The sequence below is a fragment of the Trichosurus vulpecula genome, chromosome 4, assembly GCF_011100635.1.
Source record: "Trichosurus vulpecula isolate mTriVul1 chromosome 4, mTriVul1.pri, whole genome shotgun sequence".
Lineage (NCBI taxonomy): Eukaryota > Metazoa > Chordata > Mammalia > Diprotodontia > Phalangeridae > Trichosurus > Trichosurus vulpecula.
The window spans coordinates 159,127,912-159,402,616 of NC_050576.1; the positions used below are offsets into that span (position 1 = coordinate 159,127,912).

The following is a 274,705-nucleotide window of genomic DNA, read 5'->3' on the forward strand; positions in this document are numbered from 1 at the left end:
GCTGACATTTGGCCACACCCAGAACACATACACACACACACACACACACACACACACACACACAAATTGTTTTAATAAATGAGTTGCTAGATTTTATGATTTTACTCTCATTTATTTCTTGGTCTTCCCTCTGACCTTGACTTTTTCTTCTAGTTTCAAATTTCACGGTCAAAGTATACAAGATTGGGGGGATGGGGATGAGTCAGGGTGTCAGAAAAGTGGTATGCGTGTGTGTGTGTGTGTGTGTGTGTGTGTGTGTGTGTGTGTGTGTATGTGTGTCTATGTGTGTGAAGGAGGAAATAGGTAAAGGGATGAAGGTTATAGAATCATAGAATCAGAATTGGAAGGTGCCTTTGAGATTATCCACTCTAATAGAAAGCTAAGGCCCAGATAAGTGAAGTGAGCTGGCTGCCCAAGGTCACACAAGGTCACACTATGGGGGTGGCATCCATGTCCTAGACTCTAAATTCTGTGCTCCCTCCATCTCCACAATCTAAGTGAGTCACTTTACCCCAGGCTGTGTCCCACAGAGAGAATGACAGACTATCTGCTGAAGTGTGTCCAGAGAAGGGCAAAAAGAAAGTCAAGGGATTTGGAGAGCATGCTACAAAATGATTGCTTGAAGAAATCATGTTAGTATTAGATTTAACATCAAGGGACCCAGATTCAAGTCCCATATATACTACTTGCTTAAAACTTGTGCGATTTGGGGCAAGTCATTTCTCAGCCTCAGTTTTCTTACGAGTAAAGTGACTGAGTTAGACTAAGTGCCTCTAAGATCCTTTCCAGCTCTAAGTCTGTAATGCTGTTTAGCCTGGAGAAGATAACATTTAGTGGAGACATGCTAATTGTCTCAAGTGTTTGAAGGAATGTCACGGGGAAGGATTAGATTATTTTTTCTGTTTGACTACCATTGTAGGATGGTGATCCATGAATGTATGTAGGTTGCAGAGAAGCAGATTTTTGCTGGTTATGATGAAAAAAAATTGCTACTAATTAAAGCTGCCCCAAAATGGAACAGATTGACTTAGGAAGGAATGAGTTCCTCATTATTAGAGGTCTTCAAATGGAGGTTAAATGACCACTTGTTGGGAAAGTTTAGAAGGGATTCTTGTTGATGCTGGTTGACTCTAAGTTCCCTTCACACTCTTTGATTGTGTGTTCAGAAATCTGGGTTCATTTCCTGACTCCTGAACTAACTTTCTGTATAACCTTAGGCGAGTCACTTCACCTCTGGGACTCAGAGTTCCTTTGTTGGTAGAATGAGGGGGTTGGACTAGATTATCATCAACATCCTTCCTAGTTCTACCATGATATGATTCTATCATTATAATTTATTATTAAGGATTCATCTGTGACAATTCTGCCTCTGGCACTTGTAGGAAGACATAAAAGGGCTTTGGGTCCCAAGCAATAGATATGAAATAGGACTTAGACTTTCAGATGTGGGCAGAGAAGGGCTAGAGAAAGAGAGGAGTCGACTTTGAGGAAGAAGATAAGCGTGAGGTCCAGGGAGTCAGGGGAGGTGGGTCAGGGTCTAATTCAGTCTGAGGCAAGGGTGGGAACAAGGAACTTAGAACTATTGCTTCCTCAGGAATCCAGAAAGCTCACCTTGCGCAAGGGAGAGGGAAAAGATTGCACAGATAGCCAGGGAGAGAAGGGAGAGGAAGAAGCCAGAATGATCTTTGTCCAGAAATAAGATAGACTCCGGGGACAGGACAGAAATTTCAAGAGATAAACATGTAGGGACGTTTATGTGGCACGGTGGATTGAGCACCAGCCCTGGAGTCAGGAGGACCTGAATTCAAATTCAGATTCAGACACTTACTAACTGTGCAACCCTGGGAAAGTCACTGAATCCTTATTGACAGAGAGAGAGAGAGAGAGAGAGAGAGAGAGAGAGAGAGAGAGAGACAGAGAGACAGAGAGACAGAGAGAGACAGAGAGACAGAGAGAGAGAGAGAGAGAGAGGTATTGAAATAACAAAATAACAACAATAACGGGCATCTATTTAGTACTTTAACATGTTCAATGCATTTTACATACATTACCGGTACAATGTAATCAGGGGAGCCCCTGGATTGGTTGCTCTGGAGAACTTCTCATGGAGCCCAGTTTATACCCTGACAACTTCTTATATCTTGTTTGATACTCCAAACAACTCTGTGAAATAGGTTCTGCCTCAATTTCCTCAGCTGTAAAATGGGAGAGTAATAATACCTGTAGCACCTGGCTCATAGTATTGTTGTCAGGTCAGCACTGGCTTTGTTGGTCTTAGAAGGCTGCCCCAAGGCATTGAGAGGTTGTGATTTGTCACAGTCCCATAGGCAGTACACATAAGGGGCAGAACTTGAATCTAGGTCTTCCCGACTCTAAGACCAACTCTATCCACTACACCTTAGGTACCTCTCCTCCTTTTATAGATAAAGAGAGTGAGGCTCAGAGGGGGAAGGGACTTGCCCAAAGTCATATGGTTGGCAGATATTTATACTCAAGTCTTCTGGTTTTATTTCCAGTATTCTAGCTACTGTAGCCCAAACTGCTGCAGAAATTTAAGGCAAAATCATCAGTAATAGAAATGATATTTGTTTCCAAAGTTGAATTCCGTAACTTACCTCTTTTGCTTGGTTTGTTGACCTAGAAAATGTTCATGTCCTGAGGGCTTGTGTTTGAGTTAAAGAAACTTTTATCGTGGCCCCCAGACTGTGGGGGGTGGGGCAGGAGCTCTGGTTTAGATGTCTGACACAATTGAGTTTGACACTTAATAGCCATATGGCTTTGGGTAGTAAGTTCCTTAATCTCTCTGAACCTCACTTTACTCATTTGTAAAATAGGAATAATACCCATAATACGTAGCTTTGAAATAGTACTTTGTGGTTTGTAAAGCATTCTCTCTATTTGTTACCTCACTGGAGCCTCACAACCAGCCTGTTAGTAGGTGCTAGCATTATCCTCATTTTGCAGATAAGAAAACTGAGACAGAGAGAGGTGAAGTGACTTTTTCAGAGTCACATAGCTACTAAGTGTCTGTGGCTGAATTTGAACTCAGGTCCTCCTCATTCCAAGGCCAATACTCACTCTATTGCACTGCCTAAAGAGAAATATACCTGTAACATATATATAATTATATATGTTATTTATTATATGTTGTATTATTATTATTATATCATATCATATTATATTGTTATATTATATTGCTATTATAATTATATAACTATTACAACAGGCACCTCAAGATGCCTGGCCTGGAAATGTGTTTGTATACATGACTAGGGGATGGATAGCTGAAAGAGTCAGACTACAATTGCAAGGCCATTGTCACAGGAAGGAATCCTAAGTCCTGCTGTGGAAGGGAAGAAGCTGTTCCTGGTTCCTGTAACCAATGTTGTATAATGTAGCGCCAGAGAGACAGACAGATCAGCAGAGACAGAGAGAACATAGTGCCGTACTAGAGCATTAATTTCAAAATCCTTCATTTAACTTGGGAAACTGAGGTGGACAATAATTGGAAATTGAGGGGATGCCCATCAATTGGGGAATGGTGGAACAAGTTGTGGTATATGAATGTAATGGAATACTATTGTGCTATAAGAAATGATGGACAGGCAGACTTCAGAAAAACCTGGAAAGACTTATATGAACTGATGCTGAGTGAAATGAGCAGAACCAGGAATACATTGTACACAGTAACAGCAACATTGTGCAATGATTAACTGATAGACTTAGCTCTTCTCAGCAATACAATGAACTAAGACAATTCCAAAAGCCTCATGATAGAAAATGCTAACCGTATGCAGAGAAAGAACTATGGAGTCTGAATGCAGGTCAAAGCATACTATTTTCTCCTTTTTTTGGTTTTTTGTTTTTTTCTTTCTCGTGGTTTTTCCCTTTCATTCTGATTCTTCTTTCACAACATGACTAATGTGGAAATATGTTTAACATGATTGAACATGTATAACCTGTATCAGATTGTTTTCTGTCTTGGCGAAGGAGGAGAGGAGGGAAGGAGGGAAAAAAATTAGAACGAAAAATTTTACAAAAATGAAGCTCAAAAACTATCTTTACATATTATTGGGGGGAAAATAAAATACTATTAAAGAAAAAAAAAGAAATTGAGGCCAGAGAGGGGAAGTAACTTCTTAAATCGTAAACACCTTAAGAACAATGCTTGACCTCTCTTTACATTCCACCTGCCCAATGTGGTGCTTTACACATTGTTGTTTGGTCATTCAGTCATGTCCAACTCTTTGTGACTCTGTGGACCATAGCATGTGGAGACTGCCCTTGGAGTTGTCTTGGCAAAGATACTAGAGTGGTTTGCCATTTCCTTCTCCAGTGGATTAAGGCAAACAGAGATTAAGTGACTAGTCCAGGGTCACACAGCTAGTATGTGTCTGAGGCTGGATTTGAACTCAGGTCTTCCTTACTCCCAACCTAGTATTTTATCCATTGAGCCACCAAGCTGCTTTACATATAGCAAGTACTTAGTAAGTATATTTTTTAAAAATTAGATTCCTAAAGTTCATGACAGAAATAGGACTTTAAACCAAGTCTCCTGATTCTCAAGTCCAGATAAGAACCTTGAAGCTTGAGAGATAAAGGAGTTTGGGGGCAGTGGTTATTGCCCAGAATAATAAATCTTAAGGTTGCTAGATGCTTAAGAGACCACCTAATCCAGGAATGGGGAATCTGTGGCCTCAAAGCTGCAGGTTCCCCACCCCTGGCCTAGTCCAACCTCTCTATCTGAACAAGAGCTCCATCTGTATTATCCCTGGTAAGTAAATGCCCAACCTTTGCTTGAAGACCTCTAGCAAAAGGAAACCCCCTACTTCCCAAGACAACCAGTTCCACTTTGGGTCAACTCTAATTGTGAGGAAGTTTTTCCTTATATCAAATCTAAATTTAGCTATTTATTTATCAAACCTTATAGTTTATATACACATCAGTTGTTTTTTTTTCCTTAATAATAATGATATCCTTCCCAAAATAAGACACCCATAACTGGACACAATATTCCAGATCTATTCTGACTTGGGCAGAGTACAGCAAGACATATATCCCTTTAATTCTTAGAGAGGTAGCCTAGCATACTGGACAGAGGACTGGTATTGGAGTCCAGAGGACCTGGGTTCAACTGCCTCTGATGTATACTGGTAAGGTGACCCTGAGCAAGTCATTAAGACTGTAAGTTAGGAAGGAATTGCCAACCAGCATAAATAAAGGGAGTTCCATAAGTTCCATTCTGTGAGCTCCCCCACACTGATGAAATCACATCTAGATTTTGTTTTAATAATGCCTCTTAATGTAGCTTAAGATCATGTTATCATTCTTGGATTCCATCTCACTCTAGCAACTCATATTGGGCCTGTAGTTAACTAAAGCCCTCAAATCTTTGCCAGAACTGCTGTCTAGTCAAATGTCCTCCATCTTTTACCTGTGCAGTTCCCCTGGCTTCCTTTAAATCTCAGTTAAAGTCCTGCCTTCTAAGCAAGAAGCCTTTCCCAGTCCCTTCTTAATCTTAGTGCCTTCCCTCTGAGATTATCTTCAGTTTGCCCTGTATATAATCCTACTTGTACATAGCAGTTTGCATGTGATATTTCCCTTCTGGGCTCTTCATGGGCAGGGACTTTCTTTGAATCCCCAATGCTTAACACAGTGCCTACATATAACAGATTTTTAATAAATGTTAGGTAACTTATTGACTGATTTTCTTTTAACCTAAGCATAAAACTATGTGCCTATCTCCATTAAATTTCATCTTATGAAATTTGGCCCAACATTCTAACCTACTGAGGTATCACTGGGCCCTGGAAGTCAGTGTTTTAGTTATCCTTCCTACTTTTGTGTTACCTGCAAATTTGATGAAAATGTTATATATACCTTTATCCCTGCCACTGATTTTAAAAAAAAGTTAAAAAGCACTGCGACAAACACAGATCCTTGGGGCAGTCCACTGGAGACCTCCTTCCAAGTTGACATTAATCATTAATGACAATTCTTTGGGTCTAGTTATTCAACCAATCCTAAATCTACCTTAGTATAATATAATCCAGCCCACATCTTTCTGTTTTTTCCACATAAAAAACATGAGGGAGTTTGTCAAAAGCACTTCTCAAACCTAGGTCACCTGTACCTACTACATCCCCCTTATCTACTAGTCTAGTAACCCCGTCAGGAAAGAACATGAGGATAGTGTGGTATGACCTGTTTTTGATGATGACATGCTGATTCACTGTAAACAACACACAAGATGGTATAGCATCTCTTTTACCGTGTAAACTATCTAAATGGGGTCCTGGCTATATAAATAAACACACTAAGTTCTGAGATATCCCCTGAGAGGAGCTAGGTCAAGGAGAGAGGAAATATAGAAGGACAGAGGAGAAGTCTCAGGCCCTTAGTTTCTTCCATTTCACAAACATTCCTACTCCTGGACCTGGGAGGATCCTCCCGTCATTTAGAGTGAGGACCTGTATTCAAATACTATTTCTACTATTTACTAAGTGTATGATCTTTGGAAAGCTGCTTCCTCTTTCTGGACCTCAGTTTTCTCATCTTTAAAATAAGAGGATTGTATCAGATTAATTATAAGGTGTTTTTTAAATAGCTCCAAATTCTATGAAACTTTTGAAACTACGGCAATGGCAAAGCTCCATATCCTACCCATCTCAAAAGTACCAGCAGACAGATTCTCCCCTCCTTGGGGAACACCCAGAGGAAAGTGTCTCTGTTTGCTCTGAGAAGGCAGGAAGGGAAAGAGACACAAGGAATTGTGAAGAAAGGTCTCCCCTTATACTTGGAACGATTACAAAAACACGTCAGGACAATTTTCTCAAATTGTGTTTAGCTCTGGGCATTACATCTTAGGAAGCACGTTGTAAAGTTGGAAGGTGTCCAAAACAGGATATTCTGGGTGGTGAGGTGAGTGGAAATGCTGTATTGTAGTCTAAGGAAAGAATTATCATTATTATTACTACTAATACTAATAATAATTAGCACTTATGTAATGCCTTAGTTTGTAAAGCAGTTTACATGTATTGTCTCATTTGGTCCTCACAACAACCTTTTGAAATATCCTTTCCCCCATTTTATAGAAGAGAAGACTGAGAGAGGTTTAATTACTTGGACAGGGTCCCATATGTAATAAGTATCTGAGGATTTGAACTCAGCCCTTCCTGACTCCAAGTCCAGAGCTCCCTCCATTATGTGATCTAGCTGCCCATGAACTGAAGCTATTGAGACTAGTTAAGCGATTTGGGGTGTTGGAACCTTATGAAAAAAATGTACCAAATCAGTAACTAGAGAAATACAAATTAAAGCAGCTCTGAGTTTCTACCTCTCACCTATTAGACCAGCAAATATGACAAAAGAGGAACATGACAAGTGTTGGAGGGGCTGTTACTCTTGGTAGAACTGTCAATTGGTCTAGCCCAGGGGTGGGGAATCTGCAGCCTCGAGGCCACATGGGGCCCTCTAGGTCCTCAAGTGCAGCCCTTTAACTGCGTCCAAACTTCACAGAACAAATCCCCTTAATAAAAACATTTGTTCTGTAAAACTTGGACTCCATCAAAAGGCCATAAACAAGGACCTAGAAGGCCACATATGGCCAGCCTCGAAACCACATGTTCTTCATCCCTGGTCTAGCTATTCTGGAAAGCTCTTTGGAAATATGCTTCCAATTGTCCATAACCTTAACCCAGCAATACTACTAGAAGACTTTAACCTCAAAGAAATCAAAGGAAGAGAAAAGAGACTCATATGTTCAAAAATATTTATAGTAGCAAAAAGCGAGAAACTAAGGAGGCACCGATCCATTGAGGAATAGCTAAACAAATTATGGCATACGAAAATAATAGAATATTATTGAACCATAAGAAATGATGAAATGGACAGTTTCAGAGAGAAGAGGAAAGATTTGTATGAACTGATTTCAGAGTGGAATAAGCAGAATTCATACTACCCACCTCATGTCAGAAAGGTAATGGACTTAAAATGTAGAAAGATATTTTTGGACATGATCAATGTGGGAATTTATTTTGCTGGACTGTGTGAGGGTTTCCCTTTTCCTTTATCTTGTTTTATGGGGTGTGGGGAATGGGAGGGAAAGAAAATAAATGCTTCTTTATAAAAGACAATAATAACCTTGATCCTTGTACCGGGAGGTAAAAGAAAGAGGAAAGATCATTGTCTTCAAATCCATATGACAGGCCTATCATAAAGAGGAGGGTCTAGCTTGTTGTCATTGTTTTGGTGGGGTTCCAGGGGCAAGAACTAGGATCAGTGAATGAAAGTAACAAATGGTAGATTTATTTCCATAGAAGGTGGAACTTTCTACCACCCCACCACCACCACCACTAAAACCCCAAAATTTCCTAATGGTTAGAATGGACTGCTTCAGTAGTTGGTGTAAGGAAAGGGATGATGGCTTTGGAGTCAGGAGAAATGTACTCTTTGAATTCCAGCCTTGACATTTACTAGCTCTGTGGTCATGAGAAACATCTGTAAGTCTCAGTTTCTTCATATGTAAAATGGGAGTCATAAAATCAGAGGTTTAGATCATTTAAAAAATATATAGATTACTGAGCCCACTCCCCTCTCATTTTACACGAAAGGAAATTAAGGTCCACAGAGGTTCAGTGACTTGGCCAAAATTAGGTAAATAGCAAGGCAGTATTCTACTCAGGTACTCTGACCCTTCCCCTCCTTGCTCCCCTCCCCTCCCCCCAATCCAGCACATTTTCCACTAAATAATAACACTTATACTACCTACTTCACAGAGTTATTATGAGCAAAGTGTTTTGTAAACCTTAAAGCACAATATAAATGTGAATTATTATCATTACTATTCCCATAGCTGGAAGTGTTGGCTGCATGGCCATCTATCAGGTGTTCTATCGAAGGGATCCTGGCCTTGGGAGGGGAGGCTGATCCTGGAAGGCCCTATTCACTGTTTGGAGTCTCTAAGTCTCCTGTCACTTTACAAGGGAGAAACAAAAACAAGAGGCGATACATGTGCTGGTCAGCAGCTGATAGGATGATGAGCCAGGAAAGAAGCCCACCCCCAAACCTGGAGATCCATGCTACTCAGTGACCTGGCTCTCTTGGGAAAGAAAGCACAGTGTCTGTTTGAAATTTGGAGACAGGAGACAACAGATGGGCTATGCGGCAAGGGTGTTGGAGCATGAACTTGAAGCTTAAAAAAAATGAAATATCTCCCAATTTACAAACAAATATGGGATATGTTTGTGCAGCAGCCACAAGAGAGCAGTGCTGTATGGAGAAAGGGAAAAAAAGAGAAAGAAAAAAGAAAGAGAGGGGGAGAGAGAAAAAGATAAAGACATTCTGCTCAGTTCTGGAAGTTGATGATGGTTTCTCTCTCCCTGGGAGGTTGCCTCTGCCACGGCTAATTACAATGAAAGAGGGAAATAAGAAACTTCAAATGAGCTTGGATAAAATGAGCTTTCTCTACTCCCCTGATTGCTGCTCCAAGTACTGGCACCTGGATTCTAGGGGAAAGATAGCAGGGCACCACCATTGCCCTGAAGATGCTACATAAAGGTGGCAGGGAGCAAGATCTCTAGGGGCTTGAAGTTAAGAACACACGTGTTAGAACGTACCTTAGAGATCATCTAGTTCAGTCCCTTCTCTTCCTTTCCCCTCATTTTATGGATGGAAATAATGAAATGCAGGGATAGTGTTAGATGCCATGATTTTAAAGATCCCTTTCCAACTTTAGAGTTCACTGGCCCCTTTTGACAGTCCTCCCAATGTTTCATAAGCCTCTAAGCAAAAACTATGTGAAGTAATATGCCATTGGGTCAGGGCAGCTGCTGAAAAGGAAGAGCTTTTGGACTTTCTAACATGGTTGTAGAGTGGGGAAAATAGGGGTTCTTGTTCAGTGTTGAATATTCATTCCAACTGATGAAGAAAGGGCATTTTTAGCCTTAGCAACCCATGCTAAAGGCTCATTCTTCCTCTTTACACATCATGGGATCATGGGATTCAAAGCTAGAATGGACCTGATTAGAATGCACTCTTTCATTTTACATATAAAAAACTGAGGCTCGTGCAGGAGAAATTATTTTCCCATTGTCACACAGTCAATAACAGAGCCAAGACTCAAACTCGGGTCCTCAGACTCCAGTGACATTGGCCTCAGCATTACCTTCAAGGCAGAATAGCCATCCTGAATCATAGCATAGTCTAAAATGTTAGTGGATGCCAGGGTTTCTATTGCTGTTATCCTTTCTAATGATGTACTCCTTCAAGGATACAATTCAGTATTTTCAAAAAGGGATAATTAGGAAGTGGTGATTTAGACTCCCCAAAGGGGGCTTTCAAGGAGCTCTCTTGATATGAGTTCACACTTCACTACTTGACAGAGTACCCAGGTGTAAATAAGCAGTAGGGGCTACTGACAAGAACAGAGCACCTTTCAAAGGGAAAGCTAGGTGGCTCAGTGGATAAAGCACACCGAGTCAGGAAGACTCCTCTTCCTGACTTCAAATCTGGCCTCAGACACTTCCTACTTGGGTGTCCCTGGGCAAGTCACTTGACCCTGCTTGCCTCAGTTTCCTCTCTGTAAAATTAGCTGGAGAAGGAAATGGCAAACCATTCCAGTATTCTTGCTAAGAAAGCCCCAAATGGGGTCATGAAGTGTTGGGACATGACTGAAAGATGTAAGTCAGTGGGGTAAGAGAATTAAAGATCCACCCAGAGTCTGCCCTAAAATATAGGCTCTATATAAAGCAGTGGCAGGTCTGACCATATCACACACATCCCACCCCCACCCCGCCCCACCCCCACATTCTCTCTCTCTCTCACTCACTCAATAAATTCTGGTGGCTCCCTATTACCTCCAGTGTCTAGTATAAAATCCTGTTTGGCTTTTAAAGTCGTTCATAACCTGGTCCCTTCCTATCTTTTCAGTCTTATACTTTGTGATCCAGTGATACCACCCTCCTGATTGTTTCTGACACAACACATACCATCTCTTGACTTTGGGCATTTTCGCTGGTTGTACCCCATGCCTAGAATTCTCTCCCTCCTCGACTCAATTCCTGGCTTCCCTCAAGTTTCTACTGAAAATTCTACCTTCTGGGGCAACTAGGTGGTTCAGTGGATAGCAAGTCACTTAACCCCAATTGCCTCCAAAAAAAGTAAGAGAAAATTCTACCTTGTGCAAGAAGCACTAAGGTTCTCCTCAATGTCAGGGCCTTGCCTCTACTATAATTTCCAGTTCATGCTGTACATATCTTGTTTGTATGTAATTGTTTGCATGTTGTTCCCCCCTTCCCTGTTCCCATTAACTTATGGGCTACTTCAGGGCTAGGATTGTTTTTGCATGCCTTTGTATTCCTAGCTCTTAGTACTATGCCTGGAATGTAGTAAGCACTTAATAAATGCTATTGATTTGACTTGAACCTTTTTTTTTTCAGTTTTATCTCTTACTCTATTTAGAAGCTGATGGTAGATATTTTGATGACTCATCCGTAATAACAATAAAAACAGTTGACCTTTATATAGTGCTTTAAGGCTTACGAAATGATTTATTTAAGTTGCCTCATTTAGGCACAACTCTGTCAGTATGGCAATTTCCTCCACTGGTAGAGGTTCCAAGCCATCCACACCTTCTAATTTGGAGAAAACCATTATTTGGAGCCTATGAAAGAGAAGGTGGCAGATGAATTCACGCATAACCCATCCCTCCACATATAACACATATGAAATACATATGCTATAAGCACACAGGCATTTATATTTCAATCTTATTGTGTCATACTTTCACTTTCCCAGCACTGTATAATTTGCTCCTGAATATCCCCCAACCTCATCCTTCTCTGTCAGACAGGCAAGTTAAGGATAGATATTTCAAGTTCCACTGACTCAGAAAAGTGAAGAGTTCCAATTCAACCATTCCATGATTCTCATGGACCATTTGAAAGTCAATATTTGTATTTTCCTTAAGTCAAGTTCAAAAAGAAGGAGTCACAGTAACTTTGATCCTGAACCTAAGTATTCTTTTTTTAAAATTATTTATTTTAGACTAATTTTTTAATTACAAATTTTATTTTCTCTCTTCCACCCCCCCCCCCCATTGAAATGGAAAAAAAAAAACTTTTAACAAATATGTAAAGTCAACCAAAACAAATTCTTCCATTGGGCTTGTCCAAAAAATGACTTGCTCTGTACCCTGAGTCTATCACCTCTCTGTCAGAAGGTGGGTAACATGCTTCCATCATTAGTCCTCTGGAATCATGACTTGACTGGGATTGTGTTGATCATCATTCTTAAGGCTTTCAAAATTGTTTGTTTTTACAGCGTTGTTATTGCATAAATTACTCTTCCTATTCTACTCACTTCACTCGACATCAGCTCATACAAGTCTTCCCAGGTCTCACTGAAACTGCCCCTTTCATCATTCTTGTGTGAGCCTAAGCATTCTAAGAGATTATTTTAGAATTTGAAAGATGATCCCAGACTTCTAATAGAGATTATTTCAGAATTCTAATAGAGATTAGCTCACAACTCTAGAATTGGTTAAGAAATTAAAACCTATGTCTTGAGAGAAGACATGATATAGATCAGAAATAACCATGTTGTGAATGCTACTTAACTCTCTCAAATAGTGGGTTTTAAGTCCCCTTCCATGTCCTGTTTGTTTGTATTTAACTGAAATGTCTCCACCTTTATAAATCCAATTTGTTGGTACATTGGAAAACTATTGGAAGTGATGTTTGTACTTTGAAAATTTGATCTATCAATTCCAGCCAAAATGCAGGTGATCCCCCCATTTTGATGATAGTATCATCTTATATTACGAAGGTTACAAAACCTGTAGGAATTGTGTCCAGAGAGCAGTGAGTGAGCTGTTCATTGCTGGACCCCTTTGCTTGGGTTCTGACTATTTGTGAGGAACATCATAGACAAGACTCATGATTTGGTCGCAGTAAATGACCTTTGGGGGGCCCTTCCAAATTTAAGATGGTAACAGATTGTTTCAGAATTCTAAGTGCTTGTCTCTTACAGGGTTATAGATCAGAGAGGGGCCTCAGAAATCATCTAGTCCAACTCCTTCATTTTAAAGATGGGGAAACGTTAGTCCAAGAAAATTATGGCTTACCTAAGGTCACATCAGTTGTAAATACTAAATGTGGAGCAAGCTAGGTTTTGCAGTGGATAGACCACTGGACTTAAGAGTCAGGAAGACCTTAACTCAAATCTGGCCTTGGACATGACTAGCTGTGTGACCCTGGGCAAGTCACTCAACCTCTCTGTACCTCAGTTTTCTCATTTGTAAATACAGGGATAATAACAGCACCTATTTCTCTTATAGAGCATTTCACAAAACGTAAAGCCCTATACAAATGTAAGCTATTATTATTGTTGGTGAGATTTGAACCCAGGCTCTTGGGATTCTAGAGCCAGAACTTTTTCTACTACTATCGTATCTTGGAAATGAAGAACGTTTAATTTATCTTTCCTTGGGTTCTTAATGATTCCAAAGTTTGGCCCTCGGATATTAAGACTGATGATAGGATAGAATCAATGTTTTTTAAGAAGCAAAAACAAACAAAAAGTAAGCCTTCTCCATGGCCTATAGATCATAGGTACAGAGTACTGGAATATTATCCTTTAGAATCTCCATTTGATAAACTCTAGACTCCCTAAATCTAGAATGATTCACAAAGAACCCGACAACTTTTCCAGAAACTCTTTTCCCACATGCGACAAAGAATACACAATTTTTCTTTTTTTTAACATTTATATTTATATATATAAAAAATTAAATATATATAATATATAGTGTGTTTAAGACTAAAAATATAGTACATAATATTTAAAAAAAAGGAAAATGAAAAAGGCAGAATAGGAAAAGGTGTGAGGGATGCACAGATACACATTGCTAAAAATCTACGATGGTTTGTCCTAACAAAAATAATATATTTTTTCTCTTTTCTTAATTATCATCATGGATCCATTCATTTAATACTGAGGACCTGGGGAAGGAATTTCAACTTTAGAGGGACCAAGTATGTGAACCTGATAGAGGCTTAGACAAAAATGGCAACCATAGCTCTGATCCTCTTTTTTGCGTGTGGTTGGAGGCCGGCTCTTCCAGGTCACTATTGCTAATGAGATTGTATCAGGAGCTAGACTGCCCCCTTTCTAGGTGAAGGTGAATTCTGGGTGTATGGCATCAGGAAATCTCCACATGTGTAAAGCATGGGGTGGGGGGAGGGGGCAGTGTCCACAGTGAATTGATTCTATCGGGAGGGCCACAGGACATTAGCACCTTCTGAAATAGAGCCAATGAAAGGGCCCACAGAAAAGTCAGGAGGCGAGCAAAGAATGATTAACAGTTATATGTGGGTGATTATTATTATTACTGTTATTATTATTTTTAAGGGCAGGTTCGTACCAGGACTGCCCAGTATGGCCTGTGACTTCTCTGAAGCAATTATTTCTCCAAGGATAGAACCTGGAGCCCACTCACAGTGATGCAAGGAAGCAAGATTCCCCCCTCCCCCCTTTAAAAAATTCTGGAATCCTCCCAGTCCAGTTCAACCAACCCCCAGTTAATCCTAAAGTTCAACCCAGTTATCAGAAGGAATATGGTTGTGGCCCATGGAAACTAAGAGAGTGGAATGGCTTGTAGTGGACACTGTTGAGACATATTTAGGAGTGGGAGAAGCCATTATGGCATGGGTGGGGGGGCAGGCAAGGAGTGGGAAGGATAGGGGATGTTAAATTTCTTTTCTCACCTCTTCACAAAAATAAAGCTTTTCAAATTACATTACACCTGTGCATTTCAATACTTCATAATCCCTACCCCAATGTTCATGGGGAAAAGGGCTTTATAAATTCCATCTAGGCAATTCCCTCCATTATATATCAGAAGGGCCAACAGAGGCACAGAGTGGTATGGTGATATCCAAGGTTGCACAGCAAAGGGGAGGAGAGACATTAAATTTCTGAGAAGAGGACACCCTTACAAGGGTCATGAGCTAGGAAACTCGACCCAAAAATTAGAATGGCTAGTGAGAGTGGGAGAAAACATGCAAAATGAGGACTAATCCAGGTCATGTGAGCCTTTTAGATGTCAAACTAGATGACTCAGCTCCATAGTGAAGCTTTTAAACCTGAATGAGCCACCTTAGATGTCTACATGGATTAAACAAATTGGAAGACTGCCTCATTGCCACTTCAGGGAGTTCAGAGGTTAGGGGAAAAGAGATCTCAGAACAATGTGCCCTGGAATCTCCACTGTGCTTTTTCCCCATGCAAAACATTAAAAAGAGATGAAGAAAACTCCCCTAGAAATCTTAGGGAAAAGAAGTTATTCTTCACTTGGGCTTGAGAGCAGTTATATTTCTTAAGGATAGGAGACTGGACAGACTAACCTTCCTTTTTCCCCTCCCCAAAATGGAATATGGTGAACCAATTATCTCATTCTTAGTCTGGTGATTAGTTATGGTGAACCCTATCTTATTCTTTGTTTACCTTTGATCACATCCATCCATGGATTTGGCAGGGAGATTTAAAGGGGCACGAGATTCAAGATGGTGACATAGACAACAAAGGCCATGACTAAAGTTGAACTCCACATAGCACAGTACGATAGTATAAAGCACCCTTCTCTTCCCTTACCCAACTTGGGAGAGGGTGCTTGTCCAAAGATATCACCACCCCTATCCAAAGCACAAGTAAAATGGTGTCTTCAAGATCTAAGATTGTACAAAACTATAAAGTTCCCTTAGTTCCTCCTTCCAATTTCTCCCCTTATTATCATCTCTTCTCCTGTTCTTTTTTTATATCTCCTCTGACAGAGAGATCACTGCTTTACTTCACCTTCCCAAAAGCAGACCAGTACAGGTCCTTGACCTCAGAGTTAGATACTTCTGCACAGAGCAGTTCATTCTAAGGGCCATACCTATTATCTAGAGGGAAGCCGCCACCCCTCCAGGTTATGAGGACCTCTAATTCCTTTGCTTCTATCCCCAAATTTTTGAGCTCCAGAAAAGAGGTACTTGTCCATCCTTCTTAAGCATAGGAATGTTTACTGATGTCTTTGTAATAATCTACCCTTAAACTCTGAGTGTAGAAATGAAGCTGTATGGCTAATCTAAAATTAATTCTGTTTTGAGGTTTGGAATGTGTTTCTGTTTATGAGTGTGTATATAAGAGTAGCCTGATGTTCTGGAAATTCATTCCATTTCAGGCCAAAAGATGAAGCCCCACAGTGAAAACTCAAAGAGGAGATAGAATGCTATTGGACTTTCCTATTGACCTCTTTGCTTATTCTCAGTTTTTTAATTCACACGGGGGACAGATGGTATCATAAGTCATACATATGTATGTATGTATATATGCATATGTATACACATATATGTGTATATACACACACATACATACATATATGAGCTATTTATTTCCTTTCCAAGCTTGCTGCCAATATGGATCAATTCTTCCCCAGGAATGAAGAACAGGATGAAGGACTTAGGGTTTCAAAGACCCTTTTCAGTAGCTGGGCTCAAGCAAAAGGAGAAAACCTCAAACTCCCTTCCCTTCCATAGGGCTATCTATAGTTGAAGCAAAAAGTCATTTGGTGAAGTGAAAGCAACAAAGGAGTACAATGTTTAAGGAGGAGGAAGGAGAATTGCCTGGGCTGAAGAGTAAGATGAATAACCTAGAGCTGGATAATCCAAGTGCATCAAAAACCCTCTAGGAAAGTCACCTCTGGGCTTCAGTCCAGTTTCAGATACTTCCCTCCCCTCCACCCCACGTTGACTCAGGCCCCACTTTCTTCAAGTGATTTCAAGAGCCCACCAAATTACCCACACTTCCCTGAGGCTTCCTCCACTCCTATTACCTAGCCAGGGTTGAGGGAATAGAGGGGAAGAGGCTAACACTGGAACTGAATAGAGAAAACACTGGGAGCTCAGCCTGGAAAGAAGGGAAACAGATAAATATACATTTTTGACATGTCTTCATTGGCCACTCTTAAGCCAAAACCCTTTGGTTTTTTCATTTTAAAAAATCCAACCAATCAGATTATTTTCAGATTTAGATCGCCTAGGATCTCTGGATTTTTTCCCTCCTTTAGGCCAGATGATTGACAGCTGGATTTGTTTATAGACACATATCTTTAAGAAATCTTCCTAGAGAGCTTTCCTCATGAACAACATCAAAGGAAGTTAAGTTTTAGATGGAGAAGTTTGGAACTCATAAGGTGTCTCCAATATGTGACCCACCCCAAGCACCTCCCTTGAATTGTAAATGAGTAACCTGTATATTTGGAGTCAGGGCCTACTTCATAAGTAGAACTCTGTCCTTACACAGGAGAGGTTGGGTGAATGTCATCCCACAGATCCATCCATAAGGGCGTTGATGGCGCATAGCTGATGAGCATGTAGCTCGTTAACATGAACAGGATTAATGAACAGTGACCACCAAAAAGGAGCACAGTGCATTCTGGGAAATAATCTATGGGAAATAGACCAGAGGCTCCACAGCTGCTTCTCCCCTCCAAAAAGAATATGATGAGTCCTACCTTTTATTTCTGTTGGAGAGGTGGGGGCTTGGGCAGGGTCTAAGCCTACTCCCCCAGCTCTATTCTCTTTGGTTAGAAGGGTAGAGACTGAGGGACAGGTCCCAGGTAGACAGACTGAAATATTTAGGGTCCTGAGGATGGGGTGGGGAATGAGGTTACTTTTTAGAACTCTACCACCCAAAGGTACATATGTTCTCCCCTGGTGGTGATTTCTAGGTATTAATCTCTCTTCCTAGGAGGATTAGTCAGGGGCACCTGGCTCCTGCCAACAGGGTGGCCAACAAAAGTTTGATGTTCAAGGCACTGAAAGTGGATTAAAGTTCTGGCTGAGCCAGAAGAAACAAACAAAAGACATTTTAACAGAAAAACTCATCTGAGGCTATCCCTGGCAGCTCCTACCCTTCAGGAAAAGGTCTTCCTAACCAATCTTTTCCAGGTTATGGCAACTCAGCCTGTGAGTCAGACCACTTGACAGGTTCCACTGCCTGAATAAATAAGTATTCAAAGTGCTTGGAGACTGGAAGTGTGATATAGAATGCCCATTCCTGGGTGAGAAACAGAGGCCACTCTTGCCCATCTGGGCTTCTGGCTTTCTTCTCCCTCTCTTCTCTGTCAGGGCTTACATTTGGGAGGGCACCTTTTTTTTGGAGATAGTTTCACTGTTGTTTGTTTTTTGTTTCCTGAAATTTATGAAAATACTCTACTGGCTCTTGGTTACCCTCCACAGTACCTTGGTCTGTCCCTCTGCACCCCTTTCCCACCCAAGGACAAAGAAAAAGTAGGGCATAGCTAGGGAGAGATGGGGCTAATGGAGATGGTGGTGAGGTGGGCGGTAGTGGGAAGACAGAGAGGTCGGGGCTCCCTCTGGTGCTAATTCTAGGTACTGCACCAAAGCACATTGTTCCCCTTTGCTGGTGAATTAAGACCCAAGCTTCTGGTGTTTCCTCTATTGTCCCTTGAATCATTGACTGCTCTGCCAGGCCATGGATTTGCTGGTGGGAACAGGCCTAAGCATCACTTTAAACCCATGAACCCATTTACTCCTAGTCGAATGCTCTTTCCTCCTCTACAGAAGGGAATGGGGCTGGATGAGGAGATACTGGGGAAATCTAGTTCCCAATGGAGGGGATGGAACATAGAAGCAGCAGCAGTGGCCAGCTGCGGGAATATTTGGGTTCTAGTTGAACTTGATTGTATTTGAGCTTGCAACTAGAGTCACCCTCGAACTAGAATTTGAGCTTCTTTGTCCAGACTCCATATAGGAATAGGGCAAATTCAGAGCGTGAGGGCAAATGGCAGAGGGCCCAACCAGGGGCTCCTGACCTGAGTCTCATTATTGGTGGTATTCCTGTCCTTCCCTACTAAGGACTCCCCTAGCCCATGGCCTGGCCACTCCTGTTCAGCATCCCCTTTCCTCCAAAGTAAGATTCCCCACTTCAAGGGAGACAAGAGGGGTAGGGGGAGCAGAAAGACAGAGACACACACCAAGAACAAAACTGAACTCTCTGTCACCTCCCCAGCCCCTACTCTCCCTGCCTCCATGTTGTGGGGTGGGGGGAGATGTAGGAGTAGGGAGTGGGACAGACCAGAAGAGAAAAATCTCCCCAAGGAGACAGAGCAGGATAGTCCCAAGTGTTCAGGGTATGAAGCACCATCCTTGGGATAGGGGATGTTTCAGACACATATTCTTCCCCCCAACAGCAGTGGGAGGAGAGCTGGGGCAGGGGTTGAGGGTGAGGGGAAGATACGTTCAAGACAGAAGCAAACGGCAATGCCCCTGAATATCAGGGAACAGTCAAGAGAGCCTTCTCCTCTGCCCCGCAGAGACACCCACCCCAGGCTCCCTACACATGAGTCTGCATCCTCTGCTGGAACCTCTGGCCATAGTCTGAATGCTGGGATGTGTAGGAGAAGCGAGTAGCTGTGGCATACTTGCCTATGGGGTCATAAGCCTCATAGGGGGTCCGCTCCAAACCTGGGGGAGGGGGCTGAGGGTAGCCGAGCCGGTAAGTAGGGTAGTTGGCTGCCCCAGGGAAGGGATGGGGGCCGAATTTTTCATAGTTCTCATAGGAGAGTTGATTGGCTTGCTCACCCCCACCTGGGGCTGAAGGGCCAGGGGCAGGGGGTTCAGGGCCATAGTCGGGGGCAGGGCCCCGGGTGTAGGTGCTGAGTTGGGCATAGCCGCTGGCATGAGAGAGACGGGAGGAGGGGCGGGCATCAAAGCGGGCAGGGCCTGGAGCACGGTAGTCGGCGTAGAGGACAGCCCGAGAAGAGGGGCGGTCTTCATGTGCTCGGACATTGTAGTAGCCATTGGTAGGGTCCTAGAACATGGGGAGGGAGAAGAGAAACAGGAACAGTTAGACAGAAACTTTCTCCTAAGGTTTGGGACCCAATCCCTGTGGCCTGGCCAGGCCTCTCCTGTCATATCTGGGTCATGTTCCCAGTGCCTACTCTGCTCTGACTCTGACTTACTCCATGTCTCACCTCAGAGCTCCAGCTAGGGCAAGGTGGTTAGGGCTCTGTCCCAGGGTGCCAAAATGTAGAAGATGCTAAGGATACTTATATTCCTTTAGCAGTGTGGAAACAGCTTAGCTTAGAATTGAGTTATCAAAAACAACTAGTTAAAATAGAAAGCTCCCACATGGTTTATACTTTCTGCCCCTGGCTGATGTAACCACTTGAGTGGCTTAAATATGTCCTGGAATCCCTGTTTCCCATCTGCCCACCCCATCCCCCTGCTTCAAATGAACTTGTCTTTAAAAATTAATTTTGGGTCACTTCCCACAGAGCTTCCCCTAGGCATTAAAACTGATAGCTACAGACCTGCCTCATAGCCCTCATTCCCCCACCTCCCCATCCCCACCGCCCTGACCCTGCCAATTCCGGGACTCCCACTCCAGACCTTCATCTCATACTCTTCTCGGGTGTCATCGCAGCGAAGGTCCTGTTTCAGATCCACATCATCCTTAAATGACTATGGGGACAGGAGAGTAGATGGGAGTAAGGGGTTAAGTAGTCAAAGGCAAAGGGCCATGCCACCTTCTGCTAATAAAATGGTGGCAAATGCCCAACATGGGAGGTCAGGAGACCTGGTCCTTCGTCTGCTCCCAACTCAGAGTAGGACCTTGGGCAAATCACCTCCCTGCCCTAAGGCTTAGTTTCCTTACCTGTAAAATGAAGGCGTTCAATTAGATGAGTCCTAAGGTCTTTCCAGCTTTAAAAAGCTACAATTCTAAATAAGGCACAAGGTGAGGATGGGATGTCCCCCAGGGTACAAAAGGGCATACATGTGGCAGCCTGAAGGGCAGTCTGCCTTATCTGCCCTTTCTAAGAACTCTGTCCAGGGCAGAATTTCCCTGGTGGTTTCAAAATACAAGGGCTAGGCTCAGGTAAAAGAGTATCGAGTAGGAGAAATGGTGAGGGAATTGTGCCCTGGGCCCCTCACCGAATAGATGGCCTTCATAACTCTGGTGGCAGTAGACACACTGGCAGTGTCATCCTCCCGGTCAGGGTGTAGGGTGAGTGGCTCACGATTCACTGTTTCCACCTTGATGTCTAACTTTCTCAGAGTTACATCCTTTCGGCCTAGGGTTAAAGGGAAGGTGGACCAGCATTAGTTGAAACCAGTCCATGGCATCTTCTGCTAAGGACGTCATTTCTTTTCCCTCCTCACTCCCACTCCCAAGGAGGGTCTTGTAGAATCCCTATTTTGTCCAGAAGCAATGGAGGAGGGGTAGGATAGAGGGGAAAGGAAGCCTGGTAAGGAGGTTTCAGAGTAGGGGTGGAAGGGAGGACCCCCATTTAACCTGGAAACCATACTCACTTCCTTTGCGGCGCCTATAGAGGAAGAAGACAAGGGCAGTGAAGAAGAGGATGAGGAGGATTCCTGCACCGATTGTAGCCCCAGCAATGATGCCCACAGGAAGGACTTCTGTGGAGGAAGGCAGGGGAGTAGTGTTGAGGTCATATTGGGGTAACAGTCAAGGGTTAAGTTTGGGATGAAGTTTTATTTTGGGATCAGGGCCAAGGGCTAAACTTGAGGAGAGGGTTTAGTTTGGGGGTGAGGCTAAGGGTTATATTTGTGGTAGGTGTTCAGTCTGGCATCAGAATTAAGGTTAAATTTGGGGTCACAGTTCAAATTAGAGTTGAATTTGGACTCAAACTAGGCTTAAGCAAATTTTAGGTGATACCGCAAATAGCTTTCAAATTATGTTTATGTTTAAATTTAGAGTTGGCATGGGGTTTTCAGAGATGTCAAACTTGCAGCCTGTCCCTCCAAATCAGGCAAAACTCCCAGGTAGGGCCTAAACCAAATTAAAATGTAATTGGGAAATGTTTAACAAAATGAATAAAAATGCAATACAAAGTAAATAATGTTAATGTGAAGCTTTCTAAGTCAATATTTGGTATGCTGTGCAGGGAGCCATTTATATTTCTGTTTGACATCACTGGTTTATATTAAGGTTTAACATTAGGATTAGTTTTAGGGGGAAAGTAAAGGTTGGGACTGGGTTTAGGATTGACTAAAACCTGAACCAGGCTTTGGTATGGTTCTAAGATTAGGGTTAGAGTTGAAACTAAGTGAGAATTGGTGCTAGAGTTAGAATGGCTGTCAAACAGGATACAACAAAAATGTATTAATAATACCTAGCGTGTGCAGGGCGCTGTCCTAGGTGCTGATGAAGGTGCAAAGTTTACATGAGATATCTTCCCTGCCCTTAGGGAGCTTACAATCTATCCAGGGACTTAGTTACTAGAGTATAGGGGAATGTAAGTTCTCTGAGGAAAAAACCACTTCATTGCCAACCACAGCCCCTTCCTCTCAGTAGGGGCTTAAACAATGTTTAATAGTAAAAGGGACAAGGGATGTTTAACCTGAAGAAAAGACTTAGAGTTTATTTAACAGATATCTTCAAGTATCTGAAGGACTCTTATATGGAACAGGGATTAGAGTCGGCCTCAAAGGTAGAACTAGGAGTAACATGTGGAATGTGTCAAGGCAGATTTTAGTAAAAACTTCCTAACAATTAGACCTTTTCACCTGTGAGGTGAAAGTTTGTGAGGTGAAATTTCTTGAGGCCTGGTCTGGAGCTGCCCTCAGGACCTACTGGTTGTTGATTCAGCTGAGTCAGCCTGGAGATGTCTACATTTCACTAAGGTCAAACCTCGGCCCCTGGAGACCCTGTCTTTTCTAAGGTCCTCTCAAGTTATTTTAGGAGGACAACTGTTTTTCCCTTTTATTTTTCTCTATGTTCATTTTGTGGCAATTTTCTGTTTGTGGAGGAAATCTGGAGAGCCTGGAAATTTCTGACCATCTTCCCAGAATGCCCCCATCCCACCTTTGTATTTGTGTCTAGGCCTGGATTAATCAGTTTATCCCATTCCCTCTCTTCATCTGCCAGCAAAGCTAGACCATTGTTCTTCAAGCCATATCTGTTTGTCTATCCACTCCTTTCTTAGGTGGGCATTGAGCATTTATGTAGTAAGCACTTAATAAATGCTTGTGGCTTGACTGACCCCCCCCCCCCAACCAATAAGCTTGGGTTTAACCTCCTGTGGGCCATTAGCCCATAGCTGTAGCTTCTCTCTATATCTGAGAATAGACCTAGAAACTTGTCTCCCTCTCTGACCTCTTCCTTGGAATTGCGTTTCATTTCAGATCTTGTCCAAGATTCCTTTTCTTCCAAAAGCCTCCCCTAATGCATCCCCCTCCTCATTACTCACACTAGGACTTTCCTGTGCAGGCATTTTTAAATGCCCATGTCAATGTGTCCCTTCATGTGATCTCAAGTAACTTTCCAAGTGAGGTATACTATTTTCTCTATCACAATGGGAGCTCCTGGGTTCAGAGACCAAGTCTTCTTCATCAGATTGTAAGCTTCCCTTAAGTCAGAACCCTTTCTATTTATCCTGACATTAAAGAGAGGGCTACCACCAGGTCAGAGAGGGGCCTTGAATTTGTGCCATATGAAGGCAGGTTGGAGGACCTGGGGATCTTTCATGTTTATAGCTATCTTCAAATGTCTGAAAGGCTGTAATACGAGAGGGATTAGATTGGCTTTGTTGGGTCCAGAGGGCAGAAAGAACTAGCAGCAGTGGGTAGAACTTGTCAAGGGGCAGATTTTTCAGGCTGATGTAAAGAAAAACTTATTAACAATTAGTTATTCCAAAGTAGTATAAACTGCCTTGGGAAATAGCAAGTTCCTCCTCACTGGGCACCTTAGAACAATACTGAATATCTTTGAATACTACCATCCATTGGAGGCTGGATGACCTTTTGTGGAGTATGCAGTTGAAGGAATTTGGGACAGTGTTGGGCTACATGGCCACTGACATCTATTCTAGCATTGAAATTCTGTGATTTTTGCAACCAGGAGATCCTGGAACACAAAGATAGGGTCTTTTTATTCAACCAATCAATAATTAATATACATTTATTAAGTACCTACTATGTGCTAGGTACTGTGCTATTCACTTTCCCCCTCGGAAGCTTATTTCCCTTCCCATCCTGATTCTAAATATATAGTTCAGGGTTCCGACCAACTATTTTCATCTTCCCCCAAAGAACCAATTACTATTTATTTCTGTCCTTCCAAAACACCAGCATTCTCATTTCATCCTGAGATGTGGTATCCAGGACATGACCCCAATCCAGACCTTCTCCATACCCTCCTCCCACTGACACTAATTGTTCTGTCCCTCCTGTCACAGCTCAGGACAGAAGAGGATGGTGACTGAATCCTGCCACATGTCCTGCTTCTGGAGAGAAATGCCTGTGACCTGCCAGCACCTCTCCACCCTCCCCTCCCTACTCTTTCCCCATCTCTTCCTACCTTTCTCCTCCAATGTGATAATGGCTGTGCCTGGCCCAAAGCTATTCCAGGCTGTGCAGTTGTAGTGGGTCTGGAAGTCAGCCTCCATAACATTGTTGATGGTCAGGGTGGAAAGTACCCCACTGCCTGAGTTGGTCCTCTCCACAGTGTACCTCTCCAGAGTCCCCACCTCCAGGAAGTTCTCCTTCCAGGCCCAAGCCTAGGAAAGTGAGGAGGAAAGACGTCAAGGAGCAGTAGCAGGTGTGTACCCCTAAGCTTTTCTGCTTCATATCCTTGCCCCCTGAACCTCCATTCATTTTGAGAGTTACAATATTTAACCCCAATTCAAATGTAATGTAATCCTCCAACTAACCATAAACCCAACACTGATCCTAAAATGAATCTCCATCTTACACTTAGCATCATTGTTATTTAGTCATTTTTCAGTTGTGTCCGACTCTTTGTGACCCCATTTGGGGTTTTCTTGGCAGATACTGGATAGGTTTGCAATTTCCTTCTCCAGCTTATTTTACATATGAGGAAACTGAGGCCAATAGGGTTAAATGACTTGCCCAGAGTCACACAGCCAGTAAGTGTCTAAGACTGATTTGAAGTCAGGTCTCCCTGATTCCAGGCCAGGGGCTCTATCCACTGCCCCACCTAGTGGCCTCACTTAGTGTTAACCCTTACCGCAAACCAGTAACAACCTTCACTGTAGTAACCTTATCCTCAACCTAACATTTAACCTAATCAATTAAGCCTAGCTTTAACCCCGACCCAATACTAATGTTAGAGCCAGTTAGCCACAACTTCAAACATAGCCTTAACCTAACTCTAACCCCAAACTTAACTATATAATTAACCTTACCCTTAATTTCTACCTTAACCCCCAACTTAGAAATTTGGACAACTCTGCACTAAGTTGCCCTTTAAACGAATCTATAGATTACAAGAACAGGTCAGTCCAAGAGCATTAGCTTCCAATAGCACCCCACTTGTGCTCCCTAGCTGGGAGGTCTAGTCCAGAATCAGCTCCTCCACTCCCTGGGAGCCCAGGATCGGGGTTATGTTAGCTGCTGGGATCTGGCTCTTTTCCAGGGATAAATCCTCCCGGATGTGCAAAGGAACATCCCCCTGGGAGCCTATCATTCCTGCAGCCCAGGCTGCCGTGGTAATGAAGTGTCCCCGTGCAGCCCTGGAGTTAGCCAAATGGTCATTAAATGTGATGAGGGGTTTGACGGTTAATGGTCACGGAAGGAATTAATGGCTCAGAGTGAGGGGGAGGGGCATGGGGGGGAAGCAGAAGAGGGCTGGTGAGAAAGAGTAGGAAGAAAGACAGGAGAGGAGGTAAAAAGGGGCAAAAGAAAAAAAGGGAAAAGGCACAAGAGAGGAAGAGGAAAAAATGAAAAAGGAATGGAAAATATTAGGGTGAAAACTTAATAAGAAAAGAAAAAGAGTTGAAATAGGAAGGACAGAAAAGGACAGAGAAGAAGAAATTGGGGAAGGGAAAAAGAGTGGTGGAAGGGTAAGGAATAGATTGAGTGCCAAGATGAGCCTCTTTCCCATGGAATAAGGTCCCAACCAGCCTCCCCACTACTCACAATTCGGTCAGGGGGTGGTGTGCTCCCAATGAAACACTCCACTTTGCCACCATCCCCACGAACAGCATATTGCACAGCCTCGCTGGAGATGATGGGGGGCCCTAGGAGACAGAGAGACCAGGGCAAAGTGAGGCATCTGTACTCCTTGTGCCTCAGCCCCCAGGGTCCCCACCCACCCACCTCTCACCCAACACTCAGCTCACCATTTACAAACAGTGCCACTTCTCGCTCAGCCACACCAATCCGAGGCACAATGGCCCTGCAGGTATAGATGCCCGCATCTGCCTGGGTTACTGACTTCAGGTAAAGCTGGTTACTGTTGCTTAAGACCTGGTCAGAGAGAGCACCCTCAGGAGTGGAGCCAGGATGCCTGTTTTCCTTGAACAATTCAAGGTTCCACAGCATCAGAGTGAAAAGTAGGAAAGGGAATTGGTGAATCCCAGAGCTGGAAAGGACCCTAAAGACTACAAACCCTTTCTCTCTGTCTCTGACTCTGTCTCTCTCTCTCTCTCTCTGTTTCTCTCTCTGTCTCTGTCTCTCTCTGTCTGTCTCTGTCTGTGTTTATCTCTGTCTCTGTGTCTGTGTCTCTCTCTGTCTCTCTCTCTCCAGTTCAGTTCCGAGAGAGGGAACAATGTCTTTCTTTTAGTTGGGGTAAATTCCTAGCCTCCTGCAGTTGCCCATACCTAGGTTTCCTGACCCAATCAGGCAAGAGGCTCTTCCTTCTATCTGACCAAAATCCCCCTTGCTACAATTTAGGTTCAATCTCTCAGATATGATTTTTTTTTCCTTCTCTAAGGTGAAGCACAAGAATTATTTTAATCTTCCCCCAAAGAACCAATTAGTATTAATTTTTGTTCTTCTAAGACACCAGCATCTTCATCATCCTGAGATGAGGTATCCAGGGCATGCCCCAGTCCAGACCTTCCCCATACCCTTCTCTCACTGGCACTAATCATTCTGTTCCTCCTGTCGCCTTTGACCGAGCCCAGCTACTCTCTGGGGTTCTCTCCCATGCTCCACACAATATTTCAATAACAGTTGACACTTACATAGTTCAAGTTTGTCAAAGCACTTTACATCTATCAACTCATGTGATCCTCAAAGCAACCCTGTAAAATAGGTGCTATTATTACTTCCATCTGTATACGAGTTTGGGTGGAGAGATGACTCGGCCATTGTCACACAGCTAGTGAGTGTCTAAGGTGGGATTCTAACTCAGGCCTTCCAGATTCCCAGTCTAGCATGCTATCCATTACATAAAATTGCCTACCCTGGTCCAAAGTTTAAGACGTGTGATAGGGACTCTCTACTCCAACATATACATCCCAACCCTGAGCTCCCCTGGATGTCCAGAAAGGGGTGTTACCATGTTGGAGTCCTTCTTGGTCCAGGTAAGGGTGAGAGGAGGATTGCCAGCCCACACGCATGTGATGGTCACATCAGAGCCTATGTCTGTGGTTGTAGGTTTGGGGTCAACCACAATCCGGGGGGCAACTGAAGTGGAAAGGAGGGGCTTGTTAGGGTCCCCATCTCATCAGGGTACACCTTCCCAACTACCTTGATTTCTCTTGTCCTACTCACTCTCCTCCCCTAATTCTATTGTTTTTCAGCTTCTCTTAAATCTTTCCTCAATCCCTTCTTCTCTCAAACAGCCTGGACCCAGTAGGGGAGAGGAGAGAAGTGAGGGAAGGAGCCAGAAAGGAGATAAATTTGGACTCCTTTCTCCTTTTCCTTTTCCTTCTTCTAAGGCCATCTCTACTCAGGAAGTGACTTCAGATCACACCCAAGATCCACTGGCCTTCAGGCTTTCTGGCCATCCTAGTCTGGTTCACTCCCATGTTCCCAAACCATTGATACTTACAGTGGACATCCACCAGTGTGCTGACATTGGTGCTGCCTACATCATTGTGGACCTCACAGGACACAGGCTCCGTAAAAAAGGAGTAATCAACCTTTGTCTCATAGCGACTCTCATGCGCATCTTCAATTAGAATTCCACCCTTGGCCCACCTGTGGGACAAGAGAAAAGGGAGATCAGATTCCTTTATACCATACCCTCTTGCCAGCCTGACTGTTCATAGATATCCCTCTTTGCTTATGTCTCTATCCCCAGGTCCCCTCCCCATCTCCTCCTCTCTCTTCTACCCCTGATCCTTTTTTTCCCCACTATCCTTCTAAAACATGTTGCTCTCCCCAGTGTCACCTGTATTTCAGTCTCTCTTTGAACCCACTTTCCTCTCGCTCAGTGCCCACCCCAGCCCCCTTCCCTCTTCCATCACCTGTAGCCTTGAATTTCAGGGTTAGCTGTGGCCTGGCAGGTGAAGACAACTCGCTCCCCTTCCTGCACAGTCTGGGGTTGGATGGACAGGGTCACAGTGGGTGGGTCTACATAATAGGATGGAGGAAGGAAGTTAGGACTAGTCAAATCTGAAAGGAAGCCTTCCTGTCCTTCTCCCCACTTCCCCCATTTCCTGCCCCGCACACACACACCAGGGCAGACACACAGGGCAAGAAAATCAAGAACCTAGGTTCTAAATTTATGAACGGCATTGAATAAATTACCTTCCTTACCCCTATCCCCAAGGGATTGTTGCCTTCATGGCCTTTAAGGGACTGAAAATAAAGATGTATACTTAAAAGTCCATGAGGAGAAAAGCCATAAATTCAGAAGTAGAAAGAACCTTAGCGGGTATCTAGTCCAACATCTCTCTCTCTCTCTCTCTCTCTCTCTCTCTCTCTCTCTCTCTCTCCCTCTCTCTCCCTGTCTATCTCTCTCTCTCTCTCTCTCTCTCTCTCTCTCTCTCTCTCTCTCTCACACACACACACACACACACACACACGCATACAGAGCCCCCATTTTACTGATACCTAGGAATATTAAATAAATCACCTAAGGGGAGGGACTGTGTCTTATATAAATAAGACATCTCACTTGGCTCTTAGTAAACGTGTTGCAGACAGTAAATGCTCAATGAAAATGTTCGTTGTGGGTAGAATGAATGTGATAGAGAAGAAGGAGCCCTGGATTTGAAGTTAGAAGACCTGGGTTCAAATCCCAGCTCTGCTACCTGGGTTACCCTGGGCAAGTTATTTGAGTTGAGTTGAATTAACATCTCTGGGCCTCATTTTTCCTCAATCATAAAATGAAACGGACTAGAAGATTTCCAAAGTGCCTTACAATTCTAAATTCTATGATTTCGTAAAAAAGTGCAAGATTCAGAATGGACGCTTCTGTGGGTACAATTACACATAGTTGTCACTAGGCGGCGATGTTGCTTCAATCAGAAGGACGGTCACTCCTCACTTAGAGCAAGGCTAACCTTCCAGTCCCCATTGCTATCCCCCCACCTTGGAATTCAGGGCTAACCATCCTCCCAAACTGGCCAAAATCATTGCCCTTCTTTTTCTGTCCCCAAAGGGGAATTCTCAAGGCGGAATAGGTCTCCTCCAGAGCTAGGGAGTTCCCCCTTATCGGAGGTTTTCAAGCACAGGCCAGATGACCACTTGCCAAGGATGCCGCAGAGAGTTAATCTGCTTGGGTAGAAGCTGGACTTGATGGCCTCTGAGGCACCTTTCAGCTCTGGAATTCGGTCACTCTAGGTAGCGTGGTCATCATTGCAGGCCTTTGCCCAGACTGCTCAGGAGGGATGGTTATATAGGGCCATGCTTCTCCTGCCCTACCCTTGATTTTCCCAAATCATGTGCTTTTAGAGCTAAACAGGTCATCTAGTTCAAACCTCTCATTTTACAGGTGAAGGGAAATGATTTATTTCTCCAAGGTCACATGTGTAATAATAACAACAATAACAAGAAAGAAGAAGAAGAAGAAGAAGAAGAAGAAGAAGAAGAAGAAGAAGAAGAAGAAGAAGAAGAAGAAGAAGAAGAGGAGGAGGAGGAGGAGTAAAAAGAAAAACAAGGAGGAGAGGAGGAGAAAGAAGGAGAAGGAGGAGAAGACGAAAGAAGGAGAAGGAGGAAAAAGAGAAGGAGGAGGAGGAGGGGGAGGAGAAAAAGAAGAAGAAGAAGAGAAGGAGAAGAAGGAGGAGAAGGAAAAACAAGGAGAAGGAGAGGAGGAGAAGGAGAAGAAGAAAGAATGAAGAGGAGGAAGAAGGAGGAGGAGGAGAAGGAGACTAAGTTAGAATTTATATAGAACTTTAGGAATTGCAAAGTGCTTTAAATAGGTTAACTCAATTGATTCTCACAATAACCCTAGGAGGTAGATGCTGTTAGATGACCATTTTATAGATGAGGAAACTAAGGCAGATAGATGTTAAATGACTTGCCCGGAGTCACACAGCTAATAAATACCTGAGGCATGATTTATACTCAGGTCTTCCCAATGCCAAGTCTGGATTCTATCTACCTATCTGCCTAGGGATTTAAACTCTCATATTCTGACTCTAAATCCGGAGCTTTTTCTACTATACTTTATTTCCTCTACCGACAGCAATCCTGCTCCTCCATATTCCCCCAGACCCACACCACCCCCATGTTGCCCAGGCTCACGATGCACGTTGAGCTCGATAGAGGTCTCCTTCCCACCAGGGATGGCCTCGTTGGTGCTTCGGCAGGTGAAGACACGCCCAATGTCCAAATCGGTGGGATAGATGAGTAGCTGGCTGATCGTGGTCTCCCTCTTTCCATCTTTTAGCACCTCCTGGTGGTGGGGTTGGGGTGTTGGAAGAAAGGCAAAAAAATCAAAGTAAGACAAGAATAATCCACCCATCTGAACAAAGTCACAAAGGTGGAAGAATGCCCTAGATGTGTAAGGGTCAGACAACTTTTAATATAAAATAAACTTGGAAATAGAGGATAAGGGCAGTCTATGGAGAGTACAAAGGCATTCTGTATATCTTTCTTACTGTTTAATCTCAATTTATCATTGAGATGGGACCCAGTAGATGAGGAGGGTGAGGTGGGGTCTGATTGTAAGTCCAAATTCAGGGCAGGCATGAAAGGTGACCCTGAGACTCAGGCTAGGCAGGTAAGATGGGACCTAGAACCTTACCGTTGTGGTCATAGCCCCCTCCTGCTGCGTCCCATCCCGGAACCAAATGATGGTGGCAGCAGGTTTGGCACTGCAAGCTCGGCATGTCAAGTTGTAGGGTGTCCCTGCCCGGAGCAGGATGACAGGGCCCCCATCAATTGTAGGATCCTCTGGGGGGACTGTGGAGGAAGAGGAAAACAAAGTCAGCCAGAGTGGGGTAGATGGGGATAGCAGTATGGGGGCAAATCCCTCTGAGTCACCTACCTACCCCCATACCACCTAACACACTCTGTGCCTCTGAAGCATCTCTCTACCTACAAGGTTTTAAATGCCCTGACTCCTGGCCTGTTGCTGTCTCTGGTGTGGTCCATGATGCCTCATTGCCTCCTTCCATGCCTTAGGCCTGAGATGAGGGGAAACCTCAAAGATAGGGAGGCAAGTATACATGTGGAGTTCTGTGTGGAATATCTGTTTTGTGAGTATACTAAAAACTAGAATGGCTTAGAGTCCAAGCAGAACTCAGTGGGGGTACCCAAGAACATGGCGGAACATACTTCCCCTTGGCAAGTCCCTTCACTAAGGGGTGCTAAGGGAAGAGTGGAGGATGGAGAAAGAATAAAAATCTGCATGTTCTTATCTCATATTTGGCTTAACCATTCATGAGATATTTGCTTAGAAGGTAGTGAATTATGGTAGATAGAATGTTGGACCTGGAGATACTAAATCCTGGTTTGGAATCCTACCTCTGATACTTACTAGCTGTGTGACCAAGGATAAGTCCCTTAACCTCGCTGAGCCTAGGTCTTCTCATCTGTAAAATGGGGATTATACTACCCATAAAACCTATTTCACAGGGTTTGGTGAGATTATCCAATGAGATAATATATGTAATGAGCTTTGCAAACTATAAGAGGGCTACATAAATGTCTATTTATTATTAGTCTTTAATGGTGAAAAGGGGGGAGGGTTAGGCCCATGGCTTTCAGACTGGACACTGGAATTGGAGTGTGCCAATCTCTCCTAGGATCAGGGTCAAAATGCGACCAGTGCTCAGCAGGAAGGAGGTGTGCTAAAACTGGGAGCCAGTAAACTAAGATGCTTGCCCCGGTTGTGTTGCTTAATAGCTAACTGTAAGAAGAAAAAAAAAAACCAAGAGAGAAAAGGAGGAGGAAGATGGAAAGAGAGAGAAGGAGACAGAGAGCAGAGACAAAGAAAAGAGAGGAGAGAGAGAAAGGAGAGAAGAGGGGAGAGAGAGGAGGGAGAGAAAGAAAGAGAGAGAAGAAGGAGGGGAAGAAGGGTGGAGAGAAAGAGAGAGGGGAAAGAAAAGAAGAGAGTAGTGAAGAAGAGAGAGAAGGAGAGAGAGAAAGGGGAGACAAAGAAAAGAGACAGAAGGAAGGAGAGAGAAGAGAGAAAAGAGAGGAGAGAATAAGAGAAGAGAGAGAGGAGGGAAGAAGAGAAGAGAGAGAAGAGAAGAAGAGAGAGGAGAGGAAAGGAGAGAGAGACAGGAGAGAAGAAAAGAGAGAAGGAAGGGAGGGGAGAGAGAGAGAGAGAGAGGCGAGAGAGAGGAGAGAGAGGGAACCTGTGATTGGTATATGGAACTTCTCAGCTGAGGAAACTCCCTCTATCAGTTTCTCTATAACTTTAAACCTTAGAGTTGCCTATAATAGCAGAGGTATCGAATACGAGGCCAAGTGTAGGCCACAGCACTCCAGAGTGTGCCCTGAAAAGGATTAAAATGTAATTGGGAAATATTTAACAAAATAAATAAAAATATGATAAAACATAGATTTGTTTGTTGTTCAGTCACATTCAACTTTTGCGATCCTGTAGATAGAACGATACTGTCCATGGAGTTTTCTTGGCAAAAATACTGGAGTGGTTTGCTATTTCCTTTCCCAGTAGCTTGAGGCAAATAGTGACTTGCCCAGGGTCACAAAGCTGGTAAGTATCTGAGGCCACATCTGAACTCAGGTCTTCCAGATGCCAGGCCCAGAGCTCTAACCATTGAACCACCTTGCTGCCTCAAAATTTTAAAACTAAGTCAATATGTGGCCCATGGGGTTTCTTATGTGGCTTAGAGGAGCACGTTTCTATCCTGAGTTTGATCACTGAGAGGTTATGTAACTCATCCTGGTTCACACAGCCAGGATATGACTGAGGAAGAACAGGAACCCAAGAATTCCTGATTTCCAGGTCTTCCCAACTATAAAATACCTTAAAGGGCAGCCAAGTGGTGAAGTAGAGAGAGCACTGGCCCTAGAGTCAGGAAGATGGGAGTTTAAATCCAACCTTAGACACTTACCTGTGTGACCTTGGGCAAGTCACTTAACTCCAATTACCCTCCCTGCCCCAAACCAAAAACAGTAATACCTTCCCTACCTATCTCATAAGGTTGTTATGAGCTAAATACGTTGCAAACCATAAAGTACACGTGGGAAATGCTACCTTATCATGTGAAGTCCCCTGCTCCCAATTAACTGAAAATTCCTTATTCTTCCTCCCACATGCTCAGTATCACTCCTTCCATATTGCACTAGAATGAAGAACCTCATTAATAACGACACCAGTTATATGAACACTATTAAAAATAGTTCACACGTATATGGTTTTAAGGCTTGCAAAACACTTTGCACACTGTATGTGTGTATGTGTAATCTCGTTATATCCTTAGAATAATTTGTTCAGTTGGTAGGTGTTATCATCACCTATTTTATAGGTGAGGAAACTGAGGCTCATAGAAGTTAAGTAACTTGCCCATGGTCACACAGCAGGTTTAAGTCTGAGGACTCCTTGCATTTGTGATGGCTGCCCCACCCCGCTCCCCTATGCCTGAAATGGACTCCCTCCTCAGCTCTACTTCCTAGAAACCCTCTCTTCCTTCAAAATGCAGCTCAAGCACCACTTCCTACATGAAGCCCTCCTCGATCCCCTCAACTGCTAGTTTCCTTTCTCCCAAACTACCTTGTGTTAATTACTTTGTATTTATCTTCTTTATATTCATCTTGTAAACACTTACATGTGTGCTTGTTACATCACGTATGTATGTCGTTTGTCTTTAAGTCTCAAAGACCAATGACATCATGAGGGTGACGTCTTGACTTGCAAAGTCATCGACCTCACTCTCATCAGAGTCCGGTAGCAAGACAGAGGTCAAAACAACTGGGGAAGGCCCAGGATGCAGTGGGAGACCTTGGCCTTTCTAAATCAAGATCTTAGAATGTAAACTTTTTGCAACAGGGATTGTTTCTTTGTATTTGTATCCCCAGCACCAAGCACAGTGTCCAGCACATAGTAGGTGCTTATAAAAAAAATGCTTGTCTAACTGACTGATGGAGAGATTTCAACCAAGGTCTCCCTGGTTCAAAGCCCAGGATTCGAACATCCTATTCGTATCATGTCAACACAATTTGAACAGTCCCTCTTGTACAAAACTTAGGTATTATCTTGAACTCCTTTTCTTTAAAATTTGAAAATCCTGTCTTTTCTACTTCAGCAATGTCTCTTGCATCTCCCCTCTTCTCTTTTTATTTTTAATTGACATTTAGTTTATAGGACCATAGACAGAAAGCTGGAAGGCCTGTGGAGGCAATCTAGTACAACTTCCTCATCTCCCAGGGAAGTCACGTGACTGATCCAAGGTCACACAGGTAGCACAGAGGTGAGGTTTTAACCCAGATCCTCTGACTCTAGGAACTGCATACATTCCCTTGTACTATGTCTTTTAAATATCACATTCATTTCCAAATACATGCCTCCCTAAGTTCCTCATCTGAAGAATCTTCACTTGTTGCAAAGATTAAGAAAGAAAGAAAAAAAGTCTTCAACAAAACCAACCAAGACATTGACCATATCCGACAGTATAAACAATCCTGCACCCATAGCCCCTCATCTCTGCAATAAAGCAATGCAGGAAGTATATTTTTCTCAACTCTTCTTTCAGACCAAGCTTGGCCATTATAATCACACAGTGTCCAATTTTCATTTTGCTGTTTTTACACTTCATATTCTTGTAATCGTGTATCTTGTTTTCCTGCCTCTGCTTGCTTCCTTCTGCATCAGGTCATAAAAATCTTTCCATGTTTCTTCATTGTTCACTGGTTCTTAGAGTACAGTAATATTCCTTTACACTTGTCTAATATAGTTTTATATAGTCATTCCAATCAATCAACACTTACTTTGTTTCAAGTTATTTACTGCCACAAAAAGTACGACAATGAATATTTTGGTATACATCAGATTTTTTTTTTTGATCTTGGCCCTCCCTTGGAGAATATGCTGCTTAAGGGATTTCTGGGTGAAGTGGAAGTTTTAATCCCTTTATTAAGACAATTCCAAATTGCTTTCCAAAATGACTGGACCAATTCACAACTTCACCAACTCTGTATTATTGAGTCTGTCTTCCATATGTTTCTCCGAAACTGACTATTTCCATCTTTTGTCATTTATGCCAATTTGAGGGTTATGAAGTAAAACCTTGAATTTGCATTTATCTTGTTGGTGATTTAGACAAATCTTTCTTTTAATTGTGTTAATAGTTTGCAATCTTTAAAGAACTATTTGTTCACATTCTTTGATCACATTCATCAAGAAATGGTTATTGATCTTATAAATCTGTGTAAATTCTTTATATAAATAGGATATAATTTTATCACAGATATTTGATACAAAGGAATTTTTTTCCTCTTAATTTTTCTTCTTATCCTAGCTATATTGATGGTGTGAAAAGCATTTCAATTCCACGTAATCAAAATTATCTATTTTATCATCTGTCATCTCTTTTTTCTCTTGTTTGGTTAAGAATTCTCCTTCCACCAGTCATATTTGTGAAAGATAATGATCCATTTCCCCCATTTGGAAATTATTGTGCTATATTGATGGTGTAAGGTGCTGGTTTAAATCTGTTTTTTGCTAAGCTGCTTCCAGTTTTCCCAACAGTTCTTAAGAAGTAGAAAGTCCTTCCCCAAGAAGTTCTCATGTTTAGTGAACATTAAGTTATTATATTTAATTATTTCTGATTCTTTCTTATCCAGTTTGTTTCAAGTATCGCTTTTCTAATTTAATAATAATAACACCTAGCATCTACAGAGTGCTTTGAGGTATTTGCAGAGCGCTTTGAGGTTTGCACTTTATAAATATTATTTCATTTAATCTTCACTATAGTCCTAGGGAGACGTGTTATTATTATCACCATTTTATAGCTGAGGAAAATGAGAGGTTGAGTGACTTGCCCAAGGTCACATTGCTAATAAATGTCTGAGTCAGTATCTGAATTCAGGTCTTTCTGATTCCCAGTCCAGTGCTCTCTCTATTAGGTCACCTAGCTACCACTAATTCATGGTTTTGGTGATTGCTGCTTTATAGTCCAATTTAAGATCAGGAAGCTCTATTTCTTTTTCCTTCATACTTTTTTCATGGCTTACCTTGAGACTCAAATCTAGACTTTTTTATCTTTCCAAATTATTTTTAGTTATTATTTTATCTAGCTCTGTAAAATACTTCCATAGTAGTTTGATTGCTATAACCCTAAATCTGAAAATTAATTTAGTTATTGTAATTTTAAATATTGGCATAGTTCAAAACTAAGCTATGAATTTCCCTCTAATTATTTAAGTCATTCCTTATTTCTTTAAATTATTTTCTAATTCCATTTATGACTTAGTAGATTGACTTCCAGACTTTGATGAATTTTCAGTTATTTTAAATGGGATTTCCCTTTCTATTATTTCTTCCTGGATTACATAGAAATGCTGATTTTTATAGATTTATTTAGTTTCTTCTTTCTACAAAATCTGTTGCCTCAATTTGTTTCTTTTCTGATTCTCTGAGGTTTTCTAAGTAAATTATGTCATTGGATAGGCATAATTGTGTCCCTTCTTGTCAATGTTTATGTCTTTAATTTTTTCTTTTCTTTTGTCTTATTACTATCACTAGCATTTCTATAATTATGTGTAATGGGAAGAGAAAGGAGTTTTGATTTGCCTCTATTTTTACTGGGAAAGCTTCATTTCTCCACTGTATTTGAATAATGCTAGCTTTTAGTTTGAAATACAGGTGGTGAAGTGGATAGGATGCCAGGCCAAGAGTCAAGATAACTCATCTTCATGTGTTAAAATCTGGCCTCAAGACATTTCTTAACTGTGTGACCCTGGGCAAATCACTTAACCCTGTTTGCCTCAGTTTCTTCATCTGTAAAATAAGCTAGAGAAGGAAATGGCAAACCACTCCAACATTTTGCCAAGAAAACCCTAAATGGGATCACAAAAAGTTGGACATGACTAACATGTATATTTTTAATCATAAAAAATGCCAACATTAATCTTATTTTTGCTGTTCAGTTAACTTCCTTTATAACTTAAGATAATATTTCATTTGGTGCATATGTTTAGTATTGGCAGTTTCATCACCTATGTTACTTTTTTTTAACATAAAAAGCCTATGCTTTTTAGAAGTTTTTAGCAAAAAAAAAAATTGTATTTTGTCAAAGGCTAATTCTGTACCAATTGATATAATCACGTGTTTTGGTTTTGTTATGATTAATTATGTTAATTGTTTCATAACTGTTGATCATCTTTGCATCTCTGGTATAAAACCAACTTGAATAATTTTTTGGCTATATTGCAGTTTGGCAGCCAGATATAGAACACAATAGTCTCAGAAGGATTAAAAATGGATTATTACACAGAGGGCAATGGAGAGGCATATGGTAAGTGTGGGCAGGCAACAATATACCATCAACAAGGAACTTTGAGTAACAAGCATAAAAGATGTTATCTAGGAAATGTATGACAAGAAGAAAAGATAATTGATTCATTCATAAGTGAATAGCCAAGTACCCCACTAGCACCTTCCAAATGTCAGGAGGAAAGGTATCCTCCCCTTCCCCCCAACCACATGTTAATGGACCACCTGTATCAAACTTATGGGAGAATATGAACAAGAGATGCATAAGATGATCTGGAAGGGCAAGTTGTGATCTTAACTACTGGAAATTTATGAGAGCAAACATTGGTTTGACTACTTGAGCATTACTAAAAAATTTTTTTGCTAGGATTTTATTGAAAAATTTTGCATCAATATTACTAGTAATATTGGTCTACAGCGTTTCTTGGATTTATCCCTCCCTGGTTCAAGTATTGAGACTGTGTATTTGGTAGAGTGTTTTTTTTTCCAATTTTTTAAAGAATAATTTGCATGTCATAAGTATTAATTTACTTTAGACATTTGATAGAATTCACCTATAAATCTCTCTAGATCAGAGTCCTCTGTCCTCTTTAGTAGTCCTTTATGGCTTGGCCAATTTCATTTTCAAAGAATGGATTGTTTGAGATTGCTCATGTATTAATTTGGACATTTGATATTTGAAGGTAATCCTTCTTTTCCTGTCAATTCTTGATTATTCCAGTATATAACTGACTATACTTTGTTCTGATAATTATTTTTATTCCTTTTCTGTTGTCATTTCAACCTTGTTCATTTTGTTTTTATAGTTTTATTTACTTATTTTTAATCAGGTTAAAGAGTTTTAAAATCAATTTTTTAGTCTTTTGAAAGAACTAGCATTTAGTTTTATCATTTCTGTGGTATTTTTATTTTATGTTTTCTCTAATTTCTGAGATTTCCTCTTTTGTGGCATTTTAGCCTTGCTTATATGGTGGTTTTCTAGCATTTGTTGTTGTTGCTCATTCAGTCAAGTCAGCTTTCTTTTTTCTTCAGTTTTGTTAATGTGTGTTTCAGAGACATTCCCCCCCTCTCCTTGCAGCCCAGAATTGCCGTGTTTTTATTTTCATTTTTATAATTCTTTTTCAGTTATAGTTTCTATGATTTGTTCTTTAACATTAATTAGATATCATTATTAAGGCTCTACCGAGTCATCTTCTGCTTGTGTTCTTTATATTAAATACTAATTTTATTGCATTATGAAATATATAGGATATGCTTAGTATTTCTATCATTTTTTAAAACATTTACAATTACATTTACGCTTTCACAAAGGCACCATGATATTGAGAAATTTGTATATACTTCAATGTTCTCATTCAGAAGAGCCTATAATCTTTTAGATTTAACTTCTTTAATAGTTTGTTCAGTAGCCTATTTCTTTTTTATTAATCTTTCTGTTAGATTTATCCAAGTCTGAGAGAGGAACATTAAAGTCTCCTATTGTTATTATGTTGCTATCCAAGCATTTTTCTTGTTTAGTTAACTTCCTTTATGACTTTAGGTACTATACCATTTAGTGCATATGCTTAGTATTGACAGCTTCATCTATGGTACTTTTAAACATAAACATTTAAACTTCTGGGTTATCACTCTTGACATTATGCATTTTTTAAAGATTGCAATTACTGCTTTTTTTGCAATCACTTTATACATAGTAATTTTTGTTCCAGCCTCTCATTTTGCATTTGTTTTTATTTTTAGATCTATTTTCTTATGTATAGATTGGTAGGTTTTGTTTTTTTAGCTATTCTGCCACCCTATAATTTTCTTGTGTTATTTAATCTATCGACATTTTGGGTTATGATGTTAGGCTAGTGTTTTCCTCCATTTATTTCTTTTTTTTGTTTCTTACTGATTTTTGCCCCTTCTATTAAGTTAGAACTTTGTTGCTACAATTAGCTCACAATATTTTTATGTTAGTCTATTTCTCTAGGCTCTCCTCCCAACCAGCACTACTGTTTGCTAACACTATCCCAAATTCCTTAAGTTTTCTTTAAATATTCATTGCTTCCTTCAATTCTCTGTCCTCATTTCTTTCACTTATCTCTTTTGTCCCCTCTTTTGACCCTTCACTTTCCAGTTAGGCCTATGGTTCAAAATCTTTCTTTCTCTACACTTTTAGTTTAGGTAATATTCTTGTATATTTTCCTTTGCTTTGTCCTCATTTTTTCACTTCCTTATAGTCCATGCTGAATTCAACTCTCCAATTCATGGACTATACCCTTATTTGTTCCTTTATCATTCTGTGTCTCTCATGAGAGTAGTCTCTAGGGCACCAAACTTCAACTCTCTCCTCTACTGCATTTCTATGCTATTAAATTTATAGATCTTACACCATCTTTCCTTTTTTCCCCTGCTGTCCAGCATGCTTAGAAATATCAATTTATGAAGGAAGCTGTATTGACTGGAAGTAAAGTTATGTGGTTTGAATCACTCTTTGTCCAGAATCATGAGAACCAGTCCCTATGCCCTGAACTCACACTATTCACTCACCGTTCCTAAAGCTCATCTCTGGTTCTATATCCTCCCCACCCAGGCACCTTTGGTGCAGAATTCCCTGGGGAGTCATATCCTCTCTCCAGGGGTTGGTTGCAGTCCTGAGACAACCATTTCTCAAAGAAGATAGTTTCCTAATGCATACATCCTTCTTCTCTGACAAAACTGATCTAAAGGCCACTTTCCACAGACTCACACACACGACCTCTATATAGGAAAGTTTTTTTTTAGTGGCACTCTTTTATTTCTCCTCCACAGACAGGACCCCACCTCTAGTCCTTGCACCCCAGTAAGTTCCTTCCATTGCTATTATCTTACTTGTCCATAGCCTCTACTTTTGTTGAGAGACTAAATAAATACTATCCTCAGCTTACTATAGGCTAGGTAGGAGTGCATCTCTAGCTTCCCACTATATTTTCCCTTCTCCCTTCTGCTGTTATCCTTCCCACTAAAGATATTGATTCTCTTACAGAGGATCAGAGGACTTAGTCTATAGACATGCCAGGTTTTGCTGTTTCCACCTTTGCAGTAAGTCTTGTATGCATCCCCTTCTCTCCAATTACACAGACAGCACCCTGGCACCAGCCCTTATCATCTCATACCTGGACCACTGTAACAGCCTGCTGATTGGTCTCTCTGCCTCAAGTTTCTCCCCACTCCAGTCCATCCTCCACTCAGCTGACAAAATTACCTTCTGGCCTGACATATCAGCTCTCTACTCAATAAACTTCAATGGCTCCCTATGACCTCCAGATCAAATATAACATTCTTTGTTTGGCCTTTAAAGCCCTTCACAACTTATCCTCTTCCTACTTTTCTAGTCTTCTTATATTTTACTCCCCTCTACCCACTCTATGATACTTCTTGATGTTTCTTCCATGCAACTCTCCATTTCCCAAGTTGGTGCCTTTTCACTGGCTGTCCCCCGCACCTGAAAAGCTCTCCCTCCTCATCTCTGCCTGCTGGCTTCCTTCAAAACTTAGCCTAAATCCCTCTTTCTGCAACTGGTCTTTCCTGCAAACCCCTTGTTTGCTAATACTTTCCCTTAGATATTACCTTCCATTTACACTCTATACTTCTGGTATGTATATGAGTTCCCTAATAGCAGAGACTTCATTTTTGCCTCCTCCCTCCCCCACCATATCCAGTGTTTATCACAGTGTCTGGTACATAGTAAAGCACTTAATGTTTATTGATTGATTAAATGTTTATTCAGCTTTATTCCTTCCCTTACTTAAGTTCTCCTTAAACAAATAATACCTCAGATTCTTTTTGTTTCTGGATGGTCCCTTTGTTCTTTCTTTTATCCTACAATTCAATCAAAATTTTTTTTTGTCTAAGAAATAATCTGTAAACAGTTAATTAATTTCATTACTTAGTCTTTGCTCAAAAATTATACTTATTTGCCTATCTTGTGTTTCTTTTGTTTAGAATGTTTCACATATTTTGCTTATCTCTGCTTTTTAGTGTATTTTTGTCTTTCTTTTATAAAAGGTTTTTTTTTTCATTGATGATTAAACCCAAGCTTGTAGCTTGAACTCTTCTGCTTTATGCAATATACATTCCATCCTCTTCTCCAGTTTCCTGTGACTAAAGAGTAATCTTGAGTTATTCAAATTGGCATTCTTTCATGGTTAAAAGATCTTTTACCTGCCTGCCTGCAACATTTTGTTATTGACATTGAGAAACTTAATCACTAAGCATTTGAGATTTTTGTGTGAGGTTTAAATGTGTTTGTGCATAAATATACATTTACAAGCTCCTTAAGGGAAGAAACTATTTTATTTTTGCCTTTGTTTCTCCATTCCTTTTGTGTCCTAATTGCCTAGCAAGGTGTCTGGAAAATAGTCATTTAATAAATATTTACTGCTTGCTTGATATATATGATGTTTGTGCTTAGGTGTATATGTTTCTCTGGCAGCAATCTGTGGATTCAGTACATCAGCACTTTGTTGTCTGTGTTCAAAAGTTCCAGGCACATGGATTCCTGATATATAGTTTTCAGATTTTACATGCTATATATATAGATACACACACATACATATACACACACATATATATACACATACATATATGTGTGTGTATATAATGTGTATATATACATACACACATACACATATATTTATTTTACATATAGATGTTATATAGTGATATATAAATATGTGCATTAAGTACTTCTGAGAAATACGATATTTACATTATATCTGCATAGCCTGCCTGTAATTTCAGTTGCTTTGGCTTGTGTAGATTCCATGGCTTCTTTTAAAGTTGTTTTTTGCTTCTCTTATGCAAAATTTCAATCAACTTAAGTATTTTATATTCTAAATATGCCATTCTTTCTTTAAAAGCTTCTGTTTCTTTAGAGAAATTTTCTATCATGTCTTCTATATTTCTACCCTGCTGCTTGTCTTTAAAATTTTGCATTGAGAGTTCTGATTTCTGACATAATTTCATTCCTAATATCTTCTTTCAAAATTTTCTCTTTGGAGCCATTCTGGCATTTTTTTATGTTGTTCCATGATATCTGGAGAGTCTGAAGGATTTTTTCATTAGAAGATTTTTCCTCATTTTCATTCATGGTATAATCATAAGCATGTATAGAAGACAGGCTGGCTGTGCAGCACATCCTGTAGGGGCCACTGAGTCACTGCTTAGTTTGTCTCTGAGGGGAAGAACCAAAGATAATGTGTGCCTAAAGGGCAAGCCAGAAGGCCCAACACACACCATACTGTACATGTTTGAGTCTAATACTTTGTCATATTCTGGTCTCTCAATTTTTATGAGCTTCTCTGTGAGCTAGGTTTTTCCTTTGGTTTGTTACTGATATTGAGAAATATGTGTGTGTATATATATAAAATACATTTTGAAGGGGGGAAGGCAGGGCAATTGGGATTACGTGACTTGCCCAAGGTCACACAGCTAGTAAGTGTGCCAAGTATTTGAGGCCGGATTGAGAAATATGTATTTTTAAGGCTTTCTCCTTTAGATTTTTGGTCTTTCAGTCTCTCTCCTCTCCGGTCATTTGTCTCTGGTTTCCTCTCTTACTCTTTGGCTTCTTGTCCTCCCACTACTGTAAAAATATCTTCCCCTACCCTTCTGCTGAGCTGGTCATCCTCAAGATGAGGATGGGAAGGCCTGGCCCAGGCCCCTGCTGAGTTTCTAATCTACTTTCTCGCCAGCACTGATGCACTTTTCCCTCTAGCCCACTATGTGATGCACGTGTCTCCCACATCTACCCCGCCTGTTGTTCCTTCTTTCTTTTTCATAGCTGGAAAGAATCTGAACCTGCTGCCTTTTTTAGATATGGTGTGGTGGTAGGGAGTGGGCCAGGGCAGTGGGGAGTGAGCTAAGTCATTGCTATACGAGGCCCACGAAGACACATTCCGGGCCTGAAGCACAAGCTTCGAATGTTACCCACAGTGATTGTACCCAGGATCCATGGCACGAATTAGGAGATGTAGACGCTGAGGATTTTAGTACTGGATCTCATCACTCCTCCCCTTTACTATTGCTACAGCTTCTCCTAAATAATCTCCCTGTCTCCAGTTTCTCCCTGTGCCAATCTGTCTTCCAATCAGCTGCCAAATTGATATTCTTCTAGCATAGGTTTTAATAGCTACTGCCCTGCTCAGGAAACCCCTATGGCTCCCTCTTGCCTCTAGGATAAAATACAGACTTTTCTGCTTAGTTTTCAAAGTCCTCCACAACCTGACTCCAGCCGACATTTCTAGGCTTACCGATCAATACTTTTCTTCATGCCCTCCACAGAGCACTCATACATACAATTCTCACTTTATGTAAGTTCATTATTCTACAGACCTCTATGCAAAGTGATTTCTACATAATGTAAATTTGCCCACGTGGGGAAGGGAGGGAGGCAGAAAAGGGGCTGTGTGCCTGTGGAGGGAGGAGGCCACATGTGGTTCAAGGACACATGAGAGCTAGGGGCAGAGAAGCAAGTGTAAGAAGAGGAATGGGATATTGTGGGAGTGGGGAGGTGGGGGAGGTAGGGCTGATCACGTGGGGGCCTGACTGTTAGAAAGAGGAAGAAAGGCAGACATGTGGAGGCTGAACATGGACAGACAGAGGAGAAGACAGGCAAAATGCAGGGGCTGGGGAACATACACCAAGTACCACGTGGCTAGACAGAAGACAGACATACAGAGGCTGGACATGAAGGCAAGTGGGCAAAGCAGGACATAGGTCTCCTTGCTCATGACAGAAGTGTCAAGCCAAGCCCCCTACCCGGTATCAGTGATGGTCTCTCTGCCTGTCTATTCTTTGGAAGATTTTGTTTTTGTTTTTTTTTTAGGGTTTTTTATTTTTTGGTCGGGGTGTAGGAGGTCACTGTGTGGCTAAGCTGAGGGGCAGGAGCAAAGGGAGAGAGCCCAGTGTAGTACAGTAAAGTTAACATAGGTGCTTTTTTAGAATGCAGATTTTTTTCTTTATGTAAAGTCGAATTTGCAAAATGTGAAATTGTGTAAAGGGAAAACTGCCTGTGCTGGCTTGCTTGCTGTTCCCTACACATAACAATCAATCTGCATCTCTATGCATGCTGTCTCCCAAGCTTAAAATGCATTCCATTCTCATCTCTGCCTCTTACAATCCTTACTTTCCTTCAAAACTCCCTTCAAATGCCACCTCGGACAGGAAGGCTGTCCTGATCTTCCCAGGTGTTAGTTTTCTCCTCCCAAAATTACTTTGTCTACATTTTGTATTTAATTTTCTTTGTATGCGTTGTTTCCCCACAGTAGAACAGAAGCTCCTTGAGGACAGGAAGCTCATTCTTGTCTTTGTATTTTTAGGACTTAGCAAAGTGCCTGGCACATAGCAACACACATTTATTATGCACCTGCAACCTGCTAGACTGTCCTGAAGATACCAAGACAAAAAATTATCAAGATGAACTCTCTCTCTCTTTCTCTCACTACACACACATATTTATATGTACATACATACACAAACACATATGTACATATGTGTGTATATGTGTAAATATATATATACACATATGCATATGAAATGTATAAATACAAAGTAATTTTTGTGGGGAGAACACTCTAGGCTTGGGGCACCAGGAAAAGAGTCATGTAGAAGGCAGCACTTGAGCTGAGCTTTGAAGGAAACTAATGACTGTAAGATGTAAACGTAAGGAGGGAGTGCATTCCAGGCATGGAGCACAGCCTGCGCAAAGGCCAGGAGATGAGATGCATGTGCAGAAACTACAAGAAAAACAGTCTGGATAATTGCAGTAACTCCCATTGTCTACTCTCTCTGTGCTTTGGTCTGCTCTTCAAACTACTCTCAGATTTATGCACAGACCTGGTTATGTCACCCCTCTACTCAAAACCCTTCAAATGCACCCTATTACCCACTATATAAAACAGTTCCTTAGGCCGGCACTCAAAACTCTCCAGAATCTTAGACCACAATATCTTCCCAGGTTTATCTTATATACCTCCCTTCCATGTGGTCTATGCTTCCAACAGATTGGACCATTTTCCAATCCTTGTGCAGGCCCCTTATTTTCTTGCCTCCATATTTCTTTTTTTTCTCCAGGTTGGAGTGTATCCCTTTTCTCCCTTCTCCATCTTTATTTCTCTGATACATTCAGCACATATTATTTTGTATTACAGTTATCTGTGTGTACATAGCACCTTTTTACTAGACCCTAAGCTCAAGAAGTCAGGGAATCGTGTCCATGCATAATAATCTATTACAAGTCCCTTAGTGCCTTGCACGGTGCTCTATATGTAGTACATGCTTAATAAATACTTGCTACAGTTGAAGCCATATGCATGTATGCACATGTATCTGAGTTTAAATGTGCCTTGTATACATAATAGATACATACATGCTTGCATGTCTGTATCTATTATGATCACATATATACATTTGTATAGACTTGAATACATCCATGTATTTTTATATTTAAAGGACCCTGTGGGTGCTCCCTCCACCAAAGCTGATCACAAGTCCTCCACACTATTAAAGTGCTTATGAAGATGGGTCTTCATAACAACTGACTGAAAAAAAAAGTCACAGCATTACCCTGAAGCAACCTTCTGGTGATAAGCCTCCCCTAATTTAGTCAGGCCAATCCTCAGATGACTGGCCTAGAATGTATTTCTGGGCCTCTCCAGTATCACTGTTTAAATGTGCACGTATGTTTATAGGTACACGCATCTGCATTTAAAATGTGTATGTGTCTTCAAAAGAAAATACCTTTACCCAGAATCCTGCAATATGAGGGAGAATAGGGACATCACATTGTTTGAAGGAGACTGAACAGCAAGAAGTTTGTTCTTTGGGGTAGCAGTGGAAGAGGTGAATACTAGGAGATAATACGGTTTAGGGTCAGGTAGAGACTGCATCAGGCTGGCAAAATGCAAGGCTTCAGGCACTCTGGATGCTCCCTTCTGGTTTCTGTGGGTATCACAGTGTTCGGGGCCCCACCCCAGGCCCCCCATAAACAGTGAGCTCCAGGCAAAAAGGAACCAAGATAAGCTTAGCAGATCAATGCCTTTCTTTAGCTATAGATAGTTGGAAGTTTGAGAGGTAGAAGGGAAGGAAGCAGGGGGACAGCAGAAGATAAGCCAGGAAAGAATAATGCATGGAGGGGCAGAGCAGGGCAGGGTGGAACAAGGCAGGTAGGTCAGGGCAGAACAGTGCACAGTTGTTGAGTTGTTTCAGTTTTATCCCACCCTTTGTGACCCCACTTGGGTTTTTCTTGGCAGAGATACTGGGGTGGTTTACCATTTTCTTCTCCAGCTCATTTTACATATGAGGAACTGAGGCAAACAGGTTTAAGTAACTTGCCCAGGGTCACACAGCTAGGAAGTGTCTGAGGCCAGATCTGAACCCATGAAGATGAGTCTTCCTAACTCCAAGCCCATGTGCACTATGGCGCCACCTAGCTGCCCTAGGGTAAGTAGGACAGTATAGAACATGGCAGCATAGAAGAGAAAGTAAGAGGGAGGAAGAAAGACCAGCTGGAGAAAAGCTCTCAACATAATTCATTCTTTATGTTGCCTGGACCAAGAGCCTGCAAGAAGTCTCTATTTGCCCCTGCTATCTACTCTGAACCAGAAGTTGATCCCTGAAGGTCCTTCCAGATGCTCCTTCCCCTTTTCTTCTGCCAATCATACCCATTTCTAATATATTGACTGCTAGGGCCATATCTCTGGAGTTGCAAAGATCTCAGAGGCCATCTAATCCAATCATTACATTCTACAGATGAGGAAACTAAAGGAGTGGATTAAATGACTTGGCTATTGTCTTACAGGTAAGTGTCAGAGACAGCTAAAGTCAGTCTTCTTTCCAATGACACCTAAGCTGAGGTTCTCCTCTCCAGCAAACTAATCTGCTCCCCACACCTCCTCTATCTGCCTATCCGATCCTCCTCTGCCATTTTTGAGAGAACTTTTGGAAGCAAATGATTTCACCTTAAAGGGCTTGAGTTTTTTCTTCTGTAAAATAAGGGGTTGGGACATGCAGCCTGATCTGGGAGGGAGAAAGCTGGTCTCAGAACCAAGAATCTCTGGTTTTGTCTATACACGCTGGTCATGTGACCAACCCAAGTCTCTCAGGGCACATCGTTATGTTCAGAGACTTGAAGTCTCATAGACTGCAAGCTTCCTGAGTTCACCGCCCCTCTAATTTATTCTTGTCTTTTGATCAGTGCTAAGCCCAGTGTCTTGTAAAAGCATTTTGTTGAATTGTTTCTTGAGTTTAAATAAATTCATAGCTGCTCAGCACCCTCTCCTCCCATTTGTCTCTTCTTCACCCCAGTGCCTCTCCTTGCCCTAGGTTATCTCTTCTCGCTCTAAGGCCATTTTGGGGGAGGGAGAAGGACAATGAAAAATCAAAGACAGAAGCGAAAGGAACGTGATAGACAGTGAAGAAGCTTTTTAAAAAGATAGGAAGAAGGAAAGAGGGGAAGTAGAGGCAAGGGGAAAATAAGAGATAGAAATATAAAGGCACATAGGGATAGAAGCAAAAGAAACAAAGGACAAAGAGATTGTAATATACAGGACAGACAGAGATAGACACACAGCCAGAGAAATGGAGACACAGTACAAAAAAACAATAGAGCCAGAAACACTGAGACAGAACTAGAGTTAAAAAAGAAATCCAGCAATAGAAAAACCCAGAAACACAGAAGAGATAGTAGAGGTAGGGAGCGGTAAAAGTGAGAAGGGATAGACAGAGGAAGCAAAGAAAGACAGAGAAAGGCACAGAGAGAGGAAGAGAGACAGAAATAGCAGAAGAGTGGGGGTAGAGAAAGATCAATCAGGGAGAGTTAACACAGATAAAGGCAAGGGTGAGAGAACAAAGAAAGAAAGGGGCAGAGAGGGTAAAGGAACACAGAGAGGGTGGGAAAGAATTGGGGAGAGGCAGAGGTGCCCACAGAGAGGAAAAACACAGAACACACAGACCCTATGTCACAGAAGGAAGTAGAGGGTGAGATGCGGACGGCGCACATATAAAGATACACACACACAGACCTACAGACTAAGCTACAAAGTCAGAGAAAGGAGGAGTCTAGGGGAGAGGGGTAGAGAGAGTGAGTGAGAGAGAGAGAAACATGCAAACCCAGCTCCAGGCAGAAGTGTGTCAGAGGCGACCTCATTCCTTTAATCTGCCCTGGGGAGGTTCTTCTAATTATGCAAATGGCTCCCGGGTGTCCTGAGAAGACTTCTGCTCTTCCTACCGTGGGCGGCTTTAGAGGGAATGCCTGAAGCCAGGTTGAGATCCTGAGGATACAACTTCTTCAAGACTGGGGGGAGGGAGGCTGGGGAGAGAAGGGGCATAGAGAAAAGGGAGAGGGGGGAGAGGTTGTCCTGGACACCGGTACAGTCTCTGAGAGCCCTCCCAGGCTTTCCCTCTCCTTATCTCTTACTTGATATATTTATGCGTAGGGCCACCCTCAGTTTCCAAGTCTCATTCTTTCAGCTCCAGCCTTCCGGTATACTAAGGGTGTCAAAGAAGTTGCTAAGTCTTAGTTTAGCAGGAGCCAAGAAGGACAAAGAGAACTGAGGAAGCGGTTGTTCGGGGTTATGATATACAGAGAGATGAACTGGGTGGGGGAGAGGGGGCGAGGAGAAGAGGGACCGAGGAATAAACTGCTTAGAGAGAGCAGCGGCAAAGGAGAAGGCTCAGAAAACAGAGCACGAAGGCCAGGAGTCTAAGGCTGGGTACTTTTCTATAAGCCAAAGGCATACAGAGGCTTCCTAACCTCTCCCCCTTGCATTAGGAAAAAAGCAGTCTCTTTCTGTCCCAAAGCACAAAGGGGAAACTGCAGTCATCCCTGGCTCCACAAATAAAACACCCTTCCTACTAACAATTTCTCTAAATTCTTATCCCTAGTTAGAGGGCAATTCCAACTAAGGCATCCCTTACAGCAGGGCTGTCTAACCTTAGGTTTTTAACAATAGACAATATATTTTGATTTGCCATTTTGGTGAGAGGTCTGAGGTAGCATTTATGTAAATTTCTGTGCTTGTAGGCGAGCCGCATAAATGGCACTGCAGCCCACGGGGCTGAATTTTGGACAGCCCTGCCTTATGAGAACTTTTCTTCACCCTTGTATTCTTGGTTTTTTACTGCCTTGATAATCCTTATCCCAATGATGGCATTGGCCGACAATCCTGTTTTTCTTTCCTCCTCAGGAGCTATTTGGTGTTGCTTGAGGCAGCCATGAAAGCAAGAGCAACAGGTCCATTAAAGAGTAGATCCTCAAATGGACTCACTGATGAACAACACCACGCTGGACTGATTATCCAAGGATTTAAGTTCAAATTCTAGGTGTGGGTTTGTTTTGTTTTTGTCTTTCTTCGTACTCCTACACTTAGCACAGTGCCTGACACACAGTAAGGACTTAATAATTGCTTGTTGACTGACTGTATGACTATGGACGATTCACTTAACCTCTATGGAACTTCATTATCTCCTATAGGTACCATAATTTTTTTGTGCTTTAAACTTCTTTTTAAAAATTTTTTAATTTTTAATTTAATTTTTAAAATTAAAAATTTTCATAACAGTATTCCAATATAATTGGTTTCCTTTGTAATGTATTTTATTATATGCCTTTAAAAACAGTATTCTGACAAGGGGTCCATAGGCTTTACTAGGCCATCAAAGGGGTCCATGATACTAAAAAAGTTAAAAACCCTTGGACTGGACAATATTAAAGGTTCTATGACATTGGTGTCTTCGGTGTCTGGCCAAGTTCAAAGCACCCATAACTTACATATTGGATGAAAGGATAGGAATTTAAACAGATCTTGACGTGCTACAATATTAGAAAAGTGTTATACTTGGGCTAAAACCTCAACTTCTCTAGGAGAAGATGGAGGAGAGAGGGTTAGACAATAATTCTTCTGAAAAATATCTGGGGGCTTTAGTGAAATGAAACCTCAAATGAGTCAGTGGTGTGACATGACATCCAAGAAAGCTAGTACAGTCTTGGGCTACATTAAGACAGGTATAATGTGCAGGACTAGTGAGGAGATAGATCATCCCTCTGTGCTAGCTCTGCATTGGTCAGAACATATCTGGAGTATTAAGCTTCCTTCTGTATGCCACACTCTATGATAGACATGGATAAACTGAAGAGCATTCAGAGGAGGCCAGTCAGGATGGTTCACGTCCTTTGGGTTCATATAATTTGAGGATGGGGTGGAAGGTCTAGGGACATTTGATAATATTTAAAGGACTACCATATGGAAAAGAGATTAGGCTTGTTCTGAGTTGGCATTAATGGGCAGAACTAAAGGGCAGGACATTGCAAAAAGGAAGATCTAAGCTTAAAGTTAGGGGCAAAAAATCTTCCTAAATTTTTTCTTCAGTTGTTTTTCAGCCATGTCCACCTCTCTGGGACTCCATTTGGGGTTTTCTTGGAAAAGATGCTGGAGTGGTTTGCCATTTCCTTCTCCAGCTCATTTTACAGATGAGGAAACTGAGGTAAACTGGGTTAAGTGACTTGCCTAGGGTCACATAGCTAGTAAGTGTCTCAGGTTGGAATCGAACTTAAGAAGATGAATCTTCCTAACTCCAGGCCCAGTGCTCTATCCACTTTACCACCTAGCTGCCCTCCTAAAAATTAGAGTCATTCCCAAAAGTGGATGGGCTACTTTAAGAGGTAATGTATTCGCTGACACCTGTCACTTAAAGGAAAGACTGGATAACTCCTTGTTGAGCATATTGTAGAAAAGTTTCTTATTTAGGTCCAAGTTAGAGTAGATGACTTTGAGATTTCTTCCAGCTCTGAGATTTTGTGATTCTTTTGTTCTAGTCTTAAAGATCCCTTCTTACCAAGGCATCTTCACTCCGCTTCTCTCTCTGTCTCTGTGTCTCTCTGTCTCTGTCTGTCTCTGTCTCTGTCTCTCTCTCTCTCTCTGTCTCCCTGCCCCCTTATGGTTCATATCCCTTTGTCTACAAACATGCTATATTCTCCCTTACCCCAAAATATTGCTTTGACTCTCCTGCCCCATCAAGCTATAATCCAATAGCTCTGTCTCCTTTTACTCTAAATTTTAAGAAACATCACCAATGTTATACTTGATGCCTCCACTTCCTCACCACTCACTCCTTTATTTTCTTCAACATGGTTTCTGTCCCCACCAAGATACCAAAATTGTAATTTCTACAGTTTTCTTTATATTCTTTCTCGTCAATTCCAAAGATCTTTTTTTATTCTCTTTGGGGTTTTTTTGCATTATTTGACACTGTTGTCCATCCATATACACCTGCCAGTCACTGCCATTATTTCTGAGACTATTCCCTTCTACCACTCTTTCTACCTGTCTGATCTTTCTCAGTCTCCCTCCATGGTTCATCTTCCTTCTCTCACGTCCTAAGTATGGGTATTCCCCAAGGTTTTGTCTTTGGCTCTCAACAAATGAGGTAATACTTCTAAAGCACTTAGCACAGTGCCTAGCACATAGTAGACACTTAAATGCTTGTTCTCTTCCTCTTCCCTCTTATTTAGAATCTAGAAAGATGCTTTCACTTGGCAATCTCACTCATTTCCATGGCCTCAGTGATCACTTCTCTGCAGATGACTATCTCCAATTTTTTATCTCCAGTCAATATGCCTCCACTGAGTACCAATCCCACATTTCCAACTGCCTGATCATTACCTCCTGGATGCTTCATGGACACCTCAAACTCAACACAGCCAAAAGTGAACCGCTTAACTTACTCTCAAAACCTGAGCCATGTCCCTACTTCTCTATTTCTCACAGTCTCTCATTCTTAAAACTTCAGTAATTTTTCATTCTTTCTCTTCCTCCCCCTTACCAATTGACAAGTCCTGTAATTCTAACTCCCCAGTCATTCTTGAATCAATCCCCTTCTCTCCAGGCACACTGATACCACCCTTCTTTGGACCCTCATCATGTCTCTCCTGGAGTACAGTAAGTGTTAACCCTCGACTCACTTCTCTTATCTGCAACCCATTCTTAATGGAGTGGCTTGAAATCATCCTTCAAATGCAGTGTCCCCTGCTCAAAACCCTTCAGTGGCTCTCTGTTGCCTACAGGATTAATGTTCCAAAGGAAAAACAAAAAAAAAAAATCCTTCACCAGACATCTAGAGTCTTCTAGAATCTGACTCCAGCTGATATTTTCAAATTTTATTTTGTACCATTTTCCTTCAGGCATCCCACTTTGTAGCCAAACTAAACTACTAGACGTTTCTTGATCTTGTCTTGTTCTCTCCCACCTATATCTTTGTATTCATACAAGCATCCCATGTTGGAACACATTTTCTTTGAATCGCCATCTGATTAAATTATTCTCTTCCTTCAAAGTTCCTTAGGTATCAGCTCTTCCATGATCCCCATAGTTGAAAGTGATCTTCCCACTTCATATTTCTTATAAGAGTTTGTCTTGACCTCTGCCTCACCCTTATTCCAATCTACTTTATCTCATACTTACTGGTACAGGTATTGTGGTCTCCCTATTATTTTAGACATTAAGCAACTTGACCGCAAAGACCATCATTTCTAATGTTTGCATCCCTAGGCCCTAACGCAATGGTCTGCATAGAGTACACAATTCATATTCATTATATTGAGCTGAAAAGTTGAAAAGGAAAACCAACACACTGCCTTTGGATGGGCCAATAGGGATTGCAGTGAGAGAAGGACCAGAGGAGAAGCAGCCTTGAGAGATTAAAGGGGAGACAAGGAAAAGGGTGAGGGTAGGGAGGAGCAGTGGTTAACACTGGGGGACGGGAGAAGGGGCTAGGATGACAATGAGGAGGGAAACTGGGAGGGTCAGAATGGACACTGAGGAAAGTCTCTTACTCAGCACAGTGAGTTTTGCCTTTCGCGAGCGCAGGGCAGCTTCAGTGGCCTGGCATTCATAGGAAGCATCATCGGAAAGCTCGGCATCTGTAATCTCCAAATTGTATTGCCCAGCTTCTGCGGAGCCCACAATCCGGTATCGTGGCCATGCTAGAGGGATGAAAAGAGGTCAGATGTGAGCTGATCTAGGTGTCAACCAAACTTAGGTACCTCCTTTCCATCCAATTCCCATTATCCCAGAGGGCCCCTAAACCCATCTCTAGACTCCCCAGGGTCCCCCACTTTGCCATCACTCAATCTTCCCATTTCTATCCCAAGACTTTATATTTATTTAAGGTACAATTCCTCCTATCCTATTGTACAGCCAAGAGGTGACAAGGTCATAGGCAGAGGACTGGGACAGCACAATCCCCTATGGCCAAAGAGGGCCATGTGAGAACCTGAAAACAGAAGAAAAGAAGGTGGGGGTGGGCAGAGAAGGAAGCAATGAACAGAAGCAGATGAAACCTCAGAGGCTGTTTGCAGACAAATGTCTCTCATAATAATAGGAAAGAAAAGAGTGAGGCGCAGCAAGGCGGTGGGAGGGAGAGACAGAGAGAATATCTGTGAAATATAGGACATCATAGCCCAGGCAGCAGCTCTCTGGGGATCCTTCTGTGGGACTCTCTCAGACTGAGACAGACACTCAGCTCTCCCTCGCTCCAGACTGAGACCTTTCCCCGACATCCCTTGGCCTCTGAAGGGGACAGTGGCTGAAGTTTCCCTGCTGGGCAAGGAGTTTCTGGGAATGTGAATATGGGGGGATGGGTTGACTGAGTCTCAGCCCTCCTCGCCTTGTGCCATCCTCTTCTGTCTCTCTTCATCATTTTGACTAGCTGCCTCCCTCCCCACCACCCCGTAGCCTAACTCCCCACGCTCTCCTTCCTCCCTTTATCTCACTCTGTCCAGCCTTTTATTGATCCCTCTCACTCCATATCTATTGATCTCTCTCTGTTTCTCTCTCTCTCTATCTCAGCAATGAATCCAACCTCCATCTCTATTCTCTTGTTGTGGATCACTACATGGTTCTCTCCATTATCTGCCTCACTAGAGGAGGGCCATAACAAAAAATCCCTTAATACTCAATATCCCTCAAATCATTTTCATTTGGCTTTGGAATATGGTGTGTGTGTGTGTGTGTGTGTGTGTGTGTGTGTGTGAAGCTCACTCATATTTGCTTAGCACTGACTATACAGCAGGCACTTAATAAAGGCTCGATGAATAAATGAATATACTCAGATTGATAATAAAATGAGTTTACCCATCCCTGAGCTCTCATACCGATTGGACAGTGGTGGGAAGGTGCCCAGAAGGGTGACCCCAGAACGAAAAATCTGTTGAAGATAAATCTAGTGCTTCTTGTACCACATAATAACGTGTTGTAAGGGAAAGACTACTGGACTGGGGGACCTGGGGGACCTATCAAATTTGGATTTTTTTACTAGGTGTGTAACCTCGGTCTTGTTACTTCCTCTCTGAGCCCTCAGTTCCTCATCTGTAAAATGAAAGTTTAGATTTAGATATTCCTGGAAATGTATTTCACCTCTAACATCTGCTGAGAATCCTCTTTTTTAATTCCACAAGCACCTTCTACCCTGTCTCTCTGGCTCTTTCTGCCAGTCTCCTTGTCTTTTATTCTCCCTGGTTTACTCTCCCCTTCTGTGATTTCAGCACCTTTCTTTAAACACAGAAAAATTTTGAGAAGGGACAAACTATCTGACAAAATGTCTGGGCAAAGGTATATTTCTAATGTATGTGTGTATATGTACATATGTGCACATGGATAGATAAGTATACATAAACACATAAAGAACACAAAGATATATGCTTATGCAAACATGTGCATATACATATGGAGACCAAGTCACAGAAGAGAGAAAAATGGGGACAGGGATGATAGTAAAAGAATTGAGGAAGAGCAAGCTAGAGTCAGTCAGATAACTCCAAAGCAGCCAACACGAATGGAAAACAGGCTGCCTGGACCAAAGATTATCTGGGGGAAGAAGGATCATAGCATCACGGGATCAAAGGCAAACAGATTGAGACCTGGAAGGCACCTCAGATAGATAAAGACCTTACCTTTGAGGCCCTGGCCCATGCCCAGAGCCAACCCATCCTTGGTCCATTGCACGATGCCAGAATAGTTCAGCAGCACACAGGAAAGCACAGCCCGCTGCCCAGCCACCACCGTCTGGTCAGATGGCTCCTGGCTAAATCGGGTCTGGGTTCCTGGCAGAGAGAAACAGTGGGCATCAGGTGAGGAACCGGACTCTGCCACCTTCCCTCAATTGTGTAACTGTGTATATGGGGGATGGGGCAGGGGGCGGGGAAAGGAGAATCAATTCCTCCCACCTTTCAAACTCTCTAACACTCCCCCAGGGGACTGTTATGTCATATAGTACAGGGAGTTTACCCGGCTCCATGCAGAGCTCCATCCTTAGCTCTGCACCACCCCTCCTCCTCTTCAGCCTTCCATTTCACGTCTGTAGTGTTTTCCCCTTCCCCCTTTCCAGGAGGAATGGTGTTCAAAGCCATAGAGTGCTTAGAGATCTCCTGATAGTAGCTTGGGCTACAGAGTCCAATCATCCACGTTAATCAATGATGTATAATTAATGCTGATCACTGGCTGTGGCAGTGAGGGTGAAAGATGGTATACAGGAGTGCAGGCATGTAAGCCCCCTCCCCTCAGGTACTTGTGCTTATCATGTAGCAGCTAGAGGGTGGAGGGGGGCTTTGGGAAGGGGCCGCAGGGCGGGCCTGTTTGGCACCCATCAGCTTGTGCCTGCCATCACACACACGTGTCTGCAGGGCCACGTCTATCCCTGACTGGGCTTGACCCAGGAGGGGCCTTGGCTCTACTTCTTACCCTCCACTCACATATTGCCCCAAAGCCTGCTGGCAGGAGCTCTCCCTGAACATGATTCCCTCCAGAATCGCCTATGCACACTCACACCTGCACATGCTTAGCCCTTTGGCAGCGCCCAGTCCAGGACGTGGCTTCTGTCCCGCTCCCCATCGAAGGGAGGCACACATCGCTGCCCGGCTGGCAGAGGGGCCGGGAGCATTTGATTAGAAAACTGCAGTGTAATTGCCTTTAATTGTGAAGCCTAAATGGAGCAGGGAATTGGATTGCGGGGTTTGTCCTTCCCCCCTCTTCTCTTCCCCCTTCCCCCAGCTGCCCCCTCCCACTCCCTCTGGCATTGATCGAGCCAGAAAAGCAAGGACCAGGGCCTGGGCTGAGCCGAACAGCTAGCTGATGGATTCAGAAGTGGAAGCTATCCTTGCTTCCTTAGAGGAGGAAAGTGAAGGGAAGTTGGGAGCTCCTGCTCTGCTCTCAGCACCCCAATTTGCACTAGCCACACCTCTGGGGACTCTAACTTTGTTCCCACTCCAGCCATCATGACAATAACAACAGCTAGCATATATGCAGTCCTTTAAGGTTTCCAATGTTTACATGTGTTAAAGTGTTTTCTCATTTGCTCATCAGCTATTATTCTCCCCATTCCGCACATAAAGAAACTGAGACTGGGAGAGATTATACATAGCAAGTAAGTATCTGAGGCAGAATTCAAACTCAGGTCTTCCTGATTCACAGTCCAGCATTATGCCACCCAGCTGCCTTTTCCACTCTCACATTCTTGGTTCTAGAAGGGAAACCTGGCCCCATCATCCATTCAGTGGAGCCCGACCTTCTCACCTCACCCAAATAATCTCTAAAAGTGCCTTTCTAGCCTTATCTAAGGACTGGGGAAGAGTGGTGTTGTCCTGTGCCCATCAAACCTAGGAGGTTCCTCCAGGGCAAGGGTTGTTTCCTTCCTTCCTCTCCCAGTCTCATTTAGCACCCTGGAGGGTCTGATCACAGCAATGGGAGAGAAACACTTGGTGTGAAGGCAGGGGAGGATGGATGGACAGAATGTGATTTAAAACAATGATTTCTATTCTGTGTTGAGTAGATTTCTAAGTCTGGCTTCAGTGGTGGGGTTGCAAGTTGTCTCCATTCTAAATCAGCACAAATCCCCATACTATTATTCCATTTTCCATTTCCCTGACCCTGATCCCCCCCATCCCTAGACCTGACTTTACGGCCATGCCTTCTGAGGAGTGAGAGAATGAGCCTCACCTGTGTTCAAAAGGATTTGGGGCTTGGAGATCTTAACTGTAGGGGTGGTGTCAGGTAAGAAGCCCGCATTATTAATTCCAGCTCTGTGCTCATTATTATTCAAATTTATTCATGTCCTTGCGCATTTCTTCAGGGAGATACGTGCTGCAAACTCCCCATAACCACTCCCCCCCTTCAGTTCTTATGGGAGAAACTGAGACATAAGGAGGGGGAGGGGCACAACAACTTGTCCTGGGGATGCCCTGGGAGTTCTGCAGAGAGAATTAGTCTTAAAACTTTGGGCCCTGAAGTTTATTCAGCAGTCCTGGACACCCTGTAGTCATCGTCTGTAAGAGGCAGTGAGCAGCTTCCCCAATAGGGTGATAGTGAGAGATCAGAGTCTAGTGCCCCATGGAGGAGGGATGGAGATGGAAATAGTAATGGCTAACATTTCTACAATACTTTAAGGTTTGCAAAATACTTTACATTTATTTTCTTGGGAGAAATGGCTTCAGATTCTGGTTCTGCCACTAACTTGTCTGGGTGACCTTAAGCACATCACTTTACCTTTCTGGCACTGTTTATCTGCAAAATGGAAAATTGACATTTCTGAGGTCCCTTGCTAGCTTTAATGTTCTCTGACTTATGGTTCTCTAAAGTTAGACAATTAGAAGAACTTTTCCACAAATGAGTGAGTTTTAGAAGGTGACACTCAGGAAATTAAACTGGTTTAATGAGGTTATGAGAATGGGGGGAAGTAATCTTGAATCTGCTTCCCAGGGTGCTGCTTTCCAACAAGATGATGCCCAAGAACAAAGCAGCATCCAGCTGTGAATTTTTGGAACTTGGAGGAGAAATCCAAATCTTTCCAACTTTGCTAAGTACCCCTGAGAGCAACATGTGGGGTGCTATGGGGGATGGTGCTGTGTTTAGGATGCAGAGGTAGAATGAAACCCAGTCCCTGCCCTCAAGGGCTCAGAATAGGAAGGAAGAAACACAGCCTTCTCCCTCAGGCTGATGGGGAAGATCATCCTAGGTCAGAGATAAAAGGCAAATCCAAGTCACAGAGATAAGGACAGACCATCCAGCAGAAGGAAGCTCCAAAGACTGAAGCTTAGGGGATAAGAAAGGATTGGAGGTGCCTAACTATGGAAGGATGGAATGAAGCTGGACCAGGAAGACTTTCCTGAGAGAGGGGAGCAAGGTAGGCAGGAAAGGAAAGGATAGGACTAGGAGAGTTAAGGAGGCCCACTCAGGTTCCTGTTGAGATACAGAGGGCATGCCTGTGTGGATAGTGCACAAAGCCTGAGTTTGGAGGTGGGGATGTGGAAAGTATGTATATATTTTTTGTATATATTTGTTGCATGTTGTCCTTCCCATTAGATAGTATGATCCTTGAGGGTAGCTGTCTTTTGTCACTCTGTGTATCCCTAGCACTAGTGCCAGTCACATTTTCTTGTACAGTTGTTTTTCAGTAGTATCTGACCCTTTATGACCCCATTTGGGGTTTTCTTGGCAAAGATGCTGCAGTGGTTTGCCATTTCCTTCTCCAGTTCATTTTACAGATGAGGAAACTGAGGTAAATAGGGTTAAATGACTTGCCCAGGGTCGCACAGCTAGTTAAGTGTCTGAGCTGGATCTGAACTCAGAAAGATGAGTCTTTTTCACTCCAGGCCTGGTACTCTATCCACTGCAACACTCAGCTGCCTGGTACATGGTAGGCAGTTAATGTTTATTGACTAAAAAATGACTATGTAAAGTCAGGCTCAGAACCCTGGAGTCCCTAAGCTCCCAGTCCTTGGTCCTAGTGACTTGGACCGCATCTCTTTGCGGCCTCGGTCTTCTACCAAGCCACAGCTGCAGAGAGGAATCTGCCGTTGGAGCAAGTAGCACCATTTCAGTTCTCTGGTCCATCATTTATCTATCTTATGCTTCCTGACTGGCTTCCAGGAAATGAGATGGAAGTCAAACACCAATGCTGGCAAATGACTTTCCAGGGAGAGCTGGGCCTCCCTTAGCAGGGAGCTATGGGGAAAGCGGCAGAGAGAGCCAGGCCTTGAGTCCAGGCATAACAGGAATCAGAGGAGCAGACCGAGCCTGCTTAGCAAGGCCAGCAGCCCCAGTCTAGGGCTAATTTTTGTCAGTGGTTTTCTCTGAATTCCCACCTGCTTTGATCTCTCTCTTCCCCACTGTCTTCAGACACCATCGCAGATGTGGTGAACTCTTAAACAGCCATTGTGAAGACAGGCAGAGTAAACACACACACACACACACACACACACACACACACACACAGGGCAGAGGGGGTTGAGGGGAGAGAGGTTGATAGAGACTGAGAGAGGAGGAACCTATGCTGAGCAACAGAGACAAAGCCAGAGACACCCACACAGAAGCAAAGGGAAAGAAGGAGAAATAGAGAAGCAGGAAAGGAGAGGGAGGGAGAAAGGAAGGAATCTGGAGGTTAAAAAAAAAAAAAGAAAGAAAAAGCACAGACACCGAGAGGCCATGACCCAGGAGGAATGCAGACCCACACAGAGAGAGAAACACAGAAAGGGATGGCTGAGACCAAGATGGGGACGGGGTAGAGCTATATGCAACTGTTTGCACAGAGGTGAGGGAATATGTCTCTGTTCATGTGGAAGCTCATTGTAGATGAAGATTTGTGATAAATAGATTTTCCCCAACCCTGATGTCTACAGCTCAATTCCAAAAGACTTTCTGCCTTTGCATTTCTGACCACGTCCTGGAGGGGTATGTTATATTTCCTCCATTAAACTGGGAATTGCTGAGGTGGACAAACCAGGGTCTTGTTAGTACCAGGGTTGAGTTCAAAGCCAGGGTTAGAATAAAGAAGTAGGAACGATTTCTGGGGAGTGATTAGGAATGAGAGACTGCTCAAGAAATTTCAAGTGGAGAGAGCAACCAAGAAGGCGGAAGTATGAGAGGCCCCTTACATCCCATTCTTAACTCATTCCTAGCCTCCATCTCAGGCAGCTAGATCGTGGTTAGAGTGTGGGGCCTGAAGTCAGGATGACTCATCTTCCTGAGTTCAAATCCAGCCTCAGATATCTTCTAGCTGTGTGACCCTGGGCATGTCACTTAATCTTGTTTGCCTCAGTTTCCTCATCTGTAAAACAAGCTGGAGAAGGAAATGGCAAACAACTCCAGTATCTCTACCAAGAAAACCCTCAAATGGGGTCACAAAGAGTCCCACATGACTGAAATGATCCTTCATTTCCACCCAAACCTCACCCCTCAGTTCAAACCCATATCTCACTATTTACCTAAGTTAAACAGCTACCTCAATCTAGAAAAACACACTAATACACATTTCCATAGCACCTAAGGTTTACAAAATGCCTTTCATACAATACAACAGCGCTGTGAGGTAGAGAGTAAGCACCTCAAGTTTACAGATGATGAAACTAGGGTTTGAGGTCAAACTCCTTATCTGAGGTCACACAGCTAATAAACAGTGGAGTCAGGGCTTAAACCCGGGTCCTTTAGCTACAGAAATCTCTCTAGTACACATACTGCCTTTTCCTGAGAATATTCTCACTTCCTCTTTCTTGTCCCTTCTAGGACTGATCCCTCTCCTCGTTCTCCTAGATCTCTGCCTCTCCTTCGCACTTCTTCATCCCAGAAGCCCTGGTGTTTATTTTGTTGTTGTTTTGGTCCAGTTCAACTCTTTGTGACCCCATATGGGGTTTTCTTGGCAAAGACACTGGAGCGGTTTGTCATTTCCTTCTCCAGCTCATTTTACAGATGAAGAAACTGAGGCAAACAGGATTAAGTGACTTGCCCAGGTCACACAGCTAGTAAGTGTATAAGGCTGGATTTGGACTTAGGTCTTTCTGATTCCAGGTCCAATACTCTAGCCACTAAATGATACTGTCTGACTATACCTGAACAGGGGTACCCTCAACAAAATCCCTAGCCTCTGCTTGAAGACCTCAAGTGACAGAGAACTCACTATCTACCTAGGTAGGCCATTCTAATTTTGGATAAATCTAGTCACTAGCAAGGTTTTTTCTTCATCTGAACCCAAATTTGCCCCAGTTCTGATCCCTGGGACCAAAACAGGTCTCATATCTTTTCTACATACTCCATCCTCCCCTTCACTCCCCTTTCCAAATCATAAAGGAGAATGCAGGGAAAATTTTTGATTCACATCTGCACCATGGCCTGCACATGTAAACATGTTTCTGAACATGTGTACACACAGGCTTCTAAGTGGGCACACCTTTGCTCATGCGCGCGCATACACGTTCATGCACCTTCCTTTCTTGTCCCATCGCTGCTGGAATGTCATCTCCTGAGTACACCCAGGCACTGGCAAACACCTGTACCCCTGTGACCTGGGCCCTGGGTTTCAATCCCAACATAGCTCCTTGCTACGTGGCTGACACGCTCCTCCACCTCCCCAGCCCTGGACCCAGGGAAAGAGTGGGTCCAGTACTCCCTGGAAGCTAGTAAGGGCCGAGGACAGAAAGGAACTGGGGTGGGGGGGAGGCCAGAACCCTGTCTCCCCAGATTTATCAAACGGGACCGTAATGAACCCCCTGGGCCCAAGCTTCATTCCCTGCGCTCTCTGCTCCCGATTACACTGACCGTTCAAAGGGAAGCCTTTGATTCGCGCCGACAGCTTTCAGATGGAACTAAATCTCTCCACGCTCCACTCTTCTTCAGCTGCTGATGCTCCCTCCCCTTTCTCCTCTCTCACATCTTCTCTCCTCCTCCCCCTTCCACCACCCCCTCCAAGCAATTCCTTTCTCGATCTATGAAAAATACAACAGCCAGAGAGGCCCCCTCACGTTGGATTCTCTTACAGAGAAAAGAGGGTTTCAATTCTTCGGGCTGGGCCAGCGGAGTGGAAAGAAAAGAAGAAGGAGAGATTTACACTTTTGATAGAGAGGGAGAGGAAGCTTAGGAAGGAGGGGGTAGGAGGAGGAGAAAGAGGGGAGGTGGGATGGGGAAGCATCAGCCTGAGGAAAGACAGAGCTAGAGACTTGAGGGAGAGAGATCAGGAAAGGCAGAGATGGGAGACACACACAGATGAGGGAGGAGAGATGGAGAAAGGGATGGGAGGAGGGGAGGGTGGGAGCCAGTGTATGTGCTGAGGGAGGGGAGGTGGGGTCAGAGAGGAGAGAGACAGTCACCTAAGGAGGGAGAGCAGGGGAGACAGAGACTGAGTCCAAAGCAAGGAAAAGCTAAAACCAATAGGACCTAGGTGTTCGGAAGTCTCTTCCCTGGAGATGTATCTCCTCTCCACCGTCAGGCTGGTGGCTCCAATGCTCGGCATGGTGCCCTGCCCATCTGTTAAGAGTGTAAACTCCCAAAGAGTAGGTAATGATTCACCCATTTGTCTTTGCAATCCCAGTGCTTAGCACAATGCCTGGCACATTTTTGATGATGAACTGGCTCATCCAGAGGAAAACTGAGACAGAGTGGGCACCCAGAACAACACCCCTTTTTAGAGTTGTTCTGTCGGATGGAGGGAGATGGACTAGATGACCTCTGAGGGGCCCTTTAGGCTTCAAATCCCTAATACTATGATACTTAAGGTCTCAGGGTAGCTCCTATAACCCCATAGCTCAAGACCCACATCCTCTCTGCTGGGTTTCTTGGCCCTCACCTCACTCCCATGGCCTCCTACTCAATAGGAATGTGTTGTGTGTGTAGCACAGTGCCTGGCACAGAATAAGCATTTAATAAATTATTATTCCTTACTTCCAATACAAAAGGATAAAACACTTGCCCTTATAGAGTTTATATTCTACTGGGGTGGGGGAGGGGAAAGACAACACATACAGAAACAGACATTTAAATTCAAGACAATTTGAAGAAAGAGTGGTTTCTCCTAAGAGGTGGCGCCTGAAATGAGCCTTGAAGGAATTTAAGGATTCTAAGAGACCATAGTAAGGAGAAAATACATTCGAGGCATTCAGGCCAGCCTATGTAAAGGAAGCAGCTTAGGTGGCACAGTAGATAGAGTTCTGGACCTGGAGTCAGGAAGACTCATCTTCCTTAGTTCAACTCTGGCCTAAGACACTTACTAGCTTTGTGACCCTGAGCAAATCACTTAACCCTGTTTGCCTCAGTTTCCTCATCTGTAAAATGAGCTGGAAATGGCAAACCATTCCAGTATCTTTGCCAAGAAAATTCCATGGACAGTATGGTCCGTGGGGTCTCAAAGAGTTGGATACTACTGAACAACAATTGTAAGGACACTTAAGTGACACAGTGGATAAAGTGCAAAGCCTAGAGCCAGGAAGACCTGAGTTCAAATGTGGCCTCAGACACTTCCTAGATGTGTGACCCTGGGGAAGTCACTTAACCCTGTTTGCCTGTTTTGTCATCTGTAAAATGAGCTGGAGAAGGAAATGGCAAACTACTCCAGTATCCTTGCCAAGAAAACCCCAAATGGGGTCAGAAAAAGTCAGACATGACTGAAAAGCAACAATGTAAAGGAAGGGAAGTTGACAAAATTTGTCCAGAAGGAGGATTGTTCAAATCTTCATTCTACTTTTAATTCACGGAGCCTTCCCCAGTCCCTTTCAATTCCAGTGCCTTCCTTCTGTTAATTATTTCCTATTTAGCCTGTATATAGATTGCTTAGTAAATATTTACTTCCGTGCTTTCTCTCCCATTAGACCATAAGCTCCTCGAGGGCAGTGATGGTCTTTTGCCTCTTTTTGTATCCCCAGCACTTAGCACGGTGCCTGGCACATAGCAGGTGCTTAAAAAATGTTTACTGATTGATCTACCACTTCACTTCTCCAGCCCTCAGTTTCCTGTAAAATTAAATTCTGAGATTCAAGTCCACAATTGAACAAACATTTAAATCCTCTACTTTGTGCAAGGTACTGTTCTGGGAAATAGGAATATAAAGGCAGAAAAATAAAACTAAAAACCAAAACAAAACAAAACAGTCCCTATCCTGAAGGAGCTTCCATACTATGTGGCGAGGGGAGGAGTACTGGCTCTGGAATAGGAGGACCTGGGTTCAGATTTTACCACCAATGCTTACTATCTTGGGCAAATCATTGAGCCTCCCAAGGACTCAGTTTTCTCATCTATAACATGAAGAGGTTGGACTAGTTGACCCTTCAAGCTCAAGAAATACGATTCTGTATAAACAGGCAAATATCTATGATTATTTGAGGATCAGAAGAGTCCTAGCAATTAGGGGGGTATGGAAAGCCTTCCCGTGAGCTAGGTCTTGAAGGGGACCAGAAATTCTAAGCATTGGATGGAATTATGGGGGGCAGCTTGTGGGAGACATGAGGTCGAATGCACAGGTCTAAACTGAAATAATTTTTTGAGTAAAAGGGTAAAAATGTTAAATCTCCCCATAAAGGTGGCTTAGCCCAGACTGTGAAAGACTTTGAATGTCAGGTTGAGAATGTGTATTTTATCCCAGAGGTAACAAGGAGCCATTGATAGTTCTTGAAGGGAGTGACATAGTCCAACCTATGCTTTAAAGAAATGATGAAGTGAAGGGTGGGGGATTCGGGATGCTTGGAGTCCATTAAAAAGGCTTTTGCAATAGTTCAGGTTAAAGGTGATGAGGACTTAAGCTAGGGTTGTGGTTATATAGGTCAAGAAAAGGAGACACATTCAAAATCTGTTATGAGGCAGAACAGACAAGATGCTAGCTCTGAAGGCCTAAGATCCTTTAAAAGAACCTGCCCTGAAAGCCTGTGTTTGGAGCCAGGTGTCCTGATTGCCTAGGCCAATGCTTTCATTCCCCCCTTTGCCTTCCTGTTCCCAGATGGCTTAGCCTCTCCGTTTCCCTTCCTCTTGGTCCCAATCACCTCAGAGGCCATCTCTGAGCTGGGGGAGGGATGGGCAGCTGCAGGGGTGTCTTTCCAAAGACCAGATGGGATTTTATAACTGGCCAAAATCTGGAAGAGCTTCTGTCCATCTGGGCAGAATGCCACTGTGGGCTGCTGGCCGGTTAGTCACTAGGAGTGGTAAGAGTGGAACCCACAAAAGGGGGTGAACAAAATGGGAGGCATTCACTAATTGCTTGCCATGCCTCAGTAGACACCCCTACCAAGAGTTCCCAGCTGGTTGTTCCTTTAACCTTGAGGAATTTTTTAAAAATGTGGAGATGACTATGGCTTATTTCTGTTAACCAAATTTGTCTAGTTTCCTAGATTTCTTCCATGTTCAGCCAATCTATCAACCAAGTGTCCACTATATAGAAAGCCCTGTGCCAGGGGCTGTGAGAGAAAGAGAAATGTAAGAAACGAGGAGAGTTACTTTCCCTCTCTAACAGATTCTTCCCACACAATTTACAGAAAAAAAGAAGGCTAAGAGTCCCGGTAACAGTCCTTTGCATGCCCTGCCTGATACTCACTATCTGGCAGCCAGTGTATCAGGGAGATCAGGATAGGTCACATTCCCTCTGTAGTCCTAGGTTACCTGTCAGTCTGGGTCCGCATGGCCTCATAAATGCTTTGAGATCCATCAGTGAAAGGGCCAGGAGGAGCAAAGTCTTGCAGCTGATCTGCTTCTTTCAAACCTCAATCTCCCTCTGCCCTGCCAACCCCAAGGCACCATGAGCCAAGACCAAACTGACAACTATATGCAAATGTGTCCTGGCAGGGGATTCTGGGAATGTTTTATGGGAAGGACAATGGTGTAGTGAGCAGCAGGTTTGGCTGTAACAGGTATGACAGGCAGAGATGAGGTGGGAGTTGGGGGGGGGGGGTCAGGTGGTATGGATGGTTCAGCAGAAAAATTAAATTTCACTCTGGCTTACATGGGGAAGGGAAAGGAGGTGAATGAAGCAGGGAGGCAGGTGGCAGCCAAGGGCTGAAATCAGAAAAGATACAGAGAGGTAAGGTGGGGGGGGGGGGTGAGAACCAGAGACGGAAACAAAAAGGGGAGAGAGAGAGAGAGAGAGAGAGAGAGAGAGAGAGAGAGAGAGAGAGGACAGAAAAGAGGACAAAAGCAGAGAAGGAAGAAGGGAAGAGAGGCTGGGAGACAAAGAAAACGACAAGACAGAGACCCAGGCAGAGAGAGAGAACAATAGGCAGACACAGAGAGGCAGACATAAAGAAAGAGAGAGAGAACAGAGGGACTGTAAGACAGAGACACAGACAGAAGAACTAAGACAAAGACAAAACCAGACAGTTAAAGAAAGAGAGGCTGAGGGAGTGCCAGCGAGATTCAGAAAGTGAATGAATACAGAGACAGAAATGAGTTGAGAATGAGACTTGAGAATTGAGAAGTAAATGAAGAGAGAGACCGGGAGAAATGTGGGGGTGACACTATGTAGAGATGGAAGGAGAGAGAGGAAGGGAAAGAGGGAGGAATAAAGAAAATAAGTGAAGACCATAAGAAATAGCCAGGTAGTAGAGAGAGGGAAAGACAAAGGGGTGGGGCGGGGGAGGAGTAATGGAAGATGGAAGGGGAAAAGAAGTCAGGAGAAGGGGGTAGTGGAAAAAATGAGAATGAAATAAAAAGTAGGGAGATGAGGATAATAAGTGGGAGGGGAGAACAGGTTTTGTTCTGTTTTTTTTTTTAAGAGGACCGGAAAGAACCAGTGGAGAGAGGAAAATGAAAATGAAGACAGGATGGACAGAGGAGAACAGGAGGAAGGAAGGCTGGAGGGAGGGGAGGAAGGGGACTGGGTGGTGCAAAAGGCAGGAAAGGTCAGTGGGAGGGGTCTTGGGAAGGATTACCAATCTCTGGTCTCATCTGAAAGTCTAGAACATTTAGGCTGATAAAAAAGAAACAAATTCTTGGGAAATGGAAGAAATTTCTATCAGGATTAGCCAAAAGGGCATCAGGGAACTGGAAAGATTTTTATTGACTGAGAGACTGAGGAAACAATTCAACCAAGCAAGGCTCCGCTTTGGGAGGCCATTCTGGGACCCTGCTATTCCACAGTCCTGATAATCACAGTCTGACTCCCTCCCAGCCTCTGGCATCTTACACACACACACACACACACACACACACACACACACACACACACACGTACGCACTCATGCATGCACTCACACGTACCACATACATGTTGACAAAATATTTGCTGTTCAGAGTACATTCAAAACAGTCTGTCTGATGGAATACATTTAACCTTGCTAATTCTAGATTCCTAGAGAACCCTTCCTCTTCACTCTAACCCCCCTCCCCCACAACTTTTAGCTTCCTCCCTGACTCTACGACTTGTGTCTGACCTTCTGGCTTCATGGCATTCAATATAATTCCAATTAAAGAAGAGAGCCCTGGAAAAAATGTGCTTCATTTCTGGGCCTCAGTTTCCTCACCTGTAAAATGAGAGAAATAGACTGGGTGCAATCTTAATGCCCTTTTCAGCTTTAAATCCACAATCTTAGGCAGCCACATGATACTGGGAAGAGAGAGCTGCACCTGGAGTCAGGAAGAGCTGAGTTCAAATCTAGACTCAGACACTTAACTAGCTGTGTAATCCTGGGCAAGCTGCTTCACCTCCATCTGCCTCGGTTTCCCCATCTGTAAAATGGCAATGATAATAGCACCTACCTGCCAGGGTTATTGTGAGCACCAAATGAGATAATATTTGCAAAGCTCTTTGCAAACTGTAAATCACTATATAAATGCTAGCTATGATTATTATTCTATAATCTCTGGCCAAGAATGTTGAATGTAGGTCCTCAGGACTCTGCATGCTGTCCTTGGCTGTACTGAGCTTCCATGTCCACACAATTTATTTTCTATTAAAAATATGCATATTATATAGGTGTGTATATAATACTATATGTGTATATATACCTATTGTATGTAGGTATATATACATACAAATACACACACACATACATACATATATTCAAAGCCCAGAATACATGGGTTCAAATCCTGCCTCTGGCATATAATGGTTATGACACTGGTCAAGTCACTTGACCTATCAGTGCCCTGGACAACATTTTTTTGGCAGTCAACTAGCATTTATTAAGCACAGTAGGTACCAGGTACTGGGCTAAGTACTAGAGATACAAAGAAAGGAAAAAGACAGTCCCTGCCCTCCAGAAGCTCACAGTCTATTGGGGAAGCAGCATGTAAACAATTATAGGCAAACAAAATTGGGAGTAGCCCAACAACTCTTTAAGAAAAGGTGATACCTGCATTGTTAGAAGTAGTTTCTTTCCTGGGAGTTCTCTATACCAATGAAGTCACAGGTCTTGTCACTATCTTTATCCTAATCATCAGATTGTAAGTTCTTTGAGGGGAGGGACTGTCTTTTGCCTCTTTTTATAATCCCTTGCTCTTGGCTCAGTGTGTAAGGTTAACGGGGAATAAGATCTTCCTTGCCCATCAATAGGCCTCATGAGGAGTCCATTAAGGGAAGCTTGCTTGCTTGTAGAAAGGCTTACACACCTTTTGTTAATTTCTAATTAAGCACTGAGCCTATTAGCTGAAAGAGTATATATTGTGAGAGGTGAGCTTTTGCTTTGGGAGCTCATTTATGAGAAAGACGTTGTGATTCCCTGGTCGAGATTCTGAGTGGCTGTATGTTCAGAGCTCTTCGACTCCTCAGAGGTAAAGGCTCTCTTGATCTAGTGGCGTATGTAAAGTGTATGTAAAGATATTGCTTTGATGCAGGCAGTTAACAGCCCTGTCTGTTGGTCTTTATTTCTCTACTCTGTATTTTTTCTGTTTAATTAAAAAAGATTGTTGACCCCTGAAACAGCTATCTTTCCTTAGTGAAGATAGTAAACATAAAAGAACCTGCACTAGCAGCCATCCTGGGTATGCCAGTGTGGTTGCCCTTACAGCCCGGCACAGTGTAGGTGCTTAATAAATGGCTACTGAATTGAACTGAATTATTCTCGTTTTAAAATTTCCACCCACCCTTCAAAGCCCAGTGAAAATCGTACCTTCTCTATGAACCCTTTGCTCATCCTCCTAGTCAATACTAATCTTCCATCTTTCATCCCACATGGCACTTTGGGATATTTCTCTGATTTACTTATTTAATATTTTATATGATGATTATAAACCCCAAGAGGGCAAGGCTGAATTTGGTGTCTTTCTCTGTCACCCTCTGTCCATGATCTATAAATAATGATGTCCCCTTGTTGAGGTAGTCAGCTAGAAAGTAATGAAGTACATAGGCAGGATCAGGTAGTAATAATAATGGCTGATATTCATATAGTGCTTTAAGGTTTACAACCCTCTAAGGCATTATTTTCCTTATTTTATAGAAGAAAAAACAGGTTAAGAGAGGGTAAGTAATTTGCCTACAGCCTGGAAGTGTCATAGGCAAGAGTTGAACACACATCTCTCCCCAATGCAAGTACATTACTCTTCCCACTGGTATACTGGGAAACTGCTTGGTTCAGGCTCGGTGCTGATTATGAAACTTGTGTGAAATCTGATTTGGAGGGGGGACGTGGTGGACCAGAGAAGACCTGTTACTATGACATCTCGGGCAGGTGGTAATGAGAGCACGCACGGAGGTGGTAGCAGTGGAAATAGATGAATGGGAGTGATCCGACGGAGGGAGGACTTAGAGGACATGGTAACTGACCACATGAGATGGGGAGAGTAGCAAGAGCCCAGGGTAACACTAAGGTTTTAGAAACGGGGGACTGAACAAAGGTGCAGCCACTGCCAGAAACAGAAGTCAGAAGGAGGTGCAGGTTTAAGAGGAAAGGAAGGTGAGCTCAGTTTTGTACATGTTGAGTTTGTGAGGTTGGTTGAGATAGGGATGTGGATCTGGAGCTCAGAAGAGAGGTCTGGACCAGGTGCTCTTTTTATATGGATAGTAGATGAAGTCATGGGAATAAATGAGCTTGGCAAGAGAAAGAATATAGAAAGAAAAACAGAGGACCAAATAAAGAAACTTAGGTGGGGGGGGGGGGGACACCCAAGGAACACAGAAACGGCTGAAGAGCTATCAAAGAAGACAAAGAAGAAGCAGAGAAGGAGGAAAGGGAGCAGAAATAAGCCTGTGATGTTTCTGAAGCCAAGGAAGAAGGAAGTATACAATAGAAGGCAGTATTTAACACTGTCGGGAGCTTCAGAGAGGCAAAGGTAATGAGAAATGATTTGGTAGAGATCACTGGTGACCTTTAGGAAAACAGACTGTTCCCTCAATATGGCATTCTCTCCACACCATGGGTCAAAGGTTCTTGGGTTTTAACCTCACTGTATCTTATTGCACCTGGCACCTAGTGGTTCTTGTTGTGTTTGTCCTTCGTTCTCAAAGAGGACCATGACATCAGGGAAATGATGGCATGACTTGCATTTGACTTTGATTTGAGTGAGGGAGGGCTGTGCAAGGTCACCAGCTTCACTTTCTCCTCCAGAGCCATCTGGGTCCAGTGGCCTGACATTCACAAGGACGACTGGAGATGGCCCAGGATGCATGCACCTAGTGGTACAGCATAGCAAAAAGAATATTAGATTTAGAAACAAGAACTCAAATTCTAGCTCTGACATTTATTGTTTAGGTGACCTTGGGAGAGTCGCAATTTCTCTAGGTCTCAATTTCCTCATTTGTAAAATGAGGTTGGACTAAATTAGTTGCCAACATCACTTTCAACTCTAAACACCATGATCTTATGAACCTTCATGGCAATGGAGAAAAATGCCTCCTGCATTAGGAAGGTTGGATGACTTGTAGTTCTGAAAACCTCCCTTCAGTTCACTTGATTATTCTTAATTATAATTATAAATGTAACTTTCTAATATCCAGTGATGGCAGACATGCCACCTCTAATAATATGGAATCATTAGTCTTAACAATAAGTAAGAACATAGTTTTAAGCCAAGAGGAAATGTTGCCTCCCCAGTCTCAGCCCCATTCTCTGAGGATCTCAGAGCACTGTAAACGGTCCATGTTTAGTTCTAAGAGCCAATAAAGGTAGGTATCCACATTATCTTAGTGGTGGTGTTAGCCCTTAGACCTCATCTTCCCGATGTCATGGTTCTCCTAGAGAACGAAGGACAAACAACAACAGCAGGAAAAGTAAGAGACCCAGGAGGAAATGCTGTTTCTCTGAGTTGTTTTTCAGTTGTGTCCAATTCTTCATGACCCCATTTAGGGTTTTCTTGGCAAAGATACTGAAGTGGTTTGCCATTTGCTTCTCCAGATCATTTTACAGATGAGGAAACTGAGACAAACAGGGTTAAGTGACTTGCCCAAGGTCACACGGCTAGAAAGTGTCTGTGGCCCGATTTGAACTTGTCTTTTTGACTCTAGAATTGGTACTGTATTCACTGTGCCACCTAGCTGCTCATAAAAATGAGATGACCCTGGCCAGCAAAGAAGAAACCATGACTAAGATCTCCTGATTCTTAGTCTGATCTTCACAGATCATACAATAACCAAACTGGAAGGGACTTTAGATTATCTAGTCAAATACCCACATTTTGCCCATGAGGAAATCGAAGCCCAGAGAACGGAAGGAATGTAACCGAAGCACTGGAGCAGGCTAGTGAAAAGAGCTGAGATCATAACCCAGGTCTTCTGTTCCATCCCAGTGTTCTCTTCTCTATACCAGGTTGCCTCTGTTTTAAAGATTTGGTGATGTATATTATCTTTTTTAAAAATTGCTCTCCCGGTGGACACTTGAACCCATTAAAGCTCATCAGTTAATACTGTTTCAGTGGAGTTAGGCCTGAGTGGGTGGCTGGAAGGCTTATGGAAGAGACTACCTGCCCACAGTCCATGGAAAATGCCATGATGTATGTTTAAAACAAGCCCACACCAAACAAAAGGCTTGGGTAAACCTTGCTCACATTACCGTAAATTTAAAGAAAAGAAAAGTTCACTGTGACATTAGTGCTCCCCAGCAGGCTTCACCTGAACATTAAAATATAAATCAAGGACATTGGATTTCACAACTAAATCCTATTTATCTCTTCTCTTACTTTAAAGTAAACTGTAAGCTCCTTGAAGGCAGGAAGCATGTGTTATTAAACCTCTGAACACTCTCGGCACTTGGCACAATGTTTATTGATAAATGAAACTAAAACCTATATATTTGCTGGTCTTTTTTTTTAATCTTTAATTTTCAAAAGTGGGCGGAAGAGAGGGCAAGAGATTCAGAAGGAGAAAGATAAGGTTTTTATCTTCAGTGAGACTTCATTTTAATAGAGATACTAAGTCCTTCCCCTCAAAGAGGCTTCAGCATGACGAAACAGATAGGACACCCTCTCCTCAGCACTCCAGCAAGCAGAGACACAAAGTGTTAGAGCCGATCTAGGTGCATAGAGCACTGGATTTTAGTCCTAGTGGAATGGGAAAGTTTAGAAGAAGCAAGACAGAAGCTATGAATATGGGAGGGCTTCCCGAAGGAGGCAAGTATAGAACGGCATCGAGAAGGTTTAGAGAAGAAGAGGCCCCATAGGTATCTATGTGTTTATGTAAATGCAGTCATATATTGGTAAATGTGTTGGTGCATGTGTCCATGCTTACAGTGTCCTGGCACCATGATGTATTTGGTGGTGCCTGAGTATAAAAGGAGAGTGTGTGTATGGAATGTGTGTATGGGGGTGTGGGTGGAGAATGGAGCACACTTTGCCAATAACCAGGACATCAAGGTATTTCTAATTAATCTCCATTAAAAAAGATTTCCCGGGAAGGCAGCTCCAGGAGCCCAGAAATGGGGTCCACTGGATCAATCCTGCTTAAAGGAAAAGAGCTCGAGCATGCTCCCAAATCGATCCATCTAACTCGGTTCATTCTGTGTGTGCAAAGGGCAAGGAATGTTAATTTGCTGCAGTGAGCAGAGGGAACCTGGAGATAGAGATTCCATAATTAACAGCTGGAGGACTAGGGTGGCAAAATGGTACTATTAAATATTCTCCTATCCAGCAAAGGGATGTGGGTGGGTGAGGCTTCAGGGTTTCTGTAGCTGGGAGACTGGTTAGGATGGGGGCCTTGGGACCTGAAGGCAGGTCCCTGGGGTCCCTTACTTAGCTCTTTTGTCCCTGCTCCTCCCTGCTGGGCCTGACCCAGTCTGCTGCCTGTCTGACTTGCAGTACAAATGCTGTTGGTCTGACACTGGGCGATCAGGTCCCTTCATTTGCCTTCTCTGTTCAGAAAAGGTCCTTCCAGCCTATCAGCTGTAAAGTACCCGAGGCAGGTAGAACATGGACTCTTCTCTTTTCAGGCACAGTAGATGAGGGTCTGGACCTGAGTTCCAATCTGGCCTCAGACACTTACTAGCTATATGACCCTGGGCAACATCTGTCTGCCTCAGTTTCCTTGGCTGTAAAATGATGATAATAATAGCACCTACTTCCCAGGGTTGTAGTGAGGATCCAATGAGATAATATTTATAAAGTACTTAACACATAGTGGGTGTTTAATCAATGCTTGTTCCTTTCCTCCCTACTCCAGGAAGCTTCCTTGGATTGATGTAAAGAGAAGTTTGTCTTTCCCTTACCCTGTCTACAGAAAAAGCTGGAAGAGACCTTAGCAATCACAGTTTTTCCTATTTTATAAATAGGGAAAGCTGAATCCCAGAGAGGTGGGGACTTGCCCAAGGTCTGACATACTTATTCACAACAGCCCACTCCATTCCCTAGAAATACCCTCACCCTCACTTTCACACACTAGATATTTCAAGTGATCTGTGATCTGTGGATAACTATACTGTTTATCTTTCCCATGTGTCTAGATGTCGGAGTTTGTGACTGTCCGAATAGGGGCCAACTGCCCTGTACCACTCCCATCTTTCACAGGAAGTCTCACGAAAGCTTCCCAATCACATCAGTGAAAATAGTAATGGCTAGCATTTATATACCATTTTAAGGTTTGTGAAGCCTTTCCACATTTTATCTCATTTGATTCTAACCACAATCCAGGAAGAGAGGTGCTATTACAAGTCCTGTTTCAGAGATAAGGCACTGAACCTGATAGAGGTTAAGTGACTTGCCCAGGGTCACACAGCTAGTAAGTATCAAAGTCAAAATTTGAACTGAGGTCTTCTGATCACAAGCCCAGCACTCTATCCACTGAACCACCTGGAAGAAAGGAATCCAGGCATCTGGTTGCCATTTACACTCACAGATCATCAGTCTATGCCTTCCCCAGCCCCCCAACCTCCTCCTTTCTATATCTCAGATTTTTTTTCCTCTTTTCCTTTCTAATCCCCCTGCAGTGGCCCCTTGGGAAAAGGGGGGAGAGAGCAGCAACGTTCGATCCCTCACCACCACCCCGCCCCCCAATCCCCAGCCACCCGTCCATCCGCTGTTTCTGCAATAACCTAATGATTTCTCATTTGGCTGCTCGGCCCTCGATGCTGAGAGGCTCCCCTTGATTGCTTGTGACACCAATCTCACAACAAATTTAGCACCTCGTTTCCCGGACGATCCAATATTCCCCCTCGATTATCTCTCGGCGAGGGGGACAGGGCGCCGTGCATCCCAACGAGCGAAAAATGCCTTCCCTGGACGTCAGAGTCGATCAAGCTCACTGTCCTTGGACTGAGGGATGGTGGGGGGGAATGGGGGTGAGAAGAGGAGAGAGAACCATGGGAGAGCATGGGAGGTGTGGAGGGAAGCAGTGGGCTGGGAGAACGAGCCAGGTTGGGAGCCTGGAGTGGCTGACAGAAACAAAATCAAGGTTCTGTGCGACCCTCTCCTAGTAAGGGAGTGGGGTTGTAAGGCTGGGGAGGGGGTAGGGCTAAGGAGGGGGTAAAGACGAGGGTGGGGGTCGGGGGGAGGGAGGTTTTCAGCTGTGACTGCAAATTCTCCCCAGAATTACTTATCCTCCATCTAGCTTCTAGAGAAGCAAATATTAAGAGCCTTGGCAAGGGGCAAGAGACAGTGGTATAGCTCAGGATCCTGCTTCCTGCGGGTGAGACAAAGTTGATACCCTCTCTCCCACCCTCCTCTCCCTCTGTGAGGCTCTGCTTAAAATGGAATTCCTTTCCCCATCCCCCACCCCCTACCAGGTCTGTCTCTTCTCAAAAAGTTGTGTTTCTGTTATTTCAAGGAAAGGCTGATTTTCTGTGCTCTAGGTCAGGTTGCTAGGAGGAGCTGGGATCTTGGGAGAGACCTAGCTTAGCTGACTGATGAGAGCAGATGAAAAGAAATCTCTCGGGTTTCCAAGGGTGATGAAGTGATCTCGGGGGCTGAGGAGGGGGTGGGGTGCTTGGTCTGAAGCAAGGGAGCCAGGAGAGAGGGAATCTGAGGAGGGTCAGGAGGAAAGGTATGAAAAAAAGGAGGGATGAGAAACTCCAAAAGGTGGGAGATATGCTGGGAGAACTATGGGCTTCTCTGTGCCTGCCTGTTGTTGGGGGGGAGGAGCTGGGGGAGCGGTGTGTCAATCATTATGTGGGGGAGGAATTCTTAAGTGTGTACTATGTGGCAGGCACTATGCTAAGTTCTAGTCATACAAAGAAAGCCAAAAAGGAGCTCAAAGGAAGCTAATAATGACCAAAACGGTCAAATGTGGTAGGTGCGGACCCCAGGATGAGGAGGTGTGTGTATGGGGTGGGAGTGGGGGGCAGCTAGAAAGGGCAACATGAACTTAAGGGAAAGGGCAACTCTTGTCTGACCAAAAATCTCTTGGGGGTGGGGGTGGGGAGGGAAGGAAAGGAATGCCTCATAGAATTCTCCAAAGCTGGAATTTACTTTAGAAGTCATCCAGTCCAACCTCTTAATCAATGTAGGAATTCTACGACGGATGGCTGAAGGGAAGAAAAGCAGGGGAGGTAATTGATGATAAGAGTTTTCAAGGAAGGAAGCGAATGATAGTTGGCATTAACAGGATTTCAGAGACCAACAAAAAGAATCAGGCACCGGTGGCATTTCTGCGTAAGAGCTTAAAAAAATGAGATTTATGGCAGGATGATATAGCAACCTCTTCAGTTTTACATCCTAACTCGACTCCTAAAGCTATAACCCTTAATTGTAAACCTACCCTTAACCAAACACCAACTACAACTGAATCCAGGCAAGTCACAACTTCTGTCCACATCAATTTCTTCACCTATAAAATGGGGATGTAGCACTTACCTCACAAGGTTGTTGGAAGTCTTAAATGAGATAATGTATGCTAAAGGCTTTGGAAACTCCAAAGTGATACCCACATGTCAATTTTCATTATTGTCATTATAATGCTATCCTAATCTAATAGAGAAATGGAGGTGGGTCAGTGTATCCGGGGCTGGACCTGGAGTCAGGAAGACCTGAGTTCAAATCCAGCCTCAGAGGCTCACTGACTAGTTGTGTGATCATAGGCAAGTTCCTTCACCTCTGTCTGCCTCAGTTTTCTCATCTGTAAAGTGAAGATAATAATAGCACCAACCTCCCAGAGTTGTTATAGGGGGGCAAGGCAGGGCAATTGGGGTTAAATGACTCACCCCAAGGTCACACAGCTAGTAAGTGTGTCAAGTGTTAAAGGGCACATTTGAACTCAGATTCAACTTCAGGGCCGGTGCCCTACTCACTGCGCTGAAATATCATTTAGCACAGTGCCTGGCGTATAGCAGGTGCTTAATAAATGCTTGTTTCTTCCCTTTCTAATACTAACTTCAACCCTCACTCTCATTTTAATCCAAGCCAATCCATCATTTGAGTATTCAGGCACCAGTCTACTAGAGAGAAAAGAAACTTTTCTTAGTCAATGTGGCCTTGGAGAAATTCCACGTATTTCCTGCATGGTGAATTACTTAGAAAGCTAAGTTAGTAAGTTAGTTGGACAGTACAAGTCTGAGGTGAAGGTGAGTAACTATTTTGCAGCCTCCAAAGTGTGCTGAGTTCTGGGGGGGAAGGGGCAGCTGTAGGTATGTATGTGGGGAGTTGTCTTGTGGGCTCTTGTAGGGATTTATGTTTCTATAACCTTGACATGCTGTGCATTTGCTGTGAGGGTGAACTAAGGGCTGCCCCTTACCTGATGCCCATATTATATACCTGTGTGAGATTTGGGAATGATTTAACCCCATTTGGGAAAGCCTACTAGCAAGACATGTCTAAGCTTTATTTAGGAGATTTGAGAGTGGGGTTAGATGTCAATCAACATTCACTAAGAGCCTACTATATACCAGCCAGTCATTGTGCTAAGAGCTGGACAAGACAGAAAATAACCCTCTTTGGGGTCAGCACCAAGTCTGTGGGTGCATTGTGCTTGTGGGATAGGCAGGGATTTAGGGGAGAGTTATTGGACATGGGTTACACAAAAAATACGAAGTCCTCCATTTGGCATTTAAAAGCCCTTCATACTCTGATTCCAGTCTTTCCAAACACATTACCCATTAGTTCTCTTTCATTCAGCCCGCAGTCCAGTAGGACTCCTCACCCAGATACTCCATCTTTCACCTCCTGGCCTTTGCACAGGCGGTGCCCCATGCCTGGAATGCCTTCCTACCTCACCTCTGCCTCTTAGAATACCTAGTTTTCTTCAAAGTGCCGGCTCCTACACTAGCCTAAGCTTTTCCTTCTAACCCCTCTCCCAAATGCTCATGCACCATCCATTTGCTTTATGCTTCCTTTTGCATCTATTTTATATTGGCTTATTTGTACCTGCTGTTGTTCCCTAAGGAATATAAATAAGTTCACTGAGAGGAGGGTTTGTTTTATTTGTGACTTTATATCCCTAACAACTAGCAGAGTGGCTGACACATAGTAGGACAATGCTTGTTGATTGATAGTTCACACATTAGCTCTAATTCCAAGAGCTAAACTCTAATCTTAACTTCTCCCAGATTCCCCGTTAGGATTCAAATTATTCATTCTTTCACTGATTCAACAAACATTTATTATGGAGGGAATGACAAGGACAACAACAGCAACAAGATGAAATTAAACAAGGTGGGGCGGTAGGATGGTGGAGTAGATTGGTCACTAAATTCAGTCTGGAAGACCTGGGTTCAAATGACGCCTTAGGCTTTACCAGCTGCGTGATCCTGAGTAAGACACTTAACCTTTCTGGGCCTTAGTTTCTTAACCTGTAAAATGAAGGAGTTTACTTGACTTTTAAGATCCCTTCAAGCATGAGAAATCTATGATCCCACAATTGTAACGATCCAGTTTGGCCCTAAAGAAGAGAGGTTGAAATGTACCCTCCTCTTTTCAGTGCAGAGGCAGACTATGGGTATAGACCTCTGCACATATTATCAAACTTAGTTGATATGTTGATACTGAATGTTTTTCTATCATTCTTTCTATCATTTTTTTATTCTTTGTTACAAGGTCTGGTTCTCTGGGGAATTAAGGGAGGGACAATGAACAAAATACTCTTCTAGGGCTGGGGGACATAGAAAGTCTCCCAGCTAAAACCTCACCTTCTCTGACAAACTTTTCATGAGGCTCTTTCATGCTAGTCCCTTTCCACTGAGATTACTTTAATTTATCATGTATATATCTTGTTTGCATGTTGTCTTCCCCATTAGGCTGTGAGCTCCTTGGGAGCAGTGCCCGTCTTTGCCTTTTGTTGTATCTCGAGGGCTTAGCACAGTATCTGGCACATAGTAGGCACCTAGGAACTATTTATTGGCTGACTTGACATGAATGGAGTACAGGACTTGTAGTCAGAAAGACGGGTTCAAATGCTGCCTCCTCCACTTGTAATTAGTAAAGGTAAGAGGTAGCACTGACCACAAGCAAGTCACTTAACCTCTGAGTCTCAATTTCCTTATTTTAAAAATGTTGTGAAGGTAAAATGAGAAAATGTATGCAAAGCATTTTATGTAAATTAAAGCATTATATAAATGTTAGTAGTAAATGATTACATAATACATTATTATTATTAATTATTACTAAGCTAGAAGAATTAAGGTTCAGAAAAAAGAGGGGCCTTGCTTCTACTCCCCCACCTGGAGACCAAGCTAGGGTTTGAACTCAGACACCTAGATTTCTAGTTGAATTACAGATATCCTCTCTTCCCATCTAATTCCAAAGAGTGCTCACCTAATCCCTAAAGACACGGATTAGAGGCTGGAACTGTGGACGTCTAGGTTCCCTTCCTATTTGTAATATGACCTTGAACCAAGGGGACCCTCTTTCTGGACCTACCCCTTCAATCTCCCCCAGGTCCATCCAAGGAACCCCAATATACTAAGATTCCTCCACTCCCTTGGGGTCTGTCAGCTGTCATCCCTGGGAGCAAAACTAAGCATTATGTCCCATACTTGCTGCAGCCAAATCTGATTATCAGGACTGGTGATGGATGAGCTGAGCTTGGACCCCTGGCTCGAAGAGCAGGATGATGGAGTTGGCTTGTCACTGCTTCCCTGGGGAATAGGAGTGGCTGAACTGAAACCCAGCATCTCAGGAGAAACCCTGTCCCAGTGATCACCCTGAATGTGCTTGCTTCAGATACGTGCCCCAGACCAAATGCCCAGGAGAGCTGAAAATGACATCTCATGCTTCATGCCCTGAAGGACTAGAAACGGCATCTCATATTCCTACCACTCCTCATTTTAAAGATCTCCTAGCCCTTAACCACCCTCACGCAGCTCCCCTATGCCTTATAGAGAGTAGAAAGAACATGCTGAAAGCTAGGTCAGGAACTGAGATGTCCTGACTCACAGCCCCATGTGGGGCCTGCTGCATCTGGTCAGCTGCCAACATTTTCCTGGCCTCCTTCTGGGAGTCCTTGCCTCTGCTCTGGGTCAGGGGGCCCAGGCCGTCTCAGTGACAGCCCTGGGCCTCAGAAGCCTGGGGCAGGGTGAGGAGGGAAGAAAGAGAGCGGCAGTTCAGAATAATAATGAAGGATTTTTAATAACTTGTCAACTCTCGTGTCAGCTGAACAGCGGCATCAGTGTGATCCGCTGGGGGAAACTGCACGAGGAATTGTCTTCCTGGGAAATGATGGGAGACAGAGAAGCTGAGACTCGGGGAGAAGCCTCATCATCTTCATCCTCATCCTCAAAAACATTCAGTTAGTCCTTAATTGAGCTGTGCCGGACACTGTAAAAACAGAATTACACGGCCCTCGGCTCTGCCTCCTGAGAGCCAACAATCTGAGCCAGCCACACAACACATGGAGATGCCGGAAGAATTGGCAGCACACGAAGATTCTGAGTACAGGCATGCCTTCCTTTAAGAAAACCCTATTGCTTCTGCGACACTATTCTCTCCCGATTCTCCTCCTATCTCCGTCTCCTTCACTAGCTGATCGTCCTCCTGCCCTCTAAGTATTGATGTCTCCCAAGACTGTTAGAAATACTCTTCTTTTGTTTCTCTTTTCTCTTTCCAGGCAATCGATAGATTGTTGTTGAGTCGTATTCAGTCGTGTCCGACTCTGCACGTCCCCACATGGGATTTTCTTGGCAAAGATACTGAAGTGGTTTGCCATTTTCTTCTCCAGCTCATTTTACAGATGAGGAAACTGAGGCAAACAGGGATAAGTGACTTCCCCAGGGTCACACAGCTAAGAAGTGTCTAAGGCCAGATTTGAAGTCAGGAAAATGAGCCTTCCCGACTCTAGGCCCAGCACTCTATCCACTGTGCCACCTAGCTGCCCAAAACAGAATGAGTGCTGGACTTGAAATCAGGAAGACCTGAAGGTCTTTTGCCTCAGTTTCCTTATCTGTAAAACGAGGATAATAATAGCACCTACTTCCCAGGGTTGTTATGAGGATCAAATGTGATAATAATTGTAAAGTGCTTAGGGCAATGCCTGGCACATAGTAGGTGCTACATAAATGTTAGCTGTTATTAGCTCTGTGACTCTGGGAAGCCTTCTCTGGCATCCTTCCAGTCCTGGTGTAAACCCCACCTTTTACAGGAGCCTGTCCAAGTCCCCCCATCAATATATTACATGCCTATTATGTGCCAGACCCTGTTCTAGGCACCGAGAAGACAAATACAATGAATCAAATGACCCCTACTCACAAGCAGCTTCAGTTCTAAATATATGTGCAGGACCTAGTGCCTTTCCTCTGTTGAATATTTCCTCTTTATCCTGTCCACAGCTGCCTTGTACATAGTTATTTAGAGCCTATCATCTACCCTTTTAGATTGTGATCTTCTCATGGTCAGGGACTGCCTTTTTACTTTTCTTTGTATTTCACAGTGCCTGGTACATAGAATGTGCTTATTAAATGCTTATTGACTGACTGACTCTGCTCCCCTTCAATATCCATGTGTCTCAGATGTATGGAGCTGGCTGCCACTCTCCAAACTCCACTGGCCTCCTCCTGTCTCTGCACATTCATTCAGGGCATCTGTCCTGGCCTGGAATCCACTCAGTCTTCATCCTTTCCTCTGAGAATCCTTTTCTTTGTTCAAGGCTTAGCTCAGGGTCTTCTTCCTTTTCTAAACCCTCCCCCATCTCCCCACCCCTATCATCAGCCCCTGCTGAGAGTGTCTTTTCCCTTGTCAAATTTTCCAAGATCTCTTTCTCTGTATCTCTTCTTTGTCATTATGACACCCTACCTTCAATCAAGCAATCAGCACATATTCATTAAGTGCCCCTCATGCCAAGCACTGTTCTAGGCACTGAGGATACAAATAAAATGAAGGAAACCATCCCTACTCACAATCAGCTTCAGTTCAAAATGAGGAAACACCAAAGACATATGAGTACATACAGAATAAATATGAGAGTATACAGAGAATCCAAAGTAGTTAAGTACCAGGTTGTTCAAAAAAAGAGGGCACTTGGCATTTCAGGGATCGGGAAGGGTTTTATGCACAAGATGGTGCTTGAGCTGTGTCTTGAAGGAAGAGAGGAATTCTTTGAGTTGGAGGTCAGGAGGGAGTCGATTCCACAATAGAGGCACAGAGAGTGCAATATGGGATTGCTGTATGTGAGGAAGGCCAGGTTGGCTGGGTCATGGAGTACCGGAGCAAATTAAGACGGGTTGGGGCAAGGTTGTAAAAAACTTTAAAAAGTTAAACAGAGGATTCTATATTGGATTCTGGTGTCAATAGGAAGGTACTGGATTTGACTGGGCAGGGGAATAACACAGCCAGATCCACCCTTAAGGAAAATCACTTTGTTGGATGGATGAATAGAACTGGTGAGAGACTAGGCAGAGAGACCAATTAGGAGGATGTCATAATCAGTGAGAGGTGATGAAGGCCTGAACCAAGGTGGTAGCTATGTGAGTGGGAAGAAAGGGTTGGATGGGAAATATGTTATAGAGGTAGAGACAGCAAGATCTGGCAACTGATTGAATTTGTGAGGTGAGGCAGAATGAGGGTAGATAACTGTAGTTATGAACATGGGAATCTAGGTGCACTTAACAGAAAGAGGGACGTTTAGAAGAAGGGTGGATTTGCAAGGAAAGATAATGAATTTCTATTTTGGATGTATAGAGTTTGAGATGTTCCTGGGATATCTGGCTTGAAATATCCAATAAGAAATTGAGGCTCGGGATAGAGAGTAGGGCTTGATATATAGAACTGGGAGTCATCTGCATAAAGATGATAATTAAACCCATGGGAACTGAGACCATGAAAAGAGTGTAGAAAAGGAAGGATAAAGGGTCCAATGCAGAGGCTTGGGGAACAATTACAGTTAGTGGGGATGATCTAGATTATAACTTAGCAAAGGTGACGGAGAAGTGGTGGTTAGATCAGTACAAGTAGAAAGGAGAGTAGTGTTATGCAAACCAAGAGAGAGAACCATATGGAAGACAGTGTCCAATGAAGAAGAAAGGTGGAGAAGAATGAAGACTAAAAAAGATCATCAGATTTGGCAGTAAAGAGACAATGGAGACTTTGGAGACAGAGGGTTCAGTCAAGTGAGGAGGTCAGAACCAGACTGCAAGGATTCAAGGAGTGAGTGAAAGGAGAGGAAGTGGAGGCTACTGAGTATAGATAACTTTCTTCTGTGAGTTTGGATGAGAAAGGGAGGAAGGATATAGGCCAAGAGCCTATTTTCAGAATGAGATAGAGTCAGGCATCTTTGAAGGAAGTAGTACATATGGAGACAAGGTTGAAGATGTTGAGAAGGGATGGTTGAGGTTACAATCTACTGGAGAAGAGAGGGGATGTGCTAATGGGCACGTGTAGAGAAGCTGGTCCTTGCAAGGAGAAGAGCTACCTTATTATAAGAGACAAAAGGAAAGGGAGAGAGTAGAAAAAGATGTCAAGGGGGTTTCTAGATGAAGAGACGAGGAGGAGGGGGAAGTCATGTCAACTGACTTCAGTTTCCTCAGTAATGGAAAAGGCAAAGTTGTCAGTTCAGAGAGAGGTGATAAGGGGAAGGTGTGAGAGGTTTAAAGAAAAAAGATTTGGAAAAATTTTTGTGGGAAGTGAGACAGGGAACCAATCAGGGAACAATAAAAGGTTTGCCTTATTGCAGTGAAGGTCCAGTTGAAGGTGGATAAATATGTGTACCCAGCCTGGTTGTGTGACTTCCTCCAGCTCTTTTCAGTAGCATATGAGTGGGATCAGAGGAAGCAGATGGTGGGAGTAATCCAGAGCTGAGACTTGGCAAGAAAACAGCAGAGGGCAAGGAATTTAATAGGAAAAGATAGTGTGGAGTTGAATTGTATGACTCTATGGACCAGATGAGAGAGGAACAGAAGTGAGAGCAGGGATGATGGCCTGAGAAAGTGGTGAGGTTTGGAGGGACTGAAACTCTTGATAAAGGTAAAGATTCTTTGTCTTAAGAGGAGTGAGGCATAGGGGAGAGATGGAATGCTAGGAGGTGATGGTCAGATAGGAGAATGTCAGAGTGTTTTATGAGGAAAGTGCAACATGTGAATAATGGTGAGATCTATGGTGTGACCATCCTTATGTGTGGTGGAGGTGGAGTGAAGGAGTGGGTCCTGGGAATTAAAAAGACTGAGGACTTAGAAGTTTAGGGGGCTTGAGGAAATGTCAGTCCCCAAATATAAGAGTAAAAACAGGGTAAGAGAGGAAGATATTGAGCCTAGGCATCAAACGCCTGGAGAAAGGAGGGAGAATGTCCTGGGGGAAGGCAGTATAGAACAGTACTATAATCTGTATTAGGTAGAAAATGTTGATAATGTGAACTTCAGAGAAAGAGATATTGTCAAATTATGGTGGCAGAGATAATCTGGAAGTGGCAGTGCGAAGCAAGCCGTGTGATGAAGCCACCTCCTGGATAAGTGTATTGGAAGACAGGTGTATGGGTAAAAATACAATCAGTGGTAGAAAGGAGAGCCAAGGATACAGTGTTATCCATGGGGATCCAAGTCTCAGGGAGAAACAGGTCCAGAATGAAAGGAATTTTGTTCACAATGAAACATGGAATTCCAAAGGGATGGACAGAGTAAGAGCAGGACATAGGTAGGATTGGGTTGAAGAGGATGGGGATGAGAAAATTAGAGGTGGAAGCTGGGGATAATTTGCATCTGTGTGTGGTGAGGGTGCTGCCTCTGGATCCCACAGGGCTGGCTGGCAGAGGGTACTGACTGGGTCTGGACCAGTTTCAGCCTGTCTAGAATAGCTAGTCCTCCTCCTCCAGGGCAACTAGGAGGAGGACTGGGGGTGGGGCAGCAGTTGGGTGGTTCTGCAGCACAGGCTCCCCAGAGGACAGAGAGGGCTGTGCCAGTCCTAGGTCTTGGGGCGATCCTGGCCTGCTGCTGCTTGCTCTTCCTCCTTCTGTTCAGATGGTGGACTTCAAGCTCCTTGAGGACCCAGGCTATCATTTTCCATCTCTGCCTTCCTTCCAAGGGGCTAGCACAGACCTTGCAGATAGTAGACGTTTAACAAATGTTTGCTGAATGGGATGGAATTAAATGTACTCAAATCTGACCTCCCAGGGAGCTCCCCAGAGCTCTGTAGACGGCTCTATTTACAAACACAGAATTTCCATTTTTCAGGAACACTTCTGTTGTGTAGAAGGAGGCAGACTTATACCATATTGACACTATACACCAGTCAAGAGTAGAGTATTTTGGAGCAGGAAGTAAAAGAAAACTATCCTAGGAAATTCTAGTTCAAATAAGGCCAGATTTTCTTCTCTTTAGATCAATCCAAGGAGAAAGAGACAGACAGGGACAGAGAAAGACAGACAGCAACCGCATGTGTGTGTGGTACGGCAAGGGTTGGCTCAAGGTGATGGGGATGAGAAGAAGCAGAAAGTGGTAGTGTTTTCCAAGCCTATAACAAAGCCTGGGAGAAGAAGGGAGGAGTATAGATGCTAAAATATTTTTGTGAAAGGAATAGCTCTGAAAAGAGGGCCAGAAAATCATTTTAGGTAGAGAGGACCATACACTGAGCTAGAAGGGACCTTGAAAAAACATCTGTAGATTATTACATACATTACATTACTACAACTGAAGCCCACAGAAAGAAAGAGATTTGTCCCAGGTCACACATCTCCCCATCCAGATGCTATCAGAGGCCAGAGATGAACCAAGGTCTTCTGACTCCAAATGGAGTTGTGTTTTTTTGCCCCCACTATGGCAAACTTTGGTCTTCTCCTCTCCCTGGGATCTTGCTTTGTGCCTCCATACTGCCATTTTTAATGAACCAACAGGAATCTCAAGGAAACAGGGCCTAAAAGCCTTTGAGAGACTGGGAGTGAACCTTAGGAGTAACAGAAGTTGCTTTGGACTCAAGAGTTTATTGCCTGGCTCAGAAAACGAAGCTGGCTTCTTCTGTGTTGAAGCCTTGGTGACCAGAAGAGGCTGTCACATAACTCCCATTCCCAAAGTTGACTCTCAACCCTTGGATTGAATTTTTGATTCAACAACAAGCATTTACTAGGCACTCAAGCACACTGGGGGATATACACAGTTTGGATATGACTCCATTCCTGACTCCATGGTGTTTACAGTCTAAAATGAGGATAGAACAGCCACAAACACCTCTAATATCAAGTCAGATATTGCAGGTCCAGAGAAGAAGTGTGACAAAAGTGGTAGGTGAGGTGGGGGCAAGGGTAGGAGAAGGAGATCTGACTTAAGCTGTAGGAAGATCAAGGCACCTCCATCTATCACTTTCCCTAGACTTACGGTTTTTGTGCTTCTGATACCACTGCCCTGGTCTCCTTTACCTGATCCTCTCCTATCTAACAAGCTTCACACAGGTGTCCTCCTCTTCCCACTTCTTTATTCTCATTAGCTCCATTCTTTCTAGTCTTGCAAAATATGCCCCTCTTTCAGGAAGTTCTCCCGGATTGACCTACCAACTCGTTTTGCTACCCCATGTCCCTTTTAATTTCCCAGCCACAAAGTTCTAAAGCCCTGTCTGTCTCAAATGTCTGGTTCTGTTGCTCTTTCTCTGTCTGTGTCAGATCCTGAGTATTACCTCAAGTACCTGGTCCTTCCTCTCTCCACAGTGTTAAGGGTAAGAGATGGTAGTGATTGCAGGATCTTTGAGGTTTATACTAAGAAATTGAGATAGATGGCATAAGAGAAGAGATGATTCCTACTCTATTACAAAGGGAGAAACTAAGGCACTAAGTCAGTAAGAGAGAGCCCTATTTCAGAGGGAAAGCCCCAGAAATGAACTAGGACACCATACTTCCAAATCCTGGGCCTGAACTGACAGCCCCCCTGCCTGGCCAACCACTCCTGAAGATGTAAAGAGCTATCTAAACATGATGCATTATTAACACTTTAGAAATCATATTTCACAGCCGCCCGGCTGGAGCTGGGAAATGAGTTCTTCCTCCTGCTCACTGGCAGGGGAATTATTGTTAGAGCAAAATGCAGCAGGCATGGCACGTGACACAAAGACGAGAAAAGGGTGGCAGAGGGGGAGGGGACCTCTCCTTCCCCCTTGATCCCGAACCCTGAGCCAGGCCCTTCAGCCAGTCCTAGCCCATTCCAGCCAGCTTGATCTCTGTTTCCAGCACCAGCCTTCAAGAGCCCCCAGGAAGAGGGTAGGAGCTGACCAGTGTCCCTCCCTCTCATACCTCTAGTCTGAACCATTCCCCGTGCCCAGAAGAGCAGGAGATGCATTTCCCCCTCTTCGTGGAAGTCTTCCTGGACTCCCTCTGGATCTCTATCTAGAGAGACAAGGAGAGAAGAATGGACAAAGCTCCTACCTAAAGCAGCACCTCTAGGTACAGTGCAAAGATTCCTGGGTTTGGAGCCAGAGGACCTGAGTTCAGAACCTGGCTTTGCCACTTACTCCCTGTGTGACAATGTTATTTCCCCTCCTTGGGCCTGAGTGTCTTCATCTCTGAGGGCCCTTCCAGTTATAAGTTCATGATCTCACTCCCTCGTGCTAGAGGAGGCAGAACACAGACTCGGTGATAGAGTCAAAGGTACACAATGCCAACAGACCTGCCTTGGGGGCAGAAGGGAAGTGGGAAGGAACAGGGGCCAGGGGAGTAGAGCTGGCAGGGAAATTCCAGGGGAGAAACTGAGGCACTAAGAAGGCCAGTCTTCCTTGAGGGAGTAAATAGCAGAAGAAGAATGAGTGAGAATGGGAGAGGAGGTCTCAAAATGGCTTGTGTGGATGATAATCAATTAAATGTGCAGAGTGAATGAAGTAGGGCATGATACGGAACTGGCCTCAAAGCTGGTAAGACTCCAAGTTTACTCTCCTGGCCAGCCCATCCTGGCTGTGTGACTCTGGGCAAGCAACTTAACCTTTCATTGCTCTAGGCAATTCCCTTCCCTAAGGGGACAAATTGCCAAGAAAGTGCCAACCTTCATTGGTACGGGAGTTCCCTTACCTGAAGATGGATGTCCAAAGAGAAGAGATGATTCCCATCCTGTGACAAAAAGAGAAACTGAGGCACTCACCCTGGGAGTTCCCTATATTATTGAAGTTGCAGGTCCAGGCCTGCTCCCAATCCTTATTCCTATCCTATTTATGGTTTACAAAGCAGTTTCTTCATACTGACCTCGACAGGTATGAAGAGAGAAAAAACAATCATTCCTGCTTTATAGATAAAGAATCAGGCTCAAAGTGAATAAGTTCTTTCAAAGTAACACAGCTAATACATTTCAGTACTTATTAGGGTCTGAACCCTGGTTTTCAGATGCCAAGTCCCACTCTCCTCCTAATACACAAGGTCCCTGAGATTCAGACTAGAAATGTAAATTCTCCATGTGGTCCCCTGTGGCATAGTGGAAAGATCCCTGGACTGGAATAAGGATACCTAGGTTGTAAGATGAACCCTGTCCTGCCTCTATGTAACCTTAAGCAAATTATTTCATCTCTCTGAGCCTCACTTTCCTCAGCTGTAAAAAAGAAGGGGTTGGATTGCATAAGATCTCTATGGTATCTTCCAGCTCAAATGCTTTGATAGCAAGGCATCTGTCAGAACCGGGAAGCTTTGGGGAGCCAGGGCCAGCCTCTGAAGCCACCGCCATTGCCGTCTCCCGATCCAATCCCAAATTTTCCTCGAGGGTCCCCAGTTCCTGTCTGCCCGCTCCAATGGCAGCGTAGGCGGCTTGTAATTAGGCACAAGGAACAGACGAACCAATTTTCAATTAAAACCTTATCTACAGGGTGCATAGATACAAAAGCGGGTGGGTTTGATTCTCTTCCCAACCAGCCTTCAATATTTGCAGCGCCTGGAAGGAAGCAGAGGGAGGAAGCCCAGGCAGCCCCAGTGACATATAAATTCTCCTCATAATTACATGACTTTCAACGCCACGAGATGCCAATAAAGTATTTGCAAGGCACACAAATTAACGGCGTGTTTGCATTCCCGAGACAGTGCTCACAAGGCAGGGGTACTGGAGGGAGAGAGATTGCTGCTGGTGCCTGCGAGGGTAGGGGTATCGAGGCTGCCAACTCCTGGTGCCTGCTGGTGACTTGATGCAGGGTCTCCAGAGTCCCGGCCCTTTCTTCCCCCTCCTCAAGGCCTGCCAGCTGATCTGCCCCTACACACTCAGCTCCCAGATCAGGAAAAGAGGAAAGGGGCATGAGAGCCTGAGAACTTCTGCTGAGTTTCTCTAAAAAAAAAAAAAAAAATGATAAGCCAGGAGGGAGAGGGTCTGGAGGGATAGCAGAGACTGAAACTGTGGAGCCAAGCAAATGTCACCCTGTAGGAACCAGGGAAAGACCTCCTCCCTCTCTAAGGACTTCCCTCTACCCCTTCTTTCTCCTCCTTTCTAATTATACCATCATAAGACTAGAGAACTGGAAGATATGTTACAGCTCACTGAATGAAATCTCTCATTCTACTGTCCAGTCAAGGCCCTCTTCCTCCAAAAGCAGTACTACCAGAATGTGGAAGGGGTAAAAGGTAGGGTTCCAAAGTGCCCTAAGAAAATCTGAGTAGGGAGGGGTCACTTTCAGTGATGGGGGTGTGGATCAAGGAGGGCTTCCTGGAGGAGGTGGTGCACCGTCTGAGCCTTAAAGTAAGAGAAGGATTTTCGGCAAGCGGAAATGAGGGAGGAATCCAGCGCTGTGGTGGGGAACACGAGAAAGACAAGGACAGGACAAGATAGAGGAGCAATAAGTAGCTCAGATTGATTCCAACATAATGTGGGAGGGGGAAAGTCATTCTCCCCCCATTCACTAGGAAGGGTAGTTGGAATAAGGGAATTTGGGGCTAGGTAATAAGAAGTTTGGGGCAGGTAGGTGGTGCAGGGGATGGAGTACCACGCCTGGAGTCAGGAAGATCTGAGTTCAAATCCGGCCTCAGATAAGTACTAGCTGTGTGACCTTGGGCAAGTCACTTAACTTCTAATTACCTCATCTGTAAGATGGGGACATACTGGAGAAGGAAATGGCAAACCGCTCCAGTATCTCTGGACAAGAAAACCCCATGGACAACGTGTATGGGGTCACATAAAGTCGGACAGACTGAACAACAACAACGGGAAGGTTAGAGAGGCACTTGCCCTAGTGGATTAAGAGTGGCCCCAAAGTCTGGAAAACTCCGGGTTCAAGTCTGGCCTTAGATAAACAATGGCTGTGTGACCCTGGGCGAGTCACTTAATCTCTCAATTGCCCCCAGGGAACTCCCTAGGACTCTATCTGGCAGAGAACCTGCTCACCTGCATTGATAGAGAAAGCTCCTCACCAGGAGCTCCCATCAGGGATGAGGGTGGCAAAGAAAAGGAATGATGAGTAACCACAGGGACTGCCGTGGCGGGAAGGGGTGGTGTCTCGATGCCTGTTTTGACCAGAGCAGCCCCACAAGACAAACTGCAACTGTAAGGAGCAACGGGGGCTTTGAGGACCATCGTTCTCATTGTAGAAATACCACTGGACCAAGATTCAAGACCCATAGCTGCTACTGTCCCTGTGACCTTGGGCAAGTCACTTTACATCTTGAGGCCTCAAGTTCCCTAATCTGTAAAATGGGGATGGATTAAATAATTTTTAGTGTTTCCTTCCACTAACATCCTATGATACCACCTTGAGCCCCTAGCCCCATCATGAACAACAGGAAGCTGAAGGAGAGCTAATAGAAAGGAAGCAAGCATTTATTAAGCACCTACTATGCACCAGGCACTGTGCAAATATTATCTCATCTGATTTTCACAGAAACCCTGGGAAGACACTATCATTATCATTATTATTATTATCTCCACTTTACAATTGTGGAAACTGAGGTAAACTGACTTGCCTACATTCATACAAGTAATAAGTGTCTGAAACTGGATTTGAACTCAGGTCTTCCTGACTCCAGGCCCAGTGCTCTATCTAGAGCCATCTAGCTGGCCTTTAAGAACTAAACAGACTTATTCCCTACTCCCCAGAGAAGATGTGAGTCAGCCAGCCAAAGCCAAGTAGCTGTGCTATTCCTGTCCAGACTCAGCACAATCATAATTGCTATAGTATATTCTTCTGTCAGCTCTGCCACCTATAAGGGGCTATGAATACTGTATTAATAATTCTAGTCCATTCTCCTCATTTTACAGATGAAGAAACTGAGGCCCAGGAAAGGAAAAAGTGACTTAGCCCAGGGATTAGAATCCAGGTCTCCTCATGAACTCATAGAAAGTTAAAACTAGATGAGATCTTCGAGATCATTAAATCCAAACACCTATATACATATAAATACACTATATATATTATACAGACATATAGATCTATAGATATACATACATACACACATATATACACACATGGGACCTGGAGGTGAATAACCTGTGTTAGAATCCCAGCTGGTACTTATGGAACCTTGGACAAGACACTGGACAAATCTATTCCTCAGTTTCCATCTGATATACAATATACATATAATATATACACACATGTACATATAATATACACACATACACATACATACACATACACACAGACAGGTAAGGTAACTGAGGAAGAGAGATACAAAATGGTCTGAGCTGGATCATACAACTCTGGTCTTTTTAACTCTAAGTTAGTCCAATGTTCTTTCCATCACAAAAACATTGTACATAAATACGATCTTCCCCAAATGCCCAATTGCATTGCTCTGCTGCCGCTCAGAATAGCCTCACAGGATAAAGTGGCTTTTTAACTTTAATGAGCAATAAATTGTAAACTCCCCTGTATCTGGTCACTTTCAAGTCCTACCGTCAAGTAAGTTCTCTTATTCTATGCTCCTCAAAAAGAGGGAAGCCTGGGACAGTTCTTCATAATTCACAGGCACGATGAGGCAGGGATTTGGGGCCAGGGGTGGAGGGGACATGGTGTGGCAAGGTCTGAGCTATGCTTGGAACTTTAGAGCCCTGCCTTGGAATCCTGGCCATGACCTTGAGTAACGACAAAGTCAACCAAGTTCTTATTGGGCCAGGATGCTTTTCTCCAGGGTTCTTTATGCACCCCACCTTCTACTAGAGAGTGGCTTCCAAACAACCCCCCCCCCCCCATTTAGAACTCCAGTTCTACCATTCTCCCTTGCTCGAAAACCCAGTTTGATATAGTAGCTGTCCTGTGATTATTAGTATGGCCAAACCACATTCTAGGTCACTTTGAGAACTGGCCATACCCATCTCAGCACCCTCTTATGTAAGGATGCCTCAACTCAGAACTAAATCCGAATTTACAAATTCCAGCCTCTGGGCTTTTCCCCTTAAGTGATGTTCTCTCTTGCCTCAGGGCACCGACTCTCCTAACATCTCCACCCACTCAAGGCCTCTTCTTTCAAAGTCTTTTAAGCATCACCTCCTCCAAGAAGATCTACTCCAGCTGGCCAGGCTAGACGTGATCCCTCCCTCCCCAAATCTCTCTCTTTTCTCTGTCGGAGCTTTCCGACAAAAAACCAAACCAAAAGGAAAAACAGTACATATTTGTAGAGTGCTCTAAAGTTTACAAAGTGTTGCTATCATATTATTTAGTATTGATTGTGAGACATGGGAGATGCTGCCACAGGACCACCCAGTATGGGTGCTTATATCAAAGAAGGTGCTGTGTTTTATGAGCAAAGCAGAATCTCGGTAGCACAAAGGAAATGAGACACACAAATCCAGAGACATCTCCACCCAAATGTCCAAATGGACTATGTGGGCCTGACCTGTGGTAGAGTCTTCCCAGCTCGTGGTGGACTGATCGGCCACAGGTGAACACACTGTACCTTGATCCCAACATAGTGAGGTCACTGAATAACACCACCAATTTGGATTGTACTTATTTGTGGATATCTTAGGCTTCCTACTAATAAATTCTTGAGGACAGATACTGCGTATGTTTCTTCTCGTAGTTCTATCTCCCCACGCCCACTCCCAACACAATGCAAATGGTAATTTTTAAAAAATGAATTTGCATAGGCCCCTCTGCCTACCTGGGAATCCCATACCCTTTTGGTCAATTCACCTTTAAAAATCTGGTTAAAAACTCCCTCCTCCAGGTAGACTTCCTAGATTAGCCCTATCTGACTGTCTCTTCAATCCTGCTGAACTCAGCCCATATGACCATAATTAACATTTGCTAATTGGCTAATTGGTAAATCTCATGCAATTTGTGAATGTGCATGGGTCTTTAAGTTCATGTTTTCGATTTTCCATATAGTACAAGTGCTGTGTCCACCCACTCTCTAGACTTCAGTTTAATTGGGAGGTAGGGGAAAGATCACTGACAACAGATTCGGTTGCCCCTGAGTGATGCTGGGCAAGTCACCTGACTTCCCTAGGCCTCAGTTTTCTCGTCTGTAAAATAAGAAGTTTGGCCTGGATGGCTGTTGAAGTCACCTCAGGCTCTAGATCTATGATCCTCTTCCGTAAAATCAGGGTGTGGAGCAGATCACTGCCAGGTTCCTCTCTGTCTCTAGAATTCTGTGATGCTGTGGCTGTAATTGCATTCACCAAATTTTGTCCCCTCAAGGCTCTCCGGACTGGCGTTTTTACTCCTCCATTTCCCAGACTTCTGTTTTCTTCTCTCTTGATCCCATTCTCCCCTCTCCGTGAGCACCTGAGGACTACCACCCCATCCTTGAAATATGAGGAGTCCTACATAGAGCCTGGATCCCTCTTCTGTCCCTTTTGATTTCTTCATCTGCTTGGTAAGGTTAACATGCTCATTGTTAGGAGGGATCTCAGGGACCCAATCTGCCATCTCACAGATCAGGACACAGAGGCAGAGACTGGTCCAGTGGCTTGGCCAAGGTTCCATAAGTACCAGCTGGAATTCTAACCCAGGTTATTCACCTCCAGGTCCCATGCTCTCTCTACCTGGACTTTCTCAGGGCCCTGGGGAAGATCAGCCCACTAGATAGTGAGCTTCTTGAGGGCAGGGACGGTCCTTTGCCTCTTTTTGTACCCCCATCTCTCAGCATAGTACCTGGCACATGGTGGGCGCTTAATAAACATTTATTGATCACTTGATCAAGTGAGATGAGGAACAAGGAATATTTACATAAATGCCAACTGTGCCCATTACCATCCCACGCTAAATGGTGGCCTTTGAGGGAAGGGAAAAAAACCAACGTGATCCTCGTCCTCAGGAAACTCTCAGTTCTTTGGGATATGTGACATACAGTCACAAGCCAATCAGAACTAACATTTCTATAGAGTCACAAGGTTTCCAAGGCATTTACACATACTATCCCTATCGATCCTCAGAACAACCCTGTGGGAGAGGCAATATTAATATTCCCCTTATACAGACGAGAGAGTCGAGGCCAAGGGTATCTGAAGCTGGACTCAAACTCAGGCTGCCCTGTTTTGAGCCCAGTGCCCAATCCACTGCTTCGTCTATCTGCTTCATGAGGACAGAGAACAATGATAGTGCTGGGAGGGCCCTTCGAGCACCTTTAGTCTGACCGTCTCACATTTTATTGAGGGAGAAACCAAGGCCCAGAGAAGCTTAGTGCTAATCCAGCCAGTTTGATGGCTAAGTACCAGTCTAAGGATGGTTTTGAGGCCACAGATTCCCCACCCCTGGTCTAACCCTATCTACCGGGGTTATGTTAGAGGAAAGGAGATCAGTCTAGGGAGGATCCCTGGAGGAAGGGAATGTGGAGCAAGGTTGGGAATAAAAGAACAGACTCTTAGGGAGAAGGGATAGAGGGGACAGCTAGGTGGTGTGGTGGATAGAACACCAGCCCTGGAGTTAGGAGGACCTGAGTTCAAATCTAGCTTCAGACACTTATTAGCTATGTGACCCTGGGCAAGTCACTTAATACTTCTTGCCTTAAAAAAAAAAAAGAAAAAGCTAGAGTTTCAGGTAGGAAAAGAAGTTATATCACCACAGGGGACCCTTCTTGAGCAAGCATTCTCATAGGAGATAACAAAAACTCATAGGAAGGGAGGTTTGGAAAGATGGGAGAAATAAGGCATTAGAGAGGTGAGATAAAGGGAGGCCAGAAGTGTATGGTGGTTCCTAGTCACATGCAGGGCTTCCTGCACAGCAGTGGAAGGTGAGGGATCTGAGCAAGCATCTCTCCTGGAATCCCCAGTCACCCTCAGAGGGAGCACAGAGCAATGCTCTTCCTTCAAAAGCACAAATGTCCCACACTAGGCAAACACCGTCCTGCCCTTTGGCTGAGGCCTGGCAGCAATGGGATGAACAAAAACGCCCTCTTGGCCTCCCCAGGGAGGCTCTATCACCCTGCTCCTCACTGACATTCCTCATCATTTTGAGTGTGGAAGGAGGAGGCAAGAAAAGAGCAGATGCCAGAGGAAACTGGGAAGAACAGAGGGATCTTGAAATATGCAAGAACAATTAATAATTAAATTGTCACTTGGAAGCAGTTTACAGGGTCTAGCTGGGCAACAGGGGTGGGGAGATATTTCCCTAGAGAGCAAAACCCCTTGTCCCAAGGCTGCTGTGTGTGGTTGATGGTGGGGGCTGGGGGGGTGAGGGTGGCAAGGGGAAGAATTCTGCTCAATACAATCTGGGATCTGGTCTTCTTAAAGCTGCTTTTACAGTTGATTCATCTTCAGGAATGGGAATCTGCAGCCTCAAGGCCACATGTGGCTCTCTAGGTCCTCAGGTACAAACTTGAAATTTGGAGTCAGTCAAAGGGCTGCACTTGAGGACCTAGAGGGCTGCATGTGGCCTCAAGGCCGCAGGTTCCCCACCCCCAATCTAGATAAGGCAGGTCCCTAAATCCATTTTTCCCCGAAATTAAAGAACTGTAGAATTTGAGGAAGGAGGGTTTTATAATAATAATAATAGCTAGTATATGTAGCACTTTCAGGTATACAAAGCACTTTAACTATATTTTCTCATTTGATCCTGACGACAACCCAGGGAGGTAGGTGCTATTATTATCATACCGATTTTATGTATGAGAAAACTGACTGACCCAGAGTCATAGAGCCAGTAAGGGTGAGAGGCAAGATCTGAACCCTGAAGTTTCTGACTCAAAGTCCAACACTCCATCATCGGGCCCAAGAGCTCAAGCTCAAGTCCAGAGCAATTCAAAGTTAGGTTATTGGCGGAGCCACTACTAGACACTGATTCTCTGAGTTTTAGAGTGTTTCTGTTATATTAATCTACTTCTCAAATATGGATTCTATCACAGGGTTTCCTTTGCTTCCCATCATCCAGATACAGTCAAGTTTTTATCCATATCTATCTCTATAATTGATAATGATGATGACGATGATGATGATGATGACGATGATGATGACGACGACGATGGCTAACATTTATATAACACCTACTATGTGCCGTGTGGGCAGCTAGGTAGTGCAGTGGATAGAGTATGAAGCCTGGAGTCAGGAAAAACTCCTCTTCCTGAGTTCAAATTAAGCTTCAGACACTTACTAGCTGTGTGGCTCTGGGCAAGTCATTTAATCCTGTTGGCCCCAATTTCCTCATTTGTAAAATGAGCCGGAGAAGGAAATGGCAAACCACTCCAGCATCTGCCAAGAAAACCCCAAACAGGGTCACGAAGAGTTGGATGTGACTAAAAGAACTGAAAATGTGCCACGCACTGTACTAAGTACTTTACAATTATTATCTCATTTCACAACAACCCTGGGAAGTAGGTAGTGTTATCATCTCCATTTTATAGCTCCGGAAACTGAGGCAAAGAGAAGTTAAGTGACTTGACTAGGGTCATATAGTTGTGTCTGAGGCTGGATTTGAACCCAGGTCTTCACCCTATCCACTGTGCCATGTAGAAAATCTATAGGCAATTTTTATTTATTCATTTATTTTAGGTAGATTTATGATTCATCTGTTACAGAGTTCATGGGGAGGAACTTCGCCTATGGACCAGAGCACGGAGGGTATCCAGGCTCAACCAGTATCAGAGACCAGGTTTGAACCCAGAGTCCTTCTAACTTTGGGGCCAACTCTCTATCCACTGTGCTGCACTGAGTCTCAACAGGCAGATTATCCTACAGCAAGCAGATTTCAATCTTGGTTTCCCTCTGCTACCTAGCACAAGCCCAGGGGCTCACATGTGTGTGTATGTGTGTGTGTATGTGTGTATGTGTGTATGTGTGTGTGCTCCGACAATGCAAATTAATTTCACCATTAGCCCTAGGCAAGCAATATTAAGAAGGTGAATCTGCTACTCTCCCTCTCCTCCAAAAAGAGCACCCAATGAAGCTAACAAATTACCAAACAATACAGAAATAATCATTGGATTATCTATTGCTGTGGACTATTTAGGTCCTTGTTCCCCAGCATTACTGCAGAAAATCCAGGGCTGATCCTCCTTGATGTGGCTAGCAGACTCAGCCTCTTTCCACTTCCAGATTTCTAAGCACTATATTCTAATACTTTCGAATAGCGGCTCAGGATGAGCATTGACTAGTTCTCAGACATGAGATCTGTTGCCCCTGGTATACTATTGGCACATGATAGCTGTTCACTGATTCCTAGAATCTTTCTGGGTCCTTTGGTGAATACATTGGTCCTTTCCCTTGCTGCTAGACTGGTCAGATGTGTCAGGAAGCCCCAGAGCTATGATGAGGATGAGGAGGAAAGCAGCTAACTTTTATATAGCACTTACAGGTTGGAAGATAATGATCCTGTGCATTTGCAAAGCATTGTCATGCTCATTATCTCTTAGGACCCTCACAACAATTGGGAAGTAAATAAAGGCAGCCACTATTATTCTCATTTTTCTGAGAAGGAACCTGGAGCCTATAGGAATTGGCTCACTTACTGAAGGTCATGTAGTGTCAGTGCCAGGACGGTGACCCAAGTCAAGTCAAGTCAGGTCAACAAGCCATTTATTAAGCACCTACTATATGTCACTGTGCTATGTAATCCTCCCTCACTGAAATCCAATTCGCTTGGAAGTCATGGCACCACCTCCCTGATGTCATGGTCCTCTTTGACAATGAAGGACAAGCAACACCAACAACAATTGGTAGGTATACAAAGGCAGAAAAATAGTCTCTGCTTCCAAGGAGCAGGCAGCTAGATGACCTGATGGTCCAGAAGATCTGACTTCAAATTGGGCCTCAGCCACTAACTAGCTGTGTGACCCAAGGCAAGTCACCTAACCTCTGTTTGCCTCAATATCCCCTTCCGTGAAATGGGGATGATAGTAGCATCTATCTCCCAGCATTGTCGTAAGGATCAATTGAGATACCATTTGTAAAGTGCTTAGTCTGGCATGTGGTAGGCACTATATGTGTTATTTATTATTAGCAGTAGTATTAAAGAGCTCACGGTCTAATGGGGAAGACAGTATACACATGACTATGTACAAACAAGGCATAGTTAGAAGAAATTGGAGATGATTTCAAGGGAAGGATGGTATTCAATGATTAAGGAGGACTGGGATAGGATTCTGGCAGAAGGTGTGACTTTGGCTGTGACCTAAAGGAAGCCAAGAGGCACAGGGGAAGAGGGGGAGCATTCCACAAACAAGACAGCCCGGGGAACTGCCCAGAGGCAGCAGATAGAATGTCTTGTATGAGGAAGGGCGAGGAGGCGGTGTCACTGGATCTCAGAGTACTTTGAAAGGAGTAGAGCGTAAGAAGAATAGGGGTGAACAAGTGCATAATTCAGTCAAACTACTGATACTGAATCCAAGTCTCGTGTTCTTTTCTTTATTTAAAAAAAAGGTTTTATTGATATCTTATTTCTATGACAGTCATTTCTGAAAACAAATCAAGCCCTCTTTTACAAAAAACAAAAGCAGTTAAGCAAAAATGCCCAATACAAGGATTGCTGAAAATGTATACCACATTCTGCCCTAGTACTCCCCCACCTCGCTGCCAAGAGGAGGGAGATATGTTTCATTATTCTAGTAATCTTTCCACCACAACATCTGCACCTACACAATACAACCTGGAGTGGTTAGTTCAGTTGGTTACAGCCTAAGACTTAAGAGGCTAAGATCTCACAGTTGACCCCGTGGTGGCCTGGTGACTACCTATCCTCAACAAGCTAAAACTGTCCCTGTTGGGCTGCCTTGGTCACTGGAAGGAGGACTGTGGATGGTCCCAGACAACGCATCCCCATGGCCTGAAAAGCTGGTCAGGTAACATAAACCCTTTGGAGAAAGAGGAAGTCCCATGCACTATGTCACCAGAGAAAGATGGGGAAGAGGAGGAGAGTGTCGGTGCTTCTGGATGCCCTCCCAATCTTGGCGATGACAAAGCCTCCATGCCTTGACTGGGGGAAGGGAGATTCTTTCCAAAGGATTGGCCAGCCACCCCACGATAGGCAGATCAAATCAAAGGATGAAAAAATCTCAGAAGGGGAAGGGCTCTTGGAGGCAATCTATTTGAACCCTTGCCCAAAGCAAGAATTCTCTCTTCAAAAGCCCTGACAGGCGGTCACCAAACTCTCTACGCCTCTCTGGGGTCATAATAATTATAACAATATATAATAATATATATAATAACATAATATATAATTTTTAATAGCATTTATATGGCGCTTCCTATGTGTCAGGTACTGTGCTAAGCACTTTACAAACATTATCTAATTTGAGCCTCGCGATGACCCTGGGAAGTGGGTGCTATCATTATCTCCATTTCAGAGTTGTGGAAACTGAGGCAAGCAGAGGCTAAGTGACTTACGCAAGGTCACGCAGCTAGCGTGAGGCTGGATTTTAATTCAGGTGTTCCCGACTCCAAGCCAAGAGCTCTATCAGTGGTGCTACTTAGATGCCCTAGTTGGTGTGTGTTTGTGTGTGTCTGTATATATATGTAGGTATTATTATATAATATGGTATTTTATAGACATCCGCGTCAGGATCATGTGATTTAGAGCTAGAAGACGTCTTTGGGGTTGTCTATTCTAACCAAATACTTTTACAGATGAAGAAACTGAGGCCCAAGATCACACAACCAATAAGTAACAGCTCTAAGATTCAAACTCAGGTCTTCTGACTCCCAGCGATGTTCTCTTTTCACCACAGCATGCTACTGGACCATACCGTATCCTTCAACTAGATGATAAACTCTATGAGGGCATGTGTGTCTTAGCTAACCCTCTACCTCCCCTAGTATTAGCACAGTCCTCTTCTTTATTGTTGTTATTGAGTCGTCTTCTGTCACATCTGACTCTTCATGACCCCACTTGGGGTTTTCTTGGCAAAGATACTGGAGTGGTTTGCCATTTCCTCCACCAGTTCATTTTACAGATGAGGAAACTGAGGCAAACAGAGTTCAGTGACTTCCCTGGGGTCACACAGCTACTAAGTTTCTGAGGCTAGATTTGAGCTCATGAAGATGAATCTTCCTGACTCCAGGCCTGGCACTCTAACCACTGTGTCAGCTAGCTGCCCTCTTATTTAGTTAATAGTTATTGTCCTTCATTCTTGAAGAGGACCAAAATGACATCACTGTGTTTGGGGTAAAAATGGTAAAATGGCATAGGTGATGTCTTTTGACTGGAGCATAAATTGGATTTAGTTGAGGCAGAGCTGCTTGAAGTCATTGGCCTCACTCTGTGTTCCAGAGTCATTGAAGTCCAGTGGCAAGACAAAAATCAAGATGGCCAGCAATGGCTCAGGATGCAGTCAATGACCTTGGCATCTTTGATGTCTAACCCAGCTCTGAACTCTCCACAATGCCTGTGTCAGCCGCCCTTCTTGGCTGTTGGAACAAATTGTTTTCATCTGCTCATTCTGCCAGGGAAAGTCTTTAAATGCTTGAGGTAGATGCCCCTCCAACTCATTGCTGGGTTTGAGACCCCATGGTTACCCTCAACCTGGTTCAGCCCATCTGCCTAAACAGCTTACCAGGGTGTGCTACAGCTTTCGGAGGCAAAGGTGAGAATTGGGTGAATCAGGGGGACACCAAAAGTGGAAAGCAGCCCTAAAAAGGGCTTAGCAAGCCCTCACACCAGAGATGCTAGTCTTCCCTAAAGATTCCTATATCTATCCCACATAGTTAATAAACTTTTGTTGAATGAATGAACAAACACTTCCAGAGAAAAGATGTTATTCTGTAAGGCAGCCTATTCCATTTTCAGACAGCTCTAATTGTTAGAAAGCTCCTATTTTTATTAAGTCAAAATCCTCCTCCCTATAACTTCCACCCACTGGCATCATAACATGGTATATTTAGAGCTGGAAGGACATTTAGTATAAGCCTATCATTTTATACTTGGAGAAATGGAGGCTCAGAAAGCTTAGGCAACTTTCCCTTAGTGTATATAATCCCCTTAGGGGCAGGTACTGTTTGTTGACTAGCACAGCTCTTTGGCACAAAGTAGATTCTTAATAAATGTTTGTTGGATTGGTGGATTGGATTGGTGAATTGCCCATTGTCACCCAGGGAGTGACAGAGCTGGAATGTGAATCTGGCTTCTCTGGCTCCAAATCCTTAGACCTGATTCTATACCAGAGCTACATAGCTTGTCGGTCCTTATCCAGAGGTGAGACCTTCATCATCATTATCTTTATCATGCATTGTTATTATGCTTTAATAAGGCTTTAAGGACGCTATTAAGTACAGTTGTCATGTCCCCCCAAGTCTTCTCTTATTCAGGCTAAATATTTCCATTTCCATCAAGGAAGACTCATAGGGTGCTGTCCCATCATTACCCTGGTCACCCTCCATATTCCCTGGTTTGTCAGTGTCTCCCTTATATTGTGGCTCTAAGAAATGGACACAGTATTCTAGATATGATCTGATTAGGGCATCGTACAGGGGGATTATCACCTCCTTCATTCTGGACACTATAGCTGTATGTGCAACCTCAGATTGCTATGCCTTTCCTAGCAGCCAAAGCGCATTATTGATTCACGCCATATTTGCAGGGCAAGAACCACAGGTGAAAGAATCTCTCTAAAGCCCTTGGTCAACTAAAGCCCTCAGATCTTTTTCTATGGCCCCCAGACCAATGTTCTTTGGCTTATCTGGTACAGAGTTTACACACATAGGTGGTCCTGACACCCAAGAATTGTAGGAAACTATGCAACTACAACCTCCCTTATCAGTGTCCTGTCTAAACTGAAGGAAACAAGTGAAGGAAGAGCAGGGGGACAAGGCCTCCTCTTCTCCCCTTTTATGTGGTCCTCTACCCACTGCTCAGCCCCTTCACTGGCCTCTCTCCTATATTGTGGCTGGCCTGTTTTCTGCTCTGTTCCCCACCCCTCCCTACACCCAGGGGCCCCAGAAGGCTGCAGTCTTCTCCATGCATTCCATGCGATCTGGGAAGGGAAGGAGGGAGGGCCATGCTCAGAAGAACAGAGAGGAGTAGAACCTAAGTGGTGAAGCCCTTTGGCTTTAGAGAGATTCTTTCACCTGTGGTTCTTGCCCTGCAAATAGCACCACTATAGTCTTCCCCAAGTCAGAGAGGCTTTTACACCCCCTGAAAAGAAGCACTGAGGCAGAAAGACAAAGGGCCGTCTGCTCCTAGCTGGGGTGGAGGCCACAAGTGGAGGGAAGGGAGGAGTCTCTCAGCAGAACAGCAAAGAATTTCACTCGGTATGGGAAGAGCAAGAGGTTGAGAGTTTTAGGATTTAAAGCTAGAAGAGAACCTACGTTAGATTAGAACATTACATTAGTTTAGAAAATTACATGAACATACTTTCATCTCTCTAGTCCAGGATTTCTTAACCTTTTTTTGGTGTCATGGACCCCTTTGTGACTCTGGTGAAGTCTATGGAGCCCTTCTTAGAATAATATGTTTAAATGCATAAAATAATATATGTAGGATTGCAAAGGAAACCAACTATATTAAAACTGAGGTACTTTTTTCCTATACAAGTATATAAACCCCCTCAAATCCATCCATCACAGACCCCTTAGTATTAAGAACTCCTGATTAGTACAACCCTCTCATTTTAAAGATAAAAAAACAAACCAGCCCCATTTGTTCAAGGTCACACAGGTATACTAAGTGGAAATGGGATTTGAATTCACAGATCCAAGTTGGGATCCAAAGCTCTTTGTACTAGTATACAAGAAAAGGGCAAAATTAGTAATAATGATATATAATCCTTGTTAAAAATCATACATACAGTAACCTATATCAGATTGCTTACTGTCTCAGGGAGAAGGGATGAGAGTGAGGGAGGGAGAGATTTTGGAATTCAAATTTTTAAAAAAGAATATTAAAAATTGTTTTTACATGTAATTGGGAAAAATAAAATCTTTCAAAAAAAGAATCATGTATACAGAATATCCAAGAAATCTTCATAGGGTTTCAATAGCTTTTAAAAGCTTTAATAGCTTAAAAACCACGCTAAGACTTTTTGGGATACCCAGTATCCTATAGACATACACATAAGAATATACACATACATTCTATGAACAAGACACTCCACCTCTTAGCTCTGGGCATTCTCTCTGGCTGTTCACAATCATGCCTGAACTGTTCTTCCTCCTCCACCCCTACTGACCTCCCTGATTTCCTTTAAGTACCAACTAAAATCCTGCCTTCTACAGGAAGCCTTCCCTAACCCTTCTTAATTCTAGTGCCTTCCCTCTGTTAATTATTTCCTATTTATCCTTAATTTGTATAGATTTGTTTGTGTATTGTCTTTCCCATTAGACTGTAAGCTCCTTGAGGGCAGGGACTGGGGTGTTTTGGGTTTTTTTGGCCTCTTTTTGTATCCCCAGCACAGTGCATGGAACATAGTAGGTACTTTATAAATGTTGATGGATTGATTGATGTATATATGCATGTGTGTGTGTGTGTGGGGGGGATACATTTGGGGTGAGGGAAGAAGAAAACCAGATGTGTGATTTCATCCACACAGAGAACTGCTTAGGAGGAATCTCCCACTACCAGAGTAGAACTAGCCATGTAAGTCCTCTGGTCAAAAATCTTCAAGGATTCCCTACAGCCTCCTGGGCAAAGTTCACACTTCTCTGCTGAGCATCCAAAGCCTTCTCTACAACTTAGCCCCATGCGACCTTTCCGCCTTACAGCCCAATACTTCTCTCTATGTGCTCTTTGCTCAAGCCAAGCAGAATAGCTAGCTGCCTTCCAAACCTGGTTCTGCACTCTCCCACCTTGGTGCCTTTGCTCAAGTTGTTACCTATGCCCCAAATTCCCTCCTTCTTCTCTGTTCTTTTGTTGAATTCTTATCCATTCTTTAAAGGCTAACTCAAATGCTACCTCCCCCCAGAAACTTTGGCTGACTCCCTTGAACCAATAACAGAGTGCCACCCCCCCAAAAAAAAAACCCAACTTCACAGAGCACTTTACTGCACAGATGAAATATGGTATGTTATAGTGACGTGTCGGTGACTGATCTCCTACTCGAATGAAAACTCCTTAAAGGGCTAGAAAAAGTTGGTCTCTCTGACACATAGAGTAAAGTGGTCTGAACATAGAAAGTATTGAATAAATATTTGTTTTTCATTTCGTATAATCGAGGAAACTGAGGTTCTCACATAGAGATTAAATCAATCACATGGCTAGTCGGTAAAGCCAGAACACTTCATTACAGGGTATCTGCCTCTGCCTCTTTGTGTAACTTGCAATCTATTCTTACGGAGTCTTCACACACCTATCTCAGCCAAGATCTCAAAGCAATCATTATAAGAATATAGATTCTGTCTCTGTCTCTCTCAGTCTTTATCCATTTCTCTTCCCCATATTTTGATCATGGAGAGAAGGAACCCAGGTGAATCTACTTCCAGTACTGTGCCTTCATTATCTTACCAGGCCACCTGAAAATACATTCTCTTATCCCTTTAATATCAGGGTGTTGGATGACGTCTAAGGTCCCTTCCAGCACTACATCCCAGGATTTTATGATCGTCATCCAACAGCTCCATTTGAATGTGAAAACACAGCTACATGCATAGACCTACCATGCCAAACCGAGCTTACACCCTAGGGCTCTGGCTCTGGCCCTGCCTTTACTGTGTGACTCATGGAAAGTCCTTCCTTTATACTTGTAGAATTTTTTTAACCTTTTGTATGTGTTATGGACCCCTTCGGTGGCCCCCATCTCAGAATACTGTTTTTAAATGCATAAAATAAAAAACATGGGATTACAAGGGAAACCAGTCATATTGAAATACATTTACCAAATATATATATATATATATATATATATATTTTTTTTTTTAAATTTTACAGACTCCAGATTGAGAACTGCTTGCTCTACAGGTTTGTCTTATCCCTGCTCCTATTTCCCAATATTTCCCCTCCCATAGAAATAAAAGGGGAAATAGAAATACCAGAACTCAGGAAACTGCCAGGAATGTCCACAAGTTCACACAGATTGTACGTTTTGTATGAACTTCCCTAAAGTAAATGCCAGTGCTATGGAGCTCCTCTAAATACCTGAGAATGTTTGCTGTGGATATCACTAATTTTCCTTCTCCTAGAAAGCTCTGAAAATAGACTCTCAATTGACCCTCTCATCTTTCCTGGCTCACCAAACTCATTTCTCCAAACCCCCAGTGGATGCATTTCTACTCAGCCTCGACTAACTTATCCCTCATCTCCTAGCCATATCTCAAGCATCTAGGTGGTACAGTGAATAAATAGAGTGCTGGGCCTGGGATCAAAAAGACCCAAGTTCAAATCCAACCCCAGACACTTACTAGCTGTGTGACTCTGGGCAAGTCATTTTACTTCTGTTTGTCTCAGTTTTCTTATCTGTAAAATGAGGATGACAATAGCACCTACTTCCTAGAGTTGTGAAGATCAAATAAGTAAAATGCTTAGCACAGTGAGTGATATATAGTAAATGCTATATAAAGGTTAGCTATTATTAAGCAACTTCTACCCCTGATCTTTTTTTTGGGGGGGGGGCAGGACAATTGGGGTTAAGTGACTTGCCCAAGGTCACACAGCTAGTAAGTGTGTCAAGTGTCTGAGGCCACATTTGAACTCAGGTCCTCCTGTCCCCGGGACTGGTGCTCTACTCACTGCACCACCTAGCTGCCCCTACCTCTGATCTTTTACATGGGCCACTCTCCCTCAACCCTACTACCCAGTTTTCCAGCATGGATGCTGCTCCTGATCCTGTCTGTCCTCCTTCCCAAGCCTGATCTTGATCTATGTTCCATCTGAACTCCAGCTCTGCTCCTTCCTTTATTCCATATCCCAGCTACATAATTAATGTATGCTATTTAATGCATAACTACATGTAGATACATAAACACATGCGTGCATATCTACATATACCCTTTGTGGAGGGGGTTGGGGGTCCAACCTGTGTTTAAAAGGGAACTACCTGTACCAATGCAGGTTAGCAGCTATTCTGCCATGGTCCATCAGTATGTGCCCGAGGCAACACTTGAACCCAGGCTTTCCCCAACTACAAAGGTATGTATTGAACCAAGCTGCCTCTGAATACAGAATTCACTCTTGTTTCTCTTTCCTGGTCCTTTTGTGTCCCTTTGTGAGCTTCTTTTTTACTAAGGCACATAGGCATAAGCAAGGAAAGACAGGCCTTTCATAAAGAGGGTGGAAACAAAACAGAACCAGGACTGGTCAGGTAAAGCTTTCTCTTGAGGTGTCAACAAGGGTGGGTCATTTTTTCCCCTCTATGTTCCTCCAGCCAAGAGAATGCTGTGTCTCCCTTGAAACAGTGTTCTGGGAAGGGTGTCTGCCTTTAAGACACCGAAGTACCCAGAGCTCTCTCTACAGATCTACCTCCACCTCACCCTCCCCACTCCCACCCCCAAATGGATTTGCTCCTATGTGCCAGAATCCTTAGTCACACCTCTCGATTTTTATTGTTGAGGTTGTAGAAATATTAAATCAAGATATAAAAGGACCGCATTTATATCATCGGGTGCAGTGGATAGAGTGCAGGGCCTGGAGTTAGGAAGACTCAACTTCCTGAGTTCAAATCTGACTTCAGATGCTTCCTAGCTATGTGACCCTGGGCAAGTCACTTAATCCTGTTTGTCTCCGTTTCCTCATCTGTAAAATGAGCTGGAAAAGGAAAGAGCAAAGTGTTCCAGTCTTTGCCAAGAAAACCCCAAATGGGTCCCAAAGAATTGGACATGACCAAAAAATGACTGGACAACATTTATATCATCTATTTGTTCAGTGGGAAGTACATATGGGTGCTTGGTGCAATGACTAGGCCCAGACAAATAAAAGAAGCCAGCAGATTGATTTGTTCAATCAGAGAAGGCTTCCTAGAAAAGGTGGTTTACCACAGGCCCTCTCCCAAAAAAGTTTGGAGTAATGTGAAAAACTCTGGACCTGGAATCAGTAGGCTTGGGTTTGAATCCTAACTCTGACACTTACCAGCTATGAACACATAGGAAGTCATAGTTTTTTAAAGCTGGAAGGGGACATAGAAATGATTGACTACAATACCCTTATTTTATACAAGGAGAAACTAAGTCTCCAAGACATTAAGTGGTTTACCCAAAGTCATGTAGACACGGAGTGACAAGGACCAAAATTGAAATCCAGGTCCTCTGACCTCTAGTCTAGGGCTTTCTGCCTCCCCCTCAATTCTCTTGGCCTCACTGCTCTCGCAGGGGTGATCCTACCTATCTGGACTTTCCCACTTCTCCCCATCCATGTTCTCACCCTTGAGGTGCCTCTGTCCCATCAACCATTCCTTCTTCATTGGTGAGCTCCTTCTCAAAAGTTGCACTTAAGGAAGTACCCAAGCCAGTTCCTCTACTGATTCCCCAGACTTTTAAACCTTGACCTCAAATGGGTACTGCTCCCCCCTCCCAGCTTTTCAGCTCACTTTTATGTGCTCTGTTCCCCATCAGAATGTAAACTCCTGGAGGATGGATACTTTTTCTTTTTGTTTGTATTTGTATTCCCCCTGCTCAGCACAGTGTCTGGCACATAGCAAGGTCTTAATAAATGCTCTATCATCTACCTATCTACTATCTATCATCTGTCTATCCATCTATCTTTGTCTATGTATCTATCTCTTTCTATCCATCCATCTATTTATCCATGCATCTCTGTCCATTTGTCTATCTACATATCTATTTCTGCCTTACATCTCTCCATCCACCCATCCACCCACACCATCCATCCATTCACCCACCCATCCATCCATCCATCCATCCATCCATCCATCCAACCATCCATCCATTAATCCACCCATCTACCTAATCTGCTTATCTTTCTCATGTAAAATGGGGATAATCATACTTGCATTACTTACATCACAGGGTTTTTTAGGAAAGAGTTTTGTAAACTATAAAGTACACTCATACACTTGGAGCTATTGGTAGAGCTATGAATTGGTCCAACTCTTCTGGAAAGCTATTTGGAATTATACTAAAAAAATTACCTAAAATACCCATATTCTTTGATCCAGATATCTCACTCCTATGTTGAAGAAGGAAAGAAAGATTCCATACACACCAAAATATTTAAAGCAATATTTTTTTGGTAGCAAGGGAATGGAAGCACATCAACTGGAAAATGGCTACATGAATATGACGGCATATTACTGCATCATAAGAAATTATGACTGATGAATTCAGAGAACTATGGGAAGTTATATGAACTGATACAGAGTTAAAGTAAGCAACACCAGGAAAACATTATACACAATGACTGTAAGAATATAAATGCAAATGAGAAAAGAAATTCAACTTTGTATAGTTCTAATGATGAAGCTTGGCCCTGGAGAAAAGTTGAGAAAACCTACTTCTCTTTCTTCTTTACAGAAATGGAATAGTAGGAGTAGAGAATAGTATGCATACTATCAAATATGGGTGACGTATTGATTGGTTTTGCAAAACTACTTTATTTCCTCTTTCCTTAAAAATCTCTGTCACAGGGGATGCCTCACTGGGTAAGACAGAGGAGGGAAGAAATCCAGAAGTAAGGATAATTTAAAACTACAGATAGGATAAGGATAGGGACTGGACCTATGATTTCAGTGGTCTAGGGAACTGCATCTTATACTTTTAGAACACTGAGTGAGCCTTAAGCGACTTGCCCAAGGTCACACAAGACTAGGATATAACTGAGGAAGGACTTGAATTCAGATCATCCTGACTTCAGGGATGACTTTATCACGACACCGATGTCAGTAAAAACTAAACTTAAAAATTAAAGTTAATAAAATCCTTAAGGACTATAGAAATGTGAGTAATTTCAAGGAGCTTGGTGAATGGGCTACGGGAAATTGGAGACAACATGTATTAGTCCTATTGCACCCTTAATGCATGTCTGTCAAATCCCTTCAGCCCCTCCATTTCTCAGCATCGTCCTCCATCCACTTTGACCCTGTTCCAGCCCTCCCATCACCAGCCGGTGTTTCAGGCCAATGTCACTAATTGTTTTCTCCACTGGCCAGTTTATTGGGAATGAGGGGTCATAAAGGAAGCAAGCGGCACATGCCTCCCGTCCAGCAATTTTACTGTTGGCCATAGCAATCTGATGCGGGAAAATAAAATGAATATAAAGCCACTGGGTCGATAGAGAGAAGTATATTTCCAAGTGATTTTACTCTTTACTGCAGAGCAGACAGGATTCCCACACTTGAACAATTCTATTGCAAGCAAGATACAGACATCATTGGCCCTGATGTGGCATTTGCAATGCAAGACCAGGCAGGTTAGGCCTGGAGAGAGCTGGTGAGTCATACCTTCTCTCAGAATTGTAAGGTACCTCAAAGGTCATAGAGTCCAACTCATCCAGCCCCGTGGGACTCACCTTTATAGTATTCCTGACAAACAGTCCTCTGGCCTCTGCTTAAACAACCTCAGTGATGGGAAGGGGTTTATTTGGGACCTAGAGTCCAGGTCCAGGGGACCAGAGTTTTTACCCCAATACTGATACTTCATAGCTGTGTGGCCATAGACAAATCACTTAACTTTCCTGAGCTTTGGTTTCCTCATCTGTTAAATGGAGGTATAAATACTTGCACTATCTTCCTTAAGGAGCTTTTTATGAGGAAAATCCTTTAAACATAACTGAAATGTGAATTATTAATATTATTGGCTCATCAGGCAGCCCTTTTTCTTCCATTCTTCCCCTTGTCTCAAATGCACTCCCTCATGTCTTAGAATTCTGAACTTTCCTCAAGGTCTAGCTCAGATGGCACTTCTTCAATGAAACCTTCTCTAATCTCCTCTTCTCCCCCCAGCCTCTTCTTGCTCCCATTTTAAATTACCTTGTAATTATACTTATTTATGCACACACTCATCCCATGCTAGTAGAATGCAAGCTCCTCAGGAGCAAATAGTGTTTTGCTTTTGTCTTTTTACCTCCTAGACCTAGTCCGGTGCCTTGCAAATAGTAGGCTCTTAATACATATTTGTTGAATTTAATTGAGTTTCCATTGTTGGACAACCCTAATTGTTAGAATTCCTCCTTTTCTCAAGCCGAAATCTGCATCTCTGTCATTCTGGATCACAGAGTTAAAGCTCAGAGGGACTTCAGAGGTCGTCTATTCCAATTCCTCATTTTACAGATGAGGAAACTGAGGCCCGGTGAAGTTAAGTGACTTGACCAAGCTAACATTGGTAATTATGCCTAATTCTGCTCTCAGAGCTACACAGAAGTCTCACCATTTGTCCACCTGACGACCCTTTAAATATTTGAGGACCCCTAACGTTCCCTGTGCCCCCAAAATCTCTTTTAATAACAATAAGTCATATGTTGACATGGCTCTTTACATTTTACAAAGTGCTTTGCTCCAAGCAATCCTTTGGCCATCATTACTCAAACCTAGGCCTTCTAGCTTCAGGCTTAGGGTTCATTCTACCATATCCTGTCACTTTTCTTCCCCAGATGCCTCAACAACAGAACTAGAAAAGATCTCAAAGACCATTCCATCCAAATGCTTCATGTGACCAACTGAGACTCCAAAGTAACAGAGGGAATGATCATCAGAGATGAGATTTCAAGCCAGATCTTCTGAATCCAAAGCAATTACTCCTGTATCATTCTCCAGACTCAGCACTATGCTGGTTACCTTCCATCTCAAAGCCTAGAGGGCAAGAAGGGTCTTTCTCACTGAGTCTCCTGAGACTATCCTTTGGGGCATGGAGCACAGAAAGGAAATGGAGGGTAGGGGTGGGCCTAGGGTACTTGAAGAGGTAGTAGGGTAGGGAAAGACTAATGCAGTTAGAGCCAAGCTCTAACACTTACTACCTGCATGATCATAGAAAAATCATTACCTCTCTGAGCCTCTATAAAATTAGGACCCCCTCCTGGATCACTGCCTCGTCATGTCAGAGGGCTTTGCATAGCTCAATGAAACTATGAGCTATGCCGTGCAGGGTTTCCCAAGATGGACAGTGGAGAGTTCTGACAAAAGGTGATCCACTGGAGAAGGATATAGTGAACCAGTCCAGTGTCTTTGCCAAGAAAACCCCATGAACAGTATTAAAATGCTAAAAGTTATGACATAAGAAGATGAGCCCCTCAGGTCAGAAGGTGTCCAACACGTTCAACCAACATGAGCTTTGACGGACTTCAGGAGATAGTGGAGGACAGAAGGACCTAACGTGCTACGGTCCATGGGGTCATGAAGTATCAGACATGACTGAACAACTAACCAACAACAACAAAATAAAGACAACATTCATTGCAGTGCCTTCTATTGTGAGAATAAGGTTTTGCGCTCTATCAATATGAGCCACCAGGAAATGGAATGCATCGGTTCTCTTTTCCCCTTCCCAATACAATTTTTGTGACTTCCTTGTTTATCCTCCCAATAATGTTGGAGGAAGGAAAAGAAGAGAGAATCCACAGGGAGAGAAATTCTCCTGACCCTTTTGTGTAAGTGTAATTTAGAATCAGATGATTCCTGAACAGATGATTCTGATACTTATTCTGAGCTTATTATTACTGTGTCTGTGACCTTGAGATGGTCATTTGCCCTTGAGGCTTCACTTGTCTATAAAATGAAAGGATTGGACCAGATGGCCTGTTTGAGCTCCAAATCCTATGACCCATTCTCCCTGTCTCTCCCCCTGCTTCCAAATCCAACTCATTCTTCCCCTATTTGAGGAATTCCATCCACTAAATGAATCTCACTATTCCTCTCAACCAGATCTAATTTGCACTTTATCAAAGCATCACAGAATTTAAAACTGGAAGGTTCCTCAGAGATCATTTCTGACCCCCCTCATTATGCAAAGGAAGGAATGGATGTCCAGGGAAAGAAAATAGCTTATACAAGGTCACAAAGTAAATGGAAGAATTGGGAGTCAAACCTAGGTTTCCTGATTCAAAAAGCAGTACTTTTCCCTCTAAACCATACATCTCTGGAAGATAGCCTTCTAACTCGTTTGAGGACTAGTAAAACATGGAGAAAGGCCACACACACTCCCTCTTTATCCCCTCACCAAACACGTAGCAGTCCTACCTTGGGGCAGAGCCAAGTCTTACCCCAATAGCAGGAACCCCAAGGCAGCAGACAGTCTGGCAGGTGACATATCTGCCAGCCTTATTTCCTCTAGTGAGAAAATGGATACGAGTCATGGGGAGTCATTGGAATGAAGTCAGCAAGGGTACCCTGTGGGCAGAACTTTGTTCTGCACAGAGAAGGGAAAGATTCTGGGAAAGAGGAGACAAGAGGTGTCTGCTGGCAGAGTGGAAGGGTGGGGAGAATAGAGCAATCCAGCCCCCAGGACAATTAGGAGTAACATGAAAACACACGAGTGTTGCAAGAGGTAGAATACTACTGTTTCCATAGAATGAAAGATGAATATTACATAGAGAGGTACATGGTAGGTGTGAATAGGCTGCCACTTATAGCCAATAAGTAACTTAAAGTAAAAAGGGAGCAAAAGGCATCATCAAAAAATTGTATGACAGGAAGAGAAAATGGGCTGATTCCAGGCCTTGATTTAGGGTTGATAGGTGAACAGTTAGAGTGGTCTATGGGTACCCTCTTGATGGTAAGAGGAAGTGAGGAAGGCCTCAAGCACTTTGAGTGGTTTCCCATGTTGGTTCTCCCATGGGAGGACACAGATAAGAATCAAACAAGATGGTCAGGCATGAAGGGCTGTGATGATCTGAGTCATTAAAAAGCACTTCTGGATGGATCAAGTCACAGATTTTCATTTGAGTTTGAAAACCCACTGCAAATATACTGAGCAGTAAGAGTTCACAAAAATCTAAGGCATAAATCAGAGGCCAGAGCCATATTGGATTAATCAAAGAAGGCTTCCTGGAGGAAGAGAGTTGGGAACAAAGGTTTAGAAGGAGAGAAGGGGGATGACAAAGAGAAGGTCCCCTAGAAGCTGGGCCCCTAGGAACTACCATGGATTTTCCTACCAGAGAGGAAGCATAGGATGCTGTGTGCTCTTAGAAGACTGTAATAATTTTTGAGCAACTTCTTTGACCACAGAGATGAACACGATTCATAGGCACTCTCTGCATCCCCTCTTTGATGTCCTAAACAAGCAATTGAATCAAACTACTTCAAACTATCAAAACCTATCCTCCCATCCCAGCCATTTTACTTTCCCCTTATCCTTCCTTCTCCCATCATAACATCATCTTTCTTTCTTATTACTCTCCTAAACAGAATTTTTGTTCCATTTATCCTGCTCCCCATTCCTGCTGTACCTCTTAGCCAATGTACAGGTCATAACCCTATTCACCCATTCATCCATCCATCTATCCCTCCATCTACCCATCCATCCCTCCATCCACCCATCCACCCATCCATCCATCCATCCATCCATCCATCCATCCATCCATCCGACTCCCTCCAACTTCTTTATAAACCTGATTCTTCTCTTCCTTTCAACCCTGCCCTGAACTAAGCTCCTCTAGGAAGCTACCCTGTGCAACCTGATTGACTCTCCTCCTTTTCTTGCACCCCCTTACTACTTCAATCTGTCAATAAGCATTTACTAAGTGCTTACTATGTGCCATTTATTAAGTCTCTGTGCTAAGTGCTGGAATACAAAGGAAGACAAAAATAAGGTCCCTGACCTAAAGGAGCTCTCACTCAGATATTTGTGCACAAATATTTCACTACAGTCTATTATTGGTTATTTTAGGCCTCAGGACCTAGCACACTGCCTCATACAATCAGCCCTTAAACACTTCTGTTGAATTAAATCCACGTACCATGGGATTATGACAGAGGATGACAGTCCTGCTGTCTTCTACTCAGGCCAGACTACATCTGGGGTCCTAACCCACATCTGGGTCCTGCCTCCACATTATAGGTAGGATATTAAAAACCTGAAGCATGTTCAGAAGAAGGTAAATGGAGTGGTGAGGGGCCCAGAGACCATCGCCATGTGAATGGATTGGTCAATAGGGACTGAAGAAATGAGAGTTGAAGGAAAGTGCTTGAGGAAGAGAAGGCTTAAGGATAATACTATAGATGTCTTAACTTATTTTAAGAGTTGTCTTGGGAAAGAGGCAATAGATTTGTTCTTCCTCAGGCCCAGAGGTCAGATTTAGGAGAAATGCATGGAAGTTGCAAAGAGGCAGATTTAGAATCCATGTAAAGGAAAATTTCCCAACAAGCATCAGAACTTTCCAAGAGTAGAATGGTCTGGCCCAGGGTGTAGTGGTCTTCAAGTGAAGACTGGATGGCCACTTGTTTAAAAGGTTGCAGAAGTGCCTGCACAGTGCACATTGGACTAGATGACCTTGGAGATTCAATCCAACTCTGAGATTCCTTGATTATAAGTAAAAAGACCCCCTTCCCCCACCCTCGTGTTAGCTACCAGATTGCCCATCTTCATTTTCTTGTACTTTCCCATTGCAACCACTAGTCAATGTGCACTCACAGAATGCAAATTCATTTCGGTGTCATCCAGAAAACAAACAAACATAACACCAAAAGGTCAACAAGAAATAATTTTCAAATGGGGAAGGAGAGGAATATTTTTTTTTAATTTAAATTTATTTATTTAACATATTTGGTTTTCAGCACTGATTTTCACAACAGTTTGAATTATAAATTTTCTCCCCATTTCTACCCTCCCCCCCACTCCAAGATGGCATACATTCTGGTTGCCCTGTTCCCCAGTCAGCCCTCCCCTCTATCACCCCCCTCCCCTCTCATCCTCTTTTCCCTTCCTTTCTTGTAGGGCAAGATAAATTTCTACGCCCCATTGCCTATGTATCTTATTTTTTAGTTGCATGCAAAACTTTTTTTGTTGTTGTTTTTGAACATCTGTTTTTAAAACTTTGAGTTCCAAATTCTCTTCCCTCTTCCCTTCCCACCCACCCTCCCTAAGAAGTCAGGCAATTCAACCTAGGCCACACATGTATCATTATGTATAACCCTTCCACAATACTCATGTTGTGAAAGACTAACTACATTTTGCTCCTTCCCAACCCATCCCGCTTTATTGAATTTTCTCCCTTGACCCTGTCCCCTTTCCAAAGTGTTTTTTTGATTACCTCCACCCCCATCTGCCCTCCCCTCCATCATCCCCCCCTCTTTTATTTTTTTTTATCTTCCTCCCTCTTCTTTCCTGTGGGGTAAGATACCCAACTGAGTATGTATGGTATTCCCTCCTCAGGCCAAATCTGATGAGAGTAAGGTTCACTCATTCCCCCCTCACCTGCCCTCTCCCCTCCTCCCACAGAACTGCTTCCTCTTGCCACCTTTATGCGAGATAATCCACCCCATTCTATCTCTCCCTATCTCCCTCTCTCAGTATGTTGCTCTCTCATCCCTTAATTTCATTTTATTTCTTTTAGATATCTTCCCTTCATCTTCAACTCACCCTGTGTCTGCTCTCTCTCTTTTACATATATATGTATATACACACACATATATATATATATACATACATACATATACACATAGATATATACATACATACACATTCACGTCTATATATACATATATATATATATATATATATATATATATATATGCATATTCCCTTCATCTACCCTAATACTGAGGTCTCATGAATCATACACACCATCTTTCCATAGTAGGAATGTAAACAAAACAGTTCAACTTTAGTAAGTCCCTTGCAATTTCTGTTTCTTGATTACCTTTTCATGCTTCTCTTGATTCTTGTGTTTGAAAGTCAAATTTTCTATTCAGTTCTGGTCTTTTCACTGAGAAAGCATGAAAGTCCTCTATTTTATTGAAAATCCATATTTTGCCTTGGAACATGATACTCAGTTTTGCTGGGTAGGTGATTCTAGGTTTTAATCCTAGCTCCATTGACCTCCGGAATATCGCATTCCAAGCCCTTCGATCTCTTAATGTAGAAGCTGCCAGATCTTGGGTTATTCTGATTGGGTTTCCACAATACTCAAATTGTTTCTGACTGCTTGCAGTATTTTCTCCTTGATCTGGGAGCTCTGGAATTTGGCGACAATATTCCTAGGAGATTTCTTTTTGGGATCTATTTGAGGAGGCGATCGATGGATTCTTTGAATTTCTATTTCGCCCTGTGGCTCTAGAATATCAGGGCAGTTCTCCTTGATCATTTCTTGAAAGATGGTATCTAGGCTCTTTTTTTGATCATGGCTTTCAGGTAGTCCAATAATTTTTAAATTATCTCTCCTGGATCTATTTTCCAGGTCAGTGGTTTTTCCAAGGAGATATTTCACATTGTCTTCCATTTTTTCATTCCTTTGGTTCTGTTTTATAATATCCTGATTTCTCATAAAGTCACTAGCTTCCACTTGCTCCAATCTAATTTTTAAAGTAGTACTTTCTTCAGTGGTCTTTTGGACCTCCTTTTCCATTTGGCTAATTCTGCCTTTCAAGGCATTCTTCTCCTCATTGGCTTTTTGGAGCTCTTTTGCCATTTGAGTTAATCTAATTTTTAAGGTGTTGTTTTCTTCAGTGTATTTTTCAGTATTTTTTGGGGTCTCCTTTAGCAAGTCATTGACTTGTTTTTCATGGTTTTCTCGCATCCTTCTCATTTCTCTTCCCAATTTTTCCTCTACTTCTCTAACTTGCTTTTCCAAATCCTTTTTGAGCTCTTCCATGGCCTGGGACCAGTTCATGTTTTTCTTGGAGGCTTTTGTTGTAGGCTCTATGACTTTGTTGTCTTCTTTAGGCTGTATGTTTTGGTCTTCTTTGTCACCAAAGAAAGAATCCAAAGTCTGAGACTGAATCTGGGTGTGCTTTCGCTGCCTGGCCATATTCCCAACCAACTAACTTGACCTTTGAGTTTTTCAGTGGGGTATGACTGCTGGTAGACTAACTTATGTTCCACGTTTGGGGGGGAGGTGCCAGCTCTGTCACACCAGCACTCCTCCTTCCCCAAGAACCCCCAGCCTGAACTGGGCTTAGATCTTCAGCAGGCTCTTCACTCCTGCTCTGATCCGCCACTTAATTCCTCCCACCAGGTGGGCCTGGGGCCAGAAGCAGCAGCAACTGTAGCTGCCCCGCCTCTGCTGCCCCCGGGGCTGGAAGCTGAACCGGGAACTCCTTCCACTCCCGCAGCTTTTCCCACTAACCTTCTCCACAGTCTTTGGTGTTTGTGGGTTGAGGGGGTCTGGTAACTGCCACAGCTCACATATTCAGGGCGCTAGGGGCCCCATCCGCCCGACTCCAAGTTTGGTTGTTCCACGCTGCTCAGGCTGGGCTCTGCTCCACTCCATTCCCAGCTCCCAGCTCCCAGCTCCGTGTGGAATAGACCTCACCCAGAGACCATCCGGGCTGTCCTGGGCTGGAGCCCTGCTTCCCTCTGCTGTTTTGTGGGTTCTGCCATTCTAGAATTGGTTCAGATCCATTTTTTATAGGTTTTTGGAGGGACTCGGTATGGAGCTCATTCTAGTCCCTGCTTACCAGCCGCCATCTTGGCTCCGCCCCCCTCGGAGAGGAATATTTTACTTTTGTTATTAATTGTAAACTGTTCCCCCATATATGGGTAGGAAATTGAGACCCAATCTTAAATTCATTTATATCTGTTCCTCTGTCACAAGGCAAATTTGTCTATACCCCAGCAGTCAGATGGAAAGTTCTAAGTTCTAAGGTTCATTACTGGGTATTAAGACATCAGCCAGAATGCTTCCTGGGAGCCATCAAAACTTGATTCCATCAGTCTTACATCTGATTCCATTGAAAAAAGCTTAATTTAATCTTTTCTAACATGGGAAAATGTGGGGGGCAGGGAGAGGAAGAAAGAGAAGTGCTCTCTCAGGACAAAGGCCATGCATTATCTCTCTAGATGCTCCCCACCTACCTACAGTGCTCAGGAAGGGTGATCTTGTCTTTCCTCTGCTAATGCCTCTCTAATTCAAGAAGGAGAGAGAGAGAGAGAGGGAGAGAGAGGAGAGACAGAGAGAGAGAAAGAGATAAAGAGAAATAGAGGTTGGCAGAAATGGGGGGTGGGGGAAGAGCTTCCTGCAGTCCCTGCTGTCAACATCTCAAGTATGGTCCTGATTGTATATCGGCAACACAACATCTGGACCTCCGTTCTCTGAGATTCTCACTGCCCGGGGCCCACATCCCTGGGGAGCTGTTCTGTGAAGGTTTCCTTCCAAAAGAAAAAAGGAACTGACGGATGGGAGGTAATTGATCCCTTGAAAGAGTCAGTAAGGAAGCCTGAGTAGCTGGCTAGAGGGAAGGGGAGGGGGTAAACTCTTCCTAATTCCGGCTTCCACTTCCATACTCAAGAAATAAGGCAAACCCAACGAGGCAGAGGAGGAAGACAGGAAAAACAACAACAAGGAAATATCCCACCTAACTGAGAGTCTTGTTAGACATTACACTTAGCAGTACAGAGCTCAAATGTTGGCCTTCTCCAGTGTGCTTTATTTCCCTTGTGAAAGATAAATACTCATGAATTTCTAGGGTTTGGGAGGCAATAATACATCCATAGCCTCTAATAACCAGAAAGTAGCGTCCAATCTCAGTTTTCTGTTTTATGCATTATCTACAGCGATCCTTGGTCTCTTTAACCTTACTGTCCCGTTGCTCAGGACAATAGGACAGGGATGGGATGCATTCAAAGAGAGAGGAGCCAAAAAGGGAGCAAATATTTTTTACTGCATTCTGAGGCCAAAGGAAAATGGTGCATGGATTCTCTGGTTGGGGATTCTCTGTGCCATGGCTTCCCTCTACTGGTAAGGGTTAATAAACCTCTTATTCACTACACCTTGGATTCGACACTCAGAAGAGTATTGTGGGGACTGGAATCCCTGACTGACCCCATTCTGCTCCACTCTGATCACTCCCACAGCACTCAGAATCTTGTTAGGCCGTATCTTGCACTCCCCAGACCTTTCATATTCACTTATAAGTGTAATTAAACATCCTATGCATTTCTATAGGGCTTTACATACTTGTTTTATGCAGCATCCTCATTTTTTTTTGATGGGGAAACTGAGGATGCTAGACATTAACCTACTTGCCCACAGCCCCATGTTGTTGTTGTTTTTCTTTTGTTCAACTTGTAATGAGGCAGAATCAAGATTTGAACCCAGATCGTCTGCCTATGAATCCATCTGGTGCTGCTGGCTGTGCTTTGCTATCAGAGTAGGAGGTTCTGAAGCTTAGGGACTGAGCTTCTTCCTAGGGCCCACAGGGGGCGCTCAGTACTAGGGGCTGGATATCTGGCTGTAAGGCTGTGTAAGGAGAAATATTCCATTCCCCACTCCCCCTCCTCTCTCCTCCCCCCCTTCCCTTTGTGGCAGGGACATTCTGAGGGCAGCTGATGACTGTGATGACCTCATGGCTGAGCTCCAGGATGCCAGGGGAGAACCTTGTCCCGTTTAGAATACTGAACCTCTCTGCCATCTAGGAGAGAGAAAGAGAGAGAGATTGAGAGAGAGAGAGAGAGAGAGAGAGAGAGAGAGAGAGAGAGAGAGAGAGAGAGAGAGTGTAGGGGCCAGGGAGCAGGCACAGAAAGAGAGGGAGAGGAATATAAGGTGTTTGACACCTGAGAAGATGTACCGAAGCTGAAGGAAACGGCTGCTTATTAGTCTGTATTAGGGAAGACAACCTACTGCTTGTTCCCCATTACTGCCTTCAATTCCCCTCTCATTCAGGGGACCTAAAGCTCAGGGCTGGCTTGTTGATTGGGTCGCGTTTAATTCATCTGTGTAATATCCCTGTTCTGAACGATGTCTAATTAACACTTTTTGTTGAGAGAAGAGGGGAAGGGGAAAAAAAAAAGAAAGAAAAGAAAACCCACCCGTAATCATTAATGAATGGGGGTGGGGAAAGGAAGCTTTCCAAAGGAAGCAGACGAGTTCCTACCGTGCATTTTGTAGGCTCTGTCTTACAGATGTCTTAATGAGACATATCTTAATAATGGGATTATCATTCACATCGGGGATGGGGACGAAGCAGATGGGGCTTTGATGGGGTGACGTGATGCTCAGGGCTGTATGAGTCAGCACTTGTGAATCCCTCTCCCACCTAGTGCTGCGGACCTAGAATCCAGGGGACTTAGGAGAGGGTTTGCAGGAGGAGCAACACCGAACCACGTCCATCCACCCAGCAGGCAGATGATATGTCCAATCTATTATATGAAATTTCCAGGGACTCAGCCCACTCCTGCTATTCTGGATCCCCTCCCTTCCTCTCCTCAAGGGTTGTATGCAAAAACAGGGCAGATTATTCCACCCGCTTTATAGGTTATTGGCAAATGCCCTTGGGGGTGTAAAGTTGGAAGAAGTCCTACACTGGGTGGTCATTAACCTTCTGGCCCCAAGACCCCTCTTAAGTACTGAGGGGAGCACTAGAATGCACTCCAGGGAGATGAGATTAAGAAACCCTGGTTTCAATTCCTGATAGTGCAATTAGGAGCAAGATGCGGACCAGGACAGAAGAGTTTGATGGACAGACCTGGCTTCTAACCCCAACTCTACTTTTAACGATGTGCTCTCGGGTAAACTGCTTAGACTCTGATCATGACCATTACCCTGCCTGCCTAACAATCTAGATTTTCCTCCCCTCTTCCCAGGAACACTGCAGTTATCCAAAGAAATGCTGCAAAGTATCCATATATGAAAAGCTTTGTATTTATGGTCAGGATTACTCAGTCATTTCATAGCTCAATTTTCCCCACCTATAAAATGGGGAGAATAAATTCCAAGGCCTCCAGAGTAGAGGGATAAGAGCTTCCCACCAGTCCACCCTTTCTGGGCATGGGCCTCCCATTCTAATTATAAACCTACCAAGAGTGAGCAATAAGGCATTTGCCCATAGTATTTGTGGTATGCTTGATTTATGTTTTCACTTTAGGGGAGGGTAGGACCAACAAAAATGGTTATTTGAAAACTGCCTAAAAGCCTGGCATCATGGAATTTCACAAATACATAGAATTTCAGAGCTTAAAGATATGTTAGAGGTCATTTAGTCAAACCCTTCCCCCAAGCCCTCTTCCCCCCATTTTGTAGGTGGGGAAACTGAGTTTTGGAGAGGGTAAGTTATTAGCCCAAAGTCAAACAGTGAATGAAAGCCAGAGCTGGGACTATAGCCCTGGTCTCCTGACACCTGTTGTCATGCTCTTTCCACAACACCACACATCTAATGGCCCTCTCACAGTCAGGACCAAAACCCTGGTCTCCGGACACCTATTGTAATTCTCCTTCCATGACACCACATGTTGAATGGCCCTATTCACAAGTCTGAAATATGTTTACCCTAGACCTATCCAGGTCTGTGAATACTCTATGTTTGGGTTACTGTTTTCACCCTGCTCTCTGAACATCCTAGAAATGTCATTTCATGCCCAGTGCATTTAGTTTAGACTGTAGCCCCTCTGAGGGCAGGACCTAGGTATTGGTAGTTCTTTCCTTTATGCAGCATCTAGAATAAAAAGTCATATACAATTAGGTGCATAATAAAAGCTTGATGGTAATGAGGATAAGCAGAATGATTTCCTCTAAGTCCAGCTTAAAGGAAAGTTTTCAGATTTTTTTTTAATTCAACATTTATTAGGCACCTACTATGTCACTTCCACTTCTAAATCTATGATTCTATGATTTCATGTGCAAGGCCTAACAACAATCTTTGCCTCCAAGGAGTTTGCAGTCTGGCAGGAGAGATAAGTCATAGCATATACAGATAACTAATTCAAATCAAAATATAGGTCACATGACTGTACATTTAGTTATCATGTAGGATATGCTTTCAATTTACAGATAAGTAAACTGAGGGTCATAGAGCTTAAGTGACTTGCTTGATATTGTACAGGCATTAAGTGTCAGAACCATTATCTAAAACCAGCTTCTCTGACTCTAAACGTAGCACTCTTTCTAGGTGGTGCAGTAGACAGAGTATTGGACTTGGAGTCAAGACCACCTGAGTTTGGATCCTGCCTCAGACACATAGGACCTGTGTGACCCTGGAAAAGTCATTTAGCCTCTTTCAGGCACGGTTTCCTTATCTTTAAAACGGAAATTATAATAGTACCTAGTTCACAGGGCTGTTACAATGATCAAATGAAATAATACACATTAAGTGTTTTGCAAAGAAAGTACTGTATAAATGCTGGCTGTTACTATTATATCATTCTGCTTCTCAGGAGGCATCTATCTAGTAGGAGAAATTCCAGAAGAGAATAATTACTTCTTTCTGGAAGAGGTGGCATTTGAATTATCGAAGTACAAGGAACATAGAAACAGAAGAATATAGTTCTTGATCAGAAGAGTCTGTTAGACTGGAGTTTAGAGAACACAGAGGAAAATACTGTGAGATAAGACTAGAATGTAAGCAGGTACCAGCTTATGAGGAAGCTAGGTGGTGCCATAGTGCACAGAGTGCTGGTCCTGGAGTCAGGAAGATACATTTTCCCAAGTTCAAATCTTACCTCAGAAACTTACTAGCTGTGTGACCCTGGGCAAGTCACTTAACTTCGTTTGCTCCAGTTCCTCACCTGTAAAGTGAGCTGGAGAAATAAATGACAAACCTCTCCAGTATCTTTGCCAAGAAAACCCCAAATGGGGTCATGAAGAGTCAGATATGACCAAACCACCAGATTGTAAAGGGATCTGAATGCCAGGTTAAGGAGTTGGAATTTTATTCCACAAGTAAAAGAGAGGTTTTAATTAGAGGAGTTACATATTTTATCAATATACAGGCACAAGAGCAATAGTGCTAGCCACCATATAAAGGCAAATGGGAAGGAGAAAAAAGTATATGAGGAAATTTGTTGAGGATATTGCAATAGCTGAGACAGGTGGAGATAAGAGCCTGACCTAGGGTGATAGTAATGAGAATAGAGAGGCGGGGCTAAATCTAAGCGGTATTGTGGAATCTGAGTGTACACGATTCAATTATTTAACAGAAAGGTGATAGAAAGGGAAGGTTCAAAATAACCCCGAGGTTTCAAATAGGGGAGAAAGATTGAATAATAATGGCAAGTATAGAAAGAGGGAAAGAAAAAGGAAGAAGTTTATAGATAGAGCCAATGGGTTCAATCTTAGGGAGGTTGAGCCTGAAGTATTGATGGGGCACACAGGGAGAATTGGATATCACAGGATTTTGATCTGTAAGGGTCTTTAGAAGTGATCTAATCCAATGCTCTTTTACAAATAAGGAAGCTAAGGCAAGAAGAATGGGGATTCAGATCCTTCTGACTCCAAAGACAAGTATTGCTACTTTCCCACGATACCTCTAAAGAAGCAAGTGGCACTCAGAAGGATCAGGCTGGTGTTATAAATGTGTAAGTCATTTGCATGTAGGTAGTAGTTAAAATCTTGGGAGTGAATGAAATTACAAATGGAGACCCTTGGGGAGTACCCACGTTAAGAGATCAGGAAGAAGATGAAGTGAGAGTGAAGGGGACAGAGGAGGAAGAGTTACAGTGATAGAAAGAGAAACCAGAGAACATCTAAAGTCAAAGGAGAATGGGTCAGGTAAGAAAGAGTAGGCAGGGAAGGGTAGACCATGATAAATAGAAATAGGAATGCCTTTTCTATGATCAGAAAGGCAGTAGGGCATAGTGAATATGCTACTGAACTTGGAGTCAGGAAGACAGGTGCAAATCATGCCTCTCACATTTACTCCCTATGTGATCCATAGACAAGCCACTTAAACTCCCTGGGCCTCAGTTTCCTCATCCTATAAAATGAAGGGGTTGGGCTTGATGGCCTCTGAGGTACCTTCCAGCTCTAAATCTATGAGCCTATGAAAGAAAAAAGAGTAGGTAATAATTCTGAAATGTTCCTAGAAACTGAGGAGGGAAGTTGAGGAACTCAAGTTGGATGGTCTCTAACTTCTCAGGAAAGTGAGGAAAGTGGCTTTGGCCATTTAGTCTAAAAATGGGGGCTAGGAGTGAAGTGGGGAGCAAGAGGAGAGGATACAAGACTTGGAGAACGAGATAGAAAGTCAATAAATTGGATTGTGAAACAGCAGGGAAGGTCAAGCTGAGGTTATGTATTGTAAATTTGTAGTGGGTAAAAATCAGATCAGTTCTACACCTTTTTTTTTCCTGTAATGCTCAGCAATAAAGGTGAACAGTAGGGTTAGTGTGAATGGAGAATGGGAGAGAGACAGAAGGAGGAGACATTGAAGAGTGGAATTCTAGAGTTCCCAATCTTGGATATGTTGTGATTCCAAAAGATGATAAGTTCTAATACATGATGCTTTTTGGTGTGTGGTCAAAGTGGGGTGGAAGAATTGTATAGGCTAAGAGACTGCATTGTCAGGTTGTTAGAGGAGTTGGTGACATAAATGTTGAAGTCTCTGTGAATAATGACAAAATGGGGCTGAGAGGACAGTAGAAAGGTCATTGAGAAAATGGGAGAAATGTTCCAGAGGTCAGTAAATGACAGCAACAAGGACAGGGAGAAGGTCGTATAGACAGTTTACAGGGCTCTTGGAAAAAGGTCAGGTCACTGAGAAATGGTTGGAAGAGGAATGTTTGGGAAGCGGCAGTGGGAAATGAGTAGTATTACCCACTTCTCATCTTGGCCTTGTAATGGAGAGGGTTTCAAGGGGGTGCAAGGTGTGGCTGTCTCTATGTCCAGCTCTGATTACATCATGCCACTGCTCAAGCCTTCAATCCTCTCCCTTTGAGTCCAAATTCCTTGGCCTTGCATTCAAAGCCCTTCACAATCTGGTTCCAACCTATCTTTCTAGTCTTAGCTCACATTACTCCTTTTCCTATGTTCTATGGGACTGCTGATTTACACTGTTTACCCCTCCCAGTTCTGTCCCTCTCTCATGGTCTATCTCTGTGCCTTAATTCAGATTATCACCAATACCTAGAATCATCTTCCTCTCCCTCCCTCCCTCTACTTCCCACCCTTCCCCCAACCCAAATATTTAAAATCTTTCTCTTCCTTTAAGGCTCAGGTCAGGCTACATCTTTCATGAAGCCTTCCTTGATACCCCTGTTAATAAGACCTTGACATTTATACAATTATCGCTTCCCCATCTTGAGGGTTAAGGGTGTGGTACCCCCACAATCCGGAAAATGCATGTAAAATTTTTTGGCCCTCCCTTCGTACCAGAGAAGAAGTCCGAATTTTTTTTATTTTTCTTTTATGGGGCATTTATTTTATTGTAAAATTTGGGTTAGATATTTTGTCATAGGCTCTGTGTTATCTGCTGGCCATTGGTGTTGTCTACAACTTCCACAAAACTCCCCCAAAATTCCCATTTAATTTCTTATGCTGCTGTGAAATATATTGAAACCAGAAAGTTGTGATGTGGAAAGGATAACTGCATGGAACTTTAACATTCACAAAACACTTTACATATATGCTCTGATAGGCTCTTCACAACAGCCCTACCCTGTGAGCAGCTGTGTGGAGTAGTGGATAGAGAATCGGCCTCAGTATCAGGGAGACATGTACAGACCATTTGACTTTGGGCATGTCACTGAAGTTCTCCATTCTTGAGGCAGCTAACACTGCAAGCCGCAGAGAAGAAGCCAATCTGCATTGGTGGAGGGAGTTTCCTCACCTGGGAATTTCCTATACTGAAAAAAATCATAGGTCCAGTCCCCATCCCTAACAACTTAATGATGTAAGTGCTGGGGGGATCATCCTCACCAGACTCATTTTGTAGATGGGGATGCTCAGGATCAGAAAGGATTCATGACTTGCCCCTGGTCACACAGTTACTAAGTGTAAGAGACCAGACAGTAATCTCAGTATTTCTCTCTTTCCAGCCTAACATCTCATCCATGGCATCATGTTGCCTCCATGTCTTCCCGTAGCACTTTGTAATTTTCTAGTGCACTTTTTACTTAATATTATTTATTATTATTGTCTGTTTTACGTCAGCTCCTAATATACTATAAATTCCATGAGAATTGGGACTGTATCTTATCTAAAGCCTTTATCTCTCTAGCACCTAGCTTAATACTGTGAACATAATAGGTGTTTAATAGAAGTTTGCAGAATGAACCAATGGACAAATAAGGAAAATGAGTCTGGCAGCACTGTGTAGGATTGATTAGTGGGTGGATAGAGAAAGACTGAATGCAAAGAGACCAGTCAGGAGGCTAGGATGATAGTCTAGGTAAGAGATAACAAGGGCCTGAAGTATGACAGTGGCAGGGGGGAGTCAACAAATAATACAACACTTATTGATTACCGACTGTGTGCATTCTTCCTGCAAAATAACCCTTCCCCTAGGTGGGGCAGGTGAAGGAGTTATTTTTCAGGAAGAATTAATAATATTTAGCAAATGGTTGAAATATAAGGCTGGGAGGAAAATATTGAACATGACCAGAGGCTCAGACTGTCACTGTCGTCTCTTCCCAGGGATAAGTACAAAAGGGAGACTCCCTCTAAGCTCACTAGAAAAATACCTCCTTCTCTCCTCCCACCTAGAACATCCCTTCACACCCATCAGCACATTGTCTTTCCCAAGGGCCCAGATGTGAGACTGGATAGAGAGGTAAGAAAGAACTGGATTTTCTCTCTTATTCTATGGAAACTGAATTAACTTTTTATACTATAATATCTCTTTCTTACTAAGCTAGAGGGTGAGATAAAAGCCTAAAACAATCAAAGAACACTTTTACAAAGTAACTGATCAACATTTACTAATTACCATCCCAAAATACAAACTGAGAACATGAGTGCTATGGGTTTATATGAGTCTATCAGGGAGACATTCCAGGAGGAGTTGATTCCTGAAACAAACTTTGAATGAAGTGAAGGACATAAACTGACACAAAGGAGGAGGTAGGTTATTCATGGCAGAGAGAATAACGGGAACAAAGGTAAGGAGGCAGAAACTGGCAAGTCAATCAATAATCATCTATTAAATGCTTACTCTGTGCCAGGTACTATGCTAAGCCTATGTGGAGGGGTTAGGGAACAGATTATCCTGGCAGGAGAGGTGGGTCTGTTTAGGGGGAACAAATGAGAAATAAAGGCAAGGAAGAGGGAAGGTAAAATAGTGGAAAGCCCTGAATATGCATCTATCTCTCCACTCAAAAAAGAAATAGGAATGGCTTCTGTATATACAAGACAGTCATATATTAGAGTCGGAAGGGACCTTCGACGTCAATTCCAACCCTTACCTCGCTGCTTCATTTTCATCTATTCCAATCCTAGCCATCCTGTAAGGTATAGTTTAAGTACCACTCAAAGCGTAGATCTGACCAGGTCACCCCATCACTCAATAAACTCCAGTGGCTCCCTCTAGGATCAAATATATTGTCCTCTGTTTGGCATTTAAACTGCTTCACAATCTGGCCCGTTCATACCTTTCCAGTCTTGTATTTTACTCCCCTCCTTGTATTCCACCATCCAGAGAGAACAGCCCACTTGCCATTCCTCGAAAATCACATTCCATTTCTCAACTCTGTGACTTTACATTGGCTACCCACCCCCCACCCCTCATGCCTCAAATACTCTGCCCCCTCATCTCGGCCTCTTAGCTACCCTGGCCTGGCTTCCTGTTAGACTCCAATCAAAGGCGGCCTTTTCCTGGAGGCCTTTCCTGGTCCTGTCCCTCAACCCTTTGCTAATCCTTTTCTGAGAATACCTTCCATCGATTCTGTATATATTTTGCATGCTCCTACTTATTTCCAGGCTTTCTCCCCCCTTCTCCCCACCCCCATTAGAATGTAAGCTTCCTGGGGGCAGGAATTGTTTTTGCCTTTCTTGTGCCTGGCACATAGTAAGCAGAAATGCTTGTTGACCCACTGGCTCCGTGAAGTTTTTGATCACCCCAGCTGGAAGAGAGAGATCTTTCCCTCCCAGAATTCTTACATCGCTTGATATAAAATCTCTGAGTGCTATGTATAATTAGCATGGCCCTAGTGAAAAGAGTCAGCAGACCTGGGCTCTGACACCTAATAACTACATGACCACAGCTGGGTCATTTCAATTCTCCAGCTTTGGCTTCCTCAGATGTAAAATGGGTTAATAATTCTTAAAATGCCTTTTGTCACCGAGGCTTTGTGAGGAATACATTTAGAAAACTATAAAGGGACACAGAAATGTGAGCAAGTGTTACCAGTACAGCCCTATACTTTTTTTTCCCTTTCAAAGAGATCTCTGCATTCCGACTATTATTTCCTTTTTGCATCACCACTCTAACCCCTATTTTATAGGATAATAAGTGTTAGAGCTCATCTGATCCAACGTCCTCATGTTATAGACGAGGGAACTGAGGCCCAGAGATGTTAAACAACTTGTCCAAGACCAAACACCGAAGATTTTAGCCCAGGTCTCCTGACTCCAAATCCATTCTGGTGGCCGCCATACCAGACTCCATTTTTTGTCTTCCCTCTATATGTATCCTCTCCAGACTATACTTAGCCCAGAGCATCACACAGGTGTTCAATCCCTATTTGTTTAATTGAATAAAACTGAATTTGCTATTCAGAGTTTAATTGTGCTTTGCTCTTGCCCCAGGAATCCAGATTGACCCTCCAGCTTCTGGAAACCACATGGTGGCCTAGCGGCTGAAAGGGTTAATTCAGCCTCACAAAAGAATTCCAGAGTGGACTCCAGGGAGTGGCTCCCACCCCAGGCAGATGCCAGCTCAACATCTGTGAAGCAGCTTAAGCTCTCTGGGAGAAAGGTGCTATATAAATCCAGGGTGTTATTATTATATAATCCAATTCCCAAGTTAGCCAGCAAAACAAGAGCTAAGGCAGAACCGGGGCTGGATGCCTGAGACTTGAGACTTGAGTACCCCTGGTTGTCTGTGTGACATAGGCACCATCGACCTCTCTGGACTTCCTGTGCCCCCCAGAAGGGACGGAGTCCTTGGTCTTTTGTCCACCATAACAGCATCCTCAGCTATTTAAACTGGCACGCAAAGCACCAGTGTTGAGCAGATCTGACATGGTGCTGGGGCAGCTGTGGTAGAGACAAAAGAGTACTGGCTTAAGAGTCACAGGAACTGCGCTCAAATATAGCACTGGCCAGGCCACTTGCTAGCAGGGCAGTGAACCTCTCACTCTCTCGGCTTCCTCATTTGCAAAATGAAGAAGTAGGACACGGAATAGTTTTGTCCTCTGATTCTGGGAGACCTGGGTTCAAGTCCCACCGCTGACACACACTGGCTGTGTAACTCAGTGCAAATTTCCTTAACCTCTCTGTACCACAGACAACTCCCAAGATAATAAATTGAGGAGCAGATGCTGAGCTGGAGTTTCCTCACCAGGACTTCCCTACCCCAATGAAATCACAGGTTGGAACAAAAAAAGACGGAGTGATAATAATATCTGTACTAGCTACCTTGTAGGGCAGTTGTGAGCATTAGACGAGATAATATATGTAAAGTGCTTCGGAAAGTCTTATATAAATATCTTTTAGAATCATTATCAGGGCAAGGGAATAGAGAAACTCTGGCCCACACGCCTTTGCCCCTTCAGCCCTTTCTTTCCTAATAATAACAGCTTGCTTTAATTTAACCTTCAAGGTAGGCAGGAAATATTAGCACCCCCATTTTACAGAGGAGGAAAACACTCAAGGTCTTCCATCTCAGAGTAGTAGAACTGGGACTTAGGACCATAGAGTTGGAGGGGACAGAGCTTAGAGACCATCCAGTCTGACTCTCTCATTTTACAGATTGGGGTAACTGAGGCCCAGAAAACTTGAGTGACCTGCCTAAGGTGATGCAGTATAAGTTGAGATTTGAACGTAGGTCTTCTGATTCTAAGTCCAATGAGCTGCTATTCTTTCCAGAGGGTCAATGTCCCAACTAAAACATTCTTATCCTTCCCCTCCCCCCAACCACCAGCCTTTCCCATCTCCCTCATTCTTAAAGAAAAACAGAAGCAGCAATCCTGAGAATGTGCTGGGAGATGCTTGGGAGAGGGCCCCATATGACATCCTGTCCAGTTCAGTGATCCGGGCCCCATCCCCCTTTCCCACTTCACTCCCTTCCTCCAGATTCTGCTCAGTGAGGGCATTTCTTCTGACCCCCTGACCTCCTCCTGCCCGGGAGGATGGAGGGATAATTAGCAGCGCTTCTCCTGGGGAGTGGGAGAGAAGAGTGGCTCATTAAACCAGCCAAGCGTGCCTATTCTGCCTGCCTTTCCCTCCCCGTTTCTTCTCTCCCTCCTTCCTTCAGCATTCTCTGTCTCTGTCTCTGTCTCTCTCCCTCTCTCTTTGTATCTCTGTATCTCTGCCTCTCTCCCCCCCTTCTTTGCTCCCAGTTCCCTTTTACCCTCTTATCTATTTTTAGTCTTTCTCATTCCCTTTCTTTCTCTTGATCTTCCCCTTTCTTGACTGACTCCTTCTCCATTATTGTCTCCTCCAGAATTCTGTCCCTTCTCTTCTCCCCTGACTCCACTAAATTTCCCTCCCCCAATTTCATCCTCTTGCTCCTCTATCCTTTTCCTTTGTTGTTTGCTTCTTCCTTTCTTTCTCTATCCTTTTGCCATTTTCTCTCCTTCCCTTTCTTTCCATATCCCTTGATTCTTATTCCATCACAACCTCTCCTCTTTCCTAGCTCCATTCTCTGTCTTATCTCTCTACTTGGATTATTTTACCATCTCTCCTTTCTTTTCCTTGTGAACCTTGGTCTTTTTCCCTATCCCTGTCCTTTTTCTCCCTTCCTCATTTTAATTTCCTTCTTTTCTTCCTTCTTTTCTTTTTAATCTCTCATTTTCTCTGTTCCTCTTCTCACCATTTTCTCTTTCCTCCCCCACTTCCCCTTTTCCTCCTGCCCTGCCTTTCTCCCTTTCCCTCTCCATCTCATGTGTCCTTTACCACACTAAAAGAAATATATATATATGTGTATGTATATATATATATTTTTTTTAAAGAAATTTCTGCACATTCCATCCTTTCCTGGATTCAAGTTTTGCAAGGCAGGCAGGCTGGGGCGGAAGGGGGGCGGAGAAAGGCGGTTGGGGGGGGGGGGAAGAGGCATGTAGAGAAAGGATAGTTCTAAAATTTTCCCTTCTTGGGGCTGCTGCTATCTTCAAACCCATTAGCTAGAAAGTCCCCAGCATGAAATCCATTGACAAGGAATGAAAGATTGATGGGGGCAATGACACAGAGAAAGAATGTAACTATATGAGAGCAAGCAAAGGCGATGCTCTTTGGGGTGGGAGTCACCCAGTGCAGCAATACAAGTCACCCATGGTGACTGAACTTCTGAAAATCCCACCTAGGTTGCCTGCAAAACTCAAGTCTCCACGTTGAGATGTTCTGAGGTAAGGCATTTGTGTGTGTGTGTGGTGGCATGCCGGGCTGCTGATCTAGGGAAATAAAGGAAGACCCAGAGCTGTGTGACATGGCTGGAAGTCAAGACATCACCACCCTGGTCCTGACTCCCTCACCTTTTGGCATGGATTCCCAATTTCCTTGAGGTTCCCTATAGTACCATACTACTGCTTCTTATGAAACCACAGAGCAGTAGAGATCAGAGTACAATTATCTTCATGTCCATTCTGCAGATGAGGAAATGAATGGTGGGCATACATTCAAATGAAGGTCAGCCAAGCATTTCATTTTCTTCTGAGAGTGTCACAATATCTTTGAGATAACTGTGGACATCCTGCTATGTGACAAGCCCAGCTTTGGGCAGCCCAGCCTTAGGTAGAAGTGTGGGATCTTCTATTAACTTCCTCCTTCCTCCGTAAAACAGAATGAATCTGGGTAGAATTTTATCCTTTTGGATTCTAAAGCCCTTCTCCAAATCCTTCTGCATCCCCTTCCTAACGAACCCCTTTACAATGATGTTTTGTCTCTATATGACAATTCTCATTTCTAAAGCATTTTACAATTTACAATTTACAGTAAATACTTTCTTCCTAACAGTCCTCTGCTGTAGGTAATATGAATATTATCATACCCACTTTTTAGATGTGGGAACTGAGGCTCAGGAGGATTATTTGACTTGCCCACAGACATACTATTACATAGTGAGTGCTGAAGTAAGGATCCTTTTGACTCCAGGTCCCCCAGTCTTCCCCATACACTATGACATTCATCCTTCTCCCACCTTCAAATCTGACTAGAATTTATTAATCTTCTCCTCTATGGCAAAGAATGAACAATCCCCAGAGAATGAAATACAACAAAACAATCCCTTCCCTCCAGGAGTTTACATTCTAATGGGGAAGAAGCATATAAGAGAATATTTATATATTCAGTATTTAAGTACATACAGAGTATGTACTTAAACATAAATACAAAGAAAATAATAAATATAAAGATGTATATATAAATATATATTTATATATTAAATATACAAAATGTATATTATATAAAGTATATATTTCTATATCAAGTATAAGTAAAATATAAATCACAAGTATTAATATAAATAATAAATATAAAGACATTAAATACAAGATAGATTAAGAGGGAGGGCACCAGCAGTTGAAGGGATGAAGAAAGTGTTTATGTGGGGCAGCTGGGTGGTGCAGTGGATACAGCACCAGCTATAAGTCAGGAGGACCTGAGTTCACATTCAGCCTCAGACCCTTACGAGCTATGTGACCCCGGACAAGTCACTTAACCATGACTGCCTCAAAAAAGAGAGAGGGAGAGGGAGAAAAAGAAAGTGTGTAGAAGGCAGTATTTGAGCTCTGTCAAAGAAAGAGATTCTAGGAGGCAGAAGTGAAGAGGTAATGCATTTCAGACATGGGGAAAAGACATTGCTAGGGCACAGAGATTGGACAATGGAGTATTGTGTTTGAGGAACAGAGAAAAGGTCAGTTAGGCTGGCTTGTAGAGTACAGAAGGGGGAATAAAGTACGATGAGACTGGAAAGACTAAAAGGGGATGGTTTGTGAAGGGCTTTTAAAGCTAAATAGAGTTTTCCTAGAGGCAAAAGGAAACCACTGGTGTTGCCTGATTAGTAGTCAGACCTGTGTTTAAGGAAATCATTTTGGCATTGTGCATAGGATGGACAGAAGTGGTGCGAGGCTAACAGGGAGACCCATCAAGAGGATGTTGCAACGATGCAGTGATGAGGTCCTGAATGAAGGTGGTAGCTCTGTGAGTGGAGAGAAGGGATCAGATGTGAGATGTGATGATGGAAACAGCAAGATTTGGCAACTGGTTGGATATGTGGGAAGAAGGAAGAGTCAAAGATGATGCCAAGAATAGGAACCTGGTAAACCAGAAGGGATGGCAGTGCCTCTCACAGAAAGAAGGACCTTTGGAAGAGGAAGAGTTTAGAAGACAGAGAAATAATGAGTTCAACTGTGGTTGAGTTGAATTTGAGATATAGTGCTGTGCGAAGAACACGTGATCCAGAATTAGGAACAAAGGTTCAAATCCTGGCCTTCCTACTTAACTTTATAACTTTTAGCAAATCACAACACCTGAGGCCAAGGTCATCCGCTGCATCCTGGGCCATCACCAGTTTCCTGACTTTTATCTTGCCACTGGACTTCCCTGTCTCTGGAGGGGAGCCCAGTTCACACAACTATGCCCCACTTAAATCCAATTCACACACAAGTCAAGACATCACCCTTGTTTCACCGGTTCTCTTCGAGAATGAAGGACAAACAACAACAACCTCTCTAGGACTCAGTCCTCTCATTCGTAAGATAAGAGATTTGCACAAGGTGATCTCTAAGGTCTCTCCCAGCTTCAATTCTGTGATCTTAAGTCTTCCCCCCGTTGGTCATATCATGTCTATCAAGCTGTCTTCCTCTGATCATTCAAAATAGCTCCTGAAATATCATTTTTTTTCCACACAGCTTTCATAGACTGATCACAGAATCTTAGACTCTATGAACTGAAATAGATATTAAAGATGAACTAATATAACCTCATTCTGCTGATAAGGAAACTGAGACTCAGAATATAAATGAGTTGCCAAGGTCAAACAGCTGGTTCTAGGAAGAGCCAGGCCTAGAATCCAAGACTTTGTGCTTCTAGTACCATACTCTTTCCTGACTGGAGGAAATGACTTCCTGTCTTGACTGGACATATACTTGCCATGACTACCACCCTCATTCTCAAATGAACATAATTTTAATGTGCATTTAATAGGAATGGGACAGCTAGGTAGCAAGGTAGATAGACTGCTGAGCACTCATCTTCCTGAGTTCAAATCCAGCCACAGACACTTACTAGCTGTGTGACCTTGGGTAAGTCACTTAACCCAGTGTGCTTCAGTTTCTTCATCTTATAAAATGAGCTAGAGAAGGACATGACAAACCACTCTAGTATCTCTGTCAAGAAAACTCTAGATGGGGTCACAAAGAGTTGGACTGGAAAATGGCTGAACAACATAATAGGAATATTCTACTGTCGGCCTATCTTAAAATTTGGTCAATAGGGAATCATAGATGCTCTTTCTAGCTCAGAAAGCACCTTGGAGCAGAGGCCATCTAGCCCAAGGGGTCTTTTAACGGAACATCTTCAACATCTGACTTCTGCCTGAATAACTGCAATAATAGTGAACTCACTACCCAACCAGGCAAACTATTCTACTTTAATTATCAGGACTTGCCCCCATCCCAATCCAAGTATACCAACCCCAAATCTGGCCCTCTACAACTTCAACTAATCTTACTTTTCAGTCCCTTTGGCCTTTTTATAACTAAAGCTGTAATGATGATGCCAATCTTTGACACACGTTGTTCCCCAGGGGCAAGGCTTGAGTGACTCCTGTACAGTCTCCAACAACAATAGACAGCTCCTAAAGACTTTCTATTGATGATAAAAGGGATGATACATAACACTGGCCCATTTGGGGCTGGGCTCCCCAAGGGGACAATAGGCCCTGGGGGATACTTTGTCCACTTTTCCAAGGCTTAGAAAGGAAGCAACAGTAGCTTGCCCCTGGAGCCTAAACAAAGCATTTATGGGTAATAGGCTAGACTGGAAAATTGCATCCCATTGTGGGGTTACTGTGGACCAGGGCTTTCGGGCCTTCATTCTAGCACGTATCACATCACAAAGTAAATACTCATAGGGCAAAGTCAATGGAATTTTCTGATGTTAAAGGAGACTTTATTAAAAAAAAATTTTAATGCCCTTCATGGGGTTCCCCTGCAAGTTGAGCCCTAAGGAACTTTCAATCTCATTTATTAAACTTGATCTTATTCCCGCTTCCATCCTTCTCCCCAAACTTTGTATTTGGAGTTGGCTTGAGGTACTTGAGATGATAATGAGGACTCATAGAGGAGCCTTGGGTAAGTGATCTTGGGTAAATTTCATAATCTTTGCCGGCCTCAATTTTCCTCATCTCTAAAGTGAGGAGTTTGGACTCTATGCCTAAGATTTCTCCCGACGTTATAAAATCCTGCAATTATAAAATCCATACTTTAGCCTGCAAAAGTTCATGATAATTCAGGGTAATCTCACTGTCCCTTCCTCCCACAACCTTTAGGAAAACTCAGGGATTCCTCCTTCCCTCCCTCCCTCCCTCCCTCTTTCCCTCTGCCAAACTGAAGGATAAACAGAAAAGGAAAAAGAAATTGCTGAGAAGAATGGTGCTGTGGACTTGGACACCCGCAGAAGGCTCACAGATGCCCTGACCATATTTAAAGGAATGCAGATGCGGAGGAGGATAAAGAAAAGCTGGATCAGAGCAGGGCTTGCCAGAACTCTGCGATACTCTGCCCTTTGGGATGTGGATTGAGCAATCTGCTCTTGAGTTTGTGTGGGAAACAGCACCAGTACCAGGCCCTTTCACAGCTGGTCAGTAGGTCAGGGAGAGTGAAGGGTAGAGGAGCCAAGGCCAAGGTTTGTATTTGGACACACTGACAACAGGAGTCCTAGTACTTGTTAAATCTACCTGGATTCACTGGGGCTTTGGATAAATGTGTCTCTGTTAAACAGGCAGCTAGATGGTGTAAAGGATAGAGGACCAGGTTTGAATTCAGGAAGATCAAATCTGGGCTCACACAGTTACTAGCTGTGTGACCCTGGGCAAGTCACTTAACCCTGTTTGCCTCAGTTTCCTCATCAGTAAAATGAGCTGGAGAAAGAAATGGCAAACCGCTTCAGTATCTTTGCCAAGAAAACCGCAAATGAGGTTACAAAGAGTCAGAAATGACTGAAAAATGACAACATTTGAATGACAAGAAAACTAACTATAGGACATTTACTTACCAAGGTTAGACTTCAATAGAAATAAGCTCTATGTGCCAAGATCCCAATCTACTTCTGAGAGCCCCACCTAATACACTCCTATTGCTGCCCCAATCCAGGACCAGGCTTTCCGCCACCCACTAAGCAACTGCATTAGCCCTGCCACATGAATCTTCCAATAGCTAGCCTTCCCACTCCCTGTATGTCCCATCCCTCCTATCCCCCTCCCCACCTTTTTTTTGGTCAGAACTTTTTTTTTTTTTTTTTTACCATTGGGTGAAAACTTTCTCCATTGATGCATCTACATCTACAGCACTGGACCCAGAGTCAGGAAGACTTGAGTTCAATCTAGCCTCAGACTCTTACTATCTGAATGACCCTAGGCAAACCACTTAACTTCAGTTTGCTGGACTTGGAGTTAGGAAGACCTGAGTTCAAATCCTGTATGACCCTGGGCAAACTGAACGTCTTTGCCTTAGTTCCCTCATTTATAAAAAGGGATGATAATAATAGAACCTACTTTCCACAAATGTTATAAGGATCAAATGAGATTGAATTTGTAAAGCATTTTGCTAACCTTAGAGTGCTTTAGAAATGCTATCTAGTATTATTATTGATACAGATCATAACAGAGCTGTAACTTATACTATTAAAAAGTTGCCACAGACAGTGAGAAGTTAAGTGACTTGCCCACGGTCACAATACTGGTATTTGCAACTTTTCATCCTTTCCATAGTAGTAAGAATTGACTTCCATAATCATGCTATTCTTCTCAAGACTCTGTTGGGGCACCCTACTCATTCTCAGAGGTGGGAGGTCCATAAATGTCGCACATTGCATATGTTCTTGGACATTTTCAACGTAGCAATAGGTTGTGTTCATTTTTTTCTCTATCTTTAAAAAAATCCTAATTGTTATACGGGATGGCTTTCAGGGAGGGGGAGAGAGGAGAAGGATGCTGAAGAAAATGATGATGACGGAAAAACAAAGTCAACAATAGAAACATTTTAAAATAATCTGTGGGTTAGACTACCCCTAGTGCTTATTATACTAACCACTGAGCACAGCCTTTTAAAGGCTCTTCCTCCAGCTGTCCCTCCCTCAATGCTCTGACCACTCTCATTTCTCAGTATTCCTCAAAATGCACTCTGCATTACAGCCAGGTAAACCTGCTCATTCAAAACTCTGAACCTTCCCAAAGGTCCCTCCTCCCACTTAGAATATTCTTTTTCTTCCTCTCTACCCATGTATTTCCTTTTCCTCCCTCTAAGTATAGTTCAAAGTTTGTCTGCCTTAGGGAACCCACTGAGGCTAGACCTGCCCAGAGCCACTTGACGGCATCCCAAAATGTTTGAACTGCAAGACACATTAAAGTCCATTTAGTCTGACCCCTTCATTTTACAGTGGATCACTTTGAGGCCTAGAGAGGGGAAATATCTTGTCCAATGTCACAAGGTAGTTAGTGGCATACCCTCCCTTGTCCATATCTCTTCAGTATTTTTGCCCACAATTTCCGCTGTATTTATCTGAGCTTGTTTATACCTTCTTTGAAGGCAATGTCCCCTGAAAACCTCACAAGAGGATGTGTATACATATGTGTATATATGTATATATATATACACATGTGTGTATATGTACATACACACACACAAACACATATATGAAATATCAGGTCCTTCCTTCAGCACCTAATCACAGCCTTCAAACAGGCAAAACTTTTCTGGCACCAGGACTCCCCTAGGTAAGTTACTTTCCCCATCTTTAGGCCCTCACCCCAGTTACACAAGAATTAGGCCAGTCAGTTCTATCCAACACCCTGGTTGACCGATTGCTTTTTTCACTGAGTTAACCAGCTGTTTGAATGAACAAAAACAACAAGCTGTTTTGACACCAGGCAGCCGTACAAGCAAACTCTTCCCCCTCTTTCTGGATAGGGGAGATGCCCTAAATGGAAGGGAAACACCCAAAAAGAATTCTAATTTCACAAATATGTACTGGGTGCCTACTATGTGCAAAGCACAGTGCTTTGTGCTGGGAAACCACAGAGATAAATTAGACAGGAGGGATCAGACTTGCCTGCATACTGTGGTTGTGAGATCCCCATGAGAGATGCTGAATGTAGAAACCACTGAAGAGTTTAAGCAATCCCATTCCAAGAAAGGACTTAGTAGAGCCAAAAACAAATCAGGAAGACAGCCTCTTGGAACATGAATTCTTGAGGTTTCATTTCAGATTATACCTCCTTCCTTCTTGTCCATTTGCCTTATTTTGAAAGTTGTTGAGACTGGACAACCTACGCTAAATGACTGGGGCAAACAACCATGAACCCCTTGTCACTAGGCTTTAGGGGGAGTCAGTCACTTCTAGCTTCTCAAAGTGCAAAAAAGGCAGATCATCCATTATAAGGTTAAAGGTTGGACTGCCCCCTGGGGTAGCCACACTGAGATGGTTGGTGCTTTCTGACCACTACACAATTATTATTAAAGCATTCAACTCTCAATTAGCTGAACCAATGGAGGAGAGCAGTAGAGTGGAGAATACAAAAAGCAATTTCTCTTTGGCTTTGGAATACATTATAATGAATTTTTAGCAGCACCTTATTATGTTCTGCTGAAGGTAATATTAAAATGGATCTGCGTTCCCTGAGAGTACACATTAACTGATGGTGAGAGAAAGATGTCTCTTGGCTACAGGGGGAACTGGAGGGTGAGGGTGGGGGTCCCTGGAGGAACCAGACTTGGGATTAAACATTTTCCTCAGATAATCCACCAAACGGATAAACCACATGCAAGCCAATCAAGAGAAAGAGGTAAATAACTGCCTGAAGCAAGATTCCATTTTCCTCTGTACAAAGTGTGTGTGTGTGTGTGTGTGTGTGTGAGAGAGAGAGAGAGAGAGAGAGGGGGGGGGGGGTGGTGATGCTAGTGCTGGAGAGTCCATAGAGAAGAGGGAGTGGTGCAAGCTTAGTTTTCTCTTTGGACCCAACAAACTCCTTGAGGTCAAGATGCCTTCCTTTTCTGACTCTGTATCCCCCAACATCTATCACAGTGCCAGGCACACAATAGGTATCGCATAAATGCTTGCTGAATGGAATTAAATGGCTGTAAACCCTCAAGCCCCATCCAACGGGCTCCCTGAACCACTACAATTCTTTAAACAAGACGGCTCTTGCTGCGGTTCTCATAAAGCAAGTTCCTTTCCACTGATTTACTCCATGGATCTAAAAAGTTCACCCTGGGAAAAATTCCTGTCCCAGCCCACAGCAGTCTATTTTGAATGGTGCTCTTCCTTAATTCAGGGCCAAGTTTTCTGAGATTCCCTGAGTTTGAGTTTTCATTATGAGGGGGAACTGTCATACTTGAGACCTTTATCTTAGTCTTCATCCCCCCCCCCCTTTTTTTAACTTTGCCTGCTGTTTTCAATTGTAAAGGAAAAGATGGAGATGAGGCAGCTATCCCTCGCTCTGCGGTTAAGCTCAGCAATGATCCTACAAGCCTGGAATTTGAGGAATTTCCTGCCCCATGCTCCCTGGAAGAGCAGAGAGAGACCCAGCAATTAGCCCTAAAGTTTCCACTCCTGCCTCCCTCCGCCCAAGTTAAGTGCCCACACTGTACAGCCCAGACGGAGAGGAACTAGAATGGTGGAAGAACCAGGCCTGGGGTCTATTTGTGGACTTGATACCCAGGAGGATTTGCTTGCCCAGATCTCCCCCACCCCCTCCCAACTACCTAAGCAGCAAGGGCCTGCCAGCGGTCAATTGCACATGCTTCTTTCTGCTCATCTTAAACTTCAGAAATAACACTAATCACACACACACACACACACACACACACACACACACACACACACGCACACACGCAATCCCTCACTGAATTAATTTTGCCTTTTTGCTTCTTGGGCTGGAAAGATTCAGTAATATCATTTGCCCCTCACTGCCTGGGATCAGTTCCTTGGAATTTGGTAAATTCTCCTGCCCTCCTTCCTCCATCCCTCAGTAGTAGGACACCAAAAGAAAGCCCTTGGCCTTGCATTTCTTTTCTTTTTCATTCTCTCTCTTGCCTCTTTCCCTTCTGTCTCTTCTCCTCCTGGTACTCTATTCATGTCCTAATTCATTCAGCTCATGTCCTTGTAATATGTCTGTCCTGAGATCTGTGAGTCCTTTCAGGTTTGTCCATGTCAGCATATCTGTCTCAGACTGGAAACCCCTGGACCTCGGGCACTGTGGCTTTTTTTTCCTTTTGCCTCAATTTGTTTGGTCAACTCTCAGTTACTCGGGCTGGGAGCAGCAGTGTAGATAATCCAAAGTCATTTCTATGTGGCTTTGAAATGCCTTATATAACTTTTTTGCAGCTGCAGCAGAAGCAGATTTCCTTTCCTAATTATGTTTTGCTCAGGCTAATATTAAAATGGGTTTGTATTCCCAGATCACACACCAACCAATGGCTGGAGGAGGGGGCCCAGGAGTGTGCTGGCTGTCAGGGCAAAGCCAGGCTGGGATTAAACATTTGCCACAGAGAGTCCCCAGTGTATAATCCACAGGCAGATAATTGAGAGCTGACTGCAGAGTGGCCCATGAAGGTAGGCACTTAATATACGATTAATGATTGATTGGTTCCAGTCTCTATTCTTTCTTCTCTTTGCCCAGATTTCCTCTCCTGGGTCTGCCTGTACAACTGTCTCCTACCTGCTATTTCTGCCTTTATCCACTCTCTTTTTTCTTCCCCCTACCACCAGCTTCTTTATGTACCCAGTCTTTCTTTTCCTCCTGCCCTTCCCCAAGGAGAAAAGATATCCCTCTGTCTTTTTGTTCCCCCCATGGAGTCCATGGGGGAGGAGGAAGGAGCAGGAGGGAGATCAAGCATATAGAAACGAATAGATCCAGGGAGCTTGCTAGGCAGGGTATGCTGTAAAGAGTGATGAACTGGGAATCAGAACACCTGGCTTTGAGTCCTGGCTCTTTCATTGACTTGTTCACTGGCTCTGGAGGCCACTCCCTTGGGCCTCAGATTTCTCATATGTAAAATGATAACACTGGACCAGATGATCCCTGAGAAGTCTCCCTGTCCCCTGCCCTGATCAGTCCAGATCCAGAGCACTGGCTTCAGGTCTGGGCACCATGGTGTAAGAAGGACATTGGTAAGCTATAGAATCCAAGCAAGCGTGGCAATAAAGGGCCTTGAGCCCACGTCATCTGAAGATCTGTTTAAAATCCAGGGAATGTTTAGCCTGGAGAAGAGAAGACTCAGGGGAAATGAGAGCTGTGTTCAAGCATTTAAAGGGCTGGAACACAGAGGAGGCATTAAAATTGTTCAGTTTGGCCCCAGAGGGTAGTACCAGAAGCCATTGGGGGAAGTTTCAAATGCAGGCTGGATGTCAAAAAAAGGCTTCCTAACAATTTTTGTCGTTTAGTCATTTTCAGTTGTGTCTGACTCTTCATGACCCCATTTGGGGTTTTCTTGGCAAAGACATTGGAATGGTTTGCCATTTCCTTCTCCAGCTCATTTTACAGATGAGGAAACTGAGGCAAACAGAGTTAAGTGACTTACCCAAGGTCAGAAACTAATGAATATCTGAGGCTAGATTTGAAGTCAGGAAGATAAGTCTTCCTGAGCCCAAGGCTGGCACCCTATCCACTTCACCACCTAACTACCCCCAAAGGAGAAGTGGCTTGCCTTCAAAGAGGGGTGGGTTCCCCCTCAATGGAGGTCTCAGTGCAGAGTCTGGAGGACCACTGTTCAGATTGTTATAATGAGGATTCCCTTGGGGCATGGATTAGGTGAGATGGCCATAGATGTCTAATTCTGTGATTCTGTGTGACCTCTAGGGTCTCCTGCAGCTCCAAGGCTGGAAGTTAGGGGACTTCTTTTTAAAAAAAACAAAAAACCATGCCTAGGCACAACAGGAAATGAAATATGATTTGACTAAGGGTCCTTCTACCTGCACGCCTATTCATCCACCCACGCATACTCCATTCTCCCCCTCCACCAATCCGTCTCTCTCCTTTCCTCTCCCTTTCTGCTTCCCTTGGCTTCCTGGTCCCTTTTCAGCCACTCCGTTTCCAAGGCAACACCACCAGGCCGCCTCCCACTCACCCACAAGTCCCTTCTAAAGTTTCACCAGTTTAACCACCACAAGTTGGTTCCACAAGATGGGCTCCTGTCCTTCTCCCTCCTCAAAGCCACTTTTCTCAATAGAAAACTAAGCCAAGTGATCTGTTGCTAAATGGACTCCAGTCTGTTTGAGGTTTCCTGGCAGAGCTATCATCTAAATTCACCTCCAACTCTTTTGGCAACAACCCCCCCCAAAAAAAAAAACCCAGGAAAATCAAAACAGTGGCTTCCTACTCCCCTCCTCTTGCCCCTCAATTTTCCCTCTCAAGACAGTCAGTGAACCTCAGAGAAGACGCTCTCAGAATACGCCTGGTTAGAAAGAAAATCAAAGTCATCCCAGTCACTTCAATGGGAATTTTCAAAATCTCTAGATTTTCTTCAACTCTCAAGATATTTTTGCTGTTTGAAGTTGAGAGTTGCCAGTCCCCATCCCCCTAGTCCTCCCCCTTCACATTCCCTTCAAACAAAGCTTTTCTGTCAGGTTTTTTACCCTGGTGGAGGATTTTAACTGGAATCTTTTTTTAAAAAAACTTTTTTTCTCCTCTCTTCCTCCCTAATTCTGAAGGATCTTTTGTCTTTGAAAGTGAGAGGCCTAAAGAGATTGGGAAGACTGCCTTTTTTTTCCAGAAGGAACTGAGAGAAAAAAAAAATCTAACAACAGAAGAGTAAGAGATACAGAGAGAAAAAGGGAGAGTTGTTATACACACACACACACACACACACATATGCTATATGTGTATCTGGAGCCCTAATTTATCCTTACACAACCTTTGAAGGAAAATCAGGGCTTGGCTAGTGCTAGTTTCCCTTCTTTTATAAAAGGTATGTGAGGGAAAGGGAAAGAAGGGAGAAACACACAGAGAAAGAAACAGAGACAGAGAGAAACCTTGAGAAAACGGACAGACAGAAACCTTGAGGAAAAAGAGAGGAACCTTGAAAGCAGGAAGAGGAAGAGAATAACAGGGAGAAAAATGAGGGAGGAGTAAGAGAAAAAGACCTTGAAAGAATGAATGAGAAAAAAGAAAGAAAAAAGGATTGTAAGAAAGTGAGAGAAAAAAGGAAAGTGTGTGAGACATCACACACATACACACACACACACCATTCTGTAACCTCAGAAGGGCATTTCTGACTTAAATTCCTTACATCTACATAGTGATTTGAAGCTTTCAAATATATTATGTGATTCGACTTCTTACACAAGAGCATAGGTATCATTATCCCCATCTTACAGATGGGTACAAATAAGGCTCAGATACAGGATTTGCTACAGTCACACAAATAACTAAGAGGGGCAGTAAACCCAGGTCTCCTGACTTCTTTTCTTTCCAGTACACTAAGGTAAGAGAAAATAAACACATCATCCAAGACAGCTGAGAGGTAGTTCACTCAGATTTTGTTGAGAAACCAAATCAAAAGAGCGTTGGCAATGGATTAGAAACAAGAACTCAGGCCACAGGAAGCCGATTATTCTTTGACAGTAGGAGGAGATAGCTTCAGGGACAGAGGGAATTTTTCTTTTTTAAACTTTTTCCTGGCCTACCATTTTCCCCCTAATCCTGGACTTCCTCTTTGTCTGACAAGGTGTCCTCTTGGTCTTACTGAACACTATTTTGCCACCTCTCAATTATCCCCATATGGATTCTCAATTTTGTGGATCATCCATGGCCAAATTTTAATCCCAGACAGATTGACTTCTCTCTGCTACCCAGCAGGTTCTGGCTGCCAGTCCGGGTGTGCGCAGGGAGTTACAAACTCATTTAAATATTGGCATAAACCAAACAATCAGCAAGGCAAATCTTACAGTTATTATTCATAATTAATAGTGATAATTATAATTTGTATTATTAATAGTGCATTCCAAAGCCAAGTATGAAGGATTTTCTGTTGAAGAAGTTGAGAAGGATTCTTCCTTTCCCTAAAGGAATGGGGGAGGAGGAAAGGAAGGAGAGAAAAGGTCAAGGAAATAGGCATGTCAAGAGAAATGTAGTAAATGAAAGGATTTAGGATTTTTCATGCCATGGCCTCTCTTTAGAAGGGAGGATGGAGGATAAGTGAGCGTTAACTATCTGTACAGATAGCCTTTGACCTGAAAGCCTAAAAGTCTTACCTGGCCTTTGGAAGGAAAATTGAGACTTGGCAGGAGCTAGCCTTCCATATTTTATAAAGGTAAAGCAGCACCGTATGGCAAAAAGACATGAGGTTTGAGTCCCTACTTTGGCAGTTCGTGACCTTGGGCAAGACAACTGAGCTCTTCCTAATATGCAACAGGGGAATAATAGAATTTATACTGTGCACATCACAGAAAGGGCTTGGTTAATTGTAAAGTTAGTAGGGGTGTTATTCCAACTTGGCTACCCTAGCTCTCACCTGAAGGTTTTATCCAGAGATGAGAGGAGCAGAGATAATATCACCACCTTCTAGGTCTAGGGCAATCAAGACTTCTGGGAAGGAATTTAAAGGCTAGAAGAGGCAGAGCCCAAAAGACTACTTCCCCGAGGAGATAGCAGTTGAGGGAAATACGGGGCACTCTTGGAATGTCTTGAAGGAGAGTGGAGCAGTCGGCTCTGAGTCTCAGAATAATTGTATTTTTCTCAATTCCAGAGAATACTCCCAACTTCTAAAATCTGGTCTCAACTTCTGGCCATATTTTATATGAGGCTTGGGGACAGCTAAGTCCCTAAAAGCCAAGGGATATGGCATAGAGACATCTGAAGTGGCACATCTCTTAGCTAAGCAGAGTAGAATCGACCTGGAAGATATTTTAAAGATGCTCTAGCTCCATAACCCTATCCTTTTATGGGTGTGTTATGATTGTCCTCATCATCCTCATCGTCATCGTCATCATTGTCATCATCATCACCATGGGTCATGTTTCTCATATTATACCACTCTGAGTTTCACAGAACTACAAAAATTTCCATTTCTAGAGGAAGAGTTTTACCTTTTCCAAGCCTACCTTTATTTCTAAGAAACCTTGGATTCATCCAAACTCAACCAAACATAAAAAAAGCCTATCTTTTATTCCTTAATGATGCCTGGGGCAGAGGAAATTTTACCACCTTTCTCAGTCTAAAAACTCAGGGTCAGAAAGTTCCTCTTTTTCTCTGCCCAAAGCACCTCTTGCTGCACAGTCACACCTTTTATTTATTTAATTCAATTTTATTTTACTTTCAGTTTCCGAATTTTCACCCCACCCCCACCCCCAAACAACACATCTTTTCTTAAAAGGAAAAGACACGCAGTGTTAGAAAGCCTGAAGAAATTGGGAAGAGGGTCAGTGTTCATTCTCCACTCCTTTAAAAGCCTCCTTAGGAGGAGAAGGAAGGAGGCAAAAGGTAGGAGGGGGAGAGAGGTAGAAGCAGCAGTCTGGAATCTGGGGGCAGGTCCCCTGACAATCAGAAGGAGTCTAGAACCTGCTGTCTGTTACTTAATTATCTCTGAATGGTTTTTGTTCTTGCCTTTAAACATTTACCCCTATTGGGTTTTCACGGCCTTACACTCTCTCTCTATCTCCTTTTCTTTGCCGTTGCCATAGTAACGACTCCAGGCATACAACTGCTCTCTGATTTTAAATAAAAGTTGAGGGTCTCTCTCTCTCTCTCTCTCTCTCTCTCTCTCTCTCTCTCTCTCTCTCTACCTCCCTTCCCCTCTCTCCCTCTCTGACTGAGATCTCTCTCATCCATCCCTATTCTCTTTACCTTCCTCTTGCTATCTCTTTCTCCCTTCCCTCCCCCTCTCTTCCCTTTCCTCCTCTTGCATCCTCTTTCTCCTTGCTTTCCTCTTTCCCCTCCCTTCCCCCGTCTCTTTATCATTTTCCCGCCCCTCCTCACTCATTTCCGCCTTCCACCTGCCTCCCTAGCAAACCCCTCCTCAAATCTTTGGGTTTCCAAGCTGGTCCTAATCCCCTGGTTGCTATGACAGCGCCAGCGGGGGGCCACAGTAGGAGGGGTTCACGGAGTGAATGTGTGTATGTGTCGGTGTGAGGAGGGGATCTGTCTTTATTCCAAGAAGGAGCAGGATTTGGTGGTTATAGCTCCAATATTCTCTATAGGTATTTACCCCTCTAGGGCTCTCAATTCTTCTATCAATAAAATCGAGGGCAAATTCATCATCTATCCACCCCCCACACCCCCACAAACACCAGAAAGGAGGAGCGATGCCTCGTAATGTATTTTGAGGTCTTTAGGGTAAAGGAGAAATGGGGGAGGGAAAGACTGAGGGGCCAATCATAATTTTCAAATAGAATTGGGGTTGGACTCTGAGTTGAAGTCCTAACTACTACTCACTCTGTGACCTTGGGCAAGTCATTTTCCTTATCTGAGCCTTAGTTTCTTCCCTTATAAACGATCTCTAAACCTCTAAGGTCCCTTACAGCTTTATCACTGTGTGTTTTTTGGTCTATGTTAGAATGTAAGCTCCTTGAGAGTAAGAATTATTTCATTCTTTGTATTGGCATCCCTAGCACCTAACACAATGCCTGGCACATTATAGCTGCTTAATAAATGTTTTTTTGATTGATTGACGAATATTCTATGATTCCTCTTCCCCTAGTTTCCGGGTAGCCAGGAAAGATCCTGACTGTTTTTTTTTAATTGCCAGTGACACGGAGGGAAGGAAGCAGCAGGATCGGCCAGAACCACCGGAAAAGTTTGTCCCATATCCTAGAATAATGGGGTGGACAGCAAAGCCCTAGTGTTGAATTTGGAGTGATATATGAGTTCATATCCCAGCTCCCAGTCAGTCAACCTCTTTAAGCCTCAGTTTCCCCATGTGTAAAATAGAAATTAACCTGTAGTACCTATCTGATATGGGGGTTGTTGTGAGGATCAAATGAAATAGTGTCTCTAAAGTGCTTTGTAACATTGTCTAAATATCAGCTATTATTACATCATAGACAGTGGAGCAGCACATCCTTCCTAGAATACACTCATAGAAACAAAATTGTTAGAGATCATCAATAAATGATCTCCGATAATACTCCCCCTCCCCCCTCCCAGTTCAAATTACTCACCTCACCCAAATTCACACACTGAGTTAGTAGTTCTAATGGGACTAGAACCCCCATGTCCCAGCTTCAGTCCAGTGTTCTTTTCGTTATAACATCCACTATCATCCAGTCTTCCTAATCAAGGATGGTTCCTTCCCCCATGTATCTCTGCATTGACCCTGCCTTCACTGTTTTCATTTGCCCAGCTCCTAATTCTCCTCCCTCACCTCCAGAATCAACTCTGGATAGAAAGGATGAGACAAAGGTAAAAACCTTAAAATGTCTAAAGTAGGACAAAGAAATTATGTTACTACCATATTACTTCTACCTTCTCTGAATCATGAAAAAATACCTTTTTCCCCCCTTTTGGTAAGAATAGAGAAAATGAATTAACAGGCAAAAAAAGACAGGTAAGGCTCATATATTTAGAGTTGGAAGAGACTACATAGTTCAGCACTCTCACTTTATAAACTAGGGAAACTGAGGCCCATTAAATAATCTGCCCAGGGTCTCACAGGGAGTAGGCAGGTACACAAGATTGTAACTCAGGAGACCTAAATTCTGTTCTTGGCTTTGCCACTAACTGGCTCTACGACTATGGACAAGTCACTTATTCTCTCCGAACCCCATAAAACAAGGGGGTTGTTATTATACCGAGTACTAAATTAGCGCTAAAAGAAATTGTGAGACATCATTTAGCCGGGTTCCCTTGTTTTGCCTATGAGGTAATTGAGGCTCAGAGATAAAAGGTTTGCTGGGACTAGAATCCAAGTCTGCTGACTCTTTCTCAAAGACTCCTTTAAGCTCCAAAACCATACTCTTCTATTGGGAATAGGGGTGGGGGGGATGGCAGTGCATCTTGTGAATTGTAACCTTTTGAGAAACATCAGGAAACAGTACGACGTGTTTTGTAAACTGTAAAATGCGTGTAAATGTGAGTTATTATTATTGCTGTTGCTGTGGTTATTTTAGAGGCTGTGGGAAATGGAGGAGCAGCTAGCTGGAGGCTGAATGAGAGGGAACCGTTGCAATGCAGATGAGGAAGGCAGAGACAGAGGTTATGGGTTGGTAAGGAAATCATGAGGAAAAGGTATAAGAGAGAAGAGACATATGCAAAGAAGGAAGAAGGAGAGGAAGGTCAAGGGGAGGGTACCCATATGAAGCAAAAGAGGCTTCTGGGGCATGGTTTTTTTGTGATTGACCTAACTCGCCTCTACCCACCCCCTTCTGCTTCCTTCCTGAGCTCCCTGTGTCTCTTACTTCCTCAGCTAAAGAACTCTGGGTCTTTCCACTTATCCCCTTATCTCTGCTTAGAAGATTTTCAGGCTCCCTTCCTCACCTCACCTCATAGCTAAGAAAAGCTGGTCAAGGGGAAAACTAGCCAAGAAAAGCCAGAGAGAAAGAGTGGAGGGAAAGAAAGCAAGGCCTCACCAACCTTGGGGTAAAGGAGCTGAAAGAAAGTTCAAGACAAAGATTAGAAACGGTCCAGTGATTCAGACAATTGCTGATCCCTAAACCCCTTCTATACCCTCTGGCCTGGGTAAAGTTGGAAAGGTGCCAATCCCCCCAGACTACATGTAAAATACTCCAATGTCCCTTGGAGAAATCTTTTCATATTCTTTTGGTATAGTCCTTCAAACGATTGTCAATTGAGTTAAGGCTCAACTCAAGTCAACCACTAACCCAGTCTTCCCTCTTTGGACTACTCCAATCTTCTCTCTCCTTGTCGGTCCCTCCTCCCCCCAACCTTCTCAAACTCATCTTTCACGTAGCAGCCAAATTTATCTTCCTAATACATAATCATGATCCTGTTGCTTCCCCGTTCAAAAGCCATCATGACCCCTCCCTACTGGATATATAAAATAGAAATTTCTTACCCTGGCATTCAAGGGCTTTATAACTTAATACTAAACTATCTTTTCAAAGCTGATGACAGGAGCACAGGATTTAGAGCTGGAAGGAACTTTATCTCATCCAACTTTATTTTACCAGCAAGAAAGCTGGAACCAAGAGAAGTTAAGTGAATTCACCTAAAGAAACAAAACAGTAGCAGCGGCAGTAGCTGTAACTGAACAAGGATTTCTCCTTTGTATACTACATGCTTCAGCCATGTTCAGCCAAATTAGTTCATTTCCGGTTCTCTGGAACTTTGTCCCACACCCCACATTGATCCCATAAACCTGAAACCAAAGGTCCTCCCCCTAATAGGGACACCTATCCATCAGCCTTGAGAAATGATTCCCCTAGCCATCTATTCTGTCCACTAGTGACCCGATGCTTTTTATTAAAAAAAAAATCCTATCTTTCTTTCAAGGCCCAGCCTGAAGTGATTCTGCTTTCCTTTCAACTCCCCTCCCAATTTATGTTTCCTTCTATGTCACAGTTCCATACTCAACTTTTGTTGGTAAGTCGTTTCGCAATGGTGTCCAACTCTTCGCGACCCCATTTGGGGTTTTCTTGGCAATGATCTTAGAGTGATTTGCCATTTCCTTCTCCAGCTCATTTGACAGATGAGGAAACTGAGGCAAACAGGGTTAAGAGACTTGCTCAGGGTCACACAGCTAGTGAGTGTCTAAGGCTGGATTTGAGCTCAGGAAGATGGCTTTTCCAGCTCCTGGCCTGGAGCTCTATCCACAGTGCCACCTAACTGCCCATGCTCAACTTTATTTTGTATTTATTTGTCTACATGTCTGATTCTCCTTTACCAGACTGGAAGCTCCCTGGGGGCAGAGTAGTTGTATCATTTGACTTTGTATTCCTCATAGAATTCAATTCAGTACCTTGGCTATAGGTACTGTTGAATAAATGATATTGAATCTCCCTCTCCAACAACCCTTACAATCAAATCAAGCTGAGAAGCCTTTATTAAGTACCTATTATGTGTCAGGCTATGTGCTAAATACTGGGGATACAAATAAAGGCAGAAAACATCCTATCCTCTCAAGAAGCTCACAGTCTAATGGTAGAGACAACATGGAAACAATTATGTACAAACAAGCTATTTTTGCTGTTGTGTTGCTGTTGTTGTTGTTAGAATAAACTGGAGATAATGTTGGAGGGAAAGCACTAACCTTAAGGGGCAGCTAGGTGGTGAAGGGGATAGAGTACCTGGCCTAGAGTCAGGAAGATCCACCTTCCTTAATTAAGCTCAAATCTGGGCGCAGAAACTCACTAGCTGTGTGACCCTGAGCAAGTCACTTAACCCTATTGGCCTCAGTTTCCTCATTTGTAAAATGAGCTGGAGAAGGAAATGGCAAACCACTTCAGTACCTTTGCCAAGAAAACCCCAAATAGGGTCGTGAAGAATCAGAAGGCTCGGTGACCAGAAGGTGGAAATTAGACGGGAGAGAGTTATAACCAGGAGGGACAGTCAGTGAAAATGCAGTCAAGAGATAGAGTGTCTACTGGGAGAAATAGCCAGGAGGCCACTGGTTGCCAGAGTTGTTGTAGGGGAGTAAGAAGACTGAAAAAGTAGGAAGGGGACAAGTTAAGAAGGACTTGAAGTGCCAGACAGAGGATTTTATATTTGATCCTGGAGCCAAAAGGGAGCAGATGAAGCTTACTGAATAGTGGGGGAAGGGGTAGTGAGGTTGACAATCTATACTACACAGCTTATCACTTCAAAAATAAACCAACTGGTGCTTATGTTACTTTAGGGTTGCAAAGTGTTTTACCTACATTGTCTTATCTGAGCCTCAGAGCAATCCTCTGAGGTAAATGCTACAAGTAATATCATTCCCATTTTACAGATGAGAAGGGTGAGGCTCAGCCTGTGGCCATTCAACTAAGTAAGTAATAGAGGTGGGATGGGACCTCAGATCCTGTGGATTCAACGCCCTGCACCACCTTCTTTAAAGAGAGCTTCTTATATTGGTTTCTAATTGTTTTGTGTCTCTTCTCCAGAACTAGAATGTAAGCTCCCTGTGAGCAGGGATCAATCAATCAACAAGCATTTGTAAGGACTACATAAGCCCAACTGAGCCGGGGGATGGGTATAAATAGACAAAAATATAATAAAATAGTCTGTGCCCTCCCAGAGCTAAGACTTTACCTTCTTTACCTTCTTCTTTACCTGGTGCAGGAATGGGAACATACGATACTTACTAAGTTACTAATTGCTAACCAGGGATATCCTAGCTTAGAAAGTTAAAATCTGAAGAGACCTGGATCTGAATCCTGTCTCTGAAAATTAACTAGCTGTATGATCATGCATAATGTAATTTATCTCTCAGGGCCTCAGTTTTCTAACTAGAAAATTGAGATAATAATACCTGAAGTACTGACCTTCCGGGGTTCTTGTGTGGATCAAATTAGACAGTCTGTGCAAAGTGCTTTGTAAACCTTAAAGTATTACATAAATGTCAGCTATTATTATTTTATTATCATTAGGGAACCTATGGGTCACTTATAAAAGAGTTGTAGCTTTGTTTCAGATTACTATAGGGAGTGAGTATTGGGGGTGGGGGACTTAGTACAGTGAAAAGAATACTGGATTTGGAGTCAGGACTGGATTCAGATCCTGGCTTTTCCATTTATAACCAGTCCTGGGCCTCTATTTCCTCATTCAGAAAATGAAGGCATTGGACAAGATGAGCTCCAAGGCCCCTCTCTTGAGTCTTGATCCAATGGTGCCTCCATCTTGCTGGACTACCCTGAACAAAGTCTTTCATCCTCTCTAGGCCCCAAACTACTCGGCCTCTCCCTTTCTACCCCTCTCTGCCCCTCTACCCCTCTACATCCTGAATCTTCCTTCAGAGTGTGCTGGCAAGTTAAGACACTTACATTGCCAGCACCATCCTCAGAGCCACTTTGGGGGTGTTCAAAGCAGGGCAAGGGGGCCAGGTTTAGCAGATAACTCAAAGATAAAGTTCCCAGCCTTACAAAATCAACCGTCTAATTGGGGAAAATGAACAGATATACAACCAAGCGAGTATAGCACAAAAGGATCCCATAAACTGGGGAATGAACACTGAAGAAAGGAGAGGTTAGAATCATAAAAGGTTAATCAAGAAAGGCTTTGGGGGAGGGATTGATGAGTTTGGGAGGAGTGGGGGTGGGGTATGGATTGATACAGTACTAGGGAGTTTGCATATGATAAACTCTTGGAGCCCTCTGGACAAACAGTGTAGGAGACATGAAGATTGTGATCACAGCTCTTTCTTTTAGGACGTGGTACTGGTTTTCATTTCTTCCCTTCCCCCACACTCCTAGTCTGCCTCTGAGATGATTAAAACCAAAAGAATTTTAAATGTCTGGAATTCGCCGTTCACCACTGAAGCCATTTGCTTATTCTCTCTCCCTTGTAATTTCTCCTCTTGGGAGAACTGAACTGTTTGCTTCCCTTTCTACTTATGGCCCAGTTTGCTTTGAGATGATTCCCAGTACACTCCAGTTAGCTTTGTTTTCCTGTTTGAGAAGAGAGGTGGGTAGGGAGGCCTGGCTGTAAGAGGGGGCCCTAATCTTGCTGGGCAAAGTCTCCCTCACCCAGCAAAAAAAAAAGTAGAAACAGCTTTCAGGGAAAGAAATCTGCCAAATGTTTATGTTCCCACAAGACTATGCAAAACCTTTTCATAGTCCAAAGCTAAAGTTCAAGACAAAACCAGAGAGCATGCTTCTTTAGGGAGAAACCTTTATCAAAACATACACACAAATTCCCCCATACCCTTCATGCAGGGTGGGCCAACACAACACAACCACACACATACACACACACACACACACACATATACACACTCCACAAATTTCCAGGATGCCAGATCACTAAGTAGTCCCTGGAGACCTGGGCCCTACTACCCCCTTCTCCCCCAAACACTCCCCCGCTTCCTTCACCCCTTTGAAAAAGTAGAAAATATATAAATTATCACAAAGGTCATTGATATAGAGCTGCAAGGGACCTACAAGGCTATATAATTCAACTCCCTTATCTTACAGATGAGGAAACTGGAACCCAGAGAGGTTGTCAGGCAGTATACAAGCATTTTATAAGTGCCTCCTGTGTGCCAGGCACTGTGCTAAGCTCCAGGGACACAAAGAAAGGTAGAATACATCTCCTTTCAAGGAGCTCATAGTCTAATGGGGAGACAACATATAAACAACCACATTAAGACTATACAAATAAGCTATATATAGAATAAATCAGAAATAATCAACAGAGAAAAGGTACTTGTGGGAGTGGGAGGGAAATGTTTCTTGTAGAAGGTGGGACTTCAGCTAAGGCTTGAAGGAAGACAATGGGTAGAAATGCAAAAGAAGAATGTTGCCGGAATGGGGGACAAAGCCAGTGAAAACACCCTGAGTCAGGAGATGGAGTGCTGCGTGTTAGAAACAAGAAGAAAGCCCCAGTCATTGGGCATCAGTGTGTGTTGGGAGAATGAGTAAAGTATAAGAAGGGTGGAAAACTAGGAGGGGGTCAGGTTGTGAAGGATTCTGAATACCAAACAGAGATCAGAGGACTCTGCTTGGGTCACAAAGACAGTAAGCATCAAAGGTGGGATTTGAACCCCAAGCCTCAAATTCCAGATGGACTGCTCTTTTCATTGTACTGCTGAGCCTGACCTGTGTGTTGTGGGGAGGGAGTGGGAAGAGGTGATCTGGAGGGGTGAAGCAGTGTTACCTTGGCTCTCCAGTCAATTAACTCCAGACTGGGTTCATCCTTAAATAAATTAGAACAAATCCTCTGGGGGAAATCCAGTCCCTTGGGTAACCTCTCTCTCACGTTTATCACAGAACTTTAGAGTTAGGAAGAAACACAGACATCATCTTATCCAAACTCCTCATTTTTCAGAAGAGGAAATTAAGGAGGTTCAGAGGAAAAGAGATTTGCCCTAGGTTGCATAGTTAGTTACTAGAGGAATCAAGACTCAAATCTAGGCCTCCCACCTGGTAAGTCCAGTACTTTTTCTACTGTGTCTAGCACATAGTCAGTGCTTAATAAATTCTGGTTGACTGACCGGCCTGTGGGTAACTATTCTGGAAAATGCTTTCTTATTCGTGATGCTTAGGCAATTAAAGAGGGTGGACTAAAATCATAAACAAAGCTGAGATCTGGTACAGTTAGCCCTCTTTGTGACAGATAACCCTCAGTAAAACAAAAACAACTCTCAAATAAGAAAAGCAAAGTATTCTTTTATTTAAAAAAAAGAAACAGCACTTCATAGGGAACCACTAACATCAAGGGACTTGGCTCTGCCCATGACTTTCTGCCCCAAGATGGCAGCATCCAGGCAGATTGAGGCCTTGATGTCATCAAAGGAAAGATCAGCTTTGCCCAGGGTTGTATGCCTGCAGGCTCTGAGCTGGAATCACCAGTGGCCTGAGTAGACAACTTATTTGTGGCAGAGAAAAATTACATTGGGGACTGGCTAGCCCAGGCATGGGCTCCCTCGGCTGCCCCTGCTCTTCTCAATGACACATCCCTGAAAGCACACACATTTTGGTTGTCCTCTCACAAACCTTGGTGGTAACCTTGTGGCCTCCCCCTGCTAAGGAGAAAGGAGAGAAAGGCTGTTTTTTCCATAGTGTAGACAGAAAAAATTCAAGAATGTAGTACTGCCTAAGAGAGAAGCAAATTGTAACCTGGTTCTGTAGTGGAAGAAGTATTGGAGAAGCATTACGGTAAAATGGTGGAGAAAGGAGAAGGCAAGACCTGAGTTCTAGTCCAGACCAGCTCTGTGATCTTGGTCATCTAAATGTTGATTGATTGACTGACTGATTGATTGGGCATGGTATTTTACCTCTTTGGAGTGGAGTTTCCCCATCCCTAGAATGAGGGAGCAGGACTAATGACCTCTTAGGTCAATTAAGCAATCAATCAATATACATTTATTAAGTTCCTCCAAGGGTAAAAGACAAAAGTGAAACAGGAAGAGATCTAGAGGAGTCTGTCCACTTCCAGTGTAGACATTCTCTTTTCTACAATTCCTATCTAATCTAGTGATTCCAGCTCAGAGATTGTTGGCCACAAAGTCAATCTTCGGGTAAAGACCACTGATAGGAAAACACATGGTAAAGGTCCCTGTCAGAGAAGCCAGGATTGTCGCTGGACCTGTGGGAGCCCCTTTGCTCTCCTCAGAAGAAATGCCTTGGTAGTCTCCACTTCCTATATTCCTCTAAAGGGGAAGAACAAATAGCAAATGCTTGAATATTAGAAACTCTGTATTAGAGGCCTCTAGGGAACTGGCTTGGTTCACAACTTTTGCCATTCTATCTCCAGGCCCATTCTCAGAGATGACCCAAATCTCCAAGATAGGTCTTTACCTTCTATCAGACTGAAGCTCCTTAAAAGCAGGGCCTGTATCATTGCCATCTCTGTGTCCCTGGCGCCCATCTCTAAATGAACACCAAGTTGCATGGAGTGGGTTCCATTAGACTGTGAGCTTCTCAAACGCATGGCCTGTCTTCAGCCTTTCTTTGTATAACCTGCACTTAACACAATACCTGGCACATGGTTGGTACTTAATGAATATCTCTTAATAAATAATGAATTTAAATTAAATAAATGACTGACTTAATGTGTTTGCTGAATAAATAAATTGAATTGAATCAAATGAATGAGGTAATTATCCTTAGAGAGGGAAGAGAAAGGGGAAATCATGGTACAGGATATCCCTCGCCCATATGACTAACCTAACTAAAAAACATTAAGGTACAGTATATGTAGTACCTGATCTCCAAGAACAGGTGGGAATAAGTATATATTAAAGAATAACACTACGAGGGAGGGTATGTACTAAGGCCCTTATAACTAACATTGTTATTTAAGGTTTATACTGTTTTATATTGTTTTTACAATGTTTTACATTGTTAATTAAGGTTTACAAAGTTTTTTACTGACATTTTCTCAGTTAAACCTCATAACTCAATAGTACCTCTTAGGTACTATATATATTATTATCCCCAGCTTATTGGTGAAGAAACTAAGGTTCAGAGAGGCTGCCTTGTCCAAGGACACATTTCTAGTTTGTGTCAGAGGCAGGATTCACACCCAACTTCAGATTCCCAGGAATATATCCATTAGACTTCAGTCCCAATAAATGATATATACACATTATTATGTTATTTATATATAATATTATTGTATTACTATATTGATATATACAATAAATGCTATAACAGTTATGAGTGTTTTATATGGTTAAGAATCATACGAACACAATTAATGGTTCTCATATGGCTTTCAGGAGAAAGCTAGGCACACCCTCTGATATTTCTAGTCTTGAGACAAGAAGGGACTTAAAAGTTTATCTAGTCCATTCCCCAGACTCCAACTAAAACCTAACTCTAGATGACGGGAAGCTCTCCCCTTCTCCTAGGGAAATGAGATTTTAGAGTCAGCCTATTTGACAACCTAGTGAAGAAGTTTTTACTACCAGATAACTTTATTCATTCCCCCTGCAGTTTAAATACAGAGTATTCCAAAAATCCTAGCTACTAAAGCTTAAAACTTCACTAATATTTTTGGAACACCTGGTATATTTCAACTCAACATTAAACATTTATTAAGTACCTATTATGTGCAATTGCCTTACAATCTATTATTTGGGAATCAAGAACTCTGACCTAATGCTTTGTAGACTGGCATGCTATTCTAAGGTCATCCATGAACGACCTTCATCCCATCAGTTCCACCTTACGTGTCCTATAGTTCAACCTTTAGCCCTTCCTACCACTTGTTGAGCCATCATGAGGCATTGTATTGAAACTAGGTTGGAAGATCCACTGGCATCCTGATGCTAACTGCCATCAGGTTGGCTTTGTCAGGGATGGAATTGGGTTGGTCATGGTAAGCAGTCATGCATGTAACTTCTAACTGCAGGAATGCAAGGCCAGCGATGCTGGATGGAGGATGGGAGCAAAAAAAAAGAGGGTCCTGAGGGAGCTGGGCCCAAATTATATAGGCTCACAGAGTTTTGAATTGGAAGGGAGGTTAAAGTTGATTTAGTCCAATCCCCCTCTTTTGCAAATAAAGAGATTAAAGTGGAGACAGCAGAAATTAGAACTGGAAGAGACCTTAGAAATCAGCTAATCCAATTATATCATTTTCCATAAAAAGTAAATAGTAGAAGCAGGATGTGAACCCAGATACTCTGACTCTTAAATTCAGTTTTCTTTCCACTGCACCACAGACCATCGAACCACTGTGATCACCACCCCTTCGTGGTCACCAATAACTGTGTGCTAACAGTAATTTTAAAGAAGGGTATTTGCTTTTGGAAATATCCAGAGGATTTTAGATTTTATGTGAATCATCCCCTACTGAACTCCAGACTTACAGGCTAAGTGGCCTTCCTAGATCCAGGCAAATTTTCTGGGTGAGAAAGAAGAGGCCCTAATTTCTCATTTCAACCCCACCCAGGGTAGCTCTAGGGGAAGGATGAATGAATAGACTAGAGGGGATGGAACAGACAGGATAGCATGGGCCTGGGTAGGAGTATGAAGGAATGAGGTTTCTGTGACCTTTGAGGGTTTTTTACTTTTGGGATAGTATCTATAAGCTATTTGATGCCCATATGTTCTGTGATATTCCCCTGGTGCAGCAATGATGAGCTATGAAGCACTGATGTGAGCCAGAGATCACAGGTGGTTGTGGGTGGAGGAACAATAAGGTATCCTAAGGTCTTACTGACTGGCTGAGGCTGTGATGAGGATTTTTAAGCTGACAAACCTACAGAAAGGCCAGAGCCAGAACACTCAGCATTGCCAAGGCCCTCACAGGATGTGAGGAGGAAGAGGTGAGAAAGGTAGCAGCATAGACTAAGATGCATATGATACCAAGTACACATGGCGTACCATCAAGCCTGACAATGGATAGTACTCTAAGTAGAGGAAGTAGCCAGGGAGAGATTTCACTTTGAGACTGAGATGTTTATATTAAGGAAATAAGGTTAACAAACCAGCTTACACATATTCACTTATATTTGCTATATTATCCATTTATATTTACATTTATATTTATACATACTCATTTATATTTGATATATTGTCCGTGACAAAATGATCCTTGCATTCTATAGGGAAGGAGTTGGGGAGGGAGAAATCATATGAACACAAATGAAGTACAAGGTGATTTCAAGAGCTAGGTAAGCTAGGGGCAGCTAGACAGCTCAGTGAATGGAGTATTGGGCCTAGAGTCAGAAAGACTCATCTTCCTGAGTTCAAAACCAACCTCAGACCCTCACTAGCTGGGTGACCCCAGGCAAGTCATTTAACCCTGTTTACCTCAGTTTCCTCATCTGTAAAATGATCTGGAGAAAGAAATGGCAAACCATTCCAGGATCTTTGCCAAGAAAACCCCAAAACAGAGTAACAAAGAGCTGGACATGACTGAACAAAATAGATCATTAACAACTAGAGGAATCACTAAGGGACTCATGTAGGCACCTGAACTGATCTTTGAAAGAAAGTAGGCATTCTAAGATGTGAAGGGAAGCAGGGAGGGCATCTCATTATGAGGTGGGCAGCTTGGATAAACACATGGAGATGGGGGAAATGAAAAGTCATATAAAAGAAGGAGCTGGGAGGCCAGTCTGGCTAGAATAGAAGGCATATGAAAGAGAGCAAAGTGAACTAATACTGGAAGGTTAGGGAGGCAGATTTGGGGGGAGGGGTCTTTAAATGACAGGTTGATGGTTTGGTGTTTTATCCTGGAGGAAATAAAGAGCCATTAAAGATTTTTAAGTAGGGTAGTGACACAGTGAGATGATCAGTGGGGACAAACAGAACCAATCTAATCCCTTTTCCACAGGACAGCCATTCTAATTCTTGAAGACAGCTATCATGTGCCCCTGAAGTTTTCTCTTTTACAGGCTAAATATCCCCAATTTCCTTCAAACAATCTCCTCTTTCTTTGAAACCCCTCAGCACATCACCCAGCCAATCAGTTGCAACAGCCCAGGGCACAGTGTTGTGGCTTGGCCAGGTGGCACTGAGGTCTGTGCTGGTGGCCCTTCGGGTGGGTAAGCAGAACTTTTTCATAGAGACAGGGAGGAAGCCACAGTGTTAACCCTTGGCCATGCTGCCTCCACCATCACCTGGCATTCTGGGCATTTTCTCCTCCACTCTCCGAACAAGTCACTTCACCCAGAACCCTGGCAAGCATCCTAGGTTCACTGTTCAGGGTTTGACACTACAACTGTGCCCCATTCTGCTCTCGCTCAAGTTTTCTTCCCTCCCTTCTGTCCCCCATCCTGCCTCCTCCCCTCCTCCCACCCTTTTCTCATCTCCCCCTCCCCCACCATCACCCCCCTCAGCTGCCTACTTGGAGCAGGAGGTTATGAAAATGAGCTGCGTGCCCAGGAGACTGTAATTATCTGCTAAGTGTGAAAGCCAGAGTGATTAATTAAGAGATAATAAAAAGAAAAGGAGGGCGAGAGGGGGGCCTAACGGCTTTGCTTTGATGATAGAACCTGAGGTGAGCCAAGCAATTAGGGGAATCTTTATCGAGAGTTAGCTATAATCCACAAATTATCAAGCGCCGAATGCTCTTGGAGCAGGCAGCGTTTTACTCCTGCCGAGTGACAGACCGACAGACAGGGGAAGGACAGCAGGAGGGGAAAGGGCCTAGGGAGCCAGGCGGCTGGGAGGGAGGGGCGGGGGCCAGCAGGAGCCAGGAGTACTGGCGAGGCCGGGGATTTCCAGGGTGGAAGAGGGGTGACATCAGTCAAGCAGGCTGGGAGAGGCTCCTGGTGCCAGGGCACTAGGCAGAGGCCTCCAGCCACTCGACGCTGCTCCCTCTTCCCAGCTTTGGACAATGCGTTTCAAGCAGGCACTGGCCCGGGAGCCAGGAAACCTGGATCCTAGGCCCATCTCTGCTACTAGCTAGCTGGGTGGCCTTGGTCAGGCAAGGGGCTTTGCCTCTCAGAACTTCAGTTTCCTCATCTGCAGAAGAAGGGGGTTGAGCTAGATGATTCCTCCCCACCCCTTTTCATCTTCCCTAATTAGAATGGAAGCTCCTCAAGGGCAGGGACTGTTTTCTTTTTACTAGTATTTATATTCCCAGTGTTTAACATTGTGCCTGGCATATAGTTAGTGCCTAATAGATGTTTGTTGACTGACTGACTTCTGATCGACCCTTCCAGATCTGATATTCTGTGAATCTGGGCATGGTGTAGCAGAAAGATCACTGGATTGGGAGCTTCTAACTCTGACTGCCATTAATTCCCTGTGTTATCATAGCCAAGTCACTTACCTCATCTGGACTTCAGTCTTATCACCTGTAAAATGAAAGGAATGGACTAGCTCGAAGACAGTTTCTTAACGTGTGTGTGTGTGTGTGTGTGTGTGAGAGAGAGAGAGAGAGAGAGAGAGAGAGAGAGAGAGATGACCAATTAGGCAGTCTGGAGAAACCCATGGAACCCCTTCTCAGATTAATGTTTTTAAATCCACAAAATAAAATACATAAGATTACAAAGAAAACCAATTATACTGAAATAATTATATATATACATATCTATATATATATACACACACACATTTTATATATATATATAATTATTTCAGTAGAATTTAAGTTCATGGAATCTAGATTAAGATCTTTGGCATCTAAATCCTATGGATAAGTGTAGGACTAATAATAACAGGGGTACTGTAGAGCTAATAATAAGTTGGGGCAAATACAATATTATGAGAGAAGAGGAAGAGGAAGGATGCTAACTCCCTTCTTTCTATCAGAAGGCTTCACTGAATAACCGTGCCCGAAGGGCAATACCATATCTCATCCCTTCTCCAGCCTCTGGTCAGGACGGTACCTAGTTTAGACTTAGAAACCAGGGGCCCTTTTATTCTTAAGATCTTTATGAATAAAGATTTCATCACCTCCCCAACCAAACAGAAACATGATTTCCCCATCAGGAAAGCCAGTCACTGGCTCATCTTCAGTTTCCTCACCTGCAAAATGGGGATCATAGTAGTATCTACTTCACAGGGTTGTGGGGAGGACCAGATGAGATAACATGGGAAATTCTTTCCAAACCTTAAAGCACTGTATAAATGATATCTATTTTATTATTATCATTTATTATTGCTAGTATTATAATTAAATGCATCTTACTGTCTAACTTTGTTTTCTATGTATTCTGTCCTCAAGTCTGGGGAAGAAACCTTCCAGAGGGCAAAACAGTAGGGCCACTTATACCTAACCATTTCCCCAGTGTGGCCAGACTAAGGATTCATGTCTCTGGTCATTGTGAAATCAAAGGCGCACACCTAATAAAGCGTAGATATAGCTCACTTACAAGCTGTATGACCCTGGGCAATGTCACTTAACCCTATCTGCCTCAGTTTCCTGATCTGTAAAATGAGCTAGAAAAAGAAATGGCAAACTATTCCAGCATCTTTGCCAAGAAAACCCCAAATGGGGTCACGAAGAGTTGGATACTGAATGAAATGACTGAACAGAACAACAAATACCTCTCCTCTCCCAAGGCCACTCAAACTGGACTCTGCCCCAGGAAGGCAAATCTGATTCTTTGTCCCTCAATCCCTCCCACCTCCGAGTCTTCATATTGGCCATTTTCTTCCATTTGAGATGATAACACTTCTACTTTTCACCATCCAGGCTTGTCCCTACTCTCTTTCCCAAAGCTGGCTCCCATTCTTGTCCTCTAGCTAGCCTCCCCAGGCAGAGTTCTGATTCTACTTCCTCAGACCTCAACAATCTCCCTTGCACTGCTGCCTCAAATTCAGAATTTGTAATTACTAATACATCCCTTTGTCTACATCTGTGTTGTCCTGGAGAGAAGAGGTGTCCTGTCTCACCAGGATGAGAGCCTCCCAAGAGCAGAAACTCTATTTCTTCCTTTGTCTGTATTCTCCTTTAACCCAGAATGACTGACTGGGTTCTGCCCTCCAATGAACGTTTGACTATGATGTTACATCACTCTGTGGCTTGCGGTACAAACAGCTGCCTGATCGTAGAGCACAATGCTGGACAGAGGGCACAACTAGATGGCCTCAAGGGGAGGGAATATGTGTAATCAGTGATACTCAGGCAAGCCCTTCTACTGGGTACCACTCTTCTGGCCATCTCTTCCTTGCCTAAATTCCATCACTGGAGGGATAGAGATGAATAGCATTGACACATACAATGTCAAATGGGAATGAGTAAGGGGTCCTCCAGCTGACCTGGGCAGGATAACCCCATAAGTAGGTACCTTGTAGTAAATAAAGGGACACTGGAGTGGTGGGGAAAGGCCTTGTTTGCTACTTTTTCTTTCTGATCCTGAGCTGGAACGTCATCATAAGACCAAAAAAGGGGTTAAATTCTTCCCTATCTCCAACCCAACACACACACATTAGAAATCCTCAACCATGGCTTTACCATACATAAGGCAAGGAAAAAGACCTTGGAGGAGAGAGGATTATTTAATCTAAAAGAGAAAAGGATGAACCAATGACAGTCTTTAAGTCCCTGGAGAGGTTATCAGAAAGAAGAGGGAAAACCCATTGTTCCCTAGGTGGATATTCAGGAAGAACTTTCTGAATGCTAGGGGCTGTTAGAAGTAATAATGGATGAGTGAAGGGGATGATGGAAATCTCCTTTCTAGACCTTCAGAGATAGAAAAGAGACCCCTCTCTCTTTCTTTGAATGGGCTGACATATACTTTCAGCCTTAAAGGAAAATTCTAGAAAGCTTTAGCAATGGAGAAGAAAAAACATTCTGCTTTTCCTTCCCCCAACCAAGACTCTAGGCCACCTGACCTTTTCTGCAGCCTTTCAGAACATCTTGGTTAGCATTCCCAACTGCAGATACCTGGACTTATTGATATACATCATGGGGTTTAGAACTAGAAGAGATTTTAGAGATGATCTAGTCTTCAATGTATAGATAAAACCTAGGAAAAGAGAAGGATGTGACTTGTCCAAGGTCATACCTTAGGTAGTGACAGAGACTACTAATTAAGTGATTTTTAGTTAGGGTAGTCAGATGGGGAGGGGATAGTTTGTTTCCCTTATTTTGCTGAGGGCAATGGAAATGTCTTCATTGTTCTACCATCTACAGATCATTCAGCCCCCTATGCTGGGCTGGGCTTTGCCAGTGGAGCACACTAAGTCTTCACTGCTGTCTGTCTTACCTAGAGGCTAAAGTGAAGGACTGACCCACTCCCTGAACTCAGACCCCCATCCCTAATCCCCAAGCCACTGCTTTTTATTGCACATAAACTCAATAAACAATCCTTCCAAACTTTCTGAAGCTACAATTCCACTCCCACCCCACTCGCATTTTGGCTATATTCTCCAGTCACTTTCCTCATTCCAAGTGTCATGGCCCTGGTATGCAGCTGTCAAAGTGTTTTTCCTTAAAACTCTCATAAGGCATTGAATTCTGGGGGCTTTTAAAAATTGTAAACAAACAAATTCCAGTGAAAATCATTAACACAGGTCCCAGCTGGGAGTAAGGGGAGGAATGAAGGAGGAGAATGGAAGAGAGCTGCTATTGAGAATAAGCTGTGTCCAACGGGGTGACTGGAGGCATGAGAAAAGGGTGGCTGAGAAAGGTTACCAGGACCAGGCCTGTGCCTAGGTCTTAGAGAAGCAAATAGAGAATTTCTTCGGGCAAGTAGATGCCCTCTCCTGGCACTTGGGGTGTAGTACTGTGGAAAGAACACTGGACCTAGGAGTCAGTAGATTTGGGTTCATGTCCCAGTGCTACTGCTTACTGGCCTCATTACCAATAAACAGGTTGCTTCATCTTTCTTTGCTTCAGTTTCCTCATCTGTAACATGAGGCTGGCAATATTTTTACCAGGTCGCTCCAAAGAGACAGTGAGGCTGATACCTTTGTGCAGCTCTGCCTCATCGCCACTTCCTATGCAAGTCAAGCATCACCCTTGGGACATCATCAGTCCTCTTCGAGAACCAAAGCCCGACAACAACAACACAGTACAATGTTTTAGAAATTATTTTTGGAAATCATTATGTGGATCAGTTTTTATTACCTTTGCATCCTCAGGGCCCCCTCCATATCTCAAAACACACAGAACCCTAACCCTTGGTATACAATGTCAAAATATATTCATCGGTTTTGGCATAGTACATATGGAACACAAACAAAGTTAGCTGAAAAGTGAATTTCTGAGAAGTGAATACAATGTTTCCTTTTGACTTTCATTATAAAATTGGAGATATATTTCTCCAGGGAAAAAAATCATCTGATATTCTGAGTTGAAAATTTGGGGAGAAAGAATGGCCAGTCCCATGACCTGCTGGATATTGAGTTTTTTTATCATGCTCCCTCTACCATCCCTTTGACTGCCCTTCTCTGGAACACAGACATGATTTCTGCTGTCCTTCACTCTGCACTTAAAACTCCTAATATGGTTTTTCTCCTTGCATCCTGTTAGTCAAAGTAACTCATCAAGCTGGACTACAACGTTATACTTCACCTGCGGGGGTGGGGGAAGGGAGGGTTAGCCATCAAACATGACCAAAAAGCTCAATGTTTTTAGCAAGAAGTAGTCCTATACTCTTTCAATTCTTTATACTCTAAGTTCTTTTTTTTTTTTGGTTTTGGTTTCTTAGAGGGGGGAAAGCAGGGCAATTGGTGTTAAGTGACTTGCCCAAGGTCACACAGCTAGTAAGTGTGTCGAGTGATTGAGGCCACATTTGAACTCAGATCCTCCTGACTCCAGCGCCGGTGCTCTACTCACTGCACCACCTAGCTGCCCCTATACTAAAAGTTCTGAAAGATGAATTGGCTTCAAACAGGAAAGCCAACTCTCGATTATCTGTGGGAGACTTACGTAATTTTCAAATTATACACAGAATGTTTTTGGTCTTTGACAGGCTTCCTCCTGCCACCTGCTACCTGCCACTTCCTTCCACCATGGGTCTCTGTGTGCTCAGGAATGAAATAAATACATTTTAATACTGGACTGAGCCAAACGTAATTAGGAAGGTAAATCTTCTGATAAAAACAAACAAACAAACAGAAACCCCACAAAAGCCTGCACGTACTTTATTGCACTGTAAATAACCATTTGGCTTTCCATCGTCAACCATTATTATCATCATCATCACCATGTTCTCATAGCACTTTAAGGTTTGCAAAGCACTTTACATGTGTCATCTCATTTGGTCCTCACAACAGCTCTGTGAAACAGATGCTGTAATTATCTCCATTTTACACATAAGCAAACCAAAGCTAAGATTAGCTAAGTGACTCATCCAAGGCCAAACAGCTATCAAGTGTATGAGGCTGAATTGGAACTCAGGTCTTCCTGACTCCAGGTTGAACATTCTAATCACTATGACATCTAAAGAGCCTTCCCTGATTTTCTCCCTACTCTATAGCCCCCAAGATGTTTCTTAGAACATACAGACTATCAGATGCCTTTATTGGTGTGGATAATAGAGAATTCATCACTCTATTTCAATTTTTTCCGCTGCCTGGCTTTCTACATTGCCACCAACATTAGCTTGTCTCATTTCGACTTCCAGCTTTCAGAGCAGCAACAATGTCTTCAGAACTTGCTTTCCATAGTGTTCAGCCGGTATGAGGATGAAGATAATAATGAAGACAGTCATGACAGTTTAATGACTACAGCTCATAATAATATGCATTTATATAGTGCTTTAAGGATTACAAAGTACATTATAAATATTATATTTTATCTTCACCACAACTTTGGAAAGTAGGTGTCGCTAATAGCTCTATTTTACAAATGAGGAAACTGAGGCACAGACAGGTTAACTGACTTGCCCAGGGTCACGCAACCAGTAAGCACTTAAAACTCCTAACATGGTTCTTCTCCTTGTATCCTGTTAGTTAAAGTAACTCATCAAGCTGAGCTACAACGTAGCTTCACCAGTGGGGCGGGGAGGGGTAGCCATCAAACATGACCAAAAAGCTCAATGTTTTTAGCAAGAAGAAGTTCCATAAGGCTGAATGTGTCCCGACTGCAGGACAAGTGCTCTATCTACCACGCCCCTAATTAACCTAATTTTCTCTGAACCATTCTGACCAGCTGAGGAAATTCCCTGAGATCAGTCAGGAGAGCCCAAGGGGAAGGTCGATCTTACTATGTAGACCACAGGATCATAGATCAAGAGGAAGATGGGATCTCAGAGACCATGAAGGCTAACCCTGTAATGCTGCAGATGAGAAAACAGGCACCAGGGAGGCCATACGGATAGGAAGGGTCAGAGGGGAGATCTGCACCCAGTGTGCTTTCCACAGTATATAACATGCTGTTTTCCCAGGGTTCCTTTTCTAGATCCCATCACAGGATCCTGTGCTCTGTGGTCTGTGGATGAACTAAAAATCATCTTGGGGCAGCTAAGTGGCATAGAGCGCGCCCAGACTGGTGTCAGGAAGACCTGACTTCAAATCCGGACTCAGATACTTACTGCCTGTGTGACCCTGGGCAAGCCTCTTAACCTTGTTTGCCTCAGTTTCCTCAACTGTAAAAGGAGCTGGAGAAGGAAATGGCAAACCACTCCAGGATCTTTGCCAAGAAAACTTCCAGTGGGGTCACAGACAGTCAGACGCAACTGAAACGACTGAACCACAGAAAATCACCTTGGGGGTTATAGAGCAAAGAGAATATCAAGGTCTCCATAAGTGGCTTAGTGATTGGAGTACTCAACTTGGGAGTCAGGAAGACCTGAGTTCCAATTCAGCCTCAGACACTTACTAGCTGGGTTACCCTGATGAGTCACTAGACTCAATCAGCATTGCTACCCAAAAAATAAGCAAGTTAAGTAACATGGCAGGGTGGAAAGAGCAATGGATTTGGAATCAGGGAAAGCGGATTCTACTTCTTACTCTGTTATCAAGTACCTGCGTGACCTTGGAGAAGTCACTTCCACTCTTAGGACCTCCGTTGTTTCTTCATGTGTAAAATGAGAAGGGTTAGACATGGTGGTGGTGATGGCGATAATGATAGACAAAGAGAAGGGGGAGAGGGAGACCCTGAGACAGAAAGAGACAAAGAGAGAAACAATTTCTCTTTCATAGGCGGTACTTTCATAGGATTCTCTTTCATGTGCCTGTCTGTGCCTTCTGGCTTCTTGGAGTACGTCCTCCCCTGAAGGCCTCTACCCTTCTCAGCCCCTTTACTGTTAATAACCTCCCAGTTAAGGGAGGAATGGGAAGATGCAGTTAAAAGCGTCTTGTGGCTTGACAATGCTGGGTAATGGAGTGAAGAGAGCCTCAGGCCCTTCCTGGGAGAATTCAGGAAGGAGGCAGAGAGGGAGAAAAAAATCCTCAGCTAAGCTGATTACAAGGACAAAGTTAATTTAGAAATTGGAGCCATTGGCGCTCCATGGGTGAAGTCAGGGAATTTGTCAGGGGTGGGGGTACGTGTGTGTACAGACTGGACATAGGGGCTAGGAGATTTGGGAAGGAGAAGCTTTATCGGACCTGCCTTTGTCTCTAGCAAATCAGATCTTTTGGAACCTGACTTCCTCGGTCTTTCATCCAGAGCATCTGGAGGCGCAAAGCCGGGTATTATCAGAAGGGGCCATTCATAAATAGGATTGCACTTCTGAGCCCTCAGCCTTTGAAAATCTTGCCTCTGGGAAAGAAATAATGTCACTCCATTCCCCAAACTTCGCTCCGGACCCCGGCACTTAGCCTCTTCTTCTGTGGCACTTAGTACCCCCATCCCTACAAATGAGTACAAAAACCTCTTGTACCTGGTCTCCCCATTCCCGGCACTTAGTTCCACCCCCTCCCCCATACTTAATCCTTTCTCTCTCTTGTCCTTAGTCCCCAACATCCTTTGTATTTCCTCCCTCCAGTGCTAACATTGAGTACCCCACCCCTCCCTGACTTTAATCCCTTCATCCCAGGCACCACCACCTCCTCCCCATCCCATTGCTGGTAGTCAGTGTTTCCATCCAGGACATTCTCCTGTGCCTTGCATTTCACCCCTTCCTTCACTTGTATGAAATGCAGTGAGGTATAGTGGATAGAGAGCTGGTCTCAAAACCAAGAAGGCCTGAGTTCAAATTCTGCCTCTGATACACACATACCACCCTTTAGATTATAAGCTTCTAGGGGGCAGCGCATGGGCAGCTAGGTGGTGAAGGGGATAGAGTGCAGGACCTAGAGTCAAGAAGACTCATCTTCCTGAGTTCAAATCTGGCCTCGGACACCTACTAGCTACATCACCCTGGGCTAGTCACTCAACCCTGTTTGCCTCAGTTTCCTCACCTATGAAATGAGCTGGAGAAGGAAATGGCAAACCACTCCAGTATCTCTGCCAAGAAAACCCCAAATGGGGTCACAGAGAGTCAGACATGACTGAAAGATGACTGAAAAACAACAGAGGGTAAGGACTGTCTTTTTTTCTCTTTTTGTATCTTCAACACTTAGCATAGTGTCTGGCACATAGTAGGTGCTTAATAAATGTTGATTGATTGGTTGATACTAGCTGCATGACTCTGGGCAAGTTCCTTTGCTTCTCAATTTTCTCTGACATTTAGTAACCGTGACCACTGGGATGTCTCTGAGCTACACTTTGCTAATAACAGGATTGTTGTGAGGCTCAAAAGAGATCACATTGAACTTTGTGGCATATACTAATAATAATAATAAACGATAATGGCTAGCCTTTATGAAGCACTTCAAGGTCTGGAAAGCACATTACCAATATTATTTCATTAGCTCCTCACAACAGCCCTGGTGGGTAGGTGCTATTATCATCTCCTTTTTACAGGCCGGGAAACAGAGACAAACAAATTAAGTAACTTGTCAATGTTCTCACAGATAGGAGATGAGTTCACATTTGAACTCAGATCTTCCTGATCCCAGGCCCAGCACTCAATCTGCTCCACTGCCTAGAAGTATATATAAATGCCAATTATTATTAATCTCGCCCAGGGTCACACATGTAGTGAGCGATGATGGCAAGCCCAGAGCCCAGATTCTTTTGATTCCCATTCCTAACTACTTTCCACTCCATCAAACCCTGGGCATCTCTTTACCTCACTCATTTCCTGGGCTTACTGGCAGGTGAAAGTTTTATAGTGGAGTGGGAAAGGAACAAATCTTATCAAGAGCTTTCATTATGTCACACCCTTTGTCAAAAACTAGTCATGGGTTCCCATTGCCTACAAGATAAAGTCCAAACTCCTTAATGAGTTATTCAAGGCTCTCCATATCTGGCTCCCACATATCTTCCAAACTAATCTCTTTATTAGTTATATGCTCCTGTATGTAGACTCGTTGCTCCAGCCAGACTTATCTATTCACTGTTCCCCAAGCAGGCCAGAAATATATATATATATGAATGTGTTTACACACATATATACATACATACACACATATGTATGTATGTGTATATACATAATACATATATAAAATTCCTGCCTCCTTAGCTCCATCAGTTCTCCTTTCAGGAATGCTCTTCCCCTTTCCTCCAACTATTCAAATTCAAGTCATCCTTCAAAGTGCAGAATCAATCAACCAACCAACCAACCAACAAGCATTTATTAAGCACTTACCACATGCCAGGCACTGTGCTAAATGCTGAAGATACAAACAAAGGCAAAAACCCCCAAGTTCTTCCTCCAGGAAGTCTTCCAATAATTCCAAGACAGCAGGGAATGTCTTCTTCCTCTCAACTGCTGACTGGTGTTGACAGTAAGTGCTACTTCCTGCCTATAATAAGGCATTTATAAAAAAGGAACCATAGTGTGATGAAAAAGAACATTGGCCCTGAATTTAGAAGAGAAAGGTTTGAGTCCCAGTTCCCTCACTATCTTATGTGATATACGGGCCTCAGTTTCCTCATCTGTAAAATGGAGGGGTTGAACTAGATGAACTTTAAGGTTCATTAAAGTTCTAAAGTCCTATGGATTGTCATTTATGCCTTACATGATTGCCTAACTTTTTTGTTTTTGTTTATGCCATTGCCCTAATAAGACTGCAAGCTCCCTGAGGGTACGGACCTTATTATATGCCATATTATCTCTTGACACTATCCTGATATAGTACCTAGAACAATTCTAAGGTAAGAGTAAATAGTCAACTAATATGCTATTTGCTTTCCATGCCCTTTTCTTTTTATGGAAAAGGAAACTGAGGCTATTTAGGGAACCAACATTGTCCAGTCACCTCAGTGTCATACTCAACTTCTCACTCTCACCCCAAGTGGCCCCAAAGTTGCCAAATCTTATTTCAGTTTCCACAACATGTCTCACACAGATCCCCTTCTCTGCACTCACACAGCCAATGCTCTGGCTCAGGTCCTCATCATCTCTCATCTGGACAATTGCAGCAACATCCTATTGTGTCCCTCTACCTCAAGCCTCTCCCCACCCCAATCTATCCTTAACAGAGCTGCGAAAACCAGACCTGAATTAAAGGTCTGACTATGTCCTTGCCCCTGCCTCTTTCCAAAAATTCTGCTGACCCCCTGTTATCTCTAGGATTAAATATAAATTCCTCTGCTTGGCACTTCAAGCCCTTTGTAACCTGGCCCCTTCCTACCTTTCCAGTTTTCTTACCCATTCTTCTCCTTCATGAACTTTATAATCCATCATTAACGGTCCTTCACATATGACACGTCATCTTCTATCTGTGTCTTTGCAGTGGCTATCCTCCACGCTTTGAACATACCCCTTCCTCACCTCTAAGAACCAACTGAACTTGCTACCTTCTACATAAAAAGTCTTTCCCGATCCCACCAACTGATGGTACACTCCCTTCCAAAACCATTTCATATTAATTTTGTGTATTCTGTATTTACTTGTTTATATGTAGTCTCTCCCATTGGAATGTAAGTTTTTTGAGGGCAGAGGCTATTTTGACTTTGTTTTTCTCCCCAGTACTTGACAAAGTGACTAGAATATAGTAGACTCTGTTTATTGACCGATTAAGTGATCTGTCCCTAAATCATACATCATTTCAAGAACAGGGACTGAAACTGAGTCATAAGGCCATAGAATGACAATCTAACAGCTTGGTTTTAAAGGTGAGGAAACTTTGGCCCAGAGAGATGACATCATTAGCCCAAGAAAATATAGCTAGCATTTATGTAGCTCTTTAAGGTTTGCAAAGTGCTCTACACACGTTATCTTATTTGATCCTCACAACAATCAGGGAGGTAGGTGCTATTATCACCTCCATTTTGCAGATGAAGAAACTGAGGCACAGAGAAGTGGTTACTTGTCCAAGGTCACACAGTTAATATCCGAGACCAGATTTGATCTGAGGTCTTCCCGACTCCAAGTCCAACAGTCCATGCACAGTTGTACCTTGTTGATTCACACAGTGGCAGAGGTAAAGGATAGCTCAGGAATCTTTCCACCAGACTACGCTGCTTATAATCTTACTAGTGGCCAATGGACCTCCCACTTTGCATCCTCTCTGGGCTTCTGCTCTCTCACGCCAGTGGAAAGAAATGAAAAAGCTTAGAGGAAAAACCTCAAGAATCACCAACTATTAAAAGAATCCTGGTATTCTCTCTTTAGGTAGGGTGGGACAATCTTTCAGGACCAACAGAGGCAAATGCCCTCAGGATGGGGTCACTGCGCTCAGCATCCAGGGGCTAACGCTACTTTTGCACCTTGCCACCTACTTTTCAAAGATAACACAGATTTCTGTATAAGCATTTAAGCAAATGCCCCATTGCCTTCTGGGGAATGCTTTACACCTGCCACTCTCTAAAGGACTCTCCTAACCCACTGTTTTTTTTCCCAAGGCCACTCCTACCCAAACCTAACTTCCCATCCTTGCCCAAGATGAATGAAGAAGCAGCAGTAGCATCTACAGAGAAACTAACTGAATTTGCCAGGAATAGCTAGAGATTTCCACCCCTGGATTTAAGACCTTTAATCCCAGAGAGGCTGGCTGGCTGGAAGACACATTTATTTCAATACGATCACAATTTTGTTAAATGGGCTTGAAGAGAGCAGAGAGGGATGAAGCTCTAGCCCCTGGAGATGACAGAGGTTAATAAAAGTCGTTGGAGAAATTAAATGTGGAGGAAGGGAAAAAATCAGGAGGTTGGAGGGTTGGGGGCCAGGAGAGAGAAGAAAAATGTGATCTCCAGCCCCATCTGGCACAGATAGAACAGCCTTCCTCCCAAGAGCTCAAAGCACTTAACGATAGCTCACTGTCTTGTGTATCTGGGGTGGGAAGCTATCACAGCTGGAAAATGGAGGCATCCAGCTGAGAAGGGACCTGGGTCACACAGTGGGAGATCTGAATGCAACCCAGGAATGGTGTCATGCTTAGATGGGAAGGGCCCCAGAGAGGGAATCAAGAACCCTAGGTTCTAGTCTCAGCTCTGCTGCTGGACCACTTTGGGCAAATCACATAGCCCTCTCTGGGCCTCAGTTCCTTCCTTTTTCAAATAGGAGGCTTGGGCTAGAAAGATACAAAGACTCCCACAGTTCTGACATGCTGTAGTCCTACAGTTCTGAATCACCCCCTTGAACCCCAAGACTGGTCTTATAGGTCCTCGCTATGGTTTATTATGTCACATATTCCATTATTATATTGTTGGAGTGTGTTGAGTATCCACTGCATGGCCTACAATCTGTGATCCCCATGATCATCCCCTGAGTATGGTTCTCTCCTCCCACTGTGGAAAACTTCCTGTGCATGAAGACAAAAGCTGGTCCCTCAAAGAGCTTCTAATGCCCACTGATCCCAAAAGAGAAACATGTAGTGCTCTATGGGAACATAGGTATATAAACCATGTGGGCCGCATGTCCATACATGTAGATGCTGGAGTATACGGTCTATAACAGGATACACAATGTTCTTGTAGTAAGAATGGCATGTGCATGTGTGCATGAGTGGGCCTAGATACATTGCTGATATACCAAAAAAAAAAAAAAAAAAGCATTGGCCTTAGGTGCCTCTCCACTCACACAACTGCTACACATGGTCTTGTCCCACCCTGAACAAGGACAAATCTCTGGAATTCTTATGGATGGCTGAGTTGTCATTATCAAAAGAACTGCATTCACATCTCAGTTCTTCTATTTCCTAGCTGTGCAAACTTTGATAACTTCACCTCTCTCATCTCAAGCTCCTTATCTGTAAAATGGAGAGCATGACCTCCAAAGTACCCCCCCCCCCAGTTCTAATATTCTAGGATTCTTTGATGCCATACATGCGTATGTTTACCCATGTGTATGTGTACCTGTGCAGGTTTGGCTCAAATATGTGTTAAGGGGCAGGGATAACAGTCTTAATGACTTCCATCTGGGGCTCCTTAGAGTCTGTGAATTAGGGAATGGGGAGAAAATAGCTAACATGAATACAGTGTCTACTATGGACCAGGTACTGTACCCAGATCTTTATAAAAATTTACCTCAACCGATCCTCACAACAACCCTGGGTCATAGGTGCTGTTATTTCGCCCATTTTACATATGAGGAAACTGAGGCAAACAAATGTGACTTGCCCAAGGTCACATAGCTAATATCTGAGGAAGGTTTGAACTCAGGTCTTCTGGACTCTAAACGCCCAAATCTATCTACTGTATCCCCTAGCTGCCCCAGAAGCAGCACCTCAGGAGGATATTTTCTCCATCTGAACCTGACTGTATACCCAAGGGGTCTCTTTGCTTTGGGATTCCCAACAGATTGGGTAGCCATAAGGGAGGGAGGCCCTGGGGCAATGAGGGAACAAAACAGCTGAAAAATGAGGAGTTTTTGATCTACACTCTACATTCTGGGTCCCTTCTCTCTCATTTACTCCTAGGTATCCCATTTCCCTTGCCAATGCCAGATCTTAGGGCAAAGGAGCCAGGCTTTCATTCCTCCTACTTTAACTCTTCCTTCTCCTCTTCTTCCCTGCCCCCATCCAACTTCAAGACCCATAAAGATATCCTTTATCAAACCCTGATTTATAGCTGGGGAGCTCCTGGGGGAGGTGAAAGACCTTTCTCCCCAGGGACTTATGTCATAGGATATTGTCAGGAAGTGAAGTATTTGGGAAGAAATATACCCTATGGCTCCTGGTTGGGACTGGGGTAGCAGGACCTGGAAGAAGAGGAGCCTATAAGGGAAGAACAATTTCTTTCTGCTTCAGAGGGGATTGATGAGAACTGTGGATCCCAGTCCACTGGCCCCAGCTAGAACCAGGCCCTGGAAAAAAAATTCTCCTATGATAAGCAACCGAAAAACATGGAAGGTTAAAGTTCTCACCCCCACCCTGAGTGCCCAAAGGTTGTTTTCAGGTGCTTTGTAGCTCATAAATTTAGCACCCAGGAGAAAAGGGACTGGCACTGGACAGGGGGCTGAGGTGACATAGGGAAAGAGAATTGGGGCACACTGGGGAAAAGAGGTAAGGACTAGGGAGACATTCTGGGGAAGGGCAGGGACAAAGGGGAAACTGGCAGGGGGAGGGACAGAGTCTGGGGAGCAGGGTAGGGTCTGGAGGGGATCCTATAGAGGGGAAGGACAGAAGTGAAAGGTAGAGGGACACTAACAGAAACAGCCTTTGGCTCGGGAAAGTCGGAGACCCTTGGCCTCCTTCATTCCCCTCCTACACTTGGCACAATAACTTCAAATTCGCCAGTGATATCCTACATGAGGTACAGGAGTCAGTCTTCTATACATATAACTCCCAGTCTTCTCCTAGCCAAGGCCAGGCTGACTTAGAAGCTGATTAGGAGATGGGGTGAATTGGGGTGGGTTAAGAAGGAGATAGGGGTTAACCCTGTTCTGGGAGTCCTCCCAGCTGCTCAGGGATCTACATCAGGGCAGGCAGCGGGTTACCTGGTCTCTGCCTCTGCCAGAATCTAGACTTCTACCCAGACACTGAAATGCAAACATTTGTAAAGCATTTGTAAACCTTAAAGCACTATATAATTGCTATTATAATTATTACAAAACTAACAGATGAAAAGACACAAGTTCCAGCTTTCCCTGTAGCCTTAGCCTCCCTCACTTTGCCATCCTTAAGTTGGCCCTTCGAGTTCAGACTTTATGATCCTTTGACCTTTCAAGAACCATTTTCTGAGAGGTCATCCCCTTCCCTTTCTGTGTCTGTCAAAACCTGAAGCACCATTCCTAGGTGCATAGTGCCTGGCACATAGTAGGCACTAAGTAAATGGCAACAAATCTTTAATGACTGACTGGTCATCCCTAGTGGTAAGAGGGTGCGAAGGGTACTTTGGCACAAAGCTGAGGAAGTAGCAGTGGGAGGTGGGAGAGAGAAGAACTGAACCACACAGAGGAACTGTAGGAAGGATCCAGTCACCTCAACATCCAGTTGTTACCTCCAGGTGTTTTAATGGAAAGGTAAGAGAATTCTGTTACCAAAAGAGGACAGTGATGCCAATGATCAAATCAATTAATTGTCAGCTAACAAGTATTGTGGTGGGTCCAACTGGGGGCTGGGGGCTACAAGGATACCCAACGAATAAAAGACACGGTCCCTACTTACAGTGGGCATTCAATGCAATCTCATACAACTAGAACCAACAATGAGAATCTGTGGCCCTTGGAGGATTGAGGCCCCCACCACCACCCCAATAAGAACAGGCCTCAATGTAATGAGAGATGTGCATCCAAAAGGAAGGGAGAGAAGAGATTTCCCCTACTCCCCCAACAAAAAACAAAAACAACCCTCCAGGAGAACAGAAATCCAAAGCCTTCTATGCCAAGCTGAAAAAAATGCCTACCAGGGTTGAGAGTTGGGGGAAGGGTCCCATCTTCTCCTACTTCCTTGCCCACACATGCCTAGGACCAGTTCAATGAACGACCTAAAGATTAGCCTCTAAAAGCCTCATCAGCAAAGGGTGGAAGGGGGAAGGTACAGAATAAGCTCAGGAATAGAAGCCAGGAGAGTCTTAATTATCAAGTGTGTCTCTTTTGTGTTTCCTTCCTATCTCCCCTACAACCCCAGCTCAGAGGCTGGGATGGTCAGGGTAGACTGTATCGGGGGAAGAGGGTCACTAAACCCCTCCTGCCTTTCTTCCTGTGGACATTACAGCACATAAAGGGTTGAATCCTGGGATTCCAGAATGGCCTCAGGCCTGCCCCCCTCCACCTCCCCCACAGCCAGCACCCTAAAGCACCAGCCCAAAGAGCCTTTGGAGGCCTGGGGGGCTACCTTTGGAGGCAGCTCCCAGCCCCCAGCGAGCCTGTCAGCCCACATTGCTCTGATTAGCTCTAATCTTTCTTTTTCAATTTCTCCTCCCTGAGACCAGGGAGTGAGAAAATCTCCCAGAAAATGAATAAATATTTCAATTTTCAGCGCAATCAGTCTGAGGAGCCGGCGCATGATGGAAACGGGGGGAAGGATAATGGTTTTCATTTAGATAAGATACAGAAAATTATTTAGTGAAAAATGAAGATTGATGAAGCCCATTGAAATTTTTTAAATGTGAATTTTATTTCTCCCCCAGTTGTGTGACCCCTTCTCTCCCCTTCCCTTCTATACCCTTCTCCTACTGTATCCTCTTCTCTCCCCATCCTCCCTACCCCCACCATGGGGACCCCCTGGCAACCCACCATTCTTTTTCCCTCCCAATGCCCAACCCCCCCCACCAGAGACTGAAGAGTCGGAAGATTGCTCTGAATTCTAAATCCACCCAAGTTATCCCAGTCACCCACCACCTCCTTCCCTTCTTGATGCCCTGTCACCCTTTATAAACACACATACACACACACACACACACACACACACACACACAGACCAACAACTCCCCAACAATCCACAGCCCTCCCTCCTCACACTTCTTCCTTAATTGTATTTAGCTTTCCCCCCTCACCAAAAAAGAACTCCCCTTCTCAATACCACAATAAAACATAACACATTTATATGGTGTTGCTTTTGCCTCCTATTTGGGGGTAGTAGTGGGGGAGGCCACATACACAGAAACAGATACGCACACCTTCCAGGAAGAGGGGGTGGAGTGGTGGCAGGGGGAGAGGGAGAGAGGGAGAGAGAGAAGGAGAGATGGAGAGAGAGTGAGAGAGAGGAAGGGGAGAGAGAGAGGAGAGAGAGACAGAGACAGTGACAGAGAATGAGAGAGAGGGAAGGAGAGAGAGAGAGAGGGAGAGGGAGGGAGAGAGAGAGAACGTGCTTTTTCTCTTTCTGACCATTTCCGTCCTCAATGCAATCCACATGTCTCTCCTATTTGCAAGCTGTGCTTTTGTTCCTAGAGGCTCAGACACATCCATGTTGCTGGTATGTGGTGGAGGGGGAGAAAGGGGAGGATGGACATGGCACATAAACCCCTCCCCCACAACCCCTATGCATAGACCCAAGCAGCCATTCCTCCCCCAGCCTGTCCCCTCCCTCTTCAGCAGCCTGGCTGAGCAAAGTCAGAACTTAAGTCATCTTTCCAACTTTTTGCTAACTGGCCAGGCTGGGCCCTGACTCTGGCCTTGGTCTCCCTCTCCTCCTCAGCACCAGCCCCACCCCCACCCATGCTCTCCCTCTCCCCTCCTGGGGGGGGCGGGGGTTGGGGAGAGAAGGACCAATGCCTTTTGGAAGGAGGACAGGGAATCAGGCCTCCCCCAGCCCAATCCTGGCCAATTTTTGTTCTCAGAATTAGGAAGGAGGAACACCACTCCACAAACATATAAACATTCAGAGGCAACTCAGTGGGCAGAGCAAACCCCCAATCCAGCATCCTAGCCTAGAGACTACCTTCACCTCCTCCCCAAACTGCATCACCAGAAATAAATAAATAAATAAATAAATAAATAAATAAATAAATAAATAAATAAATAAATAAATAAATAAATAAATGAATAAATAAATAAATAAATAAATAAAAGATCAGCCCCTCCATTTTGCAGTGTGAGTATTACATGTCTCTGTAGGTATATGCATGTATGTCTATAGGTCTGAATCTCTTTGTCTCTCTCTCTTAAGGGGGTATCCACAGATGTCCCTCTGTATATATGTGTAAACCTGTATCTGTTGATTTGTTTATTTGTATCTATTTCATGGAGTATATGTGGCTTGGGAGGGAGAATCAGAATGTGACTATGTATTGGTATGTATGAGTGTTAGTGTGTGGGGATCTCTGTGTCTATGTGTATCTTGGGATATGTCTAAGTGTGTCTGTGTCACTCTATGTGGGTCTATGTCTTAAGTTCATGTGTCATTCTTTATCTCAGTCTAGTCCGATGGATCTATTTATCTTGGTAGGACTCTGTATCTGCTTCTTAGTGTATGTGTCTGTCTGCTCGACTGAATATGTGTCTCAGTGTGTCTGTATGTCTCAGTGTCTATGTGTGTGACTCATTGTCTGTCTCAGTGTGTCCAGATCTGTGTATCTGTTTTGTCCCCTACAACCAGAGCCATCCGGCCAGGCACCCTACTCCACAGGTCCCTGTCCCAGTTACAGATTCCAACTGAAGAAGGGTCACTATGACACCCTTCCCCTCTTCCTACATCCAACCCTTATGACCAGAGAATCGACAGAAGTCATAAGCATCTTCCTCTGCCCTCTAGTGAGGACCACAGATTCCAGGGTAACCCCCTCACCTCTCACTCATTTTCTAAGTCAGGTTTAAGCAAACCGAAGCCACCAACACAACAGGGATTGCAAAATTGGGGAGAGGGGAGTGCTGGCAACCCCTTCCCACCAAAATAAATACCCAATTTCTGTGCCAGAGATATTAACCAGAGCTTTCTCAACAACTCTTCCCACCACGGTCAAGCCAGCTCTGAGGCTGTGGCTACAGATTCTCCCTACCCCCCTTCTCATCCTCACCCCCAGGGCCCCAGCTGGAGTAGGGAGGGGGGCAGCTCCACATCTAAGGGGGTTTCCAGAGTTAATTACCACCCCCCCCCCACAAAGGGCAAGACCCCTTCCATACTCTAATATCCCAGACAAGAGAAAATCCTTGCGCCTTTAGCTAGGACCCAGGCATCCAGATTATGACCACATTCAGGACCGGTTTCCAGGTTCATGGAGTGAAAGTCCTCCAACCCTGGAGGATGTAGGGATCACTTTGTCCTATCCACTCTTTACTCCCAGCCCCACCATGATCCCCAAACCCTCTGGTCCTCCGGGCCCCATCCCTCCGCATAGCCAGAGAAAGCAACTTGGAGAAATCAAAAGGGAAACATCCCCTCCCTCTGCACTCCGCTCGCCCCCTCCCCCGATTCTCCACGACCTCCATCTCCTTGCCCACCTCGTGGTCTCCCCTCTTCTACAGCCGCCTACATCCCGAAGCTCGGCGCAAAGTAGGGAGAGTGTAACCGGACTGCTCCCCCATCGTTCCCGCGAACCCCGTCTTGTGTTCAGCCCTTCGCCCCCAGCAGGAGGAGGTCAGGGGTCCGGAGGCGTAGGGTCAGGGGACTAGGGATCGAATGTGGTGGGGGTCGGGGGTCCTTACCTTGGGAGAAAGTGTCGGAGAGAGTGAGGAGCCAGACAAGGAGGCTCAGCATGCTGTCCGTCCGCCGTCTGCCCGCCCGCCCGCCCGCGGCTGGGGCCCGGAGTTGGCGAGTGAGAGAGGGAGAGAGAGAGAGGAGAGGGCTGGGGGGAGGAGGGGGAGCCCTGGGGCCCGCCCCCCGCCCGCCCCCGCCCCCTCCACACACACACACACACACACACACACACACACACACACACACACACACACTTCCCTCTCTCAGTCTTGTTTCTCTCTCTCTCTCTCTCTCTCTCTCTCTCTCTCTCTCTCTCTCTCTCTCCCTCCCCCCCCTCTCTAATCCTCCTTTCTGTCTGACTTTGTCTCTCGATGTCTCTGTCTCGCTGAGTCTCTGTGTCTCTTTCCCTCTCTTTCCTCTTCCCCTCCCTCCTTCCCTCTTCCTGACGTCTACTTTTCCTCCGACGGCACCTCCCACATTACCCTCCTCCCCCTCCCCTTCAAAAAAAAAAACACACCAAAAACCTTACAACCTCGCAGAAACAGGGATCGAAGGAGAGAGAGCGCGCGAGAGAAAAGGGGAGCAAAAGAAGGAGAAAGAAAAGGAGAAGGCGGAACCATTGAAGGCGCTGGGCGGGGGTAGGGTGGGGTGCGGCCCCTACCCACTCTGGGTGTCTTGGGGCTCCTGGGAGGGGGTTGAGAGGGTTCCAGAAAAGGGAGCTGGGTTGCCTGTTCTTGCTGGAGTGGGGCAGGGAGAGTCTAGATCTGGTAAGAGGAAGCAAATTCTTTAAAGGAGTTGGGAAGCTTGGGAATACTTTCCCACCCCATCCCTGCTCTAACCTCTGGGGAAAAGAAGAACCCCGGAGTCCAGATTTCCGCTTCCCGGTAAATGCTCTGGAAAGCTAGGACGTATGCATCCCCTCTCCCGAATTCCCATTCCCGAAGATAACGGGGCTCAGATCCGAGTCCAAGCGTCTTCCTGTCCCAAACTCGAGGGGCTGCTTCACCCCTGTCAGCTGCATTGCAGAGCAAGTAATGTTGTTGGTGCCACTAGGACGAGTAAGAGTGGCACCCAGTTAAGAGGTGACCCTTGCCTTCGGACACCCTTTCCTTTCTTCCGCTGATCTCCTACTCCAGCCTTCCCCTAAGAGAAGCAAACTCGAACCTTTTTTTTTTTAAAGGCCAAGCATGAATGGCTTTTTATGATGAATAGGAGAGAAGGTGAGGATCTCTAAGCACCCATGAATCTGGGTCCCTTCCAGAGAAGAGATATAAAAACTGGGAGGGGAGGGGATTCCCAGGAAGAAAAGCGAGGGAGCTGCACTCCAGAACCCAGGCGCCCAGTGCCGTTTCTATCACGAACCATGTGACACCACCCGCCTTTCTCTCCCCATCCCCCTGCTCAACTCGCAGCCCCGTGCGCTAGCAGAGAGAGAGGCTCCAGGCGACCCCGGACGCCTGGGTTCCAAGGATCTCCGGATTGGGAAGGGCAGAAGCGAAGTGGGGGAGGGAGGGAGGGGGGGAAGGAGGGGGGGGTTGGCGGTGTAGAGAAGTCGCAGAGATTGCATAACTTTGCAAATGCTTATGTGATCCAGAGAGGCGTTGGCCTCCTTTCTTCCAGTTTCCAGCACTCCAAGCCCCCCACCCCTGCCCTGGCCTCATCTTTTCAATCCAAGTCCTTTTAGGAATGGCCGTCCGCTTTTTCGCTCGTAGGAGTGGCTATCGGCTGCCCTCTGCTGATCGACGGTCGCCACTGCCTCCGGTTCACCTCGAGGCCCATCACTACCCCCGGGCCTCATGTTCATTTCCCCACAGAATTAGAACCATGCCTCCTTCCTCCCAGCCCTGAGAAGGAGCATGGAGGTGGAGGTGGGGGCCGAGAGGAGTTATATTATTTTCAGTAAGTTATGAAAGTGTTCAGGGGACGATTGGGCAGGAGAAGTCCCCCAGCCAAGGTCCACCAACTTGGTTTATGGTTTTAATATTAGCCCCAAATTCGTTCATTCCTTATGAGAGAAGAGATCTAAGGATCATGTATATCACACACCTCCCACCCTGAAAACAAATTAGGGAGATTTCCCTAGCTTTCCACTAATATCTAAAGCAGTTTACCTCCTCTCTTGCACACCCCACCCCCAACCCCTGCCCCTTTCCTCCAGTGTCTTCCCAGGTTTCTCCACCCTACCTAGCTTCTCTTACAGTACCACTCTAGATCCAGCCTCTTTCCCCTTGATTTCAACTCCTCTTCCCTTCATCTATGCATTTATTCATTTATCCTCACTCTCTAGCCAGCAAGGCTGAACATGATTAAGTAAGCAAATCCAACTTTCCATCTCTTATGGATACCCAGTGGTTGAACCATCAGGGTTCTCTTCCTTCCTTCCTGTACTTCAAGCTTTCTTCTCTAGTTCTTCCCAAGCCTTATCTTTACTTTCCTCTTTTATGAATCTTTCCCTGCCCCTTGGGGAAAAACAGCCCTATCCACCCTTGTAGTTGTGGTGTTTTTTAGAGTTCTGGCTTACTGAATTATCTGTCCTGTCCCTGAGCCCTAGGGATACATTCTGTGTTTCCCATCATATTGAGAGCTTCCTAGGGGGTGGGTAATGTCTTTCTCCCTCTGAATTTCCCTCCCCTACACCCAGAACAGGGGTGCATCGAATAGTGGGGTATGGTATTGATAGAGACTAGATAAGTGAACTCTAAGGAACCACTGCTCTTAGAAAAAAAGAGAGGCAGTGGGATTGTGTATAGAGTCAAGATAAATATTAAAACTTTTTTTTGAGCACAAAAGAAACAAGAGGTCAGGGAGGAACCTGGCTGGGCAATTTATGACCATCAGTAGGAGAAGTCATTTCAAGAGATGGGAATGAATTTCTTTTCTTGATGTGGGCTGAGGACAGCAAAACAATCCTATAAATTGTCCTCTTCCCCCCACTAAGATGCCAGAAGAGCATGTCCCTGCTGCTTGTGGAAGAGGGAGGAGGGAAAGCTGGGATGCAATCTACATTTTCAGCTTGGGAGGGAGTCAGAGATACAAGCACTTTAGGGTTCTGGAGATTAACAGAGCACATTTTGTCCATCTTCCTCCCTCTGGGCAAGGCTTCCAGGGACTCCAGCCCAGAGGAGTGAGGGATTCACCTTCATTATCTTTGGGAAAGGGACATCCCTGTTCCCCCCTCTGCCATTTTCACATTTCACAGTTCTGACTGCTCAAAAGTCCTTACTACTCTCTCATCTTGATCTTCCCTACTGCAATGCTAAGAGTGTATTTCTTTTCAAACTGCTCTTCCTGAAGGTGCCTAGTATTTGATGTGAACTAGGAAGAAGATAATGATTAGGACCTCTCAATGGTGTCAAAGTCCCATAGGATTTTCAAGGAGCTAGCAATGAATGTACTTTATAGGGAGAAGGGAAAGGAACAGTAGGCTGACCCCACCCCCACCCCACCCCAACCTCCCTGGATGTTCCATCTAATAATGCCCTGGCCTAACTTGCTTGGTGGAGAGGTGCCCTGCTTTTCAAAGGAAGGGAAGAGAGATGGTTCTGATCTGGGGAAAGTCCCACCTTGCAATGCTGCATGTTGAGTGTCACCCTGCTTTTTCCTCTAGCCTGAAAAATGAAGGTTCTCCCAGCTATACTTAAAATCTCACTGAAGGGCCAGCTGTCCCGGTAATAACACTCAGAACAATCTTCATCCAGCTCCTTGTCTCTTCAAGGTTGAAAGGAGCAATCCCAAGGAGTCCTTAGCTCCTTTAGCCTTAAGGTCTGGATAAAGATTTCAATACACGCCAGTTATTGTCACCCCAGAAGTGGGAACGACTGTTCTCTGCCTTCCACAGATGGTAAGGTCTGGGATCAAGAAGGGATGGGAGCTGGGCTGGGAGTACTGGGATAAGGCTGTTATTGACAGAGGTCAGGGATCTTTTGGCAGCAGGATCCAGGGAGCTTAGAACTTAGAGGGGCAGAAGATTCTAGATAAGAGCAAAGGGGTCCTGGAAATCTAGGAATCAGGCTTTGGCTTGACTGAGACAAGAAGGGAGCCTGTAGTGAAGCGGTGTGAGGTCTGGACCTGTGTGACCACTGGCAGGTCACAACCTTTCTGGGCCTGAGGTTCCTCATCTGGGAAATGAGAGGGTTGAATCAAGTGCCCTCTGAGCTCCACCTCTGGCTTTCCAGGAGTCAGTTAGATGATCAGCCTCCTACAGATTATCTGCCAGAAGTCTGGTGTGTTTAGTAGCAAGGGACTGAAGGCACTTTAGAGATAAGTTCACCTGGGGAATTGAGAACTCCTCATATTACCATCTCCCTGGAATGTCTGAACTCCAGTACTGTCCATTTATGGTGCTTCCTCTTTACTGCTTTGTATTACGACTGCAACGTGGGAAGACAATTTGCACTAAATGGGCCAGTTACCGCTTATTAAGCTTAATTAGGATTTCATTGCTTGAGCACACAGGGATGGGAAGATCTCTGCTCTGAACCGACTACCCAACCACAGAGGTACACCCTGGGGAGGAGAGGAGGATGCAGAGCTGGGGTGTCAGGGTAAATAATAAAATGGGGGCATGGGGTAAAACTTCAGCAAGGGATATAGTCAGGAGGAAGTGGATGGCAGGAACACACAATGACTCAAACATTGCCACTTAATTCTTCTCTCATCCCCATCTCCCCTGCCCCCCTCCCAACTTTTGTGGTAGATGCCATCACTATCAAATATGTGTCCATGCCCTGCAGCACTAGTCTCCTTCAGTTCAACAAGTATTTACAAAGTGGCTAATATGTGCATGGTGCTGGCTCTGGGGTCAGAGGACCTTGGTTCAAATGATTGAAACTAATAATTCCTATGTCATTGGAGAAGTACTTTAATCTCTCTGGGTCTCAGTCTTCTCTTCTGTTAAATGGGTCTTTTAAGGCTCTTTTCAGCCCTAGAGTTAAGACTCTGTAAGAATCATCAGTGATAGCTGGAGGCATGGAGAGTTAATGGGTGGGGCTGGAAGGGGGTCACTCCTCCTCTTCGTTCTCTAGCATCACTATCAAAGAGTTGGGGGCTTAGCACTTTGTAGCTCCAGGTTCTTAAACTTTAGAAATAATCCCCACATTCCTTAAAGTTTGAAACTATACCAGCATAAGAATCACTGGGACAGGACTGGGGTCACAGGGACAAAATTGACCCCTAGTTAAGGTTAGAAACTAGGACCGAAGTTCAGAGTTAGATGAGAGTCAGAAAACCTCAGAGTTAGGGTTGATGGTTATAGTTTATTAGTAAGATTCCTCTAAATGGTAATATTAGGGTTTGGGGATTCAAATTAGGACTAACCATTAAGCATAACTTTAAACAATACAAACACTAATGTTTAATGCCCTAACAATAACCATGCCCTAAACTCTCAGCATTACTCTTTTGGTTCAGGGTTTAAGTGTCAGAGTGAGGACAAAAGTCAGTAACCTGAGAAGGCACAAGAGCCCTTCTTGGTTATTCCCTAAAGAGTTGAATTATACTGTATATGATTTCAACAACAGAAATGTATGTAATTGTTTAAAGAATAGGTAGTGTGATCTAGCGGATAGCATGCTGGGCAGGAAGACTAGGATTCGGATCCCACTTCTGATACTTACTAGCTGTATGATCCTGGACAAGTCCCTTAATTTCTATGTGCTTCAGGCTTCCCTAGGGTTTTCTGTGATGGTGAAGGGACTTTCCTAAGACAAAAAGTTCTTTATTCTGACAAAATTTTAGATTCTTGTATATTCTCGTGAAATATTTATAAGGAGTTTTTCTCATGACAAACTTGTCTGGTTATGAAAGTATTACTCATACCATTTTACAAATAAAGAAACTGAGGCTCATAGAGTACAACCCTTATATATTCAATATCATTGGTTCATTCCAGAGAGATTTTACACCAACTTCATCTGTACTAGTTTATAAAATTAACTCTATCATTCTTCTCCTATTTTATTTTCATATATTATTTATTTATTATTGTACTGTTTATACTATACTATTTTTATTTTATTTATAGCAGATAATACAATAACATTGTCCAACCAATACTTGTTGCTAGAAGACCCTTATCATAATGCACATGTAATGCATAGGAACTGAAGAGGTCATTAGGGGCTCATATAACCTTTTCCCTTTGGCATGAGTACATCGAGTTTAATTGTCCCTATTAGTTGACAAGGAGAACCTGGTCCTGAGGGGATAAGATAAGGGGTAGGAGAGAATCATAAGAGCTGGAACTTAAAGACACCTTAGAGATTATCCGGTTTAACTCTTTCATTTTACAGGTGAGTAAACTTTATCTCAGAGGAGTTAAGTGACTAGGCCCAAGATCTTTCAGTGGCAGAGCTTGGATTTGAATCTCAGCCTTCTGACTCAAAATCTAGTGTTCTTTCCACTGGATGAATGAAGTATGACAATGGCAAGAGAGAGCAGGGATTGCCCAATACGGGGGTGGGGATCCTGCAACTGCTAGGCCACATGTGGTCCTCTAGATCCTCAAGTGCAGTCCTTTGAATCCAAACTTCACAGAACAAATTCCCTTAATAAAAGGATTTGTTCTGTAAAACTTGAACTCAATCAAAAGGCTGTGCCCAAGGACCCAAAAGGCCACATGTGGCCTTGAGGCTGCAGGTTCCCCATCCTTGGTCCAATAGAAGCAAGGAAAAATAAGTGAAAGTGTAAATGGGACACCCCACTGTAGGCTCAGTTTTAGGTAGGGGGGTTAGAAAGGGGGAAAGAATCCCAAACTTGAGCTTCCTTTATTCCCAAGGCTAGTGAGTAATTAGTACATAGTACACTGTTCATAGCACCTAGGCCTTCGCTGGTTAATGAGATGAGTCAACACACAGGTACAGACACATTCCCTTATTTTGGCTAAAAGGGCCTCAAAATATATACTTAAAGAGCACCATGCTGCTGCAGAACCTGTGGGCTAGGATAATCAGCCAGAGAGAGACGAGCCATACTAGATGGATGGGTGGGGGTGTCTGTCAGAGTACATATGTTCTGACTGGGACAGTGAAGGTGGAGACCATTCCCTGTAGAGCCCTACAGTGATAATAATTATTGTTAAAATATGATGACAATAAGAAGCCGTAATAACAAGAAGTAGTAAGGGAAGCACTTTGCAAACCTTAAACTGCTATATAAATGTGACTTATTATTATGTAATACTTTATGGATTCCTGGTTGTATTTGTTCTTTTAACAAACATGCACTGTGCACCCACTGTTTGTGGTCCACCTTGTCAGCCACTGGGAGAGATATGGAGCCTAGATGAGATACTATTTCTGCCTCCATGGAGTTTATAATTTAACAGCAGCAAAAATACATATTTACAAACCCCTCCCTTTTATATGAAGAAAGCTCTGGATTGGAGGTAGGAGGACCCAGGTTCAAATCCTGCCTGTGACATTAGCCACGTGACTCAGGGCAAGTCTCTTAATTTCTTTGTGTTTCAGGAAATTCCCTGTGTTGTCATTATTCTGTTGTATCTGACTTGTCATGAGTGACCCCATTTGGGATCTTTTTGGCAAAGATACTGGAGTGGTTTGTAATCACACAGCTAGCAAGTGTTTGAGGCTGGATTTGAACTCAGTAAGATGAGTCTTCCTGGCTTCAAGCCCTGCACTCTATCAGCTGTGCCACCTAGCTGCCCCACAGCGTAGTTAGGAGGCTATTACAGTGGGATTGTGTCACCCTCCTTCCATCGATGTATATAGCAGTTCCTCTGTGCCTGAGCAAAACATCTTCATGAATTACCGTGACTTGTTCTCACGACTGGACTCCAAGCCATTCTACTAAAGTAGATAGGACTTGTCACTCTGTGTTTCGCCAGCATAGTCTCCTCCCTACCTCCATCCCTCCCACCCTCCTCCTTGCCCCAACAAAAAAGGGAATTAGTGTTTGCTTTGTACATATTATTTTATTTTATTTATTATTTTGTATATATTTTTAAAAATTTATTTTTGGTTTTCAACATTCAGTTCCACAAGCTTTTGAGTTTTAAATGTATCTATTTTTATATACCTACATACATCCTTGTTGTTTTCCCCTATAGATTATAGGTTGTTGTTGGTGGTGTTTGTCCTTCGTTCTCGAAGAGGACCATGACATCAGGGAAATGATGACATGACTTGCAGTTGACTTTGATTTGGGTGAGGGAGGGCTGTGCAAGGTCACCACTTTCTCCTCCAGAGCCATCTGGATCCAGTGACCAGATATTCATCAGCATGACTGGAGATGGCCCAGGATGCAATGGAAGACCCTGGCCCTTTTAGGCTAAGGCCTTTTCAAAAAGGTATTCACTTAGAGTGAGATAACATCCATTCAGTGAATAAGCCTCTTTAAGAAGTGAGTCAAAGGATGGCCCCTTTAATTAGGAAAAAAGAAACAAAAATCAGCTTGGGAGGGGAAGATTGTAAGTCAAGAGGACCCCAAATACAGCCATTAAGTGGAGCATGGGCAGGGACCTATTGTGGTCCAATAAGAAAGAAAGAGAAAGAGAGAGAGAGAGAGAGAGAGAGAGAGAGAGAGAGAGAGAGAGAGGAAGGAAGGAAGGAAGGAAGGAAGGAAGGAAGGAAGGAAGGAAGGAAGGAAGGAAGGAAAGAGTTTTAAATGTGTCTATTTTTACATACCTACATACATCCTTGTTGTTTTCCCCTATAGATTATAAGCACTTTGAGGGCAGGAACCGTTTGTTATTGTTTTTCAATCCCCAGCACCTAGCACAGTGCCTGGCATATAATATCGACTTAATAGATGCTTGTTAATTTATCAGCTCTCTCAGGGTGCATGTTCCAAGGGCACAGCCTTCCAGAACACAGGTATAGTGGTGCTATTATGATTCATACTAATATAACCCCTTCCTGCTACAGAGTGCTTTTTACCACGGTCTTCCTGAAGACAAACATACAACCCTGTGAGGTAGATGAGAGCAGATGTCACCATCCCCATTTATACAGAGCAGGGCCTGATACAAACACCCATAGCCTCTGACTGCCTGTCCCCACCTGAAGGAGGCTGCTAGAGAGGGAGCCTGCCTCTGGGAGGGTTGTTTTGGTGAGTGATGGAAATGATGCTTAGATGACCCGTAGACATTCTGCAACTGGCTCTGAGCTGCTCACCTTGTAGTTAGGAGATGCCTTTACCTGGAACTTAGGCTGCCTTCATAAATTAAAAAAAAATACAATAAATTTTTTAAAAAGAAAGAAGATACTATTGACCAATGCCTTGGCCATTCTCTTTGGATGCTTGACCTTGGTTGATCTCTTTGACTCCTTTGCTGGCAGTGTCTGGTAAGAGACAAAGTTGAGGCCTGGAGCCTTCTCCTCTCCAAAGCCATGTAGCGCCATGAAATGGGTGTCAATTCTTGGTCTTTGTGTTTATTTTTTTCCGTTCTAAGTGAAAGGATGGGAGACTCTGATTTTGTGAGTTTTGAAAAGTCAGGAGAGTGAGTCTTGGGTGTCCTATCATCCTAGAGTCTGTTTTGCAGCTAGCTCATCATGGATGGTCTGAGAATCAAGGAATGACCTTTAGGAAATAGCCCAGTGATCAAGCAATCATACTGCATCTGGGTATGAATGTGGTGGGACCGACGTTATGCAGAAAATGTGTTACGTAGAAAAGTTTGAGCCCACTGTCTCCAGAAATGGAGGTGATACAGGGGAGAGAGTGCCCTGAGGATTTGGAAGGAAAGGAAACACTTCTACTTTTATTATTGCTTACCTTTAAAATAATATGCCCTGATAGAAGGTAATTGATGTTAAGTGGTTAAAAGGAACCATGGTGCTAGTCTCTGCAATCAAAGAGTAAGGAGAACACAACCATGGGGACTTGAGCCAATAGCACCAGGAAAGCCCTCAGTGTACCCCTAGAACCCAGAGGAACAGATTTATCCAGTCTCACTTTGGGAGAGGCAAGTCAGACTAGAGTTGCGTCATAGCTATGAGAAAACTGAGAGGAGGCTGAAGGTCACACAGTTAGTAAGCTAAGACTAGAACCTGTGTTCTGATCATGACAGTGACAGCCATTCTTCACAGAGTCCTGCTGCTCTAAGGATGCTAAGAGCCATCCTGGTGTAGGTACTGGGTATACATATGCAATGGTTTCTCTGTCTGTGTTTAACGGATGAATATTTAAATATATTTCTACAACAACAACAACCCCATTTCTATAGCACTTACGATGTGCCAGGCACTGTGTTAATCACCTTACAAACGATATCATCTCATTTGATCCTTACAACAGTCGTTGAATGCTATTATTATCCCCATTTTACAGCTGAAGATACTGAAACAAACAGAGATTAAGTGACTTGCTCAGGGTCACACAGCTAATAAGTGATAAGGTCAAATTTGAACTCAGGTCCTCCTGAATCCAGGCCCAGCGCTCTATCCACTGTACCCCTTAGCTGCCTCAAAAATGAATAAAAAAGTTAACCCCAGCCCTCAAGGATTTTACACTCTAATGGGGTAGGCATAGTGTATAATATAATTAAAGAGAAATATAATGTGACAGAGTATGGTGAAGACATGAGAAGTGCAAACAAAGCACTATAGGAAAATTTGAGAGGGGAGAGATCATTTTTCAGCTGGGGGATCATCCAAGGGCCTTTTTAGAGCCCATCCTCAGACAGTGTTTCCCCAAGGCTGAGAGGCAGAGACCCATGTTTTCCTGCCTCCCAGTCCCTGGTCTTTGTTGCAACTGACCACAGCCACCTAAAACAACCAGATGCCCTGTGCCAGGGGCACTGGATGACTGCTGTGAGTCCCATCCCCACCAGCTGCCTAGCCTTATGCCGGGGGATATATCTGGCAGTGCTGGCAAGATCCAGCTGACGGCCATGGTGGCATCTTCAATATGGACAGATGGGAGAGACTGGTTTAATATCCCTCTGGGCCCCCCATCCATCAGTGGCTCAATCAGGGCCAATCTCTGAGGCATGGTCAACGATTAGCCCCTGGCAGTGACCCACCACTTTCAGTCCATTGGCATTCCCCCCCCCTGCTCCAGTACTGAAAGCCAGCCCCCCTTCCTCCCCAGTTCTGATAAACTCCATCCTAGCAGGAGCAGACATATATGAGGAAGACCAAGTTTTAGTCTTCTTTGTGGCCTACCTTCCACAGTGCCTCTTAGCACAATGACGGGACCAGAGTAGAGGCATACCTAGGTCTGAAGACCTAGGGTCAAGTCTTGAACCCAAGGACAAACAGGCTCAGCTAGGTGACCTTGGGAAGTTATCTCATATTTCAAATCATATTCAGGTCATATGTGATGAGCATTATCAAATGTGTAATATACTAGGCACTAGGGATATAAAGACAAGAACAAAGCAGCCCTTGTCCTCAAGGTGCTTACAATCTAATGGGGAGAACAACAATGATGCTGATAAGTGAATAGAAAATATTTATAAAATAAATTCAAAGTCATTGGTGGGGGTGGGGCTCTAACAACTGGGGGAAACCAGGAAAGGCCTTTTGTAGAAGATGGGACTCGAGCTGAGTCCTGAGAGGAGCTGAGGCACCCTTCACATGTGAAAATAGCTGAAGCATATGTGTGATTGGGCTAATAATATCTGCCCTGCCTACCTCACAGGCTCGTTGTGAAGAATGAATGTTTCAAACTTTAAAGCACTCGGTGTGATCTATTTCCTTACAGATTGTGAAAATCAAATGAGCCAATTCATGTGACAGTGCTTTGTGAGCCTAAACACAACACAAATACAAGTGGTTATTATCTGTGCTTACTTTTTTTTAATGAATGAACGAATAATATGGTTAGTAGATATGGTTAGCAGACTGCCCAGGGTGTGCCTAGTCTAATGAAAGAGAAAGGACACCTGCCTTTCCTTCTCCCATCTATAATCATCCCAGGGATATAAGCTAGAAATAGAAATACATCTGTTTATATATTGAGAAAGTGTGGAGGACTTTGGGTAGAGAAGGGTGAGGGCAACCTGCTAAGAGTCAAGGCCGGAAGAGGAGACTGTAAGGTTCTGAAGGAGAACTAGCTGTGGCATTAGAGAAGCTGGGTTCAGATCCAGCTTTGCTAGTTATTAGCTGTCTTACCTTTCTGAGTCTCAGTTTCCTCGTCTATAAAATGGAACAGCTGAATTGGAGAGTTTCTAAGATCCCTTCCAGATTGAAAGCCTGTAAAGAAACATGAAAAGCTTTTTTTGCTTATCTAGAATGAAGAACACAAGTACTGAGGTCCTGGAAAGTAAAGAAGCGATTGGATCCAGGTGGGCTTTATTCTGGAAGGTTTCCTAGAGAAGGTCATTGTGAAGCAAGATTAATAAGGAACAGGGAAAAGGACAGGCCTTGGGGGAAATGTTGATAGAAGGGACAATGCAGATGGGAGCTGGTATTCAGACTTGTCCATCTGGAACATCCTAGTCTTAGCTCCAGGGTTTTGAAGGTGAGGAGTGTTCCAGAAAATGAAGTATTTATATAGGAGGCAGGAATGAGGGAATTAGGGAAGGAGCAGTAGGTGGAAGGTTTGAAGACCAAGAAATACTGTTTGGAGAAAAGAACTCTTTACTGAGAAAAGGGTATTATCAGGTAGGAAGGCAGGTCAATCAATCTATAAGACAGGATAGACAACAGGAGGGCATCAGCCACTCATCTGCTGAGGCTGCCTGTAGCCTGCTCAAGCCTCTGGGTCTGTGTTCCTTTACTGGCCCATCTACTGGATTTTTGTTGTTGTTTAGTCATTTTCAGTCGTGTCCGATTCTTCAAATCCCATTTGGGGCTTTCTTGGCAAAGATATTGGAGTGGTTTGCGATTTCATTCTCCAGCTCATTTTACAGTTAAGGAAACTGAGGCAAATATGGTTATTTGGTGTTTTCTTGGCAAAGATACTGGAATGGTTTGCCGTTTCCTCCTCCAGCTCATTTTACAGATGAGGAAACTGAGGCAAACAGGGTTTAAGTGACTTGCTCAAGGTTACATAGCTAGTAATTGTCTGAGGCTGGATTTGAACTCAGGAAGACTCCCTTTCCAGACTCCAGGCCTTGTATTCTATCCCCTGTGTCACCTAGCTTCCTCATCTGCTGCATTCTGGTTGTGTTAGTAGAAGGAAGAACAAAGAGCCTGGCGAAGCTTCTTTGAAGTAGATCAGTACAACTTTTGGGGTATTGGATAGCTGGGTGACTTTTTTCTTGGGGGTGGGGTGGGGTCTGTGCCATGCTCCACCATGTTACGTGTATTCCTAGGGAGGCTTTTGCATTGGATTGTAATGCATGCTCCCCAAGGTCTGAGGATGCAGCAAACACCAAGAGGTTGAGCAGTGATGACTGTGTCCCAAGGTTAGCGACAGCTGTGATCTTGACAACCCTGAGTTCTTCTCTAGTCCATCTGGACAGGGGATCCTGGAGACCAGAGGTTGTGGGGCCCTGACATATCACTCACTGACTTCATGATGTTAAGTAAGTCATTTTGCTTTTCTGAGCCTTAACTTTCCCCATCTATAAAATTGGCATTAGTATTAAATAGAGAAATATGTAATATGCATTTTAAAAAATCAACTTCAGATATACAAAAGGGTGAGGCTTGGCTATACAACGTTTTGTCCAAGAAAGATCTAGGTCAATTAATTGTATCATATGACAGCTATCACTGAAGGAGTGTTGGACTTGGGAGTGGGAAGTGGGAAGAGAAGGGAATATGCATTTATATAGCACCTACTATGTGTATATGAGACTACATGTGTACATGCTAAGATTTTTTTTTACAAATATCATCTCATTTGATCCTTACCATGACACTATAAGGTGGGATTTTATGGCTAATGAGGTCCCTGCCCCTCTAAAGTTATGATCTAAGTATGAGATGAAAAAGTCTGATGAGAGAAGGTGACCTGGGATTTAAGGCTCTGAGAGGGGATTCTTCCTAAATAGGGAAGGGCATCGGTCTCCATCTCAATGCTGCAACAAGCAAGGAAGGTTAGATAGCAGGAGGGACTGAGGGGTTGAGGAGCTCATGAATTCACCCTTCTGGGAGAGCTTGAGGAAGAGAAGAAGCAGAGGAAAGAAGCAGTGACTGAAGAGTTTATCTTCCATTGTTCAGGGAGTTGGGGGTGGGGGGGGGTGGGGAGCAGGACACACACATATTATCTTGAATGTGGAAAAAAAATCCCGGGGAACAGTGAACAAAGCTATAAATACAGGCCCGCGTCGGGTGACATCACCTGAGCAGAGCCGGAGATTTATGGTCGAGTCACACGGCCCTAAAGTGTATTTATAACGGTGTAACTCACTGGTACTTCTCGCCTGCCTGCCTGCCCTCTCTCCTCCCCTCCCTCCGTTGCTACACTCCTAGCTTTCCTGGGGAAACATCACAGCTGGGCTGAGGTGGCCTGGTTTGAGTGTCTTTGGTGAAGTGGGTGAAGTAGAGAACCCTGAACACATGACTGTCAGTGATACTGAAGTCCTGTCCATCACCGAGCTGGAGCAGAGTTCCCTACCTCTCATGTTTTTGTTTCAAAACCCGGGGCCCAGAGCCCATTCTTTTCCCAGCGATCCCTTGACCTTGGCAGCCTTAGGATCATCAAAAGCAAGCCCATGTGGAAGCTTCTGGGGGAAATTCAACTTTGAAAGCAGAAGCCCTAGGGTCTGTGTGTGATCTGGGTCCTACTAGTCCCAGGCCTCATATGCATGGGAAAATCAAATGCCCAGTTAGCCAGTGAGAAAAGCTAGGGAGAGAAGTCACCTCATAGGACTAGGGTCTGTGTGTGCTCTGGGTCCTACCAGTCCCAGGCCTCATATGCACTGGAAAAGCAAATGCCTAGCTAGCCAGTGAGAAAGGCTAGAGAGATAAGTCACCTTGCAGGAATTCCAGCCCAGACAGGGCAAAGCTCGAATTCTATCTTCCTCACATCTTTTGCTTCCCCATCAACCTCTGTTGATATTGTCTCCACTTTTGACGGCCCAGCAGGAGGCAGAAGGAAAGAATTAAACTTTCCTCTAATGAGAGTAAAATATTTAATCTTTTCTTTCTCAACACACTCCCAAAAGGAGACAATAAAAGTAATGATAGATGGCATGTATGTAACACTTTAAGGTTTGCAAAGCATTTTGCATAAATTATCAGATTTGATCCTTACAACAAACCTGTTAGGTACTAATGTTACTAATAGCTCCGTTTTGCATGTAAGCCCAGTGAAGCTCAGAGTGGTTGTGACTTGTCCACGGACACACAGCTAGTGGATGTCAGAGACAGGGTTGGAAATGAGGTCTCAGCCAGAGAAGTTATGAACCAGAAAGAAAAAGAGAAGGAGAGGGGTAGGTCTGCTTAAAATGGGGTTGTATATCCACTCAGAGAAGTTATGCCATCTATCTCCTATGTAGACTAGGGAGGAAAGGATGAGAGAGAGCAGTTTGGGGGAAAATGAATACTTGCCATGGACCAGCTCTTCACCCTGAAACTTTCCTGTTGGCCCTTGCCCAGCCACAATCTCTGGGAGCCTCAGTTTTCTCATCGGTAAAACAAGGATAATAATACCTATATTATCTACCTTACAGGATGTTTATATCAAATGAAATGCACTTTGTAAACATAAAGTGCTTAATCATTGTGTCAGCTATTATTGTGAGATCCAGCATTCCTCCATTTTGGGTCTTATGGGGGGAAGACACACTCTGAAGACAAAGAGAAATGATTGTTGTTGCAGTTTTTTTAATCTCCTTTCCCTCCTCATCTCTATTAGTGCAGAAAATTAAGAATTGATTGCAAGATTATGCACAGAATCGTAGGATTTAGACTTGGAAGAACGATAGATTTAGAGCTGGAAAAAGCCTTAGAAGTCATCAGAGTCAAGGACTTCATCTCGCAGAGGGGCTGAGCCGTGCCCAAGAGCTGGTAAGTGGCAGAGCCAGGCCTGGGACCCATTCCTAATCCATGCTCTTTTTACTCCCCTTCTGCAGGGACAGTCAAAGGCTATCTAGTCTAAGCTTTACCAGAAGCAGGAAATCTCTTATGGTCCAGCTTCTGGACAAGTGGCCATCCACCTCTGGTGGCTCAGGGTCCTAGCAGAGAGAGCCCTTGAGGAAGGTCTGAGTTCGGATCTGACCTCAGACACTAGCACAACCCTGGGGTAGTCAATTTAGCCTCAGTTTCCCCATCTGTAAAGTAAGGATAATAATAATATGATAATAATATAATATATAATATAATTATATGTGTAATATAATATGATAATAATATAATAATTATAGTGATGATAATAATAACATAAAGTGAGGATAATGATAACTTCCAAGGTTGTTGCAAGGATAAAAAGAGATGATATTTGCAAACTGCAAACCATGAAGCACCATACAAATGCTAGCTATTACTGTTGTCATTAATATCCAGGATCAGCTCTAAGGTCAGGGAGAGATCATGCATTTCATAAGCATTTTCTGAGATCCCAATGCACAATAGTTTCTGTGACCAAAACTAGGCTCGAAAACGTAATTTGCTATGGAAATATGTTTTATGTGATTGCACATATATAACCTATTTAAAATTCTTACCTTTTTAGGAAGGCGGGAAGGGAGGGAGGGAGAAAATTCGAAACTCAAAAATTTTTACATGAATATTAAAAATTGTCTTTGTGTGTAATTGAAAAGATAAAATACTACTAAAAAACTTAATTTGTCTTCTAGTCTCCCCATCATCAACCTGATATTCTGCTCTCCCCTAACGGATATCATCCTATGCCTTAGAATGAGAGAGTTCTGTGCTGCTGATTTCCTTTTCTATTCTATTCCCTTCTTTCTTCCTGAAGTCCTAGTCTTGGCTCACTGACCCATGCTCTTCAGCAGGATACAGCCAGGAGTCTTGTAGGAGAGATCAGAGGTAAGAAAATATTGAGGGAGAAGGTAAAGGATGGGATGGCATGGGAAAACTGATGGGAGAGGGGAGGTAACTGAGAGGATAGTAAGAGAAAGATCAAAGAGACAGGGAAGAGGGATGACAGATGGAGGCACTGAGGAAGAATAGAAGAGGTTTGTAAGACACTGAAGGCATTATGATGGAAAGCATACTAGATTTGGCATCAGAAGACCTGGGTTTGAATACCACCAGAGTGGCACAGGGTCGAAGGACTTTACATACAGGATATGATATCCAAGAAGGTATATGCTTATTGCCTGCAGCCCTGGTTTCATCCCCTTTTCATGTCTGTGGGACCTCCAGAGCAATTGCTGCTTTAGGTAATTCCCCTTTATCTCTTCAGTGCCCCAATTCTGGGGTTACCCCCCAACCTGCAGAGGGGAGTGAAAGTTCGACCTGCCCTTATCTCAATACAAGGGGATCTCTAGTTTGACTGTGCTCCTGTCCATCCCCTCATCTCCACCTCTGCCCTAATCTCCCCCCATCATCTTGCTCCTGGACTCAGTTTTCTCTTTACTCTTTCTAGTTCCCTGTCCTTTTTCTTTCTTAAACTTTTGTCTGATTTCTCATTTTGATGTGGAGGTTACTGCAAAGCCACCAGATTGTAAAGGACTTCAGAAGCCATCTAGTTCATCTCCTACTTGATTAATAATCCTCTCTAAAACAGCTTTTCCTTGAAGACCCTTCAGTGGGCAGAAGCACGCTACTTTCTGATGCAACCCAATCCACTTTGAAGCATCTCTTAAATGTTAGGAAGTTCTTCACATCAAGCCTGAAGCTCTGTCTCTTCAAAGTCCACCCGTTATTTGTAGGCCAAGTAGGGGCAGAGATAGGAACTGAACATATGATTTCATTGGCATAGGGAACTCTCTCAGGTGAGGAAACTCCCTCCACATACAGTTTGCCACCTTCTCTGCATTTTATACTCTTAGGGAATTGCCTAGAACATTAAGAGGCAAAGTAATTTTCTCAGGGTCCCAGAACCAGTGTGTCAGAGGTAGGACTTGAACCCTGGTCTTCCAGGCTCTAAAGCCAGCTCTCTTTCCATTATACCCCTGCATCAAGTAGAACAAGCCTACTCCCCCTTCCACAGGTCAGCTTTTCAAATACAGGAAGAACTGTCATACTGGCATTATCACTTACTAGCTATATGTATGACCCTAGCCAAATTGCTTCATATTTCTGAGGCTCACTTTTGGCTTCTGTAAATAAAGCAATTGGTAAAGTAAAAAATCAGAAAAAATTAGAGGAGCTGGGTTCAAATCTCAGCTCTACCGCTGTGTGACCTTCAGCAAATCACACTTCATCCGCAAAAAAAAAAAAAAAAAAAAAAAAAAAAAAAAAAAAACCAAACAAAAAACAAACAAACAAAAAAAAAAAAACCAAAACCCAGTTGTTTGCTAATGGGAAAAATATGTTTCAACTTGGGGGCTTTGAATAACATTTTTATTACTACTCATTGTAATCTTGGGTAAATCACTCATCGCCTTTAGGACCTCAGTTTCCTCATATGTAAAATAAGTGGGTTTAAGGTCCCTTTCAGTTTTAAAACTCTGGTCAACAAGTCCAGGGTCAAGAGGGTGGATACACTGGGAAAGATGAGAGAAGAATGGGGAGGGAGGCAGGAGCTGAAGGTGGGGAGCCCTGGAGGAGAGTAGTAGCTTCTTGGTGTATCAGAATGACAATCTTTAAAGTGGTGTATGTGGTAAGTGGACGAAAAGGGAAAAGAGGGAGAATGGAGTAGTGGGGAAAAGATACCATCGGGAGGGAAGTGTTTCCCAAGGCAGTGCAATGATTTCCCCCCCTCCCCATTTTATTAACTGGAAAATAAACAGGAGTCACAAAAGGGGAGAGGAGGGGCCAGCCCAGCTGCTGCCCCTGAGGGAGTGGGGGTTGGGAGGGGAAGAGGTGACCAGCTGCGCTGGGTGATAAATCTATTGGCCAAGGACAGGCTGTAGCTCAGAAACTGGGTCTCCACTCCCCTCCAGAGCTTCCTCCCCCTGATCCCACCATCACCCCAGAGCAACCGAGGAGCCAGGACATGGAGGGAGGGAGGGAAGGGGGGGTTCCTTCCCCTTGGAATCACCCCACAGAGGTCGAAGCCACAATGGGGCTGTCAGATGGCAGGGAGGAGAGGAAGGGGAGGGGAGGGGGGAATGCCACACAATCCTCTGCTCAGAGCCAAACCTTCTGCTCCCGGAACAGAACAGAGAGACATTGAAAATGTAGCCCTGGGCTAGGGTGAGCCCAGGAGAAATGGAATTTTGAAAGAGGAGTTAAAGGATCAGCTGCCGCCCCTGTCTGGTTCCTCAGCAGACTCTCCCTAGCTCTAGACCTTCTCACCTACTGTCCCTTCAGACCCTTCCAGTACACCAGCCATTTAACAAACCTATTTCCTTCTGCCTCTGCCTCCATCTAATCGCTCCTTCCTTTCCCTACCCCCATCCTATTTATCACTAATTTTTTTTTTCTGGGGCTCTCACCACAATATTCCCTGGACCTGTCCCAAACCCTCATTTTGCTTTGGATTTCCCAAGTGAGGAAAAGGATCTTTGGATTGGAAAGGGTATAAAAAAAGAGTAGGGGAGAAAAAAAAAGTCTTAGGAGACAGTACTTGAGAGTGTGGAGTCAAAGCATCAGGTTTCAAATCCTCACTGCTACTTACTTCTTGTGTGATCTAAGGCATCCACATAGCTTCTTTGTGCCTCAGTTTCCTTTTTGTAAAATGAGAGGATGGGACTAAATGACCTAAAAGGTCACTCTCAGCTCTAAATCTTAGGGTCTGAGGTCACCTAATGATGGTGAAGGTACCAGAAAGTATGCCATAACTGGAGATATTTGTCCTGGAGAAGAGATTTAGGGGGTGATAAGATAGTTATCTTCAAATATCGGAATACTTGTCACTTGGAAGATGGGTTAGATGTTTTCTGCTTGCCCCCAGAACCAGTAGCAAGGAACAGTAGGCAGAAGTTTAGAAAAGCAGATTTCAGCTCAACATAGAGAAACTTCCTAACAATTAGAGCTATTCCAAAATAGAATGAACTACCTTGGGTGGTAGGGAGTTCTCCACCTTTTGAAATCCTCAAGTAGAAGCTGGATGACCATTTGTTGGATATTGTAGGCAGGATTCCTTAATTGAGAAGGGGTCAGATTAAATAACTTCTGAGGTACCTTCTAGCTTCAAGATTCTATGATTCTGATATGTGTACAGAATATCTTGATCAGTAACTAGGGAGGAGGAGTTGGAACTTTCTCCCAGGACATAAGGTATATACTGCTTGTTCTGCACTGTTGCCTGAAGACTGTATTATCACAGCACCTAGTACCTCACAGTCTTCTTCCAGCTGTGTTAGGGGTGGGGGAGGCAGCCCCAAGGGAGGGAAAGGGAGTGATGTCAATGACTATAGAAATTAAGAGAGAGGAGAGAGGCCACCAACTCCACCTGCCTAGACTGCACCCAAGCTCAGACTCAAGATTAAACTTTCTCTCCTGCCTACCTGCCTCCTCCATACCCTGAATCTCTTTGCTCTTCTCTTTCCAAACACTCATCTCTATTCATCTCAGCCTTAGCTCTCCATAGTTCCTATCATACTCTGCTCAACCTTTTCATTGTGCTCTCTGGAATGATTTTCGATTTTAAACAAATTCCTTCACCCAAGATTTCCTTTAGCGTTTTTTTTCCAGCTTCTCTTATTCCCTGAAACCTAGCTTTTCTCCTGAAGATGCCTTTGAAACTTCCCAAAGGTTGGATACTCCTCTTCCCACTTCTACCACACACAGAGAGAGAGAGAGAGAGAGAGAGAGAGAGAGAGAGAGAGAGAGAGAGAGAGAGGGAGAGAGAGACAGAGACAGAGACAGAGACAGAGACAGAGAAAACCAGGAGGAGTTAACTGCTTTCCATTGCTATGTTCAGACCTCTACCACCATTGCATTCATCATTCTTCCTTTAAAATTTACTATATCCTCTTTAGACCTTTGTTGCTGTCCTCTCTGGATCCCCAGATCACTCTCCCTCCTCCCAAATAAGCTCAGTGCCTGACTAACAGTCTTCTCTACCCAATTCCTTCCCTGCTTTGAACCCACTCCACAACTCCTGTGAGCTCAGACTCCAGTCTGCCTCAACTACACTCAGGAATTATACCTTAGACATCTCCATCCCAACTCCCCACTACTCTAACATACTGACAGTTAAAGTTCTGATTCATGGTACACATATCTGAGGCTCCTTTTTACTTGAGGGAAAAGCCAACTGCACAAGGATTGGATGAGGAGATGAAAAAAATAAATTAGGATTTTAATGGACTGCAAACTCAATGTGAGTCAACAGTGTGAAGTGGCAGCCCTTAATCCCCCAAACTTTATTCATTCTTAAACTAAATTAATTGAAGCAAAGTGTCAGTCAATCAACAAGCCTTTATCAAGTCCCTACAAAATGCTAAACAATGTTTTGGGTTACTGGAGATACAAGCCAAACTGGAAACAGTTCCTGCCCTCAAGAAGCATATAGTCTGTTGAAGGAGACAACATGTACATATATATATGTATGTATATATATATACATACACACACACACACATATATATATATATACACACACATATATACATATATACATGTGTATATATCTAGGTGCTTATAGATGTATGGCTAGGGACTGGACTGCCCTCTACCAATACAGGTAGGCACCTTCTCTGCAACTTATAAGTATATGCAAACTAAATACAAGGCAATTGTAGGGACACCATCCTGTGGTGGGAGAGGAAAGGAGGTAGCCTTTGCACTGAGCTTTGAAGACAACTAGGGTTTGTAAGAAGCAGCAGTTCAGGAGTGCATTCTCAGCACAGGAAGAGCCAGTGATGACAGGAACTAGAGTGACATATGTGTGCAATAGAAAGAAGGCTAATTTGACCGGATTGTAGAATGTGTGAGGGAGGAATATACAATAAGACTCGAAGGTAGGCTGGAGCTAAGTTGTAAAGGGCTTTAATGCAATGCAGAGGAGTTTACATTTGAATGCAGAGGTAATAAGAAGCCGCTGCATAGTCAGGCTTGAGCTTTAGGAATATCACTTTGGCAGCTGTGTGGAGGACAGGCTGAGGGACCAATTGGGGGCTATTGTAATAGACCAGGCAAGAAGTGATGAGGGCCTGAATTAGTGCGGCAGCCTTGTGAGTTGAAAGAAGTAGTTGGATAGGAAAGATCCAAAAGATTTGTCAGCTGATTGGATATGTGGGATGAGGGAGAGGGGGAGGAGTCAAGGATGATGCTGAAGTGGTAAACCTGGGTCACTAGAAGGAGAGCGGTTCCCTCAACAGAAATAAGAAAATCCAGAAGATGGATGGGTTTGTGGGGGGAGGAACACAGTGTCTCTGGGGCATATAGTTCAAAATGTGACACAGGCCTGAAACTCTGGAGAGAGGCCTTGGAAGCATCTGCATAGAGATGCTAGTTAAATGCATAGAAGTGAATGAAGTCACTGAGAGAGTGTAGAAAGAGAAGAAGGCCTAGTACAGATCTTTGGGGAACACCCACAATTAGGAGGTAGGATATGGGTGATTATCCTACAAAGAAAACTGAAAAGGAGCAGTCAGATTGATGGAGGGACAACTAAGACAGAGCAGTGTGCAAAGGCCCAGAGAGGAGAGAATATCCGAGAGGAGAGAATGGTCAACAATGTTAAATTCTGCAGGGTTAGTCAAGGAGGAAGAGGATTCCAAAAAGGCTGATGGATTGGCCATTGAGAGGTCATCAGTAACTTTGGAAGGAGCAGTTTCATTCTAGTGATGAGGTCCAAAGACAAATTGCAAAGGGTCGAGAAATGAATAAGAGAGAGTATTGTAGACAGTAGGAGTAGATAGGTTTTTTCCTAGGAGTCTGGCTGTGAAATGGAAGGGAGATTTTGGATAATAGCTTTAGGGGATGTTGAGGGCAAGTGAAGGTTTTCTGTTGTTACAGTTGTTTTTAACGAATAAGGGAGATCTGGGCATGTTTATAGCCAGCTAGGAAGGAGCCAGTAGAAAAGAAGAGACTGAATATTAGAGAGAGGGAGGATGATTTTGTGGGGGCAGTCTGTTGGAGTATATGGGAAGGGATAGGATCAAGAGGGGCTGGCCTTAGTGAGGAAAAGGGCCAGTAGAGTATAAGTTCCTTAGGGCAGTGACTATTTCACTTTTGTCTTTATATCTCCTGGGCCTCCAATAATACATCCTTGGACAAGTATGTTACACTTGGAGTTTTAACAGCCAAGTTAATGTTTTGTAACAGGGTCACTGAGCAGGCTTGGATTTGTCTTCTTGGTAGTTGTACAGAACATGCATAGATAAGTATTACCTGCTTCCAAGGGGAACAAGTTGGGGGAAAATCTGCGGAAGCATTGGCAGGGGTGGCAGGGTGCTTACTTCCAACCCTGAATGACTCACTACTGAGTGATTTGTACTGTGTAATGATGAAGAATCTCCAAATTCCTGCTGATCCATAATTCAGTGGTTATCCACAAGGTACAACCTACTCAGTTGCCTCTCTCTGCCTCCCTAACTCTCTCTCTGTCTCACCTCTTTTCTCTCTCTTTCTCTGTCTTTGCCTTTATGTCTTTCTCTTGGTCTCTGTCTCTGTCTCTCTCTCTGTGTCTCTCTCTCCCTCTTTCCCTGAGGGTTGTGTGGGGAGAAGGGTGGTTGCCCTATGAGGCCATGACCACATGTCCTGCCTAGGCAAGCTTATGCCTGGGTTTGTTTATTCTTACCTCTTTTGTGTATCTTTCCCTGAATAGGTGGCCTTATGAATTCTGAAAGGTTTGGAAATCTGCCATTGTGGGACAACACTGACCTCTGGCAAGGAGGGGCAGTGGTGTCCACCATAGGGGCAGTAGCTGATAGCAAGGAAAGCACCTATATCTGATAGAATGGCCACCAGAAAGCAAGGCTGGCCCAGTGTGATCAATTCATAAGTGGTTATCATTGCTTTATATGTAGGGAATATATACCCAATACCCAATAGCTCATACCCAATACATATTGTACATTTTGTTCCTCTTTTTTTCTACTCTCCTTTTTGAGGGGGCCTTGGACTTGAGACAAAGAGCAACATTGTACCTAAGGTTGGGGTTTAATGTCCCAATGTACATTATCATTATTATTATAATGAGAGGTAGGGTCTTTCTGCAATGAACAGAGACAAACAGTAGTGACCAGGTAAAGAAGAGAATGGTGTAGATTGTCACCCACATGTGATTCTTAACACCCTCTCCATAGCCACCATCAATGCAGAAGTGGAAGGGGAACACAACATATAACATAAGAAACTGGGAAGAACAGGAGTAAAGGATGTCATCGAAGAAATATATGGTTGGAAAAAAGAATAGGCTGGCCAAGTGGCAAGAGAACGGTTAGCCAATGGATAGCTTGTGTGCTTTGCTACTATCTTCTTTATGCCAAGGGAAACTGAGGAACTCCTTATGGCAAACATGGAAGTCTACAGATAAGAGCTACACAGGACGAGCTGCTATAAGTGTTGTGGGAGGGAATACCCACATCAGTGACATCACAGATTCATTTGAATACCTGATTATTTCTAGTGCCTAACAGAGTACCTCAACATATAGTATTGGCTTTTTAAATGTTTACAGAATTTTTAAATTTGTTGAGCAAAGGAGTTAAGAATCTTATTATGCTTTGCTTTGGAGAGACTACTTTTGGGGTGTTTTGTTTAGTTCTGAGTGCCACATTTTAGGAAGGACATTAACATCCTGTACCATGTCCTTAGGAGAGTGACAATCCTGAGTATGAAAGACTTAAAACCATGCTATATAAGGTTCTTTTATTATTAACGGGCAACTAGTTTGCGCAGCGGATAGTGTGCCAAGCCTGGAGTCAGGAAGAAGACCTGAGCTCAAATCTATCTTCAGACACTTACTAGTTGTGTGACCCTGGGCAAGTCACTCACTTAACCCTGTTTGCCTCAGTTTTCTCATCTGAAAAACGAGCTGGAGAAGGAAATGACAAACCACTCCAAAATCTTCTCAAGTTCACAAAGAGTTGGACATGACTAAAAGTGACTAACCAACAATTATGATCAACGAATCATGATGATATTTAGTCAAGTAGGTCCTTTGCACACGAATTGCTATCCAGCCGTCAGTTGCTCTCTCAGTCTTCCTTTCTTCATCTATAAAATGGGAATGCTAGTATTTCTACTATCTAACTCATAGGATTATTATAAGGAAAGTGCTTCCTAAATGGTAAAGTGCAACGGAAACATAATAAAATAAAATAACTGACATTATATAGCACTTGAAAATTTGCAAAGTGACTGCATGTTCTCCTTGAAGGTTCAACATAACCCTATGATGTAGGTAATACAAGTGCTATTATTTTCATTTTACCAATAAGAGAATTGAGGCCCTAAGAAGCTAACTGACTTGCCCATAGTCACACAGCTAGTTACTGACTCCAGGCATGTCACTGTATCCACTACTCCAAAATGTAACCATGACTAATAACTGTTGCTGATAAGCAGAGACTTTTTAAATTGTTTATGCCTCTAGAGCTTAGCACAGTGCCTGGCACACAGTAGGTGCTTAATTAATGCTTACTGATTACTAATTGTTTATAATCAAAGTCTTCTTATAAGTTCAGTTCAAGGACACTCGTCCACATTAAGCCTTTTCCTGATCCCTCGAGCAGCTAACATCCCTCTCAATTACCTAGCATTTACTTTGTGTATACTTATACAGGGTGTCCCAAAAGCCTCGGTGCAGTTTTAAGATTGAAAAGGATGTAAATTCCTCAATGGTAGAAACTACTTTATTTCCTTCTCTGCATCCTTAGCACCTGGCACAATGCCTGGCACATAGTAAGCACTGATAAATATCTGTCGATTGACTGATAGTTATCGATAATAATTGCTAATAATAAGACCCCAACCATAAAGAAGTATACTGTGTGGTCCACTGTTACATATAATAGTAGATGGGGCACATCAAGCAGAGAAGGTGTTTGTGGATATGTGTGCATGTGTGTATTTGTGTGTATCTTTGTGCATTTGTGACAATGCTGAGGGGATACGGAAAAGAGAAGCTAACAGCTCAAGAGGGCGGACTGTGGAGCCAATAGTTGAGTTGTCAAGGTGACAAATGACTGAACCCAGCAACCCTATCTTGTGACCTCACACCTGGACCCTGATTTAAGCCAAAGCCGATTGTTTGCTGCCAGAAGATCTAACTGCCTCCTAGATTGATTTGTCAATGCTTTTGACTTACTCCCACCCTTCCTCTTACACACCCTAAGGCCAACCTCACCATGAAGGGACGGTGGACATCCCCTCCCCCTACAGACATACTCCCCCTCACCCCTTAGTGGGGAATAGGTGAGAGAAGATAGGAACCCACATAGCCATACACATTCAATTTAACTAGGCTTCTGGACAAAACAGAGAAAAGCAAATCAGAACTTTTCCTAAAGGATCTTACATTATATTCGAGCTGCAGTACAATGGAGAATGACACACTCCACTACATCTAGGCTAGTTCCAGTCATGCTTCATTTCTGTCCTCGGCCATCTTCTTGCCAGCTTCTTCTTGCCCTCACGCTAACCCTCTGTCCCCTTCCCTCCCCTGCCACGATGCAGTTCTAATCAAAATCAATACAGCCATTGCTATAGTAAAGGGTGAGTCAATCTACTCCCCTATGGCTTCACTCACCAGCCTGGTAACTTTCCAAATGAAAATACTCCACTTTCCTGTAGGTTGTAGTTTCCTCCCCACCTCCAGTTGAGATGTAAGTACCTTGCATGATTTTTATATTTTGTAGTCCTGGTGCTTAGCACAATGCTTGGAACATGACACTTAACAAATATGTTTTTCATTCATTTCTAGAAGAAAGAAAACCTGTCCTGATTGTAAGATTGTACTGAGGAGGGGAGAAAGATGGGGATGGTGACATGGAGGAGGGGGCTCTCAAGATGATCTTTGAAGATTTTAACAAGCTGAGATGTAGAGGGAGGCACTGTAGAAGGACAATGTGAAGAAAGACACAAAGGGCTATATTATCCATTTTTTTTGTAGGAGTTGCCCATGCCCACTCATCAGAGAACCTGGGTTCAAATTCTGGTTCTACTACTTACTGTATGACCTCAGGCAAATTATTTAACCTCTGTGGACCTCAATTTGCTCATTTGTAGAATGAGAGGATTGGATTAGATGCCCTCTGAAATCCCTAGTAGCTCTAAATCTTCCATCCTATGAACCTAGGGTGAATTAGCCCAGATAGCAAAACTACCTCTCTACCCTTTATAAAGTGGGTCTGCCTTGAGTTATGCCTTCGTTACTGTCAAAGTTGTGGAGGACCCTAAAGGACTGTCTCTGCCACCCCGATACCCACAGTACCAAGCAGATTGGACTCAGCAGCCAAGTTCGGGCTAAATAGCACTTTCCTGCTAAGCTTTCCATGGGGAGGTGCAATGGGTTTCCATTTAAAATTAATTTTTCAAAATTGGAAACACTGCTCCAAATGGCAATGTTCCATTCCTCTGTTGGCTCCTGGCGATATGAGAGAGTCATAAGTTTGGGGAGAAACATAATAAACCAATGATGTCCCCCCAGGGAGCAAGAAACTGGCTCTTCTTCCTCCTTCTACCCGAAACCCTTTTTCCAGGCCTTGGCTCAGCTAAATGGCAATTTTCAAGTCATTTTTTCCTACTTATGGGTGAAATACAGTTCAGTTAACTTTCCATTCTTCATGCCAATTGAGAGGAGAGAAAGAATGGATGAATAAAAAAAATGAAAAAAAGAAACATTTTTCTTTGTCTTGGGAATCAATTTCCTTACCTGTAAAAATGGAGGTTTCAATGTTTTGGGAATTCATAGCATTTCACAAATAATGAAGCCACAGTGTGGAGACCCTACTTAGAAGAAGAAGGAAGGCCATACAACTTCTTTATACTAGTAGCAATGGCAGCTGGCATTTTTATAATGCTTTACAAAGGTGCTTTCATGTACATCATTTCATTTGACCTTCATAACAGCCCTATAAGTTAGGAAGTACAGGTATCATTATCACCTCAGGGATGTATTCAAGGTGAAAGGGAAGGCTAGTGAACATTTAGAAAAGGAAGTGACAATAATAAAAAGCTAGCATGGCTTCATTAAGAATCCTTCATGCCCAACTAGCTTCATTTTCTCTTTTAGGAGAAAAAAATGGTAGCAAGGTGTCACAGAGAGTAAGAATTATGGTCTTAGAGTCAGGAAGACTCGAATTCAAACCCCACTTCATTTATTTACTATCTGTGTGACATCGGGCAAGTTCCTTAATCTTTGTCTGTTTCAGTTTCCTCATTTGTAAAATAGCACCCATTTCCCAGGCTTGTTTTGAGGATCAAATGAAATAACATATGTAACAGCACTTTGCAAACTGAAGAGCTACATACATGCTATCGTCAGCAGCAGCAGCAGCAGCAGCTGCAGCAGCAGCATCATTATTATTATTTTGATAGGGTTACTAGATAGTAACTATACTTTACCCTAGATTTCAGGAAAGCATTGGACAAAATCTGCCAACCTATTCTTGTGCAGAATCTGGAGAGATGTGGGCTAGATTACAGCTACAATTAGGTGGATTTGGATCTGAATGACCCAAAGAGTAGTCATTATATGTTTGATATCGACTTGGAAGGGAGTCTCTACTGGGTTGCCCTTCTTCCATACCATGAGAATGCATTCGTCCTGTGCTGTTTAACTTTTTTTTAAAAAATTACTTGAATAAAGGCAATTTATGGCCACTAGATGACAGAGTCAGCATTCTAAAAGGTTTTGACACTTTTGAATATTGGACCAAATCTAACTAGATGAAATTTAATAGAGATACATTAAAAATCTTACATTTAGGCTCCAAAAATCAATTTTACAAATATAAGATGGAGGGAGGTATGGCTAGATACCATTTCATTTGAAAAAAGTCCAGAAATTTTAGTGGCTGCAAGTTAAATATGAGTCAATAGTGTGATATGGCAGCCAAAAATGGTAATGCAATTTTAGCTATGTTAAAAGAGGCATGGCAGCCAGGATTAAGGTGACAGAACACTATGCTCTGTCCTTGTAAGGCCACGTGCTTCTGGAATATTGTATTCAGTTCTTCAAGTCATAGTTTAAGAATCACAGTTGGGCTGGGCATGGTGGTGTATGCCCATAACCCCTACTGCCACAGAGACTGAGGCTGGTCGATTGCTTGAGCTCAGGAGTTCTGGGCTACAGTAGGGCTAAAGTCAATTGGGGATCTGCACTAAGACAGTAACAATATATGGTGGTCCTTCAAGAGCAAGGGACTATCAAGCTGCTTAAGAAGGAGCAAACCAGCTTAGGTTGGAAATAAAGCAAGTCAAGGCTTCCATACCAATTAGCAATGGGATTGGCCCAACGAGTGGCCACTGCATTTCCAGCCTGGGTGAGATAGAACACACACACACACACACACACACACACACACACCACATACAATGACAGTGGTTATCTGGGAAGTGTCCAGAGGGTCTTGAGTCCAGGCACATAAAAATCAATTGAAGAAACTGGAGAGGGAAATGATTGTTGTCTTCAAGTATTTGAAAGGTTGTCACTGTGGAGGTGGGATTAGGTTTGTTTTGTTTTACCCCCAAAGAAAAGAGTAGGAATGATATGTTGAAGTTGCAAAAAGGAAAATGTAATCTTGATGTGAAGAAAAACTTTCTTGTTAGGAAGCGGTATCTATCCAAAAATGTAATCAGACCATTATATCGTTTAGAATTGTCTTTCTTATGTGGGTATGTATATACACATATATACTTGTATACAGACACATATACATGTATATACACATCTACATGTACGCATATACACATATAAACATATATATGTATGTGCATATACACATCTATATAACACACAAATGTTTATGTATATATGTGTATTATATGTGTATATATGTGGGTGTATCATATCACTCTCATTTAAAAAAAACTTTCCATGGCTCCCCACTACATGTGAATAAAGTTCAAATTCTTTAACTTGGCATCCAAGGCCATCCTCAAGCTAGCTCCAGTCTAACTTGCCAGGCTTGCCACCTCCTTCTCCCTTTCACATATTCCTTAGTCCTGCCACACTCACCATCCCACATGATGAGTTCAGTTCCCTTAGCCATAAGTATTCTTTCCTTTCTCTATGTTCTTACTGTCTCACCCAAACTCTTCCATACCTTTATTGCATCCTGTCTGGCATTATAACTGTAATAAGACAAGCCAGAGGAGACATTCATCATTTCTTCACCATGTGGGTGCCTCCATCTTAGGTGATCTGGGTATGTGCCAAAGCTTTGTTACGTAGTTATTTGTGCATTAGGTCTATCTTCCCCACTGAATTATAAGTTCCTGTAAGAGGTGTAAGAGATCATATCTTATTAATCTTTGTACCTCCTAAATAATAATAACAGGCACTTCATGGATGCTTATTAAATGGAATTTGTTGGAATTCATTTATTTATTCAACAAGGACCATTGACTATCTACTAGTGTCCTCCACTAATATCCTGTCCTAATGTCTCATTGTACAACAGCAGATCTTGGGCTCTTGAGGGTCATTAAACTGGACTGTAATCTCTGCCAGGTCTTGCATAGTTGGAAAGAATTTTTTTTCAAGTGAAGGCCTGGTAATGGACAGTATGTCCTGTCTGAGGACCATCCTGTCTCAGTTTGGAGAAACTCATCCCCAGATTGGCCACAGGGTGATGAAATATTGGATCACAGCACCTATCAAAGATTTACTCAGGCAAAGAGAAGCCATGAATTGGATCAGTGGGAATGCTCAGATTGATAATATCACAGATTCCTTAAGTATGTGATGTGTGTATAGTGTTTTAGGGGCTCTAGAGGATACACACACAGTCCTTACCTTAGTCTAATGGCAGGATTAGATAAGTACATTAATGCATACAATGGTTAAGTCCTATACAACTTAGAAACATGCACATCACTCCACAGAAGTATGATAAAGGCTAACTGGAGGCACTAACAATGTGACTGATGGGAATCCAGTTCCATTCAACAAAACTTTATTATGTACCTCCTAGCTGAATGCATTGCACTAGGTCCTGGAGACACAGTTTAGAGAGGATGCTCACAGGGCTGTGTGAGGTAGGCAAGGCAATCTGGGAAGGGTGATCTTTGTGGAAAAGGCAGCCAGAATTCAGTAGTGGAAGATGGGAAAAGTTCACTTCAGACTATCAGACACAATCAAAACTTACTCCCCAAAACATACTCTTTGATCCAGTGACACAGGCCTGTTCTACTCTATCTCTTGACTCTGGGCATTTTCTCTGGCTGTTCCCCCATACCTAGAATGCTTTCCCTCCTCCCCTCTAACTACTGACCTCCCTGGCTTCCTTTGGCCCCCAATCCCACCTTCTACAGGAAGCCTTCCCTACCTCCTCTTAATCAGTGCCTTCCCTCTTATTTCCTATTTATGCTGTATATAGCTTGCTTTGTATATATTTATTTCCATGCTGTCTCCTCTACTAGATTATAAACTCCTTGAGGACAGGGAATGGCTTTTGCCTCTTTTGGTATCCCTTGCATTTAGCAGAATACTTGGCACATAATAGGAACTTAATAAATGTTTATTGATTGATTTATCTAAAGCTAGAAGAGACCTTAAAAGATTTGTCCAGTCTGAACGAGCAAAAACACTAATAAAGGAAAGGCCAGGGTCTCTGCTTTGGGGATCCAGCAGTCTGCAAGCCCACAGTCCAGTTTGGTCAGAATGTGGAGTACATTCAGGAAAGTGATATCAAGGATCACAGGAACAAATATTTAGATCTAGGAGGAGTGTAAATGGTCATTGTGTCCAAGCTCTTCATTTTACACATAAGGAAACTAAGGCCCAGAGGGGTTAAATGCCTGGAGTCACACAGTTAGCAAGTGCCAGGGCATCAAGTTGGAACTTTACTCAGTACTCCATCAACTAATTAATCAATAAACAAGTATGTTCCTGGCAATATGCTAGGTACTATGAATGCACAGCCAAAAAATGAAACAGTCCCTGCTCTCAGGGAGTTTATATTCTATCAGGAGAGATGTTATGTACATAAGTTATGTCTATACAGAATAAAGGCAAGATACCTGTAGGAAGGAGCTGTTGGAGTATCAGGAAAGGCTCTGGGGAGAAGGTGGGTAGATAAAGCTTCCGAAAGATTTTTGAGCAGAAGAGGGAAATGACCAGCTTTGTGGATTAAAAACAAACAAATAAAAATATAACAAAACAAAAATCAGCCTACAAGAGTCTGGAATTCAGCTAAGCAGCAGGTGAGAGGTGGTTACATTATGGACGATGGAAAGACATTTTCTCTTTCTCAAGTGTGAGATAAAGCCTCCTGACTGCTTTAGGGCTGCCTGGGTAGCACAGGCCATGACCTTCCTCTACTTAATTGTGCCCTCTTTCAGCTAAAGAGACAATCAGTTCATTAAGCCCCATAGCCCGTGGTGGAAGCAGAGGAAGGAGGGAGGGAGGGAAAGAGAGAGGAACCTAGCCTCAGGAGTGGGTGGCTGTCCAGGGCCCTCCTCCTGTTACACGGGTGATGCCTTTACGAGCGAGCATAAAATGATGGTACAAAATGAGCCAATTTATATGATTTCCTTTCTCTGTTCCCTCAGAGCAGGTTTAGTGCCCACGTTGTGATGCCCATAAGAACAGATGTCTCCCTGTCCTCAAGGGAGGCAGGGGAGCCCAAATCATAACTGCTTGGCATCTCCTTCTTCTCCTTGGGCCCACTGGCCCATAGCCTTGATATTGAAAGGGCTATAGGCCCCAAGGAGGGGAAAAAACACAGCAACACACTAGAGATAGCGCAGAATTTTATCAAATGAAGACCACAAAATGGTGAACATGGAGGAGGGGAGGAAGGTGATAATAACTGGAGAATGGAATCGTAGATCCTAAAGCCAGAAGGGACATCCAGAAACCTCCTGCCATCATGCACCTAAGCACTTATTATCTCATTTTACGACTGAGGCAAATGAAGCCAGGGAGATGAAGTCTTACTTGGGGGCCTCCTGCTTCCCAGGGCAGCATTCCTTCCACTACAATTATAGGCAGTAGGAAGGATCAGGAGCCTTGAATGCCAGTCCATACCCTACCTTCCTGGTGATGTCACACAAGATGGCACAATTCCCGGGAAGCTGCGCCTCAAGCTGTGGTCTGCTTAGAAGCCTGCCAGACTGGGGATTTGCCAAGCACACTGGGCAGAAGTTGTCCCACCTGGCTGAAGGCGTCAGCCACAAATCATCCTGGTGTGAGGAATTTACCCCAGAGAGCAATCCCATCCCACAGCGGCACGAATGAGTAATTTACAGAGCCCATTAAGGAGGCCTAGAATTACTTATTTATGAGAACTTTTTGACAGATCTGTGGCTTAATCATTTATCCCACTGAACATTTAGCCAGGGTCATTGGTAAATAATTCACTTATTACACACTCTGGAGTGGTTTATGATGCTGTGACTTATGATCTCACACCAGATCTGGACTGGGAAATTGGAAAGTGAAGGCCAGGGAAGGGAGGAAGGTATCAGGGGGTCCTCTCCTTGGATACAGGCTGGGAGGAGCTAGGAATACTGGCTTTCTGGAAGCATTAAAATGTTCGTTAGGTCCTCAAGATGAAAGTGTTTTGCCCTAAGAGAGATGCACAAGGCAGGGAGTGGAAAACAAAGTAAGGCGATAGCAATGGGGAGGTTTTGTTTTGTTTTGTTTTCTTTGTCAGTTCTAAGCTTTGGCTGAGATGCCTACATTTATCCGTGGGTCTCACTGCAGAGCTACATCACTATCCCACCTCTGATCTTATTCCATTGTGAACCCATCAGTTTGAAACAACATGACTGTTCAAACTGGCATTCAAGGCCCTCCATAGTCTAGCTCTAACCTACCTCTAGGGCAGCTAGGTGGCACAGTGGATAGAATACCAGGCCCGGAGTCAGGAAGATTCATCTTCCTGAGTTCAAATCTGGTCTTAGATAGTAACTAGCTGTGTGACCCTGGGCAAGTCATTTATAATCCTGTTTGCCTCAATTCCTCATCTGTAAAATTAAGCTGGAGAAGGAAATGGCAAACCACTCCAGGATCTCCATTAAGAAAACTCCAAATGGGGTCACTGAAAACAACTGAACACCAATGCAACCTATGTCTTCAGCCTTCTCTTTCATTGCTTCCCATACTTTAAATCATAGTGATTTAGGACTGGAAAGAAAGGACCTTAGTAGAGCTGAACACTTTGCTCATGCAGTCAGATCTGATCACAAACATGCCATATGCTTTCCTACCTCCCCATGTCCTCACTTCCTAGGGAATGGATGGGCATTGAAGAGTATGGAGAAGCAGCAACTGTCCGGTGTTGGGAAGAGCTGGGGAAATTGGGAAAGGTTCATCATTCACACAGCTTGGAATAGACCCCCCTTCTACTTCAGGCAGTCAGCCAACAAGCATTGATAAGTATTGCCATGTACCAGATACTATGCTTTACACTAGAGATATAAAGAAAGGCAAAAACAGTCCCTGCCCTCAAGGAGCTCATGTTCTAATGAGGACAGTAACATGCAAATGACTACGTACATGGAAGATATTATAGGGTAAAGTGGAGGTAATCTCAGAAGAAAGGCATTAGCATAAAGGGGGACTGGGAAAAGCTTGTAGCAGGGATTTTAGATGAGACGTGAAGGAAGCCAGGAGGCAGAGGCGAGGGGTAAAGGAATTTCAGGTATGGAGGCGGCTAGTGAAAATGCTCAAATGGTGTAGATGGACTGTCTTGTGTGAGGAATAGCAAGAAGGCCAGTGTCACTGGATTATAAATTATGTGTAGGAGACTAAGGGATAAGAAGATTAGAAAGGTAGGAAGGCGCTATGGAACAAAAGGCTTTAAAAGCCAAAAATGATTTTATATTTGACCCTAGAGGTAAATTGGAGTTTATTGAGTATGTGTGTGTGTTTGTGTGTGTGTGTGTGTGTGTGTGTGTGTGTGTGTGTGTGGGTGTGGGTGTGGGTGTGGGTGACATGGCCAGGCTTATGCTACTCTTTCTTAAGGTCCAACTAAAGTTCCTCCATGAAGCCTTCCCTTTCCCATCCACCCCAGCCCACAGTGACCTAGTCTAACAATTATTGTCTGCCTGTAACATTCCTTTGGCTCTAAACGTAGACTGTTCTAGTGTTATTAATTATCTTTTCTAGCCAGGCATCTCATCATCCTAAATAAAACCACTAAGGCCGTTGAAGGTAGACATCATTTCTTAGTCCTTGAATCTTCTGCTACTATGATTCAGAAACCTCTCTTCCCTTGAGTTTCATTTTATTCAAATCTCTCACCCAATCCAGATCTCAGTAGCCCCAAGACATTCTCCCTGCTTTCTAAAGGTGTTCAGTAGCTGACCCACAATCTACTTCTCTATCCCAACTTTCTATCCCAAACCCTATCCTTACTCTAAGGGAATTCAATGTATAAGTTGGTGTTCCCTCAAAGCCTCTAACCTCCTAGTTCCTCAATCCACTCTACTCCTGACCTACTCTTCCATTCAAACTTATCCACACTCAGGTAACCCTTGATCGATCTTGACATCACACATAAGTGTTTTACTACTATGATCTGTAATGTTTATCTGATCGTAAGGCCTTATTGTGCCTTACTCCTTCTAAACTTATTCTTTGTCCTCACCATGATCTCCAATCCCTGAATCCCTCAGCATTTTGCCAGACCATCACCCCTTCTTTAGCTGTACTTTCTTCCCTTCCCAATCTCAATGTCCCTAATGTCCTAGATAACTACCCTCTCTCTAGAGTTCAGCCATGCTGGCCTCCTTGCTGTTCCACCCATGTGATGCTCTGTCTCCCGTTTTCCTTTTTCTATGTCGAGTGTCTCTCATGCTTGGAATGTTCTCCATCCCAAATTCCACCTTGGAGAATCCCTGGCTTCCTCTAAGACTCAGCTCAAATGACAACTCCTTCAACTCTAGTTCTTCCAGCTTCTGGTGCCTTCTCCTCTCAGATTACTTTCCATCTACTCTGTTTGTAACTTGACTATTTATGTATTTATGTAAATGTTGTCTCCATATTCAAATGTAAGCGCCTTGAGGCCAGGGATTAGTTTTGCTTTTTCCTTGTATCCCCATTGCTTACCATGGCAGCCGATACATAGAAATTGTTTAATAAATGCTTATTGTTTGATTGTCCACTCTCTTCTCCCAATCACATTTCCCCTGGGCTATCACAGCTGATATGTTGCTAAACCCCAACCTTGGTTTACTCCCACCGTCTTCCTCCTTCAGTCCTACTCCCGAACTTGTGAACTGAGCTGGTGAAAGTCATGTGACTGTTACCACTAGGTTGACTACAAATTTATTTTCTCTAATAACAAGGGGGCCTTTACTACACTAAGGCAATCTTGTTACCCACCCCACTGATTCTTTAAGACTCTCCAAACAGTAGCTGTTCCAAATTTTTCCTTCTTTCCTTAATCTCCTTCCACCTACTCCTATCCTCTCTCTCTCATTTGAGAAGCTTGCTTCATGCTTTTGTAATGGTGAGGGTCGATTGAGTCAATCAATCATCCCACCCCACTTAAAGTTATTGTACCTCTACTGTATCAGTCAATCAAAGGCATTGCAAGAGGTGTGACAGGAGATATATTTGGATTGGTTGAGGATACTTAATCATGCCTTATGGGACTTATATAAAGCTATCAAGCTGGTTCAAATTTGGGGATTCTAATCTGGCCAGTGAATGGTGGAATCTATTTCAGCCAAACCCTTGAGAGGAGATTGTTTGGGGAGGGGGGGAAGGGAGGAAAGTACCTCTTTCTCTTCCCTCCCCCCATTAGAGGAGGACCTTGTGAATTTCAAAGGTTTGGAAGGTCTGGACCTCCCATCGGCACCCTACCAGTGTTCCCAGAATGGCAGTGACTGGGGCGGCATCTTTGTCAGAAGCTTAGGACAAACTAGACACACTCAGGAAAATCACCTTTAGGCTTCTACAAGGAGCCTAGTAGAAAACTATGCTGCACTTAAGAGAACCTTGATGAGGGCTCCATGAAGGGAAAAACTGAAGTACAAGGAGTTGCGAGCTACTCCTTTACCACATTTGTTCTCTAGTCTTGGGGTCACTTTGCCTTGAATTCTATATGTACTGGTGAGTTGAATCGCAGAATTATAGACGGAGTACTTTGTACCAGTTCTTCTTGCCATACCATCTTAGTAAATACCTATATCTAAAAGCTACTTCATTTTGGCTGGCTAGTTGATATTATCTGATAATGGAGAAGCTCACTGGTGGGGGCTCATAAGCTATAGTGTTAAAAAGTTGGCCCTTACTCTTCAGGGTTACTTCTTAGCCCTGAAGGGAGATACAGAAAAAACATCCTCTGGGGACCCTACTGCCAATATAAGTGAGGTTTGGGAGAGTAGCTCTGGAGCACACACATTCCAAAATCGGTCATTCATTATGCGCTCCCCTTCCTCCTGCTGTCTACATCTCCCTTGAGATCATTCATTCTACCTAAACGCCAGTCTATGATGAAGAAGAGGCCACTCTATATGTACCCCTGATCTCATGCCTTTTCCTGGTGTGGTGGATTGTCATTGGAATTATTGTCACGAAGACCTGCCTCAGATACTGAACTGGTTGTGTGACCATGACAAGTCACTTAACTTCTCTGTGCCTCAGTTTCCTCATCTGTAAAAGAAAGAGGTTGGGTTTGATGACCTATAAGATCCTTTCAGCTCTAAATTTATGATACTATAATCCTCCTCTGGCAGTTTGCCCCCAATATCATCTCCTTTTTCTTGCTAATCTTCAATTTCTCCCAAGCTACTGTTTCCTTCTCTGCTACATGCAGACATCTCCCTATTTTCCCCTTAAGCTATTGTCCTATGTATCTCTTCGCTTTCTCAGCTAACCTCCTAGAAAAAGCTACCTACACTCATTGCCTCTACTTCCCTCTTAACTTCTCAACCCTTTTGCAATCTGTCTTTTTTATTTTTAATTTTTTTTTAAGTTTTCAACATTCACTTTTTTTTTGGAAGGCAGGGCGATTGGGGTTAAGTGACTTGCCCAAGGTCACACAGCTAGTAAGTGTGTCAAGTGTCTGAGGCCAGATTTGAATTTAGGTCCTCCTGACTCCACCAATGCTCTACTCACTGTGCCACTTAGCTGCCCCTCAACATTCACTTTTATAAGACTTTGAGCTCCAAATTTTTATTCTCCCTCTCTCTCTTCCCCCTCCTCCAAGACGGCATGCAATCTGATATAGGCTGTACATATACAATCATATTAAACATATTTCCACATTAGTCATGTTATGAATGAAGCATCAGAACAAAAGGGAAAAATCAAGAGAAAGAAAAAAAAGTGAAAATAGTATGCTTCGATTTGCATTTGGACTCCATGGTTCTTTCTCTGGATGTGGACAGCATTTTCCATCATGAATCTTTTGGAATTGTCTTAGATCATTGTATTGCTGAGAAGAGCTAAGTCTATCAAAATTGACCATCGCACAGCATGGCTGTTACTGCGTACAGTATTCTCCTGGTTCTGCTCAGTTCATTCAGCATCAGTTCATGTAAGTCTCTCCAGGTTTTTCTGAAATCAGCCTGCTCATCATTTTTTTCAGCCATTTCACAATTGATGTGCATCTCCTCAATTTCTAATTCTTGGCCACCACAAAAAGAACAGCTATAAATATTTTTGTACATGTGAGTCCTTTTCCCTTTTAATGATCTATTCATACAGACCTAGAAGTGGTACTGCTGGATCAAAGGGTATGTGTAGTTTTATAGCCCTTTGGGTATAGTTCCAAATTGCAAGAGAATTGTTGGATCAGTTCACAACTCCACCAATAATGCATTAGTGTTCCAATTTTCCCATATCTTCTCCAACATTTATCATTTCTTTTTTTGTCATATTAGCCAATTTTATGAGTGTGAGGTGGTACCTCAGAGTTGTTTTAATTTGCATTTCTCTAATCAATAGTGATTTAGAGCATTTTTTTCATATGACTAGTTTTAATTTCTTTCTCTGAAAACTGGCTGTTCATATCCTTTGACTATTTATCAATTGGGGAATGACTTATATTCTTATAAATTTGACTTAGTTCTCTATATACTTTAGAAATGAGGCCTTTATCAGAGACACTGGCTATAAAAAATGTTTCCCAGAATTCTTATTCCCTTCTAATCTTGGTTGCATTGGCTTTGCAAATGCTGTGCAAAACTTTTTAATTTAATGTAATCAAAATTATCCATATGCAATCTGTCTTTTGAACTTATCAGTAGACCTCAACTGAAACCTTTATCTCTGCAAAATTACCAGCTATTTCTAAATTGCCAAATCCAATGACCTTTCTCAATCCTAATCTTCCTTGATTAATCTTCCTTGGGGACCTTCCAACTCTCTATCTGCTGTATCGTACTATACTGCTCTCTCCTTTTTCATGACACTGTTCTACCTTGGATTCTCCTATTTAGCTGCCCACTCTTTCTCTGTCTCCTTTGCTCAATCACGATCCTTATTGTTACCCCTGTTTATCCTTCATTTTTGAAGAGGACCAATGACATCATGAGGTGATGTCTTGACTCATGCGTGGATTGGATTTATGTGAGGCAGAGTTGTACTTGCAAAAAACTGTCAGCCTCGCTCTGTCTTCCAGAGTAATCAAAGTCCAGTGGTAGGACAAAAATTGAGATAACTGGTGATAGTCCGGGATGTAGTGTATGACATTAGTGTCTTTGATAACTGACCAAGCTCTAAGTGCTCCACAGTGCCTGCTTCAGCCACTTTCATTACTTTGGAACAAATCGTTCTTATTTACCCATTCCACTGGAGGCAGGGTGGGGGGGGGGACGGGGCAGGGAAGGAAATCTTCACATGCTTGGGGTTGACACTTCCCTAACTCACTGAAGAGTTTGAGGCCTGTCAGTTGCCTTCCACCTGGTTTAGCCTGTCTGCTGAGACAGTTTACCAGGGTGTGGCCACAGAGTATGCTACAGCTTCTTGGAGCCACAAGTGAGAGTTGAGTGCCAGGTAGACACCAAAGGTGAATGAGCAAATCCTGACTGTAGGTATGACTCAAAGCTCTGCCCTGGGCCCTTTTCTCTTCTTTCTATATTTTCTGATTGTGATCTCTTCAGCTCCCACAGGCTAAATTATCATAAGGTTTCTCTTTTCTGAGTTCCCTCATCACCAACTGCCTATTGTATATTTCAAACTGGGTGTCCCAAAGGTGCCTCAAACTCAAATAAACAATGTCCAAAATGGAATTCCATTCCAAGAGCCAATTTAGTCAAAATGGAACAATTCCCTCCAAACCCACTCCCACTCCTCTTTAAAACTTCCCTGTTTTTGTAGCAGGTACCATCATTCTTCCAGGTACTCAGGTTTCCAAACTCAGAAGTCATCCTTGACTCCTTGCCCTCTCTCACCCAACTTATTCAATCACTTGTCACGTCTTGTCAATTTGATCTCTGCAGTATCTTTTTCATTCTTCCACTTTTCTCTGCTCACACAGTCACTACCATAGTTTGGTACTACATAGGTTTTCACTAGGATGACTGTAAAAAGCTTCCCAACTGTTCTGGACTCTAATCTCTCCCCTCCTCAGTCTATTCTTCACACAGCTGCCAATGAGAGTTTTCTAACGTGAAAGTCAGAGTCAATAAGCTTTTATTAAGTGCCTGATAATGCCAGTCACTGTGCCAAACATTAGGGTACAAAGGAAAACATAAGGCAGTGCCTGCCTTCAAGGAGCTCATAATCTAATAGTGGGGGAGACAGCACATGAAAGGAAGCTGAAAAGCAGGGATTTGGGGGCATGTGATTATTTGACTATATCACTCTCCTACTCGATAAGCTCCCATGGCTCCCTATTACTTCTAGGAACAAATACTTACTCCTCTGTTTGTTATTCACAGTCCTTCACAATCTGGCTCTGATCTACCTTTCCAGCATTATTATACATTCCTCCCCTTAGTACATTCTGCAATCCAGCTAAATTAGCCTTCTTCCTCTTGCATTACATTACATTGCATGTCTGTGCCTTTGCTCAGGCATTCCATGCTGGAATGCATTCCCTCTTCACCTTAAAATACTCTTAGAATTTCCTTCAAAACTCCTCTCAAGAGCCAATTTAGCCTTTCCTCATCCCCCACTAGCTGTTAGTGCCATCTTCCCTATAAATGACCTTGTATCTGTTTTGAATATGCCTGAACGTGTACATGTCTCTGCATAAAGCATGTAAGCTCTTTTAGGGCCAGAATTGTTTCTGTTTTATCTTTGTACTCTCAGGGACTACCTCAGTACTTGGAACATAGTACATGGTCAAATCTATAGGAGCTTTGAGATCCTAGATGGTAAAGGATGGAGAGGAATAGATAATAGAGTGGAAAGATTCATGCTGGGACAGGGGGCAGGGGGTCAGCTCTTGGGATCTCTTATTGGAGATGAATCAGATGAATCTGAATATGATTTTCCCACATGATCACCTCTATACATGGTTTTCTTATTCCAGCTTGAGTTCTGTCAAAATTCTAACCTTGAGCCCTAATACTGAGGTGTCAAACAGGTGGACCTAGCAGCCCTTCATCCTCTCAAGTATGGCCCACACCACATTAAAATGTCATTGAAAAATATTTAACAAAACAAGCAAAATACAATAAAACATAGATAATATTAATATGTGATTTTCTAAGTCAATATGCAGCCCTTATATATCAAATTGTTTGCCTTCTCAATGAGGGGGGAGGGGAGGAAGGATGGGGGAAAATTTAGAACTCAAATTTAAAAAAAAACAAGCATTAAAAATTGTTTTTACTTGTAATTGGAAGAAGGTTTTTAAAAAAGACATCCAAACCGGATGTTCCAATAGCTTAATATATATGTACATATATACATATACACACATATGCATACATGTCCCTTAATATGTAGGGATGCTTATGTATGGTTTAGTGGCCACCATTTCTGTATGAGTTTGATACCACTGACCCAGTACACCCACAGAGAACCTAGATAATTCTTAGCAATCTGGTCCCACTCACAGCTCAGAGCTTCGTTAGCATCCCAGGGATTTGCTTTACCTTTTTGAACAGAGGCCCCTTGCCTTGGACTTCTTCCTTCTAATCAGGAAGATAACTCACATTCCTTCAGTACCTTAAGGTTCACGAGGAGCTTTCTTCATAACCATATGAGGTAGACTGTATAAGCATCATTCTATCTTTCCCACAGATCCAGAAACAAATATTTCATAGAAATGGAGATGATGTGAAGCCACAAAATTAGTAAGTGGCAGAGGCAGGGTTTGAACTTGGGCCTCTTCTCTCCTGATTCCAGATCCTGCATTCTTCAGGTGACTTGTTGCCAGCTCACTCCAAGGAAGTCAAGACAATGTGTTACAATGGAGGGAATGGTAGCTTTGGTGTCAGAGGAACTGGGTTCTACTCCTTACTGCTCTGCTGGGGATAGCTTTGCCATTCACTACTTCCACGACATCAGGTAAGTCACTTTACCGTTCAGAAGCTTCGGTTGCTCATCTGTAAAAGGCAAGGGTTGGACTAGATGGCCTCCAAGGGTCCCTCCTAGCTCCAAATCTATACTTCTGTGTCCTCAACATGTTCATGTCTGGAACACACCCTCTTCCTCTCTGCCTCTTAGAAAACCTGGATTCTTTCAAGGTTTAACTCAGGCATATGAATATGTGTATATATACACACATGCATCTATATCCCTTAATGTGCAAGGATGCTTAGAATTATAGATTTAGAACTGGAGGGGACGTTGGGGGTCATCAAGTTCAATCACCTCATTCTATAGATGAGAAAATGGACCGAAGGAAGGAAGGAAGAAAAAAAGAAAAGAAAGGAAGGAAGGAAGGAAGGAAGAAAGGAAGGAAGGAAGGAAGGAAGGAAGGAAGGAAGGAAGGAAGGAAGGAAGGAAGGAAGAAAAGGAAGGAAGGAAGGAAGAAAGAAAGGAAGGAAGGAAGGAAGGAAGGAAGGAAGGAAGGAAGAAAAGGAAGGAAGGAAGGAAGAAAGGAAGGAAGGAAGGAAGGAAGGAAGGAAGGAAGGAAGGAAGGAAGGAAGGAAGTTTGAGCATTTATTAACTGTTTACTATGTGCCAAATCCTGTACTAAGTCCTGGTGATGAAAATACAAGCAAAAGAAAATCGGTTCCTAATCTTAAGGAATTTACATTCTAATGAGGCAAGGAAAAATATAAAGGAGAGCTAGAAGGAAGTGTAGAGGGATGGGGCGAGAGATAGGGAAGCTGCTGGCAAGGAGAAGGAGGTGGAGAAGTCTGGTGAGTGAAGAAGGGAAATGAGCATGGTTTCCAGGGCATCTCCATAGAATGGTGAGGGCTGAGCCACAAACTTACCAATCAGAGGGGATACAGAAAGGAAGAGGTGTCTATAGGGTGAGACGGTTGATATGGAAGAGGTGAAAAAGTCCAGAGAATATGGAATAAGCTAGTAAGTACCTGAGGTAAGATTTGAACCCAAATCTTCCTGATTCCAGGTCCAAAACCTTACCCACTGGACTATGCTACCAATTCTTAGTTATCCCCCTTCATAATCCCCCTGGTTATTAGTGCATTCTCTCTCGCACGTGCTCTCTCGCTCTCTCTCTCTCTCTCTCTCTCTCTCTCTCTCTCTCTCTCCTCTCTCTTCTCTCTCCCTCCCTCTTCTCTCTGCCTCTCTGTCTGTCTCTCTCCTCTTTCTTTGTGTGTGTGTCTCTCCTGTCTCTGTCACACTCTTTTTTCCCTCTCTCATCTTTCTGTCTCTTTCTCTGTCTCTCTCTTTCTTTTGTTTCTGTCTCTCCTCTCTCTATCTTTTTGTCTCTGTCTCTATTTCTGTTTTATAGACTTCCCAAATATATCAGAACTGGGAGAAACCTTCTGGATCAGCTAGTATGACAGTGTCATTATACCATTGAGAATACTGAGATTCAGGTAGAGGAAGTGGTTTGTCAAAGTCCGGGGCTCAAAAGAACCAGACTCCAAGACCAACGCTCTTTCTATTGAACCCTACTGCTCCTCCCTTCTCCCCAAACTTGATCCCTAAGCCACCACCTCCTTGACTTTGCCAAGGCTGCTCCTGCCTTCCCCAGCCTTTGTAACATTCCTGAGTCTGCTTCAGGTTTCAGTGGTTTTGTGCTGCCCTCTGCTGTTCTTTTTTGGCATAAAGATAGCTGGGATATTTCTGGTGGGCCTTAGGACTTTTCCCCAACTCCCAAGCAACCAGTCCCTTCTCCAATACTTCATCATCCTTCTCATCCCAACACCACTAACTTTCTCCTATATAAAAATGGATAATGTGGCAACTTATTGTCCAAATGCTTCCCGGGGTTGAATAGTTTCTCATGACTGACCCTAATTGGGTTGTCTTGGTTCTGAGTGACTTTGAACAAACCAGCTCCCTCCAGGTCCACCCAGGCCCTTAAAAATGAGTTCCTACCCAATTTTTTTCCCTTGCTTTCTCAATTGGGGGCGGGGGAGGAAGAAGATGTGGGAGGAAAAGAATAAAGATTTGGAAATAAAATTTAAATTTATAAAAAAGAAAAGAAAAAAAAAGAAATTAGTCCCTACCCCAGTAAACTTTTCTGGATCCTGTGGTCCACTGGACCCCAACCAGCAGTGAAGTTGAGAACTGAAGATGTAGGGTATGTTGCCCTAATGGATTCCAAGAGACAGTTATAGTCCTGTAGCTTGACAAAGAACATGCACTGGGACTGGGTTTCTGTGGACTGAGGGAGAAGAATTATCCCTGTCTGGGTCATGCTGTGGGGGAAGGCACTTGCTTTCAAGATGATTGTTAAATTTTCAGTGTGAGAATTTATAACCTGCAAATTGGCAAACATTATATTCTGGGGTTTGTTTTGTTGTTTTATTGATTATCTACACTTAAGAAACTGATGTAGAGAATGTCAGGATTACAACTAAACATAAAAGTGTGTTGGGCATACATTTTTTTCTCCAGAGAGATGGTTGTTAAATACTTACCAGCACATCCCTTGTTATGTCACAGTATGTTTGGAATTTTTTGGAGTCACCACAGAAGTCCATGAAAAGGTAGGATTTGCATGAGTAAAGGGACTGTCAATCCATTGAATCACAGAATATCAAAATTGGAAGAAATCTCAGAAACCATGTAGTCTAAGCCCTACCCCACTGTAGCCTCACTATAATATACCCCACAAGTAGTCACCCTGCCTCTGTTTAAAGACCTCCAGGAAGCAGGAGCCAGAGATGTGCTCATAAATGTTTAACAACCCACTCTCTGAAAAAAAATATATGCACACCACAAGTCTAATTTGCATTCTTAACATTTTCTTCATCACTTACTTAAGTCTAAGGAGTTAACAAAACAATAAATCAAGTCTGGATTTATAGGGTTTGCTGATTTCAGAGGTAAAAATGCTCACATTGAAAATTTAACAATTGACTCTCAACTCACACACACCCAGGAATGTTATGGACGTGGTAGGTCTCTGTAAAGCACTGGACGTTGTTTGGAAGCATAAGTCCTAGAATCGTGGGTTCGGAGTCAGAAGGTACTTCAGAAATCCTCTAGTCCAAGCCATGGAAGGCCATCTCTAGTTGTCCTGATCTGTGTCTTGCCATGGGGCCCAGATGGCTTCAGAGGAGAAAGCAAGGCTGGTGACCTTGCATAGCCCTCCCTCACTTAAATCCAATTCACTTGCAGGTCATGGCATCCTCTTCCTGACGTCATGGTCCTCTTCAAGAATGACGGACAAATAGCAATAACAGTCCAAACCATAACTGATCAGGAAATCCATCCTCATCCCTGACAAGTGGTTGAAGAATTGCTTGAAGAACTTTAGTGATGGGCAACTCATTACTTACCAAAGAAGGCCATCCAATTTTTGACTGACTATTAAGGGTGGAAGTTGGGTGTAGCCAGTCCTATGGGCACAAACTAGGAATAGAAATCCAGTCTTCTATGGCAGGAAGAAATTTTACCACCCCTTTGGGTTCTTGCTGGTCTGCCGGAGCCCTAAACTTCCGGGGACCAGCTTCAGGGTGGGTCCTGAGGCCGGGGCTGCTGAAAGGAAAAAAGTGAGAAGCCCTCAAGAATGATTTGGGTTTTTTAATTGATACTTGCTGTTTGATACAGTAGGCCCATCCTGATGCACCAACTCCCACAAAAGAAGACTGCTAAGCCCAGGGAACTAACAAAGCTTGGCTTTCTCTTTTTGTCCCTACTTGTCCTTTAGGTAGTTTCCTTTTTTTTTGGGTAAACAGGAAGGAAAACTGGGGACTTTAACTTGAAGAATGCAGCACAAGTTTGCCCCTTGTACTTGAAATGAGTTTTGTTGTCCTTGACTCTTGGAAAAAGTACACTTATCCCTTCTACATCATGGGGCTTAGGGGTGCGATGCCTCTGTGATCTAGAAAATCTGCATTAAATTTTTGGCCCTCCCTTCATACCAGAAAAGAAGTCTGAATTTTTCCTTTTTCTTTAAGGGGTGTTTACAGAACCTTATTATAAAATTTGAATAGATATTGTATAATACTATACATATGTTTTATACATTTCTGAGTTTCTAAACATTTTCTGTGTCTTCTGCTGGCCTTCACATGTCAAATGTGGTTTCCGCAAAACTCCCCCAAAATTCTCATTTAATTTCTCACGCTGACCCGTGATGTATCAAAACCACGATGGGGAAAGTCACAATGGGAATGGGATTACCATAGTCAGTTCCTTTCACAGTTTTCTTCAGATATCTGTTCCTTAAGATTTGTACAGGAGTATTCTGAGGAATGGGGCCCAGCGTGTGGTGATGTCGCTGGTGGGGGCTAAGGGTTAGGGGATGGAGGAGGGCACTGTCAAAGTCTATTAAGGTATCTTACCCATGATTGTAATCTCTGCAGAATTCAGGAAAACCTAACTCTGAACTCATTCCTTCAGCCCCTAGACTTTGTTGTTATGACTTACAAATGAATTGGATTTAAGTGAGGCAGGGCTGTGCAAGGTCACCAGCCTCACTTTCTCCTTTGGAGCCATCTGGGCCCAGTGGCAAGATATAGATCAGGATGACTGGAGATGGCTCTGGATGTAATGGAAGACCTTGGCCTTTTTCTCCCCCTAACTTTAGAAAGCCTTTGAAAGCAGTGCCTTCCCTCTGCAGGAATCTGGCCACCCAAGTAGTAGGACTATGGCCATTAAAGCTGGAATGGATCTTAGAGATTGCCTGGTCCGATAGCCACTCTTATCCTGTCCCCCTCCCCCAACACACACACACACACACACACACACACACACACACACACACACACACTATCTTGACAGATGAGGAAATTAAGGGCCAGAGAGAAGTGATTGCCAAAGGTTATGTAGTTAATTGGTAGTTAATTCTAAACCGGGTCCTCTGACTCCAAATGTAATATTCTTTCTACCACATAGAATTATAGATTTTTTTTTATTGGAAGGGATCTTAGTGCTAATTTAGTCCAAACCCCTCATCAAAGCCCAGAAAGGTGAAGCTGACATTTACATAGCATTTTACTATTTACAAAATATTTTAAATACATGATCTCATTTTTCCTTCACAAACAACCCTGTTAAGATAGACAGCATGCCTTCTGGATATAAACTCCGTGATTCTACTCCTATTTTTACAAATGAGGAAACTGAGACTTAGCGAGTCAGTGAGTTAGTGTTCTTTGTTATTATATCCTGCTGTATTTCTAGTTCCTATGAGGATTATGGGAAGAGTGCCAACTGTGAAGTTCACCTGGTCTTCTACCTTGGAAACAAAGTTGGGGCATAGCAAGAGCAAATGGACTGAAGGCAAATTGGATAAGACTCCAAAGTCTAACAGGAGAGTTTACTAGCTGTATGACCTTAGGTAAGTCATGACCTCTCTGGACCTCATTTTTCTTATCTATAAAATGGACATTTTCACCATGTTTCAGAAGATTATCATGAGGATCAAATGAGATGATATATGTAAAGCATTTTTCAAACCTCCAAGCCCTGCATAGTTGTCAGTTTTTATTGTTGTTTTGTTATTACTATTTATGGAAAGCACTATTATGTATTATTAGTAGTAGTACTTAATAGAAATCTCTTTGTAGATCGTAAGGCACTCTACAAATTTAAGCCACTATTATTATGAGGCTGAATGCAGAATGAACCAGACCCTCCTCCCCTTCCAGAATGTCTCTAATCTTCTATCTCTCTCCGTCACATCAGCAGGGCCTTCATCGCACTGGGCCAGTACAGCTGCAAAAGGTCACTCACTGGCAGCTAAGATTTGGGGTTCTCATGGCTTCTCTGCCTGGTCCCACATCCCTTCCTGCCTATTTCTGCTTCCTCTGTCTATCTTCTTTTCTCCTCTCTACAAACACGCTTACCTCATCTCCCTTGACCCAAATGAGCAGGGGGCATGGCCAACCGGAACCTCTTGACATTTTGTCACTCAGACTCATTGACCCCTCATCACTCATTGCCTCCTCTCCATGAACCAGTCACCAAGATGGGGGTGGTCAGTCATTAGCTGGGTAAATCAGACGGCAGAGCTGGACTCTCAGAGGAAAAGCACCAGCTGCCTTGATCTCCTTGCTGCTGGGTCTCTTTGTACAAGCTCCTTTCCTCACTTCATGACCCATTTCTGCCTCCCTAAAGAAGAGACTACGAAGGAATTGGCGCCAGGATTTTGTTGCAAAAACAAGTTGGTTTTGGTTTTTTGGAGAAGAAAAAGTTCTTTAGCTGCATTTGGAAATCAAAGAACCTAGGTCCAAATCCCACTTTGTACCTTTATGAACCTAAGCAAGTCACCTCATTCTGTAGGCTCCAATTTCCTCCTTGGTAAAAATGAAGAGGTCTGACTAGATTGTCCATTCCAGCTGCAATCCCTGTGACCTGATGAATTGTTTTTTAGCAACAGCCTTTACAAAGAAAAAGACAGATTGGTTGGAATGCAACATTTTGTGATCCTCTAATTCTGTGGATGAATTCGAATTGGAGGCTCTAAGGTTAAATGTATTTCAATCCTCTCAATTCAATTTCTCCTCTTTAGTAGAAATTGGGAGGCCATATAGGAGCTGAATAGCTCAAATTGTATAAACTTTGCAGTTAATCAAGTGTTTTACATTCATTATCTAGTTTGATCTTAGTAACTCTGTGGGGAAAAGTATATGATTATCCCCATTCTACATATGAGAAAACCAAGGGGAAGGATTCAAGCTGAAAGAAGTGAACAAGCCAAGTAGGAGCAGGAGAAGGGAAATTAACAAGACAAGAAAAAAGAAATTGGGTGCAGCCGTCAAGGCCTAACCAGGTGAGAAACTGCCAATGAATGAGGAGAGTACTAAGAGAATTGGCTACAAGAGTTACTAGGATGAGTGACAAAGAACTGAGGATCATGCTTCCAGGATTTATAGAGGATTTTGCAATGAGCTGCTTAGAGTATATGGTTTTCTTTCTACTATGCCTAAGTAATTTTAATCTATGTTCAAAGTGCAGGTTGTTCTCCTTCTTAGAAGAAACTGTAAAGGGACTCAACAAATGTCTCTTGGTTTCCGGACTAATTAGGAGAAAAGAAATGATCCTATAAAAAGAAATGGAGGAAGGCTTACCTTGTGAGAACAAAGAAGAAAAAATGTCTATTGAGGCAAAGGGGAATCCTGCCCTGTGTCAGTAAGTTGTTGGTCAGAAGAATTTGACACAGAGGAAGAAGGGGAGAAGAGGGGCCCTTGAATAAATGGAACTAAGAAATATGACTGTAGCATGCGGGGTCCCTTTCACATGTGGGTCTCCAGGAATCTGCCCCAGGCTTAAGGTACTTTAGGGGTCAGTAGCCACTCAAAACCATAGTTAAATGAACTTTGGACAATAGGTTTAATTTGGCTAGGCCAGCTAGAGGTTGCATTAATTCAATAATAACATCAAGCATTTATTAAGTGCCTCCTATGTGCAAAGTAAGTGACAAGAAAGGTCCATTGTGTACACTATATTACCATTTGCCACTTTACTTTGCATTGTGCCAAAGGGACCCACTGAGCACTGGTGACCAGAAGATACCCACAGAGAGCCTACACATAGGGAACAGTCATAGAGAACAAGGGTCAAACACTGCAGAGACACTGATGTCTTCTGGTGGTATCATTTTGCTGCTCTCTTCTGGACATTTTTGCTGAACTGCTGTCCCTCTTCTCTGATTGTCAATGACAATACTGCTTTGCTGAGCTACTATTTTGTGCTGTCATCTCTAGATATTCAGTTACAATGTTGGTTTTTTGTTGAGCTCCTACTGATCTCTGCTTTGACAAACCAGTCTTCAGCTGTGGTAGGAGAAGTTTCTTCCAGCTCTTTATTTTGGACTGTTTTTAGTTCTCTTGTGATACAAACCCCAGCCAATTGCTCATAGCCAGCTTGTTGTTGTTGTTCAGTTGTTCAGTCATGTCCAACTCTACATGACCTCATGTACTTTTTGCCCATGAGGTTTTCTTGGCAAAGATACTGGAGTGGTTTGCCACTTCCTTCTTCAGTGTGTCTGCATTTTTACAGATGAAGAACTGAGGCAAAGAGAGGTTAAATGATTTGCCCAGGGTCACATAGCTAGTAAGTTTCTGAAGCTGGATTTGAACTCAGATCTGCCTAGCTCCAAGCCTAGTGCTTTAACCACCATGTAACCTAGCTGCCCCATAGCCAGCTAACTAGGCTAAAATCTGTCCTTGAAGACCTCTTTCTCCTACTATCCTCGTCTGACTTGCAGTCCCAAATTCCCTTTACCTCCTACAATTTCCCTGTCAAATCACCCCAGGAACTAGCTAAATTTCAAAGGACTGAGGTAAATCTGGGATGGGAACATTCTACTTAAACATCCCCAGCTTTGACCCCCAAATGGTCCTAGTCACCATGACATCAGCTTGAGAACTAGACTGAAATGGGCCAAGTGGAGTCATTGGAGCTGGCAAACCACTGCTCTTTTTCCCACTAGCAACAAAAAACCGTTGTGGTACCTACAATTCCTTTTCCCAAAGAGGGGAAAGTTGGATCCTCTAAGGAAGAAGCAACTGCTTGTCCTCCAAAGAAGGATGATATAGACATGTGTGGGTGCCTTCATGTAGGAGATTGTCCAATCAGAGAAAAAGAATGTATAGTGGTGATTGATAACTCTCTTTTGGGAAGTTCTGGGGAAGCCTTTTATCTGCCTTGTAATAATAGTAGAGATGCCTGTAGTCTCACCCATGTTGGGAATGCACTGCTTCTCCCTGCTGACTCCCAGAATCCTTTAATTCCTTCCCAAGCCATGCTCAGGAGCTGCCTCCTCTTTGATGCCTTCCCCAATTCCCCCATTAGTGCTCGCTCTCTGAATTTATCTTGTATTATTTTTATCCATTTATAATTTATAGCCTACCTAGTAAAATACAAGCTCCTTAAAGGCAGTGGTTATTTTGTTTTTGCCCTTTCCCCCTCCAATGCCTAGCAGAGTACCATCCTGTGGGTCATTATACAGCTATTCCCCCATTGAGGTCATTAGGGGAGACATCTGAGCTGCAAGGACTGGGGAGATCATGAGTTCATTAATGTATAGCTAGAAGGGACCTCAGACACCATATATTCCAGCTCCATCATTTTACAAATGAAGAGACTTATGAATGAGGCCCTTAGGAGTTGAAGGGACTCAACCAAGAGGACATAGGTAAGTTCTTTTTTTTCTCGCTCTCTATTGATATAGAACAAGAATTAGAGGGCCTAGAAACTAGAAAACGTCCCTGCATTCAAGTGAAATTCATTGAAATTCTCAGTGTCTGTGAATGGGAAATGGATGGAAGACATAGCAGGAGAAGGCCATTCCCATGGCTGCCATTTGGTGAGTTGAGGAGGCCGCCCTAACAAGATAGACAGCTGATGTCACATCACTCTAGATAACTAGGCCACCAGAGCAGTGGAGAGGTCATGCAATCATTGGAGACCAAATGGCTTTTTCTTTGTTTGTTTATTTAAATAAGGTCTTGGTGATGCTTGGAGAACAGAGACTGGGTCACTGGCCATCTTCAGGCTTCAATAGCAGCAGTGGTCCTATCTGATGCAATGCAGAATAATGGATAAAGTATTCCACCTGTGCTCCAAGCACAGCAAGGCACCATTCAGGGTAACAACAACTCTTCCACCTTCATTTTTAAGACCAGTTTTTCAGTTCTTGGCTTAGGCAGTTGTCAGATGTCATATTTCCAGAAATAGGAAGAGAAACAGGTTTACCAGAAGGATGAAGGACTGGTTTCCTTGGCGGCAGTGATCAAAAGGGGTAAAACATCAGAAATAGAGGGCTGGTTCTTTAAAAAATGCTTTGTTTCTTTCCTCCCCATAAACGAGTTGGGCACAGCTTCTTGGTCCTATGATAACAACAGGGTTAGGCATCCCACAGAGGACTCAGTGTTAGACCCTTAGACTCTTATTTGTACTGTTAGGGTTAGTAAGTCGGGGGGACTTGAAGAATGAAGCCAACTCCCAACAAGAGGGGAAGTGTCAGAGGAAGTAAGTCAGAGATAATAGCCACTTCAGAAACCAGCAGATTGTGGCAAGAGGTCAAACTCTATGACGTGACTCATGGAATATCGCTGTTCCCACTGTTGATAGTCCTAGGCAGGCTGTGTGGGACATGACACAAATTCATTCTCATCCTCCCACAGCTATTGGGTTGGACTAATCCAGATGGCCTTTGGAAAGCTGCCCATGGACTTAATGGGTGCCTGGCACCTTCCAGGAAGAGTGGCTTTGCAAGCCTTTTTGACTAGCCACTAACCTCAATCCCAGGGGATATGCAAAATCACAAGGACCATAGGTTCACAGATATATAGCTGGAGTTGTCTAGTCTAATTCTTTCATTTTACCACTAAAGAAACTAAGGCCCAGAAAGACTAGATGATTTGCGCAAGGTTACTCAGCTTGTTAGTGGCAGAGTCAGGATTTAAATCCAGGTCCTTTGATGCCAATTTCAACTCCTTTTCTGCTACATCCCTGGAAGTCTCTCTAACACAACAAATTGGCCTGGTATGATAGCAGAGGTTGTTTGACCCTATCTGTCCTTCTTTCTTTGCATCATTCTTACTCTTTCCTTCCCTTATAAAGTTCTTCAATTTTATAATCTCTTTCTCTGAACAAAATACTCTCATCTCCCCTATTTCCATTTCCCAGTATAAGCCAGAGACTGGTTTATTTTTATTGGAAACAACAGGACAAACTTGATCTTGAGGAATCAGTGGAGTCTGGGACGAGTAGAAGGACCTGACAGAAATCGCCTTATCTTCTCTGGGCCCATCCCTAGAATCCCTGTCCAATGGAGGAGAACATTACCATTTTTCTATTTCTTCCACAGCTCCACTAGGGAATCTGCGTTGGCAGATTCTTGGGGACTTGGGATGAAATGGCTCCTGTGAGACATAGAAACACATGGAGAATTTTGACAATGAGCGAGATAGTCTTGGAGGGTGGGAGGAGGTCTTGGGGCAGTTAGAGAGGGCAGAACATGCTGATTTGAGGGAAATCAGTAGCCAGGAGCGCATGGAGAACTCTGGGTGTTTTCTAGGGTGATAACTCCCTTTCTATATACTTATGATATCAATGGAACAAATACAAGCAGGAGAGGTGGTGGGCTGGTTATGTAGAATGAGTGAGGATAAGAGATGGATAGCCTGAGGACTGCACTGGTATCCACAAAATATTAAAAGAATAAAAGGAGAGCTCCCAGCATGGGCATAGATCCTCTAATTAAGCTCTATAGTAAGACATGGCAAGCAATCACACAGAACAAAGTGCTAGGGTTGGGAAGAATGAATGAAAGGATGCCTGCATGGATGAGAACAAATTCTGAAGTTGAACTTCTCATGGCCTACATTCCTGCTGATTGTGCAGGCTCCTTCAAGGGACATGCCGGAGAGTGAGATGATTTAAAGCAGGGCTTGGTAACCTGTTTTGTGTCATGCATCCCTGGTGAAGTCTGTGGACCTCCTATTAAGGTTTTCAAATGTATAAAAAAGAACATGAAGGATTTAAAAATCAATTATATTAAAATACAGTCAGCAAAATTTTAAAATAAAAACCAAAAAAGTTCAGGGACCCCAGGTTGAAAGATTATGGTTAAAGGATACCAAAGATGCCTTAATTCACCCACCCGCATGTACTCTTTCATCTAGTGACACTGGTCGTCTTACTGCTCTTTGCACACAACAATCCACCACTAGACTTCAGACATTTTCACTGGCTGTCCCTTGTAGCTGGGATGCTCACTCTCTTCACCTCCAGCTCCTGGCTTTCTTCTAGTCTCAACTAAAGTCTCACTTTCAACAAGAAACCTTTCCTGATAGCCCTTAATTCAAGTGCACTCTCCCTGTTATTCTTCTCCTATTTATCCTGTATACATCTTGTTGGTACACAGTTGTTGGCATTTTGTCTCCCCCATTAGACTGAGCTCCTTGAGAGCAGAGACTGTCTTTTTCCTTTCTTTTTATCACCACCACTTAGGACAGTGCCTGACTTGTAGCAAGCACTTAATAGATGTTTACCACCTGACTGAAAACAGGGCAGGCAGGGAAGGGACAGGGACAACAGAGGTGATGGAGCAGACATTAGTCATCATTAATTTCCCATTTCAAGGATTTTCAAGTCCTGGGATGTTGAGACCATGGCAGCATGGGACTTTGGGCCAGGGGATTGGTTTCTAGTCACAACACTGCTCATTCATCTACACTCTACACTTTATTTTCCTCTTCCAGCTTCACTTCCCTCATCTATAAAATGAGGCAGTTAGACCAATACATCTTTTTTTAAAAAAAATATAATATTTTATTTTCCTCATTACATGTTAAAACAATTTTTAAAACTTAAAAAAGTTTTGAGTTCCAAATTCTATCCCTCCCTCCCTGAGCATTAAGCAATTGGATATAGGTTATACGTATGCAATCATGTAAAACATTTCCATATTGGTTGTTTTGTACAAGAAGACTCAAATAAGAAAAAAAGGAAGAAAGGAAGGAAGGAAGGAAGAAAGAAAGAAAGAAAGAAAAAGAAAGAGGGAGGGAGAGAATGAAAGGAAGAAAGAAAGAAAAAAGAAAGAAGGAAAGAAAGAAGGAAAGAAAGAAAGAAAAAGAAAGAGGGAGGGAGAGAATGAAAGGAAGAAAGAAAGAAAAAAGAAAGAAGGAAAAGAGAAAAACAGCATGCTTCAGTCTGTATCAGACAATACCAGTTCTTTCTTTGGAGACAGATAGCATGCTTCATCATGAGTCCCTTGGGATTGTCTTGGATCATTGCATTACTGAGAACAGTTAAGTCATTTACAATTCATCATACAATATTGCTGTTACTGTGTACAATGTTCTAGATCAACATATCCTTAAGGACCCTTCTAGCTCTGAGAAGATCTGTAACCTGTAAGAGACGCCCAGTTCATAGAGCCTGAGGACAGTGTCTGGGCCTAATTCTGTTTTCACAGCCCTTAATGTATCATGGGAAATCAGGAAACAGGAAGAACATTAGTGGCAAGACAGGGATTTCATCTGTGAATACTTTCTACGAAGGAGAGGAGAATTCTGGACAGCAGAGGGAGCCCTTGGCCATGGTATTGTCTAGCCTTTCACATAACATCTACCAGAGAGGCTCCTTTTCTATGTAGGTGGAGAATGTGGAATTTTTTGAAGGCAACCAAAAATCTTACCAGGTCCAATTGTATTCTATAGTGGATTGGGAATCTAGAGGCTTGGGTCCTAGTGCTACATCTAATCCTAGGTTTGTTAAAATTTGCTGGGTGACTTTAGAGAAGATGCTTAGGCCCTCTTAGAGGGGTGCAGTGGAGAGAATACTGGGTCAGGAGTCAGAAAGAATCGTCTTCCTGAGTTCAAATCTGGCCTCAGACACGTACTAGTTGTGTTGCCTTAGGCAAGTCACTTAACTTCGGTTTGTCTTAATCTACTAGAGAAGTAAATAGCAAAATACTTCAGTATCTTTTTTTTTTTTGATGGCTTTGTGCCTCTATGGAGAGAGGAGTGACCCTTTCGAATGCAGCCAGAAGAACTGGGTCTTTCTCTCATTTCTGCCACAAAGTATGCTCTGAGACTCAGAGCAAGTCGCTCCCGTCTTCTTTTTTTTTATGAATAATGATATCTTTAAATTTTTAGTTTTCAGCATTGATTTTCACAAGATTTAGAATTACAAATTTTCTCCCCATTTCTACTCTCCCCCCCACTCCAATATGGCATATATTCTGATTGCCCTGTTCCCCAGTCAGCCCTCCCTTCTGTCACCCACTCCCCCCCATCCCCTTTTCCCTTACTTTCTGGTAGGCAAGATAGATTTCTATGCCCCATTGCCTGTATATCTTATTTCCTAGTTGCATGCGTAAACTTTTTTTTTTTAACATCTTCTTTTAAAACTTTGAGTTCCAAATTCGCTCCCCTCTTCCCTCCCCACCCACCTTCCCTAAGAATGCAAGAAATTCGACATAGGCCACATGTGTATCATTATGTAAAACCCTTCCAAAATACTCATGTTGTGAAAGACTAACTATATTTTGCTCCTTCCTATCCTATCCCCCTTTGTTAAATTTTCTCCCTTGACCCTGTCCCTTTTTGAAAGTGTTTGCTTTTGATTACCTCCTCCCCCTATCTGCCCTCCCTTCTATCCTCCCCACTTTTTAAATCTCCTTCCTCTTCTTTCCTGTGGGGTAAGATACCCAATTGAGTGTGTATGTTATTCCCTCCTCAGGTCAAATCTGATGAGAGCAAGATTCACTCATTCCCCCTCACCTGCCCCCTCTTCCCTTCCTACAGAACTGCTTTTTCTTGCCACTTTTATGCAAGATAATTTACTCCATTCTATCTCTCCCTTTCTCCCTCTCTCAATATATTCCTCTCATCCCATAATTTGATTTTATTTTTTTAGATATCATCCCTTCATATTCAACTCACCCTGTGCCCTCTGTCTATATGTGTGTGTATATATATATATGCACATATATATATATATACACAAATATGTGTATATATATATATAAATATGTGTGTATATATATATATATGTGTATATATATGTGTGTATATTCCCTTCACCCTCATACTGAAATCTCATGAATTATACACATCATTTTTCCATGTAGGAATGTAAACAAAACAGTTCAACTTTAGCAAGTCCCTTATGATTTCTCTTTCTTGTGTACCTTTTCATGCTTCTCTTGATTCTTGTGTTTGAGTGTCAAATTTGTGTCAAATTTTCTATTCAGCTCTGGTCTTTTCACTGAGAAAGCTTGAAAGTCTATTTTATTGAAAATCCATATTTTGCCTTGCAGCATGATATTCAGTTTTGCTGGGTAGATGATTCTTGGTTTTAATCTTAGCTCCACTGACCTCTGGAATATCATATTGTAAGCCCTTTGATCCCTAAATGTAGAAGCTGCTAGATCTTGTGTTATCCTGATTGTGTTTCCACAATACTCAAATTGTTTCTTTCTGGCTGCTTGCAGTATTTTCTCCTTGATCTGGGAGCTCTGGAATTTGGCAACAATATTCCTAGGAGTTTTCTTTTTGGGATCTTTTTCAGGAGATGATTGGTAGATTCTTTCAATTTCTATTTTACCCTCTGGCTCTAGAATATCAGGGCTGTTCTTCTTTATAATTTCTTGAAAGATGATATCTGGGCTCTTTTTTTGATCATGGCTTTCAGGGAGTCCAATAATCTTTAAATTATCTCTCCTGGATCTATTTTCCAGGTCAGTGGTTTTTCCAATGAGATATTTCACATTGTCTTCCATTTTTCATTCCTTTGTTTCTGTTTTATAATATCTTGATTTGTCATAAAGTCACTAGCTTCCACTTGCTCCAATCCAATTTTTAAGATAGCATTTTTTTAGTGTTCTTTTGGATCTCTTTTTCCATTTGGCTCATTCTGCCTTTCAAGGCATTCTTCTCTTCATTGGCTTTGTGGAGCAATTTTTGCCATTTGAGTTAGTCTATTTTTTAAGGTGTTGTTTTCTTCAGTATTTTTTGGGTCTCCTTGAGCAAGTCATTGACTTGTTTTTCATGGTTATCTAGCATCACTCTCGTTTCTATTCCCAATTTTCCTCTACTTCTCTAACTTGCTTTTCCAAATCCTTCTTGAGCTCTTCCATGGCCTGAGACCAGTTCATGTTTTTCTTGGAGGCTTTTGATGTAGGCTCTTTGACTTTGTTGAATTCTTCTGGCTATATGTTTTGGTCTTCTTTGTCACCAAAGAAAGATTCCAAAGTCTGAGTCTGGATCTGAGTCTGTTTTCACTGCCTGGCCATGTTCCCAGCCAACTTACCGGACCCTTGAGTTTTTTGTCAGGGTATGACTGTTTGTAGAGTATAGAGTACTTTGTCCCAAGCTTGAGGGGCTGCTTTGTTGTTTTCAGAGCTTTTTCTACACAGCAAGCTCTGCCACACCAATGCTCTTCCTCCCCCAAGAACCACCAACCTCAACCATGACTCAGATCTGAGCAGGCTCTGCATTCCTGCTCTGATCCACCACTTAATTCCTCCCACCAGGTGGGCCTGGGGCCAGAAGCAACTGCAGCTGTAGTTCTGTAGCTGTACCACCTCTGCTGCCCCTGGGGTGGTGGCCAAACTGCGAACTCCTTTCACTCTCTCCCAGCAGTTTCTTCACACTAACCTTCTCTGCTGTCTTTGGTGTTTGTGGGTTGAGAAGTCTGGTAGCTGCCACAACTCACTGATTCAGGGTTCTAGGGCCTGTTCTGCCTGGCTTCTGGTCTGGTTGGTCTGGGCAGCCTACACTGGGCTCTGCTCCATTCTGCTTCTGGCTCCATGTGATAGACTTTACCCAGTGACTATCCAGGCTGTCCCTGGCTGGAGCCCTGCTTCCCTCTGCTATTTTGTGGGTTCTGCTGTTCTAGAATTTGTTCAGAGCCTTTTTTATAGGTGTTTGGAGGGCCCTGGGGGAGAGCTTTAGGCATGTCCCTGCTTTCCAGCTGCCATCTTTGCCCCTCCTCTACTTCAGTACCTTTGCCAAGAAAACTCTATGGACAGTATTAGCATGCTATGGTCCATGGGTCATGAAGAGTTAGAGGCAACTGAACAATAACATGGGGTCCCATCCTAAGAACTCAATGACATTCTAAGAGGCATCTTGCTAGTTCCTTATAGCCTGACACATTTAACATTAGTAGGATGTTTATTATGCTGTATGTGGGTAGACCATCTACTGAAAACTCATCTTCATGAGTTCAAATCCAGCCTAAGACACTTAGTAGCTATATGACCCTGACCAAGTCACTTAACCTTGTTTGCCTCAATTTCCTCATCTGTAAAATGAGCTGGAGAAGGAAATGGCAAACCACTGCAGTATTTTGGGCAGCTAGGTGGCACAGGGGGTAGAGGTCAGGAAGCCTCATCCCCCTGAGTTCAAATCTGGCCTCAGACACTTAGCTGCTGTGTAATCCAAGGCAAGTCAATTAGCCCTGTTTGCCTCAGTTTCCTCACCTGTGAAGTGGGCTGGAGAAGGAAACGGCAAATCCCTCCAGTATCTCTGCTAAGAAAACCTTAAATGGGCTCGTGAAGAGTTGGACACGACTGAAAAAAATGACTGAACAACAAGAAAAGACCAACTGCAGAGAAAACAGAGTATGAAAGAGAGGAGATGATTTACAGTGTCAGAGTCTGCAGAATGAGAACTGAGAAAGATGACTGGACTTGGTAATTAAGAAATCATTGGTGACTTTGGATTTTAAGATTCATATTAAGGTAGTATAGTATATGATAGCACTGGCAGGGACCTCAGAAACAATCTTATCTGATCCAGTCATAGTACAAATGAGGAAACTGAGGCCCAGGAGGTTAAATCATTTGACAAAGGTCACACAAGTATTGTGCATCAGCAGATGTATTTGAACCCTGCTCCTCTGACTCTAGAGCCAGTGTGCTTTCTATTGCACCATACTTCCCCTAAGCGGATGAGTGCTCTGGGAGGATGGTTTTTACGTCATTAAGAGTCAATATACAGGGTGTCCCTAAAGTCTGGATACATAGGAAAAAATGCATATTTTGAAATATTTGGAATATTAACAGACCTTGGTCCCCTTGACTTCTTTTTCTGGGGCATGCTAAAGGAGACGGTGTACCCAGTGAAAATCACAGATGCACCACACGTGATTTAATGCATAAAGAGTGAGTGTACTAAAACTGATGGCAATGTGGAGTCACTGCATCGAGTTCATGTGCATCTTGCAAAGTGCATCAACCTTCGCATCACAGATAATGGAAATCATATTGAAGACATTATTTGTTAATATTTCGATTAAATAAAATGTTGTTGAAAATTTCATTCATTTCATTTCTTGAAAATATGCATTTGTGCCTATGTGTCCTGACTTTAGGAACACCCTGTAGCATAGCTGAATGAGTACTGAACACTCTATAGTGGTGTTTCAACAAGCTGGCTAGCAGCTTCTGTGGGGGTATAAGATTCACCCACAGCCAGCACCCAGAAAGCTGCCAACTGCACAGGTTCTTCTGATCTGCTTAATTAAGGAAAGCAAGGTGAAGGGGTTGACAACCTTACTTTTAATTCAGCATTCAAATATCATTCAGTTAGTTCAGGGGAAAAATCCAGTACCCTGAACTTCAAAACAAAATGCAAACAAATTACAAACATCAACAGATTTTGTGTGATTCAAATCCCAACACATAGTTACCAGAGTTCAACAAAGTTTCAACATCCAGGTTTACAAACTGGAGGGCTCCTTAGCTACAGCTGCCTGGAGTCTCCTCATCAACACCATCTCCAGAGCCCCGCACAAATGGCTCTGTCCCCCCTTCTTATAGGGCTTCAGACATCATCAAACATCATCTGAATCACCAGAGCTCAGGCTCTGGTGATTGGTTCTTGAGTTGGCCCCTCCCCTTAGGACCCTGGGCGGTTCACATCCACATGGATTACGTTAACACCTAACGGAGTTTGGGCCTGGGGCTTAGCACCTAGTAAAGCTCACTGAGATAAATTGAGTAACTCAAATAAAACAAAGGCCATTCTGGTTACAAGTGGGTACAAAAAAAATGAAAACAAAGTGAATGCCCGTTGTTTGGCACTCATTGGCAGAATAAATCATGGATTATAAAGGCACACCTCATTTGATAGCACTTCACTAGATTGCACTTCCCAGATATTGTGGGGGTAATTTTTTTTTTTAACAAATTGTAGATTTGTGGCAACTCTGTATAGAGCACTATTTTTCCAGTTGTGTCTCTAGGTCACATTTTGGTCATTTTCACAATATTATTATTATTATTACATCTGTCATGGTGATCTTTGATGTTACTATTATAGTTGTTTTGGGGCCCCACAAACCATACCCATGTGGGATGGAAACCTAATTGGTAAATGCTATGTGAGTTGTGACTGCTCCACCAACTGCTTTCTCCCTCTCCTCAGCTCTCCCTATTTCCTGAGACGCAACAATATTAAAATTAGGTCAAATGGGGGCAGCTAGGTGGCTCAGTGAGTAGAGCACCGGCCCTGGAGTCAGGAGGACCTGAGTTCAAATCCGGCCTCAGATACTTGACACATGTACTAGCTGTGTGACCTTGGGCAAGTCACTTAACCCCAGTTGCCCTGCCAAAAAGCAAAAAAAAAAAAATTAGGTCAAATTAATAACACTACAATGGCTTCTAAGTGTCCAAGTGAAGTGAAGAGTCAATCGATGCAGCAAACTTCATTGTTGTCTTATTTTAAGAAATTGCCACAGTCACCCCAGCCCCGAGCAATCACCACCCTGATCAGTCAGAAGCCATCAACATTGAGGCAACATGCTCCACCAGCAAAAAGATTATGACTCACTGAAGGCTCAGATGATGGTTAGCATTTTTTAGTAATAAAGTATTTTTAATTAAGGTACATACATTTTTTGAAACATATACTTTTGCACACTTCATAGTGTAAACATAACTTTTATATGCACTGGTACACAAGAAAAATTTTCTGTCTCATTTTATTGCAATATTTACTTTATTGAGGTGGTCTGGAACTGGACCCGCAATGTCTCCAAGGTGTGTCTGTAAATATAATGGAATCCATGAGAAATAATGAATATGAAGAATTCAGAGAAACATGTAGAGACTTACATGAACAAATGCAGAGGGAAATAAGCAGAAGCAGAAAGAAATAACATGCACAGAGACTATAATAGTATAAACAACACTCCCCCTCCCCCAATGAAATCAAAGTCAACTATCATGATCGATATTGGCTGTGCAAAAGAGATAAGGAAATGTATCTCCATCATTTCACTCGAGGCCAATGTATGGAGTTGACCCTTTTAGGAAGCATGGCCCATTGGTTTAGCTTAACTGTTCTTTGTTACGAGCATAATGGAGGTCTCCAAAGTCCCCTTGATGAAACTGCAGGATGCAAGATGCAAGAAACAGAGTTGGTGAGGCTTAAGGTTTTCCCCTTTCAGCATTCAAGTGGTGGCATTGGCAGGAACTAAGGAACGAGACCATAAACCTCATTATCTCTGTTATCTGTCCCTTATAGCCAGTAAGGGAGGTTCATCAAGGTTCATCATGCCTCCGCCCTCCCCCACCATCCCTCCCAGCCATGACTGAGGAGACTCAAAGGATCAGGGGGCCCTTGGTGAATCTACGGGTACACAAGAAAAGGCCCATCATGGAGAAGAGTGAGGAGGAGTCTTCCTGGAAATGACTGAGATTAAAACAAAAGGTATCAAATCCCTAAAGCTTACTTTATCTCTGTCTCTTTATCTATCTGTATATACAGGTGTCCCTAAAGTCTGGACACATAGGAAAATTGATGGCAATGTGGAGTTATTGCATTGTGTTCACATGAATCTTCCAAAGCGCATCAACCTTTGCATCTTAAATGATGGAAATCATATTGAGGATGTTATTTGTTAATAATTCAATTGCATAAAATGTGGTTGAATTTCATTCATTTCATTTCTTGAAAATATGCATTTTTGCCTATGTGTCCAGACTTTAGGAACACCCTGTAGTATGTATATTATATATAGTATATGCATATGTATACGTATGTAGAATTGTATATATAGAAAAGAAAGAATATATAATAATACATAATACTGTATAATAACGTTTATGTGTATTGTTGTTTGTTCTTCCTTTCTGAAGAGGACCAGTGACATCACAGAGTGACATCTTGACTTGTGCATGAGCTGGATTTAAGTGAGGCAGAGTTGCACAAAGTAGTCAGCCTTACTCTCTCTTCTGGAATCATTGAAGTCCAGTGGAAGACAAAAGTTAGGGTGACTAGCAATGGCCCCAGATGCAGTGGATGTCATCGGCATCTTGGTTGTCTGACCAAGCTCTAAATGCTCCACAGCACCTGGTTCAGCCACCTTCATTGCTATTGGAATGAATAGTTCTCATCCACCCATTCCAGTGGGGTAAATTACCAAGTGTGTACTTGGGGTAGACACCCCCCAACTCACCCAGGGCTTTGTGGCCTATCGGTTACCCTCAATCTGGCTTAGTCTGTCTGCTGAGCAGGTTTACTGGGGTGTGGCCACTGCACATGCTACAGCTTCTTGTAACCAGAGCTAAGAGTTGAATGCCAGCTGGACAATAAGGTGGATGAGCAGCCCTTAAAGAGGCTTGGCAAGCCGTCACACCAGGGGTGCTAGAACTCCTTGAATACTTATGTACCCCATAGACACATATACATGTGTGTATACATATGTGTGCATTCATATATGCAAATGCGTGTAAATACACATGTACACATCTGAATATATATTTTGTACGCAAAAATATGCATACAAATATATGTATGTGTATATACGTATAGGTGTATATGTGTGTATGTATATATGTATGTATATGAAAGGATGATGGATCTGGAGTAGAAAGCCTTGACTCCCAAGTGTCTATCTGCCACTGACTGTGTGATCATTATCAAGTTGCTTCACTACATACTTATGAGCCTCAGTTTCTTCATCTGTAAAATGAATTCAATTCGCATCACTTACTTTGAAGGGTCATTGTATAGGAAAAATCTTTGCAAACCTGAAAGTGCTATACACATGTGAGTTTGCTATCGTCATCATCATCATCGTAGTCAGGACCAGTTCTGGGCAAAATCAAGGAATTGTTAAAGAGGCTTTTTGGTGCTTTCAGCTCTTCTTTCTATGCCTTTTTTTAAACATCTTTTGGCATTCCCTACCCCACCTCCTGCTTGGCTCAAAGTATCCTGAAGCTCTCTCTTTCTGTCAACCTTCCAAATAGACTAAGAAAGTTTCATGAATTCTCTAGGTAGGGGAAGGGGTAAGGGAAACACTTAGAAATAACTGTGTGAAAACAAAAGATAATATTATTTTTATAACCCCTGTCTCAAAACCCACTGGAATGGGACTCTCTCCTTATTGGTGGTGGTGAAGACCCTGCCCTATGTGAAGGGCAGGGATGAGTTGGGAATGGGAAGGGATGAGTTAGAAGCAAGAGAGATCTAGACTTCCTGAGTTCTACTTTGGTACTCTTCATGCATGGAGTTGCTTTGAGTGCTTTTGGCTTCCAGCCTCAAGAGAGAAGGAAGAGGCCAATCCCACTTCAGGTTATTGCAGTAAAAGACTCCGGGAAGACATCATAGGAGCAGGCAGTCTCCATCATGTCCTTATTCCCAGCTTCCTACACTAGAGACTCCAGGGAGTTTCCCCTTGGGTGGGATTCAGGACATTCTCTCTTGGTTGAGCTGAGTTATCTCACTCCCAATGGGAGAGGACCTTCACTTTGTACTGTCTGTTTTTGCTACCACTTTGCTATTTTGCTTTGTGTATTCATTGTGGAAGTGGTATTTGGTGGGAAAGGGGTCAAACCTTGGATACAGATCTTGGGGTCCTCCTTCTCCCAAAATGACAGTGATCAAAAGTTAGATGAAACCCATTCATGTCCCATTAATTAATTTTTATTAATTTTCATTAATATTTAAATTAATATTTAAGGCAACTGATAGCCTGGTACTCTCTCTCTCTCTCTCTGGGGAGAGCAGAGTAGTGGTCTCAGGCCCCAACTTCTTGCTTTGTCCTCCTGGAAGGAATTAACACCTCCCTTGGAGAAGTGTAGGGGGAGAAGAGGCTAGAGATGTCCACTCTGCTTCCCTTCAAGCCACACAGTGGTAGCCCTAACCTCTCCTCTATGTGTGAGGCTCTTCCCTACATTAAAAAAAAAATCATTAAACTGCAACTTCCTGCTCTGCAACTTCTGCATCCTAAGTCACCCACCCTTTGCTCCCTACCCCCTTCCTCCTCTCTCACCACTTCCTTCCCTACCCTGCAACTCAACAAGTTCTTCCCCATACTAATTACATAAAGTTAAGGAAATGGATGATTCTGATGTACGGTCCCAGGCAAAATCTAATCTCATCACTCCTCCTTTCTCTCTCAGTTGGTATTCAGTCAGTTAATGTATTGTTGCATTTTTCCTGTCCAGAGGGTAGGATTCAATCCACAGCAGCCTTGGCCTTTCCAGTTCAGCCTTCCTTCAAGCAGTCCCTACTCCCGGACCACTAACGTCTGATGAACTATCCAGTCCCTCAACACCATCTTCTATGCCCCTGCTGCCTAGATCACCCTGGCACTGCCCTCTCAAACACTGGATCCTGCCTCATACAAAAGCTTTCATTCTTCATTCCCCTCTCTCCTCCTCCACCTAATCAGATCATTCATATTGACTGTACTCTTTACACTAACATTCCGTCACTGTGCAGTCCTTTCTTTACTATACTCTGGGTAGTTTTCAACCATTCTTCCCTAAAGACAGGTCTGGAGGATACTTCCTTATAGCCTTAAATGGCCTGGAGGCTTCCAGATCCTCCTCTCAGGACACATAGATGCTGTTTCTGGTTAGGACCTACTACATCTTCCAAGTCCAGACAAAAAGGATCTGAAACTCATCGACACTGGCACAAATGTGTGATAATAGCATGTAATCTAAGAGGACCCAAAGCCTTAAGCTAAATGGATGGCAAAGGTGGGGTTTCAGGTTTTGGTCATGAAATTATGGATGGTTTGTGGAGTGGGTACAGTACTGCTCCTGTAATCACATGCTATGGAATAAATGCCATCATTTTTACCCTTGAAGTTTTGTATTTTTATAAGAGTCCAATTGTTATGCCTTTATAATCTATGCAATATATTTAGGAGTACGTTGGAAGTTATCAAAATAGTAACAGAACATCTCACCATTGTCATTAATTGGCTTTCTGGAAACACAGACACACACAGACACACCCCACATTTTTAAGCTTAATCTGTGTTATTAATATTTTCTCCACCTCTTTTTTAAGTTTAGAAAATCAGCAAAACGAGAAATCTAGACCTGATTTGCAGTGTTTTCCAGCTTCAAAAACTCATTACCTGTGTGACCCTGAGCAAGTTACTTTACTTTTGTCTGTCACAGTTTCCTCAACTGTAAAAAAAGAAATAATAATTGCATCTACCCCACAGGGTATCAAATGAGATAATATTTGTAAAAGTGCATAGGATGGTGCCTGACGTGTTGTTACCGAGTCATTTCAGTTGTGTCCAACTCTTTGAGACTCCATTTAGGGTTTTCTTGGCAAAGACACTGGAGTGGTTTGCCATTTCCTCCTCCAGCTCATTTTACATATATGGAAACTGAGGCAAATAGGGTCAAGTAACTTGCACACAGCTTAATGTCTGAGGCTAGATTTGAACTTAGGAAGATGAATCTTCCTGACCCCAGGCCTGGCACTGTGTACTCTGTGCCACCTATTTATAAAGATAAATTCATTATATTTGGACCCAAACCTTCCTCCCTACCCAACGTAACTACTTCCATTTTTTCTACTCTCTTAGGTATTTTTTAATCTACTCCTCCCTCTCCCTATATCCAACTAATCACTAAATCTTGCTGTTCCTACCTCCACAGCATCTCTCATTTCTGATCTCTTCTCTCTACTCACGGGGTTACCACTTTAGTTCAGGACCTTTTTATGTCTTGCCTAGATGATTCTCTAATTGGTCTCCTTGCCTCAAGTCTCCCCCCACTCCAGTCCATCCTTCACATGGCTGCCCAAGTGATAAAGTGATCTTCTGTAAGCACAGATATAACAATGTCCCTCTCTTAATGGGTTCTAATGACTTCCTATTGCCTCTAGGGCAATACTGAAGAGCCTTGGCCTTCCCAGCTCTGGAAAGGAACTCTAGAGTCTCTTCCAGAACTAAATCTATGACTCTTATTGAATGATAACTATTATGATTAAAGGAGGAACTTAGTTTTCTTTTTTTTATTTTCTCCTGGTACCTAGCACAATGGGAAGAATTTAATAAGTACTTGTGAATATTTCTAAATATTTGTGAAAGAGTAAGAACAAGGAGGAAGGGAAGGTAGGGTATAGCTATGCAAAAGAAGTGACCAAAGAGCACTTCAGGGAGGAAAACTAGCTTAGGCAAAGTTGTGGAAATTAGTCTAGTAAAAGCAGAGGTTTTACACTGGGGATGAATAGGGATAAACCTGAAAAGGTATGTTGGGCCAAGACTTTCCTCACTGAGGACTTTAGCTATAGGCAATGGAACCACTGAACGATTTTTTGAGCTAAGAGTTAGTAGTGTATATTGTTTGGGGGAGATTAACCTGATATTAGTGTGTAGGGTAGATTGGAGGAGGGAGAGATTGGAGAGCCAGAGAGATCATTTAGGAAGCTATTTCAATAAAACAGGCACGGGGGATTAGATGCTGAATGCGGTGAGAACACTTAAAAAGAGGGGGAAGATAAGACATGTGATGAAGGGCTAGTTGTATCGATATGGTGACTGGTATGTGAAGTCTGGAAGAAAAAGCCTTGAGGCCTGGGGTAACTAAACAAAATGATGACAGCATTGGCAGAAGTTGAGGAGAGCTGATAGCTTCACAGGCAAAGACGATTAATCCAGTATGTACCAAAGTTCAAGAAAGACAAGTCACCAACCTGGCTTATTCCAAGGTCCAAAGAAAAGTAGAAGTGCAGAAGCGGAGAGGACAACCAAAATGAACTGGGTCACAATCAGTCCAAGGGCCAAGGGGCCAATCTTTTTGCTTGAGCTGACTTGGAAGAAGAGACTTCTTCCTAAAGGATCAAAGTAGATATATTTGGGAATGAAGCTTGCCTCAACTGATGGCACTAAAGATAATAGAATGAACCTAGCCTAATTTACTCCCAGGTGTAGGTAGTTAAGCTTTGAGCTTATGTATGCAAGATGATGACTCATATGTCTTCTTTATGTAAAAAAAATACTATCAATGCAGACCATATGAGGGTGTCAAAAGAAGGTGCCACTGTTGTGGTCTAGGGGTGCTGGGAACCCTGAAATTCAAGGGCAAAAGGCGTTGGTCTGCCTCATAAGAATTTGAATCAAGCTTTCTTTCAGTCAGAGACAAGGTTTATTAAAACACTGGTTGTGGTGGGCAAGATTTTAAGATTGTGCATTTGTGACACTATTGAGTAGTGGGCCAGATTTTAAGAATCTAAGTAATTTAATGGGGGTAGAAAGACTGTGGCAAGATCTGGATGTGATCTAGGAGTGACCAATAGTCTGGTTTGGAGGTAAAAGAGAAGGGGTCCAGATGGGATTCAGGGTGGGAAATAGCCTGGTGTTCTGGAGGTGACAGATAATGAAGGTTGGGCTGGGTTAGCAGGTACAGAGAATGGAGGGTTCTGACACTGGGCCACAATGAAAGGACAGTTGAAAGGACTGCTGGGATAGGCGATCCTGCCAGAGACCTGCGTTCAGGGGCTGGGTTGTGTGGGAAAGTTTCAGGGGATTTTAGGAGTCCAGGTCCCATCCCTATCACCACCACATCTCACATTGCATCCTGACAATAAAGAAAGAAATTTTGAGGGATTGTCAGATTAGTAGACATAAAACAGTCACCTATGGCAGGCTCAATTTGGAATAACTATTTGTATTTTTGTTGTGGTTTCTGTAATCCCTTTAGTCACTGGTTCATTGGATATACAATTATTAGGTAATGGGAGACCTTAGCCCTTTTAAGCTAAGGTCTTTCCAGGTTCTCACTTTGAGTGAGGCAATACCCATTCAGTGAACAGGCCTCTTTAAGAAGTGAGTCAAGGAATGACCCCTTTAATCAAGATGTATTAAGTGGTGCTTGGTCTGAGCGGTGTGGGTTGGGAGGGGAGGGGAAAAAAGGGGATGGGAGGGGGGGAAGGGAAGGAGAATCTTGATTTATATATGGCCACTGGACCCAGATGGTTCTGGAGGAGAAAGCAAGACTGGTGACTTTGCACAGCTCTCCCTCACTCAAATCAATGTCAATTACAAGTCATGTCATCATATCCCTGATATCATGGCCCTCTTTGAGAATGAAGGACCAAATCACAACCTGTGAATAGTCTGAGCTGCCTGAATGGGGACCCAGCTGGCCAGTTCCTCTCCTGTCTCCTCTCTCCTCTCCCCTTTCCCCTTACTCTCCTGGTGTTCTGCCCAAAGGAAGGTAAATTTTGATGGCTGAAAGCTACCTAGTTACCTTGGGGTTTACTGACTAGATTTCTTTCTCAAAAACCAACCCACAAACTCAATTCACTCGGAATCTCATGGATTGGACAATAGGTCTCTGCCTAAGCATCACTTAATGGGTATTTTTTGGGCCCTCTTGGCTCTGAGTGAATGTAAATAATGACTGTTTCTCATTTGGCCAGAAACCCTGAGAGTCTTCCCCTCCCAGCTTAATTTAATTAAAATAAGTTTTTTTTGATTAAAGGAGCCATCCCTTGACTCACTTCTTAAAGAGGCCTATTCACTGAATGGGCTTTGCCTCACTCAAAGTGAGAAGCTGAAAAGACCTTAGCTTAAAAAGTCCAAGGTATACCACTGCATCCTGGGCCATCTCCAGTTGTCCTGATCCATATCTGGCCACTGGACCCAGATGGCTCTGGAGGAGAAAGTGAAGCTAGTGACTTTGCACAACCTTACTTACTCAAGTCAAAGTTAATTGAAAGTCATGTCATCATGTCCCTGATGTCATGGTCCTCTTCAAGAACGAAGGACAAACCACACATCGGGTACTTGTGTGCAAATTACTCTCTAGCTTTAATGGACATGTTTCCTCAGAAATGCCTGATAATTTCTAATCAACATTTCCCTGGATATCTACTAGAGAAATAATACTCAATTAAAAAAATCTTTCTTTCTATTCACAGAGTTACCTCCCTGGATAGCTGAGCTCTCTCTGATCCCAAGTGGACAAAGGCTGACTGAGATGAATGGAGGTAGGACTCACTTTGCACAGTGACATTCACTCTCTGGCTGCTGAAGGTGCTGATGCCATTGTTAGCAGTACAGTAATACTTCCCTGCATCACTCTCCTTCACAGCAGACAGCACAAACTTCTCCTTCAGAGAACGTCGAGTCTTCTCTCCCAGGCTTGTGTTAATGCCCTCTCTGTGCCAGGAGAATGTGATGTTTCCTTTGCCCTGAGCTATTGAGCAGATGAGGACCAGCTTCTCTCCTTCAGCCACCTGCCCCCCAGAGGGCTCGGTTTCCAGGAGAATGCCAGAGATGGGGATTCCTGGGTGAATACAAGGCAACACATAAGGGCTCTCTCTGACTTTGGGGGATGTCAAATGTGGCAGGGGAAGTTGCACCCAACTTGTAAATGTCTGTACAATGGGAATGTAGGGAAACATATAGTAAGGAAAGAGGAAACGGGTCACTGGTATATTAAAAATAAACATAGGGAATTATCCTGAATATATTAGTGGGGAGGAGCCATTTTTTCCCAGTTTAACACAGTGTTGATTCCCCACCCATAAGCTTATGAACCACAACTTTGGCTATGGGCCATTCCAAGGCAGGACCTAGAGGAGAATTAAGACATTTGAGTGATGCCTCGATGGGAAGACCTTTTGGTCAGGATAGAGAAGCTACTGAGAAGTGTCAGCTCTACCCTAAAGGGGCATCATTCAGGTTTCTCCAACCACATTTGCCTTCAAGGCCCGAATGAAAACCTTCTTTTGTTCCTCTAGCCCACAATTATCTCTCTTCTATCAGTTCTCTTCTGGAGTTAGATGGTGAACACAGTTCATCATTAAGCTGTTCTCTGATTGCCACAACCAACAAGAAGAGAAAGAAAAAGAAAAGAAAGAAAAGATGATTTTCGAAGCATTTTTAATAACATATAGAAGAAGAGGACCAGAAAGAATCATAGATAAACAGAATAGCTTCCAAAGCTCTATGTTGAATTTATTATTTACTTAAAAAGAAAAGCAAGCTGACGTAACAGAGATATATGTTTTTAGGTATAATATCCTTCTCTTCTGCTACACATATGGAAATGCTCCTAATAAAAGACAAAAAAGAGAAATGCTTAAGGGGCTATGGTAAGACAAGTCCACTAATGCAATGTTATTGGAGCTATGGATTGGTCTAACTATTCCAGAAAACAATCCGGAGTTATGTCAAAAAACTTACTAAACTATTCGTGTTCAGTGACCCATTATTAGACATATACCCTAAGAAGGTCCAAGGTCTCGTGTGTATTCTAATAATTATAGTAGCACTTCCCCCCCCCACTTTAAATAAAGCAGATGCCTCTCAATTAAGGGAATAAACAGTCATTCAATCAGCAAGCATGTATTAAATACCTATTATGTGCCAGGCACTGGTAACACAAACAGTGAAACAATCACTATTCACACATATACACATACATGCAGAATAAATACAAAATGGCATACGAATAGAATGGAATGGTATTGGGTTATAAGAAATGACAAAGATGGAGAATTTAGAGAAACTTGGGAAGAAATTAGTGGATGGGGAGAAAAGCAGAGCAAAGAGAAAAATGTATATAAAGAACACAGATACAAAGTAGAACGGTACTGAAAGATTTCAAAGCTCTGATTAATGCAGGGACCAATTATGGCCCCAAAAGACTGAGGGATAAGCAGGGGGCAGACTAGAGGTGCCAGATCAGACATCTATTTTCAGAAATAGCTGGTATATTGGTTTGTTTTGCTTGACCATAAGTTTTTGGCACAAGGCAGTGTTCCATGAACAGGGTGATGGTTGTAGAGGGAATCAGCGGGAAATGACAGCGGCATAAAAACTACAGCAACAACAAAAGTACCAATAAAATGCTAAAGAAAAAAGCCTCCTCATGACTCTGTAGGGGCCCCTCCCAGGTGGACAAAGGCTGACTGAGATGAATGGAGGTAGGACTCACTTTGCACGGTGACATTCACTCTCTGGCTGCTGAAGGTGCTGATGCCATTGTTAGCAGTACAGTAATACTTCCCTGCATCACTCTCATTCACAGCAGACAGCACAAACTTCTCCTTCAGAGAACGTCGAGTCTTCTCTCCCAGGCTTGTGTTAATGCCCTCTCTGTGCCAGGAGAATGTGATGTTCCCTGTGCCCTGAGCTATTGAGCAGATGAGGACCAGTTTCTCTCCTTCACTCACCTGCCCCCCAGAGGGCTGGGTCTCCATGATGATGCCAGAGATGGGGTTACCTGGGTGAACACAAGGTGGCACATGAGGACCCTCTCTGACTTTGGGGGGTGTCAAAGGTGGCAGAGGAAGCTGCACCCAACTTGTACATGTCTGTACAATGGGAACTTGGGGAAATATATAGTAAGGAAGGAGGAAATAGGTTACTGGTATATTAAGACTGGACATGGGGAATAATCCTGCATATATTAGTGGGGAGGAGTCATTTTTTCCCAGTTTAAGACAGTGTGGATGCCCCACCCATAAGCTTCTGAATCACAACTTCGGCTTTGGGCCATTCCAAGGCAGGACCTAGAGGGGAATGAAAGCATTTGAGTGATACCTTGCTGGGTACACCTTTTTGTCAGATAGGATAGAGAGGCTACTGAGAAGTGTCAGTTCTACTGTAAATGGGCATCATTCAGGTTACTCCAACCACATTTGCATTCAAGGCCCAGAAGAAAACCTCTTTTACTCCTCTAGTCCACAATTATATCTCTTCTATCATTTCTCTTCTAGAGTTAGATGATGAACACAGTTCATCATTAATCTGTTCTCTGATTGTTTCCTGGGAATGTCTTGTATCTCCTAATGCCATTGGCAGCTCCTCGCATTCAGAAGCCATGCCTGAAGCTTCTTTGTATATACCATTCTGCCCTACTCCCCAAACACTGAGAATGGTATTGGGCACGAAGTAAATATTCAATACGAAGCAATATATTCAATGGAGGTGGCTGGATTGGAATGATGAATAATGGTATAGGGCTGTAAAAATATTATTGACTAACCCTGCAGTTCATTTTAGTCTTGACCACAGCTATAACTTGGCTGGTGTAATGGGGGCTTTGTTTCAGGTCACTAAAATTTAGATAGCTTGCAACATTAACATTGTTTTTCTTCAGAGCATAGGAGTCACTATATTAATGAATTCCCTTTCTCCCCCATCCTTTAATGAGTTTAGCTTATTTATTTTTGGTAACATTGTTACATTGCAAATTTTAAAAATTGATTTGAGAGAGGCCGAGACAAAGTTTTAAAAAATAAGAGATGTTCCTCAATTGATAAATGATCAAAGGATATGCATAGGCAGTTTTCAGAGGAAAAAAATTTTTAAAAAATATCAATAGTCATATAAAAATGCTCTAAATAACTAAGAATTAGGGTAATGCAAATTAAAGCAGCTCAGAGGTACTGCTTAATACCTATCATATTGGCTAACATGACAGAAAAAGAAAACAATGTGCTAGAGGGTATGTGGAAAAATAGGGACATTAATGTACTGTTGGTGGAGTTCTGAACTGGTCTAACCATTCTGGAGAATAGTTTGGGACTATACCCAAAGGGCTATACAACTGTGCATACCTTTTTACCCAGCAATATGACTACTATGTCTGTATCCCAAAGAAAGAAAAAGGGAAAGTACGTATATATCAAAAATGTTATAGCAGCTCTTTTTGTGGTGGCTGGCAAAGACCTGGAAATTCAGGGGGCACTCGTCACTTGGGGAATGGCTAAACAGGTCATGGTATATGGTTACGTTGGAATACTATTGTTCTATAAGAAATGACAAGAGAGATGGGTTCAGAAAAAACTGAAAAGACTTATATGAACTGATACAAGTGGCAGAGAGCAGAACCAGGAGAACTTTGTATAAAGTACAGCAATATTGTAATGATGATCACCTGTGAAAGACTTAGCTACTCTGATCAACACAATGATCCACACAATTGCAAAGGACTTATGATAAAAAATGCTATCCACTTCCAAAGAGAGAGCTGATGAACTCTGAGTGCAAATTGAAGCATATTTTTCTCACACTTTTATTTTTCTTGACTTTTTTTTGCAATATGGCTCACATGGAAATATGTGTCGCATGATTTCACATTTGTAGATGATATCATTGTAATATGAATTAAGTTGGGACTTTTTTTTTACTATTTTACAATGATAAATTAATTAAGTCTCTTTGATTGAGTCTTAGTAGGTGCTAAACCCCAGACCCATGCCCTTTTACTACTAGGTGCAAAGCCCCAGGCTGGTTAGCAAACTAGTGAGGTAGTTTGAGAGAGGCAGGAAGCCCTCAGAGCACTAAGGAGAGTTGCTAAGACCAGAGCCTAAGTTTTGTGCCTAAGTTTTGGTAGCTCAGATGACATTTGATGGTGTCTAAAGACTGTATAAAAAGAGAGAACAGAGTTGTTTGCTTGAGGCTTTCACTCCTGGAGGAGTGTTGGTGTGGGACTCTGGGCTGCTGCTCTAAGAGCCTCCCAGCTTGTCAACCCAGATGTTGATGCTTTCTTGGTAACTATGAATTGTGATCTGGTCTTTATATTGTGTATGTTTGTAACTCGTTTGTATTTGCTCTGAAATTCAGGTTGCTGGCTTTTCTTCCTGAACTAAGTGAATGATATCTGTATGTTGGATTGAAATAAGATTGTTAACCCCTTAACATTGCTTTCCTTAGTAAAGCAGATCAAAAGAACCTGTGCTGGCAGTGTTCTTGTTGTTGGGCTTGTGTTGGTCTTTCACCCTCACAACAGCTGCTAGCTGAATTGTTGCAACAACCATTGGATAGTGAAGAGGCTAGAAGGAGAATTTGGAACTCAAAATAAAAAAGATAATGTTAAAAATTGATTTGAGGGTACTTGCTCAGGATGGAATACGCACTGCTTGCTTAGAGCAAATTTCTGTTGCTTGCCCCAAGCAAGTTATTTACTTATGACTGAAGCCAACCAGCAGCTTCAGGTGCTCCGTGGAGAAATGCAATGACATGAGTCGGGTAGAGTCTGAATCAGAACTCAACTTTATTCAAGCAAGCAACAGACTTTTATACTGTTTCTTAACCATTGTCTAATGCTTCTGAACCATTACCTAATGCATTGCTTTGTTACTTTACAGGGACTGCTTTGATATTTTACTGGGACATCCTGCCTTGTGTCTCACATAGGCCATGTAGCTCCGATACCTAGATGCTGACTATATTGCAACATTCCTGATCATTCCCATGCAGATACCCATACTTGAAACATTCCTGTTCTTTCCCATGCGGATCACAGCCACGAGGGTGGTTCTGGACCCACGACCTCTTACCTTATACAGTCTTGCCTTGCACAGGCCTAGGAGGCTTACCAAGATATAGTTGGATCTCCACATGCCATTCTGCACGTCTTCAAGTGTATCTGGAACAGACTCAGGCTTAAAGGAAAACCTGCCATGTACCTCTCTCACCATGGACCATCTCAGGGCTAGCTCCTACATATAACTCTATTGATGTCCCAATGCAAGAGAAGACCCACAGGAAAGCTAGCTGGCTGTCTCCAACAACACTCCCATTCCCAGAGGAAGAGGAAAATCATGTTACAATGTATCCCAAGGTCAGAACTGATGTCACCGCTCAATCCTAGCTCTGCGTCATTGCTACTCACTTTTCACACTGATCTTCATGCGGTTGCTCTGTTTCTGAATATTCTGAGTCATGGCTTTTGCCTCACACCAGTATGACCCTGAGTCTTCCCTCCAGATGGCTGGGAGTACCTGAGACTTCTTCCAGCCTGATGCAATGACCCTGCCATCTCTGAAGAAGGAGAAGTGCAGCTTGGTGTCTGACCTCTGTGGAGGGAGCTGGGTCTCACATCTCAGGGTCACTGAGGTCCCCTCAGTGGGCTCTGAAGTTGTGGTTTGCAGCTCAGGAGGTGGAAACAGTTCTAGAGAGAGGAGGCAAACACAGTGCCCAGAACAATGAGTGTCAGAGCTCCTGGGGTGACATGTCTTGTGTTTTCAGCTGAACAGATGAAGGGACACACAGATGATTCCATCTCATTTCCCTTCTACGCTACAGTCATGAGCTTTCCCTCCTATTGTGTGTCTACCCAGTCCTCCACATGTAGACCCGGGCCTTGAATAGCCTTTCCCCTTCCTCCTTCTTTCCCCCAGGATTGAAGCTCGTACCTTGGACTTGGACCTCTACTGTTTTTGAACTTTTTTTCTTATAAAAGTAGTTATCTGGAAAAACTGCTGTGCAGTGATAGTTGCCACTGTAATTTAAATTAATTTGTGGGATGGAAATGGAGATATCAGAGCTTTTAGGGGGATAAAACAATTTCTTTTCATCTTTATAGTATGAGACGTCTGTGATTTTCACATTATGCTGTCTTTGGCATCTCAGGACCAATGTTTCTCCTTCAAATATGGAATATGGGGTCTGCAGGATCAGTGGACCTGTAAGAGAACCCAGGAGACATTAGAGACTCAATTCTTGTGGTGGCAATTAGATTTGAAGATCTTTCCCACCCATTAATAGGCCATGTGACTTGCTTATGTCATAGGAAGCCTAAGACACATGTGGTGAGAGGAGCTACCTGACAGGAAAAGGAAGTTATGTCACAGAAAATGCTGAGAGAGAGAGATAGAGAGATGTGATGGCTGCTAATGGCCACTCTCATGATTGTTAGAACTGAACAGGCTAACTTAGCTGTGCTGTGAGTTTGTTTTGGTGAAGACCCCAGCAGGGGGTCAGAGAGGTTTTGGAATAAAGAGGCTGCATGTTATGATATTCTGTATTGAATGTTTTGGGTTCCTTGCTGTTATGATGACTGACTGGCTATGGGAGCTAAGCATTTGGTTATGGGATATGGTTCTCTGGTGTCTGAATAAATGGTTTACTTCTTCTACCTTCTACGTGGAGAGCCTTGTACACTATGCAATACAGAACTACATAGGCATTTTGACAATTATTATCTACATTGTTATTATTGCCTTACTGTTTCAACTCCCATCTTTCTGCCCCTTCCCCCTTCCAATTGTCTTTAAAGGGACATGCACCGATCTGGAGATTATGTGATAAATGGTGGGGTATCCAGATTCCCCCTATTCTTCCCACTTGACCCAGATGTCTGACTAGCTTCCTCTCCCTGGAATAAGGAGCTTTCCTAGATGATGTTCTCTTGATAAATCCCAGCGTATCTGCTTTGGGAAGGGAGTCCCATCCTTTCCCGTACTACTCTCAGTGGTCAGGGTTAGCCTCTAGCTGCCAGGGGATCTCAGGGTATCCTGAGCAGGGTATCAACCGCTTTCTGAATGACTAAAGGGGAGTAGTGAAGGTTGTTATCCCCAGCTCTACTGCTGCCCCAGTGATGTCATGTGGCATTCTAGGGCCCCCAGTGCCTCCCCTCTTGTCACTCCCTCCCTGTGGGGGACAGCTTTTAGAAACTCTGTCCTGAGGCTTGGTGAGGCTCTCTGTCCTCACCAGAAGAAACTATCAGGTTCACAGGGTCACTGAGATCTGAGTCCTCGGTCTGGCATGCGTACTTTCCAGTCTGATTAGTCTCAACACTGTTTGTAGACCATTTATTTTGCCATCGTTGGTTTTTGTACCACCATGTTGTCCCTGGTTTGGAGGAGTTGAATCCATGGCAAGTCAGAGTCACTTTCTCCCCTTGGAAGATAGTGGTCCACGGAGGGCTGAGGTGCACCACGGCTTTCTTTGCAAAAGCTGGGTGGGTGGGAGAAAAAGAACAGCATAAGATGAAGGTGCCTGTACACAATTCCTGGAGTAGGGGAGAGGTAGGAGAGGAGTAGGGAAGTCGTGGCCCCACAGTACCCTGGGATAGAACCCTGAAGCTTGGAGTTCCAGGTTTAGCTTCCTTGTCTCTGGCTCCCAACACATACACAGTTCACCTACCCACTTGAAATTTAATAAAAACCAGAGACTAGCACCTTGCCTTCCTAAAATGCTGAGCCTCCATCTGGTTCCAGCCCAGACTGACAGGAGAGGTTAGACATTGAATAAAGACTGGTTGGGGGAGAGAAATCAAAAGTGCCAAAATGAACCCAGGAGATCAGGACTTGTTTTGTTTTAATGACAGGTCAGGTCCCCAGGAGACTGGATTGGTTCTGAAGCGTCCTTGGAAACTGACGTCCAATCAAATTAGACACTGGACATGTAGTTTATTTCCCACGTGAGTGTTTCCAATGCTACCTGTACATGTTATCACATTTCACCTTTCACGCATGTGAAATAACCAGTGTGATTGTTATCATTGCCTTTTTATAGATGAGAAAATTTGGCTCAGAGGTGAAGTGACTTGTCTAAGGTCACACTGGTAGGTAGTTTCAGAGCCTGGACTTAAGCCCAAGTCTCTTGATTCCAAGTCTAAGACTCTCTCCACTGCATCATTGTCAGAGGACCGAAGTTTGAATTCTAGTGTGAAGCTGTGTGATCCTGAACACACAATTTCACCTAACTGGTCCTCAGTTCCCTTTTCTGCATAAAGAGGAGAATAAATTTAGATCATCTGCAAGGTCATTTCCAGGGCTAAAATGTAAGAGCTTATGATTCAAAGGATGGTCCTGTTTGCATCAGGATGCCCCACGGTCAGCCCCCGAGTCATTGAAATAGCAAATAATTATATCAGTGTTCACATCTGGTGGGCAGAAGAATCCTGAGCAAAAACTATTGAGAGACTCAGACCATCCTGAGCCTGACCCACAAGATCAGTCAGGGAAGAGAGGCATGGCACTGCAGATCTCAGCCACGAGGAGCAGGGCAGACAGGGCCACCTCAGACAGGCCTCTGTAGGCATCTTGTGGTGCTGAAGGAGACTGCATTACCCAGACACCCCAAAGAGCAAAGAAAAGGGTGACTCACAAGCTTGTCTGCTGAACAAACCTGTGGACAAGAAAAGAGCCAGAGGTTAAACTGAGTGGAGATTCCCAACACTTTTCAACTTTCTCAGAAATTCTTCAGATCCCTGTGTGATATTACCTGCTTTCTTCAGTCACCTAGGAACACTTGGCCTAAAAGAGACCTAGATGATGACTTTTTAAAAATAGTATTTTATTTTTTCACCTCCCTCCTCCTTGAGGCAGTAAGCAATTTGATATAGATTAGATATGTGCAATGACGTAAGACATATTTTCACATTAGTCATGATGTTAAAGAAGAAACAGACCCAGAGGGAAGAAAAACATGAAAAAAAATAAGGGAAGTAAAGACAGTGTGCTTCGATCTGCATTCAGACTCCATCAGTTCTTTCGTTGGATGATAGCATTTTTCATCATGAGGATCACGACTCTTTTGAAGAAGCCCTTCACAACCTGGCTAGCACCTCTCTTTCCAGCCTCACCATATATTATGCTGTTTCCTGGGCTTTGTGAGCCTGCTAAACTGGCCTGTATGTTCTTTCCCCATGACACTCCATCTCTGGAGTGCTCCTTTGCAATGTCTGTCCCCCATGGTTGCAATGAATGTCTTCTTCACATGTACTCTTAAAATCCCTCTTTTCCTAAGGTTTCAACTCAAGCTCCTACTTTCAGCATGATGCCTTTTCTGATCCTTCATATATTAGTGCCCTGTCTCCTAAATTACCTTGATTTTAACAATTTGCTTTTATTTGATCTCTATGTCTGTGTACTTTGTCTTGATTGATGGCATGCAAGGTTCTTGAGAGCAGAAATTGTTTCATTCTTTGTATTTGTAGTGCCCAGAGACCAACTCAGTGCCAGGCATATAGTAAGACTTTAATAGATGTTTGTTGATTGATTGATTTCCTTATCTTTAAACACTAAATAGATATTTGCAACTCAAAATTCCAACAGTTATGAGTTAATTCAATAAATATTTACTAAACACCTACTACATGCCAGTCACTGTGCTCAGTGTTAGGGACCCAAAAAGAGGTAAAAGACGGTCACTGCCTTCAAGGATATTACCATCTAACGATCTCCTTAAAGGTTTGGACTATCTAGTCTGATAAACTATGGAATCAAACAGAACAGTTATGGAAGGGCAGTAGATAAATTATTTTTTCCCTATACACAGAGGAGTCTTGACCTAAAGGCAATGGTGGAGTGGGACGAACTCTACTCTAAGAGTCAAGAGACCTGGGTTCTAGACCTGATTTTCTGCCAGTTAAGTGACTTCAAGTCACTTAACTGTGGTCCTCAATTTTCTTCTCTTTAAAATGAAAAGGATGAAGTAGAAGGCCACTTGAGGTTCCTTATAATTTTTACTCTTAAGAGATACTTGCTAACTCCTGTCTTGAAAGAGATCATAGAACCACAGATCACAAAATCACAGAATTTTGAATTGAAAAGGAACTCAGCAATCATCTATAGCAGGCTTGCACAACCTGCAGTCTACAGGCTGTTTACTGCTCTCCGGCTGTTTGGATCCTGCAAAAAATGTAGAGGAAAATATTCTTTGTATGTAGAGGAAATCCTTTGGTGGGCTGCAGGTTGTACAGGCCTGATCTATAGGTATCTGCAAATTATTTAGTTCAAAGTAAAATCATTAAACATCTTGAGTTATACAGTAAAGCTGTATGACTTGTTATGTGTTTTAAAAATTTAATGTGTAATATTTTCTTTTTGCTATAGTCACTTATTTTATATGATTTGGCATTGAGTACATAAAATTTTGACATATATTCTTTAGTTCTTCATCATGAAACCAGACTACATTGGATTGGATAAACCTTTGATGAATAGCCCATTTTTAAAAGTCAGGGTTTTTTAATGGGGTTTAAATTAGGCAAGATCTTAGGCCTTTGAAGCATTTTTATTTTTTTGTCTTGGATAAATTTCTTGATGTTGTGTGACATGGAGCATGTTGCAGTATTCCATTTCCAAATGGGAATTTCTGTAATTCCAGAACAATTCTGCTTTTCACTCTATCAATGCATGTTTCAGAGTCTACCATTATGTCAGTGGGAACAAAACTTCAGGCTCAGTGGAATTAATAAAAGATCCCCAAAAATGTTACAGTCTGATAAAGATGACCCAATCTTACAGGCTCACTTGGATCATTCTCAACATTGTGGTATATCCTTGAAAAAAATTGAGTTTCCTCAGTAAGAAAAATACATATTTTTCATATTTTGAGTCCTTTAGTCTTTGTATTCTATTGCACATGAGAAGTCTTGTAATTTTTTTCAGCATCAAAGCAAAGGCTTACAGCTGCTTTTCCCCTAGTCTTTCGGCATTCTTCCAACTTCAAGAAGAAAGATCAATAACAGTTTGTTTAGCCATCAGATCTCTCTGAAGGTCTTCGCTTGTTCTCCAAGGATTAATAAGGCTCTTTTGCATCAATGTTTTGTCAGGTTGCATCAATAATTTGTCTTGGTATTGTATTGCATTTTTGCCCTCACTTTTTCTTGGTGTGACTAATCTGGATTCATTTTAGGCTTGAGTGATACTTGAAATGCTTGCCTTGTCCACACCAACAGCCACTGCAATAACTCTAATGGTAAGTGGAGTGTGCTCTTCATGAACTACAACTTGGGTGTGTTTTCTTGGAGTAATATCCATTCTTAAAAATCACAAAATTAAAAACAACAAACACAACAGAGACATTTGATCCTTGCAAGACATTTGTATGACATGAAATCCAGCACTTAGCTGAAAGAGAACTGAGTCTGGAAAGCAGTTTCAGTCTGGTTTTATCTTGTCAAGATCAGATGGACATGAGTCAGCTTAGTGTCAGTAGAAGCACATACATGACCACTGCTGCCACAGAATGAAACCATTTCTTAAATCTTTTTTGTTTCATGTAACTGCCGTATTTCTGTAGTCTAGTCCTTATCTGAAAAGGAATTTTCTCTATGTATACCTAACATGGTCATCTAGCCTGTTCCTAAAGAACTTACAATGAGGAGAAACCCATTAAACCTCGAGTCAGGTCAGTCCGCTCTCAGCTCAAACTATTAGGACATTTTTCCTGATACTGTGGCTTAACTTGCCTCTTTGCATCTTGCATCTATTGCTCCTTTTTCTGTTTTCTGAGACTAAAGAGAATAAGTCTAATCCCTCATCCAAATGATATCCTTTTGAATATTTGAAGACAGCTATCCCCCTGGGTTTTTTGTTTTCCAGGTAAAACATCTTTAATTCTTTAATTGATCCTTATATGATATGGATCCTTCCACATTCTCCTGATCTCCTCTAGACATTCTCCAGTTTATCAATTTACCTAAACTGTGGTGCCCTGCAAAAATAGAATTCACAATATCAACAGAGACAAGTAATGAAACTATATTGTGTTTAAAGGAACCATAGACAATGAATTAACATCAATACTAAAAACATGTATGCATCAAATGGCATAGCATCTAAATACATAAATTAAAAGTTAACTGAATTCCCAAAAGAAATATGCAACAAAATTGTCTTATAAGAGACTTTCATACAACTTTCTCAGAGCTGAACAAATCAAACAGGAAGATAAATAACAGGGAACATATAGAGCTGAAAAACCTGTGGGAAAATTTAGAGCTGAAAAACTTATGACATTAAAAAAATCTCAGTACTATCTGTTGCCTTTACAAAAACAGATCACATGCCAGGAAATACATAGTAAATAGGCATAAAAAAGCAGAAATACTAAACACTGCTTTTATATATCATAATGTGATAGGATAACAATCAATACAAGGGGCATAAGCAAAAGACCAGGACCTAAATGGAGACTTTAAAATAACATTCTGAATGTGAGTTCATTAAAAATGATTGAAACAATAACCACATAAAAATGATAATAAGAATGAGAAAATATGTTTAAAAATTTGAAGCTATACCTAAAGCAATCCTCAGTGGAAAAATTACAATCCAAAGGATATATTTTTATAAAAAAAAAAAGAAAAAGAAAGCATTACTGAATTGACAATGTAAATAAAAAATGAGAAATAAAAAATCAACAAGCCTAAAATAAAAAACAAAAGAGTTCTTATACCACCCTTCCCCCACACCCCAGACACATACTTATATGCTTCAATTTATACTGTGAACCTATCACCTTTCTTTCTAGAGGTGGGTATGTTTCATTATGAATTCTCTGGAATTGTGATTGGTCATTACGTTGATAAGAGTTTTTTACTTCTTTAAAATTGTTTGCTTTTACAATGTTGTTATTATATAAATTATTCTCGTGGCATTGCTCACTTAACTTCGCATCAAAGTCTTCCCAGGTTTCTTTGAAATTATTTCTTTCATCAGTTCTTACAGTGAGCTAGTATTCCATCACATTCACATGTCATAACTTGTTCAGCTATTCTCCAATTTTTTCATACTTCCTCGGTTTCCAATTCTTTGCCACCACAAAAACGGGCTGCTATAAATATTTTTCTTGATAAGATCCCTTTTTCTCTTTCTTTTATCTTTTTGGGGCATAGAACTAGTGACAGTATTGTTTTATCCAAAAGGACACACCATTTAATGGCTTTTTGGATGTAGTTCCAAATTGCTTTTCAAAGTGTCCAGACCAGCTTACAACTCTACTTACAGAGCATTCATGCACTATTTTTTCCACAGTCCCTCCAACATTTGTTATTTCCTTTTTTTGGTCAACATTTCTAATCTGATGGGTGTGAGGTGGTACACTTATTTTAATTTGAACTTCTCTAATTATTAGTCATTTAGAGTAGTTTTGTAAAGAGTTTATGCCTGTTTCAGTCAGTAAAATTTTATAAAATGCTTGCTATGGGTCAGATACAGTGCTGAGGTCTGGGGTTACAAAAACGAAAGAAGGAAACAAAAGGATGGTTCCTGAAAACAAGGAGCTCACAGTCTAATGGAGAAGACAACAGGCAAACAATTGTGTACTGACAAGCTACAGACAGGAGGCATAAGAAACAATCAACAGAAGGAAGGTGCTAAAATTACAAAGGATTAGGATAGGCTTCCTGTAGAAGATAGGATTTTAGGTAGCCAGGAAGCAAGGGAAGGAAGGAAGCCCACAAGGTGCAGGTGAGGAGGAAGAGCATACCACACATGAGGGAAAGCTAGGGAAAATGCCCAGAGTTGGGCAAAGTCACTGGATTGAAAGCAAGTGGTATATGGCTTGGGGTGGGAAGGACACACAGAGAGTAAGAAGACTGGAAGTGTGTGTGTGTGTGTGTGTGTGTGTGTGTGTGTGTGTGTGTGAAGGGTTTTCAACAATAACATGAACTAAAAGTGGAGTGATCAAAAGCAGGGTACAACTTATACAAATACAGAAACATTGTGAAGAAAAACAACTTTGAAAGACATAAGAGCTCTGATCAATGCAATGACCTATAACATCTCCAAAGGAAATGTTAAAATATGCTACCTACCTCCTAACAGAGATGACAGACAAAAGGTATAGAGAGACAAATGCATTTTCGCACATGTCCACTGTATGGATTCATTTTGCTTGACTATACTTATTTGTTACAGGGTTTTTTCTTTATTTCTTTCAGGTTTTAATTGGGGATTGAGTTGGACAGATGGGATTAGAAATACTGCTGACAGAAAACAAGAGGGCCATTGAAACATTATTTTAATGCTAAGAAGAGAAAAGGAATTTCAGAAGGAAGCCCAGCCAAGCAAGATAGTTTTAAAAGTAACATGTAAGATTTATTATGTACTTTCTTTTTTTAAAATCAAACAATATAAAAGTGTGATTCGTCATCTTATACAGGATAATCTTTTTGTATTTTGCTATGTGTATGGCAATGCTCTTTTTTGATGTTTTAGTTTAGAATTTTAATTAAAATCTCCCCAAATATCCAGTAGTTAATCTGCCAAGGCATACCTATATTTATACAAAGATAAAATACTCCTTAAAGAAATAAAGAACAATTTAAGTTATCTGGAGGTATATGTAGAGCTCCTGGATGGGCAGTGCCAATACAAAAATTGTGATGCTACCTAAATGAATGTACAAATTTATTGCTATACCAGTTAAACTACCAAACTACACAGTTCATTCAGAGGAACAAAAGATATGCTCTCTCAAGGAAAATGGTGAATAGAAGGAAACATGATGGGAGAATACTACTTCCAGACCTCAAATTATACTATAAAGAAGTAATAACCAAATCTATCTGATAATTGTCACCTCCCTAATATACCCACTATCCCATTCACCAAGACAGTTTTTTTCAAACCTTTTCATCTGTCCTCAAACCTCTCATTGTTCCCTCTCCTTCTCCCCTCTCAGTTGAGAACCTTGCCTCACATTTAATTCCTTTCCTGAGAATTTCTTCTTCTCTCCTCATTATGCCAAATCACTCAGATACCTTTTGGTACCATCTCTTCCTTCACCCCATCTGACATGAAGAAGTGACCCTTCTCCTTGCCAAGGCAAACCCCTCTATATCCACTAGTGATCCCATTCCTTCCCATCTTCTCCAGCAGATTGTCTCCTCTATTATCCCCACTCTCACTAATCTTTGACTCTCCCTGTCTATTGGCTGCTTCCCTACTGGTTACAAACATACCCATCTCTCCCCACTCCTCAAAAAGCCCTCAATGGGTCCATCCATCCCAACTAGCTCTCATCCTATATCTCTCCTCCTTTTCATGGCTAATCTCCTTGAGATTATCTCTTCAGTTGGTGTTTCCACTTCTTTTTCTCTCCCTTTTTAACTCTCTGCAGTCTGGCTTCACATCTTATCTTTCAATGAAACTACTTTCTCCAAAGTTAGTAATGATCTCTTAATTGCCAAATTTAATGGCCTTTTCTCAATTCTCATCCTTCTTGAGCTCTTTGCAGCCATTTACATGGTCAGTCACCCTCTTTCTCCTTGATACTCTCTTTGAGTCATTGTACTCACCAAGGATCAACAGCAATGCCCACAGAAGCATGAGGGGTAGATCCAGAAACACTGGGACAGGAGATTCTCTAAGCAGTAAAGCAACTCAAAGATCAGAATCAGGAAGTTTCCAAGATACTCTTCAAGACAGAGCTGGTGATGTTAGAGAAAAGGAAGTTGAAGAGACCTCCCTCAACTGTTAACCCACATTTCCTTCCCTGTAGAGGCTGAGAAAACACAAGACATTCGCCTTGATAGAACAGCTCAAGTACACATTCCATCATCTCCCCATTCCCATTGGGCTGTGATGATCCTTAACTACCTTATCTGCTACACCCCAATGGAATAGATTTCTTCAGGTCCAGTTTCCCAGGAGAAATTGCCTCAACTTACTCTCTCTGATTTCAGGAAAAATGCCAGACTGTGGTCCTTTCTGAATCCCAACCATATCTGCTTTAGATCTTTCAAGGGTCATTGCCTTCTACTGCTTTGAGACACATTGTGTTTCTTTTTTCATTTATAGTCACCCCTGTGGAAATTTGATCACTTACTTGAGGGCCACAGTCTAACGGGTTCTTCATTCTCATGTCTTCATTCTTATCCTTCTTTTCCTCCTCTTCCTGCTCCTCTAACACCCCACTTAGTCATCTAACTGGTGCTGTGCCACTGTTGTAGGGAATAATTCCCTGTCCATGGAAATCTTACAATCTCTGTCCATGGGAATCTTACAGCCTAAGAAAGGCACACTATTAAGTACATATGTCTAAAGCAAAAAAAAAAAACCCATTTAACTAATGTATGTAAAAAGCAAAATAAAAGTATTTAAGTGGCATATTTCCAAGGTAGATCCATATTTGGGGCAAGGAGACAGGAAAGAGACAGCCGAACTCCATGACCAAGCAAGTCAGGAGAATCTATGAGCTTTTTTTCTGAGTAATCAATGAAAGCTTCTTGAAGGAGGTCAGATTTGTTATAAATGGCTTATGAGACTAAGAAATGTTTTATGTATATGATATAGATAGTAAGGATGCTTAGGATGGGGAGGAAAACAAGATATGAAAAGGAACCATATTTTGTACTTCTACATATCCCCCAAAAGCAATGGTTTGCCTATGGTGAGGTGTGACCCTTATGGTAGACTCCTGCAATATTTACTTTTCTCATAGGGATATTGATACTGACTCATTTTGCTAGGTTGTCTCATTTATTCCAATTTTCCCCTCACCTTACCAGGTCTAGATTCCTAGTGATAGAATTGATGTAGTTGAGTTGTTTTTAGTTGTGTCTGACTCTTTGTGACCCCATTTGGCATTTTCTTGGCAAAGATGCTGGAGTGGTTTGCCATTTCCTTCTCCAGCTCATTTTACAGATGAGGAAACTGAAGTAAATGGGATTAAGTGACTGAGGCTGGCTTTGAACTCAGGTCTTCCTGACTGCACTCTATCCACTGTACCATATAGCTGCCCTAGATTCCCAGGGATAGAATACCACCATACAATTACACTCAAACTTTCTCAGAGTCTTAGTGGTAATTCTGTTACAATCCATGCATTCATCAGTCTAATTCTTGTGTACTTGTCTATTTACACATTTGTAAAGCATCCATGTAAATGCATATTTACACACATAGCCACTAACAATAATGATATTTTTAGGTCTTAAAAATTAGCAATTTACTTAGCATTAAAGCAAGAAATTGAAAGTATTAGTGGTTCAATGGACAGAGCACTGGGCCTGTAGTTGGGAAGACCTGAGTTTAAATCCAGCCTCAGACACTTATGAGCTGTGTGACTCTGGGAAAATCATTTAACCTCTGTTAAAGGAAAATGGTAAACCACTCCAGTATCTTTGCCAAGAAAACCCCATGAACAGTATGGTACGTGAGGTCAGGAAGAGCCGGATGTGACCAAATAACTGGATAACCACAAAGGCAAGAAAAATTATAACATCACACATGTATTCCTATTAAATAAAGTACAAAAGTCATAGATGTATCACAATTTACTCAAAAACTTGTGTCATACTCTCTCACCAATACACTCAATATTTTTGTGACAGAGTGAACAAACACAAGAATATGGTAAGGAACCAAATGAGGGAGGAAAACCAGTGTTCCGGGGTAACACAATTCTGGACAGCAGGCTTTGATGGAATTTGTAGAACTCCAGGGAATTTCTTCTTTGCTTATTAATTGCCAATTGATCCTTACCATTCTTCAAGTGGGAAAATTCTCTTATCTTCTGTATTTGAACATAGCTTTTACAAACTCTTTCACTTTACAATCATTTGTCTAAGAGTCTTTAGAAAATGTCACCTTTTAATGTAAATACCAGTTCCCTTTAAACCAGAATGCTATTAGCTTTCTCTGCTCTATATAGTCCAGCTCAGCTAGTGATTCATTTATCCAGATACTGTATTATCCATTCAGAGCAAAATTCACATCAATTCAGCTGAGATTAACTTTTTTTTTTTTGAGGCAATTGGAGTTAAGTGACCTGGCCAGGGTCACATAGCTAGTAAGTGTCTGAGGCCAGATTTGAACTCACATCCTCCTGACTCCAGGGCCAGTGCTCTATCCGTTCTGCCACCTTGCTGCTCCAGAGTAATTTAAAATTAATGCAAGATTAATTCAAAACATTTCCAAAGTCTGTCTTCCCCCTCCACTTTTCTTTTGCAATTCAGAGGAGGCACCATAAAGTAGTAGGCACTATGAAAAATCACCTCCCTCCAACTCTATTTGATACTCAGAAGACAAAAGTTTTTACTAAAGGTTCTGGGGAATGAAATAAATGATAATAAATAAGTACATTCATATTATTTGTTATATTAGATTTAATTATATTACATAAATTTATTTATTATTTCCCACCAATCCAGAATTACTTAGCTGAAGCCTTTTATCAACTAACTTCTTCTAGCTACCCACCATTCCAACAGTTCTACCTGTTATTGTATCTTCAGTCTTCACCAGAGAGTCTTCTTATCATCAGGTACCAATGTCAGGTTCCTATTCCTTGGAATCCCAGGAATTCGTAACATTTAAGTGGCTTAAATGAAAGCCTCTTGGTATTTAGTTGCTTCATTTTCATTTAAAATCGATCAGATTTCCCCCATGAAATTGGAAGTCCTTTTAAAATCATTCCTCAGTGTTCAAGTAGTGATATCACTTCATTTGTGAGTTTTAGTCATAATTTCAATCATGTCCAACCCTTTGTGACTCCATTTGGTATTTTCTTGGCAAAGATGCTGGAGTGGTTTGCCATTTTCTTCTCCAACTCATTTTACAGATGAGGAAACTGAGGCAAACAGGGTTAAGTGACTTGTCCAGGGCCACAAAGTTAGTATCTGAGGCCTGTTTGGAACTAAAAAAGATAAATTTTCCTGACTACAGGCCTGGCACTTTATTCACTGTGCCACCTATATGCAAATGAACTGAGGGACCATTATGCACTCCATTATTTAGTATCTTCAAGACAGTCCTTAAACTAACCCTTTTGTGTCCATAAACTGTGTTTCTTTGTTCTCATATTTTTTTCATTTTTCAAAAAATTAAGTTCTTTCTTTTCTCGTTTAAAACACTAAATTGTTCATATGCAAATGAGATATTACCCTATATACTTTACACTACTTGAATCTTATTTGAAACTTTGTTTCTTTATATACATTTTTTAAAGCTGGTTCTTATTTGAATGAAATTCTTTTTCTATTCTTCTTGGGCATCAAAAAGTTAAACTGTAAGTACAGGGATAAAGCCTTACGTTTTTTTAGTAGTTCTTCGATCTTTTTCTTTTTGTAAAAATACTTACGTTCCTTTTAGCAGTAAACTGCTTCATATCAATGAAGGGATATCTTAAGGGGAAAGCACATGAGGCTTAACACAATTTCTTCCATGCTCAGGAATTATCTGTTACTGGTTTGACAAGTAGTGAGAAGGCCTCAGGTGATGACTGAGTATGTACCTTTCATGCAGTTTGACAGTTGATACATAAGGGGTTTTCAATGACAGTTCAAGTAGAGTAGTATACTGTATACTGCATGGGGAGTTAGGTGATCAAGGGTCTAGTCCTGGTTTTGCTGATAGTTACCTGTGAGACCTTGAACAAATGACTTTAACCTCTCTGGGCCTCAGCGTCCTCATCTGTAAAATCAGAGTTTTAGATTCTAAAGTTCATTTTAGGCCTGATAATATGTGATTTCCAGAGCTTAGGTTCTAGGAGGCTTCTCAAGGATTCTGTGCCTCAGAAGGTTCATCATGTTTCTAAAGCCTGGTCTTCAGCTCAACAGCTTCAGCAATCCAATTTTATCCACTCTCTTGGAAAGAAGGCAGGCTCTGGGGGCTGGATTCACATTGATTGAACTGGGCAAGTCACTTAATCTCTGCTTCCCTCAGTTTCCTCATCTGTAAAGTGGAGATAATAATAGCACCTACTTCCCTAGGTTGTTATGAGGGTAAAATGAGATAATATATATAAAGTGCTATGCAAACATCAAACTGCTATAGAAATGTTAGCCATTATCATCATGACTAAATGCTGTCTTTTAGGCATAGAAGCTACAGGATTTGTGTGCCAAAAAATAACATCTTTCAGATAACAAATCTTCAGTGTTTATGCCACAAGCAAATCTTTCATACTTGTGTGTGGGGTGTGGTAGTCAGTTGGTTTTTGATTCATTGATTTCCATTCTCCCTCCTCCAGTTGAGTTAGTCATAGAAAGCAAAGGGCATATAATTGAGGTAATGACTTATTAATATGTTAATGAGATATAAAGAAGTACCCATGCTATCATGCAAATTTAGGATGGAATTCAGGTGAAAGGTACCCAGCAGTACCTGAATAGGTATAGCCAAATGCAGTCTGGAATAGAGTCTCATGCAGTCTGCCATGACCCCACCATCCCATGAGGGCAGCATGCTGCAGATAGTGGCTTGGAACAGTAATGTCCAGAGAAGGACTTTCTGGTCAAAGGCACCTAGCTGCTGAGAAGTTGAGTTTACATAGGATTTTCAGACAAAGGGTCTTCTATGACAACTGCTGCTTTGGGGCCAGGAAGCATGGGCCAGTAGAAAAAGGGGGAGTCTTGTAAAATTAATCAGGGAAGTTTACTCAGGATAAAGAAAGTGGAATTATAACTATACCACATCAGCAACTTGCTGGAGAATTTCAACAGCCAATTTTATCTAGAACTGGGTACAATTTAAATTTTAATCATACCAGAGTTTAAGTCAAAGTCCTCAGCTGTGATGACAAGAGAATGGGTGATATGAGAGGTTTGAGGAAAGAAGAAAATGTTTTTGAACTAGTCAAGAGGCACAATTAATTCAAAGCAAAGACATGTAATGAAATAGCATAGGAAGAAAAGAAGTAACAGCATTTCTTCCATAAATCTGTGGTACACTCTCCCACAAATATACATACCACCCATGGGAAGAGTAGATGAATATGAGAAATATGAACAAAAGGAACATGCCTAGCCAGGGCATGTGAATTGAAGGGTCATTCATACCTCTAAGGCTTCCAGTGTCATTGCATGGCTCATTTTGAATCTGTTTCCTGCTCTTTTGCATCATGTAGTCTCTCTCTGATCTGTATTCTCAAGTGGCTCTGAGGGTATAGCACGTTAATTTCTTCTAGGCATTGTGCCCTGCTGGTCTCTCATGGCCATTGCTTGACCTAATTCCACTGGTCCTGAGGTTTCTGCTGATCATTACTTGGAATGTTTCTCTGGGGAATCAAACTATGGAATTTCTTTCTACTTTCAACTGAAGTTCTAAGCTGAGAACTTCCATAAAAGTAAGACAAAATGATTCCATTTGAGTTTTGTGTCCCTCAAATGTTTTCTGTGATACCTCCCTCCCCCAATCATAAGACATCAGCACACAACCTGATCTATCACTACTTGGCTGATGCATTCCTGTTTCCTTCTTGCGCTATATAGCAATCATATAAAAACCAAAGATCCATGAGCCTCTAGGTCCTTGAGCTGACTGAGAGCCTTGGACCCCATTTGTTTCTGAAATTACATGCCTTCCTAATAAATCGTTTTCTGAATGTTACTTTGTGTCTTTATTCCACTGTAACTGTTTTGGTGACCACAAAGAGACAGAGACCTTGAGTGTCCATATGACAACTGGACCTTTGCTACACTCTAGTAAGATTTCTACCAAGGGACTTCCTTGGAGAAGGATCATCTGTCCCCAGAGCTCCATGTCCTCCTGAACCACATCCAGCTATCTCCTTAGAGGTGAGTGGTCTCTGAGGAGGCTGCAGTAAGTCAAGTGATACCTTAGGGAAGTGCTTATTAGCTGAGGGGGAGCTTCCTGTTCAGAAGGTGGTAACTATGGATATCCCCTTAGGGAAATTCTTATTAGCCTGGGACCAGGGGAAGCTTCCTGTTCAGAAGGGGTTAATTAAAAAAACAAGAGCTCATAAGTTACGTAAAGTTTGATCCAAGATATGTAAGAATCCTGATTGGTCCCAAATTTGGCCTGAATAAGGGATTTTCATGGCTTTTCAAAAATTTTCAAAAAATGCACTGATTTTTAAAAATTTAACTTTCAGTAGGAGATAAACAGGGAAAAACTTTGCCAACAAGTGCTTCTGTGTGTCTTTCTTGTTGTATTATCTGTTTTGTGTCTTGATAAATCAAACTAACTTCCTCCTGTAGCCTGTCAGCCAAAGGAAAAAGACCATAAAGAGTGAAACCTTTTTCTGTAGAACTTTCAAAGTCTTCAGAAAGATTCTCTCTCTCTCTCTGTCTCTCTCCACTTCTAACTCTGGACAGGTTAGAGAGATGAAAACAGATAAGAGAGAAGGTAATCTGGTGCACCTCCCCTCCCCCCAAATCTGCAGAAATTCATGGCATTGTAAACTAATTGGAGACTAAATTTATTATTGAAATGTAATTTCTCTGCTGTGAATTTCCAAATTGTGGTTTGAATTTTTAAAAATATGCAGCATGAAATTATTAGAGTAGTATACTAACATTCTATCCTTGGAAGACCAATAGAAGGGGGCAGCTCCAATCCTTAGAATCTTATGGGTTTAAACTGCAGGGAACATAGGTGCCTGGGGGAAAGGTGTGGCATGCACTCTATCCACCCTCTTAAGGTATCTGGGAGGGGTTAGTCTGGAATTGATTTGGTTCATTGCTTGATTTTAAAAGAACCAAAAGCACTATGCAATTATGCCTTGTACATAGAGGAGGTAAGGGGTACAATGCCCCAACCCCCCCCCCCCCATCTGGAAAATCCAGATAAAATTGTTTGGCCCTCCTGTCATACCAGAGAAAAAGTCTGAATTGTTGCAATATTAAATGATAAAATATATTGATATTATACAATACTAGACATATATTTCATGCATTTCTGAGTTTCTAAGCTTTTTCTGTGTTATTTGCTGGCCTTCATGTGTCATCTGCAGCTTCCACAAAACTACCCCCAAAATTCCCATTTAATTTCTTATGCTGACCCACAATATATTGAAACCATGATGGGGAAAGTCATGATGTGGAAGGGACAACTGTATAAATGTTAGTAAATGTAAGTACTCTGTATTGGTCTGGAATGCAATTGTATAGAACACAATAGATGAAAGTAAAATACTCTTGACTCAATTTTTCCCTTGTGCTATTTCTTTTCTGAACAGGAAATTTTCCCCACCTGGCAAATTCTGAGCTTGGCTATGACATCCTATGAATAATATGGAACTTTGTCATATGATTGGGTGTTAAGTATGACTCATGCCTGGAATTAAATAGAACTGAGGGAGTTCCCCCTATTATGACTTATGAACGATAAGTATGGGCCCTTAAAAGCATAGTCATGATATTGTCATAACCATGTCTCTCCTTTTCCTTAGATAGCAACTTTCTATAATCAGGGCAGGTGAACAGTGAAAGTTTTGTCATTAAAATTCTAAATTTATTAATTAATAACTTGATACTACAACATCTCTGAGTTACTGTAATAGAATGTGAGTATGGATCATCTCACTATTTTAATTTGAATTTGTGGTCAACATCATGTCCTAAGAAACTAAGTAAATGAATTCTTGGACTTTTCATCCTCTTGCTAATAGTCACAGTCAAATTCCACTTTGACAGTTAACATCTATAACTCCAGAGACAATACTCCCAAGAGACATGATGGGTCAGGTACAGGTTTTTAAACAAATGTTTAATTAGTGTTTTAGAAAAAACAACATTGCTATCAATGTCAGTTGGTCCAGACCATTCCAAAAATATGGAAGTGTGCCCCACAAGTGAGTAAAGTACGAATACCCTTTGACGTAGTCATACTAGGCCTATATCAAAGAAAACAAAGAAAGAAGAAAATAAATCATATGTACAAAAATATTTGTAACAGTATATATATTATAAATATAACCTACATTATATTTATAATATATATATTACATATCCCTACTTTTTTGTAGGGATAAAAAACTGAAAATTAAGGGAATGACCATCAATTGGGAAATGGCTGAAAAACCAACAGTACCTGAATGTAATGGAGAATTATTTCTCCGTAAGATATAATGAAATGGACAGTTTCAGAAACAACTGGAAAGACTTCTATGAACTGAAGCAATGAGGTGAGCAGAACAATTTATACAATAACAACATTGTGAGGTCAAATAACTTTGAAATACTTAAGAACTTTGATCAACATAATGATCAACAGTGATTCCAAACAATCACTGACAAAGAATGCTACCCACTGCTTGACAGAGAGGTGATGGACTCAATATGTAGAATGAGATGTACATTGTTAGACATGACCAATGTGAGAATTTGTTGTACTTGACTGTGCACGTTTTCTTTTTTCTCCTTTTTTCCTTAATTGGATGGTCAAGGGGAAAGTGGTGAGAGAAGAGGGAGAGAAAATTAATTCTTATTAATTAAAAAAAAGTTTAATTAAGGAAAATTACTGTCACTTCCCAACAGTTCTTTCTTTTCACTTACACCTCACAAAGAGAAGGCTATCTTGTAATAAGAAAGTATATTTAAGGAA

General features: G+C 43.0%; 2 protein-coding genes across 3 annotated transcripts; both read right to left on the reverse strand.

Moving 5' to 3' along the window:
* Positions 1 to 13,816: 13,816 nt before the first annotated feature.
* KIRREL1 (kirre like nephrin family adhesion molecule 1) lies at positions 13,817 to 179,834 on the reverse strand. 2 transcript variants are annotated; one of them, XM_036756476.1, is made up of 15 exons: positions 179,777 to 179,834; positions 55,601 to 55,750; positions 53,483 to 53,632; positions 30,973 to 31,130; positions 30,471 to 30,621; positions 28,247 to 28,352; positions 27,829 to 27,977; positions 27,334 to 27,461; positions 26,171 to 26,297; positions 25,968 to 26,068; positions 24,388 to 24,586; positions 21,378 to 21,485; positions 21,000 to 21,139; positions 20,457 to 20,528; positions 13,817 to 19,875 (listed from the first exon to the last, which is right to left on the reverse strand). In XM_036756476.1, exons 1-15 carry the CDS (start codon positions 179,826 to 179,828, stop codon positions 19,399 to 19,401), a joined length of 2,268 nt encoding a protein of 755 aa, XP_036612371.1. In that variant the 5' UTR covers positions 179,829 to 179,834; the 3' UTR covers positions 13,817 to 19,398. The 2 variants fall into 2 exon arrangements, with proteins under 2 accessions (XP_036612371.1, XP_036612373.1); XM_036756478.1 differs by lacking the exon at positions 20,457 to 20,528.
* Positions 179,835 to 241,646: 61,812 nt separating this feature from the next.
* Positions 241,647 to 265,753, reverse strand: LOC118847683 (Fc receptor-like protein 4). The gene is made up of 8 exons (XM_036756261.1): positions 265,714 to 265,753; positions 258,789 to 258,809; positions 257,388 to 257,633; positions 256,091 to 256,360; positions 255,568 to 255,846; positions 251,881 to 252,168; positions 247,628 to 247,765; positions 241,647 to 241,719 (listed from the first exon to the last, which is right to left on the reverse strand). The coding sequence occupies exons 1-8, from the start codon at positions 265,742 to 265,744 to the stop codon at positions 241,673 to 241,675; spliced, it is 1,320 nt and encodes a 439-aa protein (XP_036612156.1). The 5' UTR covers positions 265,745 to 265,753; the 3' UTR covers positions 241,647 to 241,672.
* Positions 265,754 to 274,705: the final 8,952 nt, after the last annotated feature.

Coding starts and splice junctions, on each gene's coding strand:
- LOC118847683 (XM_036756261.1), bottom strand. CDS start 265,744: ATGCTTCTGTGGGCATTGCTGTTGATCCTTG. Junction 255,847..256,090: donor AGTAGAGGTCCAAGTCCAAG/GTACGAGCTTCA, acceptor TCCTCTCTCTAG/AACTGTTTCCACCTCCTGAG. Junction 247,766..251,880: donor AGTGAATGTCACCGTGCAAA/GTGAGTCCTACC, acceptor TTGATCCTTTAG/GAAGAAGTCTCTTCTTCCAA.
- KIRREL1 (XM_036756476.1), bottom strand. CDS start 179,828: ATGCTGAGCCTCCTTGTCTGGCTCCTCACTCTCTCCGACACTTTCTCC. Junction 27,462..27,828: donor CACACTGGTGGATGTCCACT/GTAAGTATCAAT, acceptor TTTCCACTTCAG/TTGCCCCCCGGATTGTGGTT. Junction 26,298..27,333: donor CCAAGAAGGACTCCAACATG/GTAACACCCCTT, acceptor CTCTCTGACCAG/GTCTTAAGCAACAGTAACCA.